General features: G+C 38.4%; 5 protein-coding genes across 6 annotated transcripts; 3 read left to right on the top strand and 2 right to left on the bottom strand.

Annotated features, from left to right (window-relative positions):
• Positions 1-17,656: 17,656 nt before the first annotated feature.
• LGI1 (leucine rich glioma inactivated 1) lies at positions 17,657-29,281 on the top strand (the record flags this gene model as incomplete). 2 transcript variants are annotated; one of them, XM_079536092.1, is made up of 8 exons in its annotated part: positions 17,657-17,856; positions 18,230-18,301; positions 22,205-22,276; positions 22,380-22,451; positions 26,309-26,380; positions 27,634-27,803; positions 28,210-28,374; positions 28,464-29,281. In XM_079536092.1, exons 1-8 carry the CDS (start codon positions 17,666-17,668, stop codon positions 29,279-29,281), a joined length of 1,632 nt encoding a protein of 543 aa, XP_079392218.1. In that variant the 5' UTR covers positions 17,657-17,665. The 2 variants fall into 2 exon arrangements, with proteins under 2 accessions (XP_079392218.1, XP_079392219.1); XM_079536093.1 differs by lacking the exons at positions 22,205-22,276; positions 22,380-22,451.
• Positions 29,282-45,039: 15,758 nt separating this feature from the next.
• SLC35G1 (solute carrier family 35 member G1) lies at positions 45,040-50,324 on the top strand (the record flags this gene model as incomplete). The annotated part of the gene is given in 4 exon segments (XM_079536606.1): positions 45,040-45,069; positions 45,071-45,329; positions 48,872-49,049; positions 49,565-50,324. Coding segments are annotated over 4 exon segments (1,227 nt in total).
• A 39,048-nt stretch (positions 50,325-89,372) lies between these two features.
• Positions 89,373-210,166, top strand: PLCE1 (phospholipase C epsilon 1; the record flags this gene model as incomplete). Its single annotated transcript, XM_079535377.1, has 31 exons — positions 89,373-90,557; positions 131,231-131,516; positions 159,251-159,567; positions 173,108-173,253; positions 175,006-175,264; positions 175,940-176,148; positions 179,982-180,657; positions 181,161-181,343; positions 182,213-182,330; positions 182,718-182,877; positions 186,814-186,936; positions 187,021-187,157; positions 188,152-188,390; positions 189,454-189,515; positions 189,620-189,785; positions 191,562-191,669; positions 192,090-192,206; positions 192,288-192,446; positions 192,600-192,723; positions 196,205-196,329; positions 197,005-197,122; positions 201,500-201,631; positions 202,796-203,086; positions 203,766-203,929; positions 204,819-205,080; positions 205,914-206,032; positions 206,375-206,503; positions 207,241-207,450; positions 208,465-208,626; positions 208,787-209,005; positions 209,987-210,166. The coding sequence occupies 31 exons, from the start codon at positions 89,373-89,375 to the stop codon at positions 210,164-210,166; spliced, it is 6,885 nt and encodes a 2,294-aa protein (XP_079391503.1).
• Positions 210,167-216,326: 6,160 nt separating this feature from the next.
• On the bottom strand, positions 216,327-232,659 carry NOC3L (NOC3 like DNA replication regulator; the record flags this gene model as incomplete). The annotated part of the gene is made up of 21 exons (XM_079535917.1): positions 216,327-216,458; positions 218,405-218,489; positions 220,173-220,270; positions 220,894-221,022; positions 221,255-221,436; positions 221,827-221,898; positions 221,999-222,062; positions 222,134-222,206; positions 222,648-222,748; positions 223,576-223,656; positions 223,896-224,027; positions 225,318-225,446; positions 225,648-225,823; positions 226,031-226,124; positions 226,969-227,130; positions 227,772-227,902; positions 228,545-228,601; positions 228,709-228,866; positions 230,327-230,453; positions 230,859-231,066; positions 232,513-232,659. The coding sequence occupies 21 exons, from the start codon at positions 232,657-232,659 to the stop codon at positions 216,327-216,329; spliced, it is 2,538 nt and encodes an 845-aa protein (XP_079392043.1).
• Positions 232,660-234,811: 2,152 nt separating this feature from the next.
• Positions 234,812-267,959, bottom strand: TBC1D12 (TBC1 domain family member 12; the record flags this gene model as incomplete). Its single annotated transcript, XM_079536464.1, has 14 exons — positions 267,271-267,959; positions 256,707-256,830; positions 250,793-250,849; positions 245,830-245,945; positions 243,812-243,894; positions 242,288-242,405; positions 241,838-241,944; positions 241,284-241,364; positions 240,674-240,768; positions 239,874-239,945; positions 237,984-238,112; positions 237,571-237,680; positions 235,786-236,044; positions 234,812-234,880 (listed from the first exon to the last, which is right to left on the bottom strand). The coding sequence occupies exons 1-14, from the start codon at positions 267,930-267,932 to the stop codon at positions 234,812-234,814; spliced, it is 2,082 nt and encodes a 693-aa protein (XP_079392590.1). The 5' UTR covers positions 267,933-267,959.
• Positions 267,960-275,605: the final 7,646 nt, after the last annotated feature.

Here is a 275,605-nt window from a genome sequence, read left to right as displayed (position 1 = left end):
TGTAGTTCTCCTTTTTCTCCTGACCTAAATCTAGATTGGGCTAAGTATGAGACTTAGTGTATCCAGAAAATCTAAGTCAGACATGTTATTAAAACATCCAAGAGGAAAATGTTTTGTCTCTTATGTTTTCATATCATTGACACATTCTTATACAACTTCAATTACTCAGTTTTCTGACAACGTAGTGCAACAATTCCATGGGAAATTTCTGGGATGAAGAAATGGAAATTACTACGAAGCAGGAATGTTCTTATAATAATAGAATGTAATGTCCATGATTCTTAAATACTCCCGAGCCTTAGCTTCTCTGCTTTCACTCGTTTCCAGTAATCTGTGCAATCACATCACACTACACAGACCATGGCGATAGTCTCAGTATGACCAAAAAAAAAAAAAAAAAAAAAAAAAAAGAGAAACACAAGACAAAAAGGACAGGCTGGCTTTATTTGATTGAATTTGCTACTTCTCAGTCATTCAAATTTATTAAATGGGCACTAGAACTTGCTGGAATCAAAAGATTTATGACTAGGTATTGACTCACATCATTTGAGCTGCAGGGAGGAAGGTTTATTTCAGCATCAGGAATGTGCCTCTGTGGGTTCAGGGCAGACCTCAGACCTTCTTCCTTGTCAGTTTGGGAGTAGCATAATGTTTACTTAAGCAACCTGTTCATTTACATAATTCCCCCATACTTTCATGAGGGATAGTCTGAACAACATGTGCATACCAAAGGAAGGTACTCAGTCACAGAGATAGATAATTCAAAAGGCCATGCCTTTTGAAGCTTCCTGAGCTCTTCCTAAAAATTTCCAGTAGAGGAATTTTCACAGCATAAATAGCTTAATCTATTAATCTTTTAGGTGTATACATATTTTTTCTCCTAATATCTAGGACAAATCTCCCTTGTTGCTCCTTGAGATAATTTTTAATGTCCTAAACCATTTGATACAGAAGGCAAAAATTCGTCTGCGTTTTTGTCATACATTTTTGAATACTGGAAGACATACATGCTGGTAGGCTTTTCTTTTTGAAGAACTTATTCAGTAATCCCATGATTATTGTCTCCTAAGGTCTTCTGATAAGTTTGCTTATATTCAGTAGTGTCTGATCTGTTTGGCCAAAGTTAGTTTGGGTAGCTGATTATAACTGAGACCAATTTGTAACACAGCAAATCAAGATCAGGCAGCTTTATCAGAAGAGGCAGCAAGGGCAAGACAGGACTACCAGCTACAGCCATGGTAAGAGCTGTTTGCAGAGTGCATGTTTGGGTTTGATGTGAGAAAATAATTCAGAAATCTGAAGTATTAGGTTTATCACCAGAATTATCATTAGATTTATCATGTCTATTCTTTCCTCTTTCTCCATTAAGCCAGTTATGTTAAAAAATGAGGAAATTAGACTTTCTAGCATTACTGGCTCCTTCCTAAGTTCTATGGAAATTGCCTAATCATTTCTTTTCATATCTTCGTAATATGAACAGTCTCATGGCATCTGTCATGTATCTGATTTTCATCTATTTGAAGTCTCCTAGTAGTTTGTAGAAAATGAAGTAGGATGAAAAATATAGGTTCACATGTGACAGTAGCATTACATTCTGTGAGCGCAGTTTGTCTTCTTTTACACATATCTCTGTGCAACTAAGGGATGAGCAGTGCCTTCCAGTGAGCTCCAAGAAAGGTCTGTGCTAAAGGCACAGCTGGCTCCCAGGTGCAGGAATTCCTAACAAACAGGAAGAATCAGAGGGGCTGCGCTGAGGCGTGATGGCTCATGCTTACCAGTTCCCATGATGAGGACTGGTCATTACAAGTTAGTCATTGAAGCCTTCAGTCATTCTGTAATGATGTAACGATTATGTAAAGATGTGACATTGTGGACATGCGCATTTATTATGTCAAATTCTGTAAATGTTTTGTTCCACAACTTTTTTGTCTATGGAGGATGTGGAGTTTAACTAGCCACTAGATGTCAATGTTGCTGTACTGTAAAACAAGTGTGATTTTATTTGTTTGGCTGATAAAGTAATTTATTCAATAAAAGCACTTTTGGTTTTGAATTTTGTTCTGGTATAGAAACTGTTACTGTGCTTTGCCTGTTGTTTTGAGAGCAGCCGTGCTGTTTTATGGTATTTCAGAATTACAACTACCATTTCAGTGCGTAACTGTTAGAATAGTACCTTTAACAAAAAAACATTTGATTGTTCCTCCAGTGTTCCAATATCCCATATCTTTTTACAAGTGACCACAATCATTTGTATGCCATTTTTTTTGTTAATAGGATAAAATAGAGATAATGGTGTCATAATTATTAGAATATCAAATTTACTAAATTTCACTTATTGATGGAAATTTTCCTCTTAAGTATTCCTGTTCAGTACTACTATAGATCAGTGTCAAATTTGCTGTTCAGGGACAGAATTCCTATAACACTAAGTCTTCCAGTGTGATGAACAATTTGGAAAATTAGATTATTTTGAATCTAATTCCCTGATTCTGTATAATGAAAAGATATGAGGAAAATCTGACCCTCAGACTTACATTATTCCAAGCTTATACACTTGGAGCATGAGGCAATCACTGCAAATTTTCAAATCCCCTGTTGCCTGCTGTATTGTCAGACCTGTATCTGGATCACTGGTTCTGTTGGCCATTTCCAAAGACCAAATTTTGGGAATAAGTTTTGCAGGCACTAATGCAAACCTCAAAAAAAAAGGCAGGTATACATCGAAAATTCCAGATTGTTTGCTTTGCAAATAGAGTTTAAAAAAAAAAAAAAAAAAAAAAAAAAAAAAAGGCTTAAATTTACAAATTTAAACTGACCTGAAAATCTTCAAGAAACAAATTAAGAGAAATTTTCACCTTTATACTTAGCAGTTCAATTTGGTAAATAGAATCCCAATTTAGGCCGCATTGTTACAAAATACAGCCTAACCTGATTTATCCCATCAGCTCCACTTTGATGTACATAAAGCCTTACCATTTCAAGCACAATTCACAAAATTTATTTGTTGTTACTATTGGCTGAGTAGCAACCTTATCATCATTATCATCACCAAATGTTCTAGTTGAAGTCATGCTTAACACCTTTTTATGATAGTGGCATCACTTAGACTCTTAACATGCTAGTAGATCACAGATATAAGAAGTACTGTGCTTTCTAATGTCTGTTTGAGTTTTCTCAGCTATGAATACGGAGTACGGAGCTATGAATACTTATGTAAGAATTAAGCGATCTCTTGAAAGCCAGGTTGTTTCAGCCATTCATTCTGATGCATTTATGTGAATGCTCCTAGCAATAATCTGAATCCTACAATTTCTGTGAATTTTCCAAAACCAAAAAACATAGTTAAACTAGACCACAAGACCTTGTTAATGTGTATATTGTAAATAATGCAATTCCAGCATGACCCTGAAAAGGCCAACTAATGCAGTCATGGAAGTAGTAAAGAAGACTTTCATCAAATCATAATTATTGGAAGCAACTTACCATTTTATCTCTACAGATATCTTTTTTTTTTCTTCCCCTGAAGTATGTAATTTTACCTAATAATTACCTCAGAGATATATATGTAGTGTAGTTTATAATGTAAACTCCTGTCTTTTGTCCTTTAATTGGCACTGCCATTGCACTGATTGCAGCGAGGCTGGTGATTTTGGTTTCCAGGTCTTGAAGTCTGGCAGCCATACTGAGAATAAAGTTCACTTAAAGATTACAGGTGCATGTAGGCACGCATAAACAACTTTAGCCACCTCAGTCTGTTAAGAATTTAATTAAAAAGTAGTTATAAATATGTACAAAATATTTTCTTAGTTTATCAACCTGCTTTGAAATAAGTAGAATGCAGAAACCAGCTCCTCCTGAGCGTTCCAGGTTTTACTTGAGCTTTTAGAAATGCATTATGCTCAAAATCCCTAAAGTATGAGCATTTTCCTAAGAGAGTAAAGAATGTTTAATCCTTTTTTTATGTCTGGATGTGTTGTGGTGGAAAGTGACTGGTGGTGTTCATGAGTCCAAGAGAAAGGGAAATCTGTTCTTCCAGCTTGCTTTCAGATTTATTACATGAGGGGGAAAGGAAAGAAAGTAAGAAGCAAGAGATAAGGATATGGAGTGAAGTGGGAAAAAAAAGAAAAAGGCAACAAATAATGTGTTTGCTCACTTTAAATTCAGTTCTTTACCACTAGATTTGTTCTGTGAAAATAAAAAGAATGTGAGAACTGCAGCTCACTGCACTTTCATAGTGAAAAATAAATCTATTCCCATGTTTCTTGATACGTGTGCAATTTTGTGCATAGTGTCTACCACGGATATGTATTCACTGATAATTTACTTATTGGGGCTGGTACAAATAATTTACAGTTGAATGTATGGAACCTAAAGACTACATAAAGAGGTGGTGACAAGTCACTGTCTTCTCAATCATATAAGCAGTTAAGTATTGCTGGTTTATCTAGTGTGATGGAATACCTAGAGAATAAAGGTGCCTCAGGGTCTGCAGTGTAAGATGTAATTGAGAAATAAGGTCTTATTCATATGTATGTGTTCCAGAGTACACCTTTTTTAGAGATGTGTTGCACCTTAGTCTAACTAAAAGTTCAGATCTTAATCCAGGAACCACAGTCAGTACCGCAAACTTATACCAGTGGTCAGTCACATTCATCACAGTGTTTTCCACACTGTGTTAAAGCTAAGTATTAAATTACTTAACAGCAGAGATCATTTGCAGTGTACAGTGATAGAGTTAAACGTTTACAATCACATAGATGATAGATCTTTTTAACATAAGGTGTAAGAGCATAATAAAGCATAATGAGAACAGAATCAATCTTCATTCCACCTTACAATTTCTGTGGGATTATTTCCGTAGTAAAGCCATACAGTAACTTTATGTGGGGGCTGACAGTATCTGGGTTGAGATAATCAATAATTGACCATTCAGTAGAAACTGAAGCATACAGGCATATAAAGAGGCTGCTCTGCACAGTGAACTACAATGTAGCAGTCAAAATTCTTTTTTAATTTTTTTCTTTTTTTTTATGGGTGTGCTTGTACAGAACTACTGAGACCTCTTTTAATAATACCATTAGCCATTGTACTAGAACTGTCCTTTCTCTAGAAGAAAGGTACTACTGCTTGCCAGATTTTGGAAATAATACAGATCATATTTCAAATTAAATACAATTTTGTGTTATTTAATCACAAAGATTGTTCAGATATGAAGTACTGAAATACTATCTACTATCGAAAGCATTTCCAGGATACTATTCATTTCACGGCACATAAGTGGAAAGGGAAGGATAGCTATTCTAAAAGGGAACAATTAGTCTAACTTAGTTACATATATTGAATTTTGTTATTTAGAGCCAGCAGCATTGACCTGTGCAATACCTATGACTCTAAAAGTAAAAATTACAGACTGGAAAAAGTGCTGAGGAAAGTGCAGTGAGTAAAAAGAAATATTTAAGCTTGTATCTTAGGGGAGATCCTAATATTTGCTAAAACCACATTCAATTTTCCAGAAATATATTAAAACATTAACAGTTAGGTATCTAGATGACTGCCTTTATTGAATGGAAATAAAATACAACCACACGTGAGATAAGAGTCAAGATTTGATGTGAGACTTGAGTGAAATGCTGTTTCCTTTAGCATATAGTGGGATTTTCTTACAAGTCTACATTACACCATCCTCAAATATACTGTTGTTAATAGATGGAGTGTATTAAAGTTGTATTAGGATCCATTTAAATACATTTTAAAATCTTGCTTTAGTTAGCCCTGCCACTCTTTCCATGTACAGCCAGCTTTTAGTTGAACCTCAGGCTGTATTTGGCAGGTTTTTGTGATCTGAGTCGATTAACAAAATAGAAATATTTTTAATACCTCATTTTACTTTGATATGGACATAATCCATCCAAAAGTTTTAAGAACTAGGAAAGTTGTGTTTAGAGATTAAATATTAAATTCAGTTCCTAATACTGAAGCACAGGGACTCCTGAAGCATGGTCTTTCTCTCTCAAATAGTTTTCTGTCAAGCTTCAACTTTTCATTTGATAAAGTAATATCCTTCCCATATTTCCAAAACTTTTTGTCAGATGAATTTTGAAAACTTAAGTTTCATAACCTTAACAATCCAATGGAACTTACCTATAGCACATTTTGCTGTTTTATGCAATATATGAGCTGAAAAGTTATGCATAAGCAATCTTTCATTTGCAAAGATTTTTGCAGCATTAAATTGTAGACCAAGAGATGGCTTCCAGAATTAACATTAGCATTGTCAGCATTGCCAGAGGACAAACTGCCAGCATTTCAAGACAGCGGTATGTAGTGTAGTGTTTTGATGTGGTTTCATTGCTGTCTTGAAGGTAATCAAATAGCTGATGAATTGTCATCCTTTCAGCTCTGTAGTAAGAACAACCAGCAAAGCATTTTGATATTTTCTGACTTGGACACATCAATGGTTGCAGAAAAAAATATGCCCTTACAACAAAATATGCAGTTGTTTTCCAGTTTAAAAAGAAGCAAATGTGCTGTTAATATATGAAGGTACTGTGGTATTGTGATCATAGAATCATTAAGGTTGGAAAAAATCACTAAGATCATGTAGTCCAACCCCCCAACTCACCCCCACCATGCCCACTGATGTCCCTCACTGCCACTTCTCAATGGTTCTTGAACACTTCCGGGGACAGTGACTCCACCATCTCCCTAGGCAGCCTGTGTCACTGCATCACCACTCTTTCTGAGGAGAAATATTTCCCAGTATCCAACCTGAGAATCCCCTGGCACAACTTGAGGCCATTACCTTTCATTATATTGCTGTTATCTGGGAGGTCTACCCCCACCTCAGCCGCTCCCCATAAGACCTGTGCTCCAGACCCTTCACATCTTCACTGTCATTTCCTGGACACCCTCCAGGGCCTCACTGTCTTTCTTGCAGTGAGTGATCTAATCAGTTTGAAAAACAAAACATTTCACTCATGCCACATCCATGATTTGCATTTCCAATGTGCAGTTCAGCGCAGCCTTAGAACAGCATAAATATTGGAGCTGGGTGTCACTGTAGGGTGGCAAGCCCAGGTGGCAGACACAGCACGGCCCTGAGATCTGTGGCCACATGGGCCCTCCCTGTCCTCAGCAGAGCAATGGAGCTGCTTCCCAGCATCGCCCACTCAGAATCTATAGCAACCCTCTGCTAATACGTGAGGCTATTTTTAGCACCAGGGCAGCCTTGAAAACAGCAGGTAAAGCATGAAAAGAATGAATAAGTGGTTGTGGTGCTCGCCTGTGAATAGAAGCTATTTATAGAAGAGCTTGCTCGCTTTCTGGAGAGAGATCTTAATATATATAACACTTATATGAAGGCAGCTCTGCCTTCCCCCAAGGGGAGGCAAAAGTGTCAGAAATGTGCAGCAGAGCATTATTAGTACTTCTGACCTCAGCACTTACCTAAAATGTCAGTCTTTCAGATTTTTCTTTTTAGGAAGAAAATTGTTAATGGCAGCAGGTATCCTTGATTCAGTCGTTATTTGCAGAGAATGCATAGCGTTTATTGCCCTGAGCAAAGAGCAAATTAAGCAGCGGGAGGCTGCGTGCAGCTTCAAGCTCTGTTCAGCCAATACTTGCTCCAAGGAGCTCTCCAAAGGCTTTTCCCAGGACCCCCTTCCCAACGCCTGAGGACCAAGATCTCTCCTGTGATATTTCTACTGTTGTCTATGAATTCCCAGTCCTGTTTTCTTGTCCCTTTCTTTTTCCCACATTCATCCATTTACTTTAAAAAATGCTTAGGAAAAAGCCCCATGTGCCTTTGTTTAATCAGTTGTGCGTGCCATTTCTTTGACTGGGGAGCTATATTGCTTCATAAAGGAGCTTATTACTTCTTCCTGATGTATTATATTGAGACTGGGAATTAAAACCTCCAGTTTTAATGACTCTTTGCCGAAATCAAAAGGGCAGCAACAGTGGAAGCTTGCAGATGCCTGACAGTGATTGGTGTCTAAAAGAAAGTCAGCTGCATGGCATTTGGACTGTTGTCTTGGAAGGGTGGTAAGAAGCATTGTAAGTTCAAAATCTGAACATCTTTAGTATTATACACAAGGTACGGAAAATCTTTTTCTTCTGAGCAGTTAAAACTAAAACGTATTCCTCTGTTGCTGGAGAACTAAAAATTGCATTGAAAATTGTAGCCAGTTCAGAGATAACGATGTTCAGTTGGTGTTGCAGTCCCACTGCAGAGTGAGAGCCAGGCAGCTGAAAGAGAAAATTCTTCCTTAAAGTGCACTGAGAAAAAGCACGCAGCCATATTACCAGGGCTCCCACAGCCCTCCCATGTCCCCTCTGCAGGGGAATGAAGTTCACAAGGAGAAGGGACAGGGTGCTTAGCTGGGTGGTATGCCCTTTTTGCTGGAGGACTGGTGCTAGGCTGTATGCAATGACAATGTGCCCACCATATGGTGGGGTAAGGGAGGCTGTCAGACAGGTCTAAGGCATGAGGTAAAAGGGATTAGCTCCTAGGGGAATTTGTTGTTTTTTCAAAAATTTTGAAGTGTTAAAAACAATAAAAGCTTATATAAAAAACACTTGTGAAACTATCATCAAAAAACACTTAAGTTGTTTCAGTGCTGGTTCGAATCCTTGCTTTCTCAAGCATTTTGATTAGCAACTATGAAGCAGTAATACGTGTTTGATGAGGCACATCCTTCTCATGGTGCAATTCATTGTTAGTGACATTCCAGTGAGGCTTTGACTTGAACTATATGATTGACTTCAGTATGGCTAAGATTTCTTCCACTGTGAATTACTCAGGACTTAGAAACCTCCTGTTTTTAATGGCTGAAGAATGTCTCCTTAAGAGCCAGTTATCTGCAATGTAACAAATAATTTTCCAATGTACACTTAAATAAACAACATTTCAGTTATTTTTTTTTTCTGTCTACAAAATGACGAGAAAAATTACATAGAAGTTTATAAAGATTAGAATAATTCTGCAAGGACTCAGTGTCATGAAAAAAGTACAGAAGGGCAGTGCTAGATAGCACAGGTCAGGGAAAGGATTTTATAATATGCAGTCTGTTTTTAATTAGCATTTTGGCAGACTGGTGGAGCTCAAACATTTTTCCATGAAGAAATGTATTATAGGCTTTTCTAGCTGCCAATTAAATGGCATTTAGCTGCAGTGACAGTGGTATGTTGTTTTGGGTCTGCAGAAAGCACTTGCTCATGCTAGAAAATCTGGGACATTGTGTTTCGGATACAGGGTTCTTACTGGGCTGGATTTTCTATCGCTCTGCATTCTCAGTGTAGGCATGAAAGATACCTCCTAGGGAGAAATGCTAAGTTCATGAATAGTGCAAAGGGGCTGGCAGAGTGCAGTTTTTTCCCAGTGTCTATTTGGGTACACCTCTCGAGGGTTTCTCTTCCAGTTGGATGATGTCTTTTAAACAATACTGTCTGAATACTAGGGCATTTTGTGAGGTTCCTATTTTATCCCATTTGGTCTGGAGTGAGATAGTTTGTCACCAGTTCTGTCCCATGGTTCATTTAAATGTTTTTAGCTATTTTCCCTGCATTTCACTGCAAGTTTCAACGTGCAAAATCAGGGTATGGTTCCACGGATGCCTCACAGCAGGCAGTAACCCGTGTAGGAGATACTATGGACTGTTGCTTGTGATGTGAGAAGCTGTAAATTAAAAATCATCTTTAGAAAAAATTCTATGGAACAGTAACCTGAATAAATTCGTAGAGCCTCTTGTTTGCTTGGAAAACTATTGTATTGTCCAGAGGGGGTCTGTGCAGTTCCACAGAGGTTACCAGCCCAGAGTGGAGAGGTGAGCTGCAGTGGTGCTACAAGGAGAGCCCAGGAGCCCACAGCCTAGGATGGGGAGAACCTGGTAAAGTGCATTCATCATATCAGGAGAGCTAGGGCAGCTCCCAGTGGCACCGAGTGGCTGCTCAGGGGGAGTTCAGTGACATGGAAGGTGGAGTTGCATGTTTGGTGGTAACTTGTATTTGGAGCTGATGAGATGCAGTATGAAACTGCCTAAATCTGTGGCTCCCTGTTCCTCTTCTCTAGCAGCAAAGCCACTATTTCTTCCTTGCTCCTGTCCTCAGCTGCTTGTTCTGGTTCTGTCATTTCCTGTTTTGTTTTGGAAGAATTTCAGTGTATTCAGGGTTTTATTTGCTTTTTGCTCTTTTACCAGATCATTTAACTGATGCATTTGGAGAACACACAAGAGATAAATACTGTAGCAAGCTGTGGAGGGCAGCAGTACTGAGAATCCATGGAAGAGGTGGGAAGAGAGAAACCATCCTCTTACAGAACTCACTGCACAGAACTACATTTTTAATATCACCAGGTCATTTCCTTGAAAAAGTCATAAGACCATAAAAAATTAACAGTAGTTTCTATCAGTAGTATCATGCTCAACTGTATCAGGCTCAGCCTGTTCCCTCCCACTGGGTAGGCATTTTGTCTAGCTGGAAAGTGCCTCCCTTTCCAAGCTTGCCCGTGTGAAGCGTTGAACTTCCTGAGATATAAATTAGCTAATGGCAGATCTTCTTGAAAGTTCTTTCTAAAGATTAAGTGCACAAAATTCAGATTTCTGCAGAATGCAAAAACCCAGTGTACTTTTTTTATTGCTTTATTTCTTAGTCCTTCTCTCTGTTGCATTTGGTCTCAGGTCCTACTGTGTGAACCGTGAAGGAAACACAAGATACACACATTCAAAATGTGCTCTCTCCAGATCTTGAGCTTATATGTTTGCTGTTCATATTTCCCCTCCCCCATTTCTACATATTCAGCATTTTCAAGACAAAACATGGACAATAGAGATGAAGTAGGAATTATTTTTTTAGATGTGGAGGAGAGTGGCTAGTATTCAACGGGAAGTTGGCTCTGTGCTGTGGGATCCTGTGCTGCGAAGTATACTACTTTGTTACAGAGCTCCTGATCCTTTACAAATCCTGAGATAGCAACCGGTCCCACTGTACTGAGAGATAAAAGGCTGGAGAAGAGCTGAGGAATGCTAGGGGTTTGTACAGTCCCACGCGGAGGACCAGGATTGGACAGCCACTGAGAGAACTGGAAGTGAAGGATGAAAAACTTAAAAGGGTCAGTAAGGTTTGTAAGGTCTTTCTGACAGAGAAAGACCAACCCATGGATAATGGGGTTGTGTCCCTGTCTGACCTGAAGGATTGTTACTGGATTTTTCTATTTGTTTATTTTGTTTTTTTCCTTACTTACATAAAATAAAAGTACTGAGCTGTGCTAGTTATTTGCCTACCCAGGAAGATAGTCAGACCATGTGAGCAGTCATCCAGAATAACATTTAAACACACTTAACATTAGCAGTATCATCAATATCAGCTGTTCAAAGACTATGGACTGTGTACTACAATTCTGTGATACTGGTTTAAAAGTCATGTGGTATCTAGCTTAGACTTTAATACGCTTGGTTACCTAGGAGGCCGGACAAAGTGGCCTCCTGAGATCTCTCCCTGAGTGAGCCTTTCAAAAACTGGAAAGGATAGAAATCCTCTAACTTTAATTGCCTTCTGAGGTAGTTTCTAATATTCTCTATTTAAAAACTTGCAACTGAAAATAAAGCATCAAGTGGCATAAAGATGTTCAAAGTCTGTGGTCATAACAAACAGATGAATTTTGCCAAGCTTCTGTTGGATGAAATACATTTCACATCTGTTGTCTTCTTAAAGTACAGTGGGTCAGGTAGCAATACAGCTCTTGAGACAAACTTCTTGCCATTGGTCAAACTGTGGTCCACCTAAGCAAGTGAGCAGTCACAGAGCCACTGCACACTGATGAGGATGCACCCAGTAGAGCAGGCATCCTGCAACATCATATGCTTTTGGTTTTTGGCTGGAGAGCTGAGGCCTGGCTCTCCTCGGAGATGCTCATTTTTAACTCCGCAGTGAACTGAGAACTGGCCACCTCCTGTAAGGGAAAGGAAATTGCTCTCTGCATTTTTCTTTCCCCTCAAGTTGGCAGGACTTACAGTAGCTGTTTTCTCAGCCTTTTGACACGGGGTTTGACCTGACTGTTCCACTTTTACTGAAATTCCTGTTGCTTAATAAAGAAGGATATCCTCAGTACAGACCTGTATAGACAGGAAAGGGAAGAGCAAGTTAGAATAACTTTCCAAATAAAATGTTTTAGGCAACACTGAGCTAAGTCACCAGCTATTCTGTGCTATGCTGTGTTGAGTTTTGTTGCACCTAACTTGCAGAAGGTCTCTTCCTGGCAATGTCTCTTGGAGTCAAACCCACCAGGAAGTGTGGTGTTTTCAGAATTGCTTGGAATTCAGAAGACTTTGTTTTGTTTATTGAAAGGGATGGCACTGGGATAGCAAGGACTCCAATCATGAGATATCTGTAGGAGTCTGATCTCAAAATCTTTCTGCTCCAGCTACAGTGGTATCACAGTGAGCACAATGATCTGCTCATGAGAGACTCTTGAACACTGGGGTGCAATTCTGACCTCAGTGCACTTCTGCAGTAAAACATTACATGCTTCACAGTGAGCGCAGTGGAGGTCACTAACTCTTGCCATTACCAACAGTGGATTTTGGATTAGGTCCCCATATGTGGAGGCAGTGCATAAAAGGCATGGAAAAGGCATCAAAATTTTCTAAAAATAGGGTGAAATAAAGGATAACTGTAACAATATATGTATCTGCAAAGGCAAAAGTAGTCAGCTTGAAACCACAGGAAGCTTATTAAAATTTTGCCATATGTTGGTAATGAAAACATATTGGGCCAATGTGAATATGGGAATATAGTCAGTGGAGCAGAGTTAATCCTTCATAAAGAAATCAAATGTGTTAAAAATAATTTTTGGCGCTATATTCTGCCCTTCTGTGTTTGCTTTCCTCAAAAATTTTAGCAAACAGGTTTACTCAATTGTTTGCATCAAGTCAAGAATAGTTGCTGGAAAGTCAATAATAACAATAAATGAGTATGTTTGCACTGGCAATCAAGCTCCAGAAGTTGTGCTAAGTTTGATCAAGGAATACCGGGTAGTGAACAGCTCCAGTGATGACTAGCAAAAGTATCCTTAATTCTGAACATTGTTTATCTTCACCAAAATTGTTCTTAGCTGGTTGATTGCTGTCCAGTGCTGATATTATCAAAATACTAAACAATTAGGAAACTGTAGGAGATAAACAATAGGGTATATAGGAAATAAGCTATTTGATTCCTACCATATAGAATGAATATGTGGAAAATAATGATTCCCTAGGAATGACTTAGCTCCAGCCAAAATTGAACAGGAGAAATAACATAGCACATTAATAAAGTACAGGAAATACTAAAATCAACTCAGCACACTGCAAAGATGAATGGTTAAAAAGAAAAAAAAAAAAAAGAGGACAAAAATTAAAGTGATCCTGCACACAAGGCGAAAGCAGGTCCGTGTCTCCAAGGAGCAGCCTGGCCTCATTCCATGGCTTTTTGTTTTTGAGGCTTCCTCTCAGACCTGCTTGAGCAAAAATAAAGCAGCGGAGAGAAAGGGGGAGCAGGCGAGGGAGCGGGGGGCTCCAGGGCCGAGCCTGCAGGCGCGTGTTGCCAGGCTACAGAGCCACCCGGCAGCGGCACAGCGAGTACAGAGTGAGCATGGCCTGGTTTGGGCTTGGCAAAGCACCGCTGGGAGAGCTGGCTGTTGGCATGGCTTCTCTTGAAAACACAGGCTCCTAGCGTTGGTGTAGTATTAGTGCAGTACCGAAGGCGAGTCAGAGAGAATAACAACAGCCAGCAGTACCATGCAGGCTTATTTCTCGCCATACAGAAATGTGTCTGCCAGCAAGCAGCTCTATTGCGCTGCAAGGTGAAGATTTTTCTGTTATAACTTTGCCAAACCATGAAGAGCACACCTAGCAACAAGCGAGGCTTTCCTTGTTCCTCCTACTGGACCCTGACCAAAATGCATAGATTTTGACTTGCATGGCACTGAATCATTACTTGAAGGAGACATGAAGACCCTGCAGCAGGCATAGGGACACATCAACTGTCACACAAGCCGTAGTGGCAGGGCTAAGGGGTGAGCCTGATGCTGAAGTGGTGGGAAGCAGGTGTGGCCCTGGACGGCCACCAACCAACTGGGTTTTGAACTGGATATTAGGAAAAAGTTCTTCTCCAAAAGAGTGGTCAGGCACTGGAAAAGACTGCCCAGGGAGGTGGTGAAGTCACTGTCCCTGGATATGTTCAAGAAATGTGGAGATGTGGTACTTATAGACATGGGATAGTGGGCAATATTGGTGGTAGGTGAATGGTTGGACTAGGCAATCTTACTGGTCTTTTCCAACCTTAATGAGTCTATGATTTTCTAATTCTACAACAGGCAAGAAATGAGGTACGTAGCCCAACTAAACAGGACTCTGGAAAATGTGATTTATGCCACTCTTTTGACAGAGCTGTTAGAAATATTCATTATATTTGCAATTTGGGAGAGGAAAAAGCAGTTGTTTTGGCATGTAGTTTGGAATAGAATGTGAACTTCCAGGCAGTTCTCTGCACAGATGAAATTGGAGTCAGGTTACGGCTCTGCCGCAGAATGTCCTTTTGTTACGGAAAAACTGCTCCGCTGTGAAGTTTTCATGAGGGTCACAATGTGGCTGGAGTATAAGCTAAAAAGAAATGCCTAAGTAATTGATGGTGGACTTCAGTGAATGAGCTTAAGAAAATGCAGCACAGGGTTTTGCCATCAATGACAAACTATTGCCATGGCAATGGGTAGCTTTGCCAGAAGTGAAGAAACAAGCAAACAACAGCAGCCCTCTTTCAGCAAAAAAGTTAGAGAGTTTGCCATTCTCACCTCACTGAAGTTTGTGCTTTTGCACCACGGACCGTCTCAGAGGAGAGGATGGGATGCCTGGCTCAGGCAAGTACCACAAACCTAGCATCCTTCCCAGTAGTACTGTTGTATCATTTCCAGAGCAGGAAGACCTTTGTACCCATGGGAAGGTATCAGCATTTGCTTTATAATGATTTCAGTGCTTTGGTTACTGTAATTCGGTACCATTTTCTTCTGGAAGGTGGAAGGGCTCAGCTTTAAAGTAGCTTTGTGTCACTCCTCATTGAAGTCAGTCCTGTTTTCAGGTGAGACTTAGTGCCATGGGAGATTTTCTTGTGGGCAAGAACTTGGGCACACAATTAATTAATACAGAGCTTTAAAAAGAAAACGAACAAACAAACAAAAAGACTCCACATAGCTGAGGAAGCAGGAGTATACTGCCCTTCCTTCTGCAGGCATAAGAGTGTGAACTTTTTGATTCCTCACTACAAGAAGGACACTGAGGCATTGCCTGAGGAAGGGCAATGACGCTGTGAAGGGTCTGGAACACAGGGCTTAGGGGAGCAGCTGAGGGAACTGGGATAGTTCAGTCTGGAGAAGAGGCTCAGGGAAGACCTTATCACTCTCTCCAAATCTCTGAAAAGAGGTTGTGGTAAGGCTGGGGTTGGCCTCTTCTCCCATGTAACAGTGATATAAGTAATGGCCTTAAGTTGTGCCAGGAGACGTTGAGAATGGATATTAGGAAAAATTTCTTCTTGGAAAGAGTGGTGATGCTGTGGCACAGGCTGCCCAGGGAGGTGGTGGAATCACTGTCCCTGGAGGTGTTCAAGAAATGAGTAGGTTTGCAACTGAGAGCCATGGTCAATGGCCATAGCGTGGGTGGGTTGAAAATTGGACTACATGATCTTAGTGATCTTTTCCAACCTTAGTGATTCTATGATTCTGTGAGGAGAGTGCTGAAACACAGGAGCCATATCCCAGCAGGGGCCTTTGGAGGAGGCCCTCTGAAAGCTTTCTGCATGTTTCTGAGGATCCCGGTTCCCTCAGAGGATGCTGCCCCATCACCTGCTGTGAATTCTGTGGACCCAGAGCATCCTCTCAACTGTGGGGAGACAGATTTCAGCCACCACCAGCAAGGAGGCATTAGCGTTGAGTCCCACCTAGTGTCCATCCTCGTTTCTTGCTGTTCTGTAGGCCCTTTGCTATTTTCCACCCATAGCATCTGAAATTTCTGCTGGGCATCCATGTCTGGCTAAAGACTCGCTGGAATAATTTCTGAGGAAGACAGACACACAAGCCTGTTGGTCTTGTGATTTCATGGCCTGCAGGAGCAGGAGCAAAGGGACAGAGCTGGGTGGCCATGTGGAATCATAGAAGTAACGAGTAGTAAAGAGAGATCTGGCTTACAGGTATCTATCTGTCTGCTGGTGAAGAGACAGCAATGAAAGAGCCAGTAGTGAGCATGGCTGTGTCAAACTTTCTGCAGCGTGAGGCTGACCCTCATAGGCTTTTTGTTCTGTGTAATACAGTCAGTCCTATTGGTCTGACAGGAGATGTGTCAAGACCTATTGGAGTTGCTAAACTCCTCTAATAGCAATCCTATATCAGAAAAAAATAAAAACAACCCCATTTGGATTTCCAGCTATTTGGCATTCATTAGTTTTGTCCTACCATTCTTTATATAATAACACTTAGGTGCTGCTTAAGTTCCCTATAAAATATTTATTATAGTTTACCGTAAAGTCTCTGGGATGAGGGCTGTATCTTGCAGAGGATTCCTGCTGCACCTAGCACTATTTTCAACTGCAGCATCCAGGCAGTACTGCAAGCATTCATTGTACTTATCTTGACACTTTTCAAACAAAGTCCTTCCTTAACTTTGGTTATAACATAGCCAGTGTTTAAATAACACTTTTTTTTTCATCTAAAATGATCAAACAGTCACAAGCAAATAAACTTTTAAGCTGGACTTTTAACTAATGCTCGCTGTTTTGAACAATGCCTGATTCCCTATCTTTAGCCAGCTCAGAAACATGTAGCAAATAAAAACTTTTTTTTTTTCCTTAGAAATGCAGTTCAGATCTATTTTGCATGAGAAAATATTTTGTTTAGGAATAACAGTTGTAGGCATTGTCTCATACATTGTAATATTTTCCATGTGTGGCAGCTTGCTTTTCAGTGGTACAAATATGTGCAATAAGGCTAAGGATAAAAATTAATCTATCAGCTTTTGCAGCAATGCTTTTGATAGTTTCACTTGATTCCATTTTCCAGGGAATATTGCCTTCGGTTCTGTTGCTTGCAATATGTGAAGCATAATTCTTCAAGGTTCCCGAGGTTGTAGGGATCCAGTAAGAGATGACTGATGCCCCCCCGCTCACACACATACTCCACCCCACACCCACTCACCCACCCACCAGCAAAACATAATGCTGTACTATTTTTGGCAACAGGGAGCGGGCCTCCCTGTGAAAACAGAAAGCAGTGTATTTCTCAGTTACATCACTTTGCAATCTAATGCTGTGTTGTGCTCAGTGTTTTTGTGGTGATGCAAGTCTTTCTTTTTTTTTTTTTTTCTTTTTTTTTTTTTTTTCTTCCTTCAGCCGGTTGGATTTTCCCCATCTTACAGCACCTCGCAGGTCTCTTCTCTCAGCAGTACGTTGCCTGAGTGAGTGGAAACACACAGATCAGCTGCAGGTTTCTGTCTACAGAAACAGAGTGAAAGAGAAAGAAAAGGGTTGGGAAAGCAAAGACAAATATTGACCTGGACTTATAGAAAGACATCCAATGGCTGAATAAAGAACCCCTGTTCATGTTTTGGGATATTCTTTCAACTGGCTGGAACAAGAGCGGATCAAAAGAATGGGAAATGCCAGCAGACCCTTTAGAAGAATTGCTTATTTCTTATGCCTTTTATCTGTGCTTTTGCTGACTGAAGGGAAGAAACCAGTGAAGCCAAAATGTCCTGCCTGGTGTACTTGTACCAAAGATAATGCTTTATGTGAAAATGCCAGATCTATTCCTCGCAGCGTTCCGCCTGATGTTATCTCACTGTAAGGGCTGTAAGCATTTGGTTATTTAATTTATGATTTAAAATGAACTGGGATGTGTGCATACGGAAGGATGCTTGCTGCAGGGAGTACCTCCAGCATTCAGAATCATCAGCTAATGTGTTAAAATTGTGCTGCATTCTTGAATTCTGCTTTTTACATCTCTTTCATCTGTTTGTCTGTCTGTGTCTATGCACGAATATCATTTCATACCTGCTTCTATGCTGAAGGAAACCTGTAACATTTTTATTTAAAAAATATATATATATATTTTCAGTACTTGCAGAAATACATTTCTCTGTGATGACCAGATCGGTGTTATAACCATGCATATGTGAGACTTCATTAATATAAGGTTGTTTTTTCTTCTTTCCAGATCCTTTGTGAGATCTGCTTTTACTAAAATCCCAGAAGGGAGTTTTTTGCTCACACCATCTCTGCAGCTTCTGTGAGAAATATTTATATGATACAATTTTTGTTATGAAATGTATATGTACCCATAAATAATGAAATAAGGTTCTCAATATTATTTTGATGGGAAATAGGAAGAGAATGTTCGTTAGATGACAAAAAACAAGACTTTTAGTAATGTGAAAGATAGTGCATGTTTAATTTTTTCGAAGTCCATGTACTTGGTGTTTTGCAGGGATATCTGTTGTCAGTGTTACTTTGAATGATTGCATTCTGGAGCTTTTGGTGACAGAATGTGTGCTATCTTTACAGGATTTTAATTAATATTACAGTAGGGATTTGAGCATTGCAACAACTGTTCTTCCTGTTTCTCTCCTGCAGCCCCAGGGCCTGATCACAATATAGAGCTTCCCATTTGCAACTTTCATTGCCCGTGAGCTCAGAGCCCCACAGATCAGGCCCTTCTGTTCTGTGGGACAGGTCCTGGACTCCTTTTCCATGCAAAATTGCTACTGACTTCTGTGGAAGTTTAGTCACTTCAGTGGGAGTTTTGCCTTGCTAGTGTCTCATTTTGACCATTATTTATGATTTCATGTTTTTTGAAAATGCACAGAAGTAATGAAAATTTTCTTTTAATTAAAAAAAAAAAAAAAAAAAAAAAAAGCCCAACAGTTATTTTAAAATCAAAGACTGTGATACATAGAAAGAGATTGCCTTTGGACATTTAAAAATTGGTTGCATTTCTATATAGGTTTTTTACAGGTTCACAGGCTTTCCTAGAAATGTGGGCATATGATTACATAATTGCCAGCTATACAAAGGTAGAGGGGGTGTAACCTGAACTGTTTATAGTGGATGTGCCACCAGCCTGAAACATATCCAGGCTGGTCTCAGAAATCTGGTGAGAAAGGCAACTTGATGTGATCAAAATCCAAATTAGACATCTGTCCTGGGCTGACTCGGCATGCAGGCTAGATGTGGTCAGAAGTGTCGTGTTGATGGATTGGAGCCCTAATGCTGTCTCGTTAAAGTGTTGGTGCACTGATAGCTGAAGCCCTGACCCTAGCTGTACTCTGCTACCTCAAGTGGAGCTGATAAGGAGGTGCAGACATACTGTACAATTTTGGATACAGGGTAAATAGGTAAATGCAGTTACTATGGAAACCTAAATGCTTTTCCGTTGTGCTTTATTCCTGAGAATATTTTCCCAGGTGGTCACTGATCACAAAAGGGACAAATTTCACGCATCCCCTGCAATGGACCTTTCAAAGAAAAGAAAAAAAGATGCACTGGTGGAGCTTGTGTCTGAAGAGGGAGTAGGACACCATCATCGTCTCTCCTGGCTACGATGTGCCACCTACACTTAGCAATCTGCTGCCAGGCAGGCGGGGATGGGCTGGGTGGAGCAGGACAGACACATTCTGGTGGTTTTGAGTCATTATAGTGCCCGAGGGTTGTAGTCTCTGACAATGGCTTTTGGCATTTTGGTAGTGGAAATAATTTGCAAGGTCTGCCTTAGGCTTCACTGGAATGCATGTTCTCAGCCGCTGTTAATAATGCTGCAACAAAAGCTGCACTCCCAGAAAAGCATTTTTTGTTTCCTTATGGGCTTTGACAAGTGATCTGTTAGAATGGTGCAAGCTATCCACAGACTACTTCTGCTACCTAGCAATTCTAAAAATACTGACTGCTTGTCCAGGTGTATCTCTAATGTGGGAGCCAAGCTGCTTGCAATCTTTGGGAAGGCAGAAGCAGGGCTCTATCTATGGGGCCAATACTCCAGTTTCTACGTAGGAAGGAAAAACTTCCATATTTGGCAGAAGATAGAGTAACGCAAATAAGAATATGGAAAACTATGGTTAAGTAAAGGAAGTTTTAGCCTGATGTAATTATAGCTGTATTGGTAGGTTTAATTTAGCCAATGGCAAGATTTAGCAGCCTGCACATACTTTTATATAATAGTCTCTCCAGCATGCCAATCACACATTTCTGAGTGTGGAATATTCTGCTTCTATTATTCTTTACTACTGTTGTTACTGTAGTAATGGCAGTGGTCTCTGGAAAAATCATGGTCTTAATGTACTAAACGCTGCACAGCAGTCCTACATCAGGAGAGCTTTCTTCCTGAATGGTGCAGATGGTATGATCTGTGCTCTTTGTGTGGCAACAAAAATGTGCAGCACCTACAGAGATGAGTGAAGTGCCAGCAAAAGCGTTCCCGAAAAATAGGGGGCATCTCCCTGCTCACATCTCCAGCACTTGTAGCTGTGTCTGTCAGGCAATGTGCACAGGGTGCCCTTATAAATGGATGACACTGAAGCACATGGAGAGAAGGGAGTTAAATCATAGTGTTAGGATTCACACCTGACAGCAGCACAGCTCCTGCCCTGCAGTATGGTTCTTAGCTATCATGCAGCTGCCTTTCTCCCCACCTCAGAAGTAATTTGGTGGTGATCAAGCAGAGCTGGTTCTTGAGGTCAGAAAGTGGGAGAAAAGCGACTTTGTGCATCAGATAGATGTGATACAGACACTGGGGGGAGGTACAAGATGGGAGGCAAATGAGCTCACCAACTACTAGACCTATGCCATAATCCTGGCAATCTCTACAACAGCCAAACTATTTAAAGAGATACTACCCTATTCTCATAGCATACAAGCAGGGCAGAATGCAGAAAAATAAATATTATCCAGAGAAACCGTGTCAGAAAACAGTTTCATATAGTGAATTTACTAAATTGGTTTTCAGGTTCATGGACTTTATAAAAATACTTATTTTCTCTAAGAGAAGAGTCCATTGTTACTAACAAAAAGGAAGAATTTCCTGATTGTATTTTTGTAAAAATGTAGGAACATATTTAAAGTGAAAAAAGTGCAGTCTGCAGTCGCCTAGCGAGAAAAACAAACCAACTGGAATTTATTCCTAATGCAGACTACAAAGGAAGAGATTAACTCATTCAGTGAATTAATTCATACTTGAAAATCTTGAATTCCTGAATGCCTAAGGATATCACAGTGTAAGTCTATTCATCCATCAGGTCCAACTTAATAAAATATAGATGTGCAACTAGTATTCCACTGAGGAAAAGTTCATCTTCTTTGACAGTGCCTTACCATTTTAAGGGTGTGGCAGTTTTGAGCTGCATTAAAATGGGCAGATGCAAACATGCCTGATAATCATAAATAAAGCTGGAAAAAATCAATGCTAGTCCACTCTTAAGGGCTACAAGATTACATAAAATTAAATGTGTTGCCAGTATTTTTACTGCTAGATGGATGAAAAATACATGCACCTACTGAGAGTTATCTCCATCAAGTATTGCGTGGCCTTAGAAAAGTAGTTCTGAACACTGACTGAATTAGAATAACCCTAAGAAATTTCACATTTTTTCTCAGGAAACTCTCAGTACCCTCAGGTCAAACCCGCTCACAAGTTTAACTCCTAACTAAGGATTTTTCCTACCTGTCATCTGTGTAAATTCAACTTGATGTCTGGCTTGTAGACTAGATTTTTCTTCACATTGTCATCCAAAGTAAGTATTCAATGCAATTTGGACATCTGTGGTACTTGAACATTTCAGTGTTGTCTGAGTCTGTCCTCAGTAGGTCTTGCACAATGCCATTGTTTTATTGGCATGTTAAACCCACATTTACATCCTACAGAATTCAGTGGAATTTTATCAGATAGTGCCAGTATGCAAGATGGTGAGCTGCTGGGTCCTTCCATTGCACCAGACAATACTGCAGTGTTATAGCAGTGTGTTTTAGCCTTGTGATCCTGTAGTGCTTACATAGGCAAACCATCAGTGGAAGTCTGGCCTGCTATGGATCAGTTGAACTAAACGATCTTAGTAATCTTTCCCAATCTTCATGATTCTATGGATTGCTGAACTATTTTCGAAAGCTGCTAATAACCTAATTTGTTTTACATTTCTTCACACAGGTTGTTTACGTCCAATACTTTTGATGTTATTAGTGATGACGCTTTCATGGGCCTTCCTCATCTAGAATATTTGTGAGTGGATAACATAATTTTTCCTGGCATTATTGAATAGAGTGGGTGGGCTTCCACGTTCCAGGCACTGCTTTGACCAGAATGACTTTACGACCCATTACAGGTTCATAGAGAACAACAGCATTAAGTCAATTTCAAGAAATACTTTCAGAGGACTGAAATCTTTAATTCACCTGTAAGTAAAGTGGTTGAATATATTCTTTGGTATATTTAATATAGTAACTGAACCACTGTGTTGTTTAGTGTAGTATTTTGATATGTAGCTAGTCACATTTGTTTAAGCAATACTACTGTTCATTGGATTAGACTGCTAATCTTTGTGTTTCCACCAAAGACTTCTAATCATGGTTGTGTAGATGGCTGGGACCCCAACAGCGTCCAAGCAGTGTTTGTGGTGGCAGCTTCCTTTCCTGCTTTGCACAGGGCACTGAGGCTTTCCAGCTGAGCAAGGAGGCACAGGAGAGCAGGGTGAGTCAGTCAGCTGGTTTCTGCTAAGGTGAGATAGGATAGGAAAGCCCAGTTTGGGACATGAAGGCAGTGATTGGCACCAAGGTGTCGTGGTGGTGAGAGCCAGAGGAGCAGTGGCAGGCCTCTTCCCATGCAACAATCTGGCCTGGGTCCAAGGCAATATTATGGCCATCCATCCACTGAGCTGTACGGTGGATCTGCCCTTAGGCTTCAGCAGAACCAGCAAACCTACACACCTGTGCTGCACCCTGTCCCCTGCTGAACCCCGAGCAGCCTGTGATGGGAGTCTGTCATGCTCCTGGGCACCAACACCAGGGCCTGCCATTGGGCTGCCCCACCATTGTGGGCAGACCCTGCTCCCTGGGAGCTGGCACCCACAGAGGTTTGGCTCACGCTGTGCTCAGGAGGTGAAAGGCACACTGGCAACAAATACTTTTAACTGCAGACACAAAGGTAGAAGCCTCATGCTCTCATCTATCAAGATGGTCTTTGCTCAGGCATTTGATTTCTATCTGGCATCAAGTTTATGCATTAGCAATACTTCTGTTTTTGCAAATACAGTCCTGATTGTAAGAAAACATTACAAACATGCTTAAAGAGAAGGGGGCTAAAACATGTAGGGTGCGCCTGACATGGATTTATACACAACTCTGAGCATTTGCATTCTGCAGCATTTATCTTGGGGTGCTTGTCACAGGCAGGGGCGTGGATTCTGACCTCTCAGCCCTAGCACAATTACCTCAAGAGGGCTTTGAAAGAGGATCATTTAACTTTTTCTTTTGTATATTTAGACATAGGAGAAAGCAGAGGTTCAATCTTAAATAGTTAATGCATAAACATAATGGTTTAATTGCAATTCATCAAACCCTTTACCACATAGTGAATGTACCATAAAACATTTCCTTTTTGGTCAGCGTAGACAAGACTAACAGCTGCCTCAAACTGTGGCTGCTCATGTGCATGAAGTTACTTACAGAATAGCTCTAGGTCTGAGGAAGGGAGACAAGAGAGGCATATAAGCAGACTGTGCACATCCTATGGGAATCCATATTAGAGGTACAGGCATAATTGTAGTATCATTAAAAAGGCAGATAATAGGATGTGGCTGGTAACTGGGACTCTATCTTCGAAATATTTATGCACATGAATAACTTTATATTCACAAATGGTTCCAGTACATTATTTATTATATTCATTTACTTATTTAGTAGCTGCTACCGCCTGTGAAAAAATTGCTTTTCCACCATAGAGTAAAGCAGTGTCTTCTCCACAGAGCGTGCAGTCCAAAAGTAACATCTTGTCTTGACTATGATGTTGATTTCAGGGGACACTCCAACAGTTTCATAAGAGAATAACATATGCAAAAGATAGAACCACACTTGAGGAGCCATTGTGGTTTGCATGTGGTTGCACACACAATTTTGGAACACTGATTTGTGCAGTGTGCTGCTATTGCACATGGAGAGCTACTCATCAAGACAATGAGAATTTTGCAAAAAATAATCGCAAGGGCAGCTCCATTAACAATGGAATGTGAATAGTTTAATGTGTTTGTGGACCTACTCCCCACCCTTTGGGGGAAATTGTACTTACATATTAAGAATAATCATTGGTATCCTGAGGCATTTCTCATTTAAGAAACAGGAGAGTGTTTGTGATACATAAAGTATAATGAAAAGAAACACAGTAAACAAGCACAGAAATTAGTTCCATGGAGTTAGAGAAGAATACCAACTTTGTTCTGTTTATTCTGTTCATTTCCTTTTCACAATATAAGTTTTGCAATACAGTAAGCTATCCAAACATTTGTATTTTTATTATGCAATTATCTTTGATAATTACAGCGTGTCCTTTTTGTAAAATAGAGCCATCTACTATTTGTTATGCAACACACTTCATTTTCTGTTTAGGGTGGGCTGAGGAAAAGAAAACACAGTTGTGTCTTTCGACTAATTTTAACTCAACATTAAAACCTTACCATTAGGATAGGGAAATAATTTCTATATTTCTATATTCCACATATCATTTCAATTGCCTTTCTTTCAGAATTGCAAGTGTCTGTCCGTAAGCATAACTGCATGTTTGACTCAACCCTTACTTTCTTATTATAAAGCAAATACCAAAAAAGCAGCATCTAGACAAGTTAGCGTTTCGTAACACACAAGCATGCTTTTTAACACTGGAATATAAAATGCAAAGTTTTCATCCAAAAATTGGCAAATGCATAAACCTTGTATAAATTTTTCTGTTAGTCAGATTCCTGTGGTAGCGATGAACCACTGTTATTTCCAAGGGCATTGCCCCTTTTGGTTTGATATAACCCAAGTCATAAAGAAAATATAGGGCATTTTCTTGCAAGTCAACTTAGCTTTATTCACATGAGTTATCTGACTTTGAAAGAATTTTTTCTGAGTATAACCTTAAGCATAAGGGAAGCACATGATCCATACACCAAAGTGTTGCAATCATATCTACTTTGAGAGCTGGGAAACTAGGGGGGTCTAATGGCATCCCGTATTACTATCCTAATTGGGAAAAGTACACTGTTTTTAATGAGGCAGATAACCCATTAGGTCTAGGCCTGTTCTTCAGTTCAAACATGTGCCTAAATATCTTTGCCTGGCAAAAGAAATTGTAGTTAATAAGTAATTTTTGTATGTCTAACTAAAAATAGAAAAGGTTCTAAGAGTTACTAGCTACACATTCTAACTGGCATATTAAATTAGAATGATTTCTTTCCATTTTTATTTCTTTTCATAAGAGAAATAATTTTGTTAATCAAAAGAGACGTGAGCTGTACACTATTGAATTATTCTTTTCCTGGTGTGCCCTCGGTGACATTCAGAGAACACAGACCTTTGGTGGACTTACAGAGATTTTTCCATCTGAAATATAATACATTCCTTGTTTAAACACTGCTCACATTTCCTCCTCACCTTACTAGCTAGAATACTCACTGCATTTAAGGGAGCTTTCCCAACATTAAAAATTGAGAATTAACACTTTTTTTGCTGGTCTCACACACACATACTTACGTACAGCTATTCTGGGAAAGAAATTCTTGTTGATCAGCAATTTCTTGTCTATCACTGCATCTTTCCTAAAATTATGAGCTAAGCCTAAATCCAGTACAATGAAATCTGACATTAAGATTTAACTTCCAGAAGAGAGAAAAGAAAGTGGGAGGTTACAGTAATATGAACACTGTGTATTGGTATCTTCTAAGGAAAACATTAGTAGATCCAATCATGACTAATTGTTTTAAAATAATGGTGTTGGCAAAACACCAGAGGTGACTGTACTTGTTACTCTGCTGCATGAAGTACTGTGAATGCTATAAGGCTGCTGAAGAGTCAGAAAGCAGGAGGAGTCAGGGGGTTTTAGTGGAAGAGAGTCACAAAGTAAAAGAGCTAAATGCTGAAGAATAGTAGGGTTCTTTACCTAAAGGGGAAAAAAAAAAAACCAACACACAAAAACAAATAATCAACCAGAACAGTATTAATCCTTGCAAAAAATGTCTAATTTCATGAGCTAGCACTGATACTGAAGTATCTTCTTTTACAGGAGTCTCGCAAATAATAATCTTCAATCGCTTCCAAAAGACATATTCAAAGGCTTGGATTCTTTAACAAATGTGTAAGAAAGCAATTAATTAATCTATTAATTTTACTAAAAATATAAAGAGATGTTTTTAGAGGACATTCTGACTAACCATTCAAACCAATAGCTGGTAATGGGATATTATTACTGGGTAGAGAATACACAGGATGGTAGGCTTGATTTTTGGCTGGTGTTATTGATCAGTTATTTTAATTTGGAATATTTGACTAGTTATGAAGATAAGTGATGCTGTTTGTAGTTGTGTAAGAGATCTGCATGTTCATTAAAATGGTGAATAAGAAGGAAATGTCCTAAGGGATGCATGAGAGAACATGACGTGAGGAGAGGGTGGAAGAGATTTAATGGAAGTATTAAGTAGTATTAGTAGTATATCTATGTCCAAATAAGTTCTGGGAAAGCTGTCTTTTATCACAAAAGCATAAGTGTTTTAGTAAGTGCCACATTTCATACCAAATTTAACTGAAAACAAAAGCAAAACACGAACTTGTTCAAACATACAGCTTAGATACCAATAAAAGTACAAAATATAGATAAACAAATAAACCCTATTGGTTGCTTTGCTGAAGTGTGTTCTGTTCACAACATACCAAATTATGGTTCACCCGATTTGGGATAAGGAGAGCAGAACATGCATTCTGCTCCTGGCACAAACAAGGCAAGCTGGATTCATAGCGGCAGTAGCAGGTTGTAGAGATGGTCAGTGTGTCCTACATGACTGCTTGGCATGACTGACTGTAGCCAGCTGGTGACACAGTCAAGTCCTGGCACTTGCCCATTCTTGTCCATACTTTCTGAAATCTGACCAAAGACAGCTGTAAAGGACTGAACTCCTTTGCTTGTGTTTCCTAAACCTGTAAATCCAAAGGAGTACATCCAAAAGAGATAGCAAATGCTGACTGTCTGACCGTCAGGGTACATAAATTTCTGTTTTATCTAGAATGTTCGTATTGAGAAAGGGTAATCCCAAGGAACAGCTTCCTCAAACATGGGGCAATCAGTTTGGTAGGCCTTCGTGAAACTCCAGACTTGAGGAAATCAACAAGAACTTCCTACTGATTATCAAGTTAAGCTCTCCTTAATAGAATTAAATCTGCGTGTGTTCTGATATGTGGATTTAAGTGTAGGTCAGGAAAAATTAATCCAGGAAGCCATCAACTGAGAATAAGCAAGAAAGCACGTATTTAACAGGAGCCCAGCTTGTTGTTGTCATGCAAGGAGAAAAACAGCAGCTGACTATTTATTTCCAATGCATGATTTATTTGTTCTAGAGATCTTAGAGGCAATGCATTTAATTGTGACTGCAAACTGAAATGGCTAGTGGAGTGGCTGGGCAGCACCAATGCAACTGTTGAAGATATTTACTGTGAAAGTCCACCAGAATACAAGAAGCGCAAAATCAATAGCCTCTCCTCAAAAGAATTTGATTGCATTATTACAGGTAATGTCCTTCAAATTATATACATTTGGTAAAGTCAAAGCTGTATCATTTTTATTCGAGGGTCCATTTTGCAGGAAGTCTACATGCTGGCTGGAAGTTTCACTAAAATCGCTGCCAATTGTCTGCAGGTGCAAGTCTGACACAGGAAGCACTGAGGATTTGGTGCACTGCAGCTTCTACTCAGACTTTAATATGAAGGCTATGAAGAACCAGGGCACAAAATTGCACTTCTTTTAGTTGAGAAAGATTGAAAAACAGATTACAGTGCTCCTTTATCATCAGGAAAACTGGACTAGTGATTAAATACTGTAATTTGTAATAAAATGTTATCATCTAAGTAAATGTTCTTTCAGTATAGTATGGAACGTATCTCTGTAATTTTCATATGTTTTGTGCGCTTTTGCAGAATTTGAAGTTTTTCAGTCCCTGCCATATCAATCTCTATCAGTAGATACTTTCTCATACATGAATGATGAACATGTGGTTATTGCACAGCCTTTCACTGGAAAATGCATCTTTCTTGAATGGGACCATGTAGAAGTGATGTTCAGGAATTATGACAACATTACAGGTATGAGCATTCCTCACCAAATAACATGTAACAGCTGATTAAAAAAAAAAAAAGCAATGCTAACCCTGTCTTTTACTTTTCTTTTATAGGTACTTCAACTGTTGTGTGTAAACCTATAGTTATTGAGAGTCAGCTGTATGTCATTGTTGCACAGCTGTTTGGAGGCTCCCACATATATAAAAGAGATATTTTTGCTAATAAGTTCATAAAGATTCAAGATATTGAAATCCTTAAAATCAGAAAGCCCAATGACATTGAAACTTTCAGGATTGCTGAAGACTGGTATTTTGTTGTTGCAGACAGTTCAAAAGCTGGTTTCACCACTGTTTACAAATGGAATGGGAATGGATTTTATTCCCATCAGTCTCTGCACGCCTGGTACAGAGATACTGATGTGGAGTTTCTTGAAATAGCCGGCAAACCGCATTTAATTCTGTCAAGTAGTTCCCAAAGACCTGTAATATATCAATGGAACAAAGGAACAAATGAATTTGTTAAGCGTTTTGATATCCAGGATATGGAAGATGCATATGCGGTGAAACATTTCAAAGTGAAAGAGGATGTATACATTTGTTTAACAAGATTTATTGGGGACTCTAAAGTAATGAAATGGGGTGGTTCAGCATTTCTGGATTTACAAAGAATGCCATCCCGAGGGTCAATGGTATTCCAACCGCTCCAGATACGTAATTATCAATATGCCATTCTCGGAAGTGATTATTCTTTCACTCAAGTCTATTATTGGGATGCTGAGAAAGCAAAATTTGTGAAGTTTCAAGAATTAAATATACAGGCACCAAGATCTTTCATACATGTCTCCATCGATAAACGAGATTTTCTCTTTGCTTCCAGTTTTAAGGGAACTACATTGATTTATAAACATGTCAGAGTTGACTTAAGCGCATGACACTCATAAATCTGAGGTTACATCAGACTTTCTGCCGTAAGTGGACAAAATGAACTAAATGCATGATGACTCTCTTATCTTACTTCCAAATGAATGCCTTTAAAAGTTGAGATTGCTAGAACAAAGTATTACTAGTATCTTCATCTTTAATTGTCAAGTCTAGTGATGTTGGAAGTTGCATTTTTTAACAAAAAGAAATTAACTGTTCTTTGCATCCACAGTATGTAAATATGTGTGCAACTGCATCTGTTGCTATAAAGAATATTAAGATGTACTTTTCCATTTATTTATTCACCTGTTTGAAACAACTGCCAAATAAAATGTTTACATTTTGTGTCTTTCACATTCCAAATATTATTTTCAGGTGATACTTTTTATTTGTGTATATATTATACACATACAAGATAAACTGGAGAAGGTGTATTGCCCAATTCTGAGTTGTACTGCATGGAAGATGCACAGAATATCAGGTAGGTTTTGTGTATAATTGTGTGTAAGGTTTTGATGCAAATGCAGCGTAGAACTTCAATCCTACTAGCAGTCACCTGGACACATCATTGTATTTATGTGAAGCTTCACTGGTTCAAATTGGCTTCCACCTAGAAAAGTAGGATTCCATTCTATAGATCTGGCTGTAGGATGGGGCTTTGTACTGTTTACAGTTGGAAGTAACAGATTGTTGAAAAAAATTACAGAGAAATCAACAGAATAAATCTGATGTAAAGGTCTTTCTTTCTCCACCTCACACTGAAGCAGCACAGAATGAATCTCTGGAATGACATTTGGGCTGTCACTGTGCTGAAAGCTAAAAGCACAGCTTATTTTGCAGCTAGCATCATTTCTATATCTGAGCTGTGACACGTCACTTGCACGAATTCTGTGTATCCTTGTCAAGTCTTTCAATTTTAATCACAATTATTTAGTTTTCACTGAATTTCTTCTTTATTGTGAACGAGGGTAGGGAAAGTGAAGTCATCTGGTAAGAGGTATGCCTGAGATTTCAGGAATTTTGAATGTGGCAAAACAAACTCCATTAGTGTAACATCTGAAGCTCTAGGGAATCTGCCTATGTGTGTTAAGATACACCGAATCTAAGTTTGTCATGAAAATCCATCAAACTCAAAGTTTAAATAGTCTTTTGTTTACATACACCCAGTGCATCACCTGTGAGAAATCAGCACTTGCTGCAGCTCAGGAAGAGAACTCAAATTCATTTTAGCTACTTTTTCACTTCACTTGAAGTTATTGAGCCTTATGCTTCAGTGCCATCTTTAAAATATACATTAAAATACCATGTATGTTTGTTTGTATTTCTAACATTTCTAGCACTCACAGACACTGATTGGCCAATAAGATTTTTACTATGCTCATCAGCTAGTGATGTAAGCTGATCTGGTGAGCCAGCAGGCTCCCCGTATTTATGAAGACTCTAAAATGACTATTTCAGCCTCAGTAGCTTTTCCTTTGCTGATGGTGCTGCTATGAGCAGTTGCTAGTGCTGCAGGCAAGAAAGACACATAATATGTAAGAAGCCAGTTCTAAACAGCAAGCTTCTATGATAAAGAATAGTTTTTTACATTCAGTGTTATTAGAAAAGAAAAAATCATATGTGAACAATGCTACTCTAATAAGCTAATTTTTTGTGCCTTTTTATCCATAGCTGCTTATGCTCTCGTCAGTATTTGACTTAAAACTACTCACTGTGTATAAATCTGTGACTAGAAAGATTTAATATTGCACAGTTATAAGCACCAGCAAGTTTTTATTAGCACATAACATTTCCAAAATCCATTCTGATAATGCATCACTGGATAGTTTTCAAGTTCTTAGCTTTTATATGAGTGTGATTTTCAGCCCCAGATCAATCCAGATAATCTCTCTTATTACTTGTGAATGTCAGCTGCACAATGTTGATTGCCAGCTCAGCTTGTCTGTCTCTTCTTCTATCTACCTTCCATGGCAGAAGGATGATCTACAATACACCAGAAAGCTATGAAGTGTTCATTTTGTCTTTTGTTTCGGTCTTTTCCTCAATAACCTATTGAACTATGTGCACTGACTTTGTTCTGATTTCCCCCATTATACTTGCCTACATGCATTCTCTATCCTCTCTATACTCTCTATCAGTTGTATAAGTAATGGCAAAATGGCTATATATATCTTTCCCATTATGGACCTACTGTGGATGTCTGGTTGAGTTTTAGTGGATTCAGATAGCCCTGCTAATCTTCTACCAACATCCACTTACAAACATAGTTTGAAATCTATGCCTTATATGTTGCCTCACAGTCCTGCTTGAGAAGGTTGGTTCCTGGAGTTGTATTTCAGACACAACCTGATACAAGCCCTATGCGATAGTATTGCTGTAGTTGTTTTCCCAAATTAACCTTTTCTGAAACTCTATTATGGATTTATGGGAATTCGCTGTTATTCCTGGGCTTAAAGGAAGAGCTGAAAATCTTGCAGGAGTATGAGCCCCTAGAATTTTACATTCAAGATACAAGGGAAACCAGCCATGGAGTTGTACAGGATGATATGGGATTTAAATATGGGATCCCATATTTATTTAGTATGTAACTATGTTATCAGTTTGGATGGTCCTTCACAAAAATTTTACCTGTGGTCAAGTGCTAATAATTCAGGAAGTCCTTAATGTCAATGTCGTTTTTGGAAGGTCAATTAATCACTGTAAAATGCTGAATCTAAATCTATTCTCTTCTGAAAATCACTCTCTACAGGCTGTTTACGTGTACCGGAGTCTCACAGGGACTGCAGATGATTCAGTACTGTGCAAGTATTGCATTTCATTGCACCACAAAAGGAATTGGGGTATTTTTAGAACATGGATCACGGTAGTTAATCCTTAATGTGGAAGAGTGTAAAGACTCATTAGGTGGTTCCCTGTGCTGTCTCTTCCCAGCTTCTGAGCTTGGATAGTTTAATATCTCTGAGCATAAGGCCATACCCCACCCTCGCTCTGTGCTCAGAATTCCTTCTGGTATCAGTGGGAGTCTCAAACAAAAAACTGAAATAAGACTTCTTATCATATCCTTATACTTTTTCAAAACGCTGTTTCAAAACAAGTCCCTTCCTTAGAGCACAGGCGTTACCTACAGCTGCCTGATTTTCTTCTGTGGTTGTGATGGATTTTCTAATGTTCCTCATTGTTCTGTTTATGACTAAGAGTATGTCAAGTATAAAAGTACTACAGAAGACAGTATTGAAGGTTGTTAATGGATGCTGCTGATCCTCAATACTGCTAAGTCGTGTTTATATCCAAGGAGCAATTGTTGATGAAATTATATTGTATTCCTACAACCACTCAACTATAACTTTAAAGGAGCGCAAGTATAAAAAAATGTATGCTTCTCTGCTCTGAGAGTGATGTTAAAATACATTCAGAATATCTGATTCTACACTGTGCATAGCTTTTTTTCTCTGTTGTAATGTCTAGGACTTAGAGGTCTCCATTTCTACTTATTTCCCATTAAAAAGCACATTATAACATGCACTCTCCCCCCCTACATTCACTAAGGTGAACAAAGAGAAGTAGTGACAAACTGTAGTATTTAGTAATCTCTGCAGCAACATTTTAGTTATAACTGCTCCTAGTTCTTCCATTTCAAGGGAATATTTTCCTTACCATTGAAGACACAATGCATTCCCTCTCAGTGGGGAGGGAACCCCCCTGAGGCAATCACCCCATTCTTGTGACATGCAGTAAAAGACTTATTGCCCCACATTCACGACCTTTGCTTGTGGAACAGCTTTTTGCTTTTGGCACCTCTCTGTTGCACACAGTGAATCCCAGCCGTGGAGCCACGACTGGAGAACATGCTACCACCCACCAAAATGCCAGGGTAGAAATTAATCCAGGTTCAGCAGAAGGAAAAACCCAAACTCTCCCCTGCGGCACAGCATGCTTTCTCTGTGTTTTGTTAATACACACTTCAAACATGCGCAGCTACCTTTCACGTGGCCGCAAGCCCTCTCCTCCCACACTTGCTCTGCAGAGTTGAGCATGGCTGTGTAGCTGTGATTCAGACTCCTGATCAAGACGGCCAAATGGGCTGTTGTGGTCAGGAACTGACCTATAGAAGTGTAGATCTTGGGGAGTTCCATCTCCGAAGACTGAGCTGCAGTGCCAGACCTGCTGCTAATGGGCAGGTTTTCTCCATTAGGTTTTGCTCTGAATTCTGACAGTGGGTGTTGGAGGCATGGGCTGTTTATAGTTTGCTTAAACAAAGTGCTCAGAGGCAAACCTATGCCACAGGAATTTGCCCAGTACAAAGACCACCAGCGCGCCATATAGAAGCAGCGTTATATTTGTGCTCTGAGACTCTGAATTTCTCCAATTAGTCACGCTGGTGTAATACTTCTGCCTTCAAATTTGTTACAGCAGGGACTAATTTGCCCAAATATGCATATTCCTATTAACTCAATAGTTTATTTATTCTCCAAATAAGTTGAAGTGGATAATGGTTATCAGTATGTTACTGCCCCAATCTCCCATTCAAGAAATCAAGTTCTGGATTCTCCAAAATTGCTTTTAACTCAGCCTTGTTTTATGTCTCCTACCAAATTATTTCAATTGGAAGAGGACTTTCTGACCTATTCACACTTCCTGCTTGAAGGCCTGGATAGCGACAGCAGTCTGTTAGCAAGTTGTCAACCTGCCCAGATGGTGAGCATCCAAGAATGCTGAAAGAGCTGAAGAATAAACAGGCCAGCCTGCTAAGAATACAGTCTCTCATTAAAAGCCATTTATGTGCAAAAGAACTGGAAGTAACAAATATCATGTCTATTTTTATTAAAAGTTCATGGGATAATCAGTGGAGTTTCAGACCAGAAAGATCCATGTTTGTATCTGGTCAAATATCAGGAATGGTAATTGGAAAATTGGCATGTAAAATGTCAGGAGAAAGTAGATAACACATGGGACAGGCTGGCTAGTAAAGTTCGGGGTCCATAAATGCAAAATGCTTTTCATAGGAAAGAAAGGTTCACAAACTCTAAAATTAGCAGTTAAGAAAAACAACTTGACATCATTGTGAGCAACTCAGCAAGAAACTGATCCCACCGCACAGCTATAGGAAAAAGCAAATCATGTTACATGTACAGAACAGTAAGGAGAATGCAACATTGCATGCTACGGCAAATCAGTGCTGTTGCCTTATCTGAGATACTGCATGCAGTACTAATTCACTCCTCTCAGAAATGCACTGCAGAGCTGCCAGGGACTCAGAGAAGTGTGGTGGGACTCACTGAAGCTATGGAACAGGATAACATCTGATTCTGGCAAACCCCAAGCCACAAAAGGAAACAATTTCCCTCAAAAAATAAAAATGTGACATTCATTGCAGTAGGCGGCTGTTGAGAACAAAAGCGTGAAATTTAGAAAACAAAGTCCATCGGCTACACAGACTGAGCGTATAAAAATTGTTACTCTCCTTTTTTTAGTAGTTAAAATAATTTCTAATTACTAGGGAAAAGGAGGTCCCTTGCACTCTGCCAGAAGCATCTGGCTGTAGCCATTTTAGACGACAGCATAGCCAAGCATCTGGATTATGAGTCTGCTTCAGTATGGCATTTACTATTTTCAGTCCTTGAGGCACACGTTGCTCAGAAATTGGCTCAACTTTGCTGAGATTTGCAAAATAAAATATGTAAAACGTACATATGCCTGCCAGCAGCATTTATGTTCTCTATATGGAGAACAGGAACACTGGGAAAATCTGGGAGATACCAGAAAGGTATGCTTGGAGGATGGCAACAATGAGAATATTTTGGCAAACTATTTGCAAGTGCTTAAAAATGTAATTGCACAACTTTGGCTGGCTTCAGCCATGCAAGTCCTGACAGACAAAGGCTCCCTTGGGAAAAACAGAACTCAGTCTGCTTATAAGCTTATAGGAGCGGAAAATAGAACTGCAGAAAAGTATATTTTGGAAGAGCAGGTAAAAGCATTGTTCTGTAAGGGAGCAATTTGTGGAATACAAGAACAGACCACCAATTATAGAAAACAAACAAAAAAACCCAAACAAAACAACAAGGAAATAAATAACACCAGGAACATTTCAAACAACTGTGACATTTGAAAATCCCATCCTGCTCCCTTTTCTCCTTTATATACAGTAATGCAATGATTCCTCAATTCTGGACACATTGTAAATGTGTTGCTCGGGAGAAAGAAAGGAATAAATGGACTAAGTTGGAACAGAATCAACAGTTTGTGGTCAGGAAATCTGCTTGTTTTTGGAAACCTTAATTGCACCTGTGAGTGTCTGAATTTTCTGGTGTGTAGAACACTACTGAACAAAGAACATATTTTCAATGTTTATACATCTGAAGGCTTCCTGGATTACAAACTGCAAACACCACTGAAAAATCCACTGCTTTTAAATAATCCATATGCACTGGCATTGGCCCAATCTTGAACCCTACCTTCAATTTTTCCTTACCATTATTTAAGATAACAGGAACTCCTTCAAATGAAGCTCCTTTGAGGCTGGAACTAAGACAAAGATCTGGCACTGCAGCAGCTAGGGGAGCTCTGCCTTTCTGTGTGGGGATCTGGAATACATCAAACCATAGCAGTAGTATGATAATCATGTTGCGCTAGCTCAAACCAAATAGGAAATGAATGTTTGTTCCAGAATTACAACTTATTTGAGAATTTCAGTAAAGTTATTTTTAGAGCAGTGACATTATCAAAGGATCATGGAATAAGAAAAATGGAAGCTGATTTCAATTACTTCTCAGAAAATCCTACTGTTGGGTGGTTGTGGTTGTGGCTGTTGTCTGAAAGTATGCATAAATGCAACTAAGTAAAATTGAAGAATAATCAGTTAATTCAATGACTAGAACTGCAGTTTGGCAAGACTGTTACTGTGCTACACTGGTATCAGTGCATACAACCAGAGCTCTCCTGAGCCAGTGAGCTCACAAATTTTATTGCTCTGAGAACACCTTCATATTCTTCCTGTGCAAGCAGCATGCAGCCCGCAGGCTGCCCTGGAAGAAGGGTGCAAGCTGTGTGTGTGCTCTGTAGCAGTGGTTTCCTTGCAATGCAGTCACACACCAGAGGCACTGCTGCCAATGGAAGGACAACTCAGCAGGATCTGAGGTCATGGCTCTTTTATTTCAGAGCATTCACAGTTTCACTGAGTTTTTAGAAGCAGTAATCAGCTTGTATGCATCATCAAACCCAAGTTTGCATTGTGTCCACTTGCTGGGCAGCCAAGGACAGCTTGCAGAGTTATTAGACTGCAAAAGCTTGCTCAGCTCATTCCTGAGGGGCTGCCACACTGGCACTGTTAGCAGGATCTGGGCTAGCTGAGGTTACAAGGACATAAAAATAGCCATTCTGAGATAGAGCAGGGTTCAGTGCCCTGCCCACTTGGCCAGAGGAGATGCTCACAACTGAGCATAGGAAACCCGGCACAGTGATATCCCTAGATACCCTCTCAGCCTCCAGCAGGGAAGGGAAAGAAACCAGGCTGCTTGCCTTGCTGAAGCAAGTGTTCTTGTGGACAGCAAAACCCCTCCAATTAGGTACATTACGTGTGCATGGGAATGGGAATGACAGGGGTTATTTTTCAGTAATGGGGAATGCTGTTATGCATTGCAGCTCCTGGAGGTAATGAAGGAGCACTGGTTTTACTTTTCAAAAACAGAAAGAAAACAAAAAAGATCCATCTGACTTTGATGAATGGAAAGGGTTTTAAAACCCTTTGGTGTTGCCAGGCTTTCTGTCTATAATGGCATTTGATGGAGTTGCATTTCAGATTGTTTCCCTTCGAAAATGCTGGTACAAGCAAATGGAAAGGAGCAGGCATTGTTCCACCAGGTTAGAACAAGAGGTGAACAGGCTGAATCATATTAGTGTTTTATATGTAAAATATAAATATGTCTTATATGTGCAACATATATTATTCCTATACATATATATACACATGCTAGAGTCCCAACACAGCAATATTGATCCCATCACCTGTGACAACGGTATGTGCAGTGCGTGTAATTTTGTTCTGGGGGAAAGCAGAATCCAAGGAAGAATAATTTCCTTCCAGTAAGGAATATAAGCAAATGCTCAGTAATTCATAAGAGATGGAAGTGAAGAAGTTTCCCCCTTCCTGTCCTGCAGAGCAGCCCCAGGCAAATAGCTTACAGAACAGGAGATGTACGAAGTGTAAGTGACAAGAAATGAGACTGATTTAATAGTTCTCTGCCTTGCCACAAAGATAAACTGCATGTTCAGTCATTCCTAGTGGTGAAAAAAATCAGTTCAGGTGACAATGAAAAAATATAATTGAACTAATTATCTTCTCCTAACAGCCACAAATGCCATTATAGAAAAAAACAGTGGCAATTTTAAGCAATTTCCATTTTCCTCCACTTCTCTTTGTGAGTACCAACACCCAATCGCTCAGATCAGCTTCTGCTGTTTGATTTCTGCACTGCACTGCCTGCCAGAAAAGAATTCTCTGGAAAATCACCACAAATTTCAAGTCACATAATCCAGTTCTGGGTACCCTTTCTTTTCTCTCCATGAAGAAGGAAGAAAACATTTCATTTTTTTTTCTCCTACAAATTCTCTATCTCAGTAATTTAGGAAGACCATGTATTTAATATTCTGTTGAACTTCTATTCAAGCATGTTGCAGAACAATAACCGATATCTACCGCCTACTCCTGCTTTCTCTATCTATAGTTCAAAGAATATCTGCCCTTCCTTCTTTCAAGACCTTTGGCTTTGATAGCTTATATAACTCCTGCTGCATGTGAGTGGCAACGTGCACTAAACAACAGGACAAATTCCGAGGCAATTCCCAATAAACTCCCCCAAGAGAGATGGAAAAAAAACAAGTCATCAAAATTGCCAAACATGATTTTTTTCAAAGGATCCAGAAATTGGGATGGAGCTGGGAAATAATTTTAAATGAGAAAGATGTTGGGCGCTGACAGAGTCAACATGTTAAATTTAGTTATTTCCAAACTAAAGCATTCATTTCAGAAATGTCAAACTGTCTGTTGGTGCTGTTTTCTGTAGAAAAGCTTTTAATTCTCTACCCAGAACAAAAACTACGAAATAAAAAAATAAACAAAGGAGAAAAGAAAAATTGTGTATAGAAACATTTTAGTAGCTCCTAAATTAAAGGAAGCATTTGGTGTTGGGCCTAGCAAAAAGTTTTAAATTGATTATAAAGAAGCTGCTTGTTTCTCTCCATTAGATATATGATTTTTGAAGTGAAAGTGTAAGTAGCCTCCAGACCATTTCTTTGAAACTAAAAGCTTCACTGTTTACCCAGCGCTAACTTTAAATACCATGTTTTGTCTACATTTAGGTTTATCAAAAACTCTGCTCCTGCTATACTAAACACAGTGTTGCACCCACTCCTCTCTCCCCATAATCACTCACTATTTTTAGACTACTTTCTTAGTTCAGACACAGTACTTTTCAAACACTGGAGAAGCACCTACCCAGGGGAATGCACACACAAACACTTGTACAGTCTCTTGTTCTCTTTCATACATCAAATTCCATCACTATCTTTTTTTTTTTTTTCAGGATTCCTCATTTTTTTGCTTATTTTCTTTTAGTTCACCAGGCATTTCTGTATGAACTCAATGATTTTACTTTCTGTGAGTAAAGAGTCATCTGAAAAGAATAAAGTTTTATTTCATTTTATAGCTAACCTCATATTCCTAGCAATATCACTTCACATCCAAAAGTTCAGTGAGGGAAAGGGAAGGTGCCAAAGTTGCAAGCTCTTTACTGCTGAAACACCCCAATAAACAACTGAAAAATGAATGAGAGTTACTGTGTTACACTGAATCTACCTTCTAGTACAAAAAAGCCATATACGCTTTTCTGGAAAATGGTTATATGGGGTGGATTAGATAACTTCAACCAAACAAATTAAGCAGCATGCCAGAATAACACCATACACATTTCTTTTGCCAGAAAGGAGATTTTTTAAAATTCAGACTTTCACATCGTTGCTTTTCCAAATTTATATTCAAAATATATAGGCTTTAACAAGGAAGTAGAACTGTAGCCTTGACAGTGCACATTGCAACAAACACTGCTAGTTCTGAACAAATAGAAATTGTGCCCAGTACCTTCCCTGTGTCACAGTATAATCTAAGTATGATTTGGTGTTTACTTGTCTTCCAGCGTGCTGATTAAATCCCTGACAAATTAAATTTCAACCACATCGATTTGTCAGTGGATAGTATAGCGTGTCTATCACAGTAATATTATTTTTGCTTTAAAGAGGGATTATCAAGACTCCAGAGGCCACACATAACCCTGGAGAAAGCGGATTCTGTCTCTCTCTGAAATATTATAAACAAGATTTATTAACAAAAACCACATGCACATTGCCAGAGTCCTGCAAAGTCAGGCAACACCAAATTCAACTTCCTGATGGTTTTGCTTTGAAAGGATTTGGGGGATATATTTAACCTCCTCTGTACAGAATCATAGAATGGCTGAGGTTGGAAGGGAACTCTGGAGGTCATCCAGTCTGACCCTATGCAGGGCCCTCCAGAGTCAATGGCCCAGGACTTTGTCCAGACAGCTTTTAAACAGCTCCAAAGGTGGAGTCTCCACCACCTCCCCAAGCAACCTATACTGGCATTCCATCACCCTTATTGTCAAAAGTGTTTTCTGACGTAAAGACAAACCCTCCTGTGTTTCAGTTTGTGTCCAATTGCTCCCCAGGCTTCTGTTCAGACCCAGATTCTCCCAAGGATTTTATATAATTCATAAATCAATCTGAGTTCAATTTTAGCTTTTCTCTCTCTGTACAAGTCTTGGCCTCCACTAAGGTCTCTAAGGTTTGGTGAGGCAGAGCCATTTCCTGTCCAACAATAAACAGAGTTTATTAATGATCATCCTAGTACTTAGCTATAAGCATTCACATTGTTAATCCAACGTGAATAAAATCATTTACTTGTCCTGACAATTTCCAGTCCAGCTTTTCTTGAATAAATATTTATCTATAATAAGGTATTATAGGTTTATGTACACATATACATCAACGTTTTACATAAACATATAAACAATAGTAATATGTATTGCTGATTAATAGCTCTTGCTCAAGATGAGCCTAAAGAAGTGAGGTAGATTGAAAACGATCAGATCTGCCGTGCTCAGGGGGTGATAGAGCAGAGGCCAATAGCTCAGGGTATACCCCAGGAGCAGATACTAGGACTGGAACTGTGTAGCATCTTCATTGACAATCTCAATGATGGGACAGAGTGCAACCTCAGGAAGTTTGAAGATAATAAAAAATTGGGTGGAATGGTTGATACAGCAAATTATTTTGCTACCTTGGTATCTTGACAGGCTGGACAAATGGTCTGACCAGCTGGAAAGCAGAGGACCTGATTATCCTGACGGCCAAACTGGACATGAATCAGCAATGCACCCTTGATGCATTAGGAAGAGTATTAACTCTTTATTTGGCGCTAATGATACACATCTGGAGTCCTGTGTCCAGTTCTTGGCTCCCCAGTAAGGAAAGTCATAGACTTACTGGTACAAGGCTAGCAAATGGCCTTGAAGATGATTAACTGAAGTACCTGTCAGACAAAAAGAGGCTGAGAGAGCTAAGTCTGTTCAGCCTGAAGAAGAATGAGTTTTGGGAGGATCTTATCAATATGTGCAAATATCTGACGGTGGGGGGAGGCACTAACAAGATGAAGTCAGGCTCTTCTCAGTGGTGTGCACTGACAGGATGACAGGCCATGGGCAAAAATTAAAATATTTTAAAAAGGAGATAAATTTAAACATAGATTTATTTATTTATTTATTTTTATTTTTATTTTAATGTGAGAATTGAACACTGGAGCATGTTGCTGATAGAAGGGGTGCAGTCTCCATACTTGAAGATGCTCAAAGCCCCAGGGGACACAGTTTTGAACAACCCACTCTAGCTGCCCGGCTTTGATCAGGGTATTCAACTAGATGACCTTTCAAGGCACCAGATATGCCTACCAACCTCAGCCATTCGATGATTTCCGAACAACTCTCGGTTGACCATGAATTTGAATGACTGACCTGAGCAGTGAACCTCTGGTGCTGCAATCATTTTTTGTTTTATGGTATTCACGTGCAGAGGTAAACTGCTATTACAATGCACTTAGGAGTTGGACACATTTCAGGAGCTGATAAAGTAATTCTTATCTACTTTCTTGCTAAACATTTTCAGAAGGAAAGGAGCAAATGCAAGTTTTATTTACCGTGTTACTTCTGCATTAGCCTGTATTGGTTTCAATGAATTTATTGCTAGACAATTTAAATATCAAATTAAGGTCTTAAAATTGGTTTTAAAGAAGTAGGATTTTTATAGAATAAAAGACAACAGCACAATTTGCTGTTTTAAATCTTACAATATTTTTACAGTTTATATAGTACATAATAGTGCTGACACAGCTGTGTTAAGATCACACTGGGCTAACCATCACTACGGGTGTTCCATATGCAGTACCCTGAATCCCAGTCTGCTGTATTCTCCACCTGTGCTATGCAGAGCCAGTGCTGTCCTCATGTGAGATGAGGAAGGGCTAGTTTGGCTCCAGGACCAATTGTGTTCATAATTTTTAGTTTCCACTAAACCTCTAAGAAGCAACAGTGCTTCAAAAGTGAATCTCAGTATAGGATAAAATAAATGATGTGGATAAAGTTCTTATAGTCTTGTAGATAACTCCCACGGTTCTCCACAAAACTCACGTAATTGCTTTGTCATTTGTGCCTGCTCTGTTAGAATTTCTGAAAAGACACTTTGAGGAGTCAGAGACTGAGCTCGCAGGCAGCGAGATGGAGGCTAAACAGCAAAAGATTGCTCACCAGGCATAGACCAAGACCAGATGACTCATTACAGCACTTTATCTGTCAGGTCTATATCTCAATCTGTAATGTAGCACTGACTTGTTTCTAGGATTTATAAGGACAAAAAGTGTCTGCGCAAATTCTGGGTAAGAACTGACAAAGAGTTCTTCAAAAAAGTAACTTCAAAAAAGTAACTCTTGAAAACTCTGCGTGGAAAGTAGTGACTATAGGAAAGGTGGTCACCTCTCTGTGCTTACAGTAAAATGAAAGGTGACTTACAGAAATACCATTCTAGCTGATACTGCAGTTGAATATTAAACGTATGTAATGTATGCATATATGTATCAATATACTTGCTACACGTGAATCAACACAAATTGCCCAAGCTCTCTACAGATTTTGCTCAGGAAAGGTACTATAGGAGGTGCTTGCTGCTCGACTGTTAGTTGTAAGCTGGCAAAGCACTGGGGAAAGGAACAGCTAGTTCTCAGAACAGTATTGCACAGATGAGGCTTAATCTATACTTGAAAGGGCTGCATAAAACATTGACTTGTCACATTTATGCAGCTACTTAATTTTCCAATCTAGGGCAGCCTGACTGCAAATTACATTTGTCTACTGGTTAGTTTGGGCAGCTGCAACCACTCTGTCATTTTGGAAGCGCTCTTCTTATTCAGAAAAGAGGGCTGTACTTCACAAACAGAACTTGGAAGCTTTCAAGCTGAGACAAGCCTGGCAGTTTTATTGGCAGTTTGACCAGGAGCAAACAGAACACTTTATGTATCTTGGCATAAACAAGCATTGCCCTTAGATGTTCTGTTCAAAGCCAGACACACAGGGGAGAAAAGTGGGGAAGACAGAGGAGGGTGTTGCAGTCTCCTTGAAACTGTCTATGTTGCAGTATTAATTTGTGTTTAGAAGTGGCAAATTTGTAAAATACATAGATAATCTGCATATTTTAACAAAGTATTAGGCTGCAACAAATAGCCCCAATTCATAAGAACTCATTAAATTTTTGCTCTATGCCTGTAGTATGTTCTGGCTCTGCTTTTCCTTACTTAACAGTCAAGTAAACCAGCTGTTTCTGATGTTGCTGGCTCCAGACCTAGTTTATTCAATTCCTCATTAGGTAAGAGGCTCTTTTGTGGGTGACACTGCCTGGACAGGGGAGTGCCAGGTCTTCCCTCTGGAGGCCTGCAGGATTGCCACCATAAGAATGCCTGAACAGAAGCACTGTTTCCACCACTGCCTTTCAGCAACACCTCTCTGGGGAGGGACAGCTTCTGTCCATGAACCAGTGACCTGTGAACGCTGCTCCAGGGTACAGCAAAGCATAAGTCTCTGGGGGAAGTGTGGGTTTCCATGTGCATTTGCACCTCCCTCTGAATTAAACTGGGCTGGCTGATCAATGGATGCCTTAGACAAAAACAATTTTATAATTAAGGACGTTTGCTTGGGAAATTTTGCTGGCCTGAGTCTCCCCTTTGTGTGATCACCTCCTCAGTGGAAAGATTTAGCATAGCCTTCAGTGTAGTAGTGGACCATACCCATAGGAGCCTTAATAACAGCAGGTTCTATCCAATGCAGCAGGTATTTACTTATTTTCTTCACTTAAAGAAAGAGGAAGTCATATAATGTACATCTTTAAAAAGAGTTAATCTTGATTTTAGCGTAGGCTTATTAATTGACTTATTTTCTCTTTTTAATAATTCATATAACAATGCATGTAACATTTAGTTAAGAATAATTTGAAATAATTCTGGTCATATTAATCAAATGCTTGCTCCTAATGAACTACTACTTACAGCCACTGGTGGATTAGAACAGGCTATAAAAAGTGCTAAATCAGAGGAGGAAAGCTGGAAATAATTTTAATGATGAAGCTGGAGGAAAAGCTTGAAATACTCCATGTGAAATAGCCTATATTTACCACGTAGTACTCACTTTGCTAAAACTATACATTTCATTTCCCCTTGTTAACAATAAATAAGCACCAATTAATTTATGCAGCTAAAAGATCAGTGGGAGCATAAATCTTTTATTAGAGATTCCAAAATAGAAATTCCTCCCCATTTCCATTATTGACAACAGCTGCACTTGCTCAAAAGGGAAGAATCAACATTCAAAGCATATTCTTTGTTTTTCTCTGTATCCTTCAATGAGTAATAAAAGGGAGCAGATCCACTTCCTACACCTTTCCACGTGCACACTGAGTCCCATCTCCGTTTTGACTTCCGTCGACACAGCTGGCAGAGGCTCCCATTGAGGTGTCAATGCAGCTGCTGCGCACTGACACGACTGTTAATGAGCCCACGGAAAGAAACCGAGCTGTTCTCCTCGGGCTGAGACTGAACTAGCAGAGTTTCAAACTGCGACATACAGAATACGGAGCCGCTATCATTATTAGCTTCATTATATCTCTTAAACAGCGGTGCAACTCCTGCCTGAGGACGGAGCAGTCAATATCGTGAGGCAGCAGCCCTATGTGAACGCGATATGCATTCACGTTGGGCACTCAGGTGACTCAACACCACCCCGCAACAACTCCGCGTCGTCGTGTGCAGTTCCATCTCCCCTCGGCACCCCTCTCGAACTCAGCGGCTCGGCCCGGAGTTCTCCAGCGAGATGAGAGCTCCCTCTCCTGAGGGGCCGCAGCCTCGCTCCGCCTCTCGGCCTCTCTTCGTGAGGCTCTCGGCCGCCCGGGAACGGTCCCTCATACGGGACCGCTGCAGCCAGCGCAGACGTCGCCAAGGACAGGCAGCACTAGAGCCCGTCCCGACGAGGGGTGACGGCTCCCGGCTGCGGCCAGGTGCCTGCTTCCCAGCGGGGCGTCACTCCGCTCACCGTAATCCGCGCTCCTCGGGCGCTCGGCGCCGGGGGAGGGAGCGGAGGGGGGCTGGGCGGGGCGGCGGCACCGCATGCGCAGGAAGCCAGGTGCCTGCCGGCTTTGCGAAGAGCCGGCAGCATCGCACGCGGCCCGGCGTCCTCATGGTGCTGTGTCAGGGCGCCGAGGCTACGGCTGTTGCCCCCACGGCGGGGAAGGAGCTGGAGGGGCCGCGGGGCCGGGAGGACGGTGCGGACGCGGGGCGGCCCTGCCTGCAGCCGGCGCCCGGCGTAGAGGCGGCGGCGGGCGCCGAAGAGCGCCGCGTTTGCGGCTGCTGCCCGGGTTTGCCCTGGCCGCGCTCCTGCAAAGCACCCGGTGAGGAGGGTGAGGCTGGCTGGCGGACGGAGCAGGGGGCAGCGCCCTGCCGGCGGGGTGTCATTACCGGCGGGGCGGAGGAAGAGGAAGCGTCCCCGAGGGCGCCGGGGCTGAGTGGCACGCGTGGCGGGGCGCGGGGTGAGCTCGGGCAGCCGCTGAGGGCGCCGCGCACCTGCACCTGGGGGCGCCGCTCCGCGAGAGCGCGTCTGGCCCCGGCCTACTCCTCCTCTGCACCCTCACCCCCCGTTTCTCTCCTCGAGGAGAGGTCTGGGGCAGCCAAAGGCTGGCCTGTGAGAAAGGGTCGCTATCGCTTCCTGGTGCCGCTGTTGTTTGTTTTTTAAGTTCAGGCTGCACAGCGCTGGGTAGCAGGCTGAATGGCACTGCTCGTGTATTGAGAAGGGACGTGGCTGCCCTTCGAAAAGTAAGGGGGAGGAACTCAGTGCTTGTAGCCGTGGCTTCCTTAGCAGTTCTTATCTTTCTTGCGTGGGAGTCTATTCTTTATTTTGTCTTTTGCTTTACTCGGTTACTTTGAATCACTGAAGCCATCAACTCGCTGTAAAATTTGCAACAAAGAGTTTTTGTGAGCTTAATTTGGCTTCCTTTTAAGACATTGGTGCTTTCTTAAAACGATTTCTAATTCATCTGAATTCTTAAATGACTGCATTGAGACCTGTTTCATATTAAATATGACTTATAATTGACTTTCCAGTAGAAAATGCATAGAGTTCTGTCTTTGTTAAGTAGGGAATTGCGGAGAGGCCAGAAGAGATAGCGGTCTGGTGCAATTTACATTAGTGTCACTTCTAAGGCAAAGCTTGGAAAAAACAGCATTCAAAGTCCTGAGAAACTTGTGCTGACTTGCCAAGGATGACTCTTTTTGTAGTCTCTGGCAGAAAGTTAAGTCAATAGCTGAGCTTTATGACTCATGCCTGGATCTTGTCTACATGGCCATGGTTAGTTCATAAACAGGCCCTTGTGCTCTTGTTGCCTTTCTGTGGTCTGAGGGAACTATTCTGGTGCTGTCTGTGTGCAGAACAGATCGCCCGCTCCCAAAGTTCTGTGAGAATGGTTTTCTCACTGACTTTCTTACCCTTAGTCAGCATTTTCCTACCTCCACTCTTAAGATATGTAAGAAACTGTTATTTTCTTTACCCTTTGCGTCTTTCAAACGCAAAAGCTAGTTGTTAGGAAGCCTGGAATTAAAATGCAAACAAAGAAAATGGTGTGCAGTGGGAGGCGTTTGACTGGGATTTGAAACAAGAGTTAAAGGATCATGTGGAAACCCCACACATGGAGATGGCCAGGGAGTGAGACTGGAAAGCCAGGTCTGTCACTGCTCAGAAGAGAGTACTTCGGTACTTGCAGAAACTTTTTTTTTCTTTTTTTCAGACTTAAGCACTTTTAGCCAAAAGCTCAAGTGTCTTAAATGGCATTGGGTTAGTGTTGGGAGGCCCAACGTTCCATGCAGTGGAAATGAGAAGATGGTTGGACTAGATGGTCTTATAGGTCGTTTCCAACCTTGTGATTCTATGATTCTATGGGCTAGGATTGTTATCTTAACCAAACTTTTCCTCAGAACATATTTTGAAATAAATATTCTTCAGAAGGGCAGTTCTTGTTTTTGGTAGAAGAACTCACACCATGTTATTTTTAAAAGGAAGTGAGACACCTTCTTATTGCACTAAGCACATGCTTTGGCGATGTGAAACAACAGTTTAAATTCTAGTGTTACCAGATACTTTTTCTGATAGGTTAGATTTATTGGGCAGCTTACAGAAATGAATTCCTTTTAGTTTTCTTTTTAATCCATGGCTTAATTCTGGATATAAGATCCTTTTAGCTTACTTTGCTGTAATTTCACTTCCATTATTTTGATTGGCTTCATTCTGTGGTAGTCAGGCAAGCTATCACGCCTGAAGTAAGTCAATGCCCTATGTGCTGTGTTCTCCCATAAGCCTGCCTTTGGATTTCCCTTTTCAGTTATTGGCCAGTCTGATTCTGCTTGTTTTAATACTGGGGATGGAGTTGATTTTGTATTTCTGTTGCATGACAGTGTGGATTAGGGTGTTATGTAATTCACGGACATTTAAAAAAATCTGTTCTGTTAGATACTCAGTGGATGTCCTGGGCCTGTGCTGGTTAGTGGTATTGTAATAGTTGCTTTTATGAAAATGTCTATTGCTAAATAGAAGTATTTCGGCAGTAGTGTGGCTGTATTTTTTGGAATGTAGGCTTTCTGCCTTTTCTAAGTCCTGGTTGAGGTAGTAAAGCCTGGGGCTTCAGGATGGTTAAAGTGGGAACTGGTGCCGTACCGATTGTGTTGGCATGCAGTCCCAGCTCTCTAGTAGAAAGAACATTCTCTTGGCCTTGAGTGCTGATCTCAAGGAGGATCAAAATGGTTTGTGACAAGTTTTGTTAATTTAAAAACAAACCCAACCTCTCAAAACCATATGTAGTTGCTTAGCAACTCACAGCAGTGCCCGCTGCTGTTACTGCAAAGATCCCTGGGGTTCGGTGGGTGGGGTGAAGCATCCTTTTATCAAAGCATCACGTTGTGGATGGGGAGTTCTCTCAGTTATCTTTAGAGAGTGGTTTAGAAGAAAGGGCAACCCGAAGTATTTTATGTAGATGCAAAGATAAGTGATAGCGAGGAAACTTCTTGTTCTAATTCACCTCTAGGTTCAGTGGCAAGACTTCTCCTCCTCTGCAGCCAGTTAATATTTATCATTTTAAATATTTAAATAATATTAATTTATTAATATTTGTTAATTATTAATATGAAAAGGGCTGGTTTCTTGGGAAACAGCATTGAGGTCAGCAGTAGTTCACCCTCCCTGTTTGCTTTCATTTTTAATTTATATTTTATTTATAGCAAAGGGTGGAGAAAGTGGGTGGAATAAGGAAGAGTGTGTAATTGAAGTGGGCCTGAGGCAGTATGGATGCCTGAATAGAATCCATTAGGCCCGGGAGACTTCTTCAGGAGAAGAAAGTCCGATAGATAAGGGTAAACAATCGTGAAATTAAGTTCATGGGACTTTTATAAGTGAGGGTCATTATATAATTTCTGCATATGTGTGCCTGCGAGAGAGGAAACTGTGTTGTTGCTTAGGAACCTTAATGAACTTACTCGATAATCCAATAACTCCCTGGTAATAAGTTTCAGTGTTTCACGATCTGACTGTGGACCATCTGCAGTCAATTTTATTTACTGATTTGAAGGCAGTTGTCAGAAGCAGCTCAGAATCTCCTGAAGTGTAGACACGCACCTCCAACTGACATAGGACTGGGAGAATTCTAGGAATGGTTTGAGTCCAGAGTTTGAGAGTTCATCTTCTATTGCCTGTTTTAAGGAAAAAAAAGAGGGCTGTGGTGGCTAGTGAAACATGTTTTCAAGGTAGGCCTGGTAAATCAATGTAGTATTTGCATTTCTTTTGCTTACCCTTTTATCTGCCACAAGGATGGCTACAAATGTACACAGTAGTACATGGAGCCACCTGTGGAATCTGTTGATGGAGAGCTAGATCATTACTAACTATGTTTATCTGTTGCAGGTACGAAGAAAACTGCCTGTCCAGGACTTGGTCTCTTTTACACCTTACTGTCCGCCTTCCTTTTCTCAGTGGCCTCTTTATTCCTTAAAAAAATAGAAGATGTACACTCAGTGGAAGTGAGTGCATTTCGATGCATTTTCCAAATGGCATTTGTTCTACCTGGTTTAATATACTACAAGTAAGTGTAACAAAAGTTTCAATTTAAAGTTATTTCTTAAAAGTATGTATTGGAAATATAATCACTCATTAATTTGAATCTTAAATATGCTTAAATACTTGAACTTCATATGCTTAGCTGCATTGTTTTGAATCAGTTTATAGTTTACTAATTCGACTTATTTCCTTGTCAAAATTTGACTTCCTGAATTGTAGAAATTTCTACAGGGTTTATATTGGATGTATTGACCTCCCATGGAAGTAGTGTTCTTGAAAATAGGAGATAGTTCGTAGAATCTTTTGGGTTATTTTGCAAGCAGCAATTTAATACTAAAGGAGTAGGTTCCTGACTGAATGTGATTGGCAAGTAGTGAAGGGACTAAATTGCTCTGGGATCAATCAGTTAAAAATATTTTGATGTTTGAGATAAGTCTGTCACTTGGAAGGGTTTGTACATTTAAATGTCATTGGATGTTGGTCATGAAATTAGCAAGCCAGTAACATTAATGTGACATTTCTGTTTTTCTTAATTTTCAGAACAGGGTTTTTGGGACCAAAAGGTAAAAGAATTTTTCTTTTCTTCCGAGGATTCCTTGGCTCTAGTGCAATGATTCTTCTCTACTATGCTTTCCAAGTAATGCCTCTAGCTGATGCCACTGTTATAACTTTCAGCTGTCCTGTTTTTACATCATTACTGGCATGGATCTTTCTCAAAGAAAAATACAGCGTTTGGGATCTTCTCTTTACCCTCTTCACAATCATTGGAGTTATTCTAATTGCCAGACCACCGTTTCTGTTTGGGTCAAATGTTACAGGGATTGAAGGAAGTTACTCAGATCACCTTAAAGGAACTATTGCAGCAATTGCAAGCACGGTATCTGCAGCATCAACTATTGTTATACTTAGAAAGGTGGGAAAATCTGTGCATTATTTTCTGTCAATTTGGTATTATGCAGTCATCGGTTTAATTGGATGTGTTATAGCATTGTTTGTTATGAATGAATGGCGTTTACCATACTGTGGTAAAGACAGAGTTTTTCTCATATTAATAGGCATATTAGGGCTAGGGGGACAGATATTTCTCACAAAAGCACTACAGATAGAGAAAGCTGGGCCTGTAGCCATAATGAGAACGATGGATGTGGTGTTTGCTTTCATTTTACAGATTCTTTTTCTCAATCATCTACCAACTTGGTGGACTGTGGGTGGTGCCCTTTGTGTAGTAGCTAGTAGTTCTGGGACTGCCATTCGTAAGTGGAGACAAAGCTCAAAGAAAGCTGAACAAAATGAAATCTAACAACACAGACACTACTTCATTACAGAAATTAATAATCTTGAAATATATATTAAAAATATTTATTTTTATTTATTTAAAGTATCTCATTTATGAAATTATAGTACCAAACCGTAGCCAATAAAAGAAATTGGTTTTAATAAAAACAAAACAACATCGAAAGCAAATTGAAGATGTTTTGACAACTAATTAAGTATATATGCTTTTTTCCCCTCATATTTGGTCATGCAAATATAAGAAGCAGGAAGATTCTTAAAAGTTGCTTGCTTTACATCTGAAGTGGATGATTGTTAGCTGGGATTTTGTTTTCCTAAAATACCTGTACCAGATTCTCCATTTTTTGGACCCTTTCTCTATTCTTCTGAGCAGTGGAATTTTCCCAGGCTTATTTGTACTAATCTGTGATTGATTATGAGAGGGATTTCAGTTCAAATAATTAGAAGGGAATAAAGAATTATAATCTTACCTCTAACTTCTGTGGAACAGATAAAGCTTGCACATCTTGCACATCTACCAACTTTCTGCTTTTGTTTTTTCCTTACTCCCCCCCTCAGAAAAGAAACAAACAAAAAACCAAAGGCATTGGGATGTTCTTATTGGAATTCTGAAAGAACAAAGGGTATTCCATCTTTTCAGGTCATGTCAAGACAAGATTAACCTTTGGAAATTCTTTCATCTTTGCTTTCTTAAAAAACAACAACAACAAAATTGTTCCTGCTTTACAGGCATAATAAACAATCCTTATTTTAATATGTTCTCAATAAATACATCTTTAATTACTGCAGTCTTGGTGAGGAGAGGTAATAGGTAACTACATACCACTTGTAAGCTCTTTCCTGTGGTATAGAATATTATGCTGTAGCTGCACTTTTCTTTACTCTATGCAAAAGATTGTATTTTTTAGATACTTAATATAGGTTATTTTAAATGCTACTTAGGAGTGATTTCTTTATATTCTCTATGAAAGTTCTTTATGAAACCGTTTAAGTTCTCTTGGCCTTCATAAGCTTAGGCAAATGCCTTAATGTAAATCCTTTTTCCTAAGACTTTACAAGAGAGTGCACACTATTTGTGGTTCACAGAAAATACACATTTGCCAACTTCATAGCACAGATTCTATAGAACAGGTTTGTGCAGCACTTGGTGGGAGGGTGGAGCTCACACTCAGTGCAACAGGCAGTGCTAGTGGGCAGCTTCACCCCTGTTTCTATGCACGTTTTAAATCTGCACTTAGTCACTTCTCTAACACAGCTTCTCATGTTGATATGCTTCATCTTTAGATAATGATGAATACTGAGGAAAAAGGCTTATGTTACTGATCTCGGCCTCCTTCACATTTGAAGGAGGGATATATATTAAATGTGAGGTAGGGGGGATTTTCTTTAATGAATTGTTGTGTGCTTTTGGGTCTTGTCTTGGTAGTTCTCAAAGAAAAACTTCACTTGGGTCTTTGCCCGTTCCTTTGTACCACAAGGTGTTTCTCAGTTATTTACACACCCCCATGTCCTTCTAAAGGAGTGTGTTGTAGCCAATAGCCATTGCACTCTGGGAGAGCAGCCCTTGGAGAGTTGAGCCCTGAAGAAGTGGAATCTTCATACTTCAAAGTGTATCTAGATGAAGGGAGCTATTTTTGTGCAAGATTTCATTCTTTAATATTGTGGACATGAGCAGATTCCATCCTGGTGATAAAATCACTTTCTGCATATAGCTGTCTGTTCACTGCTTTTCCCGAAGGCTGAAGTTAACCACTCCTGACATGGTCAGCAATAGTATGAAACAGGTTTTCACATCTGTTTTTAAAAAAAAAAAAAAAAAAAAAAAAAAAAAAAAAGGCCTAATAATAGAATTCCAGTTTAATTTTGCTTACTACTTGAAATTGTAAACTGGGATTTTTTTCTGCTGCTTGGCCATCATCACCATTAACACATTTCAAGGGAGGGATGGAAAATAGACTGCGTTTCTTAATGCTTCATTTCATGTTTAGTATGCATGTGTTTGTAAGTTAACACTCACGAGGTACAGTTCCAAAGCAGTTCAGATTGATGTGGGTTGTCAGCTAGTCCTGGTTCCTTCCACTGGCTCAGTGTGACTGCTTATGGGGTTATGTGGTGAGCTGCCCCTGGAGCTGGTGCAGCTGAGTAACTTGTTTTGTAGAGTTGGAGAGGGCCAAACTGCAGTGGCCTGAACTTAATCACTAAGTCAAAAAATGTCAAATGAAGGGGAGTTGGATAGTTGTTTAAATTGCAGTATGCATACACTACCTTGTCAGTACACAGTTTCAAAAAAAAAAAAAAAAAAAGTGGGAGCTTATATAAAAAAATATCTTTAGCTGATATGATTTCAGTGGTTATGAATCTTGTTTACAAATAGTAGAGAAGTACACACTACTGAAGAAAGGTCTTTTTTTCTTGCACTAAACATGTATGAATTGACCTGAAATCAGCAACTTGGTATAGTGCCTTTTTTTATTTAACCTTGAGTTGGAAACCCTAATCGAGAGTATTTCTTTAGAAAGCCTGGTAACATGGTCAAATTTTTCTCTTCTCCCCAGTTTACTGTTTGAGATTATGAAATAAAACTGGCTGAGCCTTGATTCTTTCTGATCAGTTTTCTTTTGTAGTTTTAATACAGCAAATTCCTCAGGGTCAAATGTTATTTTCTTTCTAATCTTTATGTCAAATGTATTGCTAATGTTCATCACCTTTCATGTCATCTTACAATCTTTACAGTAATTAAGTTCAACACATGTATTTACAACAGGAAGCCTTTCCTTTGTAATGTGATGGAGTATTGTTGCATTGTAACTGCTGTTCTATAAAGTTATTGTTGAATTTCAACATATTAATTCAATGTTCAGATTTCAGTGGAGCCTGAATAGAGAAAGTAATAGGTAATTATTGGTTGTTTTGCACATAAGCATAGAGTGAAAAAGTTTTGTTGTTACAGATTCATCACAAGCATGTTTCTTATGTTCTTTGCTATGCAATTCACTGTAATCATCTGCTGTCTTCACTGGGACTTTGTAGCCTTCAAGCCATATCTACATGACTCTTACAAAGAGCTAGGAGCTAAAAAAGCTGTGTATTGTCACTGTGCAGCAGCCAGTTACTTTCAGGATATACTGGTTGTCAAAATATGCTCTAAAAGCCCTCTAGGTATGCCCAAACAATGAATTTGTCATATTCTTAGCGTGGGAAAGTGCAGTCTGTATAATTAAAATGAATTTCTTGCATTTGTCTAACACCAGACATAGAAGTAATCTCAGCTTAAGAGCATTGATGAAGTCACTAGTTTGTTGTTTCTTCTGAAACAAGGCTCTTTCTCAAATTCAAATGCTGTTCTGAGGTGAATCTTTCCATAGTTGATGATGACAAGAAAGAATTAATACCCTTAATTATGATATAGTATAATGACCCCTGCCCTCTATTTTCTTTTCCTTGATGAGCTTTATTCAGGATACGTCTCTTGGAGGAAAACTTATTTCTAAAGGGGCAGCCTCTTCCATAGTCACTTAGTTGCTGACTGGCAGTGGATAGCCAGGAATAATTGGTTCTCCACTGACCATGATTTCTGTCCATTCAAACGAGAGTTCACAGTGCTGACAGCAGATGCGCAACTGACTTCAGCAGGGCTTTGCAGTTACCAACAGAATGTTTCCATGGTTGTAACTGCCTGTCCATCCAAAGAAAAGTTGTGGCTTTATGTTCCTGCAGATGCAGATAACCTCGGTGCAAAACTTATGCAGTTCCATAAATTGTTGGTGATAACACTTCTGTATATGAGAATGAGTGATTTCATATTTTATGGGAACTGTTGTTTGACAAGAATAGGGTAAAAATGCCCTCTGTGTTAAGATTTTTACTATGTCCTATATATTGTTAAATGATATGTTTTGTAGAAGTTACTGGCTTTGTTATGTAGTAGTATATTTTTATAGACACCTCTTATATATTGAAATGTGAAGAATATTTTCGTAAGAGATTTATATTCATCATTGCTAATAAAATGAACGTGAAGGATTAATCTCTGGCTTTGTATTGATTAGTAGAACATACTTGAATGTAGTGATATTGGAAGCTTCATGAAAGAGCTATTAATGAAGGGGCCCCTGTTAAGTATGAATATGTTTCCAACTGTACAACTTGTGAGCATGCTGTGTCACTGTTTATGCCTTTCATTGAGCTTGAGACAAACAGAAGCTCTATGAACTTTCTCAGTACGGGAGTATCTTAACTGGAAAAACTGGTACAGGTAGGTCAGTAAAGTTGTATTTTCCTGTGCTCAGGTGGCAATTTGTCTTTCTCTTCCCCTACTTTTTATACATCAAGATTTGAATTCTGGTCTTGTTTCTTCTGTTAATTGTTAATATTCATCCCTGTACATCTCATTATCTAGTGCTTCAGTAATTACTTTTTCACTAAAGAGCAAAGAGCAGGGGAAAAAAAGTTATCTTGTTAGCAAAATTACCATCATTGTTAAATACTACAAAAACTTTGTAGTAAATTTATTGTATTTGCATTATAAGGGAGGTTCCTCCTACAATAGTGTCTGGTTTCATAAGAGCAGAAGATAACAGAACTGTTGAAGGTTATTAGCCTGCTTGAGATATGTGCACATTCCTGGGTGTGTGGCTTGGTGCTGTAGAGGGGGAAATACAGGAGGGCAGCTGCTTCTCAATGGGGGATTTCTAGCAGTGTTAGCCTATTTGTCCAGCACACTCTGCTTCACTTTTATGCACAAAACTAACTCCCTGCATGATGACTTGACACCACTAGTTTCTCAGGCAGTAAATGAAAAGTAATGGGGCTTCCATGTGAGCACACTATAACAGACCGACTGTGAAAGAATTTTGTCGAGATGCACTGCAAGTTCCTCTTGAAACTTCTTTTTTTGGCTTACTTATGTGTATTATGTAGAAACTTAAGTTTTGAGGGAAAAGAGAAATTAGCTTTTGAAAGACAGCATTGAAATCCTCCTTATTTGTACCATAATAGTGATTTACCTAGGTAAGTGATGAGCGCTATGAATAAGTACTGAGACTCAAAACGTAATTCTACAATTGTATACCTGCTGCAAAATATAAAGCGGGGGGAAAAGGGATCAAGTGATACTGAAGGAAGATGTTTCCATAGTATTGCTTGAAAAACAAACCACATTTATAAAATATTTAGAGGATAACTCACCCTGCTCTTTGTTGACTAAATAAAATGTTCTTAGAGGGATGCATGTGGGAAGTGATACTTGAGATGCGATATGCAGATGAACCATTGAAATAGATTTCAGTTGGTTCTTTTGAGTCCTCTAGTAACTTTAGATTCGGTTTTATTTTCTGACACCATGAAGTTATGTTATTCTGTCAAGTAGTAAACTGGGAAGGGTGAGAAAGCGCTTTGTTATTTGAGCTTAAATATTGAGCAAAGAGAAAAACAAGAAACGTCAATAGCTGCTCAGCTGGCATAAAGTGCTTCTGCAGGCTGCTTAAAAAAGGCGGGTGGAGAGAAAATAAGTTTTGTGATCAGCGAGCATGAAGTCAGTTGTACTTTGCGCTGTGGCCGTTCTGTCGGTAGGTGGCGCTCTGTTCCTAAATTTATTTCTCAACGTATGCGTTTAAACCGTGTTAAAAATCCAACCCCCACAATTTTAGATGATAAAAGTTTCTATGCAGTGTGACGTACACAGTGATAGGTAGACCTCACTACTATCCTGCATTTTGCAGGTAACTGTAGGTTGTATATCTGATGTATGTCCTAAACGTTCTTGAAAGCAACCAACCACAATACGAGGGGAGTGTGCAAGTACGTTTCTTGCATTAAAATTCTTTGGGGGCCACATTTGTTGGATTAGGCTGAATTTAGCATAATAGTCACTTTTAATTCTGCTGAGAAACAGAGCATGTATGCTGTCTGAGCAGTTGATAAGCATGTTGTAATCATTGCTGTGTTTACTCCCTCTTGGGGAGACTCAGAAATCTTGCATTTTGTCTGTGATTGTTGCTGGAGGGTGGGGAGTGACACCAGTGTTGTTCCTGAACAGGTTCTTGGGTGCGGGTGCTCAAGCAGGGCATGGTACCTTAGTGCTCATGATCCCCAGGCCCTGCTGCCCAGTGTTTCCAAGGGCATGGCTTTGAGCCAGTCACTGCAGCACAGGGCCTCATGTGCTGGACGAGCCCCTTCATCCGCCCTGCTGATTGAGTAGAAAATCTGGAGAAGCTTGCAGGCATGGCAGCACCATGCTTGAAGCCGAGTTGAGTTGGGGAGCAATTGTTCCAATTTCAACTTGATTAAAGGCAGGGAAATACAAGGAGAAGAGGAGGTGATAAATTTAACTACTGTGAGCTAGGAAAAGTACTGCTCAATCTGCTTTCCACTGAAAAGTTAGCTGGAGAATTTTTTGCTGGGGTTAGCTGGCACCAGTAGGTGTTGTTCTATTTAATAGGAAGTATTGTAACATTTTTGGGAAGCTAAAGAACATTAAAACAGAGAAAAATCTTTGTTGTATAACTTGGAAAGGCTCCGTGGCAAATCCCTTTTCTTTCACATAAAGTGCACTGTGAATCAGATGCTAATATTTATTTTATACTTTCCTATTTGAAATTTAAAACAAATATTTCCTTATATTACTGTAAAAGCTCTTCACCTACCATCAAGTTTTGATCAGGAAGTGAAAGAAAAAGTTGCACACTTTTCAAAAGTAACCTTGATGGAGTAATTATTTCATTCTACCAGAAATTTCATGCCAACCTTGTAATAGGTGTGTCCAATTTCTTCATTTAAACAGCATCTTTATATTGTATGACTAAGACTCTACTTTCTGCTATTTGCAGTAATGTATGCAGGAAGCCCATATGAAAACACTTAGCTAACGTTCTTTACTCTTGCCATACGGTGAAATATTTTCCTCAGTACTAAAAATGGAGAGTGATAAAGCCATGAAATACTATGATCCAAAGTCTCCTAGAGGAGGACCACAAATAGCAAGGTAGGTTTTCCTGACCCAGAAGCACAGCTGGCTCATGCCGTTCATCTCACTGTTCTGCTTCACTTGTGGGAATCACACAATTGTATTTCCCCTGCAATTCATTAGTTCTTAGTCTATAATAAATGGTGAGTAGCTAATTCCAATTTGTGATGTTATTAATACAGTTAGGCTACGTTGAATTTTTAAGGAAGGTATGAAATGCATATATATATATATATTTAAAGATATAGAAACTGTAGAAATTAAAGATTAATTATATTTCTGCGATCAATAGAACTGGCAAATTTCAATGTAAATTTTCATCATTTTGGCCCATTCACCTTCAGAGGACAGCTTGCTGCATCTCATGTTCACTAGGAAGGGTTGCAGGGAGAGAAAGGAGACAGGAAAAGCAGGGGGAACATCTTTGTTCTTTTGCTGGCAGCAAAGCTCTCGTGATGAGCCCTGTCTGTCTCACTGGGCATAGATTTAGGGAAGAGAAGGAACAGTTTGTTCTCTTCTGATTATATAAGAATACCCTTGACAGTGTGTTGCTTGTTTCAGATTACAACTCTTATCATCTAGGATTAGAATGGAAGAAAATAGGAAAGCTGGTGTTAAACACTTTCTTTTTTTCTTTGATGTGCCTGTCTTGAAACTTAGAAACCTTAGTTTCTAAGCATGGATGTTGTTTCCTATTGCCCTGTAACACTCCAGACCTCGGAGTTTTGCTCAACAAACTCATCATACACTTTTTCTCTAGGGGAATGTATTTGGCCATCTGATGCAGCTCCTTCACATCTTTTTGAGGACACTGTTGTCTTCTCAAGTTCTGTGGTTCCCTCAGACATTTTGTAATTTTTTTTTCTAGTATGCCATAAATCTCCTTTTATTGCAAATTGAGACATTCATTTCGGGATTGAAAAAACTTATCTACTGTCTTTTTTGATCAAATTTTGAATTTGAGAAAGCAGTTGCCGTCTTCCATGTGCACATTTAGAGATATTTTCCAGATAGGTAATTAATGAAAAGGCATTATTTGCATTTAATTTCTCCCACGTAAATCTTGGTGCCTTAGGAACTTCTACACAAACACATCCAGGATTAAGATGCAGTGTTTTAACACGCAGCCTAGTTCTCTTTCTCTTGATATATTTAGACCCCTGATTTCTATATAGATCACAGCATGTATGAACCATCGTCCTGTAAAATGCACTGAATCATAGAATAGAATCACAGAACCATTATGATTGGAAAAGACCTCTCAGGTCATCAAATCCAACCATCATCCTGTCAGCTGGCCACGTTCAGCCCCTGAGCTGTGCTTAGACAGTTATCTGTCAAGTGTGGGAGTGAGGGCAGCTTCTTTTGCCCTCGAGGAAAGGGAGAACTGTATGTGTAGCAACAGCACATGTGTGATACAGCACTACAGGTTGTTCAGAACACTGCAAGACGTTTCTAATCCTGCACGCAGGGCAAACATCTCATACTCACTGTGCCCTCAGCTGCTCCCATTTATGCACTGCTTGCTGGAAAGCCAGTGACAATCACAACGCACCAGCAGCTTACAATCTCTTACTTAAGAAGGAGATATCAACAGTGTATAATCTTCAGAAAGTCTAAAAATATGTATTTTGGACAAAAGGTTTCTTTACTTCTTCCTGTACCAGTCCCTTTCCCAAACAATTTTATTCTAGGTCATGAGTTTAGAATCTGATGATGCTTCTATTAGTTTTATTCTTTGCTTAATTCTATTTTGCAGCTTTTGTGGTAATTTTGTGTCTACATATGTTGAGTATTATCAAATTTTAACAGATCTTCAGTATTAGATCCTTGATAACAACACCTATTCATTGTCTTAGCTTTAGCATATGATTCAAGACATAATTAGTACTCAGCATAAGTGTGTAACAAAGTGTCCCTAAAACAGCATATGGATATTCTGATGAAAGGAAATTTGGAAATATTGCTTTTATAAACCCAAAAGCTGCAGAGCAGATGTGGAAGGAATTACTGCAAGGAATCTCAACTGGCATATAAAACAGAAGCTGAAGTTTATTTTCTTTTTGTTATGAAAGAAAGAACATCTTAGTAAAGTTCTGCTTTGTTTAAGATTACACAGATCTGAATTATTCAGAACTAGCTGTGAAATTATATGTACAGGCACGACACTGAATGGAACAAGGCAACTTTTTTTGCTTTAAATATTTAGTATCAGAAGTTCCCAGGCTGATGGTAAAATACATATTTTTAAAATTTACAGTAAATTTAATAATGTTCCCTTTTGGAGGAGTGGGATATAATAGATATTGCAAAGTTCATATCCTCTTTTAATTTCATAAGCAAAAAGCAAAGAAGTAATTGCACCTTTTACAGTCTGACTGTCTGGCTGCATTGATGGAAAGTTCTGGTCATACATACTCATTTCTGGAGAACCATTACAATTAACCACAACTACTCCCACATTCTCACATTTTCAACACCCAATCAGCCAACTTGAATGTGTAGAAAATTGTAGGTTATTATTACTTTTCTTTTATTAACCTTAGTAAAGCACTGAAGTGCCTACCACGGTAAAATTTGGGTGCTGTGATAGATTTTTTTCACTTTATTTTCTTTTTTAATTAATTCTTAAGTGTAACACTACATTAGAATTGTAGAAAGGAGTGGAAAAAATTATCATGACCTTTTAGAATAATTTGAGCAGTTATTGGACTGCTGTCAGATCAACGTGTTTGCTATTTTTATTCTGTTGTTAGGATGAAAACATGCTGTGCTGAAATCACACCAGCAAACAGGTTTCCACGTGCATCTTCTGTGTCCCTGATTATCAAAGACATTTTTGATGACTTCATGTATCAATAAATCTCATTAAGCCTGCAAAAGACCTCTGGGATCATCAAGTCCAACCACGGCGGCCCATCGCTGTGAGCGACGGTAGCGCTAATGTATTGCTGTGACACCCACATAAGGACAGTGGCAGCAAAAGCCAGTGCAAAAACAGAACTACCAAGGAACTTCATCCACAAAGTGGACTGGTTTTAAATGTGATGTCACAGAAAGTAGTATTAAGTCATTGGTGGAAAAGTTAGATCCTTCGATGCATCACTGTGAAGGGCTCTGTCACTTTCAGCTCCTCTTTAATCATAATCACTCTCTAGTCACCTTGACAATTTTCTTTTTGTCCTCTTTAACGCTTTTGTCAACAATCACTCAGATCCCTGTTTGTCTTGCCTCTTTTTTCTAGAATATTGTTTTCCCCAGACAGCTACTAAAGCTGGGTGCTGACTGTTAAGTGCTCACGCTCCTGAACATGTCAGTTTTCCCCAAGCAGTGTGGTAGCAGTTTCCCCAAGCTACTCTTAGTAGCAGATCAACGTGCCTTATGTGTCAGGGCATTCCTAAGAATGGGAGATGCTTTTTTGCAAGTGCTTGTGTAAGGTAGGAGAATATGATAAACATGGAGCAAACACACAATGAAGATGTGATCCAGGGTAGTTTCAGAAGAGGCTTTATGCTAGATTGAACACCAAAAACTGCCAGTTGTTTTTATTTAAACTCTATTCAAGTTCATAAGAATTATATAAATTATAAAAAATAATAAAAATAAAAGTAAAATTATGTATTTTCAGATTTTATTACATAAAACTTAATGTCCCAGTCTCTAATATTATCAGTGACTATGAGAAGCACTGCCTCAATGCTCACTTGCAGGATGAGGCAAACTTTCATTTGATTTTGTATGTCAAAATTATATGCAACTTCAGTCCATTCTGCAACATTCATGGATATTTTCCGTCTTTTCTTTTTAGAAAAAAGTTAATGGAAAATTATGATGTAATGCTTTTATCCAATGAGTGGTATTAATACTTTGACTTCCACTGTTTGTATGATACTCTGAACTGTAATGTGGAGTAAAGATGAATTATTCCTCCAGTATCTTGAATCGGTATACTAACATAGTTTCTAGCTTTTAGAAAACATCTTGAAATAATGGTGCAGCAAAAATCAATTCTACAAGTGTTCTTTTATATGGTGGGAATACAGTTGAGGCATGATAGATGCCATTAATTTGATTTGTATCAGGAGTTACTCCACTGAAATACAACATCTGTTGAATGGAATGTAACATAGCTCTCCCAGAAGCCATAATGCAATAATTTCATATTTGTAAATAGTTAGACTTATCAGAAATGTTCTATCTTAGTGATATTTGAAAAGTTTTGGTTTTCTTTCAAATTTACTCCAAAGACTTTGTAGTTCTTCCAAAGATTAACTGGAGGATGCCTTTACCAGTGGCTTGAAAGTCAAGCAGCTAATGTCAATTTCAAAGAATTTTATTAGAAGTGTTTCCATTTATTGGTTGTTTTTAGCAGTTATTTATTTTATCAGTTTTTTTTTCTCCTCATTGAAAAGTAAAAAATTTTCAAGCATTCATTCTGCTTTCAGAATGACCTCTGTGGCAGCTGATGTTCATAACAGCCTAACCAAACCTCGTGTCATGTAAAGTGACATCAAGCCTTTAACATAGTCACACCAGGAAACTCCAGCACGAAGTTTATCACTTAAAAGCAGCTGCTGAAACTCACGTGTTTTGTCTTGTGTACATTCATTACTATGTAATTTCTTTACATAAAGAAATGACACAGATTCTAATTATTTGTCTTGCAATCATAATAAAATAGTTCCAAAATCAGGCTTTTACTAAGTAATAATTGTTTTAATGGAAAGTATTATTCCATAAAGGCTCTTCTTCCGGGCAGCCACCTCCTGCCTGAGACCGGGCTGTGCCTTACGCAGGGGAACCAGCCTGGAGAGAGGGAGGAACACTGTGCAGATAAGGACTGTGTGTTCCTCCACCAGCAAATCACCAGCAGTTTGGCTGTACTGAAAACAGAGTGCAGTTAAGAAGACAGTCCCCATTTTCATGTGTTTCTAATTTGCTTAAAGAATTTGTTTGCGTGCACACGTGTGCGTGCTTTTCTGCAGTCCTGGCTGAAGGGTGAATTTTGGAGCAAAGCCTGAGGAAAAACCTTTGGGTCTTTTTTTTTTTTTTTTTTAAATTAAAAACATATTTTTTATGTTTTATGTAATTTGTTAAATCATTTGTTCGCAAATATTATTATAGAATACCACAATTAAAGACAAAATACCCCTTGATACATGACACTGCAGGTTTTAGGCAAGGGAATGCTGTACAGAACGCACACAGAAAACAAAGCCGAATGTTCCAAGCACAGGTCCCAACGCCGTACCGCTTTGTCTCCATGATGTTAGCAGGATAGCCCAAGTCAGCTCACACAGCTTTAGATCCTTCATTGCATAAGTGAATAAGACTTAGCATTTCACAGGGATGTGTGGAATTTAACAGTTATGCATCATTTTGAAGTTTAACTAACTTTTTAACCCAAACTCGGGCTGTGTGCTGCTTGGCACTGCTGGGATCCACCCACATGGTGACCTGCAGCAGTGTGCTGTCCTGCATCTGCTAGAGCAGGGCACAGCATGACCAAGGACAGCCTCTTCTCACGGAGAGCTGGTGGGCTCTGACATAAAACAGAAAAAGGCGAACTGATGCATTCTTTACAGCACTTTTTGATTGGCTGAGAAAGTTAAGAAGGAACTATGCTCCACAATCCCAGTCCAGTGCAGGAAAAAGCTGTTAGTTCAATACAGCATTGAGGTCAGGCAGGTGAAAATTCCCTCCTGCAAAGCTGGATCTGTCTGCAGCACCTTGAGGGCTGCATATTCAGATGGTACATAAAGAAGATGGTGTGCCTCAGCCCTGGGCTGCACACTCAGCTTCCTTGGGATCTGTGTGCAACTTTGAACTTGTCCTCAAACAAAGAAATCACATTAAAAGTTAAATAGTAACATATATTTTTTAGAAATATATAGGCACATCATTTCTTCGTACTTCAGTTCTTCTCAGTCCATGGTGCATTATGAGGTGCAGCTTCAGAACTGTTGTTCACACGGGCACATGTGGAAAGGGACAGCCCCAGAGCCATGGTGGTATCTCCTTCTCTGCAGCACTCAGAGAAGCATCAGGGTGTTTGGTACAGAGCATTTGTACTGCTCTATCTGCCTTATGATTCTCACAGTTAGGTGGGTATTGGTTACCATTAACAAATCATGTTTGGGTGCACAAGGAACAGGTTGGGAGCTGGAGCTCAGAAAGAGATCTCGAAGGCAAAATTGCTGGAGTGTGGTGTGGACCCCACTGCTATTTGCTCAGGTCAAAGGCACGCCTTAATTCTTTGCTGAGTCATGGATGTGGTGACTTCTCCAAATTTTCCTCTCTGCAAAATGTATCACTTTCTCTCAGTGCAGTACACCTTTTACTGGTGGAGTTTTGCAAGCTGAGAAAAAAATGTGAACACATTGTGAAGGAAAAATTATATAGATGTCTTTTTCCACTGGAATAATGTGATGATAACTTTCCTGCACTTTTAAAAACAACTGGAAAAGCAGAGAGAAACTGGAAAAAGCTCCCATGGAAAGGTTCCTGCTGCCTGTGTGTTCAGGGGATAACTCATTGCCACTGCTGTAGTGCTGAAAATACATTGCATGATCAGTTCTAAAGGGCAACTGTGCCTCCAACACTGAGAATACATAAAGTATCAGTAACTGACCTTACTTTGGGTCAATATTCATATACTAAAAGAATATATGAAAAATATACAGATCATACAGAACACAAAGTGGAAAGCATCATCCATCCAAGCCTTTTGCAGCTTCCTGTTACAGCATCTCTTTTGGTAGTACTGTGCGCAGCCAATGCAATCCAAGCTGCACTGGTGGTGAGGGGAAGGCTGTGGATTTTGTCAATAGCCAGGTTTCAGCCAACATGTGCTGTGCTTCAGTAGAGGCTGATTAACATTAAGTTAATCATAGAATGGCTTGGTATGAAAGGGACCTGCAAGCACATCCAGATCCAACCCTCTCCCATGGGCTCGTGCCCCCCACCCGATGAGGGTCCAGGGATCCAACCCAGCCCTAAGTGCCTCCAGGGATGGGACACCCACAGCTCTGGGCAGCAGTGCCAGGGCCTCAGCTCCTTCTGAGTACAGAATTTCCTCCTAACACCTAACCTAAATCTCCCCTCTTTTAGTTTAATGCCATCCCCTCCTGTCCAATCACTATCAGGCCATTAATTAACAGCTCAGATTAGCTGTCTCTCACCTCCCGTGCAATGCCTGATTTGGATACTGTGCTGCTAAAAGCACCACAGTGCTTTGTCTCAGTCTTTTATCTCCTTTTTATAATCACCAGTGCCCACAGGATGATGAGGGAATGAAACTGAATAGCACACCTACAGCCAGGCAGCAAATACAAGCTGTCAGACCTGTGCAAATACAAGCGATGCTGTGCCTGGCATACCTGGTTAGGAAAAACAATGCAACGTTTTGAAAACATGTAACTTCTGCAGGCTTCCAGTGCATCATTTGATCGACTTTTAGACACATTTATTTAAGTATTGTATTATCCTCTCAGGGCAATGACACTTCTAAGGTAACGTGCAGCACACAGCACACAGCGGCACTTTGGCTTTGGCCTTCGGGTTTGCTCTTCCCTTAGGGAGCAGCGTGGGGCTGCTGGCAGGGTGCGAGGTGTGTGAGCTGCGGGCTGCACGGCGCCGTGCCGGGACACGGCATGCACACAGCTTGGCTACGGGGATCGGTGCCCGCGGTGTAAAAGCGGCCAAAGTAAAACTTCGTTATCTGTGAACAACTTTTGCCTCTTAAAAAAAAAAAAAGTGAGAGCGCTTCCTCCAGAACCAAACTTGATGCGACTTTTCACAACGCACGCTTCACGAACAAACCACGCTTGCAGACCGGAGCTCACCGCACCGAGTTGCTCCTCGGTGCGAATGGCGGCCGTGCAGCCCCCGCCTCTCACCCGCACGGCACGGAACGGGGGCTGCGGCCCCGAATGCAGCCCTTGTTCGCTCCGTTCGCGCCGCTCACCGGGCAGCGGCATTGTGCTGGAGAGGGGGAAAAGCAAAAAGCAACAGAGCGCCGCGAGCGCTACTGCCGCCGCCGGGCGGGGGCTGCGGGGGGCGAGGGGCGCGCGCCGCATTCCGATGCGGTGAGGCACGCGGCCCCCGCCCCAGGGCCGAGAGGCGATGGCGCTGCGCCGCTCCCGCCCCGCGCGGGCGCACGGCCGGAGCCGTTACTCAGCGGCCCGCGAGCGGCGGGCGCCGAGACGAGAGGTAGGACCGTGACCGGCGGGGCGCGGGGGCGACGTCCCGGCCGCAAGGATGCGCTCTGCGCGGTGCCCCTGCTGCGCGGTGTCCGCAGGAGGCGCGAGGCTGTCCCACGCGGGAGGAGCCGATGCGCGGACGCCGCTCGCGCTCCGACGCGGCGAGAAGCGAGGGGCATCGCCAGGCTCAGCGCGCTGCGAGGAGGTCCCCGCCGAACACCCCCCCCCCCCCGCCGGGGATCTCTCAGGCGGCCGAGTCAGCCGCCTGCGCTGCCCCGAGCGCCTTCCTCTTCGCTCCGTCCCTCCTCCGCCGACCCGGTGGGGCGGTCCGCGCCCGCAGCCCCCGCCCCCGTCCCGCCGCGGTAGGCGCTTGGCTCGCTCCGCCGCCCTGGGCAGCGGCGGGGGCGGCCCCGTCCGGCAGAGAGCCGCGCCGCAGAGCCCCGCTGGAGTCCCCGGCGGTCCCGGGAGGAAGAGGATGCCGGGGCTGTGCTGAGAGGTGCGTGCCCCTGCCCGCCCCGCGCTGCTCTCGCGGCTGCCGCTCCGCTTTCGGCCATGTTCTCGGCCCCGCTATCGCGCCGCTTTGGGATCCCCTCCTCCGCCGGGTGGGCTTGAGGGAACCCCAGATAGCAGCAGCCAGGCTGCCCTCATCCCGCAGCTTGTAATCGTTATGGTCACCCCCTCGCTTTCCGTTTTAATTCTTAGGGGGGAGTTTGCCCATTGTGACTGCTAGCCCGGACCGGGCTGTGCGCGGCGGGGTTCCTCCCGCGGCGGGGCTGCCCGGGGCGCTGCGGGAGAGCGCGGTGTCTGCACCGGGTTCGAGGAGCCGCGTGCGCTACGTATCTGATTGGCGGCGCGCTGCTGAGATGCCATCAGCACAGCACACAGGTGGTGTGGAGCTGAGCTCACGGAGGCGGTACAAGAGCTGGCAAGAACGGTACAGAAATGAGTAAAAACTTCTCTGTGTTTCTAGGAACAGTCGAATGTTTGCTGTTTACTTGGTGAGGCACTCGTGTGAAGAGCAGAACTAAGCCTGCTGTTGTGTTTGTTGTGACAAAAGTTTGCTAAATATTTGAATCCCGTCTATTTTATGTAGTCCTGTGTTTGAAAGGGGCTTAGAGAAGCCACCAGCTGTGTGTGGAAGAGCCGTGTAGCCATAACTGCAGAGCAGACCCAACATGTGGCTTAAGTCCTGCTTCCACACACAGATAACCATCACAATCCCTACTACCTCATCCTGTGAAAGTCAGAGGCAAACAAGTGGTGTGTGATTGGGACAACATCTGAGCAGATCTGGGAGCAATCAACCAAGGTGAAACGAGAAACAGGTGTGATGTTCCATGTGTTAGGAAATGCTTGTGTTTTGAATGGCCAGTAAAATGATGCAGAGAGAAATTTCCAAGTCATAAAGGGCCACATCCAGTCTGTGTACAAAGTAGTGAAGGACTACTGAAGTCGTTCTTAGCCGTGTAGAAAGTTTATTCATGTTCTCCCATTCGGAGGCATTGATCTGGTGTGTTGTAATGAGCTCCTTTGTGTTTTCACACATGCTACAAAGTTGGTTCTTAAGACTCCTTGTGGCCTCAGACTGGAGGGTGCAGTTCCTGTCCATTCCATTGACGTTGATTCAATGTGATGTATAGTAACTGATATAATAACAAGTGTGTTATTCACACCAGGGTTCTGACCATCTACTAAAGAAAAAAGAAAGTGAAGTCAAACTTTTAAGTTCAAGAAACATGAACAGAATACACTACAGAGTAAGAAGTTTCTGAAAACTACTTATTGGAAGTCATAGAACAAGGTCATAAAAGAGTGGATAATTCTCTATATTAAGATAATGCAAAGTAATGCTATGAAATTGTTTGACTACAGCTTGTAAGTCTCTATAGAAGAAAGTATTTCTTGTGTTAAACGACTGCTGTCTTTAAGAGGAATAACAATGTTGGGATCCAGTGACTAAAACCATCACCAAAATCTAGAATTGAAGCAATGTGTTCATGAGGGACAGTGGTAGTGATACAATGGCTGGGAATGTATAGCCTGAAATAGCAGCTCTTTTGGAGAAGAGCAGCTGTAATTTAGCAGTGGTTCTTGGATTTGAAAAAAAAAATTAGTTAAAGAAATAGCTGAGTTATGAAGGAGGCAAAGAGTAATGAATCTATGTTCACGATTTGCATAGGGATTTTTCACTGAAGATTGTTAATGGTGATTTGTTTTATTCAGCTGGATTTACCTGCAAGTTTACAGAAGTTGTTCTTTGTTGGTTGAAAAGAAGATAGTCTTACGGACAATAGGTTGGAACAAGGACTGTTGTTCAGTTCTCTGTTGTATGGCACGGCACCAACTGCAATGTGGATACTGGTTTATGATTGTAAGCCCTAAACTTTATAAATGACAACAATAATAATATTAACAGTAATTCACTTTTTGTTTTGTATACTATTTGAAAATTTGAGTGACTCACATTGGAGGGAATCCCATGGCTCTAGCACAGACATGCTGCCACACCTGCTGGCTGTGGAGCTACTCATGGTCTTATTCCAGCACAACCTATCGAATGGTGCCCGTACCTTTAGTATGCAGTCTGATTAATTTTTAAATAACACTTTTCATTGTGGCTTTGGTAAAGAAGGTTATTAGCGTGCCAGCATGAAATCCATGCTTTCCCTTAGGTTAATTTGGTCCCTTCTCGAGCTGCTTTTAATCGCCTTTAGCAGAGAGCTGCCACACGTGTGCTGGGGGACCTGCAAGGCTGAGTGCATGCTGCAGGAGAGCAGTGCCGCTTACTCTGCATTCTGCTCTGTTTGTCTTGGCAGACCTATGCATGTGTCTGCTCGTGGGTGGGGTTTCCACAGTGGAGGTTCTGCCAGAGATTGGTCATATTTCACTCTCTCATTTTTGAGCAAAATTTCCATCTAGTGAACTGAGATTTAAGAGTTGAGGGTGAAGTGGTGACAGTGGCGTTGGGAGCTCTACAACATACATCCCCCCTCCCCCCAGCCCCCCAGCTTTTTTCTTGAGTTAAGGAATTTTTATGGTACTCGAAACATGGGAATTAATTTGTAGATACATCACTTGGGATGAACACCTTTCCCTCAGTGGTCTTGTATGCTCTGTTGTGCTGACGTCTTTGTACAAAACATAATGAATGTCACTGTTTTTAAACTAGGCCATCCACAATGCTCTCTTCTTAACTGCTTGGTCATTCATGAATAATCCACACGTTCCAGTGCTGTATCTGCTTGCCATTGATTGTTGAAAATGGGTACACTGGAAGCACTGAGCTCAATGCTGTGCTCTGTTCTCCAGGAGTACCCTTCATTTAGGTTCCCCCACAGCTCTCAGATTTACAGGCTGTTGGAGACAGAGCCCCAGGTAGCGCTGGCCTCTGTGACAGCTTGAATTCTCATGGAGCCCAGTAGAACTTTGGAGCAGGGCGGCACGGCAGGCTTGTGTCTTGTGCAGGGAGGTGTGCTCTGCAAGGCAGTATGCAGACTGTTGTATTCCACCTACAGTAGTCTGAGGCATAACTCCATAGGTTAAATATGTTATCAACTCTGGGATACTTTCTATTTTACGCTGCTATCAGTAATTAATACTTAATAATGTGATACAACATTTTAAATGGAACAGTGCATCTCAAAAAAACTGAATGTATCATTAGATTTTTTTAAATTGCTGTACCGCTTTTTGAATAACTAAAGAAACTGAAAATACCAGAATGTTTCATTTTCAATTGTTCATATTCAATTTCTAATTTTTTTTTTAAATGGGTCAGGGAAGTGGAAAATTAGTGAGTGTAAAGGCAAAGCTACCATTTCAAAACATTTATTTTTGGGGTAATGCTTTTATTCTATTAGTATGCACAAGTGCTGCATAACTGGAATCTAATAATAGTATGTTTTATTAAACAGATGACTCTCCAGTTGCATTGACCTTGCCTTGTGTAGTGGGACCTTGCTGTCTGTAGTTTCAGACAATGCTCTGATGTGAGACCTCTCCTCCCCCAGTATTTTTCTGCATCTGTGCCACAGCATACGGCAAGAATGCTGCCACAGTGATCTCTGGCATTTGGAGTTTTTGTTACACTGCATCTTCTTTCTAGCATTTTTATAATGCATTCCTTTATTCCAAATACAAAGCTCTGTTGCTTGGAGTAGGTGACTTTTTTTTTTTTTTTTTTTTTTTTTTTGTAGCAGTGTGGGTATCTTTCAGCAGTGTTAATTGAGCTGGGTTTCCCTTTGGAATGCAGCAAGATTAACAGGAGTCATGCAGCTGAGGAACTGCTGCTTTGTCCAATACCACCAAATCATGTTAAAGAACAGCCTGTAGGTTTCCTCTTGCAGAACTTCCTTGTTGTGAATGCCTCCTTTTAAGTTCCCTCAGGGTTGCTGTGGTTGTTTTGGATTACTGCTACTTACCAAATTGGAGGGGAAAAAGAAAACCCCGTGTTTTAATATCCTGGCTGAATTGCCTTGTGGAGATGATGTTCTGTTTTTGTTTTCATTTCATGTAGCATTCACTCTTGTAAAAAATGTATTTCTAACCAGTTAGATCTTCAATTCGTCCATAAATGTATATTATAGTTGTTATTTATAATGTATTTATAATGTATTTTGTCAGTGGGCAGAGATTTCTGAGAACTGGATGGTGTCTTTACAAACTTTTAGTAACTAAATTTCACACTTCTGATGATTTTCAAGTTTGTTCGATCTTCTGTGAAAATCTATGTTCTTCCTTCTGAAAGCTGTGGGAAACTATACTGCAGTGTTCCTCATGTGTAGTGCAGGTCCCTTCTCACCCTGAGTGCGTCCGCATTATTGCAGCAGGCTGGTGGGCCAAAAATGTCTCCCTGTTCCCTTCTGTAACTCGTGGCCACTCATGAGCTGTGCTGTGGGCTGCTTTTCTGTAAACATCTGGAGTGGCAGAGATGTTAAGAGTGCCAGGCAGATAATGCTTCTTGAACTCTTTCCTGTTGTGGTACTTTGCATTTTTTGGATGGAAAATACTTCTTAGTGAGGCTCCTTCAGAGCCCTTGAAATTTTTCACTGCAGCTGATACTTTTGTGAATGGTCTGTTGTTTGCATGTTTTCCCCAGAGAACAAAGTGGGCATACAAGAGGCAGAGAACCTTACATAATTACCTTTGCTTTGTTCCAATTGCACCCTTTCTTTTTTACTTCTTAGAAATGAATTTTGGAAGAGGAAGCTGTAAAATCAAATGTACAACTGCTTGTAGTGGAAATATTTTAACCTGAACAGCCACTCAAGATGTTGCTGCTATAACTGATTTGAATATACATCTGTTCTTATTCTGTGCTTTAACTCAGCAAAAAATAAACAAGAAGGCTCTCTTTGGTGGTGGTGTTCTCTCAGTAGACACAGAAGTACAGAGGAACATATTAAAAAAAATGACATCAACACATGTCATTAACTAAAAACTCCAGGCTGTCCTACTTAGAGACATTCCCAGCATTTGTAGCCTGAGTAATTTAAATATATAAGACAAATTGTAGGGCTTTTTCTTTATTTACTTCATTTTCATAGGGTGAATTTGGCGAGTAGCTATTGCTGTGTTGTCGTTGGTTGTTGTGTAACAATTCTGCAGTTATTGTCCAAATTAAACATACTAATCTTTTGAATGGTCCTGATGTCTACCGGTGTGTGATGTGTAGATTTAGTGGTTGAGTTCCAAAACTGTGTATTTGATTTTGTTTTCCTTTTGTTTGTTTTCAAAATGATCTGTTCTTCTTGTGAGATATGGAGGGCCCTTCTAAAAAGTGCTGCTGGGTGCTCCCTGCTCACCAGTAATCCCTCCGGTTTCGGATTTCACTTCTGTTCTGCATGCTTTCCAATTTCACCTTTGTCTCCATGGTGCCAAATCATGTGTCCTTTTATGCAGAGTTAGATGCTACCAGGTGTGGCTGATACTAGTGTAGAGTGACACCCACTGATTCTTTTATTCTTGGTACTTCTGATTTGACATAACAGCAGCGTGGTATTAGTACATTGCCAGTTGTACCTTAGGCTTTGATGAGTCACAGATTGCTTTCCACAAGAGAAAATTCAGTGGTTACACGCTGTCAGTTCCTGCAGTGTTAGTTCAAGTGCATGAAGTGATGAATACCTCTGTTTTCAGGGTGTGTTTCTGTGACCCATGCCTCAGTGGGCATACCCTTGTGTTGCTGCAGGAGCTGTGTACCAATAACATCTGATCTGATCTGACACGGCTGACCACACATCCAACAAGCGTGTCACTTAGCAGCCCTGCTCCCGTTCTCCCCACAGGTCTGTCAGCGAGCCGGCATCCAGCCCAGCAGCTCTGCCTTGCCTTCCCCCCATTGTACAGAGGCTGCAGCATTTTTGGAAAAGCAGGATTATCGTAACTTATTCAGACAGGAAAATCGGACAGCTTTTTCTTATCTAGGCATTAATACTGCTCTGTCTGTACACTTGACTCATACCTAACAGTGCTTTCCCTCCCATAGTTTTGAAAGTATGGGCTTTTCTATACCATATCCTAGAAACCTGCAAACCTTCCTATGTTTCAGGTGAATGGTTTATAGGGTATGCCTCTGTTACAGATAAAGTTATAGAAAAGTTAGCATAAAGATGTTACAATTCAATTAATTAAACAGTTTTAAAAGTGCCAGCTGAATGCATAGTATTACCTTATGTTTGAAATGTCATAGAATCATAGGTTCAAGGAATCATAGAGTCAAAGAATGATTTGAGTCAAAAAGTTTTCTAATTTTATACTAAGTCAACATTATGATTTTTGCAATTCTTCTAAGCACGAGTAAACCTTGAGTCTGTGCTATGTCTGTCAAGGTATTTCTGGTTAGATTCTTCCTGCCTCTGTTGGAAAATGTATTAGTTTAGCACAAATCCATGCCAGCATCCAACATTAGATGTTGCTGTTTTTACTGCATTACTTATTCCATGTTGGCAGAAATACAATGAGTATAAAAGCAGTTTTTGCTATCTGGTTGCCTTTTCGTCTCCCTGTTAAAACATATTTCAGAGATAGTGTTTCAAGATTCCACTGCAGGATTTGAACTAACTCGCAGCTTGAAACAAAAATGTTCATTGATTTTTATTTCATTTTATTTATTTATTTTAAGACACAGGAAGTTGAAGAAGAAGGGTCCATTTTAATTAAGACAAACTTCCTTCTTGATACTTACCCAGAAAACATTTATAGATGATGATGTAGAGTTGAAGCTTGTTTGTTCAACACAGTTGAACACTGTAGTGTACTGCTCGATTGGTTCTGTTCTTATCTAGGTTTCCTGAAACCAAATGTAAGTTGAGTATGTCCACATAACCCTGTACCAGAATGTTGCATTCATTAAAACTCGAGATTTAGTGGCTAATTTTGCTATGCAGCAACAGTATCGAGTTGATATTGTTTCTTTCTGTTAGTGTTGAGCAAATATTGTCAGCTACCAATCTAGTTGCACAGTTAAAACTTGATACTGCCTGTATATACAGTAATGGAAACATCTAGGATTTGTGATGGAGACGGAACATTCTTCTTATAATAGGTTAGGGCCAGGGGTAAGAAGTTCTTATGGGTCTTCTAAGTTATTAAATGTATTATTTGTCCAGTGGTCAGCTGAAATTTTTATTCCAACAAATTCTGAGCTATAGCAAATGTTTTACTTATACCTCAACTTGTGTGTATCTCAGATCTCACCTTTTGAGGTAAAAGTGTTCTGCTTGTCATAATTATGCTTGTGCAGCAAATTCTGCAACTCCCTTGTATCTTAAAATTGTATGATATTCTATGTAATAGGAGGTGTATAATTAAATGAGGAAACTGAGGAAGTTATGAGATCTTTTTATTTTAAGATTAATTTCTATTAGGCAATAGGAATATCTTGAAAATCAGCAACAATTTAGGACATATGTGGACCATTCCACTTTTCTAGGATCAGAAAATGGTGAAGTTATAGATTTCTTTGCTAGAATTATAAAAATAGTAGATAATCTGTGAAGCTAGTCAGTGAATAAAGGCTACAATTGAATTTTCATTGTCATTTTTTTTAGTCACTCCAATCAAGTCCATTCCATTGTGCCAACAACTGATGTGCCAGCAAACTGGTTTCATTATGAAAACTGTGTTGGCAGCACCAACTCTTAAATGCACTGACTTCCAAATCCTCGTTTTCCTCCTTGCCCCTCTGCAGTTAGTTTGGATTAAAAATAATAAATGTGAAACCTTACTATTATTCCAATTTTCCTGTTGTTTTCATGGCTAAATGTTTTATTTTTAAAGATTTTAAAGGTTATGAGTAGTTATATAGCGGTACAAGGGACTTCTAGAAAAAGCAGTGTGTTTTCCAAGGCTGAGTACGTGACTGTAGGAATTAACAATACTGTGAAGTCTGGTTAGAGATTAATTCTCCATACAATTTGAGCTGTGATTCTGGATTTGCAAGCCAGGTTCAGTAGTGGTTTGCAGAAATAAACAATTCCCTGGACAGCAGGCCATCAAACAGGTCAGCGTTAAAATATGCAGTAACATCTTTCAAATGGTTGTATGGGCTACTCTGCCTGCCTGCATTCTTTTGTAGGATCCAGTTTGTTACATATATTTTGAGTTTTGTTATCTGAGAGGCATAGGAAAGGCAGTAGTGGCTTTTCTGGGAGCCTTCATGGCCACCCACCAGAAGGGCAGTGTTTGTGTGTTCTCTTAGAATTTGGAAATGTCATTCTAATTTGGCAAAAGCTGCCTCCATGTTTGTGTCCCCCATGCTACTTTTGTTCCTCATACTGTTTATTTTGTGCAAGTTGATAATGTTTATCCTTAGTGGGCAGCTGCCTCAAGTTGGATAGGTATGTAAAATTTGTTCTTAAGGCTAAAAATTCTGAGGCCAAAAGATAATGTACAGTGGTTACCAAGGTGCAGCACAGTACTGTCCTGTGTAACAGCTACTGTGTAGCCCTGACCTGCATCTCAGTTGAATGCTTTGTAGAAAGCTGCCTGGTTTTGGTTTACGAGTTAGTGGGAGAGCTGTAAAAATGCCTTGAGGAAGGTAAGCAAGCAAATACTATTTGGTATAGCAGCATTTGAATTATGATGATCAATAAAGTTTCTAATTTGTATGTGACTCATTCTTTACTTTAAACTCATGTGCCTTCCCCTGACTTGATGTGGTGCTCTGATTACTTTTCCTTTGTTTCATAATGCTTGGTCTTCTGTCAGCTTTTCAGTTTTCTCAAGCTTTAAGGACACTACTGAGAAGAGCAGGAAGCCATTAAGAAAAAAGAATAAAAACAATTTTAATTTACATTTACCAAAATTCTTTTAAACATTTCAGGGGCATTTAAATTATCGATTTAATTGGGTCAAAAGCCTGATAGCCTCTATCTGATAGTCCCATGTTTTTCCCATGTTACTCATCATGCTTACAGTAAAGCTCTATTCCATTAGCAATCATGTGCATCCCAGTAAAGGTTTTCAAGTTTGAATTGAGACAGAAACCGTCTCAGCTCTTGGCCAGCAAATGCAAATAAAGTTGGCTGTGTTCCCTCTACTTGCCAGAAAAGCTAAAAAGCTGGGGCCCTTCCTCCATCAATGAAAAAGGGAAGCTCTGATCTTTCTTCATATGGGTTTTGCACACATTGAGTCTCTGACCTAATCTTGGTAGAATTTGTCAGTCTCTTGCTTGCTAGATGTGGCCCAAAGCCCCCAGGAAAACAGCTGTCATTTGCAGTGAACTTATATAGCTCAATCTGTTCTTTCTCCCATGATATTGGTGTGACAGTCTTTCTTTCTTTCTAGTTAGTCTCAGCATATCAATATAAAATGCTGTCTCTGCACTAACATTATGGTGGGTTTGGTGGCTATTTTTTGTTGGTTTGTTTTTTTGTTGTTGTTTTTCACATGTTATTGACTCTGTTACCCTTTCTGCTAAATCTTGCTTTGTTTTTAAAAGTATTTGATGTGCAAATAAATGTATAATTGAAAGATGCTGTCATTTTGTAGTACTGTTGTGTGCTGGAGTCTGGGCAGTTCCAATATCTGTTTTCTCACATGCAGAGCTTTAAAGCTTTTCATATCAAGATAATCTGATGGTGCATTAAGTGGTGTCTGACAATATAAGATACTATAAGATGAAGTACAGATATAAAGAGAAAAGAAGTTATCAATAAGTTTAGACTTATTTAATATATACTGGTACATTTAAAAATTCATGATTATCCAACTTTTATCCAAGACATTCAAAATCAGAATCTTGAATTGTACAGTGATAATTTCTGAAATTGTATTGCTAAATATGTTCTGTACATATATGTTAATTAGATGACAGGATGTAAATAAAGCAGTGATGTGGAGATTCATATCTGACACAAAATAATGCTGCACTTAGAGTATCAGGATTATAAAGGCTCTGTGCTGCTTTTTTTTCTGTTGTTAGATTGCCACTCTGGGAGAGTTCAGGATACAGTTTAAAAGGACACAGCTGCTAAATTTACTCTTCATTCTCATTTTCAATTCTATAAATTTGGTCTGAGCTCTCACATTCTGAATCGTGATAATCATGGAATCACAGGACTGTAGGGATTGGAGGGGATTGAAGATCACCTAGTCCAAACCTTCCCCACTAAAGCAGGTTCCTTGGTGTAGAGCTGCACCCTTTTACTGCTTCCCAAAGAGTAGTAGAGGTGTCTCTTTTTCAGTGCATTGCAGGCCTTGGGTAGATGCGTTTACTCTACAAAAGCCAGGTGAGTTCATTGTTAACAAGGATTCTGGAACTTTGCATATTTAGGAATAAATGTGTCATAGTTAATTGATCTCAGACTTCTAAAAGTTGGTTTGTGGCTGCAGAAGCACAAAGAAAAATGAAAACTTACTTATTCTGTTGAAAAGGTAACTGCTGTTTGAACTGCGCATGAGAGCAAACAGGCGCTTTTTATGTATTCTTAACATGACTGCACTTCAGTATATATATTGAAGTGCAAAAAGAAGTGCAGTTTCTCTTCTTCCCCACCCTTCTTAGAACTTACAGGATGCACTGATCTGGAAAAGATCACAACAGAAAAGGTCTGAGGGAGCAGGTGACTGTTTTGATGTGTGGCAGTAGCATGCCATAAAGGACAAATTAAGAATTGAACTCTCAGGGGACAGGTTAGTCTGCTTTCATTTACCTGTGCTGCTTTTATGTGATTTTTTTTTTTTTTTTTTTTTTTTTTTTTTTTTTTTTCTTAAGTCATTTACAGTTATGCATGAACCCTGTTCTAGATTTCTGGGCAGTACTACTTTCCTCGTGTATGATCTGCTTCTTCCTTGTTGACTTCTCAAGGTCCAAGGTCCAGTGGGTAGTTGGAAGGACTGGTAAAATTAGTGCTGCAGAATGTAGCGTCATTGAGTTATCATCCTAAAACAGTTTCCCTACTTATCTTCAATGAATTTGATAGGTTGTGGCATGGAGCTGATACATGTTGCATTAAAAAGTGTTCTGAGATGATTGTTTTTGCACTGTTTTGAAACATTATATGTTTGTGTTGTAGGCAAAACACTGTTATTAGCATGGACAGTTTTTTCTTGCTCATTTTTTTGAAAACAGTGTAGATTGCAAGATTACACAGACCATTAGTTTTGCTTGCTGCCTTGCCTCTCCTCAGGGATCTCTTTTCATTCCAATATTGCTTCATAACCCCTTCAGCTGCTTGCCAAGGTTACTGATCATTCCAACCATCAGTTCTGCAGGTTGACTTAGGTATCCAGTGCACGGAATTCTTTCTTTACATGAAGCCACTGTGGCCATCTTGCACCAGAGAAGCCAGATTACAAGGCTTGTGGCTACTCTTTATCTTCCAGTTTGTCATCCAAATATCAGCCTGATAGTGTTTGGTTGCGCATTTCAAAACAACCTCCTCGTCACCATTTGTGACCTTCTCACTGTAGGTGACGTACAGATGTTATGTTCAGTGAACTATGACACTACATCACAGATTTCCTGAAATGCTTCTTATCATTTGCCGTGAGAACATGATTCTAGCTTGCAGTGAGGTCCAAGACCTCCTGCCCAGAGCTGCAGGGGAGAGCCACGGGAAGACATATGGGTCAATCAACAGATCTGGAGGGCAGCGCAAGCTGGTAGTTGGTCTGATGTCAGTCTGATGAGCTTGGTCAGGATGTCAGAAGTAGTGCAGAACAGAGCCACGTTGGCTTGGGACGCTCAGCTCGAGTTGGGGGACGAGCCTGAGCTGAAATGGCTGGTGGGAATGCTGTGGGGGTTGTGGGTGCAGCTGCTTGCAGCACCTAAGGGCTTGGTGCACTCAGGGCACTGACGCTTTCTTAAAGATACCTGTGATGAGCCTGCCCAGGTTAGCATCGTCTATTTTTGTGTTAGTTTCAGCATTGTTTTGTCATTATAATATTGAAATAATATACCAAAAAAGTAGTTTTTATCTCTATTAACTGTTACAGCAGAAATAACCTTGAGCATTTCAGCATGCGTGCACTAGTTTGTTATCTTTTATAGTACTTTTTGTGATTTGCTTCACTGGCTTATTTAACTGTGGCATTCTCTTTTTTTTTTTTTTTTTTCTGAATCTTGAGATACACATCAGGCATATGAATAGGCATTCTAAGATCCTTTTGGGCTAACTATATTAAGTAATATGTTAGCAGCAAGGGTGTGCAATCAAATAGATATAAGCTAATCTTAGCTAAATTGTAGCCTGTATATGTAATAGTCATTTAACGTAATATCTTATGTCCATATGCCCAGGTAATTAAAACATACCTACTACATCTAGTTGAGGGAAAAGAACAGCATTCCCTAGTAGCATTTCCAGATTTTAATAAGCAGTGTTGTTTGCATATGGGCAGAGTCTCTGGCACAAACCGCTGCTTATGTCAAATTAAAAAAGGGTGTTCCAGAGAAGGAAGTGTCCTTTTCCAAGTTATGACTGCATTTTTAGCCTGGTTTCTTATGGAAACGACTTTACAAAGTCACACAGTGTGTCATTATGTCTTTCCTGCCAACTTTTGAACTTAGCCTGTAGCAATCATATTCATTACAAAAGTGCAGTTCTCAAGGATGCTAGATAACAGATTTCATATTGATGTTCAGGTACAGAAGTTCTGTAAATCATGCTGGCTGTGAAGAAATTGCTCTGATGCGAGTAGGCCATTGTAACATAGCAGAGGATCTGGGTAGGAGAAAGTCCTTAGTAATACCCCAATTGTAAGAAATACTTTAGTTATAGCAGGCATCTCTTTAGGTAGCTTAATTATTCAACTTAAAGAAATCTGCAGAAAGCCAGGATTTGCTCCTTTTAGAAGTATCTGAAGTAAGTGATACTGTGTTCTGTTGTTTCTAGCTACTGCATGTTCTACAGGAACATCAAGCATCCCCTGAAATACGTTCATTACTGGGAACTTCACTACTTAAAGTTTTCCTTCCATTTATTCAGCTGAAAGTACATGAACTTTTAAGAAATGTAACAAACTTAGAACAAGTGATTGTTTGTGTGAGATAAGTATAGAATTAGCTTGTGGAATCCATTCTTACCCCAGCTAACTATATTATGAAGACTGAAGTAGACTAAGGGTCTGGGATAAAGTCCCATCTTATCAAGGGAGAGGATTTTCATGTTTAGAATTCCAAATTCTTACTATTCATGAAGCAAGAAGCTTGACTGTACTGCCCAGGAGTGAGTCATTTTATGATGGCTGCACTTAAGTTGAACATTTGCTTAAGGTTATCTTTTTCTCCCAAAAGAAAGAATGAGGCCCAGGTGTGCAGTAATAAGTCACTGGAAATAAGTAGGAGTCTCACAAGCAGATGGAAATACTTAACAACCTACTTCCATAGAGACTTGGAAAGCTAACGAAGAAAAGCAATATACCTGCATTTGTTTAGAAGGGATGCAATCATTCACTGCAGTTATTTTGAAGATCTTCAATAAATGCATAATAGTGATATATGGTAACATTCTACCCTGGTCTTCAAAACTCTTTCCTTTACATAGGTTAAGCTGTTAAAGAAATGCAAGCAGAACTTAAGGAAAGAGTGTGGAAGTTGCTGTGAATGTAGAATTTTCTTCATGTATTGTTCCATTTATCTTGGAAGGGATAACAGTGTATTTATAAAGAAACTTCCTAATTGCCATACAGAAGTATAAATGTGTAGGTAGACAACTGAATACTTTTTTCACTTACTGATTATTTTTAATTTTATTTGAAACGTACTGGGTTTTAATGGACTTTTATTATAGTTAGGAAAGCTCAGCATTAATATATTATTACTCAAGTAAAAGTTTTAATAGTACTGTAGCTTAACACAATGTGAATAAAAGTGTTAGTGGGGTTTACAGAAGATAAACTGTAGTGATTTAATGCATCTCTAGCATGCTATCAGACTTTTAGTAGAAATATTTTTATTGCAGATTTGTTCTGTTCTCATCACGTGGCTAGAATTATGACTAGTGGTGTATATGCAGGACAGTGATAGAGAGGACAGTGAGAAGGCCTGGGTTTTGGCATGAGAAAATGCAATGAGAAATAAGAATCGAAGCTAGGAACCTGAGGTATTTTTGTTTCTTGTTATATGACCTTGTTTGGAATAATTTTAAAACTTTAGTAAGATGATAGTTTTCATGGTAACACACTGTTATATTTTACTAAAATATAAGTCACTGCCTCTTCATGTCCCTTAAAAGCATGGCTTCCCATTGGGCAGAAGCTACCTGCTGGGAAAGCTACATACCAGTGGCATTTTATTGTTCTGGGACAAGGTTATGGAATCACAGAATGCCCTGAGTTGGAACAGACCCATTGAGGATCATTGAATCTAACTGATTCTAATCCTGAAAGAGGATTGCCAGAACTGGAGTTTCCTGCTGGAAGGGCAGGGTTTTCTGCCTTGTGATACTAACCTCTCTGATACCCCTTCAGGACAGGGGAGGATGAAAAATAATAGCGCTGATATATTTTCTACCATTCTTACCTTGAGCGTGAGGTATTGCTTGGTTGCAAGCTGCTCAGAAGATCCTCAGGATTAATGCTTGTTCTTGCAGTATCTGGGTAAAGAAATGTGCTGCTGTAGAAACCGATGTGCACATTTATTTCCCTTGGGTGCCTGTGCAAGGAGAAGCTTTGGTTGGACTAATAGATGTTGCTCCATACAGAGCTTTGAATTTGGCTGGCATGCTGTAAAGTCCCAGCCCTGCCCATGAGTCTGAAACACTCAGCCTGAGGTACTGCTGGGCTGGTGGCACTAACTTCTAAAGGCTTGAAAAAACTGTCTTTGACAAACGCTGTCCTTTGGTTAAGGTGATATCCATGAAAACATCACAAATGGAGGGAGTATACTGTGTTTACAAGTGGTACTTATTGCTGTAAATAGTTACCGTTTCAAAGTTGCAGATTTTGAATCTGATAACCAGATTTCAGAACAATTATGCTTGCATGCAAGTGTTCTGTTTTGTATTCACACTTTGAGGCCACAGAAATGACAGGCAACTGAGAGAAAATACATGCAATCAATCTTCCCATACTTACTGTTTGTGTTTTGATGAAAATCATTGTTGTCATTTGTATTTTAAGGGAAACACCATTTGCAGTATTTTTAAGGCGATTTGTATTTGAGGTTGTGCGCAAAACTCCTCTACATCCTCTTCCTTCTTTCTGCTTGCTGGACTTCTTCTTAATCCAATCAGTAGAAGATTCTTCTGTTTTTTTTCTAAAATATTTTATATTAGTGAACGAACTGACTGTGCTTCATTTACTGAGTAGAAACTGCATAAATTGACTGCGAAACAACATGAATGAAGAGGTGTACATGGAGAACTTGGGAACTTGTTAAAGCATAGAACAAAGACTATGAATGGTGGCATTGAATCCAGAAACACAAAATCCTCAAAGGTAGACAAAGCCTTGAAATGGGATGATAGCTGCATTATTTCCTTACTTGAAGCTGTATGCGTTTCAAAGGATTTGAAAGAATGATTGTTGGTTCTGAAGTTCGCACACATCAGTGCAGTGGGAATGCTGTTTGCTGTTCAGTGAAGAGATCTTCAGTGCAAGACCCTGGGTGGGCCTGAGTGAATGAGGCAGTTTTGATCTTTTGTCATTAAGGATGCATTATTACTAGATTCCATTAATCCCCTTTTTAAAGACAGAGCTAATTCTGCGGAGACCTGCTTGAGGCAGAAAGAGACAAAGGTGTTACTTGTCCTTTTCTTTTTGTGTTGTGGCTGGGGCACATCTTCCTTCATAATAGTTTAGTTCAGGGCTAAAGCAAAGTTAAATAGAAACTAGGAAAAGGTAGTTTATTCAGACAGTGAGAGGGAGTGTTGGGGTTTCTAGTGTTTTCACACTAAAAAGACACCTCTATAGAGAATCTTGAGAGTCAGGTAAGAAAGAAGTAGGGACAGTCAACGATATGTTCTTTGTCAATTTTTTGAAAATATTAAAGGCAGAAGAAGTTCTGAATCTTGCTGGTTTTGGATGAAAAGGCCTCTGAAATATCTCATCATTTTGAACTAGTTGTGTGTTGTGATGCATATTTTCCAAAGAACCTGTATGCTTAAAAAATAAAATAATAATAATAATAAAAAAATTAGCAGATGTACACTGATTGAATTATGAAGTGGTTAAATAGAACTTCCCTACTAAACTTATCATATTAGATCATGTAAACCTTGAAGAGCTGAGGCTTGAAGGGATGTCAGGAAATCTCCCTGTGCTGAGGCATAATTAGGTGTCAGACTCTTAACATCTCCCAGTTCTGTACCATCAAAGCTTATTGAATTTACCATAATCTGACTTGAAAGTTCGTGATAGAAGTGCTGACTGGAATCAGATCCAGCAGATGCCACCTGAAATGTGTTGTGAGCTTTTGGCCTTTGTTTAAAACTGTGTAAGGATCAATTAAATGTGATCTAAAATACACTTATTATTTGAAGGAAAGAATACAGGCATAAAAGATTTGTCTTCTTTGTCTCATAAATCTCTTTTCCTGCCTTTTAAGTAATGGATCTTTCCTTATGGTCTCTTCTTTGTTGTATTTTATCCTATTTGTTAGTAGTAACTTATGTTGATTTTTACCACTCAGATTTTTATGCTTACGTGCCTGTGTTCTGGTAGATTTATTTTTAGGATGTATTTTGATGACCAGTTAAAACTGTCTCAGTGTGAGATGCTGCATATACATTCCTGCATTGGTCCTGGATTCTCCATGTTCTCCTTTGTTTGTGCTTGGACTGTTTCTGTCAACTCATATGATGATGTGAGTGGGACCAGATGGTTGTGGTTATGGAGGAAGATTCTTTTTTCATTGGCTCACTCCTCTAGATCTGTTTATTCCCTTCTCTGAAGGAGTTCACATTCAGGAGATAGGGAAAATGCTTTGTTTAAGGTGGTGGGGAATGAGGAACCAACTAATCTGGTTGGAGTCTGCCAGTTGATTATCTTACACCTCAGATCTCGTTTTTAATCTTGTCCTTTTCTGCATACTTGGCATGATTGCTTTTGATTTCCTACATCTTGAAATTCTGATGCACTGGTCCTTTTTTCTTTTACCTGATTTTTAAAATTTCTTATTGTTATTACTATTTCCTGTTTTTCTTTCTGCATAAGCATTATTTGTTATCTTCTATATGCATTCAATTGTCAGTTGTTCTGTGCTCTTTGAAGATTTTTGTTTTAGATTCTACCCCTCTCCCTTTTCCTGATGGGACTTAGTGCTCTGAAATCCTTTTCATCTGCTCAAGACCATTTTCAGAGTTATGGAAAGTGTGTTCCAGAAATACTTGGTTAAAGATGGAGAGGGATAATCTCACTTTTAATGGTTGGAGTCATGCATTTCAGATGCGAGGACTCATCAGAGAGTTGATGATGAAATTACTGCTTTCAAGAATTAGGTCATTTAGCATGAATTTCAAGTAACCACTGAACAAAGTTTACTTAAATGCATAATTTCAGATCTACAAAGAACTGACACTGACAGCAAGATGAACTCAATCGCAGGTTCTCTCAGTGCTTCTCCTTGTACAGAAACTGAGGTTCTGTAAAGAAATGCAGCTTGGATCTGGTATCTGGCAGGAGCTTCAGATTCTGCCTAACGCAGTGATGAATGATGAGGCAGTTGAGGGTTCACCATCTGGCAACCATTTGTGTAGCTTGAGACATCTAATACTAGATCATGTTTAGATAAGTATTCTAGAAATTAGGAAAAAAGCCTCTCTAACTTGACATGGGTGTATAAATACTGTTGTTCTTCGAGATTTTTTTTGCTGTTGTTGAAGCACAGACACTGGTGGTAAATCTGAGATTCTGCACGATGGTTTGTGCCAAGTAAAATGTTGTTATAACTTGCCTCCAACTGTTTGAAATGGATTTGTGCACATCTTGAATGATTTTTAAGGGCCTGACTATTCATTACTGGTTCCCTGTGGTTCCTTGGGCAGAGGAGAGATTTAGAAAACTGATGGTGACACATTGTTGTCCTGTTCTTACGCTAGTCTGTTCTGCTTTTTTCTGAGATAAGACACTAAGCTAAAAACTAGTAATGTATGTGATACAGGATAAAAGGGTAAATTAAAGAGGAGTCAATAAATGTGGTTTTCTTACTCCTTTCAAGAACTTTGTCTGGGAAAAAACCTGTAGTTTATTTATTTCTTAAAAAAGACCTGAATAAACTCATTTTTATTGCTAATGTGCAGTCATAGTATACAAACAACCTTTCTCAGGAATGAGTTGTTTCCTTAAGGGCTTAAACTGAGATTACATTGTTTAAACACAGTTTTCTGCATGGCATGAGATAATGATTTACAATTTTGTATCCACTTAACCCGTGCCAAAATATTCCACTAGTTTACTGTTTCCCATGAATCTCGTACTTGCTGGTTACTTACACCATGTGCATTGCGGCCATATTTATTAATTTGCTGAAACTCAATTTAGGATGAATGGTCACCATATACACAAAACACATAGGATGAAAGTTGCTGGAATAGCATCTCAGCACAGCCTTTGAAGAAGCAGAGATTTTCAGGCAGCTTGCATTTGCCCTTCAGCTGTCTTGAATTACCTTTCATCCCACTCTAGTAGCACTTTGCCCATGGAAACCATTGGCATGCGCCTTGTTCTCTCTCACATATGTCTGTCAGTCCCCCTTTTTCTCTAAACTCTTGGCTCCTACCAAGCATTTACCCAATTCTCCCTAAATCTCCCACAGCATCACTAATACTGAATTGAGTTTGGCATCTCTGGCAGCATGCAACTTCTCTGAATAATCCTCATCTTTACTATGAGGCCCATAGCCCTGCTTTGCCACTGACAGAGTTTCTGCTTCTTCCCACAGTGCAGCATCTTCAACTGTTGAGCTAATCATCTTTTCCCTGACAGCCTAGCATCTAAAAGCTCTTTGGTGTACCACACTGTGTGACTGTTCTGATCCTCTAGATACCTTTACTTAGGCTAAATAGCACAGTAAATCTTGGCATACTCTATTATTTTATCTAAATAAGAATTTCTATTGATTTCAATAGGAAATTAGTTTGAATAAGGAATTAAAGGTTAAACTGATACCAGTTTTATAGTCTCTGATTATTCTGGCAGTATGTTTTACCTAGTCTGTTGTGATCTTTAATCCCAAATAGCTGGGGAATGAGGAACTATTAAATATTATTTTAAATTATTTTTAATACTAATTACAACTGGCTTGAACTTTCAGTCTTAAACTGTATGCAGCAATGGAGAAAAAAAAAAAGTAGGCAAATTGGTTTTGTGTCCTGTGTTTTCAGGCTTAATGTATTTTGTGAATGTGTGCTGAAAGGTCGCCACATTGTTTATTTTCATTATTCCTATGTCTTTGTTGGCTGACCTATGAATCCAAGATGATTCACTAATGCTGGAACTAGTTTCTTATATTTTTACTTTCCTTTTCTGAGTAGAAGGAGCGCATTACGTTTCTGACATAACTTGAGCCTTGTAAAATAAACCAGTGTGATTATTAATGGATTTCGTCAGCTAATCTACTGGCTTTAGGAAATATTAGCATGTGTTGGATAGAATGCAGGTTTAATCATCTAGTTCATGTGCTTTTATATGCAGATTTAGCTATGAATTCAGTGTGCTTTGAGCTGAATGTGCAACAGGAAAATGTGGTTTTGAATAATTTTATATGCAAATGCAGTTATATACTTAAGGTTTCTATACAAGGATCTAGGCTTTGGCAACCCATATGCAGGTAGAGGAAGGCATAGGGAGTGAAAATTCTGCAATTTTGCAGTAAGTTGCAAGGTACTGTTTTATTGGTTGAGCTTGTGAGTTCTGCACTTGGTAACATTTATAGCACTATTAGCATGCTTTGTAACCTGTCTAATGAATTCCAACATTTTAAGGAATTTGCTGGGCATGCTAAAGTGAATTCTGTTGATTACAGTGGAAAGCAGAAACTGAGAGGAGAGTAATGGAGGATATATGAAACCCTTGTCATCTGTTAAACAGAGCTCAGTTTGAGATAGTTTTGCAGTTGTCTACAGATCAGAGGCATTATGCTTTTTACTTGCTGCTTTATGAGATTTTAACATACCCATGCATTAGATAGCTTTTCTCTTACTCTGTGGTTTTATGCTCAGGGTGGTTTTAGACATCATAGCAAGCATGATCTGAACTCAATCAGCTGTTGAGATGTGCGGTCCCTGCTAAGCAGTTCTGATATTTTTTCCTGTATGTTTGAGTGATCGTTTGACCACAAGGCAAATCAAATTTGGGTGAAAAGGGAAGTTTCCTGACAAATCTTGTGGCTGAATCAACTTAACTGAGTGGAGCTGTGGTGTCAAGATGTATGAGGGGAGGTAATGGGGACTTGAAGGCCTGGAGTGCAGACAGGAGGGAATTTGACAGTTTTGGTGATGGCCAGATGCTGGATGGACATAGCTGAAACATCAAACTACATTTGCAGATTGCAGAAATGTGTAAACCAATTGAAGTGGCCTTTTCCTCTCTTCCCAGTGCTGTCTGTTTGCTGTTGTAGCACAGGTGTTCCCACAACCATACAGAGACTGGATTGGGAAAGTGATCTAGCTGTAAAGATACTTGAGCAAAGAATTCTTGAGGTGGATCAGTTCCCTATCACGTTGCAGTGGCCATGAGAGGATGAGAACAGCTGGATGTAGACATAGATACTCTTAAGCAGACATTAGTCCTGAGGAAGTAGATTTCAGACAGACACGTATAGAAGAGTGATGCTGGGGGACAGGCAGGCATGTGGACTCTGGAGCTGAGGAGAAGGGTGAGCAAAAAAGTCTGCGATGGGGAAGATTTGGGATGAAATTTTCTAGAGGAAAAAGAGATCTGATAGAAGCAGTTTGGAGGCTGTGTATGTGGAAATCGATGTCAAGAGAGATGGGAAAAGGAAGTTGAAGGAAGCTTTTGGGAAAACCCTGGAAGAACAGTCTGGGCCACTGAATGAGCTTTGTGGGCAGTCTCTGAGATATAAATGGACCTCTGATTTCTGGAGTTTTGTGTTTGCAGAAGCAAATCAGCAATGTGATTTTTTTTTTTATTACTAATATTATGATTTTAAAGTGTCTCCATTAAAGAATGATGAAAGAATTTCAATATACGTGGTTGTTTTTGTGATCTTGAATTCACTTACACAAGCTGTCAAAGTTGTGTAATTAAGTGGTTTTTTTGTCCTCTTAGAGTGACATTGTTTAGTAAGGATTTAATTGATCAACTAGCGCAATGAATGGTATATTCTTTGCAGTAATAACCTATTTCATTAGTATTTATTTCTGGCTTAGCAGTATTACAGAGAGTATTTTTGTGAATATATTTCAGTTACTTGTATATTCATAGGATTGCATGGAATTTTTCTGCTGCAGACAGGAAGGATGAATCAATAGACTGAGATGTTTAGATAGATGAAAGAAATCTTTCAAAGGATACTGAAGACTAAAATATGCATGTTTTGTATCTGTTATGAAGTATTGTTATTTTGTATAGCAACAAAAAATCATGAGTAAAACAAAGATCAAGAAGAAGCAGCTGCCTATTAGCTTCCCCCCCTATCCCCCCCCCTTTGATAAGCATTGCTGTATGTAGATTTAGGCTTGAAGAAATAAAATCAGAGTATTTCTAGATTAGTTGCTCTCAGTTTTCTTCAAGTGTGTGGTCCTAAAAAGTGATGGACGTTGTTATCTAGGGATTTGACCAAAGACAGGGAAAAAGGATAGGAAATGTTAGGATAAAATTATTGCTAAGATTCTTAGTTGTTTTTGTGTGTGTCTGTGTGTGTTTTTCTTAAAAATAATTCAAACAAAAATTTATGCTCAAGCCCAACAAACAAACAAACAAAAAAACCACACTATCAAATATTTAAAGTGAACAAAAATGAAATTCAGGATACGACTTTATTTTACAGAGTCCATCGTGGGATACAGGCTTCAGGAATTGCTTAGGTGTTGCTTTCTTAATGCATCTTCTCTACATTTGTACTGTCACAGAATTTTATTTTATGGGATGTTTTGTGAACTGTATGATCCTAGTTTAATTCTGTCCTCACCACTCTATCTAACTACTGCTATTTCCTTCTCTACAACTCTTCGGTGAACTCCAGCTTTTATTTTATTTCTGATGATAAAACTTCCTCTTGTCCAGGACTGGGGTCTCCATCCTTGTGCTGCTCTGGCATGCACACGAGTGTTGTAATGTGTGGAGAATGTGAAACTTGTGGCTCTTTGTTCTGTCAGTGTCACTTTCCTTTGCAGCTCTCCCTCATATCTCTTCCATTGTTACATCAATAAAATTGAAACCTTGTTTTAAGGATTAAATTGCATTGTGGTTGGTTGTTTTTTGTTGTTGGTTTTTTTTTTTTTTTTTTTTTTTTTTGTATGCATTAACTAAAATTACTTTCTGAATGAAAGAATGCTAGCAGACCTTACATCATCCTATTTGTAGCTGAATGTAACTTTTCATTAAATTTGTTTTTGCTTTCTCATGAGATCAATTGCAGGAAAACTCTTGCATTTAGTTGTACTTTAGCATTTCATTTCATGAGAAAATGGCACATCAGATATCCTGTTAACTAAAGAGTGCATTTTATCTTTTGATTTGTGGCGAACTAATTTTGGATGAAGAGCAGCAACCAGTAAGGATGAAAGCTGATATTCTAAGATTAAAATAAAATGTTAATCATAGTAAATTGAGGAGAGTAACATAGGAATAGTAATAGTTTTTACATGTCAAATCGCTTTGATTTTTAAGCCTTCCTGATTTTTTTTTTATAAATGGTTTAGTATTTTAACTTACTTTGCCTTCCTGCTTGACTTTATCAGTGATAAACTTAGGGCAAAAAACTGTGTTTTGTTCATGGTTGCGCAGTAATACTGTAAAGGTTACTGTGAGCAAAAGCTGCATTACACCAAAACAATTTCATTTTGTCATAACTGTGATGATGGACTTTATGCCATAGATTCTATTTAAAATATGTATGTTTATTCTTTTCTTTACAGAAAACCTCAACTTTTTGGATGTACTATTGAGTGGGTGTATCTTTGGCATGGATTGCGTGTTTGGTCTTCTACAACTTAAGGCAACAATGTATGTGCTACATATAGAAGAATTAATTGTAGGAAGAGACAAGTTGAAAAGCTGTACTACATTAAGAAGCTGGTTTGAAAATGTTTGCATTTCTTGCCAATAACATACAACCAAGAGAGCCCTGTAGTCCAACAGTAAAATAACAACAACAAAGTTATTTCTTTTTTTCCCTGGTTCAAAAGGAGCAAGTAGTCAGCATGTGTTTTATCATGTGTTTCTTGGTTATTTAGCACTCTTTTATTATGCAGAAATAATGGAGTGAGGATTTGTAGACACTCCCTTCCCACTACACATTCAGCAGCTAAAGACTGTCAAGATGACCTCTGAAGAGATGACAGCTTCTGTTCTGGTCTCTGTCGTGCAGGGTAAAGTGATACCTGCTCAGTCAGCTGGAGATGAAAATACTGAAAATGCTTTGGACACCAGTGTTATAAAAAGACATACTGCCAGTCCAGGAAGGCAAACCACACGCGCTGTCTCATATTTACACAGGCTGGAAGAAGAAAGTCTTCAGGGCTCAGTGCCCAAAATATTCACTTTGACAAATAAACAAATGACCGATGACAATATTAACGAAAGCTTCTGGAAGAGGAATAACGCCATCTCTGATTCAGTGCAATTTCTTAACATTAACTGTAACATTGTGCAGAAGAACTACAAGAGCAATATCCCGTACGGTCAGTTGTATAAATCTTGTGGCCCTTTAGCAGGGGGAGAGGCGTGCCTAGAAACTGGAATTCCTGTTTCACTGGAAAGAGCTATGCTTGCTGAAATTCAGTTGAAAATGAATGGACCTTCACTAAGAAGCCAGACAGCAGTAAATAAGAGTGATGGCAATGATACTGATGAAGTAGCCTTTTTTCACTTTCATTGTGCTAGTGAAAGGAATATATCAAAGGCTTTGTGCAAATTGCACAATGGCTTCATATTGAATGACTGCTTACAGCCAGTAAGTGTTGGCAATAGTAGCACTACTGCTTCCCCGGCATGCACTTGCACATTAGTGGAGTTGACAAATAATTGTGAGAATGAAAATGGGCAACACTTGTATGACGACGCTTTGAGGGATAAGTACTTCTGTCTGGAGAGAGCAACACGAAAGGTTAAAGTGTGCTCGGGTCACAGCTTCTTTGGAAACAACTTTACTGGAAGGATGCCCTCAAAGCCCTTTCTGAGCCATTTTGAAGACTGCAATGATAACTGTGAAGAAGAGATGGAGGAGGATTTTTTTAGAAACAAAAAGGAACGTTCCACATTATTAATAAGACGTTTTTGTAAAAATGATAAGGAGGTTAAAAAATCAGTTTATACTGGAACGAGAGCGATTGTTAGAACTTTACCTTCAGGGCACATTGGAACTGTTGCTTGGAATTATGTTGAGCAGAAGAAAAACAACAGTGGCTTGAAGCGTTCTAGGATTACAACAGAACAGCTAACTATAATTCAGAGCTTAATAAAGTGGGAATTTAATTCCTTTCTTGAGACTTCTTTATGGTATGAGGTAAGCTTTTCATAATTCCTTTGTTTTCACTTACAAGAGTCTTGCTAACACGATGACATTTCATTCAACAAAATGCCTTCAATTAGTAAACATAGTAACAATAGGATATTTCACTTGGCCATGCTGAACCTTATGTTGAACACTATTTTTCAGAAGATGTCTTAACCTTAGAAACTCATTTGGGTTTAAGATTGGTTTGAGGGAAAATGCATAATTTTAGATTTATATTAAAGATATACTTGTGCATATCTATATGTGTAGTTATAAATGTATACATATGCACATTTTATATAGATAAACACAAATATAAATTCTGAATTTCTGTATAATACATATTACTTATATATAAGCATATACCATAACCTGCATATTACATACCTTCTATATACAATCTAAATGTCATATAATTTTATATTTATACATGTCTGTATGTACAAACACATACACATTAATACATACATACATTCTGTACACATACATACATTCTGTATAAGTTATATACAGAAATTGAATATATATGGCATATATATGTTTATTAAAAATTTGATAGGTTTGTTTCTCATTATTGATATTAACACTATAACCATTCCCTGGAATAAATTGTATCTAACGGTAAGTGCATAGTGTTAGATCATAATGAAAAATAGTTACTCTGAAAAATAAAGTATTTTCTCAAAATTACAGATATTTACAATCCTTCTGTCACAGTGATTCAATAATATGTAATAATGCACTGTTGTAGGTCTAATTTTTATTTCCTTAAGAAACAATACAAAATTTTCTAAGTTTAGAATTGAAATCATAAATGCCTCAAATGTTATTGTGGAAATAATATAGCACATCCAGGATATGTTATTTTGAATTAAAGAGTGAAAGATTTTCTGTTGTGGTAGAAATAAAGTAATCGTCAATGGATTTTATAAAGGGGATTTTGGCTGTTGGTACTCAAGGATTAATCTGAAATGTGACTACTGAGAAGAAAAAGTGAGCAGGATGATCACACCAAGAGAAACTGCTTCAGGAGGAGTAAGATGAGAAGATCCTTAGCTTAGCAAAATAGAGGATGTGAATCTTTGTTGAGATGTATGAATAACATCTGGGGAGAGGAAGATAACCATGGTAAAGGTGAGATAATCAGCTATGCTTATGAATTGGTCCTCAAAGCACTTAGGTTGAGAACTGGAAGAAGCTTCTAGCAGTTAGTGATGAGACTCTGGAACAGCCTTCAGTAGGACAGAAACAGTGGAAAAATGAATTATGGTGGAATGGTGGAATGATGGTGGAATTTGTTAAATTGGTTAAATGGATTACATGACATTTTGTCAGTGCTACAGTTGAATGGACTTGATGGCTCTGGAGCTCCATGATAGTTTTGCCCTCCTGGTATCTTTCAAAAAATATTTTTCCATTTAAATAGGCAATTGAAAAGCTGCACGAACAGATCTGTATGATTTGTTTTGCACCAGGTGGTGGAGGTTTATGGTGCTGCTTATTATTGTGGCATTTAATGTCCTAATCTGTGAAAGCACAAACTTGCTGTCACAGCATGTTCACTGCGTGGTGCGTGGTCACACTCCCATGAAGGAATTAATATGAGCCACATATTTATCTTACAAGATATTCACACAGTGCGTTTGTATTTCATTTGTAAGCTTTTTTTGGAGGGAAAAGGGAGAAGTTTTGTGGATGAGGTATGGGGTTACTTCTGTTCATCTAAGTATGGAAAGGTGAGGATGTGTTTAGGGTTCCTCATGAGGTATTTCTGATGTGACTTGGGCTTTTAATGTGCATCAGTGTTTCACCACTTCACACCACTGCCACATCATACTGAATTGTTTTAGGGTGTGAGGCCATTAATTAGGCAATTTCTGTAGGAGTTCCTTTGCCAGCCTGGAAATAAACATGATGTTCTTGCTGAATAATTACTTAAGTGGGAAGCATTCTGCTATAATAGAGGACTAACAGGCACAGCAAAACAATCTGTATAACTACAATGTGGAGAGTGCTTTCTTGTAAAAAAAAAAAAAAAAAAAAAAAAAAAAAAAAAAAATTAAATGCACATTTCTAGTTCTTTTTTTTTTCTTTTTTTTTTTTTTCTCCCAGATGGTGACTATAAATATTTTTTTTTCTTATTAACCCCTGCATCTGATCTCTTAATGTATAATATGAATCAAGTATTTGGTCTGTTTCCTGTGATTTTACTGTTGTGTTATTTCTGCAATAATATTTCTGTGTTTATGGCTTATATTAGCCTTACAGATATTTTTACACAAACAGGGAAATTAACTCAGTGGATGTGACAAATACACAGACCTGTTGTACATACGTGGTGGGTTAAAATAATTCAGTGAATTATGATCATTTGTAGGAAGCTTTCATACCAATAAGTAGTAAATGAATATAGTAATCTGTTCTTCCTTTCCTCTTATCTCACCCTTCGAGCATGCATTCTGTTTGGAACAGCTAAGTGAACAGTGCTTCTGTTCTCGAGGGGAAAAAGTCAGAGAAATTAAGTTTTCATAGCAGTGCTGGCATAGCATGGAACAATAGAGACCTTTATGTTTTAAGTAGGAAAATGTGGCTCTCATTTGTGCATATCCCTTACATAAAAATTCTAGTGCTAATCAAGGAAAGACATTGAGCTGTTTTATTGCTATTTATTTTTACTTTCTTACATAGGGAGGTGGGTCTGAGGCTTTGGATTATATAAAAAACACGTATATTTTTAATATAGCACATAATTATTGTATATAAATATTTAAAATGCAAATTTGTACTCCTATGAACTTAGTTTATGCACTGTATGTAGAGAGATTTGTTGTCAAATTATTTTTAAAATTTTGCATGTAGTTTTTGCAACTATATATGGTTGCAATATATATATATATTTATGTATTTATATAATCAAGGCTTACTATGATCAAATAGACAAGAAAAGTTGTTGTATCTGAAGGACATTTACTTTTCAGTGATGGAGCAGTGAAGATGTGCAGGCTCCTTACGGTAGTCTATTGTAGAAGTGTCCCACATATGAAGAATTTGCTATGGAAGAAGACAGAGTATAAGTATTTGCATTAGCTTTGGTTGGCCTCCTGCAATGCAGCTGCTTCTTTAGCTCAGCTGTGTCATACTAGCAGTGTATAAGCTTAAAAGCCAGAGTTTCTAGAAACATTGAATCACCTGTGTCTGTGAGATGTTTGGTTCATAGTGCTGAAGTCCCCTCCTTTTTTCCTGATGCACTGCTGGAGTGGTAAAGTCCTATGACTGAAGTGGCCGGCCTGCCACTGACCAACCTGTTAAGCTTTGGAGTCCCCTTGGGTGACTCCCTCTAACCAGGTAGGCAACCTCAGGATCTCCAAGCGGCAGCTGTAACAATGTAGTTGCAATTTGTAATAGCTGAATTCTGTAGCCAGGCTAATTTTGCAGGGCCAGGACCATCTTTGCTGTGTGGTTACATTCCTGACGCCAACAATTCTGGCTTCATGAAGCAAGAGTTCTGCTGGCCAGCTGAACTTTGGTCAGATAAAAGTTATCACAGTAATACATTGCCCGCTCTTTATAATGGCTAGGCTCTATTGTCCTGCTGAATACCAGCATAGCAACATTTAAAACTTAAATTGCCTGACATTTGCTTTCACATAGAAACATGAATTTATCTAGATTTATCTAGGATTTCATACTTAATTTAATCATCTGCTATAATAACTCAGAATCTGGTTTTTGTTTTTTGTTTGTTCGGTTGGTTGGTTTTGTGTGTGTGTGTGTGCATGGGGTTTTTGATTCAGATCAATGTACTGTAAGGATTTTTGATTACATATGACTATTTAAGGATTCTTATAATAAGAATTCTACTTTTCCATAAAGTTGATCTAGAGTTGGTGACATCTCTTAGCAAAACAGTTAAGGGGGGAGAAAAGGTTCTGTAAATACAAAGTTTTTATTGTCCTGTGAATTAATGTGATATTTAAAATACTAATCTTGGATAATATTTTGAAATACACAGAGTCAGACACAAATATTTTTCTGTTCAACGTATGGCATTTCTCTGAAGTTTTAAACCTAAAGTTAATTGCAAATTCTAAATAAGAAAGTTAATATAATGTAATGGGATTCTCATCCCATTAAGGTTTGTTTGTTTGTTTTTTGTTTGTTGTTTTTCTTTTCCCCTTCCAGAGAGCTATCAGCCCACTCCAGTGGGTGTATCTTTGTTGAATACCTTTGTGGCATTTCTGAAAATACAAGTTACGTACATCAATTTGATTTCGATTTTAGAATTTTCAGCCTTCTTTTACAGGCATTTATGAAATGAATTTCCAGATAGATGGTGCCAGATGGATATATTGCTGTCAGTCGTGGAAGTAACATCTGTTTTGACTGTTTTGACAACCAACTGCACTAACTAAATACCAGATCACTTTACATGAAATGCTAACATGAACTTATGTCTTTGTGATCAAAGGAAGGGTTTGTAATCCTGTATGTTCATAAGAATAAATATATATATGGCTGCTTTTATCCAGTATAGGATTTACTAGTAACCTTTAATTGTCAGTATAGTTCAACTCTCTTTTTAACCTATTAGTATCTTGAAAGATACATGTATGTTTCCATTGTATTCAAAACATAATTTATGTAATTAGAAGATCTATGCTAAGGGGAGGTCCTGCCACGTCACATCCCTATGGGGTGCCTCGCAGTCGCCTACTGCAACCTTGTAAGTGAAACAATAACTTGGAACCATCTGCCTTACCCTCTGTGTTAATGGTAATACAAAGAAGTATAAATGTCTTCAGAAATGTGCAGTGGTTCACTGAGATGGCTGGTATGATGTCCTAGAACAGACGCTAGCTGGTGTATGGCCACAAGAAATCAGCTGGTGATAGGAGTTGTGTGGGTGAAATTATTCTACCAGATGCTGTGAGCTTTCCAAACCACAAAGCAGCCAAAAAACATTCAATTCTTGTGATTTTTCATTTCTTTTAGTTGTTCCTGTAGAAATTTCAGATCTTGGTTTACTGTGATATCATTATTTTGATAGAATTATGTTGTTTCCTCGTCGTTCTTTCCTCCTTGCTCCACATGGAAAAGATGGAATTCTTTAAATTGACTGCTTTTCCCTCCCTTCTCTGAGTTTGAATGCATACCAAAAATGTAACACTTTTTATGTTATAGTTTTAGGAAACTGATACTCCACAATTACTGTGGATTTGACAGATTTGAGTTTCGAATTTTTTTCCCCATTGCAAACAAAATACATAGTCTAACATTTACAAGAAATAAATGACATAAAGCAAATAACTGCAAATGGCAGAGATTCGCTTCCACTTTGACAGTGATTTTTTTCTGTCAGTGTCTAAGGATTTTGCCTGTTATTAATGTTGTCATGCTTTTAGTTTAATGATTTATATGAATATGCTAAACTAGTTAGCACATATGGATGAGCTGTTTCCTGCCTAAGTTTTTATTTCTTTGTTTCTGAATAGAAGTTAGTATTTTGTGTAAAGAAAAAAGTTTGTTAGCAAAATTGACTGTTTGGGGGGGGGAAAAAAAAAAAAGAAAAAAGAAAAAAGAAAAAAGAAAAAGAAGCAAAAGAGAAGCCAAATAGGAATGAAATTATGTTTTCCCTTCAGTAAGTGCTGTAAAAATAAATTGAACTTTGTTAAATTAAGTTCTATGCTTATGTTTGCTTTGGGTTGCATTACTTCAGTTCAGGGTAGCTTTAAAAATAGAAAATTTAGCCTCTGTCTGTTGAGGTTTTTTTTACCTGTACTTTATTACTATAATGTGTGATAGAGTTAGAGATAAATCTCATAATACGTTGTGTTATTTTGTAGCTGACTTATGGCTTTAACAGTCTGGGGCCAAATGATGAACAATAAGTTTTAGCTGTGAGCATACTTAGGTAGTCAGAGCCAATAGTGTGGGAGTCTTGGCAAGAGCAATATACTATGCCTTCAGTTTTTCCACATTTTCTGACTTTCCTTCTAGTGACTGTTCATTAACTGTAAAGAAGCATGAAGATCTGTTTTAGAAAATCTCTGTGCTGCATATTAAAGTGTTCATTTTGAAGTGTTACAGTGTTAAAGTTGGATGTGCTTCTGAATTCTTTCTCAGGTGAAACTAACTTGTCTTCATTACTTACATGAACTGTTGAAAAGTTTGGGTTGCTTACTACTCTGGTATGCTTGAATAAAAACTATGCCATATGAAGGTCTCTCTGTTGGCATGTGAATAACTAAAATCTGGACCTAGGAGATTTCATGTATTTTTCAGCTTATTTTGCTTTTTCACAGTCTTTTTGGGACATTTTGAAAAGTTTTATAAAATAGGATAAGCTTTCTTTGACAATAATTGGAAGATGTGTACCTTATTCATGTGAAATGTCAATAAAAATATGTAAAATGATACTTGCCGCAATACTTAAGGCGTCCTTCATGAGATATAAGGCTATTCAACTACTTAGTGATTTGATATCATACAGTTGTGAGCCCCTGATTGCAAAGAATTTTAGCTGAAAGTATGGGCTGGTGACAACTTAAAAAGAATTGAACATAATCCAGCTGTCAGTTACTATCCAACTGAATATGAACTGGACTGTTAAGGGACAAGAAGGCTCTGAGGGTGCTCCCACACCAACCAGAGCCAATTACATCAGTGCAGCAGTTGGGCTGGGGTGACTCAGGGCAGTGAGACAGCACACAGCTTTCATTCGGAATGTCGGAAGTGGGGCATTGCTGGAAACAAACAACTCTCACATTTGAAACCACATTTTAGGTTTTCTTCTAGTAATTTGACTAGAAAATTATACAATTAAAAGCTGTTCCTTCCCTGCAAAACATATGTATCAGACAGAGCTGCAAATTATTTGGCAGTATCCATTTTTAAACTTTGAAACTATCTGGATACAGTCATTTTTTAAGTGAGATTGAAGCCTCGTTTTTTTAGATGCACTCATCAATCCCCTGGTTGAGTATGAGAGAGGAAAGTATGTTGGCTTGGCTTGCACTCATTCTTCCTTACAGATCATATTCTTGCCTTCTTATTTGTTTGAAATTCAGAAGAGTCTTTTCATCTCTGGATTTATAACTCTTGCTATTTTGAAGTTAGGATTTCCTTAGCGTTATAAATAAGGATATACCTACACAAAAGTTTGCCATTGCAGTATGGAGTATTGTGCAATAGTAGCAAAAAAAAAAAAAAAAAAAAAAAAAAAAAACAACTAAACCAACAACAAAAAACAACCTTGGTTTTATGTTAAAATCACTTGTTGCAGGACTCTGAATAATTTCACTTCTGTGACAATAAAAGTCTTTTCTTTTCTTTTCTTTTTTCTAAAGTTAGCTTTTCCAGTAACTGTAAGGTCAGTTGACTACTGCAAAAATTTAGATTTCAATTCTATAATAAAAGCATAATAGCATATGCTTTTATCATATTTTAAGTTAATTCTTGTAGACCCCATGATTATTTTGATTTTATTCTCTTGACAGTGAAAATTGTTTTCAAGCAATCAGCAGACACTGGCCTTCATTAGTAAAACCTGAGCAAAACAAAGGCTGTATTATTAACTGCACTAGTTTCATGTTACAACATCATATTGAAATCTGTTTAAAATATATTATTGAAGTAGTGTGACTGGAGGGAGAAAAAGAAGCATGTGCAAGATGGAGCTGAGCTGCTGGCTTCGAGAGATCCATAATTTTACATCAAACATTTTAAAAACAAGCTGTTCACCAAGTTAATATTAAGTAGTTGTTTTATACCTACAAATGAAAACAAAAATATTTGTATAAATGTGCATATGAAACCCCTATGGTAAGCATCCGTTGCATGCATTTTTACTGAGCAGACTACTTGGAAGCCCTCGTTCTGGGCTCGAGTTTGATGTCCTGGCTGCCTTTCAAACAAACAATGATCTCATCTGTTCTGTAGACTTAGAGGCAGGTAGTTACTGCACTCAGGAGTTGGAGAAGACAAATTGCTCCCAAACACTTCCTTACTGTGGCTAAATTTTCTTTTACCTTAATAACCTTAGTTAGCTCTGTGCTGCACTGTAGTCTGCAGAAGAGATGAACCCTAAGTTTCCAATAGTTAAAAACCAACCTAAGAACTGCTTTTCCCACTATTTCCAACTGTTAATCTTTGTTAATTTGAAAGCAAATAAGGCCAATGTCACTGCCTTTTTTTTTTCTTTTTTTTTTCTTTTTTTTTTTTCCAGTATGTGGCCAATCAACACTTAGATTCTTCTCTATGCCTGAGTGATAATTCTGAATAGTTTATCTTTCAGCAGAAACATAAGAAAGTATTCAAACTGTGGAGAATTGTTCTAGGCGTTACTATGAGCTGGATCAAGAAAAGGATCCCTGAGAGAAAACCGTTAGGAATTTATCTTGAGTAAATTTGCAGACTTAGAACATGATGCTACAAAGTTGGTGCAGTTGTAGTTCTGACCCTGTGTGTATGTAAGATATTTTATTTTATATAAGCACCTTGCACTTGCCATGGGAACCATAACATTAGATTTCTGTTCTATTGTTTACAGCCTTAAGATTGCACTGGGTGACTTGTGTTTTTTAAATGTGTGTGTTCTTAAAGGGGAAAAAGAGTGCTTCATAAACATTCATATATTTGGAAATTTACTTGTATTCTGGCTAACTTACATATCCTTTTGGAACTTAAAATCCAGTGACTTCTTGTGTTTCGCCATGATTGTGAAAGGAGGCTTTGTACTCTTTGGCACCAAAGTTGAAATACTTGGAAGATGTGTAGAGGTTACCAACAGGTGGGAAGTATAGGATGGTTCATATTTAAAGCGGCAGTGTATTGATTTTCTTGCTCTCTAGCAGTATAGATGGAAATAGGCATTTTTTCTTAGTTATCAAGTTTTTTTTCTTTTTTCTCCTCTCTTTTTTTCTTTTTAATAGTGAGTGGGAAATGGACTTGACTTTTGTAACAACTCAAATGCGTTTTTTGAGCAGAAAAAATTCTTCAGGCTTTCATCATTAACAGGCATTTGTGAATCATTTCATATTTTGTTTAGCTTGCTCATTGTTTCTTTGCCATGGATTTGCAATGTTTCCAAATCAAGCCTTTGTAAATTGTGATCATTTTTGACACATTTTTTAGTTTTGAACCCGTTTCTCATTGCACTTTAGCCTTGACCAGCTGTTTCCTGTTTTTCCTCTCAGTGGTTCAGCTGCTGAGAAGATAAATGCATCAGTGGTTTGTTTCAGAATTAAAATTCCCTATTAAAATGACAGGAGATTGAAACAAATATGTTGGACACAATTACAAGTAAAGTTAAGGTGAATTTCAGAAGATGGAGTTTTGTTTGCTTTTCCTAGAAGTTCTTTCACAGATTACAAACTTTTTGATGCACAAGGAACTCCTGATACAGGAAAATCAATCCATCATCAGAAACAGCAGGGTGAAACTTTACGTGGGGAATTTGGGTGTGTGAGACAGAGTTTTTTCAAGCAGTTCCAAGTTTTTTGTCCATATGGGAATATTTTGATTTATCTGATCTATGATCTACACGATGATGTTACCACTGAATCATAGTTGTTCTCCCTCACCTCCCCCTAGTTTTCAGGCTGATTGGGGTAGAGAGCATGTTCATTTTTTGTAATTTTAATTGAATTCTAGAACTGACTTCATACACATGTTTTTGCAGAGCAAAGCAGGGCAGCTTTACCAGGGGAGATCGAGCAAAAGTTGAGATATTACCTTTCTGTTACCAATGGCTTGTGCACTATTATTTTTGTTCCTGGTGAAGTTACTACATGTTCAGATAGCATATCTCTTGTCCTGTATTAAGACATCTTTCTAAAAATATTAAAATGAGTCATAAACACCTTTCTGTTTACTACATGTAGATAGTAATGAAAAGATTGCCCTCTTCTTGCTGTGTTTTAATCCTTCCTGTAACCTAAGCGACCAGATGATATTTAGTCTGCGCCCTCAGATGTCACAGAAATGCACACTGTCAGAGGCAGTTAATAGTATGTCAATTTCCATGGCCAGTGATACTCACTCCCTTGATGAGGACTTTAATTTTTTTTTACCTGTTAGATCACTGACCTTCTTATCAATTAATAGTAGAGAAAGAGCCTTGTCTGAGGTGAAGGTCCAAGCTCCAGAACCACTCACTCCCCTGAAGAAGGCGCTGTAACCCATGACTATTTTTTGTCTGTCCCCTATCTGCTCCCCTATTTCTGTCTTTCCCCGTAGTCTTTTCAGGCCCCTCCTTTCCTTTTGGTGGATGACTCTAAGACTTGCTCTTTCATTTTAGTCTTTCTTACCAGGAAGGTTTCCAAAGAGATTCTCACTAGATCTTGAAAGGAAAATGGGGAGTGGTTCTTTTCTTTCTATGATCTTTTGGGGATTTTTTCATTGAAACTTTCAGTGAACTAAACGACATTTAGACTTCACATTAGACAACTGATATGCACATGGTTGTAGTATTACACTTCTAGGCTGGAACTGACTTTCCAAAAGAGCTGGTATTTTTGGCTGAAGTTAAATGTCTATTTCATCATAATACTGTAGAGAATAGTACATTTGTAACTTCTTTTTTTCTGTTGTACTCATCAGGGGAAAAATAGGTATTTACTCATTAATTTTTACGTTAAGTGTTAATGATCAGATTCCTCTCATTCTTCCTAATTTTAATTTCTCCAGTTTGCCAAGAAACACAATAGCCAAGATGAAAGCAGAATCACAGAAAATACCCATGTGGCTGTGACTCAGTGGATCCAAGAGAACAAAAAAAGAGAAAAACCTTTTTCATTAAGTAAAAGAAGTGGAAGCTGATTTAACAGTAGTGGGCAGAATTTACTAATGAGATATAAAAGGTAGTTAACTGAAAGAATGTAATGAAAAGGAGCCAGTGTTCTATGAAAAAGTTGGAAGAAAAATAAAAGAGAGAGTTGACAAAAGGTCCTTTGAGTTTCGGAAATTTAGAAAAAATGGTAGGAAAAAGCCAACAACAAAATCCTATTTCCAGTCCTAATAAAAATTGAATGTTTTGCTGTTTTTCTTTGGAAATAAGAAATATGTTGACCAGTGCTACTACTATCACAATTGTTACGTACAAAGATTGTGCTTCCAAGTGGAAGTGTTAGCAAAATTGAAGGAATTTGGAGAGACATTATCAGTCATCATTTGCTTTCTAAACCATTATGGTCAGAAGTACTCTATCAGGGGTTGGTGTGACAAGGGCAAGCATGTGTGGCAGTTGGGCTATTTTCCTGGCTTCTTGGATTTTTCATTAGATTATGTTTTATGGTGATGTTCTGTTTTCCCCCTCCCCCCCTGGAATATGATTTACTATGGAAGGTATCGGATAAAAATAACATATTTCTTAAAACTAGTTGTTGGCTTAAAAAATTCAAATCTGAAAGCTGAGCAAATGAATTTCAAATCATAAAGTCTGTGGAAAAAAATAGTTTAAAATTCTGGGAAACAAATGAAGTATCTTTGCAAATTAGAATTTTGGAAAGCTTAGATTATCAAATTTTCTTGAAAGACCTTAAGAGGAGGATTATAAAAAAAATTCAACATGGGTATCTCAAGTTTCCATAATTTTTAGACTTAAAGGCTTTCATCTCTCTCACATGAGGAGCAAAGCTCCTAAGCTGATTTTGCTCATATATTGCATGTGTCATGGCAAGAAGAACATTTAACATGCTTATGCAGGAAAAGTTGTTTGGGTACCTAGGTAACAATTAAAGTATACACATCACAGTTTAGAAACCCATGACTGGATCTACAGTTGAGCTGATTCAGATTTTGTAGCTTTTGAATGAGATGGGATTAATTTCTTCATGTTCTATTGATAAATATTATGTTGACTCAAACCTAAGGCAACATTGTGAGTTGATATCTTCTTTGAAAAATAGAAGGAAAGTTGCTGTTAAGTCTAAATTTTAGAATAAACCTCTACTAAGCATTGTATCATCTTGCAGTCTAGGTCATGCCTCTGTGCCCATGCCTTCCTGTTTCCTTGCCCCTTCCTTCTCTGCCATGCAACCTGAAGTCTAGACAGTTTTCACCTTCTGCCTTTCACCTTTCCTGCCTTTGTCCCTATGGCCTTCTTGTTGGGCATGCTGGTGTCTTTTGACACTGAGTAGCCTGCAAGTCCTTGTGCCCACGGTCCATCTCCAGTAAAACTGGTCACCGTGCAGCCACAGCTGCTGAGTGAAAAGGAGCTGGATGGCACAGTATGCCTGTGGGATAGGAAAACAAATTCAGATTTCTAGATGTTTATCAGGCCAGGATGTTAAGACATGAGTCTTAGAGACTTGTGAAGACTAGATTAATTAGTGAGTAACATTGAAAGCTGTTTTTTTTTTTTTTTTTTTGTCAATCTTCTTGATAGTTGCTTCATTCTGCCTCATTCCAGTTCCCCTCCCCTCCAAGAAGGAAGGCCTGTAAAATTAAAAATGCAGTAAGCACTGACAAGTTATCAAAAGGAAATTTGAAACTGCATTGTTTCAATAATGTGGCTGAGTGTTGTTGCCACTGAGCATTCAGCAGTCTTACTGCTTTATACTTTTCTAATGTTAAGCAAGCCAATAAGTCACTGAAATCAATTTGTCTCTACTACAAATAACCTGTTTATAGAAAAATATTGTCTGTTTTACTGTTTTTCTCCTATCTCTTGTAAAAAGAGGTTATTCTCATTAATAAGCTTCTTACCATCTCATCTAGCTGTTAATCTTCCATAACACCTGGGTATAACTAAAGGGCATAAAAGCAATTGTTGCCTCCTGCTGAAGGCAAATTTGATGGTAGGACTTGGCTTGTATCAGATGGCTCTGAGGCCACGAGATTTTGCAGGTCATTGGTTCGGAGGTTCAGCAGTGCAGGTTGCTACTGTCCTGCCAGCTGTTGACATGATGTCTAACATCAGGTCTTTGTCTTAGCCTCATTCGATGTAGAGTTGTTTATGATCTGAGCAACATCTGTCAATGAAAGCAACGAGATCAGAACTACTCTTTATCAGAAGTGATCCTCCCAAACAGGAGACAGATGATGGAAAAGCTTTATTTATGTAGTAATTTTCAGTACAGTACTTTAACATACTATTCAAAAAAGTCACAACCAAAATTTTTAAGTACAGGCGTTTAGACACAAAAGATTCATGATTAGTATACTGGATAAAACTACCCTTATTTTAGAGATGCTGGTTGCCTGGTACTTCTCATAATCAGACCTGCAACATTTAGAAGTCTTAAGGATTGAGAAGTTCACTTATAAGAGACCAGTTTGAGCAAGTCTGTCTGAATTCCAATGAAACGCTGTCCAAAAATGTTGAGAATATTTGTATCTATTAGATTCCAATATCATTGTCATCACTGTTCTCCAAATAGATCTGGTTTACATGCAAATTTTTGTGCATCCGCACTTAGAAGCAAATATCCAGATTGTAAATAACAATGATCAATTCTTTGTATTATGGTGGTTCTTTTGCAATATGTCTAATTTCATTTGAGAACTTGGGTAAGCAATAGTAGTAAAAAGATTCTTCTACCATCTTTACCTTGAACTACATCTCTGAAGGGCTTTGCAGGTAAAACTTTTGTGGTAGAACTCTATTAGCATCTACTTGCTTAGCAGGAAGAGACTGCAGTTTCAAGGTAGCTCATGACTGTGTGTCATTTGTGTGAGAACTCATTAATTAATAATTACTAGGCTACAGTACGTCTTTTTATTTTTTGAAAGACTTTATAATTTCTGTTACTTAAGTTTGGACATAAGAAAAAATTGGAAAATTCTGTTCTTTGCACATCACTGATATAACTTTATTAGAAGAAAAGTGTGAGGCATATGCCATCTGGTGGATAAAATTATTTGTACAGTTTTATTTGAAATCTTGGTAGATTTAAAAAGCAGCTTCTATTAGCGGTGTTAATAAATTTCTCTATTATGCTGTGTTATTACTTTGTAGGTGGCATTGTTGGGTATTCCTGTAATCAGAAGTAAAGGTAAAAATGTGAAAATGAAATTCCTGTGTTTTTTTCAAACACAAATGAAATTCACAGTGGTGTGTGATTAGTGTATCATGTCTTACTCCAACCAAAGTAGAAAATAACAATTTTTACTCAATTTAAACATTAATTCTAATGGTTTAAAAATGTGTACCAGCCAAAGATCTTCTCTTTACTGAAGTTCTTACCTTGCTACAAATGATGATCTTTCTGATCTGGTCTTTGAAAAAGGCTGTATGTTGTTCTGTGTCTGCACCAGCATGGCAGGCAAGAGTGGGCAGGTCATATCCTACAGTGGCCTTCAGATTCCATTCCCTGCAGGTGATTTTTTTTTTTTCCGCAGCAGTTAGTGCATTTTTTCTTGAAGCATAGTTTTATACAGAAAGCTGTGTTTTTAAAAAAGTTAGATTTGCTAGTGGGTGTGTTTGAAAACTCTGGATTAGGCAGATGCAGGGAAGACTGTAGCCAGCGTTCAAATACTGTTTTTTTCACACAAACTGACACGTAACTTTAGGATTTATGTATTAGGGTTGTTTACAGAGTAGATGCAGTGTGAGGTAACAAGCAGCGGAGCAGTCAATGTATATTTATTCTGTTAGAGAATGTATATTGGGGGAAAATTTTATTTTTCTCTATTTTAGCAGAAATAGAGGAATCTAGTGCGCTGGTAAGCACAGGAAGACAGATATACTGCCTCTTTTTTTTCTTCTCTTTAGAGTGATCAAACCTAGTGTATTCATTTTTTTTTTTTTCCTAAGCTTATCCTTAGCACATCAGAAAAAAATAGAAAAAATAATTCATACTCTTTCATACTGTGATTTACTAAAGATTGGATCAAATAAAAGCAAGTTTATGCTTATAATCTGAAAATAATCTAAACTCAAGTACGTTGTAATCAGTACATGTGTGACATGGAATTGTCTTCACCATACTGTGTACTGTGATGCTTCCATTAGCTAATGTTATGGCAGGGAGAGAGCTGAATTGTGGCATGACAGAAAAACCAGGTAGTGCTGGTGGATCTGTGCGCTTCTGATTTCACAGAGCCAGTTCAGGTGTCTGTGCTGTGCTGCACCACGTTCCTGGCCATGGGGGTTTATTAATTCTGTCATGGTGCACCAACAAGACGGAGATTTAATAGCACATGGAAATGTCTGTGGCTTGTTTTAAGATGGGAAGTAACTTCTTCAGAAGTATTTAAAGAGATACTTCTTGACAATAAATTTACATCCAGTAGACTCAACAGATTTCTTACATGTGACTCCAAACTTCATGGCTGTGTTACTCTTCTTGTAACTAGTTTATTTTTTAACATTCAAAGTTAAATAATGTTTGAAAGTCCAGAAGAACAAATGTTCATGTTATTTGGAGAAATTGCAGTTACTGTTTGTTTGCACCTTACTGCTACAGCTTATTTCTGAAACTGCCAAAGCAGTCTTTGGCACAGTCTGTGTCAAGTACTTTGTGGAGAAACAGCATACACAAACTTCACCCTGCTTCTAACTGTTTTGCTTGTTGGGAAGCACATGTTAAGAGGAGAACTGCTGATGTGGCTCCAGATTCATACTTATTCATGTGGCCATGAATGAGACATTTTTTCAGACATGCGTGTATGCTACATTGGAATCAGATTATTTCATTTTGTGCCACAAATCTTACTGGGCCAAACAAATTTTATGCAATTATTTATCGCTGTTTTCCAGTTGAAGAGGTACAGTTAGGGAGGTAGGTCTTTGCCCTATATCTTTTTATAGGCTGTATTGTAAAGTGTAGGTCAGTGAGTCCAAGTCCAATTATTTAGAAGAATAATGACAATAAAATGCATTGAGAGTCTGCACAAAGTGGTTTAAAATGAGGAATTTGGTATTTTGTTGCATTTCTTCTGCAAACCAGACAAAATAATCTTTCCCTGAGGTAAATTTGGCCATTGTGAAGTGAACATCTAAGGCTTTTTATGCTTATATGGCTTGGACACACATCATTTCTCTTTTGGATAGAGTCTTATGTCATGGCAGTTATGTTTATGTGAATATAAACAAAAAGATTTATTCTAATCAAATTATATGAATATAAAAGATTTATTCAGTTTGCTTTGTTTTGTTGCTTAATATATACTGTTAGCATGTCTTTGAAAAACCTTTAAAAAACTGTATTTATGAAATTGTTGCTTTTGTAAAACTCGTTTCACGTAAAGAGCAGTGCACACAAAGTAAAATAAGTTGTGTAAGAGCAAATTTTAAAATGGATTCTTTTTCTCAATCTTTAATGTTTAGTATTTCAAAAATTCAATTTTCATTTAGAAACTTTAAAAAAACCTCTGTCAAGCCTTGATGCAGCCTGTGAGAATGTAGGTTTGTATTTTAAAAGATGAGAGGGAATACTGTTACATAGTTTGCTGATTTCTTTTCATTGTTTTTATTAAGAATTGAATAATTTCTTCAAGGTGCCAGTGCACAGAAGCTTAACGTTAAGTTATACATTGATATACTAGCACCTGGAAATTCTCAGGTGATTATTTTCTTCATATTAAAAAAAAAAAAAAAAGAAGCAGTTTTCTTCTAAAATGGGGAAGTATGGTGAAGATAAATAAAAATTGAAAACTTCTGAAACTGAAAGGAAAAAATGTTCTACATCTTGGCCTAAGTAAAGTACTGCATTGTATTTAAAAAAACAAAACAAAATGAAAAAAAAATATATTGACATATTATAAATGTCTTAACTAGCATTTTTTTAAGTAAAATATGAAATTCCATGTTGGAAATACCTGTTCTCTCATTTTACTTTCTACTAATTATGTAAGATTGTGCACAAAGGGCTTCTTGCTTATTTGTACCATCGTCATGGTTGTAGAAAGCTGTATTCCTACCAGTAGGTGGAATCAGATGAAAATCTTAATCTCACTGTGAGCAGTCATTTGAATAATTCTGGTTTAGCTGTTCTCAAATAGCAGCAGCTTTCTAAAAACCGGTTAGGTCAGAAGAATACAAATTAGATTGATGTAAAATTAGCATTTATGTTTAAGAGAAGCAAAGCTACCTTTGAGTCTAGCTACTTATGTGTACGAGAGTCCTCTTGGATGGTTTAAAAATGTTGTAGCCTTGTATGGTTGACGGCTCATTTTATAATCTTAATCTAATATTTTTGCATTGCCTGAGTGAAACATCAACACTGTCCTGTCTGGCAGTTTATTCCAGTCAAGTTTTTTGTCACGTTTTCTTTTCTTTTCTTTTCTTTTCTTTTCTTTTCTTTTCTTTTCTTTTCTTTTCTTTTCTTTTCTTTTCTTTTCTTTTCTTTTCTTTTCTTTTCTTTTCTTTTCTTTTCTTTTCTTTTCTTTTCTTTTCTTTTCTTTTCTTTTCTTTTCTTTTCTTTTCTTTTCTTTTCTTTTCTTTTCTCTTTTTTTTTTTTTTTTTTTTTTTTTTTTTGTAGAAAGTTAAAACTGAAATCTTCAAACTACCAACTCTGCCCAAACTGGTTGAAAAAAAAGTCAAGAAACTTAGGAATGTGAACTTCGTAGATGATATTTTAGAAAATCATTCTGATCATTTTTTATTTTTTAGAATTAAGTTTGCTTTTGGTCTTTTTGTGAAGAAAGTTGTCTTTATAATTTCTTCATAAATCTCAGCGGTGCTCAGAAGAGCAAAAAATCAGACAGGAAAAAGGAGTAAAAGTTTCCCAAATACTTTGAGTGTGAAAATTTTTGGTAGTTGTGATACTTCATGTTTTTTATTTAGAATTACTGATAACAGGATTACCGTGTATTTGTGTCTGCCTTGAGAAATGAGTGCATACACAAAAATTTTTTGAAGAATGACTGGTGTACTCACCAGTTTATCTTTACCCAGTTCATTGAAAGAGGAAGGTCAGGGAAGGTCATGCAGCGGAGGCTGTTTCATCTAGCCTTGTACTTGTGGCAGTTGAGAGTTGCTCAGTGTGGAGAGAGATACAGAAGCTCAGAGTTAAAGCTTTTCCTCAGAATTCCTCTAAGTAGTTCTTATTTTGAAGATGTTATTTGCATTCTTATTTTCTCCACCTGTTCTGTTTGTAACTTTGTAATTGTATTAGGTACAGAATTTAGGTTATAGTTGATCCTCTGTGAATTTTTGGAAGGTAAGAGAAAAATTTACTCACTTAATACATGTGAAACTTTAGAAACTGGGCAATATACAAAAAGGAAAATGTTAAGGCCTGTACTAACAGCATTTTCAGTGGTCTTTGTCAGGTATAAAAAGTGCAGGCTAGACTTGAGCCTATCTTTATGAATCCTTCTAAAATGATCTCCTGAATTTTAGTCTTCCTTCCTTTTCACCAGTAATTTTATGAGCTGGAGAGTTCCCATTTGTGTTCACAGAGGAAATAATTTTTCATGGGAATATTTTATCCTTTCATCAAGGAGCAGCTTTCCAGGGATGGTTTGTATCAAATCATACAGAATGGTTGTGATGAAAACAGCACAGTTCTTTCTCAGTGAAAGAACTGAAGTGCTTAGCACATTGCAAATGCATATCTTGGTAGAGAAACATGTTCCAAAATATCTAAAGAGCTAAAACCATTTGGAACAATCCTACATAAGGCATCTGCGTTTTTCTGCTTTGGCTTGGCTAATAGATAAAAAAAGATGGATTTGTTGGATGTTACCTTTATTGTTTTTTTCTTTTCTTCACAGTCTTCTGTGTGCTGTAATACCATTCCTTGCAGATTTGTGCTCTCCAGCTTCATTCATAAAGAGAAGTAGAAAGCTAATGATATACTTATTTAAAGATACTTTATCTTTTATCAAAAATTCTCTATTCCTTACAGTATTAAAGAAGTTCACTGTGAAATTAAAGCTGTATAAGAATTGACAGGCTCTTAATTAAGAGGTAGTATAATTTGTCTTCTGCGGAGTTGTTTTTTGTCTTTCGAAGGAGAAGCTGAGTAATAATGTACCTTCAACTTTTTGTCATGAGTTCTGCAGCTGGAGAGAATGTCATCTGATAAAACAGGTTGCATCATTTCTGCCTTATGCTAGCAAAATAAACTCTCAACTGTCGTTCCTCAGACATTTTGCAGTGTTTTGTTTACCTAAAATTCTTTGACATTATTGAGAAAACATAACTTTTCTTCCTGGGACTGGAAGAACAACAAATAACAAAAAGCTGTTGATGTGGGTTGGAGGGGGAGTCATCTATTCATCTGCTGAATTCCATAGACAAGTGCAATCTATTGTAAGTCTTCTCATGCCATTAGGTCCATATGTTGTGGGACTGAAGAAAAAAAAAAAAAAACAACACAAGAAAAATGAATTTGTCTGGAAAATCAATTGGTTTTCTTGCTAACCCTACAGTAAGACAACGAGAACAAGACTGTTTTCCCAGTGCCTAACTCCAGATGGGCTTAGGCATGTTGTCATTTATCTCCTGCCCTACATGTGACACTTGGAGGTTCTGATGGATCAGGCCTGAAAACTTAATGAGAGTACTCATTTACTGTGTCCCAGCCTTTCCTTTTTTTTTTTTTTTTTTTTTTTTTTTTTGCGTGTGTGTGTGTGTGTGTGTGTGTGTAAGATGCTGTGTTTATGTAGGGTAGAATAAGTTCAGGACTGCAGGGACACAATGATCTTCAGTTCAGCTGATAACATTACCAAACTATACATGGAATTCAGATACTCTTTTGTTTTTCTGCACAAGCCCTAAGACTCCAAAGAGAAAAGAATTTCATTATTTATCTGCCAGAAGTGCACTTAAATTGTATTTGAACAAATCTGTTAGATTTTTGTTTTGTTGGGACTGCCAAAAACAGATTGGCCTTCTTGAAGTATTTCATTGCATAGTGGATGAAGCTGCACATTAAAGAAACTTCAAAGTGCAAATAGTTTCTGTACTAGATGGTATCAGGACTGACGCTATTGGGTAATGAAGTGGTCATAGGCACTTAGAGTAAAGATTTTATTATGGATTCCAAAAGTTCAGAATTTTCAGTTCAAATTACATCTTTTGTTCTGGTGCTGTGCTCTAAATTTTGAAATAAATCTTTTGCTGCTATTGAAAAGTAATAGTTATGAAAGAAGGGGGGGGAGCATTAGCAGTACAGAAAAAGAGGTAAAGCTAAAGATTCTAGAGCTGCTTAGCTAAATACGTAGCTTTTAAATAAACTTTAATAGCATTTCTTATCACTTTTTTTTTTTTTTAAAAAGCATTTTACTAAAAAATTTCTGTGTCCTTGAAAACATCCTTACACTTGAAAATGTTAACACTCAAAGTAAGTGTCAATACATTTTGCCAACAAACTTCATGTGTATCTTTGATTAAATTCTGTTGCAGTTACAGTAAATTGTTAGAAAAACAATTTAAACTACTTATATGAATTTTATTACATTTACCTGTTTGATTAATTGAAGGAAATTACTGTACCCCTACTTTACAGGGGAAGTAGAAGCTTTTGCTGAAATTAGGATGATCACAGTAAAGACAGGCATCTTTTAATTGATATATTTTGTGTAAAAGTAGGGCCACCTGTTGAGAAGAAAGGGTTTTTCCATGAAATGAAGGAACGTGCTTGTTATGTAAGATTTTCAGCTTCTAGATTTTATCAGGTAGAAAGTTATCTGTGGCTGTTTCTCTTTGTTTCCAAGAAGACTTTTGGCAGACCAGCTAATGGGGAATTGCTAGTTTTTTGTTATTCATAGTTATGAAGCATGTATCATCATAAGACATTTCTGTGAGGAGCTTATCTACACTGCAAACCTGTCTGGTTATGAGTGTAGCCAAAATGTTTTCAGTGGGAGAAATATCTTTAAATATTGGTAAGATATGCCTCTGTTGAAGTTTCTAGATTTTGACTTGCATTTCAGCAGAGTATTATCAGTGGCTGGAAATCAGAAGTAAAGCCCGTGTGCTTACACTGTTATTCTACCTAGAAGGAGTTATTGCTGGGCATGAAGTGGGCAAAGAAGGAACAGACTAAAGCCATCTCAACAATTACCCACCTTGGCTCTCCCTAGACCTTACTTCTTCTGTTGCCCTTCAGTTCGAATGTGATTGATCTATTAATATTTCCAAATAAAATAATTACTACTGGTGTATGTGGAAAAAAACGTTCACCCTGTTTTTTTGTGCTTGGGAATTTATAGAAGGACTTTAGCAAGTGTTGATACTATAGAAATGGATTGTCTTCTAGACAGAAATCCTGACAAGAAGAGTCAGATTTTAGTATATCTCGTAGTTGTGCATTGGCATATTAAAGTGTATTTCTCCTTTAGTGAAAGCAAGGAGTCTGCAAAAATATGGATAATAGGTCTTGTTCAACAGAAACGTGCATGTGAAATTAGCATTGCTTCTGTTTTAGAACAATGAGAAAGCTGTATTGTAGTATCAGTTCCAGTGCCAGAACCAACAGTATTTGAAATGGCTGCAATGTCTTAGGAATAGTTTTGTGAAGGTTTTGTATTTTAAACTGTTTTTACAGAACTCTGATATCCTCACTGTCTTTACGCTTCTTGCATGATGATTAGGTGTATTAAATAACAATACATCTGTTAAGTAATTTTAATAATATTAAAATATTTATTATAGTTAAATATTTTCAGAAATAATTGCATCTGTTTTCAGTGGGTAGAAAAAGCCATGAACAATGGTCTTTACACTTCCTTGTTTGCATCTGTCTGTTAATTATTGTAAGAGTAAAGAGGCTATCTCCTTTTACTGATAGCTGGATATTTTTCATGTTATTTAATCTCCAGACACTCTAGCATGCAACTGTAGCATTACCTTTTCATTGTTTTTCTTCTGCATTATTTTTTTCATAACATGGCAAGGGTCAGAGTTGTGGCATTGCTTCAAAAACGTTTCAAAGATCCACAACTATCACATTTCTTGCTATTTCTCCTGCTTCATAGCTTTCCTACTTCTACCTTCATCACTTTTATCACACTTTTTTGTGATGTTATTTTCACCTATCATTACTTTTCAATCAGTGTTTGTTTGCAAATGAAGTTATTCAAGACAAGTATTTGAGCTAAACAGTAACAAGGTCCAGTTCTGAGGCAAAGTTGCTCAGGTCACCAGATTCAGATTTGTTCAAAAAGCGTATTTGAAGAGTCTTTGTGAGGAGTAAATGGCTACATAGCCACAAAATACACAGTGTGCTATAGTGCTTCCATGTTGGCTCCTTCATCTGTACTTCAGTCTAAATGAAAATTATTTAATTTTCTTTGCTGGGAAAAATTCTCTTTTGTCAAGTTTGTGTCCTTCTCTGACCATTAAATACTCTTTCAGTAGCATGCAGTAATCCATAAAATTTATAAGTTTCCAGGAATTATGAAGGCTACTCCAAAAGTCATACCTTCTCTTTTATTATGTTGTTCCATAACGGGCAGATGTCAGTGGTATGGCAATAGAGATCAAACCTTCCCACCAATAATCTGTTCCATGTTGTTGCTGTGTGACAGATGGCAGCAGAAGGGCAGTCTGACACAATGGCATCTGACATGGAAATGCATATGAAGCAAAGATGTGTCTTTGAATTCCTCCAGGTGAAAAAGTGGCACCCACTGAGATTCACTGATGCTTGCTGAACATTATGAAGTTCAAACAGTGAAGTGAGCACAGTGAGGTGCTGGATGGTGCATTTCAGCAGTGGCAACAGCAACAGTGGGTAACGTCCACTGGTGCAGATATTTAAGGAGCATGACATGCAGCTCTGCTTAATCACTGGTGAAAATGCATAACAAATGGTAGTGACTATACTGAAAAAAAGTGTATTTTGAAGCTGTGAATTTGCTGGATCAAGTAGTGTTATTGTGTTTTTCATAGCTGTTGTAGTCTCCGTGGAAATAAATAGGAGGCATTACTTTCGGAGTGACCCATATACGAGTGAATCAGATCTTTGAATTCTAAGTTGTGCCCCCTTGTGAAAAAATAGGGTGAGTGAATGGAGAGGACATCTGCAACTTCCCAGCTGATCACTGTGCAGCAACCTCAGCAGTTTGTTTTGGAACTGTTTCAAGAGGACAGTAATTAGAAATCATCTCTTTGTGCTTATGTAATTTGGCTCAAAGTTTATACCTATTAATCTGTATATTTTTCTGCAATAATATAATCATATTGGTAGTTTAGAGATGAGGAATCTAATATGGTAATAATTATTTTAATTTTATTTGCAATGAGTTTACATCATGCCGGTGACATTATTTTAGGTATTTATAAACAATTTTTATAAATTGCATTGTAGAATATTCTTTGTATAAGTTCATATGATATTAAGAATCTAAAGCAGCATTTTCTTATAAATTTAGTATTGCATCATTTCACTTGAAACAACATAAACACAAAGTCCAGCATGTCAACACAATTAAATATTAAGTATTTAGATTTTATCATCTGTGTCTGTGGCTAAACTAAAATGCTTATGGAGTTTTTACAATGAACACATTTCCACTGCCTGTTGAAAAAGCAGACTTGGAGGAGCTGCAGAGGTGAGGCAGCACCATGTGAAAAGCAGCAAAAGGATTAAGATTTGGCAATCACGTCTTTTCTCTCCAGGCTCTTAGTCTCTGTGGACGAGAACAGACTGTCATCTTGTATTACTGAAGGCTAACTTGCAGTTTCTGCCCGTGTCTGCATGTTTTAATTTTTATACAGTTTTGTCATTTTTACTACCAGTTGATACGATATGGACGTGGTGAAACACAAGGGAAAAAGGTATGGCTCATGTTATATAAAATAGTAGAAGTTTTTCTTACTGCAGGAATAACAGGAAGGCTGTCCTCCTTCAGAAAGGAGAAAGTAGAGCTGGAGAAGATATATTCTTGGTGTATTAAGCAGGGTTGTTTTTTTTTTTTTTTTGTTGGAACATGCTACTTTTTCAGTCAGTACTTACTCTGCAAATGTAAACAATTACTAATTTATAAAAAGTCTGTGTTATTTCACTTCTGTTTAAATTAGAGACACTGCATGTGAATGTGTACTAACTTGTTGTGGTTAAATGATTGTAAATGCACTGAAGACGTTTTAGTATTTAAAGTTATGAAACTTGCACAAACTTTTAGCTACTTGTTTGCTTAGTATTGGGATCTAACTCTAGAAATAACATTGTATTCTTGCAGACTTTTTTTAACTTTTTTTTCTGGTAAACAACATGCTCATAGTCTAGACACTGAATGTTGACAGCATTAAAGCCCCTAAAGAGTGCCTTATTGTTACTGCAAATTGATAAATATTTCAAATACAGTAAGGATATACAGAAGATGCTTACCATTCGTTAGTAATGTATGTTGAAATCATAAACTGAATATATTCCATTTTTTTAACTGTTCAGTAGAAATATAAATGTAAGTAAATTCTGTACGTAGCACTTCTCTCAGTGTGATCAACAGAGAAGTTTTCTGTAGAAATACATTCAGGATGGCATCTGGTTACTATGCATGCTGTTATGAATACTATTTTACTCTCCCATCATATACATGTGAAACCAGAGTTACAGGCAGTTCACTACACAGTGGTGATGATGATGAGAAAATCATTCCCTTTCCCAGACATGTTGTACTTTAAATAGTTGAAAAAGCTTGGAAATTGTGTAGTGCTTAAGTGTACCAGCCTAGTCTTCTAGTAAAGTACTGTATTTCAGGAATTTAAGCTATGAACAGTGCTTCTGACTTGACCCAAGCCATTTGCTGTGTGGGTTACACAGTGAGGAACACAAGTATCTACTTCTGAAATAATACAATGCTGTTCTTTTTTGTATGTGTGATGATTAGTGGGAGTAAGTTGTGATGGTTATTCTTACTGCTCAGTGAATGCAAACTGTATCTTTGTGACACCTTGCTTTCACTCATAAAGCAGGGGGAGTTTTGCCTCTCTAATACTTTCGTAATTCAATATTGTACCTTTGCTATGTTTAAATAAAGTAGATGAGAATATTATTGCAAAGCTTGGAGTTCTTCAATAAATTGTCCAAACTATTTATGTTTTTCTTCTGTGAAGTGATGTAAAGTAGGTAACTGAAAGCTGAATATTACGATTATTATAAAAAGTCATGTATGCTGTGTTAATATCTGTCTGCATTTGGCTGTGGGACTTGTTTGACAAGGAGCTGTGTGAATGCATAGGAAGACTAACAAAAAATAATGAAGTGTGTATGTAAGTGAGCTGTGGGATAAAAAGATACAGAGTGCTGATGGTGACCATAATGCTAAGTAGCACTTGTGTGAGTATGGACTTTTCTGATGTATTAGCAGATGCACAGGAGTAATGCTCCTCAAAGAAAGTAAATGCAGAGGTTGGCAGGAGATGAACTGCAACAACAAACACATTAAAAAGTTAAATTGCACTCGGATAAGTTTGGCAAGTACAAACTGAGGGTATAGAGTTATGAAAACTAACTTAACTTCATTAATGGAATAGGATTTGCTTCCATCTTTACTGCTTCTTGCTTCTGTATTAGTTTTGAGAGAGATTGTGAATCTTAAAAGTTGCCAGTTTGGTATCTGCTATTTCAGTACTACTAAACCAGTGTCTTGTCTTAAACACTGAAAAGGAACTGAATTTCCATCACTGCTTCACTTTCTGTTTTTAGATGGTCTTTGACAGTTACCTTTCACTGACAGGTTTTTTTGGAGAAGAATGTGTTAGTACAGTTCGTAAAGTAACACTTGGAATATAAAGATACAATTTTATAATGCATTTTAGAAATATTCCTCTGACATTACTTCTATATTCAGTGGGGAAAAAAAAGTACAGCACATTAGGCACAGTATTGCTTTTTTCCTGTTCTAGTGTTACAATAGGTTTAGATAGTTTACATAGATAAAATATTTTGGGGTTGATGAGATCTCTGTTATTAAAAGCATGTAGAACTTTACCTTCCATGAGAATAGATTGTGATTTGTGACCCCTACTGAGAAAATAGGGGTCTAGAAATGATTTTGTTTATTCTGTACTGCAGTAATGATCAATTGGGTTCACATCCTCTCTATAAATCAGTTTGGGTTTTTTTTTCAGTTTTGATGCCAACTCAAGTTCTTACTGTTTGAACAAGAAAGGGTTCCTGCTTATTCTCAGAATAGTGCTCCTGTGACAGAAATGCCATCTAAAGACCTTAACAGCGTATCTGTGAAGTTTAGAGTATTTGAGACTTCAGAAAAATGGCATGCCTACCACTGGAGTTTCATGGAAACATTCAGTGCTCTCAAGGCTTTTCTGTCCTTCAATGATAATTTTTTAAAACTGCAGAGCAAACAAGAATTTTTGGTTGATGTTCACTGAAACAGCACTACAAATTCCTCTCTCTCAAGTACACTCGTACTTCATTATGTATGTGAAACCTTGGTGCTGTTAATTAAAAACAAATCTGTACTCAGCTCTCCGGCAGCTATTCAAGAAGCACTAGTTCTTACTAAGATGAACATTTTAAAAGGTTTTAAAAATCATAAATTGGGCATGTGTAATTAAAGGTAAATGTCAAAGTAATTTCAAAACTGCTGTGGTGGTATGGGAGAAATTGTTACAATAGGAATCTAAGTTTTATTCTTCATTTTGAAAGGATGAGCTTATGCAATGTAATTGAGTGTAATACAACTGCAATTTATAAAAATAATTGCACAGAGCAGGATGACTATGAATTCTGGTAAGGAAGCTGTTGTATATACAAAGTTTGGTTGAAGCTAAAGCAAAATAAATCTCATAGATGACTAAACCATAGTCCCTGGGTCTGTAACAATCCCCAGAGAATAAGGAAAGTTAATTTAAAATATTTTTGTTCTTCTGGTTGTAAGCCAGATGCCTTAAATTCTGAAAATCAAGCCTCAAGTGACATTCCATTCCAGTGGGAAAAGAAAGGAGAATATATGCTCTAGTCTTGCACTCGCATTTACTTATTAATAACTGGGAACTATAATTTAAATGCTGAACTAATGCTCTGTCGTTCCCATTCTCACACCGTTGTTCCCACTCTCATTTGGTTGCTCACTCGCTCTCATCGTCTCTCTGATGAAGCAAGCATGTTTACTTTAGAAACATCTTTAACTCTGATGAAGGAATTAGAACTTTTGAAAATGGCAGAACATCAGATTATCTATTTTGTAGATGTTGTGGAAATAGAATTGAATCAGAAATACAATTAATGAGTGATCACTCGTTGTTTAGATCTCGAAATTGGCTTTCAAAACTCTATTTGGAGACAGAGAAAGAAACTCATGAGTTTTAACCTAATTCAAATGTTAGCATCATTTCATCTTTTTAGCTGATTTGGATGAAACTCAAATCTCTTCTGGCAACAATTATTTGGTATAGTTTTATTCTGGTATATATGTCTTAATGTAATGAGTATGGTAATTAGTGCATATTAGGTATTCATGATAAAATTTGGGTCATATGTAAAGTTGGAAATATGACATGAAAATTGAACATACTGTGTTCTGCAAGGTGCTTACATAGTTTATTCATAGAATCCTAGAATGGCTTGGGTTAGAAGAGACTTCACAGATCATCTGGATGCAATCGGCCTGCTGACCACGAGGACAAGAGGAAATTATGTTGGTCACAGTGTTACATATTATCTGTTTACAACTGTCCTCTTTCACAACTTAAGCTCTCTAATAGTTGGGATGTTTTATATCTGTACCTCACAGTTTTCCTAAGCAGCTAATGATTAGGGAAAGGTGGATAGTATAGAAGGTGCAGTCTTCAACATATCAAAATCAGTACAATTGCTTCATTATACTGCACAGGATTGCTGCAATTGCTTATTTTCAGTTAAAAGCATTTCACAGAATTGTAGGGGTTGGAAGGGACCTCTAGAGATCATTGAGACCAACCCCCCTGCCAAAAAAAGAAAAAAAAGAAAAAAAAGAAAAAAAAGAAAAACAGAAGAGAAAAACAAACAAAAAAACCCAAACCATCTCCACCCTTTCTTTTAGGATTTTTATTAAATACTCACTGTGAGCAGTAATGAATGAACACTCACTTTTAATGAGCAAATTAAGATAAATTGTTATTCAAAAATTAAGTTGTAATTATCAATACTCTGTTCTAACTTCAGGCAAGGAATGATGCCTTTTCTATTTCTAGGTATTTTTTTATTTTTATTTTTTTAAAAAACAAACTTAAAGTGGAAAATGCCTCTTTATAGAACAAAGTTATTTTGTTTCATGAAATCATGTTCCGTAACCTGACCTAAAAGTCTATTAAACAATTCAGTCATGAAAACTCTGAGAATTTCCTGGCCCCTAAGTACTATCCAAAATAATCTTATAATTATTCATGTGACCCTATGAACCCAACAGCTGAAGTACAAGCAAACAAATAGGCATGGATTCAGTGTCTACAAAATTAGAAAATGAGAACTGGATTTCCTGTGCTAAGGAAAATGCTTTAAGTTGCTCTTCTATGAGCTGTATGCCATGGTTACAGATATGTACATTTTACAGCTGTAGCAATATGCCTGTGGACCTTTTACATCAGTATCAATTGTAACTGGGTTTAAATGGAAATATTTAAAGATACAGTAAAGTTCTGTTGTTCTTCTCATTTATGTAGGGCTTACATTTCTGGTGGATTATGGATCTAAGTTGTATACTGTTGCTGCTAGATTTGGAAAGATCAGCCTTCCAATATAAATGCACATTGTACATTACAATAAAATCCCAGCATCAGTGTTTCTTTGATACAAATAGCAGTTGTGATCATATGAACTTGAAAATGGTTTCAACACGTGTAATTTACCTTCACATTTTAGTCATTTAATTATTATTTATTAATCTGTAAGGGAAAGAAATTGATATATGTGTCTATATCTTTCTAGTAACTTCATAATTTTTGATGTAACAGTTTGTAAACGCTGTGTCTCAGTACACTGAGGAACTGAGGAAGTCCTCAAGGATCTTGAGTGCGGTTGCTTTCTACTGACTCGCATACGCATCTAATAAAATTGATATTAGACATTGCTCACATTTACTTTGAGTTTGAGACCTTTTTAAGAAATTTTAAGCAATTCTTTTTTGTCTTTTGGATGCAGCATTATACACTATACAAAAATGGAATAAACTGATGCTGTGAACTTTAACCCCCACCATTGAATATGATTTTACTTTTCGTATGAGACACAAAAATGTCATACACTGCTTTCTGAGTCAATTACATAAGTATACATATTATTTAAAAATCACAGTTAAAGCTGAATTTTTTGCAGAAATAGATCTAGCTATCTTTGGCAAACAGGTAAGCCTTCAGAGAGGAAAGCTGTCTTCCATAGCCATCATTTTTAGGTTTTCTATTTCTTTCTTTGCTTTACGATGGTATTTCTGATAGATCTGTAATTTTTCTCTTTACTGTGGCTTAGCCCTCACACATAGTGCTGCCTTGTGGTTTGCAAACATGCAACCAAGCTCATCTTCTGGAGTAGTTTAAACAGTTCACGTGTGTGTGAGTGCAGTTATTTTTAAGTGCATGAGTTCTGTGGAAGTCCGTACTGAAATGGGAAGATTACTTTTAGTAAGGTGCAAACACTTATTTGTGTGGATTTCTTCCTGTGTCTGATGTGTGATTTTGTTGTTTATTTCACTTTATTTGAAAGGGAATTTAGACTCACTATCACACATACAGAAAGTTACTGAAAAACAGAAGTGGGAAATGCGTGCTCAGCTCCCTTTGTGAGCCAAAGGGTGGGTTCCTTTGTGCCGAATGTTCAGCATTCATCTGTCTTCAATGTGCCTACCACACCGTCAGTGTGTGGGGAATGAAGAGGATGCAAATGATGCTTTTCTGGTTTAAATAATTTAATTAGTTCAGTAATTTACGCCTGCTTTTAAAAAAGTAAGCTGTTGAGGGTTTATTAAATGCATCTTCAGTGGTTTCTGTTAGTGTTTCTTCTTGTTTTTCTTCTGCATTTGAGAAACTCAGAGATGCCATTTTTACAGGCACATCCCATTATAGATTGGTGTTCCAAAGATGTACAATGAGAGGTGGAATTAACAATAAAAGTGTCTTTCTTGAGCTGAAATTATTAAATCACGGCACATTGAGTATTCAAGCATTTAAGTGATTTTACTATGAGTGATGCCAGCTGTCTTTCTGACAAGTTTTAATCCTAGTTACTATTTTAGATAATGTACTTAGCTACTGTAAAATTATCTACTGAAAAGTTAACCTTTGCGTCTTTTTCTTCTTTTAAATGCTCTTGATAGAAAATCCAAGTAATTCTACTTGGGCAGAATATATTTGGTTTTAATAAGTAATGATATCAAAAGCCATTATTACGATATAAGAAGGGTAGTATTGTTTTGGAGCCGAAAGTGTGTCCAGCATTCGTGCTTTTGTGTTAAAATCTCAGTAGACAGTTTGGAAAGAAATTCTAGTTCACATGGTCAGGTGCTCAAATACATGAGCCACATCAGACTGGTAAAACTTTCCAGTAAAAAAAAAAAAAAAGGGGTGCATTACCTTCGTAGTTACTTTTAAAATAAAGTTGAAATACCAATGGTGTTTAAGCACAGTATATTTAGTTTATTTAGGTACTAAGGCAGCAGGTTGTTTGTACACTCTGTACTTTGTTGATATAAACATGGAGGAAGTAAATAAGCACTCATTTAAAGAAGAAAAAGAGAACACTGGCTGCAAGAAGAATTAAAGGATGGAAAAGCTAATAAGTTTAACTCAGAAAACTAATTTGAGAAGTAGAAGAATAGAAAAATTACAATTCAGGCTGAAGAAGCTAATGATAGAATTTAGCAATTAAATAATAGCTGTCAAGAAAGATATATTTTTGTATATACTTGTGTCAACAGAAATATAAATAGAGATGGATGATGGAAACTGATACTTCTAGCCTTTTCTGGTTAAGGTTGGAGAAATCTCTCTTACTGATAAAGATGTTGTTTCATGTTGCTGAACTGTGAGGCTGTGGTTTGTTTGGTGTCATCCTTTCAGTTTCTCCTTGATCACATTGCGCTTTGAAGTGCTTATGAGCAATCTTTTGAATGTCAGTTAATTGATGTGTGTTTTGTCAGCCTCTGCTTTACATCTGAAGCTGACTGTTCTGATGAGTAGTACTTGCCATGCGAAGTAACAAACACTGTTTTCCTGCTCCTTCTGCATAGATCTGAGGATTCAGGAGTGGGACTTTCTGGGAGTGGAGATGTGGGGGTAGATTTGTGCCTCTACTGCATCACACCTTCCGTTTTCATCCAGATCTGAGAGGTTAATTTTTAGGATCTTTGTCTGTACTTGTTCCATACTAATATACTGCAGGGAAAAATACTGAAAACTACTGAAGTCATTATCGTTTCTTGAAGATCATCAGAGTTTAATCACTCTGCGAGATAACAGCTGCCCATGAGAAGATAAATTTATCTTTAATGTCTATGCCTTTACTCTTGAGATCATCCTGAGACCATCCTTCCTTTGGTAATGACTTTTTAAACAATTAATAGTGTTGTCTTAATGAATTTCAGTATTGTTAACAGCAGTCAAGGTTTATCTAAAGCAAAAATGACAACTTATTAGAAATTTGGTCCTGGACGTATTGATTTGAGTAAAAACAATTCTCAAATATACTTGGGTTAAAACAGCACCATTTTCTTGTGATCAAGAATGAAAATATTTCACTGCTATGGCAATGATGACATACCAGAACTGAAAGGGGATGGCTGATATAGTTTCTAATAAATGCCGTGTTCAAGGTTTGCCCCTACAAGACACTTTTGTTAAAGTCATTTCTGCTCCTTGAAATGATCTCATTCTTGACAGGATGCAATTCATAAGAAATATTGGCTGGTGAGGCAATGCATATTCAGTAATGGCAATTGAAGCTGCAGAAAGTTCACAGAACATCAGTTAATGAATATTTAATATTTGAGCACATCTGTGCTTGTTCATTGTTGGAAACCTTCCAGCTGCCATCAGCACTGCTCCCTGTGTTACCAGGATGAACTCATCTCTTTCCATGTGTGTCATCTGCTCTTCTGTGCTGCACTGCCTGGTTGCAGCTCACTGTGTAAAATTTAATACACAGCAAAATTGCTGCTGAGTAAGTGAGCGTTATTGCCCAGTGGCATAGTACTGTGTCCTGTGCTCTCACTTGAAAGTCCATAACTTCCATTTCTCTCTTCAGTGACTAAGTTTGAAAAGCCTTAGAGGACAGACATTGCAACAAGGGTGTGCACATGACAGTTGCTGGACTGGTGAATGAAGGGAATGGGCCACTGCAGTGTTTCATCTAAATTGTGAGAACTGGAAGCTCGTACAGAAAAGAATAAGAGAGGCATCTCTTCCTCTATAACACTTGTCACTGTTAGAAAAACAGGATTCTGTCCTTTCCCATGAATGAATTAGAACCTGCTGTGAGTATGCTGGAGTGAGCATTGATTTCTGTGATGGAGATCTGTCTGAAGGCCATTATTCCTCTCCTGTGATATTTCTGTTCTTCCCTTCAGTGCAATGAAGAGACACTGCTACAGACACTGCGCTGCCCTCACCTGCTCTGTGAGCCATACATGCTCTGCCTGGGGAGGGCATTTCCCTTTTGGCTCAGTAGATCTATCCCACTCTTTCTACTGTTCTCAGAGCTGCTCCTGGTTTCCTTCTTTTTAGTCTCCCAGACAAATTTGAAAAACACATATGAGCTACACCACGCTGAATGTGCCTGAGCCACCCTATGTAGAGCAATGCATTTATCAAACGCTGGGCAATATAGTTGTCTTACTGACTGCTGTGTGTATAAGACATTTTCAGTGAGGTTGTCTTTTTTGTCTTTTTTTTCCCCCTTCTGGATGAGACAACAGTATTCCCAGTATGTTATGAGGTACTTTTCAGATTGTATCATTGCACTGTATTCTAGGCATTTTTTCAAATACAAAATACAGCATTTCAGCAGTCCAGAGATATTTTAAGGAATTTTTCCATTACGAAAATTAGCATCTCAGCAGTCAGGATACTCTGTTTAGGCACCATGTGAAAAAGCATGGAGATAGCAAGATATGAGAAAATTAAAATGTAGAGAATACTGTTAACTCCTGGTGTTCTGAACAGTCAATGCACAAGCATGTGTATTGCCTTGAAGGGCAAAATTCAAATGCTTTTCCAAAACCGTTGAGTATGAAGAAGTGTCATGATATGTAAAGCTCTTAAAAGTCATTTAAAAAACAAATCTGAGATGGTTGTTAATAGTTTAAGAATGCTGCCTGCTAGCCAGAAAAGGATGGACTGTGAAATTCTGGGATAACCTTTGTGGGAATTGTTGAGCTTGATCCCAATTCGCACAACTGTAATTGCTTCCACAGGGCTTTTCTGCATTTGCCACAGTACACCGAGGAAGAAATCCTGCAGCAGTGTGTCATAACAAACAGGAAATCAAAGCAGCTTGGGATAGTTAGTGAATCTCATCCAACAGTGATAGGCTGTATAATTTACTGAAGCTTCTGGATGATTTTTTTTGTCATCATCCAAATCATCTTGAAAGTGAGTTGAAAGTGGAATTTAGTTTATCTTTTGCCTTGTCTGTCTTGTACAGTGCCAGAGCTATGTGAGATGTGTACCCAAAAATTTGATCAGCTCTTCTGATGAGTACTTATTTGGTCACAAGCCATAGTAGCTGAGTGCCAGCAAGAAGGTACTGCGTAAGCAGTCTAAATGTTTAATTTTCACTCTGAAAAATACTTAATTAAAAAACCAGCTCAAATTAGTTCAATTTCTCCAAAGTGTTTCTGAAAGCATCCTATGGTGGCTGATATGAATGGGATCAATGAGTAGTACTGTCTTCTTTTCATTGTTCACAACAATTAAACATCAGCATCTTTGTCAAACACAGTAACACTAGCTCTGAAGTGGCTGTGTATCTGGGATACGGGGCCCTTACATGTCTTTTTGAGAATGTAAGTACATGATAGAAATACAGATTCATATATTACTTCGGATAAAATGGATTGTAATAGAAAATACACCGAGTATTAAATATATCTTTTCATCTTTAATAATTTAATCAAAAGTTGTTGCAGCAGCTTCATGTTTTAGACGATCTACTACTAACAGATTTCCTTCTTCCTGTAAGTCAGAAAAGCACACTTACTAAAGCTGTAGCACCCTCGTTGTTTTTCTCCCGTGAAAGTCAGGTGAGGATGCTCAAACTTTTGATATTTGCCAATGCAGAATATTGGCAGTGATACACATTTAACTCGGTGTCTCCTGCTGTTACATTCTTTACATTTAAATAACTTTGTAGCTGGAATCCTTTGACCATCTCTCTATTATATGTAGTAGCCCAAACTGTGCCTGAACAGGCACATGGTATAAATTGTCCAAAATATAAACTCACCATTTTGTTCACTGAAAAAAATATTTGCCTCTCTATGCAGTCTTGCCAAAGATTGGACCTTTTGCAGAGGAAATTTATAATGAAGTATATTATAGATGTTCATAGATGTTCATTAAATTGCATTTGCATGTGGAATGTTTGCTTTTAGATGTCTTTGATCGACATTTTTTTATAAATTAAATAAAACACATTTTGCAATTTTATTTGCTGACTTTAACAGTAAGAATGGAAAATATAAAACATTTTGTCCTGTAACTTTTAAATTTTATTTATTTATTTATTTATTTGTTTATTTATTTATTTATTTATTGCCCTTATCATTGCAAGTATCTGTCCACATCTAATCTGATCTTTTGCTGTCTTCTTAACCAAATCTTACGGTAAAAATTTATCTGCAGAAATGTCTGAGCATTAGGAGAGCACAGAGAGGAAATTGATGAAGGAAGCATAGTAACTAGATTCTATCTTACTGGAAGCAATAAGCATTAGCAAATAGGTAGGCCTGCCCAGAAACAACAGGATCCCTTGTGAACACAGTGCTGAGAAAGGAGTAATTAGTCTTGAGTTAGCTTAGATCAGAGAGCTGCAGCGCTTTTCCAGAGCTGGCCTACAGAGTGCCAGTCTTGTGTCTTTGTACCTGGATTTTACACAAACAAGATAATTGTAAATGAAATGTAGAGAACTGATTGCATAAAATGGTGTGATTCATTTCTAGTTATGCATAGCAGAGAACATTTTTGAAAGCATGACTTTGAGGAAAACCAATGTCAGCAATGATTCTGTATTGGCTTAGAAGTCTGTATGAGTTGGCATGACCTGACTTTAAATCCCAAATCAGTGGCAGACCTTTCTTTCATCAGTGTTTCTTCAGCTCTGACAGCTGTCAGTTCGATCACCTGTGAAAATCAAGTCATTAATGACTTAGCACTGTACTGTATGGAGAGTAACCAAGTGAGCAATGATCTGAAAGTAAGGTAGATCGTGGGATGCATATTAAAATAATTTTGTTCAAAATGGCTTTTGTAGCTGAAAGAAATGTTCCTTAGGCTACGGCCTCACTCTTTTTTAGACAGAATAATGTTGAATGGTATATTGAGGTTAATGGGGTGAGTGCTTTCACAGGTAAGAATGTCAGAAAAAGTAATTTATTAATGGAAATTTCATTAGGAAATTTCCCAATTAAAATAAAAGCATATTTCAAAAGGTGATGACAGTGAGAAAGAGCAGTGATCTTGAGACACTGTGGGCTAATCAGTGCGGATATAATCATAATCTGAATGAGGTAAGTGTTGGAAAACCTAAGATTCTTCAGAGAATGATCAGACCATCAGCATCGCCCTTTCTGAACTTCAATAAATAAATGCAGCAGAATGTAATTTTGGCATGCAATTTTAGAAGCTATAAAACTGAAGTATCGACCAAGTGCATTAATGCCTCTTTCTTTTTGATATCCTGAAGAAATTCTCATTCTAGTAATCATATTTATTTCTTTCAGCCACTCTTCCCTCCATCCAGTTTCACTTTGTGTTCTTTTCTTTCTGACCCAATGGTTTTTTTTCACAGCAGATTGCTATCTGTATAGAGTCCTGCTGTTGTAGAATAAATACGTATAAAAGCTTATAGGATTGTCCTTGGATGTGGAATAATTTTCTTCTGAAAACCCTGCAATTACAAAATCAAAAATCCCTGTCAGAATTCATTCATTTTGATGATTTTTTTTTTTTTTTTTTTCCCTAGGAACGGAAAGAATTTTAAAAGAGCAGCTGTTCTTATGTTACTAGTTCTGTTTAGGCTCTTCTGCTCTGTAAGACTTCCATATTTTTGGAGGAGACATTTAAATAATCTTTCAGCTGTGGTGTCCTGAGAATGGTAGTGTACCATTCTGGTTTGCAGGTGTTTAAAATGTCCTTACAAGTATACAGTAAAAGAAGGAATTGTGTTGCAGCAATGCTGCACAGGGGCTGTAGGCAGCCCTTCCATCCATTCTGTAGGTAAAGTACTTTAAGTGTAAGTCTTCAGCATGCGGCCAAGAAGTCGGGTCTTGGGAGCCTAGTTCTATCCAAGCATGTACGTACCTCTTCCATTTCAGTGCTTCATTTTGGACATTCCAGATTTATTGGTGAATGTTTTTTTAGAAACACTTTGCACAGGTACATATCAGAAACAATGCAATGAGCTGTTAAGCCCCTCCTTAGAGGACTAATTTTCTATTATTTTTTTGTAGCATCATAGCAATAAGCATAATTTTCCATGGCTGTTCTTTATGCTGAGCTTTTTGGACAAACATATTATTTATTGCTATGATAAAGTTAGATAAACTGAGCCTGTTTTCTAATACATGGAAATGTTAATTCCAGTTTCTGGAGTTCATATGAGCAGCTGCTAGATGTTTATCAAACTGATTACATGCACCTTAGGTTCTAGGCTAAGAATCTGAGGCAGAAACAAATGCAAAAAGAAAAACAGCAAAAACATTAAAATAAACAGGAAAAGATACATATAACTTTAAAAAATAAATCACAGCAATTATTTTTGTGAGCTTGTACATTCAATATTTCCAGTACAGCAGTATGCATGGGGGAGTATCTGTATTAAACTAAGGCTAAGAATGTTTGTGGTATCTAGGTTTCTGCTACTTTTATGTAGTAAACCTACAGCAACATGAGGAGAAAAGGAGGTAACAATTAGCAATTGCAGTGATGATTATTCAAAAGAAAAGAATATAAGAGAAAAAAAATGTCAAGGCCAACATTAAGTTCCTTGTTCTTATAGTTATTTTTGAAAAATATCTTAACAAAATATGTCTGCTCTCACTGTAAAGAAATCTTATTGCCTTAAGGTTATCAATAAGTTAACTTGTAGATACCATTTTAAATTACTACAAGCAAAACTGAGTTTTCTTAAAGTAAAGTTCTGATGATTTATTAGCTACATTATTAACATCTGAAAGTTCAGATCTTATGTTTCCATTTATTTTCCAAATATGGCCTTGTTTGTAAGCCACAGAGATGGAGCTCTGCCTGAATTTAATTCTTATTTTAAAGCTAGTTTTCCTTTTTGAGTTGGAGGGCTTTTTTTTTCTTCTGTATTCTTGTGGAAATTTTCATGTGGCAAGTAATTTTTGTGTGCTTTTTACTTATCACTGAAATCTCTTTTTAAGCTTTACAGATAGAAGAAAGTAAATATTTATCAAAGCCACAATATACTTTCATTGGAATACTTCTACAGTAATATTATCTGTTGTAGCACGTCCATTTAAAAGTACTGTGTAGTATCAAGGGAAAAGAAAAAGTGTTAGCATGTATTACTTTCATTTCATGAAGTATATCTTGAGATGCCTAGGTTACATACTAATGCTGTTATTTACGTATGTGGTCATTAAAGAGGTTCAGAGAAGAAAGTTCATCCTTAAACTCTTTCCTGTAATTAAGTCAGTTCTCCACACTAAAATTATGTTTTTTAAATACAAGAAACTTGAAGTATGTTTAATAATACAGTTTAATGCTAGACTCTATCTTCAGTTGCTTGTGAATTACAGCTTGACATAAAGTACATGAGGTATGGCGGCCTCAGACTGCAGATGGCTCTGAAATCTTTAATTCAATACAGAAGGCACAAGTGAACCAGGAGCGATGCCCCAATTACAGGAGGTTGTTTTTGAGGAGTGACTGTCGGTCTAACGCTGCACTTTCCTCATTTTGATTCGTGTTCATTGTTAATTAAGGTAATCATTCTTCAGTAGAGAAAATAAGTGATACAAGTCAATATAACTGTATCTGGCAGGGTGAGCCCTAAGCCCTGGTTTAAAATCAACTTTGTCTGCTGGGCAAAATTACACTTCCCCATTGCCTGGTGCAATCTCACTGAAAGATGATTTTCTCTATCAGTTATCTGAGGATAAATACATATAGTATGAGTAGAGTAGTTCTGTCGGAAGGGACCTGCAGGGATCATCCAGTCCAACTGCCTGACCGCTTCTGGGCTAACCAAAAGTTGCAGCATATTTGTGAGGGCTTTTTCCAAATGCCACCGAATATGTTCCTATTCTGATGATTTTTGTTCATTTGATGGCAGGTAAGTTTTGTAACCTTGTCTGTTTGTAGAAGTTTTGCATGCAGAGCTTTGACCCGTCAAAACAGACACTATTTGAAAATGTTACATGAAGCGCAGAGTCTTTGGAGACAGCTAGTGCCCTGAAGTCTACTTTTATACAATAGAGATTAACACCATTATTCTATGTGTAATCTCTCCAGCAAAACACTGTCGCCTATTTCTGTCAACAAATGGTTTCTTTGCTTTGGCAGCTGAAAGAAATTTCAGTTGTGTAGGCAACAAAACATGCCTTTATAAGTTGCAGGACCCAATTTTAAAAATATTTTGGAAGGTAACTGTGGTTTTGAAAAGTTAAATTATTTTCATTAACTAAATATTTTTTTTAAACAAGCTAAAAAGACTGATTTCGTCTACTATGTGTGACATACTCCTGATCTGTGTATAAGGCAAGTCCAGCAGCACACCTTGTGGAAAGCTGTGTCAGGTGGTGTCAATGGCTATAATAGATGGCCATGCCACAGCTCCCTGCAGACACTCACCATTTACCAGGGCAATAAGAGTGGGTTTTCTTTCTGAATAAAAGTGGAAGTGTGTGATGTCCTTTCTGAGAGTCAAAAAATTCCCAAAACATGCTATATTTCCAGTGGAATTGAGTTATATAAGTCATAGGTACCATGCAAAAAATATATATATTTAATTTTTGTTAATAAATATCTGTTCTCTTTTTGAAATCATTGATTTACATCAGTAGTTAATAAATTACTACATTTTGAACAAAAGTTACCATTGTCCCTAAGAAGTTGCTAATAAAAAAAATTAAAGCCAAGATGAGACGAGTACTCTATGACTTTTATTTGTTTTTTTGTTTATGACATAAAAAAACCAAAAACTTCCCAACTTTTGAATTTAATAGTGTTTTGTAGAGGGTCCTTGTGGAAGGTGGGCAGTTGACCCCCCCACCTAATGGCTGGGACACGCAAGTGTATGAAGAAAATGCAGTTGTACAGATCTGTGTGCTGGGGACTGCTCACCTCCCCTTTTTCTGGGCTTGGGTCTGTCTCCCTGGGATCATGGGTGCTGCTGACATACAGAATGGCCAGGTTGTGCAAACAGTGTCTCAGCATTTAACCAAGTATGTGTATGCTTGCAGTGTAGAACTGGATGTGCTTCCTGCCTTGCTAGTGGTTATCTGGATTTTTTTTATATGGGGGGAAGAGTAGCAAAAAGAGGCCATGAATCACAAGAAGTCATTGTACCATCAACTTACTTCCTTTGCACATCTAAGGAGTAAAAACAAGAAAAGCATATATTTTGATTTCCTACGGTAATAACAAATTGGCTATGAAAGCAACTATCTTAGACAAAAACAACTTATTTAATAACACTGACATAATGTAGGATGGCAGTTATATGCATATACACTGAGTGTCTTGGGAAAAAAACCCTGAAAATTGTCTTGGCATCTGTCAAAGTAAGAGATATAATGACTCTTTCCTATGCTAATTTTTTAGTTTAGTAGTAGTTTTCACTATGCAATTATAAATCACAGAAGTTGAAACAAATTTATTAATGTTTAAATTAAATTTATTAATTATTTATTAATAAGTCAACATACAAGAATGCAAAGAATCAAGTCTCTCCTTGTATACTAAGTGAGAAGATTTCTTCCAGATTCTTGCTTTGATTATTAGACTCTTAAATAAGCAAACATTACTTAGTTGCTAAGCCACAGACTGAAGTTCATTAGTGTGTTAGCACAAATATTGGAAAAAGAGTACTAAACCAATATTAGATAGAGGACCTGCGCGTAGGCTGGAAGTAATGCAATGAACATGACACCAGAACATTCTGAATGATTGCTCACAGTGATTAAAACCATTTCTGTTTACAAAAACCCGCCCTACTCGGCAAGAAAAAGTGCAACCCCTGAGTGGATCTGTTTTTCTGCTACTGATATCTGTAAGGCTTTACTGAAAATACAGGATATTTAATAGCCTTATAAATACTTTTGTGTATACTCTTTATTTTAAATATTGACCAGATGTACTGCTCTTTTTGTCTATTCATGATCCTTAAAAACAGCTTTCAGTAGAATGCTGTTAACTGTAGATTTAAAGCCACAGTACCATCTTATTTAAATAGTCTGTGTAGAAAACCAATTCAAAATCTCTGTAAGTCAGTTCGAGTTTCTTAGGTACTTTAGGTTTAATGCATAAATGTAGCATTTAACATAGCACCCTCTTGTAGAGGCTGTTGATCTTTATATCAACTCAAGCTAGTTTGGATTTTTTTTTAAATATTTTTATTATCCTAAGCAAATGGACTAACTTCAACCTTTTTTATTTCTCACAGATCCTCAATACTGTGAGGGAAGAAGGAGCAGAAGACATCTTTGAATACTTTCCTCATCTTTTGAGAAAACTCCCAGCCTTACATACAACCTGTAAATGCAAAGGTGATGGTTTATGTGTAAAACCATGTGCAACAGGTGCTTGCCCTCAGTATCGTGCCACTTTACAGAGGACTGCGCTCTCTAACTACATAACTGGTGCTTTACTAGAAGCGACTACATCATTAGGAGCAAGAAGTGGTCTTCTAAATATCTTCGGAGGATCAGCTGGAAGAACAATGCTTAAAGGTAGTAAAGATTTAACATTTGAACCTTGACCGTTTTAAGTGCAGGAAGTATTGCAAAGTATTGTATAATATTCCATGCTTTATATATCATAAAAAAACTTCCATGTTCTCAAAGGTCTATATTTGCAATTCATTCTGTCATAATAACTAGCATTATTGGTTTAATAAAGTAAAAATGCCTCCAAAACAGAAAAGAGTATTACAGAACAGACATGTTTTCAACATTTTTCTTTTTGTAACATTCTTGTAATATCCAAATATCCAAAGATAATGCTGAAGCCACTATTGTTAGGGTTCTTCTTTCTATGATATTTCTTAGTTAAGAGGAGCTCCTGTTCATGATATGGTTTGGTTTAGGACTTCAGAAATACTACGCTCAGTTTATTTTGTTGTCATTATGCAGCCAGTTGCCAGCACAGAACTGTCTGGTAAGTATATACATTTGATTACAAATTTACTGTTGATCTTCTCCTGGATTCCTCATCTTTTTAGGATCTGATCATTCTGAATAATGGGGGTATTTTCTATGTGGATAATACCTATTGATGATGGCTGCTGCATATTAACGTTGCATGCTGATGGTCTTAGTATCAAGTAAGATTATCATTCTGTCATTTAGTGCAGTCAGTTTATGAAGTTAAACTAGAAAAAATGCATGCTTGGTGTGAATTCATTGCATTGCAACAGGATTTTTGTACAGAACAATAACTGCTTTTAAATTAATTTGTAATTACAGCCTAGTATATTTCCAAGACTACTGTATGTATTTGGAGATTTATCATCATGCTACCTTGTAACAAAAGGAGTAATATCTCAGTTGTATAACTGCAGAATTGAAGCATGTGGATGTATGCCCCAGAGTTTTACAAGAAAATGACAAAATCACTAGAGGATTCTAAGTATAGTTCCTTAATACAGACACTGTCATCATTTTCATAGGCAGATAGTGATATAATATGTATTCAGATCAGGTTATAAAACTTGCATCCCAGCATGTGACCCTTTCTAGTTTTAAATAGTCTCTCTTCAGATATATCAAATGAGAGGGAATGCCTATGGTGGTAGGACAGGTACAGATGACACCTGAGTGAATTTCAGCAGTATGTGGAGCCACATGACTAGGCTTTAAATATATTCTGAGAAACAGAGGTATGTATAGTGCAATGTCCTATTTTGATAGGGTTTTTCATTTTCCTTGTGCCTGGTAAACCCAACTAATGACTGTTACCCTAGGCCTGAGACAATAGTTTTTAGAGTTTGAGGTAGTACCTGCACATGTGCATTGTGAACCAAGAGACTTTGTACTGGTTTGGGGATCTCTGCAGTGTATTATTGGTGTACGCTTGTGTTGATGTTCATGCAGATTCTTAAAAGCATTATTTTAATCTATCCAACACCCTCTCTTACTACTGGATTTAACCTCAGGTTTAGATGAGATTAGCTTCTGGGTAAAAAGTTTCAGTTGATAACAGATCTGTTGCCAAATGCATTATGGGATTTACTGTAAGATGCAGCATGTCATCTGACCAATTCACGTTGTGCTTAAAAAGCAAATAATTGTATTGGCTCTCATGTTGTTTAGTAGTGAAGAAATGTCCTTCAACTGGTGGTTCACTGCTCTCCAGAAATGGTTCAAACTTGCACATTTGTCACCTTGCTTTCTTAGACGAGCTGGCAGTACATCTAAGTTATTTGTCTCATGTTGCAGAGAGGCCAGGGAGGTGAAAATAAGTATCTGCTTTGGCAGTCAGAAGTTGTGAGTGTTTCAGTGTAGTGCGCTGCCCTGAATTACTAACAGCAGCAGAAAATAAGCTTTGTATCCTTCTAGCTTGTACTTCTTCTTGTCAGCTAGCCTGTTGAAGAAAGGAGGGAAGACTGCCCTCATCTTTTTTTTATTGTTTTGATCAGAAATAGCAGATGTTTCTCGTAACTGTGTTTCACAAGCTATGACAAGAAAGGACAGATTTTCAAGTGTTGTGAGAGCGTAAGTCTTACAGTTCTTCCTTTAAACTTGTACTTGAGAAAGAATTTAAAATTTAGGAAGATGCCTTGGTACAATTGAAGCTCCAAGTATGAGGTCCCAGATAGAAGTGCAGCAGATCACTGATTTGTTTCTTTCAGAAAGACAAATTACAGACATGTCTAGTTTGTACAGCAAAGAGCAGCATAGAGACACTTGACCTCTTGCTGACTCACTGTGACCCAAACCAAAGTGCTCTCATGATGCAGGAAAATACCCTACAGTAATTTATCTGAGAACACTATAAGCAGCTGCAGCTAATAGTCTTCCAAAACATTAACTTTTCTGGTATTGGCAGTAGATGAGATAGAGGTAGCTTGAGTATCATGGCACTATGCCTCTCTGTCGAGAGGTAAGGAACCATATTAATGATTTGAACTAAGTAAAAGAGACAATTAGCAAGTGAAAATTTAAACACCAATTGCACTGTCCTAAGTGGAAATATAATGTGTTACAAAATCAAAGGATTCTATGCATCATTTTATTATCTCCAAAAGTAATTTGCGATGTTACATTGGCATAAATACAACTTGTTGGACTATCTAGCACTTTTCTGCCACTCAGAAATTTGAACTCGAACTTAGAATCATAGAATACTAGAATTATTTGAGCTGGAACAGACCCTTGAGGGTCATCTTGTCTAACTCCCCTGCAATGAACAGGGACACCCACAGCTCAATCACATTGCTCAGAGCCGTGTCCAGCCTGACCTTGAGTGTCTCTTCTTGAGCCCTCCAGTGAACAGTCCAAGCTCTCTCAGGCTGTCCTTGTAGGGGAGGTGTTTCATCTCTTGAATCATTTTTGAAGCCTTCCTCTGGATGTGTTCTAACAGGTCCATGTTTCTCTTGCTTTGTTCTATAAACACTGCAATATTTAAAGTTGTTGCAATTAAATGCTGAATGAAGTGATTAATTATTATGAAGTAATTAAGATGTTTTTGTGGTGATAGCCAGTTTGATAGCTATTTTACCTTGGGAAAAACTAGGTACGTAAAAGTGCTACTGAAGACTTGACAAATACTCTTGCATATTGAAGTAAAAGCCTACATATCAGACACTCTGAACTGATAGAAAGTGGCAGTTCTAGGGTCAGACTTCATCACCCCTCTTTTCTTCTGGGCTCTTATTCCTGGAAACTGTTTTCATTTCAAAAAAATCCTGGAAGAAAAGGACAGAGGCAAACACGTCTTGCACTATTATTGTCAAGTACTTCATCTTGTCAAATTATTTCCTGGATTTAAAATCTCTGAATTGCCCTAGGTATTTGTATGTGTATAATGTACTTAAGTTCAATGGATTTATAGGACTTCGGCAAAATGTCTACTTGTAACATAAGCAAAATTCTTTTGTGTTAAAAATATGCCGTGATTAATATTTTAGCTTTTAATGCCTGTATATATTCTCTTGCGTTTCATTTAAACATATTATTCCTAGGTAATTCTAATCTTACTTTTTAAGGTACTTAGGACTAGAAGAGTTGCGTATGTCTTACCCAAAAATTACTAGTGACAAATGATTTTGAAGAAAAATGTGTTTTAGTAATGTATTTGAAACAAGATTTGTTTTAAGTTATTCATTTTTCAAGTAAAAAAAAAAATGCAGGCTTCAGATTATTGGCTTTCTAAATTTTTTTTGCTTTTAAAATTAAATGTAATAAAGATGAGTGGGAACTCTCATTGAAGGTCCTTTAAAATCTTTCCTTTCACTGTACAGTAAGAATAATTCTGCCTTGTTCACCAATACAGGGGAGAAGGAAGTCTTTCTGGTACAAAAGACATAAACCATTTAGAGATTACCTCACAGATCTGTAACATTAGTTCAGTCTGAAAGCAGTAGAATGCTAATGCCCAAGGGTTGAAGAGTGGGTGGACTCTTGAGTTCCACACGCAGACCTCCAAACCAGAACTCCCAGTCACGTGAATCTGGGAATGAGAGTCTTTAAGAAGGGGTGTAGGGCCTGCTTTGTAGCAGAGCAGCAGGGCTGGAAGTGCTGCTCTCAGCTGGCTCCCTGCTGAGGGGCTGCAGCTCAGGTCCTGCTGGCCCAGGGGCATTCTGAGTGTGGGCTGTCGGGAACCACCAAGACCTGCAGTTCCCACAGCTGGTCAGTGAAGTTCACATCCTTGTCAGTGTCCTTGTTACAATAGAGAGCATAATTTTCACTTGCAACTACTGAAGACGTTCCAGCTGCACTGTTTTAGTGTCTGTATGTAATTCAAAATTTCTGGTTAATAAGAAATTTTGGGAATGTCTTTCAATACAATTTGGATTGGAACCAGATTTCTTTCCCTAGAAAGGAAATCCTGCTTCTCAGCCTGTTCAGTTTCATGCAAATTAATTGTTATAAAAGTTTATTTGTAGTTGTTTGAGCCAGAATTTTCACTGGAATGGGTTTAAAGGATATAGTTACTGTTGCAGTTCACGTGTTGTTGACTGTTTTTTTAAAAGATGAAGTGGAAAAGGCATTGTGGGTTTTTTTTTCCTTTTTTAATCATAAAGAAGGAACTAGCATCTGTGAAAATGTTCTTGCTTTATATCCGATACCTGTATGCAGTCACCGTAGAAATGAAACGTGTTCCCTTCTTTCCCCTTTCCCTCCATTAGAGAATAACTTTGTATATATCCCTTACTGCTCTTTTTGAGATTCCAGAGCAAGGTCACCAAGGACTTGAATAGACAACAATTTTTGACCAAGAGCAGTAGAAAACTGATTTGTTTATATACAGGGAGGCTATACTGATCTTAAGAAAGGAGACTCTTTTGGGTTTACATGGCAAGGTTTTGGTAGTGAAGGGGACACTAGGCACAAAGAATTAAACTCTGCCTGCACTGCTCTTCTCACACTTATGTCTGTCTTTCTGGGCATTGTAATATATATTGCTGCAAGATGGAAAGATATGTAATTGAGCTAGGCAATATGTACATTGAAGAAGTTAACTAATGTAATTAGCCTGAGTAAAAAAAAAAAAAAAAAAAAACCAAAATTATTTTTGCATGTACAATGGTTCCTTTGGACAGAACAGGTAATGTACACGTTGTGCTGGAAGTGCAAGTTTGTATAAGTCTAGATATCCTAACTAATGCATAGAGTTAAACAGTTTGCAAACAACTGAATTTAGGATATTTTTTGTATAGCTTTTTGTTCCATTCATATTATTTGGCAGTTTGATGCACAGTCTTTTAAATTATGCGGGTGAATCTCTGCTTCCAGCAGTACTTCTGTTTGATAGGCTATAGCTGCTGTTCCCAGCAGAAGAGAATTTAAATGTATAGCATGGGTCTGCCTCTGTTGTGAGAGCTGTGCTGTGAGGAAGGAGATGCAGTACGTACTAATGTATCTGTGATGATGGACAAGTGATGAGAGAAGATTGAAAGGTAGGGTAGTGATTATAATTTTAAAATCACATTTTTTAAATGAAGAGTAATTATTATTCAGAAAAAAGGAATAATTCAATGGGATTCTAAGTGCAGATAGTTAATCCCTAAACTACTTATTATTGTTTATTATTTTAAAAGTCTGAACATTTGTTTGAATGGGCCTTGTAAAAGTAATTTCCATGGGAACTTTTGAAGTGTAGACTGGAACTTTTTGGTTTGTTTATGTTAGCATGTCAATCAGAAGCAAAGAAAACCCCAAGGACCTCAAACCTCAAGATGACTTAAGAGTCATCTGTAAAGATTCCATTGAAGTTTTGTTTCTAGGAAACAAATCAGAAGAGAATCAACAATTGTAGGATAATGTTTTTTTATTTATAACCAGATTTATTTCTTTATTTTAATAATTTCGAGATACATTGTGTAGTTTTCTTCTTAGAACCAAAATTATTCTGATTCTTTTCTTTAGATTTTCGGATAGTCACTGTTATAGTTAGTGGGAAAATCTGTATTATTGACCCTATTGCAATGAGAAATATTTAATTAGATGGTTAATTTTATAGGGAAATGACATTAATAAAATTGATATTTACAAATGAAATCAATTTTTAATTCCTGTACTGTATGCCCATAATAGTCCTTACACTATCTTATTTAATATGAATTCTTCAGAAATCTAAGTGCAACGGTTTTCAACCAGAAGTTGGAAATAATCCTAAATTGCTGTTCTTCTAATTAAGAAAGAACATGCTGGTGTTGTCAGTGAGAAAACAGTGGTACACTGGCTGTGTTCCCTGATAGTTCCTCCTGTAAAGGTTTTTCAGACAAGACGTATATTAATTGTATAAACAAAGTGACTCTAAGTGTAATACTTGCATTCCAGGTCTGCACAGATCACTCCCTCCAACTTCCTGGGGAAATGGAGAGAAGTTTCTAGTGGCAGTGTATTGTTTTTCAACCTCGTGTACTCTAGCAAATTTCATAACTAATTTTTCACTGATGTAGTCCTGCTGCTTGTGAAAGTGATGTAAACTGTGTGTAGACAAGGCTAAGGTCAGAATGAAGAAAAGCCATAAAAATGTGGGAGTGAGACATGGATGGCTGCTTGGATCAGGGCATAGTATGGGTGCCCATGTAGCTTGCCAGCATAAGGACAGCCTCCAAGTCTGTTGTCTAAGTCCCACAATCTGTAATTTCTTTACAGTTAATTGCTGTTCTGGAAGCCTCAGGAAGGTTTTCTTCTTCTTTGCCTCTCAAAGAAACTTCTCTGGATCCTTGCCTAAGTCATAGCCCTTTGTCTGGCTGCAGCCAACGCTGCTGGTTTTATTGGAGGCTGCAGCTCGGAGCACAGCAGAGCTGTGAAGGCAGGGCATTCGCTAATAAAGAAATCCGTGCCGCTGTTCTTGTAATGCTTCGGCTGAAGTTTCCTAAAACAAAACTAACTCAGTTTATTACTTTTGGCCTGTTTAAACAACACTGATATAAATATAACTTGTGCAAAAGTTTGGGTGTAGGCTCTTACTTCTTAATATATTTAAGGACAAAAATCCAGCAGAATTAAAATGGCTTTTGTTTATAACTCCACTGTCAAAATCAAATGCTTTTAGTCTTAGCAGGATGCATGCTACTCCTTAATTTGTAAACTTCCTTCCATTCGAGTCCCAGTATTACAGCTTTTATCTGGGGAGGTGGGTAACCTGACCTTTCAGTGAGCGAGCCAAATGCATGTCTTCTTCATGGCTTACACAAGGCACGTCAGTTATGCATTTTGCCACAGTTTGTAGCTTTAAACTGAGCAGCTGTTGCCTGACTGTTAGTTTGGACAAGTGCAGCGCACAGGCTTTGGACAGTGTTGGAAGTACCTGCTCTGCTGGCATTTTAGGAGGAATCTGAGATTCAATGGAGGACGCTTTTGCTGGTAAGATTTACATTTCTCTGGCCTGTAATACAAGGCTCTGATTATATTTAGGTAGTTAAAAAAAAAAAGTTAGTTTTATTTCTAGAGTCAGAAGTGAACTAGGTGGACATTTTCTAATCTCATGTTGGATCTATAATGTCTATGTTTAATAACAGTGCTGTAAGGACACTTAGAACTATTGCTACATGGAAAATGAAGTAGGGATTTAAAATAAACAATATGAAATAAAAATGCCTCTCAGTTTTAATGTGTATTTTATATTTCAGCTTGTTTGAGAATGTAATATCAGTGTTTGTATGTAGTTTAAGTTTACTTCACATTTATTTGGTTCACATTGCAACTATTTCAATATCAAGTTATGTCATGTGACATTCCTTTGTTTTGTGTTCTATAAAAGTGAGTGACTCTTGCAAAAAGTGCTGGAGTAAATATGAATGTCAGATATAATCAGATTTTTAAGAGCACTAGAAACAGGAAATTTTTTTTTATGTTTCACGAATGACTCAAGTTTTACAGGTTAGTAACATATTTTTGGATGTAAATCCACTCTTGATTTTTCTTTTCCTTTTGCAACTCTTGCTCTTTTTTCTTCATTTTGTACATATACTGAGTGTATACATACCAGAAACCAGTCTGTGTTTAGTGGATTCTTGAGGCAGATTGTCTCCTTTCTGAATGACATGAAGGCATAGCAGCATATAAAAAGCCTTTTGCTACTGATTGGCCATAAAGAAACACCTATATTCACATATATGAAGCTGTCATGTATAACTTGATTGAATGACAATAGCATTTTACTCTGTATAAGGAATGTCTTATGTGCTAACCCTCATGTTTCCCTAAACTGACTGTGAGATAACGGCTATGACAAACATTCACCATCCACAGAGGTGGTATCTCGTTGCAATAGAAAGATTGTATTGGTTGTCAACACCTTCATTTTAATTTCAGTGATTTAGAAAGTGCAAAGGAAAAAAAAAAACTCTCGGAGCCTTTTTTGGCTGATTTGTAATGTTTTGGTTTTGATTCGGAGTAGAAAAATGCATGCATTTTCTAGAAAATAAGCCAAGATAAGAGTTTTTTGCAAGTGCATAGATTGTTTGGGTTTTGTTTAAGGGACTTCATATTGATAACATTTTCTAACATGTAAGTATGTTCTTTAGAAATAGTTGTTGTGTATAAAAATGTATTAATGGATATTTTAATAATTCTGAAAGAAGTATAAATTACCAGTGATATTTATCAATAATGAATTGAAAATATTTTGCTTACAAAATAGCAAAACAGTAATAAAAGAATTGGAAATACAATATGAAGCTATAACAATCTTTAAATATTTATTATGAATTCTTTTAAGGGCTTTACACAATTGTACAGCAATTAAATATCTTTATTTTAAATTGCCATGGAGTGAGTACAACAGGTTTTATGCACTCTTGCAGGCTTCTTTATGAAATTGAGTGTTCAGATCTTCTAGAAGAGGAATAAATCTGATGCTGTTACATTAGGTTCCCCTGCCGTCCTCAATCACCCTTTCAATCTCCCTTTTCTCTGCTGTATTGGAATAAAGCAGAGGTACATGCCTCTTGACTTCATGGAGAAGGGGTCTTTCCTGAAACTGTTGTTCACTGGGGAAAAAAAGAAGTCTTAGTCTGAAAAAAAAATTGAAGTTTTGAGTGCCTTTTACTGTGTTACTGTTCGATTTAGGAAAGATTTCATCTGAAGTTGTGCGCTTGTATTTACTTCTTCAAAGATTAAGTTGCAGAGCTCTGCAAAGAAATTGATCAAAAATTTCTTTAACGTGAAGATTTATTTGCAACAGTGGAGTAGTTATTGAACTGTTATAAATATGTATGGTCTTCTCTGTAAATTCTTGTGAGATTTTTAAGAATAAGCACTCTTTTACTGGGTTTTCAAAAGTTGAGGAATTCAAACAGGTGACATTGTCTTTGGACTCTGATCCTGAAAATAACTGTGTCTAAAGACATCATCTACGTGGGCTTTATGCAACTACACTTTGGTTCTGTATTTGTAGGTATTAATATGATTTCATTCTATCTCTAGCTATGGAACTGTAGCCACAGGAACTGCATTGAAAATTTTACTAATCTCAGGAGGGCATCACAGGGCAAACACACAACTTTATTTTCACATGCTTCATTATCCAGTGGCGTATAGGCCATTATAGCATGAACGGTTCCAAGTAAGAAACCAGCACAGTAACTAATGTGAAGTCTAAGTGATCAAGAAATGTTTAGAATGGTCAGAAAATAATGATTTTGCTTCAGTTTCTGGTTATTTAACTTATTATTATTATTTCATAATAATTACCTGTGGTTTTGTGTCAGAGTAGGCACATACTTAATTGAGGACAATGCAATTAATATTTTATGAATTTACTTGTGGTGTCATACATTAAAGCACTGTGAAATAATTTTGTTACTATTTAAATTTAATAATATTTTAAGAGAGAAACTGAACACTAAAAATAACATTTTCATCTAGGTTTCAAATTGTTGTAATATCCTGTACTGATAGTTCCATGATGTAGAAAAGATCATTTTAAAACACATAGTACTCTTTTACTTCATAGGTAAATGAGTTGTAAATGTAAGACTTACTAAAAACCGTCACAAATTCATTAATACAAAATTATGCCTTTAAATTCAATTTCTAAAAAAACCTAAATCAATATTTGCATAGCTTGGAAATTCACATTTATTTTAATGAGAACAAAATTGCTCTTGTTATATTACTTCTGAATGAAGAAATGGAAATTGCAGCCACTTAATTGATAGTAAAATATGATCGATATTATATTGTTTCTCACTGACAAAAATAAGTATTAGAGTCATGAATGTAAGAAGCTTCTGCTTCTACTATTCAAAAAATAACCTCAGTCTTTGTCAGAGTGGAAGGACTAGTGAAATTGGCAAAAAAACCCACTTGTTGATTACAGTGCCTCACACACTTTCTGTTGTTTACTTATGGTGTATTTTGGTAACGTGTTTGCTTTTTTTGCTGGGGGGCACAAAATAAGAAGTAGAAGAAAAACCTGCAGAGGTGTTCTCACAGTTGATGACCGGCTTTGAGCACTTTTTTCAAAGAACATGGCCCTAAGAAGGTGTGGATGCCCCATCCCTGGAGTCACTCAAGATTAGGCAAGATGGGGCTCTGGGCAGCCTGAGCTAGTGAGAGGTGTCCCTATCCATGGCAGAGATTGAAACTGTCTTTAAAATCCCTTCAAAACCAAACCTTTCTATGGTTCCACGATTCCCTAGGAAAAGAAACAACTGAAAGGAATTCAACTCAGAGCTGAAAAAAGAGCAAAGTTACAGAAAATGTTGTCAGTGGAGAAAGACTGAAAACAAAATGTATTTGCTCTATAGAGGAAGTACTGGAGCTGCATGATAATCTCCTGCTACTGTAAGGAGAAAGTAAACAGACTGTCCTTTTTGTCTACTGGGAATGAGGCAAAAAAAGAAGAAAAAAAGAAGAATCTCACATGCAAATAACAAGTATCATGATAGAAAGGAGATTTGGTGGAGAAGGGAGTTCCATCAAATTTAAGAACTTCTCCACATAGATGGCACTTAAAGAAAATGGGTTTAGGTAGTGTTGGCTGGCAAAACCACCAAGACAGATGTGGCAAAAGTTGTGAAAACAGAGGTGCATGGACCGAATACAGAGGGGCTCATTTCAGAAAGATCTTACATGAAAGAAAAAGCTTGTGGAGAGAAAATAAATAAATAAATTGGTCGTTGAATAATGATGGCAGAGCAGACTGTAAAATAGAAGGGCTATAAGAATACGATAGGGAAAAAAAGGCAATTCATAAATTGTAAAGGCTATAGAGATACCTCTAGCTATGGTCAAACAACCTCTATAAAATGTCATATGTTTTCACCCAGTAACCTTTGTTTTAATCTCAGCAGTTGGTAGACAGTAGTGTTCATGCAAAGCCTTTGGAGGAACACTTAGAACAAACCATCCACATGCATAGCTTTTTCCAATGGTCATTGATGCTCATAGTCATAGGGATGTGACTTGTTTCTCATTTGAGCTTGTCTGTCATCAAGTACAAACTGTTTATTCTTGTTATGCTTTTTGCTGTTGAATTAAAGTCTTTAAAAACTGGTATGTTTTCCCTGCTGGAAATGCTTATATTTATAGAATAGTCAAAGAACCTCTCAGTTCTCATTTAGTGCACTAAAGCTTTGCACTTCTGATCCAAATCTTTCCCTTCTACTCATAAACAGCTCAGCCCTAGAAAAATTTTATAGTTCTTTTGTGCATGCTCTGTGGCTTGTTCACATCTTTAGAAAACAGAAGAGATGATACTGTGTTATTGGTGTCATCAGTGGTTTGCAGAGAAGGAGCTCTCTTTGCCATCTCCTTTTTTGCCATCTGAAAAAAGAAAGAAAATGAGGGATTTTGGTTTTTGTGTCTTAGTGTTGTAGTTAGTCTAACCCTCTGCTCAAAGCAAGACTGAGGCATTTTGTGAACAATGTAGTTGACAAAGTTTTCATGTTAGGCAAGGCTGGCAAACACCTTTTCCAGTAGAATATGCTAAAAGCTAGTGACAAGGACACAATTCATGAAGTAAAGCTGAAGTAAATCTTATGACTGTTTAGCAGAGATTTGGTGTAGTAGGTGGAAAATTCCATGGGGAAAAAACAAAAAAGAATAAATAATTTCATTTTTACTGGTGGCAACAGTATAATCTATGTAATTATGCTCCATTTGCTTGAAGTTAATTTTGTATAACCATATCCCTTCTAATTCAGCTTTTACTAATTCCCAAGCAACATGAGCCAAACAAACAAAAGTACAAAATCATTGCTTGTAGCCTGGCTGAATTAGAGATCATTACTAAATCCATAAAAAAGATTTCTTGGATAAGTAGTATTTGAATCTTTCATATGTAAGGTAGGAAGAAATAGGTGATACTGAGGAAAGCCATATATGTTGAAATCTGCGTTATGAAGTCAAGGTTTGCTTAACACTTTGTGTAGTCTATTGTTTTCACTCTCAGCTTCCAAAAGGGTGCTGGCTCTGTTCTCTGCAGTTTGCTGTATGTCACTAATCTTTCCATGTCTTAAACTTCTGAGTCATCAAGCACGTTTGGCCAAATCAGGCAAGCTCATTCACTGTAGTTGAGGAAAGAAACATAATCTCAGCTCTGACATTTCAGCAGTTCTTGTGATTGTACTGAGTACTTTTTGTTGAGTTACACTGTATTTTTGCTGTCTCAGGACTATAGATTCTTTCCTGGACTTCACAGTTTGTTAAGCACACTGGCATTTCCATTGGGATAGATGCATACTTTAGAAGTAATAGTCAGCTTTTGAGGAAATCTGTCACATTTACTCAGATCTGGGCCCACGCCAGATATTCTATGACTCTAGGAGTCAATGATTCAGATGTGTTGTTACTGATTCTCCTAATAAATTTGCAGATCAAATTTATGTACTGTTATGTAGCTCTATAAGTAATTCAGTTGAACAATTTAATTAAATTTACTGGATCTGAATGTAGAGAGGCAATATCCAAAAGACTTAACTCATGGTTTATGTGCCAGTCTCTGTTATGAGTGCATTAATATGAATGAATGCATCTACTGAAGTATTTTTGGAGCAGCTGAGAATCTTGTGCATATTTTGTTGATTGCTCTAATCCACATGAATTTGAATATTTCATTCAATGAAATGTTCTAAGTTCATTAACAGTTTAGGTATGTTTACCGTGTTGCTAATGTATTTACTTTCCAGTGCCTTTATAGATAATATTTAAATGCTGTAGTTTGTTAATACTGCCATACTTTTCAGTTACTGAGATTTATCTTTTCATATAGGAGTTGCAAAAGATTCAGTATTTTCTGACAAGTTTAATTTTAGGTCACACCACTGTATTCCATGGAAGTTCAAAGTTGCTCTTGTATTTGATGACATATGTGTACTAGGTGAATTTTGCTTTTGACAGTAGAAGTTTATGTGTGTATTTATGTAGGCTACCTGCACATGATCAGTGCTTTTTTTTTTTTTTTTTTTTTTTTTTTGACCTTTTTCTTTTTTTCTGAGAATATTGACAAGGAAGACATTTTACTAGCTTATCAAGAAGTACAGAAAGATTTTTTAAAGAGCTTAAGATACGTACATGTTCAAACCAAATGCTATTCTGAAATAAAATAACTAGAATATCTGGGAATTTATTTATTTTTTATTTGGGAAGATATTTTTTATTTACTTGTTTGGAATACTAATTAATTCTCCTGAAGAAGTATTTTAAATATATGCTGAGGGCTCTAATTTTATACAGAATGCAAGCAATTTCACAAATAGAGAAATCATCTTGACTAGTTATATATTCACAAATAATGATACATTTTCTTAATGTATGTTATGTTCTCATATCTACACTTATTGGCTGTACAGTCAAGAATAGTTTTTGGTGTTATGAATAGTCTTTTTGTCATAGGTGTGTATGTTGAACATAAGAATCTATTGCTAGCACACATGTAAGTGATTAGAATTAGAGTATTAGCAGTAGGGGTTTACAGCATGAGGAAGACACTGATAAGGTGCTATCTTGGCCCTGTCAGTTGGTAGCAAAATTGCCAGTGAGATCAGCGGAGTCAGGATTTCATGCAGTACATTTTTATGTTTGAGTTAATAAAATTTTAAGAATTATTCCTCCCTCTGTGTCATATCAGATTGATTTCATTGCATCTAACCATCCTTGACAAAAGTCAGTCTAGGCTAGATTAAATTACTTTAAATCATGATTTGATTGTTACAACTTCTCCTTGTCATTTGTTTTATGGCAAATATCTGTCAGACTTATGGTTGGTGATGTCTGTGTAGTGTCTACTTTCCGAGCTCATGTCAGAAGTTACTGTCAACCCAGCTATGCTGCTTCTTATATATAATTTTACAGTTAACACTAAATTCTCTGTTGCCTGTAGTAAAATTTGTGAGTCCATGTCTGGACTGCACTGCTGTTGTGGTTCATATCGGAGTGATGAGGTCATGGATATGGCCACAAAAACAAAGTGTCCTTGCATTTCATGGGCTCTCTGTTCAGTGGGAGGGTCCTGAACACAGGTTTTGCAAATTTTAATTTCTCTCTTTCATTTTAAAATGTCTCCCAGCATCCTTTAAAGTGGGCTCCCAGGACAAGTCTCGGTGATTCTAGAAAGCTTGCTAAGAATAGCTTGTTGGCTGCAGTACTTTCTTAGAAGACAGACAGACATGATATAACAGCACATACATGACTTACTGTGATGGGAAGTTGTGAAATGATGCTAATCCTTCATAAGTTAATGCACTTATTATCGTTAGCTTCCCAGCATCTTGCTTATACAGCAAACCAAACTTGCTAAGAATGCCTGCTGTTAAAACTCATTTGAAAGTTTTCTGGTAATTGAGTTAATTAAATGTTTGCATTGAAATGTGCTTCCTACGGTTACCTTTCAAAATTTGAAAACTGCATTCTGAAAGGAAGAAAATATCTAATAGATTCTTTCATTTGTGTAAACACATAAACACATTATACAATTTTTTTCTATTTTTAAAAATTCATTTTAAAGCATTTCTAAAGTAACCCAATTTTGATCAGAAAAGTACTTGTAGAACTTAGCCCATTATATCATATATCTCAGAGAAAGAGTAAAACCTGTTTCTGGTTGTTTGTCTTCTTTTTATATCCTCTTCTATTATTTCCATTATACCTCTAAACATCGAAGACATTTATTAGTTGTTAAAATAATTTTTAAGCCAAAATGCCTTTTATTCTGTCTCTAAGTATATTTCTTTAAAGTATGCATGCTTAACTCAATGAGACTGTGCCTGTATAATCCAAAATTGCTTTTGCATTAGTTAATGGATGTGCCTGTTTTAATACTAGCTTTGAAGATAGATCACACTTAACTCCCAGTAGAAGAAAGAAATGCAGCTATGTATTGATTGGGTCACCACGGAAGTGGAAAGTTTCTCAGGGTTTTCCTGTTTGCTAATTGTGTATTTCTTTTCACTTCTGAAACACCTTCCTCTCTTTTTGACCAATCCCAGTGAATACTCTTAGAATTTCTTGAAATACCATATGCCATTTCTTTAATAATGAAGTGTTATGTGCTAAATGGCCATTCATTCTGTTGTGAAACCAATTCATTTATTTCTAGTTCATCATTTTTCTCTATGTTTTGGTATTTTGTTTAAATGTGTACTTGGTTCATGCATTTAGTCATGTATGAGATTCCTTTCAGATTTTCCTTTATACAATGAGTTGAACCCAGGGGTGGAATTACTGCACTGTAATAAATATTTCTTTATAGCAGTACAGAATTCACTATTCTTATCAATCCTTTTTTTAAGAATCTTTCTAAGTTCTGTTATAAAAAATGCTTCGTTATAACAACACTTTGAAAGACCATAGTGTTTCAGTGGGTTTTTCCTGCTATCCACTGCTGGCTTAAGTAATAGAAAATTATTACCACAGTAATGTTCTATTTCATTTTATTGACTGATACCTTGATACATCCTGCTACCTTCTGTATTAGGCATGTCTAATGTCTTAGGGATTATTATATGTAAGTAATTATTACTGTTATTTTAAACTCAGATTTCCTGAATTTTACTTTCATTCAAAATGTGAAGGTGTTGGTTGGGTGTAATGATTCTCCCATTTGCAAAATATTCACATCATGGTGTGTTCAGAGCCTACAGAAAAATGAGATACAGAGTTCTTCCCAAAGTTAATTGGCAAAGATGTGTGATGGAACATTTCTTCTACACATACAGGGATCATAAGTGGAATTTGTGTCAGATAAAATGCAATATATAAAGGATGTGTGCATTTTCTTAGCAAATCACACAAAGATACTTTGAGGACAACTGAGTATCAGCAGTGTTTTCTGTTAGGAGTTCTATTCTCTCTCCTTTCTCTGTGAAATAATTACATAGAGGACAGATCTCAAACTAATGTTATTATCAGAATCTGTTTGAGTAAATGCTGAGAGCAGGCCAGAGTGATGAAACTTTTGAATTGATCAAACATTTTTCAAGTGTATTACGTTCCTTTAAAATTCTTTCACTGCTAAACTCCAGGGCTTAAATTGGGAACATTTAATCAAGTCTTGTTTTTACTGGACATGACTTGAATTCATTTTATTCCAATAATCACTAAGAATAACAGCAGAAATACCTTATGCAGCTGATTTGCCTCTTTTGGTTTGTGTGGAAACTGTGGTAGGATCTGTCACACATCAGATAGTATTTATACGAAGATTCAAAAGGAAAAATATATTAATCATTAAGACCGCCCATTTATCAAATCACACTTAATTCTCACCAAATTCCTTGACAACATTGTCATTAAAATCAATTTCTCAGTTTGGCATCTGGTCTTCATCTTTTACTGCTGATGTCATAGGCAGCTTTGCTATTTGCTTCACTGTGTGTGACGCTGAAGCTGTAGAGACCTTTTGTATCATTTTTACCTTAAAGGACTATATTTAATGATTGTTTTCCAGAGTGAAACAATTTTCATTGAAATAGTTCCTTGAACTTAAGTTTTCCTATTCTCTGTGCTATTTAAGTAGCTGGACAAGATAGGAAAATATACTTGTCTTTCCCCAGTGTCTTTGAAGAGACTGTAGATGCATGTAGCCTGGCCTTCAAGGTAAGACCAAAGTAGGAAGGATGATGTTTGTTGTGAAATGTATTTCTGAGGATCTTAGAGGCAAGAATGCATTTTGGGGTTGTGTTTTTGATGGCTGTTAGAAGTTCTGCAGCTGAGGAGCAAGTTGCAGCAGACTATTAACTAAATGCAGAGGTTGCCAGCGTGGAAATCCAGCACCTCCAGGCTAGAAAGGAAGGTTTCTAAGCTGAGATTTTGAAATATTTAAGATGTCTGTTGTTGTGGTTTTAGAGTTATTTGCACTGTAAGTGCTGTGACTTACTACAGCTATTCTTCATTTGGCTTCATAGTTTGAAAGAGGTAAATATGAAAGTTAAGATCATAAGTTTCAGCTGAAATGGGTACCTAAGAATTTTTTATTCCCCACTGTATCCATATGAAAAATAAATAAATAAATAAATAAATAAAATTCATCCATCTTATCCAAAATATTCAAATATTGGAAGCTGATCTGAAGTTCTTGTGCTCTGTGTAGCCATTAGATATTTCTCTTTTGGAAAGTTAACGCAGAGATATATGTGTTTTATTTTGTTCTGTCAGTGCACAGAAACTGTGCTATGATTTTGGAAGTTATTTTGTATCAGTTTTTGTGGATGTTGTTATAGCTTGGGTTCTGCTTTAACTCAGGCAGAAACTTGCTCTTTTTGCAATGGGAATCATGCACTTCTTTTTCTAAAACACTTATTTTCCTCCAAAGTCAACTCATAAGTCTTCCCTTTCAACTATTCTTTTTAGGTGCTGTAATTTATCTAGTAATTTATATATATGTTTATTTAGCTTTTGAACTTAACATTCCATGCAGTACACTTTTTCTATCCAGTATTTTAAAAGCTTTTGAATACAGATGCTGCATACAGAGTTGTTCTTCTAGTTAATATGTTGCCATATTGCAAGAAGCTTAAGGTTCTGATAGGCTACTAATGTGCCAGCCTTTAGAAGAAAGATTAATGAAGTGTATGTGAAAGCAGTATATTGCTGAAAACATCTCCAGGAGACTGGCAGAGGAGAGGATTCATTCGATGAGATTTCATTGCAGGAAAATAAGGAAAAATCTGAAACAGTTCAACACCAAGCCTGGCAGCATACTGGCAGGAATTTCCTTCCGCTCACAGCAGTCATGATCTGCTCATGGAGCATCTGTGTTTGCTGAAGAAATTCTTCAAAGTAGCTGCTATCACTGTACTGTAAGTAGCTGCTATAATTTAAGGCAGCAATATTGAACTGTGTGACACATAATCATTGACAGTGAATTCTTGTCACAGGTTACCAGAAGATTAGCATTTCTGTATCTCTCCATAGGAAGAGTTCAACTGAATCACCATTGCTTCTGGTCACCACTGCTTCAATCCAACCACCATTTTGTATAGTAACAATCTAAGCCACAGTGAGATTTTAAAATGGAAGACAGAGGAATTGAGGTTAGGACTGGAAGAATACTTAGAAGGAGAGATAGTTCTCCCGAGTAGGTCAGATAGAAAGTGACAACCAAAACATTGCCTCAGCATCATTTGGGAGGTATGGTATGCTGTCTGGATGTAATCTTTGCTTAAACAGATGTAATTTCAGAACTAGCTTGAAAAATTTTATTGACCTGAAATTTAGTGAAAATTCTACCCTTAATCTGGTGAGGGAACTGAATTGTCTTATCCATTGCCTGGTCCTTAAACCATCTCTGAAAACACTGATTTAGTAATAGTGGAATCTGTCATCTTTGCACTGTAGTGATGTCACTTGCTAAGGTGGCTAGAAGTTACTTTTAAATCTGCTGTTGCAGTGTGAGGTGCAGCAAGGCAAATGCCATATTGGTGTCAAATAGCTTTGGGGACCTAATTTTCAACCAGTTGATTGCACACTTACTATTGATCCACCAAATTTGTAATTAACGTTCTTTTGGCAGGTGCTCTGAAATCAGATGTATGAGGTTTCATGAGCTACAGTAGGAGGTGAACATCCACAAAAATAGCAGGGCTCCGGTGGCCCATTGCCAAGCATGTATACTGGAAGCAATAAGGCTGCTTTCTGTATAAATGTAAGTGGTGGATCTCTTCAGACTTTTGGCAATACACATGCTGTTGGTTCATCCCTCCCTAAGGTCTGTGAACAAGCATTTGTGCCAGCCAAACCTTGCATAAGACGAAGTGCTCTTTGTAACTAAAGCAGCCATTTGCTTTGGTGGTTATCTGTTCAGTCACTATCTTCAGAGCTTGTTATTTCAGACACACTAGAAATGTTTGCTGTCTGGTCTAACCCATAGTATCACACCGATTCTTCTGCAGATATTCTGGAGGCACTACTAGTTGTCCCTGTGTATCTGCAGGAGGACACAGTCCCCAGCACTTTGCTAGCTGTCATGAACTGCAAAGCAATTAGGAAATCAGCACAAAGCATGAGTTTTTCTGAGATCTGCTGCTGTTTTGACATAGTGAAAATTACTGTTAAAAAGCCACTATCTGCATCTTTTTTTTTCTTCCAGTGAGAATACAGTCAGAAGCAAAACCAACTCATGCATTTCTTACGGACGGGTCTGTGATTGTTTCTATCAGCTGTAACCAGTACCAGCCAAACAGCGTGTGGAGCTGGAAATGCTTGGTTAATCGTATTGACTGACAGTATTTGTAACTCAGAGATAAACAGCCAAGTTCATCTTTACTGCATGATATTTCTGTGAATGAATCAAGCTAGCAGAGTGGTAAATCTCTGGGCTGCACTGCCATTATATAAGCAGCAGTGTAAATGTAATTGCACAAGGCACTTCGTAGCTGTACACCATGGATGCTGGAGACAGGCATAGCAGTCTCAGCTGAAGTCATGGTGATAATTCACTTTAAATTCCTTCTGTATAGTATGTCAGTGTGTGTATATTTAGATTACACACAGGGTCATCTAAATTGATTAAGCACAAGCAGTGCTTAAATGGCTTTTCAGTTCATACTTGTCAGAAGGAACATGTACCTGTTAATTCAATTTTAATATATAAATTAAATCTTCATATTAGTTTTCTTGAAACAATTTCAGAATTTGAATTAATGTTTCTCTGTGTGTGAATTTTGCCCTGTGGCAGTGTATGCATATCCTTTGTGGTAAAAACAAAACAAAAACAGTTATTATTTCCCAGGTCTAAACATATCTCAACAGTCCTGTTGCATATGCCATTTGTTTAGTGAAATTCATTTTCAGTCAGAAAGGATGAAGGAAGATTGTATCTCCAACTATTCACAACTTCTCTTTTTTTCTGGGGTTTTATTTGACTGATGCTGTAAGAAAACACAGATGAGCCTGCTTTTCAAAACAGAATCCTTCGCTGTTTCCTAAAGCAAGAAGTGATTTTAGGAATAAGCAGTCATTTGTAATTTGCTGCCAGGGTTACAAGCACTGCATATATTTGTCTCTGGCAAAAGCCTCTGTGGTGCACAGCTCATGAGATCAGGATTTAGTGGTATGCAATTGTAGTTTAATTCACTTATACGTCATTGTGATGCTGCCTTTTGTCAAGTTCTCTTCAGGGGTTTCATGACTCTGTTCAATGATAAAATCTCAGCCTGAATAGAAATACAAAGGCTGCTATGAAAATAATGCCTCCTAGTTTATTATGTTGGCCCTTAATAACAGATGTGGATGGTGGTGGTATGGCAGTAGAGGTTGAATCATCCCACCAGTATTCCATTACATATTGTTGGTGTGTGACAGATGGCAGCAGAGGGGCAGTCTGACATAATGGTGTCTGTCATGGAAGTGTATATGAAGCAAAGACGTGTCATTGAATTCCTCCATGTGGAAAAATGGGACCCACTGACATTCATGAATGCTTGTTGCATGTTTATGGAGGTCAAACAGTAGATGTGAGCACACAGTGAGAGTCAGTAGTGCATTTCAGCTGTGGCAACAGTGGGTCACCTCTGCAGGTGTGCAGGCTGTGGTTCATTGCTGGTGAAGATGCATAGGTAGTGGTGGTGACTGTGTTGAAAAATAGCTGAGAATTTGCTCTACAGTGTTTTTGTGCTCTTTGTATCTGTTGTAGTTTCCATAGAAATAAATAGGAGGCATTACTTTTGGAGTGACCTACATATTTATTTAGGCATTACAGTTTCTTAGAGATCTATTTCCAGCAAAATTCTGACTTCTCCAGGTGATGTCCACCTTTTCCCCACTGTTCTGTAGAAACCAGTGTTCTTTTAATCTGGCCTGCTGTGATAACTCATGGCTGCAGCACTGGAGAGCCCCTTCTGCAATTGTCTTGTTATTACCACAGTCAAATTAAACTCAGAGCATCTATTCACGAACGAGCTGTGAAGTTTGCTGTTTCTGTTTCAAACCTGAAAAAGTGCATCCAGAGTGTGTCTGTGATGTTACTTTTTTGAAAACAGATTATTTTCCTTACAGACCCTGGGTAAATTAATCTCATCTTCTTCAAATCACTGTCTGGGAATCTCCCTTTTCTCAGAATATTATCTTCTGCTCACTGATGCTCAGGTCATACTAAGCTCCAGTTTTATTTAGCATGAATGCCTTATGGTTCCACTGTTTCCCTGCTATTAATTTACAGTGCACACAGTTTTAAGAGGTAACTCACATTGCTTGGTTTAGGGATACTGAGAGAGAAAGTGTAGGTCTTCGATTTTTTGATTACCTGGCTAGTAAATTACCTGATAAGTAAATTTGCAGAATAAATAGGATCCACTGATTGCAGTTATTTCTGCAGTGAAATTGAATTTGCCCTTGATAATGTTCTATGGCAACCTTCCTACTGAATTTAATATCAGGCCTTCAATACTGGAGTGAGTTATTTGCATTCCAAATTGATGGCAGTGAATTCATGTTCATTAAAAGATAGAGAAATGTTTTTAATTATACAGCAGACAAACAGGAAATGAATAAACTCGCTGTTTCGGTTGTTGCAGTACTGGGATAGGATGAAGCCTATAGGACGCAGTTATAATGATCTGTATCTAAAGCTTGTGTTCAATTAAACTGCCATGCACTCCATATCTAATTGTTTTCTGTTCTAGAAAAGTTTTTATTGTATTTTTGCTCTTTTTGAACAGAATTCTTCTGTATTATCTATATTGACAGTTGTTCACCTTTGTCTCTTCTTCATGTTTTCATTGTAAATGTAATGCACATTGCAAAGGAACAGTTGGGGTGATGTCTGTAGCACTGTTTTCTAAAAACACTTCTATTAATCCAGTTATTGCATGATAGTGATACAATGGGAATATTTTTTTTTACTGATGTAGATACTTACAGTATGCATTACCTTTTAATATGGCTGAAAAAAATAATCCCCTAAGACTTTTGTATAATTTCAGTCACAGCAGTATAATTTCATGGACTCAATGTTTATTATCAGTCTGTTGTCAACTGAATAATAAGATGTCATAATATCCTTGATAATTACTTTTATTGTTGTGGTTATCGAAACCTGTTTTCTGCTTTAGAACACTTGGTTTTCACAGGAACTTCTCCCAGAAGCCTTCTAGATAGAGAACATTTGTTTAATGTTTCTAATTTTCGCGTTTATCATTTTCAAACCACTGATTTTGAGTAATAGAGAATACCTAATAGAGAATACTTTTTGTTTTTCTTCTCAAGATAAGTACGGAAGGAAAAGCAGCCTAGAAATAAAACTAATAATCCTATTACCTCATTTGTCAAATCACCAGACTTCTCTGAGAGTCAGCTTTCATTTCATTGGCAAGTTTACTCTTGCTAAATTGTACTTATCTCAAGAAGAAAGTGGCTTTTTCTGGGTGAATTCTCTCTGTAACGATGCATAGCAGATTCCTACACATATCAGTTTAAGAGTTAATATGTTTGAGTTTGGATGAAAGTAATTCTGTGCCACTGTCCTTACTTGGTCAGAATTCACATGGAAAGTGACGTGATTTTATCAAAGTACAAATTGAATGGTTGGCAACTGTAATTTTGGGCAGGATTAGCACTTCTGACATTTGTGTGGTTACATTCAGGGCGGTATTTGTTTTCCTTCTGTCTTTCTATGAATTCCGTTTATTCGCTGAAAGCCAGTACTGAATTTCTGCTTAGAGAAAACTGATGGCAGCAGCTCAACATTTATAACACGTTGTGTATCAGCGAATAATTTGTGTGAATGATGGAATAAAATCTAAGAAATAAGCACCTTTTAATTTTAGCTTTACGAGTAATATGGTAAATAAGCAGATTGTTTTGCTTTTGTTGCTAGGAAGTTATGCATGTTGCACAAGGACTGTTTAGTAGAACATAGAAACGTGGAAAAAATATGAAAGATTACAGTAATAAACACTGGCCCTTCAGCAGAATATTTAATGTTTTTATTGATGAAAGTATCTTTTCATTTTTCTTTAAAGTGAGCTCCTTGTTTTTCATTTTCAAAAAATCACAAATCAGTCTCATGCTCATATATCAAACACAAGCATAATACAGTTTAATAAAAAAAAGAAGATCAGCAAAAATCCAGGTTTTCAAGACTATCTTGGAACTTTCATGTACACACAAACACACATGCACAGGGGATTTACTTACTTAAATACTTGGGCTTTGTTTATTCAGCATAGACAAATTAAAGACTGAAAATTGAAAAGAATTGTGAAAATTCTAAGTTTTATACTAATAGAAGTTGAGTGCTTATTTGTTGATGCAAGAGCTCCTTAGTAAAACCTTGTAAAAGTTCTTTTTTGAAAAAAAGCAAAAGAACAATTTCTTCAGATAGCATTTTTTCAAGAGTTGATGTGCTGGGGCTGAATAATTCTCCAGAGCAGTCATTCTGTATTTTTCTCCCATTCTTTTATTAGAGAAGATGAGGCATTTTGTTCCCATGCATATCAGAAATGAAGTCAACCTGTGAGTCCTCTTTAAATGCTTGGCAGAGGTTATCTTGTTTTGATTAATAGAAGCAATGCTTCCTCTTTAAAAGATTATCTGCTTAGATTGTTTATCAAAAGGATAAACGAATCTGTCAACTCCAGTGTTAGACAACTTGCAAATGAATAGTGAAGGTCTTTCCCATTTTCTTCTGCAGTTTTAGCTATAAGTTGACATGGCACCACACAAAGAATATTGCAACTTGCTGCAGAGGCAGCTGATTCTCTAATTTTATTGAGAATTATCCCCTGCCTTAACTCTAAGCAGGAAGTCTGTGATTTTTGCCCGAAAGCAGTTTCATTCTGCAAATTAATCCCAAGACTATGAAGCGCAGAAAGATAGCATCTGTTTCCTGAAAGAGACAACAGAAAGCTGGAGGACTTGTAGATGGGAGTGATAGGAAGTTTCACAGCAGAAACCAGCAAACAGAGCAATGCAGATCAGTTTCTGACATGAAAAATTATGAAAGTTATAGACAGGAAAAAGAAACAAAAAAAGAGTCCAGAAAAAAAAGGGCTAGATTAGTACGGAAAGAGAGCATAGGAGGAGACTTTTGTGCGGGGTGTAAATCATGGGTGGGAGCGTGGTGCAGCTGAGTGGGGATCCTGGATTTTCTGTGACAGAACGCAGGAGGCTAGAAGAGGGAAAGATGAAAGATCAGATTCTGGAGGGGTGACGTATATCAACAGTCATTGTGTGCAAGGATGCGAATTATGGATATATTTATAGGTGTAAAAATATTCCAGGAATAAGTTATATTTCCACTTGTTCAGTATTTATATCCACACTTGAGCCATGAGGTATGAGCCTTTACAGTTCTGCTTGACTGTGCTCCTCTCCTTGGATATCAGCAGCGCTCTGCTGCAGTGGCTTATTTCTTGGGCTTTTAAGACAGAATGCTTTTCTAGTTCTTTCATTTTAACAAAGACTTAAAAATACTAGTCTGTAATTCAGTTTTTGAAACAGGAAGAGTTTATTTAGTTTGTATTTCCCTCCAAGTGCAGCAGTAATGGTGGTTGATCTTATTTAGCCTGTGACCAGTCATCTTAGCTTCCATGATAAGATTTTCCTTCTGAGAGCTTCTTTTTCCTGTTAAAATGAAGCTGTTTAAAATTAAGATGTTGCAACAGAGCATGGTGCTGTCCCTCAGTTTCATTGAAAATGCATTGAAAATGCATTAGCTTTCTGCTGGTCTTGATCAATGGGCAGTGAGTAAAATGAAATTTGGGTGATACATTTCCAGCAGTTTCAGGGAGTCTAGAAGTGCACTGTGGATAAGTCCTCTTGCACCCGGTCCTTTCACTGTTTAGGGCCTTGTTCTTAGATGTGTGAAACAGTAAGAAGCAGCACTGAGGAGGGCTATACCTAGGCATGGCAGTTCTGGGACAATATGCAGTGTAGCCCTGTTGAAAGTGTGAATCTGGAAAGTTTTTGTTGTTGGTATTGTAATGGAGAAGGTAAATTTTTGAGGATTCCTTACAAGCATCCAAAATCTCATCAGCAAGCAGTGCACTGGGGAATAGCTCATCTTCAACCGTATGTTCTTCCTCCTCCCTGAGTAGCTACTTGACTGGTAGTCCGTACGGTGCTATGCTTTCCTTTGCTATAATATTGATAGATAATAATTAAGTGTCTGTAGCTGTAGTTGCCAAATAATGTTGAATCAGCAAAGCATCTATTTCTGTGACGTTAGATTAGCCGTACAAATCTTGTCTCGTGTGCTTTCTGATCTCCTGCAGCCAAGCCAAGTTCTACCCAAACTGAGCTCAGTCCTGTCCAGAACCTGGTGCCACTGATGGTGAGGACTTGTTGGTGATGGGGATACTTTAACTGCCCCCTGGGGGCAGATTGTTCACCCATCAGGCTGTTGTTTCATCTGACAAGGATCCAGCTTCTGTGCTCTTAAGACTGCAAGATGCAGCACTATAAGTGGGGCTATTTGCAAGATTCCCTTCAAAAGTATGTAGCTAATATGAAGTAGAATGTTAGCACAGGCTCAGCCTGTACATCCTGACTGTAGCATGAGGCACAGGAGAGGTGGACACAACAGCACTTCTCTGCTTCTCTGCCTGGATGCTCATCCTGCCTGGGAGGTGTGTGAGTTGGGAAGGAGTCTTCTGGGGGCAAATGGATGGGAAGAGATTTTCTGTTGAGTTCCTTATCCTCTTCTTTCTTTTTTTCTGCTTATGACGGTGATAGTTCAGTTCATATATGCAAATGTGCAACTTCTATGATATCAAATGAGCATTGTTTTTATTTTTACACATGCTTAAATTCTGTTATAAAGTTAAAAACAGCCCAAATGAGCTTTCAAGAACTTTTTTCTTACTAAAGAAGGCAGAACTGATCTGCATACAATGAAATGGAAAACAAAACTGGAGCAGAACTGGAGCCCCATGTAGAACCAAAGCCAACACTGAAAGAAAACCTAGAAACTCACAGCGATTCAACCGCTGCCCAAAACAGGATCAACATGTCAACATGGTGTTCTTAACTGTCTTTTTCTCTGATCTTTCTTGCAGGAGTTTCAGTGACAGATTTCTTCATATCTGTATTGTCCTTGGAGTTGCATCTGTTCTGTACTGTCTAACTGGAATATTTCTTACAGCGAATTAAGTCCATTACTTTTTTCCTTGCCAGTCTATGCTCAGAAATGATTACTCCTTGGCTCTTTCCGAAGTGTTTAAGTGCTTGAAAATTTCCCAACAGGTTCTGTTAGCCCACCAACTTTATTTAGGTCTGGTGTAATTTATCTTCCAACCTTTCGTGAACTACATGAAGAAAAGGCATTTTTCTGTCTTTTTTGATCACATTTTCTGTAAAAAGAATATAGCCAGGGAAAAACCATGTAGCATATTTTGTTTGCTACAAGGGAATGAATTGTAATCAGTCAGTACGAACATTTTGCTTTAGAGAACAGAAGGAAGATGTGCACCATGTGTGAAATGAGAATGCGTTGATATGAAAAAAGTCAAGTTACAAAGTAGATCTGGAGTGTATAATCCATTATGTGAGCAAAAAACCTCTAAAGGTATAAGCAACACTGAAAAATAAACTCTTTCTTCCTGGGAAGAAATATGCTAATATGAGTGTTTATATATTTAAGTAATTTTTGAAAAATTATTGTTCAGAGTGCCTATTCTAAACTTATCATGTCAGAAGACTCATACTCACTATTTTGGAATCATTGTGTTGATATTTCAGGCTTCCTACATGGTTTTACAAAGTCTGGCTTCTTCCATCTTAGGAAAAGTTTTATTTTTCTGGGGATGTTGCTGTTAGGACATTATAAAACTACCATGAATCTTTTGTAATAATGGATAAAACATGCATACTCCCAAATATATGCATTTTTCCAGAAGAATGAAAAATATTTTGTAACTTTGGACTTTTTTTTTAACAGTGCAGTGAGTTCAGATGAGTTGTATCTTACAGCAAGAGGAATATGAAGAAATGCACTAACTGCAAAGGTTTTGCTATATCATTGTACGCTATTTCTTGAGCCAAGAGACTCCCACTGCCTCAGTCTGTACTACAGACTCTGACATGGAGGTGAAGTAGAGTCAAAATGATCCTTTTGGCATGACTTGCAGGTAGTTGCAGCAGGTGTTTGGATAAGTCAAGAAGCGAGCACATTTTGGCAGGTAGCTTGACAGTCTTTGAATATCGCATTACCCACTGCAGTTTTAGACATGTATAAGGAAGGAATGTATTAGGTCGTTTAAATATAAAGTAATTTCAAAGTACTATAATGCTGAGTAAATGAATGAATGGTTTAAAAGAGCAACGGGAACAAGTTGTCTCACTTTCACACAGCCCGATCCAAGAGTTAAAGGAGAAACCCAATAAATTTTTTATTTGTTTTGTTTCAGAACGTCAAGCGTGTACATCTATGGCTGGCTCCAGTGTCCTTCCCTCCAACGTGGCTGGTATCAGCAAGGAGCTCATTGATCTGCAGCACCTCATTCAGTTCCCAGAGGAGGTTGCCAGCATTCTCACTGAACAGGAGCAGGAGCTCTACCGGAAGGTCTTACCCATTGACTACCTCTGCTTCTTAACCAGGGATTTGGGTAACGCTGAGTGTCAAAGCAAGCTTCCTTGTATTAAAGCTTCCATATCTGCTACTATTCTTTCTTGCCCAAATGGTGAACATAATGCTGTAGAAGATCTTGTGACAAGATTTAATGAGGTAAGACAAAACCTTTAAATTACTTTTTTATAAGTTTTGTTACCTGGTATGTGAGTTAGTCATTGCTTTTGTGCGTTGGTTTGTTTTGTTTTGTTTTTTGTCCCTCAGAGAAGAGTTCAGCTGTAAGGACAGTTTTTTAACATGTGAATTAACAGTGAGTTTAGCCAACTAATTTCCACTGAGGAGTTATGTGACCAATTTGCTCAGTGAGTCTGGAAAACTGCAACCTAAACTTGTGTTGCATGTGGCAAAGGAAATAGGAAGAAAACAATTGCAGGCATATATTTCTTTATTCTGACAAAGTGGGGTTATTTTTCAGTCAGTTTATTATTTTGCTCAGGAGCAGTTTTATTTATTTGTTTTGGGTTTTTGTAGACTAAGCACGATCTTAGGAGCCAGGACAGAAGTATTATAAACTACGAATTTCTGTGTTCTGTATAATGTAACTACATCAACCTGCAGTGTTTTCTTATTTATGGTATTGCTATGTGTGTTTTGAAGAACAGTATATAAGTGTTGTTCTTTGGCATGACACAGTTGCATGAATCAAATCCTGAACTGTTTTCTAGAACTTTTCTTTCTTTTTCCTTATTTTTAGTGAGGTGATCTCTTGAAAAACTCAGTAGAAATTTGAAATAAGAAAATAAAAACAACCCAAGCACCCTAAGAAAACAAAAACAAACTCATAAACCACAGAAAAAAGAAAAAAAAACACAGAAAACAACCCAAACCTGACCTAACCCAGAGAAAAATCTGAATAAAACCTCAGTTCTCAGAGTTTTCAGTTGCAGAAAAATGAAGTAATTTCCTTCTTTTTGTTGTGTGAACCACATGCAATATTAACTTTTTAAATTCATAGAAGTGGAGTAAAATGAAGATGGCTTTGACTTCTACTTTTTTAGTTTCTTATCCAGGGCATTCTTCTTCTTAAATAAGAGATAAAAATTGTGCAGTATCAAGAAGAGAGCACAAAATTAAGTAGATAGAGCAGAGGAGGTAAGAACTTCATGTTTGGTGAACATCAAAGGATCACAAACTGAATATTTAGCATTTTGAAGTGTTCCTGCTTCTTGCAATTTCCCTAGATACAGGAACTAAAATATTGTAAGTATGTTGTCTTGTGTCACCTAATTCCATTATAGGAACATAAATAAAAATTGCAACTGTAATATTTGGTCTTCAGACAAAGCCTAAAAGTTATTTACATTAGCTATGATTGCTGTATTTAGAAAATACCATATCTGGTGCATAGCTGGAGAAGAAATCCAGCTTCTGCTCGGCCCTCCTCGCTGTGATATTTCTCTTACCATGATCATCATAGTAAGGGCAGCAGAAGAACAGTGAAGTTGTCAATTTCCCATGTGCTTGGTGAGACACGCTGCCAGAAGAGTTGGTTGGGGCATTTTGCAGCTTGCTGCACATGGGAGATTAACCTTTGTGTGTTCCGACGCTGAAACAGTCAACAAGATTGGAGATCAAATACATTTAAGTTAAGAAGTTTTGTCAGAAATGACTGAGATTATTCCATATCAAAATGAAGTTTAACTTCAAAGTTGTCTCTTAGTAAGATGTTCAGTATTTTTTAATGTAAGAGGGTTGTGAGTTTGCAATTTTTGTGGCTTAGCATTACTCATCTGTTGATTTTGCAGGATGGTTTTTCACAGCATTTGATTGAATTCCTGAGTATATGATGCATAAAACACGTAATATTTAGCGCATTAAATTATTTTAAGAATAGACTGGAATAACCTCTTTAAACATAGATGTTATATGTTTAAATAGAGTTATTGTAAAATATTTACTGTTTCTAATAAATCAGAATTTTCTATCTGTTTTGTCTTATGGTGGAGTGTATCAGTTGCCACAGCCAATCACAGGCATGGACTTCCAAAATGCCTTTGTTTATAAATGGCAAGAAAATTCTTGTGCAAAGAGTCATGCTTTTGTTGGCAAAAGTCACTGAGTGCCTGCTGATTATTTTGGCATTGCCTATAGAAATACTGAAGTGTATTTATAATGTGGGAGCCAGAATGAATTTTGAGATGACAGGCTTCTGACACACAATGGGAAAAAATCATCTAATGCCACTGTTCTTTTCAATGAGCAATTATATCTTACAGAGAATTTTTCAGGTAGCAATATGCTTTTTAGTCACATTCCTGATATACATTATGGGAATGTGCTTGTAACACTTTTAGAATGACACTGAGTTGCTGTTTTGTGATATGGATGAATTTTGTTATTGTTTAATAGAACAAAACTGACATTTCTGTGGAAGCTTTCACTGAGCGCTAGAGCACTATTATATAACAAATCAATAATTAAAAGTAATGAATATTCAAAATAATTGAAATACCATTTAAAAAAATGAGTTTTGGTTGGTATCTTACTAAGGTCAATTTTACCAGCATTGTTTATTGCTTAAATTCCAGTAGCCAGTGACAGAATATGAGGATGTGGCACAAAGCTGTGCCAGGGGAGGCTCAGATGCAACACTAGGAAAATTCTCTTTACCATGTACCAGTCAAACACTGGTACAAGCTTTCTAGAGAGCTGCTTGGTGTCCCCTGGCTGCCAGTGTTCAGAGGCATTTGGATAATGCCCTCATTAACATCCTTTAACTTTTAGTTAGCAATGAGAGGTCAGGCTGTCACCTACTGTATGCTTTAATTCTTCCTGGTTCTTATCTGGATGGTATTTCAATAAATTTCTTGGAGTTTTTGGACATAAATGACAGTATTTAGACCTCAATAGTACCTAAAAGGAATGGGAAAAAAACGCAGGAGAAGGTGTTTATGGTGGGTGGTCAGCCTTAAATGTTTGGTATGGAAATGGTCTATGAGAATTGCAGAACAAAATCAGAAGTCAGTTGCCCTCTGCAAGTAGGTAAAATTGGCACTTGAAGACAAATGCATACTAAAGAACTGCTGTTATTTTTCCATTCCACTCTCATTTGTGGCATAGTGTAGTAGTGTAAGAGTGGATACACTGTCTAACATTAGAGGAAGACTGTTAAAAACCTTTTCTTTTGCTTTATTTGCTGGATAAGGTGTTTTGACTTAAAGTATTGGAAGTGATTCACCTATCATATTAGTACTGATGATCAATCAGAAACAATTTCCAAAGGTATGGTCTTTTTTTCTCTAGAAAGGGTAGACAGTTGTTGGACCTCTTGTCCACTAGTGTTTCACTATCAAGACTGATAGGAAAAAAGCTTGTAGTAAGTAAGTAGCGTAGAGACACTGAAGATGGATAGCACAGATTAAAGCTGCTGTCAAACACTCCATGAATAGTAGCACAAACACTGTGGCTGGCAAATACTGTACTGTTGAGGCTGGAAAACAGAAACTGCCCTTAAGAGAGCATGGTGGCTTAGTCTTGACATAGTTACTGGAGGACATTCAGACATTATGTATTTCCTCTTGTTTTATCTTGTCCTGGGTTTCCAAGTAACAGTTATTTTCATATGTGTTAATTGAGGTGGCTGCCATGACAAGTAGCTTGAACTCTCAGTGACTTGTTTCAAAAATATGTTGGGAGAAAGGTCACTTGTGGGTGCTCTGTGAAATCAACACAAAATACAATCACTTTCAATGACAGATATATTTTCTGATTACATTTTATCTATATTCTTAAAATTTGAGCTAATTCCAGCTCTCAAGTTTGTTATTTCACAGGATAATAAAATATTCACAAGAAAAAAAAAAATCTTATAATCAGCTAAAGTTGCAGTTTGTTTTCAGGACTTACTGTCTCTGATGAAGCTTCAGAAGTGTTGAAGTTAATATGACATCTATTTCTGATGCTAAAAATTTCCATTGTTTATATACATGTATGTACAGACTTCCCTAGAAGCGGTAGATGATAAGTCATCTTAGGGATTCTCACTGAAGTATAAATGACTTCTGTGATGCTGCTATAGAAGGACTGATCGCTACTGTTTAAGATATAGTTGGAAAAGATAAATTAAAAATGATGAAAGAATTAGAGGACTTTTCAACATGTGGTGAACTACGCAATATTTGGAAAGGGAAAAGTTAAAAACAAAGGATAACCACAGAAGGAAAAGAGATGCAGATGAAAAGTATTACAGAATCACTATCATTACATGCTGCGCTGCAAAATGAATCTAGATGACTATGTAATAATATGCTCTGTTTAATGAGGATGAGAGAGGATCCAAAGGAAATGAGGCCATGTTCATAATACGTTTGCCATGCACATATTTCAGTTAATGAAGAGCAAATAGGTTCCTCTACTTAGGAAAAAAAAAGCACCCATGTGTTCTGCAATTAACAAGGTGCTAATTCACATGTGCAGAACAGATCCAATCAGTTGCTTTGGTGGGGTAATGCAATAATGTGGCATCAAACACTGAAAACCAGGCAAGGAATTTTGTTCAATTTAGGAAAAAAAAAGAAAAGAAAAGAAAGAAAATTATGTTGTGTTGACCTACATATACAGCTATTCTAAGGCAGCACACATTCATGGATATCTAAATGTGGACAAAACAAAATATTTGCTTATTGGAAATATTTTATTGTAACACTAGGATTAAAAAGATGACTTTCTTCAGTCATTCCTTAATTCTGAAGTTCAGATTAGACTTAACAAATACACAAAGCCCAAAGACAAGTTAAAACCTATTAGGAAAACGTTTAACTGATACTCTTCTGCACTTGAGATAGGTTCTTCAGCTTTTGTTGTGCTTCCAGTGGTCATTCTGGTTTTCTAGGGTGAGAGATTTTAATCGTTGTAATCTCAGCTATTGTTGTCTTTCTGTACAGCGTAGCAAACATAACAAAAAATCCATAATTTCAAAATGCACTTAAAAGAGAAACTGGAAATATGGAAAGTGACTTTGTTTTTTACTTAATGTTTGGTAGGAAAATTGAGCACTAAAATTAGCAGTAATGGGTAGCTTTACAAAGCTGCTGTATGTTGAGGCTGTTAGACTCTCCAATACTGTACACATAACAATAATAGTAATATACTTTTTTACTCCAGTAGAGAACCATGCTCTCTGTTACCCATCTGTTGTGTTACAAAGTGTGCCATTTCAGTAGACCGAGGCATATTTTTAAAAGAATTAGAGACAACTGAAGGGGATATGCCAGACTGCAAGGAGAGGAGGGGGGGGGGAGGGTGCCCTAAAGAGCATGGAGATGGCTGAAAAGCTCTGTGGGAGAGAAGAATGTGGATCTGAGTGCATCAGTTGCTCATCTTCAGATACGTAAGAGAGCTTTCGAGGATTAAAGGTTTTTAAAGATGTTATAACATGAGCTCAAAGGAGACACCTCTTCAGTTAAGTACTGCTTATCAATTTTCAGATTTTTTTAAATGACTACCAGAAGTTTAATTTCCATGGATATATAAAAGCTGTGGGATGAAACTATTAAGGACATTCTGCAGTTAGCAGAGTGCTGGTAGCTTGAGAGAGATGAGGAGAATGGCAGCTGAGTGGGTTTTAAGACCCAGATAATTGTAACAAGATACTTTATTTTCTGTCTTGTTGCCTGTCTTTTCCTTCTGCATTTAGTTCTTCGGATTCCTGTGCACTGCTGTGTATTTTTCATCCCATGTGCCTAGTGGTCCTTAGATCCTTACTCGGGATTTACCTTGAACATATCCCACACTCCTCCTGGGCACCCGTTGGTTGTTTTATTTTATATCCTTGCCCTCCTGGTCTGGTGCACATTCATGGTTTTTACTCCCAGCCACTCTTCAGCCTCCTTCCAGCAAAGCAACCAGAGAAACACAACTTCAATTTACATGCTGTAAGCATGTATGCTTGCATGTAATTTGAACTTTTTTGGCCTCAGCTTCATGTGATAGAAAGCATTAGAAAATTAGAACGAAGCATTTAATATTCTGTGCTGAGATGCAGCTCACTCAATACATGAAGTATTTTTTGGGAAGATTATGTTGCCAAAAAGCATAACTAAAAAGGTAAAAAAACATATCAATGACTCCAGTGCAACACTGCTACTGAGGTGGTCTCAGACTTACTAAGACACTCCTGTGTTGAGTCAAGGTAATAAAACATCTGGCTATTAGACAAAATGAGTGATAATGATAGTCCCATTTTTAGGGGGTTAAATTTCTAAGTTTTCTTCATTGTCATATAGAAGACGATTTTAAACCCTTACTAGGAAACCAGAGACATATCATTTTACTGAAATTATGGAATGCAAATAAATATTATGCTGTGTCTCTTAGTTCAGCATTGCTTTGCAATTCCTAAATGGGTTTGCATAATGCTTTTAAAAAGATTATGTTTGTACAAATATCAAACTGTTTCCAGTCCTTGTTTGGAGTACTGTTCAATCAGATTTAAAATGGTAAATGTTCTTTGTAAAGTTACATAATTTCACTCCAGCATCTAAAGTGAACCATGTGTTTATAGGATACGCGATGTTAAGTACTCAGATTTTATAAGTGCATCAGAGAATTATGTTGCATATTATACCGGAGCCCAAAAATTTAATAAAGAACCTTTACCAAAACCTGTTTAAAATAAAACAGTGCTGTGTTCTATGCTGTGATCCTTATGTTCATCAGTATACACTCATGGATGTGTGAGTAGACTCTGAGACAAAGGAACTGATGGAACTCGTGGCTGCCAGTTGATCAGTGCTAACTGCATAGCAATTGTGATTTTAAAAGCCTCACAAGCATGAAGCTTCTCCATAGATTTTTAAAAATTTCTTTGGGAAAACTCTTTCCCCAGAAAGAGTTTTACTTCATGGAATAACCTTGTGGCGTTGTGAAAGGTGGAGGATTTTTTCTTTTAAACAGAGAGAAATCACTTTACGATCATATAGTAAGAGTTATGCTTTTAAACAAGATAAGGTATGCTTTTCCCTCTTGCCATAACTCTTCATCAGATGTTTAGCAGGATTTTATGCATTTGTTTATTATATGGGGGTTTTTTCATGTTCTTCAGATTTTACTTAAGTTTCCAAATTTCTCGAAATCACTGAAAATGGAATATTTTGGTTAAATGAAATAACTGATCACAATGCTTTTCCTGTGGATAGCTGTAAAATCAACTTCTTGCTTTGTACTCAAGGACTTCAAAGAAACAAATTTCTCATGAATATCCTCATTCTGTTAATATTAAAATTACTACCTTTCTTGCTCCAGAGTAGTTGAATAAGTTACAAAGGAGGTCATGGTTAATTTTCATATCTTTGGTGTTAGAGAAGGTCTGCACTGTAATCTTTTTGTCTTGGTAGTGGTGGCATGGATTAAACCTCAGGTAGGAAGCTCTACTTGCTAGTTGTGCCTCTGAAAGCTCCATTTTTGGAGTATTAAGAAGTTGCTAAAATGTAAAAGACATTGTTTCTTCCATGCAGTGTTCCCATGTACCATGGGAATTGCTGCAGAAGCCATGGTAAAAGTATGAGTTGGGAAATGAGTGTAAAGCATGAGAAATGAGAGTGCTGGTCTTCGTAGGTGGAGATTGTTAAGAGTTCACTCTTCCCTCCCTCATTTATATTTATATAAAAGTTAATCAAAAGAAAGATAAGAAATAAATTAGTTCCCATTCCAAAATTTATGTAATAGATTCTCTAGCAGGTGTATGAATAGCAGTACAGACTTTTGTATATTTATATGTGGGTGTGTATATACATATATATATATACACTCATGTACATATGAGTTATGTTGATATTCAGTATTAAAAGACTAAAAGAAGAAAAGAAGTGAAGTAAATCCACTTCAGATTTTGGGATACAGATATTAATTCAAAATGCAGTAAGGACTATTCCATCCTCTGTGCTGCATGAAGCAGGGTTCTCCTAGAGCAAATGGTGGTTCACAGGGCATTAAGATCACTTGCCAACAAATACTGAGTCCATCATATATGTCTCTTCTGTGTCTGATCACCAAGTCCTTCTTATTGTGTTTGTGAAAGCAACTGAACATCAGTGATAAGCCATATCCTGCCACTGTCAAAATGGAAGATTTTGGCCTGTGTATAGACATGATTTTAAGTCAGTGATAGATCAGTGATTGGATTATCAAATATACTGGGTTATGCTATTTTTTGAACGTGTGTAATATATTTCCCCTGTTTAAAGGCTTTGGGAGGATGTGTTTTATTTTTAAATATTAAAATACTGTAGGATTAAAAAATAAATTCTGCGTATTAATTCTCACAATTGAGCTTCAGGAACTTCCCTGACAATTTTGTTGCCTTCTTAAAAAAAATACAAGGGAAAAGAGAATTCTGAAAATCAGAACAGAAATTTCTGGACCCTTCTTTGAATGTGGTGTCCTGAATGACAGAGGTTTCTCTGTCCTCAATGAAGTTCTGTTATTGTTACCATTGTGAAAATTTCCAAGTAGCCCAAAGCACTGAACGAATCAGATATGGGCTTTAAAATAGTCATGGTATATTTGAAGATTAACATTAATTATTAGTATGCTTTTCCAAAATGCATTATTAATTTTTTACTCAAAATTATTTGAAAATTTGATCATAGTAGGACAAGTCCAAAAACCCAAAAAGAGTCTATTCAGTAGACTTTATTGTATTTAAAATAGCAAGAGCTGATTAAAAAAAAGTAATTAAAAAAAAAAAAAAAACCCACAACAAAACTAGAACTGTATTTGTCATTACATATTATTGTACCTGAGATGATTGATCACCTTCAGTTTGCACGTTTGCACTGTCTGGATGATGTAGATCCTGTTTGTGCTCAGACTCAGATTTGTGCCTCCGAAAATTTCCAACTGGGGTTTTATTACAAACTGAAACATAGCGTGATGTTTGAGTGCTTGTCTGTAACAGATGACTAGAAAATATTTAAATTTGCACTAGGTATCTATTGGATACGATTTCTTTTCTTACACCTAAATATTGGTGTGCAGTAACCCTGAAAAGCACTGATTCATATCTACCTGGATGAGAAAATGGCTGTTATTATCAACCTGAGTGGATTTTGTTTCAATTTGTGATGTATTACACATTATATAAATTGGATTATATAAATGAATCCAGGATACATTTTCTCGTACTTTTTAGACTCGTCTAAATATAGGTTTGTTGTGATGATTTGTGTTCTGAAAGGAGTTACAGTGAGTTACAGAAACAGAAGTATGTAAGTAGAATGTGAAAAAAATAAATTCAGGAAATCATCTTTAAGAAGTATGTTGTGATCTAACGTTAATTGGATATTGAATACAAAAACTCGGTCCAGAAGCTGTTACTGCTAATTCTGAGGAGTACTTGCAGTGTGCTTTGATCTTTGATCCTTCTTGCGAAGCTGCTACTGAACAGACAGTGCATACTGCCTCAGGTCCCAGGGCTGCTTTGTTTGGGCATTGCTGAGCTGTAGAGCCCTCGTGCAGCAGGCACAGCCTGCTAACAAGGCCACGGGCTGCTGGTGCTTTCCTCCTTGGGTAGCTACACACACGTTTAGTGGAAAAGGAAGATTTTCATGGCAGCTTCCACGTGGTTTCCATATGCTCTCCTGTTCTGTGAGGTGCCTCTGGCTCACGTATCTGGACAGTATCTGAGGAATCATGCTTTTGAACTCTCATTTGAATGAAGATTTTTAAGATCTCATTAGTTCTTGAATACCATCTGTGCAGAGGAAGCATTATGCATCCCAAGCAGCAGAAATGTATTATATGCATTGTTGGGAGCTGTGGGCAGCTGTATGGTTGTTACCAGTGGTTCCTGTGGAGGTGTACTTGTGAGCATGGACTCTGGACTGCTCATGTAATTATCAGCAAATCAATACATTCCAAAGTATGTTTACTGAGTAGTGTTAAATCTCTGTGTATTTTAGTGTTCTTCAATGTATGTATACTTAAATATACTTAGGTTTCCTGTAATTTGTTGTACATGGTATTTCCTAAACGTTGCAGTCCTTTCAGTTTTCCTCCATTTCATTGTTGGTTGTGCATGGTTCATTTTAGCTATGCCCACTACGAATAGCAGTTGAAAATTAATGCTACACCCAAATTATTTCAGTATGCACTTATTTAAAATTGATAATGATGTTCAGGATAACGTTTTTCGAACCATCAGTTCAATCTGCCTGGGCAGAACAAAATCTTCAGGGAGTTCACAGCTGGGAAGGGACCTCAGGCAGCTGTAGGTCAGCTTCAGTTCTGTACTCCTTCAAAGCTAATGATTCATCCACATCTTGCAACCGCAACATTTTTATGACAAAAGTCTTTTCTGACTGTTTGAAAGGATGAATGACTGTTCTGCAAATTAATTAAAAGTTTGCTTCCTAACTGGGCTCCTGGACCAGATTTAATTTGGGGAAGATGCCCCCTAAAGCCCCTCAATGATTTCCCTCTGTTTTCCAGCAATTCTCACTGAAAAAAAAAAAAAAGGGGGTGCACGGTGCTCAGCAAAAACCTCAGTGAATGAAATGAGACGGCCTTTGTTCACAGCTCCTTCCCTCTGCTGCCTCCTCTGTGACAGTGCTATTGCCTTTTAGCAGTCTCTGTTCTAATCTCAAAGTGATGAAACCTTTCAAGAATTTAATTTTGGAATACTATTCCCAAAATCCCCGTTTCTAGGAGCTATATGGTATATTCTGATTAATCAAGTAACAGTCTGAGTTGTTCGTAGGAAAACTTTATGAAGAGTTGCAGCTATTCAGAATCAGCAGAAAAATCACTGCATGCACCTGACTGTTTACTAAATATGATATAAGAGCCATATGGAAAAGAGAAGCAGCCTGTAGCATATGGAGAGGGACAGCTCTGTTATACTCCTAAGGTCGTCAATAAGTAAAAGAGCATGAATGAAAGTTTCTGTTATCTGTGTCTGACTGACGCCTCACAGTCTGCTCGTCACTCTTTTTCTAATCTCCAGCAAATATGCACATAGTGAAGTTTCTGAAGCAGGCATGTTCTCTGTTTGGCAGCAGTGGATTCTATCTTTAGGTGCTTTGTTCTGCAACTTGTTTCTGCCCAGGTCTTTATATCTTCCTTTGCCCATCCTGTTTTGTTGTGTAGACATTCAGACACTTTATTTTTCCATCTTCTTTAGTGAAATACTTTCTGTTTTCTGCTCTTCCTGTGAATCTATTCTTGTCCTGCAGAAGCAGCGAACATAAACTTCAAGGGAGACTACTTACTGCCTTTTGCACCCTTATTTTGCCACAAAGGCTTGTTTGTGCTAACCTTCATCATTTGTGTTTGCTTTTACAGTGTTTGTAAAAGTTCATCATAACTGTTTATAGCAGTCCTAAACTCTGTATTAAATACATTTTCAGCAAGTAACTGTCCTAGTTTCAAGATTTCTTGTTAGGGAGTCTACGTTCAAATGCATTTTTAGACATTCTTTATCACCCTTGATACTGTTCTCTCCTGACTATTGCATGTGTTGACTACCTTAGATAAAAACAGATCTGCTTAAAATTATATTATTCTTTAAAATATTTAAACACATATTAATCAATCTGTCATTACCACATTTGGTATTTCATACCAAACAAATGTTATTAATCTTTTTGTGTGTTTTTGCATGTTTAGCATTTGTATTCTCTAACAGAGCCATTTCTGGAAAATGAGAATAATATCCAAAACCAATATGTAATTTTATTCCAGCATACACACACAAGTCTATGCCAACCTTGAATCACATGTTTAACTGTTTTGTTTCATAATTTCTGATTTATGTATTTTTTTGCATTTACTTAATTGCATTTCATTCTGTGCATGCCCTCATCCGAGCCCCATTTCATAAAGTTCATAAAGTTCATTTTCTGTATTTCTTCTATACCTTTATGCTCTTCAGGAATACATTTCTTAGCTGATTTAGTTTTACAGTTTAGGAATCACCAGCTGAGCGCTTCAGATATAATATCAGTGAAATCTGAGTGCGCAGCTGTGTTGTTTCTTTGTGTTGCGGCCTCTGCAGTGGCAGCCTGTATAAAGGCTGCAGTTGGGAAAGGTCTGTCAGCATATCTGCATTTACAACATGGATCTCTCCTGCTTGTTCTGCCTGTTCTGAAAGCTATCTACTGGATATCTGTTCCTAAGCCTTTGCTATTGCATGCGAGTTCTAAAAACATATGGAAACTGAAGCTAACCATTTTTCTTTTGATTATTGCTAAGCAAGGAGCAAGTTTCTTCTAGCTCTTACCTTCCATAACCACGTTGTTTGGTGAGGGTTAGGTCACATAGAAAACTTGCAGGACTACTCTGTTCCCTGATCCTTTCATCCCATCACAACCCTGTGCTGCACACTCCTGAGAATGTCCTCAAGGGAGAGACAGAATGACTTTATAACCTCATTTCTTCAGGAATTCAGTCTTAAAATTTTGATTCCTTTTTCTGCCTCTGTGCTTTTCATGTCTTGGAGCTGTGGCTTGTTTTCTTATTTGCACTGTTCTCATTTGTTGTTCTCCGTTGGTTAGGGTGTCAGGAAGATGAACAAGCAACTTTCTCATTTCTCATATTCTTTGGCTGTTCTCCCTCAGGAGTTAGAGGCTGAGACCATTGTATAACTGGAGGAGCTTTATATTTTTAGGGTTTTTTTAATTTGTACTGAAGAGTTTTCTTTTTATTTCTTTTGCTTGATTTTTAAAATAAAATGGTCTATGCCTCATGAAGACTAAAATTTTCTGGTTGTTATAAGCTGCTCCTCATACCAGTGTTGCCTGTAAACACTCTGAATCCTTTGAGACTAAAGAATGAAACTCAGTGTTGGTGAACAAATCATGTTTATTGCTTTCTAAGTGTTTACATAATGACAAAAATGAAGCCCTGGGGAATTATACTGTGAAAAGGGGCAGTTCATTTGAATTCGATTTCCACCTGAAACATAGCTACCTTTTATAGCTATTATGGGAACATAAGCTAGAAGGAAAATGCTCACTGGTAAAAGGAAGGCTTGACGTTTTTTTAATACAAATAGAATTTTGTACCAAATTAATTGCTGATTCTGGCATGAAATAATCACTGAGCAGAGACTGGTATTGTGGTCACACTTGGAAAGGGTGTATTTTTATAATTTTACTGCATTTATAATCTTGCCAATGCATGAAAACAATAATGACAATTTATCAAAATTCACTGTCCATGCTGTAAGAACAAGGGGATACCTTGCCTATCTCCTATACCTATGCTATACCTATACCTATCCTATACCTATATATCTCCTATACCTATCTCAGCGTGAGACTGAGATTTGTAAGCTGTGCTAATGAGGATTTGCACTGCAGATCTCTCTGACAACATTAGAAATTGTCACTAACTTAAGCTGCCCGTTCTCTTCTGTGGCTTGGATGCATATCCGTAATACCTTACACTGCCATGCAACAGTTTTTTATTTAAGTATTATGTAGAATTTATTAAGTATTATGGTAGTTAAGATTTAACTGCTGGAATGTGAGCATATGTGTGTGTGTGTTTGCAATGCATGTAATGCATGGGATTGGGCCACAGGTGCGTGCATAGCATTTTCACTGATACCCTCCTTGCAGAAGGAAAACAAGAAAATGCACAGATGCTCCAAGTGACATTGCTTTGACTGACTGTACTGTGTGTCTTATTTCACAAGGTGAGCTCATGGGTTACCTGGCTGATCCTGACTGCAGGTTCAATGGAGGAGAAACGAGAAGTCTTCTCATATTTAGTACATGTGGCAAAATGCTGCTGGAATATGGGCAACTACAATGCTGTAATGGAATTTTTGGCAGGACTAAGGTATGGGCAACTCTTTGTAAATGACTTCTCAGTGATAGATGACACTGCAGTTTCCGTCAAGCAGATGTCTTTGGACAAAGGCATAAACAGAAATCTGTGGCTAAATCACATCATCTTGCCCTCTTACTTGCTAAGAATCCTTTTTTGAAAAAATTGAACATGCTAAAAACCATTTTCTTCATTGTCATTTTCATTTTTCTTCATTTTCATTTTCTACATTAGAAAGCATACATTTTTAAGCAGTTTTTAAAATGTAAAGAAAGATGGCAAATTAGCTATGCTTTGTCTAAAATCTAAAATGTAACTTGGGGTTTGGAGTATCCAGAAGACAAGTGAAATATAATCATGGTAGCTTTCTAATAGAGTGAGACGGAAACTGTAAAAGAAAACCAACAAAATACACACACAAACAACGAACAGCTAAAACTGTCTTGTTAAACCCTTCAAGTTTATTTATACTGGCTAATGCTGGAATCTTGTGCTGTAATTATCCTATGTAGCCAGTCCTGCAGTGTATCCAGAAGGAAAACAGAGTGTGGGGTTGCAGTCTTTTCTGCAGAATAACAGGTGCGGTGGTGAGGTGCTACCTTGACGCAGATTTGCACTTCAGAGAGCAGCAAATCAGACTGGACAAGGAAGAGTTAAGATCAGATTTCCCATCAGTTAGCCCTGACCCTACTTGTATTTTGTGTTGGTGTAGCAAAGCTTTCATGTGTTGTATTGTGGCTCTTTGTGGTTTAGTGAGGATTCTTACTGAGCTAATTATTTACATTTTTGACATATAAAATACATATTAAATGCTTGTGGACAAAGGGAGTGTTTTTCAGCAGAATGCATCCATATAAGTCCCCTAGCGATGAAAGTTGTGAGGGAAAATGCAAACAAATTAAGGCCTTAATTTTTTCTGTAATGCATCTGCACAGCAGAAGGGAAGGCAACAAGTAAAGGCAAGGCTTGTGCCCAATTAGCAGTGCACTCAAGACAGGGACGGAAAGTGGAGATGAGGATGTTGAGCTGCTAGCAGTTCTACAACCCTTTTGGTGTGTCTGAAGGCAGGGGGCATAGAAAGGCCATGCCTTTGCTCAGATGTGCAGCTCAGAAGGGTGAGTGGGCTCAGCAATGCCAGCTGTCCTTCTCACCAGGAGTCATTTCTGTTTGAATTCAAAGCTTGGTCTGCAGAGTGGCACTGGTGCTTGAGAGCTGGAAGACAGCCTTGATATATTTCCATGACAGAGTTAGAGTGTAATGGGAATAAATCAATGTAAAATATTTCAAATTGTTTGTTTCATTGTTGTTTCTTTTCATTTGCTAACTATATGGGTTATCTACTGATGAATGAATTTGTAGTAAACCATCTGGTTTATCTTCATACCGTTTTTCTTATTTTTTCTTATACCTTTTTGACTTTAAGATACTGACAAAATGAAAATGTGGGGAATGCTGCTTGCATTTCATGGGTACCCGAGCTTTTATTAAGTTCCTAAAAATTACTGCAGCCTTGTGTAAATCATACTGCTTGTTTGTCCTTGTTACTTTTCTTATTTGGTAATTCAAAGAGGTGAAACAGTCCGCGAGCCAGAGTTTTTGTAAGAATAATGACCTGAATGTGATTCATTAATTTCTGAGAAATAATAATAATAGCAATTTTCATATTTCCATAATTTCTATTACGTACATGCTGGAGGTGTTGGAATTCTCTGCAAATTGGTTTATTTATTTATTTTTAATAATTGTTGTCTTTTTTTTCACTAGGTCAAGAAAAGTTTTAAAAATGTGGCAATTTATGGACCAGTCTGACATTGAAACCATGCGGAGTCTGAAAGATGCTATGGCACAACATGAGTCCTCATCCGAGTACAGGAAAGTGGTCAACCGGGCACTCAATATTCCAGGCTGTAAAGTAGTTCCTTTCTGTGGTGTATTTTTAAAAGAGCTTTGTGAAATTTTGGATGGAGCATCAAGCCTCATCAGACTCTGCCCACAGTATAATTCCCAGGATGAGACGTTAGAGGTAAATAGGATTGCTGTTCTAAGAGGCTGTGTTCTTAGCCATCCAGTGCATTATTTTATCATCTGTTGTTTTGTATGAAAGTTTCATCTAATTAGAGTTCTATAAACCAGACTGTTATCCATAGTTCAGTTACATGAACCTCAATTTAATTCCTACAGTAACTGTAGTAACATAGATTTTGCTGTTAATAAATAGTTCAGCATAGGAGTACTGAGCAGTTATTGTCTATACCAAAGCAAAAAAAATGTTTACTTCAGTAAAGGAAGTATGTAAATACTTAAACATGCAGCTGTCTTCTCCTAAATTTTCTGATCTTCTGCATAGCTTGTTGGGAACTGAAAGATTTTCAGTTCCTTAAAGGAAGAACTCAGAAGATCAATGGACCAACCTTTTTCTTTATGAAATAAAACAATTCCTTTTTTTTCACTTTGTTTTGAAAATATGTCCCTGTTCCATGAAAACTGGGACTTTTTAAAAGTCTATAGGACTATTGAAATTTGTGCTACTTGGTTTATGCAGTGATTTAGTCTGTTTAGGTACAAAATTCCATTAGAAGCTAATAGGAAACATATGTACTAAATATTCTTAATTCTTCTAAGAATTTCTCCAACAAGATGTAAATGACACAGTGTTCCATTACTCCTGTTACAATATTAATCTATTAGATGTCTTTAGTTTGTTTCAGATTACAGTGGACAAGATAATTTCTTGCAACGGGTAGGCCAAGATGGTTTAAATAATCCAGAAAAAGAATCCACAGCAAACAGTATATTTCAAACTATTCGGAGCTGTAATCGCAGTTTGGAATCTGAGGAGGGGGAAGATAATCTCAGTGAAGAAAGCAATTCGAGAAAAAACTCCTTGAAGGACAGAAACCGTTACCAGTAGGTCTCATGTTTTGTTTTCTATCTTCATCTGTATATTTCACAGTTTTAGTTTTAGTTTTTTGTTTCCTTTTACCAAACCTCAATTACAGGATCAGAGGCAACTTTTAACCTCTTCTCTTTCATTTACTGTCTTCCAATTCAAAACTTATTCCTCCTGGAATTATGCTAAGTATTTGATATTCAAATGCATGAGATCTCTCTGTATAGTTATATTTTCACTCATGATGTAATTACTTCCTCTCATGATAAGGGTAAATCCTTTTCATCTTACACACAGAGCTTTAAAAATCCACGGTTATGATTACAATTTTGATCTGTGGTGCCCGGAATAGCACCAGGACATATCTGTTATCAGAGCTCAGAACATTATATTCTGCACACCAGGGCAGCGTTGTGCCCTTTTCAAAATAGAGGTTATTTATTATTGTTCATAAGACCACTTCTTTTAAGGACATGTTCACTTGAGGCTTTTAAATTATGTCCAGAAGACATTTGTAATCATTTTGCGTTGTGAATTTTCAGTTTGATTTAGTCCTGCTATTTTGCCTAGATGTTTTCTTGATTGTGCCCCAAGAGCACAGTGTTCAAAAACTTCCCAATTTTGACTGAACAGCCAGTATAGTCTTTACTTTTCAGCAGCAAAAAATATACTAAATGGGAAGTTTAAGACATGACTTGATCTTGAGCGTTGCTTTAGTGAAATTGTAGCCCACATAGATGCTGATGTGTCAGCTTCAAATGAGGTAACTGTTAGAGAAGCAACAAACAGAACTGTGCTGTTCAGAGTCCAACTCACCTGCAATGAACAGGGACATCTACAGTTCCATCAGGTGCTCAGAGCGCCATCCAACTTGACCTTGGATGTCTCCACTGCCTCTCTGTGCAGTCTGTGCCAGTGCCTGACCATGCTTACTGTAGAAAACTTCTTCCTTATATCCAATATAAATCTTCTCTCTTTTTGTTGAAACCGTTATCCCTTATCCCATCATATAAATGACACAACCCGGATTACATTAAAAACATACTTATGTCCCTACTTGAGTTATTAGATTGATAATGTCTATCAGAGATATCAGTATGTTCTGAAGTATCCAACTTATTTCAGCTATTACACACAGAATCTAATAAGTGACTGCCTGAGAAGGAGCTACCCTCTTCCTGTTTAAATGCATTTATTTCATTAACATGCAATTGTAAATCTCATTTCAAATAAATAATAATTATTTCCTGCAAGAATGGTTTCTAATGGAATTATTCACATCTGGCTTTACTTCCTTCTGGGCAGTGGCACAGTAGATTATGCCAGGAAAGGCAGTCCCACTTCTCTGTACATTTGTTATCTCTTATTTCACTTTAAACATTTTCCTCCAGGAATTATTTTTCTTAATTAATACAGTTTGAATTCAACTTGCAGGTCTCCATTCGAAGAAAGAATGAGCTAATGAAATCAACCTTTCACTTGAATACACAAAGCAGAATTTAAATGTAGAAGAACAATATGGGGAAAAATGAGTTCTTTTTGTTACGTCTTTATGAAATCAGTTTTTTTTAATTAGTTATTTATGCTTTATGTTTAAATGGAACTGCTAAGTTCTATTCCAATTAAAGTAGAAATTAAATGCAAAGAAGTTGAGTCCAACACTGAAATAAACAAAACAGCAAAGAAGTAAATAAAATTGTTTCCTGATTCAGGTGTCTGATCATTGCTGTCTGTACTTCTGGTGCTGTAAAATGCTAATTTTAACATTCTAATGACTTGTAGAAAAGTACACGTGGAAGTGTTAATTTACCTCAGTTCCTCATTATCCAGCTATGTTTTGCTGGCCATTGAGAGCTGGCTGGGACACAGGAAAGAACTGCTGCAGAAAGGCAGAAGGGCTCTGTGCTGTTGTCCCTGTTGTATGGAGGCTGTAATATTTGATTCATTTTTAATGCTGTAAACAGCTAAAAGCCTTTCTTTTGAGACCTAAGCCATATCTGTTATGCAGTATTATGTAATTAAAATTTTGTAATTAGTTTGCATTTTGTTGATTTGAATTAATATTGTGAAACACAAGCCCGATATATCCCAGAGCTGGATATGTTGGTTTGATTTGCAGAAAATGAAGGGCATCTTATAAAATCAGTGGGCACTGAGTGAAGCTGTTATTTTCCCAAACAGACTGAGTGTCGCTCTAGTCAGCAATGTGTCCAATTGCCGTAAGGTGCTGACCGTGCCAAGTAAATGCCACAATTAAAATTCTGTCCGTCATCTTTGACAGTTCTCAAAGAAATAACAGCTGGTAGGAAAAATATAAATGTGGAAATCCAATCTTTATAGAAACGTTAATCAAACGACCTATTCTCTAAACTTTGTCTTAACGTTGTTGAACTGATCTCCTCTACCCTTCAAGCTTTCTTAATTACAGTAAATACCTTCAGAATGAATAAAAGTGAAAAACCTAACTTTTTTTTTTTTCCCTTTCCCTTACAATTTCCTCCTTTAAAACTGCAATCTGTTTTAACATTTCCTGTATCCTTTCTTGTCATTTTCTTGCATCTTAGTGCAGTACGTGTAAAGAAAGCTTCTGGTTCAAACCAAGTTCTGTAAGTTTGTTCCCAATAGTTAATGGCTATATTGCTTTTGCCAGCTAATGCCAGAGGCTGTTTCTGGATATGCCTTGTGCATGTGCTTGGCTTACCTGGTTGCTGTTTGTACGTTTTAATCTACAGCATGGCTGTGCTGTCACACATGAAATAAGGCATGAACAAAGCTCTGCTATTTCTGTCTCCTCTATACTAGACTCCTCCAGCCTTGCATATCTAGTCTCAGAATATATTTTCTGGGGTCTTTCTAGAGACTTGTTTGGTTATTTTGAAGGCACGAGGAAGATAAATATTTTAGTGGTTGTTTTAATTTAAAAAGCTGAACCATGAGTAATCCAGATAAATAATGTATGCAGTGTGGCAAGACTCGGCAATTTTAGCATCAGTTTATAGCAGCTCAGATATATGGCATGACCTTTATTTTACGGCAGATTTCTTAAGAAACTTCAGTTGCAATTAAGGCTGATGAAATTATTCTGCCATCATTTGTCTATCTCTTCACCATCACCATTAGAATTGATGTCTGGAATAAGGGAAAAATTAAATGAATTACTACTCCAGGAAGAGGAAATTTTGAGGAAGACCTGAAGGTTCCATGTGGGGTTTAACTCAGTGAGATGGGTGCCTGACTTGCAAGAAGTCTTACTGTGAATTGTGTTCTGCTGAGCTGGCAGGAAGTAGTTGATAACATTCTTGCTGCATTTTTATGAGAAATTGATGTATTTTAAGCCCTATTTTACAAGTGTTAACCAGAAACAAGTCTGTACACAAAAAGAATAGCAGAAGAGGGTTTGAAAGTCCTGTCTTCAGTCCCCTAGATATTGTTACCAGCTTCCTCATACAATAATTGGTATTTCCATTGTGCTATGGGCTTAGAAACTGGAATCACTTAACTTCAAGATACAAAGTGAAGTTGTTTATAAGGTCCCTTCCAGCCCAAGCCATTCTACAATTGATTCTATGATAATGAATATAATCCTTGGAAAATTCAAAGAGAACATAATTATATTGCTATCAGAGTTTTAATTAATTGTAGTAACATCTATAAATTCCAAATTGCCATAACTTATATTGTAATACTGCAAAAACTACTGTAAGTTCCTGTATTGTTAATTTAAACTGCAGCAGAAAAAAAAAAAAAAAGTAGTATCATAAGGCAGCACATAAATAATGTGTTTCACTGGGTAGAAAATGGGTGTATTAAACGTAACTAAACTAAATTCCTCATCTTTGTTCGCATACAGATTTATAATTGGAGATCTTTCAGATTCTGAAAGTGATATATTTGAGCAGTTGAAGGACTGGGACACAAGTTCAGCAGAAGAGCAACAAAAGGCTTTCTGCCATGGCATAGAACTCATTCCCTGGTACGTATTGTCCATCAGAGCTGATGTCCACCAGTTCATGCTGCAAGGTGCAACTGTCATCCATTATGACCAGGAGACACATCTTTCAGCACGTTGCTTTCTTCAGCTTCAGCCTGACAATAGTACTTTGACTTGGACAAAACCCACAACAGTTTGCCCAGCAAATGCAAAAGCAAAACTGAGTGTCCTGGGTAATGCTGCTGAGCTGGGCAAATACCAGTTCCTTGGCAATACCGGACTAAATGGACTGGTGGAAGGTTTTCTGGATTTGTTTTCAGCTAAGGCTGTGTATATGGGACATTCTGGCATTGATATGCACACTGTGTGTGTTCAAAATAAACTTTGTAATATGTCCCTTGAAGAAAATGGTATAACACTACTTTACGGACTTCAGACTACTGATAATAAGTTGCTGCACTTTGTTGCTCCAAAATATACTGCCAGAATGCTCTACGATGGACTGCTGGAATTGACTAAAGCTGTAAGAAAAATGAGGAGATTTCCTGATCAGAGATTACAGTGGCTACGGAAACAGTATGTCAGCCTCTACCAGGTAAAAGATGCTGTGATTTTCTGTGATGGAAGTTCAATGTCATCAATGTATTGTTGAGTGATTAGTTTCTATTATAAGTAAACTGAAGTTAAATGTGAACACCAGACCTCCAACTTAGTAACATGGTTTGAGTGAAAATGATCTGGTTCTCCACATAATGTCTCATCAAGTGGTGCATATTTTAGATACGTTTTAAGTTTAACCTTTTTTATTGTTAAGTTCTTCATATATTTGGAGTTTGGGAATAAATGTTTTCTTAAAGAGAAAGCAATGACTGTACATGAAAATGGTTCCCCAAAAATGAGTGCTGAGATTTAGGGCCAAAAATATGAGATGGTTAAGAAAATAGCTCTATTGCATTCATGCTGTAATTAAAAATCATGTGCTCTTGATATTTTGCTTTTCATTGGTTCCCTAGAGATATCTTTATTATAACTTAAGAAAATGTGTCTGTTCTTTGGCAGTTATTCTCCTGATTTTGTTAATGCTGAGAATTTTTGTAGGAGGATGGAAGGTTTGAAGGCCCAACCTTAGCTCAGGCTGTCGAACTGTTTGGAGGCAGACGATGGAGCACAAGAAACACGAGCACAGGAACTCTGACCAAAAGCACTGAGAAACCTAGTGTGCAGAGAAACAACACTCTGGGAATAAATGCAGCTAAGAAGAAGAAGAAAGTACTCATGAGGGTATTCACGTATTTTGTTACTTATCTAGCTGACTTGTTTCCTTCCTACATTTTCTGTGTAGCTAGCTGTACTCTGAACCAGGAGAAAGTTAGTTGAGAACTTTAAAACAGCTTATTGCAGGTTTGGTATGTTTTGGCTTGTTGATTTCCATTAATTTGGTGGGTTTTTTTCCTGATGTTTAAATTTCATTTCTAAGGACACGTGAGCGCTAGCAGACAAGGACATAATGTCATTAAGAACTTTAGGTGTTACTTCAATTTAGGGGTAAAATATTCTTAAGAACAAAAGTAACCATCAGGGTGATGTCTGGAGGCTGTAGTCAGTTTCTTTGCTCCTTTTTGTTTTCATGTTGCTAAAAATATCACCACAAATCTTCTACTTCACATTAACATGGGGTAAGATACTCTTACATGGCTGACAGAAACAATGCCCTTTCTTCGCGCAAGGATTTCAGCAATAGCTAAGAAAGGGAGAATTCAGGGACTAGCAGCTCAATGCTGACTGCATGGTTACTGGGCAGGTGGGGGAGATCCAGATGACAAGATCCATCCTCTTTAAATTTCCTGTGTCACAGTGGAATAGTGTAAAACCAGCTTCACCAATATAGAGAGGTGCAATCTTTGTCATCCTCTGTGTGATGTCAAACTGAAGTAATTTCTGATGTTCCCCCAGTCATTATGTATCCATCATGTTAAAGCTGTCCCTTTTCTACTTGGAAAGTTTCACGGACAGCACAGTTGCTGGCCATACAAAAGTTATTTCATAAGGAATAGCTGATTTATCTCATGATTTTGTTACAGATTGCACTGATAAAGAATGAAAAAGCAGTGGTTTTGGAATATTTATTACAATGCTCACTTCATTTCTAGGGTGAAAGTGGAGAGGCTACTGATGATGAAATGGCAACTCGGAAGGCAAAAAGCTGCAAGGAATATCGAAACAGAAGTGGTTCAGATCCTCAAGATATTGATGAACAAGAAGAATCAGGTAGATACATTGCTTCAGTATTTAAGAGTCTCAGGATTTTGCAAAAAAGTCATGATACAGATGTGCTTTACAGTGTTGAATATGTATATGTTCATGGTAGGAAAATTATTTTTATAGATGAAACTCCAAATGCTGTCAAGTTTTAAAACTAGTTTCTTTTTCGATTCCTGCTTCTTCTTTCCTTATGTTCAATAGCACTGCCTTTCTAGTCAGACTAAAGCATGTATGAACCTTGCTCAGAATGTATCTTTTTGACTGTCTTGGAACAAATCTACAATCTAGTGTTTTACTGAGCGTTAATGAATTATGGTATTGGGCTCTTGGATGAAAGCATTTTTATTGGGACAGAGGCTGTAATAGTACTGCAAACTTTTGTTTCCTTTGTAGATCAAAATATTATTATTAATGCTTCTCCATCTAACACCCTGTCATCAAGAAGAGCTCACTCTTTGACAGCATCTGGGCCTCCTCATTTAGGAGCTTCCACGTCCTCACCAGCCAGACCAGTGTCCTCTCCTGTAATGTCTTCAAGCAAGAGTCAGTCGAGGTAAGGATGAAATCAGTGCTTTGATTTAAAAAGAAAAAAATTACTATTGTTTAGTTATGATCATTTTTCTTGCCAAGCTGATGAAGTTTGACAAAATCAGTGCCAGAAAGGCAATTAGTCTTTTGATAGACATCTCAATGATAGACAACATTGTATCACAACATAAGGCATTTAAGCTGAAATACCATGAATCTTTGGGCAGCAGTGTAGACGGTCTGCGAGCCAGGATGCTTCAGTTAGTAAGTCAGTTACAGAAGAAAATTGGAATGCATTCCAAAACTCAGCAAGTTTAATTCTTTCTCCAGATTGTCTCCAAAACATGGTTACAGATATCTTCTGTATAAAGAAACCCAGCAAGTCATTTCTACCTGAGGGAGTATTAACTTTGCTGATGTTCTGGGTGAGGACTGCAGTAGTTTCTCAGACCATTGGAGGAACAGTTTTGAAATCTTCATTCCTTACAGCCCTCTGTCTTCTCCTTTAACATTCATCATTTTTCTATTGCTTACACAGCACAAAAGGTCATTCTGTGGTGTGCAATGACATAGTTCAGTCACATATTTATTCTATAAATAATAATAATGATAATAGTAATAGTAGTAATAATATAACAAGGATAATGTACTAGAGTTGTGGATGGTACTTGGTGATATACAAGAATACAATGACAACAGAGACCTTACAGTATCTTTTAACATAATGATGTATTATGGATGCAGGTATGAATTTTGGGATTTCCAGGAAAGCAGTGGTAAACACTGGAAGAGATTACTGCTGCTGGCAGAACATTATTTTGTGGAGATATGCCTTGTGTAACGGTTTGTTTTGTTTATTTCATAGGATTCTTTTACATTTGAATGGTTAGGTTATGGGATGGAAGTGAGTAGTAGAGCCTCCTGTGGGCGTCTGTCTGGTTGTTGCTCCATGTAATATTACTTTCTGAAACTTCCCTGTGTTCTTCACTTCTTGTTCTTCACTGTCAAGCACAACTATGAGATGAACATTCCAGGCTTGGATTTATTTCTGTGGGACATTTATAGGGCTTTTGGTTGTTGTTGTTCTATTTGTTTGTTTTTTAAGGATTGGAGCAATTCTCTTTTATATTAAACTGAAGAAATACTGCATTACTACCTCTGATGAATGCTCCTCTGTTTTGCAAATCTGCTTTACGCTCTTCATGCCGAAAGAGTTGTTGTTCTGTAAATGCGATTAAAAGGCTCAGCTGAAAGCTCACATTCCCAGGGGAAGAACAGCTAATGTTGCTTTAAATCCTCTCAGTTCTTGGTTTCTGCATAACTTAGCACTGTAGGCCTCCCTGAGCTATGACGAGTTTTCCCTGGCAGTTGTCTGGAGACTCCATAGTATCTCCTGGTAGAGCTCTCCCCAATGTGATAGGACCTTCCACACTAGAACTTGTAGGAAGTGATTCTGAAGAGGGTTCTGCCAGGCTCCACAGAAGCCTTTGTAGTACAGAAGTCTTAGCTGATAACATATGATTAAATGTAGAGTACAGAGCTACAAAGGGAAGAGCATGGAAGATTTCCTATTCTTGCTCCCTTTTTTTGTCTGTATGGTATGTACATTAAAAATAGCCTTCCCTAACCATCACTTAGGTCCATGCCTCTGCTACATGTGAAGCTCTGAATAAAATCAAATAGAAAAAAAAGACTATTGATTGCAATTTAATATGAGAAAGAGCTGGCTATTTTTGTACATTTTAAATAATTGTACCTGCAGGTAGAGAATTAAGAACTGTATTTTTACAGGTGTAGTTCACAATTTTGATATTTCTTATCTCCTTACTAACAGCTTACATTGAAAATAAATCCTCACAGGTTCCAGATGTGCAGATAATTTGCACACACAGGGAGCTTGCAGCTGTCTTCTGTCATTCATTTGAAGTGGATTTACATGCAGCAAATTCTAAAGCTCTTTGAAAGTGTAGTGCTGCCCCTAAGGTGGAAACAAGGGAAAGGGAGCAAAAACCACTGGGAATCTTATAGCAGAATATGAAAAATAAGAAATGAAGACTTATTTGTGAAGGGAAGGTAAAGTTTGCTCTCCTTAGCTGTATACAGGTATAAACTAGACTACTCCTAATTACACCGTTTTGATAATTGGTGGTAGTGGGCTTGTCTTGTTTGGTTGGCTTTTTTTTTCTTTTTTTTCTTTTTTTCCCTTAAATCATCTTATGTGGAATTACTGTGGAAGATAATCTCTAGAGATACATTCTGGAGAAATGGTGAACTTTCTTATATGCTGCTGATTTTCCCTTCAGTATTCTGCCTTTCCAGTCTGCAGGAGTCAAGAGTCTTTCCTCATCATGGTTTATTTTTCTTGTCTGATAAAAATGTTAGGAATTATTTTAGCCCCAAAGTTATATGCAGTATGTCAGTACTTGCCATAGTGATGTCAAACAAATTGAACATTATCAACCAAAGTAGATGGTATTTTTTTAATACTTAAAATCACATGGTGTTTTCAATTGCATGCATCCATCCCAGGCCAGGAGTGAACTGAGGAATCTAATGTAGTGTATTTATGTGAAGTCTGCTTGTAGCACTAATTTCCAGGGACTGCAAAATGTCTTTAGGGACACTGGACAACAAGCTGGTCCTGTTTTTCCATCACAGCTGTTGGAACTGTTTGTACCAAATCTGATGTCAGGATTCCTAGATTAATGGATTTGTAGATTTGTACATTATGGAGCAATAAAAGCTGACATGTGGTCACCTAGTCTCGTATTTTTAAACAAATACTGCAATTTCTGGAGCTCTGCTGCAAACTAGACAGTTCTGACTGTGTCAGTGCCTCTTTTTGCAGGATGCTGGTAAATCCCACTTGTGCAGGTGTGGTCACTGAGGTTTAGACACAGCAGACAGTTCCGAAACTCAGCCATTTGGCTGATACCCTTACAAATTAGTACTTGAAATTCACTAAGGATTTGACTATACTGCTGAAGGAGTAGTTCAAACTGAGGAAAAGCTGCAGTTACTAGTGTGAGTCTTGTAATAGCCCAAAGACTTAAGGATACAGCTTTTGGAAATTTGTTGTTCTGGTTCAAAAACTTATTGTTCACTTGCACAACTTAGTTTAACAACTGCAAGTATAAGGAAATTGGCTTGGTATCACTGAAGTCAACTAAAATAATGAACAGCAAACAGACAGTTTGTTTCTGTGATTATTTTCCCCCTTTGCGCTCAAGAAATATCAGTTTGCTTTCCTTCCTTCAGTCCAAGAAGCTGAAAGGATGAAATCATTAAAAGGAAATGGCCTCCAGGGGCTACTGCTCAAGCCTAAAAGAAGAGGGCTGTAGCTTGACCTGTCTTTGAAGTATCTGAGGATCATCTCAACTGTTTTTGGAAAGTATGAGAGAAGCCCACGAGGCTGGGAAAGGAGGAGGCTTGTGTACCAGGGGAAGGGCTATACTTCTTTAGATCTCGACCTTTAATTTTAATTCTAGACAGGAGGAAACCCCAGGTGTGTGAGGAAAATATTGTTTTTATTGTGTATCCACTTGTAATATTAGTGTTTTATTTTGATTGCTATAAGGAATTCTATGTCCTTCTAATCTTTTCCTTAGCAAATCTTCAGTGCACCTAATAAGCAGCAGAACATGTTTTTTAAAGCTTGTGGTACGAGAATGCTGACACTGTTTTCTTCAAACAAAAAAATGAGAATGCATTCATTTTTGCCATTTCCAGCAGACCCTTTTTCACTTGGAAGTGTTTTAAATATACTTTAATCATTCTGGTGAAGTTTGCAGTTGTTTTGTGAGAAACAAATAGCCATTATAAAACAAAAAAGTATAATTGTCATTATTAATCTTATAACATTCAGCTTTATTTGCTGTTAATGCAGTAATTTGTTTCATATGTGTAATATGTTTCAGTATGTGTAATATAACCAAATTACAGCAGTCTCTTTATGATTTAGCACATGGAGCAGCAGTAGCTGGCACGGCCGTGTTAAAGGAGGAATGAAGGGATTCCAGAACTTCATGGTTTCTGACAGTAACATGACTTTTGTGGAATTTGTGGAGCTCTTCAAATCTTTCAGGTAAAACATATTGGTATTCTGTATTGATCTCTTTCATCCAAGTTTATGAAATAGCTAAAATTAGACTTCTCATGTTTTTTACAGTGTCCGTAGCCGCAAAGACCTTAAAGACCTTTTCGATGTCTATGCTGTGCCTTGCAATCGATCCGGTCTAGAACCTACTCCACTTTATACTAATTTGAAGATTGATGAAAACAGCATTGGATTCCAACCCGATTTAGGTTTGTTAAAGAAAACACAACTGGTAGACTACTGAACAGCTTCAGTTAATGGCCTCAAGATAACATCTCTCAGTCAGTCTCATAAAGAGTGATCGATTATAAGTTAAGCACAGGATAGCTGCCGTACCTCCAATAACACCTGTTTAGCCAGAAGTAAGGCAGGTTCTTTGTTCAGAAAGTAAGAAAAGTACTCCTGTTTTAAGTTAACCAGATAGATTTGTAACTAACTGGCATAGCAGAGGCAAAAAGTTTTTTGCTAACAGGCTGGGCCCGACGCAGGAAGTATCTGGTTGCAGGAGCTCTGGAATCTGCCATAGGGGTAATACAGTGAGCAAACATAGGAATCAGAAAGAAAAAGGCTGTGCCCTGTGTTTCATCTGTTTTTGTTGCTGTTGTTTTGGTTTTTTGTTTGTTTTTATCTATCTGATTTCCTAGTAGATCTGTTTCATTTGGGACAAGGGGAAAAGAAACCTTTGTCCCTCTTTACATTCCCAATTGCCATAATCTAAGTTTGGAGTTTTGTTCACATTTAAAGAAAGCAGTATTTCTGCCAAGCAGCCTGTGGGAAGGGTACAGCACCACTGGCATGCAAAGATATAAAGTCTGTGGGCAAGCTGTGGGATTGCACGCAGCAAAAGAAAGGCTTCAAGGCTGTACATGGTCATGAGAGGGTGCAGGAGGGGCCTGGGTGACAGTGGGAGAGACTGTTGGATCCATGTTAGACATTCCAGGATTTTGTGTATAATAATTAATTGCTTACAATAGTTCTCTCCCACTGCTTTACATACACAGTTAACACTTAATCTCCTATGAGTGGATAGAAACAAGATGGTTCTGTTTATGTTTACAGTGTTATGGGTAAAATGTTCTATGAGATATTCAAGTATCTTTGCAATGAAATATGTTAAATTCTATTCTATACGATGTATCCAATACACATAATGATGTATTTGATATTTATTTTGTTTATTGTTTGTTTGTTTATTTTTAATAGATTTGTTGACTAGGAATGTTTCAGACCTTGGTTTGTTCATTAAGAGTAGGCAGCAGTTGTCAGATAACCAGAGGCAAATATCTGATGCTATTGCTGCTGCCAGCATTGTAACTAATGGTACTGGAGTGGAAAGCACATCACTGGGGGTATTTGGTGTGGGCATCCAGCAGCTGAACGACTTCCTTGTGAACTGCCAAGGAGAGCACTGCACCTATGATGAAATCCTCAGCATTATCCAGGTCTGTAACACAGACATGTTGCAATCCCTTTTACTAGGAATCTTGTTACTTCTGTTTTCCCTGTAAATGTTCCTAACAGTATTGTTTAAAGACATGGGGTATTTTACTTTGTTGTTCTTGTTTCCATTTGACAGCTCTAAAGTTTAATATTATCTTTATTGAAGGCTATAAAGTTATGCCGGTATCCATATATGCATGCCCATAAAAAGAAAAGAAATGATGCAAATAAACAGGAGTGGGGTTTTTTTTTGCTGTGTACGCTTTACCTGGGAAGGGGCATAACAGTTGAGAAAAGTGTTCTTGGTCGTGCATGCTTTTCTTCTTGTCTGAGTCCACCTTTGATAAACGCTAACTTGGAACTTAAAAAAAAAACAACACATTGTTTCCACATGTTTTTGTTTTACTGTTAAAAAGAAGGCAAAACAGAACAGGAATCCACCCTCTCAGAGCAGAAGCAAATATAGACATCTCACTCCCTTCTATACAGTGGCTAAAGTGATCATTATGTAGAGAACAGGAAAATTACATTAAAATATTTGGATTTCCTCCATATGTGTGATTAATACAATCCAAAACCAGGCACCCACTTAGGAGTTCACTAAGGTTAGAAGTTGAGTATTTGAACAATTAGTATATAACAGACTTGCAAAGCCCAAAAGACAGAAGATCTAAGGAAACATTCAGGTAGAACAGCAGAAGCGTCCAATTCGACATGGTGTTGTGTTTGAACACAGTAGGAAGAGGATACATGATTATAGATGCTTTCTAATTTCAGCTAAAGTACTGACTGCTTTGAATGGGAGATTGGATCAGGTGACCTTCCAATATCCTTCCAACACGAATGATTCTATTATTCTGCAATTAAAAGCTTAATTTGCTTGTTTACTGATTTTTTAAAGCAAGCATGAGTATTCCAGACATGTAACTCCTTTAGAAACAAAAATGCTGGGTTTAGATATAGTAACTAGTTAATTAAGTGTGCAAACTACACTGTGAAAATACAAAAAAGCAGTATTTCTAAAAATCACTGTTATATGTGTCTTAAATTTCTTCCTTCCTGTAGAAGTTTGAACCCAGTGTCAATATGTGCCAGCAGGGGCTACTATCTTTCGAAGGATTTGCAAGGTAATTGTTAATTTATATATATGACACCAGTGTATTAATCTGTGCATGACGTTCACAAAATACTCAGCACAGCTTGTAACTTCCTGACATCTTCTCACTTTGAGGTTTTTGATGGATAAAGACAACTTTGCCTCCAAAAATGATGAGTCACAAGAGAATGCTGAGGACTTGCAGTTTCCACTGTCATATTACTATATTGAATCTTCCCACAATACCTACCTTACTGGCCATCAGCTTAAAGGGGAATCCTCAGTGGAGCTCTATAGCCAGGTAAATGGGGTTAGATCATTGCGTAGTTTTCAGTATTAACGTGTTTGTTTAACTGTCAAGTGCAGGAACATGACCTTTTTGCTTTGTAACTCCAAATGTTCTAAGACCCTGCTTGTAAAATGTTGGAAAACATGATGTGTGGGAAAGCTGCCCATAAGCACAGTTGTGTTCAAATGCCTTTTCTAGGGCAAAAAAAAAAAAAAAAAGGGCTTAGTTTGAGATTCATAGCATCTAGACACCAGTCGGTCTGACCCAACCTACTAAAATTAGACTTTCCCACAGGAAAGACTGATCTAATATTTTAGTTCATTCAGATGTCAGAAACACTATTCAAATATTGTACATTGCACTACAAAGACTAATTTCAAATGGAACTATAACATCTGAAGACATTGCTTCTAGGAATATTCTAGAGCTACTTACACTTTCTGCCTGATGAGCAGGAAAAAAGTAATTTCTTCCTAGGACATTTAATTCTGTGTGTGTTTATGTGCATACCAATTTAATGGTGTGTCTGTGTATTTATCAAATACTAGAGAAGGCACTGCATTTCCTGCAAGTAGTGCTTTTGTTACTCTAGATATTAGTGACTTACTATTGAAAGGGCTCTTCTGGTGTCCCATGTGCCACTTTACTTGTGGATTTAGATAGAGGGCTGTAGCTGTATTAGGAAAACCTGAATAATGATGTCGAAAAATACGATTGCAAAGGAGGTTCCCATAATTTCACTGCACAGAGTGGTGTGAGTATTTTGTTGGGAATATATTGGCAGTGAGATAGAGCTCAGCTGGCTCTAAATTAAGCATGATACAGGAAAGCCTCTGCCTGTCCCCAGACAGTTATCCCAGAGGACGGGGCAGCCTGTCCTGGCTCAGCATGCCTGGCTCTCACATGAGTGGTGATACCAGCCACACACACAGCTGCCCAAAACATTCTTAATAGCAGAAGTAATTTTTCTGAATTGGAGAAGTTATTCTTCTTCTTTGTTCATGAGTGTATTTGCTGGAAATGATTTTGATTTAGAGATCTTCATTTTCAGTAAAATATTTAATAGTAATAGAGATAATTTTTCAGTGATAGGCAGTTCTAAATAAACAACAGTAATAAAAATCATGGGACCAACAGTGCATAATTCAGCTTATCTTTCCCACCGTCCTGCTTCTTTGCTTTCTTTGGTAGTTTTCTAGAAAGCACAGCTTCTTCAAACAAAGAAGTAAACTAGTTATTATCACTAACCATGATGGCCAGGCATATTTGCATTCTGATTATCCTTCTGTAAGTTCTTCACTAGATATTATTTTCAGACCATCTTCTATTTAAAAACCTATCAAAAAAAAAAAAAAAAAACCAAAATATCCCAAAGCAAAAGCAGCAATGCTGTGCCCATAAGCTGTCACGTTAACAATCTAGAATATATTGCCATGTTACTTTCCAACTGCTTTTGCAGGTGGAAATGCAGGAATGTTTTTCTCCCTCAGGACACTGAGGTATACATTAAGAACCATTTTTCTGCAAGCAGATTCCATGTGTTCTGTAAAGTACCATGAATTTCCAAGCTTTATAGTACTTCTCCTGAAAACATACATGCTTTCTTAATTTTCCCACTAGGGAATGCAGTTAGCTGGGGACTGCAGCTTCTGTGGCCTGTATTTACAGAGGCTGCTCATTCCAGCTCCTTTTCTGAACCACTGTGCTTTCATTTACCTCTGCAGTGTCTTCTGCTTTGATAATATCAGGCTGTGGCTTCTATGTGCTCACTGTTCAATTGCATTGCAGGTTCTCTTACAAGGCTGTAGAAGTGTCGAATTAGACTGCTGGGATGGCGATGATGGGATGCCTATCATTTACCATGGACACACTCTCACTACTAAGATCTCTTTTAAGGTATGCTAGTAATTATATCTAGAAACAAACAAATCTGTACTATTTCTCTGACAAGGCAAAAAAAAAGGAAAAAAAATAGCCTACTAGGAAAATGCAAGTCTGAATAGACTAAATCTTAATAGAATACGATGTACTACTTCAGATATGAACTCCCTAATTGTAAACATTATGCTTTTTGAGTTTGTGTTTGTAGCAGATGTATGGTAATTTTTGTGTGGCTTTTTTGATGTGTCAGTGTAAATCTAAGTAACTGTTATCAGTTCTTTTATAAAGAGATGCTAGGCTGATCTGTAGGGGCTTGTTATGGAAACAAAGTATGGATTCTTTCTTCTTAGGGAAAACAGATGCCTTTCAACTAAAATAAGCTAACTGAATGCTGCAAAATAATCATGTTCTTTCAATGACCCTTCTTTCTCATAGGAGGTAGTTGAAGCCATTGATCGCAATGCATTTATCACCTCTGACATGCCAATTATCATATCCATAGAAAACCACTGTTCCTTACCTCAGCAGCGCAAGATGGCTGAAATTTTCAAGGTGGGCCATAAATTGCAGTAAATTAATCTAAGGACTTGTCTTGAGATTCTTCCATAATATACCTCATTCTCAATATTTCAGAATGTATTTGGAGATAAGCTGGTGACCAAGTTTTTATTTGAGAGTGACTTTTCTGACGACCCCATGCTTCCTTCACCTGACCAACTGAAAAGAAAAATCCTGCTTAAAAATAAGAAGCTCAAAGCCCATCAAACACCAGTGGATATATTGAAACAGAAGGTATAGTCCTTCCTGAATAGCAAGCAGTGGGACTTAACTACAGCTAGAAGTAATTCATTTACGTTGTGTACTTTTATGTAAGATGCAATCAGTGAAGAAAACTATTACTAGAAGTACCTTCCAGTAATTTAATAAGTGGTTCTATTGTGATAGGCTCACCAGCTGGCGCATATGCAAGCACAGGCTAGCAATGGTGCTAGCAACCCCACACCTGCCAATGAAGAGGAAGAAGATGAAGAGGATGAGTATGACTATGACTATGAATCTCTCTCTGATGGTAAGAATATCTATTTCTTTCTTACAGTGCTGCTGTTAGGGAACTGTAGCAATAAGACGTGTAAATATTATTCTGGTTCAGGAATGATAAAGATAAGTTGATCTCACCTTGTTGGAGGAAGATATACTAAATGTCCTCATCGGCACTTTAGTGTGGTGTAGTAGGCACAAGTGTTAAATCCAACCATTTGATGTTTTAACTGTGCAACATATTCTAAATTTTAGTTGTTATGGATTATTTTTATCATTAATTATGAAAAAAATGATTACCTTCACAGTTTACTCTATCTACATTCAACAGTATTGTCTTTTCTAAGGAGCTGAGACACCTGAAAGCTCAAGGTTCATAACAGGCTAAATCCTTGCATCTGCCTGTCTTAATCTAAAATGGCATCTTAAGGAATCTTCATCTAAGATGCAGATTCTCCAAAACCCCATATTGTTTCTTTCTAATTCCAGATACCCCTGAAATATCTATTTTAGTTCAATTTTTTTAATTTCATATTCATTATTTTTTGTTATTTTGATAATTTGCCAAGAATATATTGATGTAGATCATAGTGCATTTGAAAGATGAGATAATAGCAATAGCTGGAAGTCATATCAAGCTCTAGTTAAGTGTTCCAGCTTTGTTAGATATCTCCAGAAATGGGTCACAAAGCTGATTAAGGTACAAAAATTTACACATGTACTTCAGTGTAGATAAATGCAAGGTAATAAATACACGGGAAAAAAGTAAAACTTGCTTATGTGACTCAAAGCTCTACACTCTCTGCAACCATTTGGGAGATGTTAAAAGTTGTTATAGGTTTTCTGAAATTCTCAGGTAGGTGTATGGTGACAGCCAAAAAAGCCTATAAAATAGTATAGATTCAAAAAGATGATTATCAGGAACTGAAAACAAAGCATCTTTTTGCTGTTTTATAAAAACTCTTTGTTCCACAGCTTGAGTTCTTATTCCTCAAGGAATAAGTTAGAGATTAGGGGAACCAACAAACTAAGTGGAATGGGCAGTGGCTCTGTGGGAATGTGAAAAAGCTGAAATTTTTCAGTTGGTGGAGAAGAGGGCTTAGGGCTGATATGAAGAATATTTACTAAATGATTAATTGAAGGATAAAAGGAAGCACAGGACTGTTGCAAGGTTTAAGAGGCTCTCAATAGAACAAGTAAATCAGTCTAAAACAGGTAAAAGAAAGTATTCTTATGCAGCTGGTAGTAAACAGTGGGAATTTGCTGCCACAGGAAATTGTGGAGACAAACAATATCAGCAGATCCGAAAAAGGATTGAACAAACCATGGACAGGGTTTTAATCAAAAGTTGTAGCTAGAAACATGTGGCCCAACATTTAGCAGTTGTGGATGTTAGGATGGTTCAAGGGAAATGGACCATGCCTAGTGCTCTCTTTATACATAATACAGTATATTCTGCTGCCACTGCCAGAAACAGAATACTGTGCTAGATGGACTATTGGTCTGAAACAGCTGAGCACATTCTCCTGGCTGAATTGTAAAATCACTTAAGGGTTTCACTTACTGAATCCTTAAGCCTAATGTGTACCTGCTTAAGTTCTAGGTGTCATGTTCAGGGAAGGTATGAGGCTTAAGCACACACACTCTGCAACACAGGACCTTCTTCTGGTTGGTCTCTTATTTGCATTACTTCCTTCTGTGCTGAATTTTTTTAAAAGGTAAAATAAATAAATAAATAAATAAATGCTGGATCTGAGTGTTACTGCTTGCAGGGCAGCAGTATTGTTCATGCTAATAGAACATTTATGAATTATAGAATCATAGAATTGTTTGAGTTGGAAGGGACCCTTTAAAGGCCATCTGGTCCAACTCCTGTAGAATGAACAGGGACATCCACAGCTTGATCAGGTGCTCAGAGCCCTGTCCAGGCTGATCTTGAGTGTCCCCAAGGATGGGACATCTACCACCTCTCGGGCAATCTGTTCCTGTGCCTCACCATCCTTATTGCAGAGAACTTCTTCCTTATGTCCAATCTAAATCTCCCCTCCTTTATTTTGAAAGCACTTCCCCTTGTCCTATCACAACAGATCCTGATAAAGAGTCTGTCCTTTCTTACAGTCCCCCTTTAGACACTGAAAGACCACTATCAGGTCTCTGAGGAGCCTTATCTTCTCCAGAGGCTATGAGGCTAGTTCTGGTGCTGCCTTCAGTTGTGTTTGGCTAGAAAGTTGGTCTAGCTGGCTATCATCAGTATTGTCCTTGTATGGAGCAGGGTGGGGAAAGCATAGATAAAATTGCTGTGAAAAACTGAGATTGCTGTTAGCAAGTTTGTCAGGAAAATATTGTTAGCTGACTGCAGTAAGTGATGGGTTAGCAGTGTTAGTTAAGAGAAGATTTGAGAAATCTGAAGGTAACGAGAGTTAGTCACAGCTCACAATATATGAATACTGAGACATGTTTATTGCCTTATTACGACTATTATTCTTTGGGATTTTTACGTATGCGGTTATTTTGGCAAAACTAATCTAGGTAACAGTCCATAAACCTTCTAGAAATTTTTGTTTTGATTTTCCCTCACTGATACATTAGGTTTGTGTCAGGCTAATAGTTTTACAACTGACACTTAATTTTCATTTCTCTGGCTGTAAATCTTAATTTCCTTTACTCTTATTCCCCTTCTGACTCCGTTTCCCTGTAGCAGATGTCCTTAATGCTTCTCCTGCTCCTAACAGCCAGGAAGGTAAAGGCCGTTTGGTTGAGCATTTTAACTGCATGAAATCAGCACTGCATCACCAGCCTGTTAAAAACAACCATGTAAATATATGGTTTTTACCTCGTAGTAAAACTACAATCAGATTCTTTTATATGGCATTGTTAACTGGTCAGGAAATGTTAGAGGACTGCATGTGCGACACTGGTTATGCAAAGAAAGAGTATGGTCAAAGCATCAGGGGTATCAGGAATAAATAAAACCATTCCTTTTGTGACAGTTTCAATATTTTGATCCAGAAAGACCAATTAGAAAGTGTAATATTCTCTGAGAAACACACAGCTTTGAAGAGGAATTTTATCGCTGTAAAAAATATTTGTGTACAGTGAATGCAAGGAGAGAAAAGGCAAAACTCTCTGTACAAAGATACATGTTTGGTGTGGCTAATTGTGTTTGGACATGAGCAATTCTTTCTTATTCAGGGGTATTCCTTGTTGTCACATGGCAAGCTTGAAGAATTAATATAAATCCATGAAATGATTTTGTTTTGAGCATTTTCTGAGCACAAAAGGATGGGCTTTAAAGAAGTGCAATATATTAACCAAAGCTCAGCATTAAAATTTTCAAGTAGAAAGCTACTACTAAAATAAAAGAGAATGCTTTGACCGGTAAATGCATCATTCTGGCATCTGGTTATTCAGATAAAATTCACGGCATTATCCACAACCACTGCTAGTTCACATTAAATTTCCAGTTGAAATTTTTTTGGCTCTATGTTTATTAAAATCCCATTGATTTTTAGATAACATTCTTGACGACCGACCTGAGAATAAATTATCAAGTGATAAGCTGCAGTTTGAATATAATGAAGAGACTGCCAAAAGAATAAAGAAGGCTGATTGTGCTACTTACAGTAATAAAGGAAAGGTAGTTCTGCTTTTTCCCCTTTCTTCTCAGCCACACTTTGACACATAACCAGCTTCAAAAGGATTTGCACTGCTTAGGTAACTGAGACATCAGATGGTAAATGTATTTAATGAAAACAAATAGAAAGCGTGGAAACACACCAGAGAAGATGTATGAATTAAATAGAATATTCTGTATGCTGGTCAAGTAAAGTCTTTAGAGGTTATTGGATGCGCAGGTTGGCTGAAAGTTATAACTGTTGGTGCTGTCTGTGAAAGGTGTAATCACAGCTAAATCTGGAGGGTTACTGGAGTGCCCAATACCAATAGGCAATTTCATCTCAGTCTTCAACATCTTTGTTTATCGAAATAACTTAATTTATTGTTTTGTGATGTCAAATAACTACATTTGTTTTCATTAAGTCATCAGACACCAAAAGCACTGCACTGCTGTGTAGTTTCTCCTGAACACAAGTGTTTTTGTAAAAATTTGTAGAACCGACTCTAACGGATGTCTTTGCACACTCTCCCTCTTTCAGTGACAGATATTGGCGCATAAGCCAGAGATCTGTTAGGCAAAGACAGCAACCCACATTGAAAGAATGAGATTAATTATTTTAAGGACATAAGTAAGATATGCTAGAGTACTTTCATATTCAGTAATTTTGTTATTTATGTTATTGGAATTGTCACTTAGGTTTACGACATGGAACTGGGAGAAGAATTCTATCTTCCACAAAACAAGAAGGAAAGCCGACAGATAGCCCCAGAGCTATCAGATCTTGTCATTTACTGTCAAGCTGTGAAGTTCCCAGGTACGTAGACTTCTGTTTTATTACCTTAAACTTTCTGTTTCTTTGAGATACTGTGTTGATGTTTTGAATTGGTCAGTACAAGCATCTTCACATTTAAGAAGCTGAGGACCTTTTTCTTGATGATTTGTTAGTCTATTTAATCAAAGTTTTATACATAAATCCATCATGGAAAAGCATATTGCTTACAAAATTGAAATCTCCCGGTCTTCACAACTTAGGCAACTGCTTCTTTATTTCAGGAGGGGTGAAACAAAGCTTTGTCATAACAACTCTGAATTTCCATGTTAAAAAAACACAAAACTCGGAAGGAAAATATTTCTGAAACTTTCCAGGAAGACCTTGTCACATTTCTTAAAGTGATCCCATTTTACTGTGTTTCATTTTTACCTACAGCCTCCATTTTCATTTCTTTCCTAAGTGCAGAGGAGGGGAGCCATTTGTGGGGGTAATGCTGAAAGCTCAAAGCTTCTGAAATCACTTACTTTTTCCAGCATCTGGGCTGGTAATTCAGGAAGAAGAAAAACAAAATGGCCCTTTCATGGGGTGGGTGAGGATAGCTGAATGTGCATTCACTCACACATTCCTTACTGGAAAGGGTTAAGAAAATAAGGTTTTATTTGTATAGCAAGAGAAAAGACAGGAACTGGAGAGTAGATCACTGATAGTTACTGGTTTGTTGAATCATAGATTCTATAAAACATGAAGTTTGGTATATTTTGGCTCATACTTTTTTGTACATAAATTCTTTTAAATCAAGATTTTATTGTTTACTGATATGTTTAATGTTTTGAATGAAATATCTACTTTTTAGTGGAATGGTTCTGTGTGGAAAAGTTAGCAATTCTGCCAAATCATGACCTTATACAAATAGAACTATAATCAGATTAGAGAAGCTAGCCAAACATAAAATAGTGTCAAATAGGCAAGATAAACATGCTGAAAAATGGAGAGGCATTCCATTATTATCTTTTATAAGTGCAAGAATTGTAGGTGTTACTTGTAACAATAATAACTCCTAAAAATTCAAATTTGATACTCATTACAGAAATCTCCAACCTTTCAAATAAAATATTTTCTTTTAAAGAATGATATTTAAGATTAAGCAGAGGTAATTTAAGATGTTCCAAACATTCTGACACTCAAAGAAGTTATGGTGATCTGTGATATCTTTATAATGTTTTAGGTTTTTTCAGTTAGAAAAGAAATGCTTTCCCTATGAGATTTCCTCTTCTTGTTTTAAAGGCACGTGAATGGAATAATCAGGAAAAATAAGTTCCATTCACAGATGAACATATGAAGCTATATAAGTTAGTTTTCCAACAAACTCATGTATTTTTTCCTCCTTTGAGACAAATACTGCCTTCTCTGCAACACACGTAGACATCGTGACCACTGTACTGCTGATTGCTCATCTGGAGGTCACAGATGTGGTACATGTCACTGTTCTGCTGTTCTATCTCCATATTGTCCGTTAGTGACAGCAAGACTGGTAGATCCATGATTATGTAGTTCTGTTGACTAATTTTCTTCCCCAACTCAGAAAATGTGAGACTTTTGGAGATAGTAAGGGAATAGTCAGTGGCTGATAATAATGTGAATACTTCATTTCTCCTGCCACCATGTACTTCTATTCTGTGTTCACAATTGTGTCTCCGAAGGTCGCTCATTGATTGTGACTATAAAACAAGACAACAAGACAAGGACCATTCTCTTCATTTAGCCTTGCCTACTGAGTAACACAGACTTTCAGCCAGCTTCTTGATTGAAACAGAATTCATCTTGTAGAGAGAAAATACATTAAATTCCTTAAACCTCTGGTAAGGAGGTACCCACCACTGTTCTTGTTGTGCCAGTGGTATTTGACCCTTATGGTCCTTATTTAACTTCAGTTTCAGTCTGTTGGATATCACTGTATCATCATCTACGAGAATGAAGGTTTGTTCTTTTAGGTCACCAAAGATAAAGGCAGTGAAGCATACTGAGCAGAATGCTACTATAAGTCACTTGCACTTGGCCTGTTGGCTTGGTGCTGAGGATCCTCATACAATGAGTAAGGAAAGTTAAGTGCATAAAAACAGGATCAGCACAACCAAGTGCATTGAGCAGGAAGGCACTTAAGCAAAACATCGTAAAATTCAGTTACCAGCTCCACTGTACCAGGCTATCTACCAGTATGGTATAAGTAAGTTTAATAGAAATTAAGGTTAATGTAAAAAAAAAAAAAAAAAAAAAAAAAAATTAGTACCCAAAAGAAGTACTGTTAATTATTTTCAGGGCCTGCAAACCTGCCGCTGATCAGAAAGAAGTACATGGTGAGGCAGTTAACAGTTGCAGTTTGACCTATTATTCCAGCATGTTTAGAATAAGAAAGATGGGAGTTTGCTGCCTTCAGGATTCAAACTCTCAAAGTGGTAAAGCAATAAGCTAATGTCTGATGAGAGCCTGGCACTAAATTATCTAACCTAAAGGATATGGTGCAGTGGTTGAGAGGAGATATGAAAGATTTGTGCTGTCCTTCTGGTAGAATGGTGGGCTGTAAGCTGGTCCTGCTTAGACCACAGAGTTGGACCAGATGACTTTCTGGTCCTTTCCAACCTCCATTATTCTGTGAATTTATGATTCTATGTATAGGTGATGCTGTATTTTGGAGCTCAGTTTAAATTGGAATGAAATATGGAGCTCGCCTCTGGGAGAAGGTCTATCACTTGCAAAGCATGCCCATGGGAAAGACTAAAAAGAAAACTCCCGGCTGCAGTCTACCCTGTGGCCATCACATATGGTTCAGCTAACCTTGATGTTTTGCATTGCAGTCTCTGGTGATTTATGAGGTTAGTCTGTTTCCTCAGTGACTGTCTCCACAACAGGATTTTGAAACCTGGATCTTGCTTGCCAAATCCATTTGATCCATTGAAAACTCGGATTAAATCATTCTGGAAGCACATAGTGCATAACTCCTTGTTCTTTTTAGTCACTTCATATTCCTTGATCTCAGCTTCTACCATCTTCTATTGTTTATGTGTATGCTTTGGCCCAAAGAGACAGTAAGTCTCCAGCACTGAAAACATTTATGCACGTACTAAATTTTACTAACCCAAGGCAGTTACATTGAAACTATCAGCATAATTTTACAAACTACATGTAGACATGCTGTAAAGATTGAGACCTGAAAATTTACAGCTCTGGACTTGACTTCAGCAGAACCAAGACCAATGCATTCTCTTTGTGATTTATATTTATAGATGAAACATTGGTATATAGCCAGTCTTTAGGCAGGTGTGAATTGATGGGAGAACATGAGGGTTGTTTTCTGAGTCACCATTAGGCAAATAATAGTGTACTTGTTTTGTTATATTTTATATCACAAGTACAGCATGGATCTCTAAGCATCCCTCAGCTCCTTGTTGTGTGTTTGTGTGTGTGTGTGTCAGAATGACCATCATACATTTAGATTTAGATTTTAATTATGGTCTGCCATGAGCTCTCTCAAAGTCAGCAGAAAGAAACTGATCTCAAGGGGAGTGCAGTCTGTTTACTTCACTGGGATTTCAATTATGATTTTAATGATTATTTTGCTTGAATGCATATACTTGAATAGTAGCTATAATAGAGCTTTCCAGCTCCACTTCTAGTACGTATTGGCCATAAAATGCCTAATGGATTTCACACACCTACCACATTTCTCATCACAGAAATACAAATTCTAAACAGAAGATAACTCCAAAAACACCTTGAAGTTAAACTGTTCAAACAACAGCACTTAGGGCTTTTCCATTACATTGTATCTTTAAATAATATTGTGTATTTATTTAATTGTATAGGTACCGTATCCTAGACAAATCCTATAATGTTCGATACTGTATGGCTTTTTTCCTTCCGTAGAAAGGATATATTTTTTTTAATTTCAATTTATATTATTTTAAATTTATATTATTTATATTATTCAATTTATATTATTTTAAAATTTAATTTCAATATATTCATTTTAGGATGAATATATTGAAATCATTATTGCAGAATTTTTTAGTATTAATTAGGATCACTTTGTAATTTGGGACAGAGTCAGTACTTTCCTCAAGTCAAAAAGTAAAATGAGGAAAAGTTGTATCCCTGAGATATGTCTGTACGTCTGTATTGCTTCATATATGTTCTATAAACATTATGTATATAAACATATATGCTATATGCTTATATAGTATGTAAAGGTACATATATATCTAAGGATGTTAAAATTAAATGATGGAGAAAAACACACAGCTTGCCCTGTGTACTATATTACAGGAGTATTCGTGGCTCAAAAATTATGTGAAATATGATGGAAAATGTCATGCCCTCTTGGTCATGTTTTTTGGCTCATTTATGTTACATTTATGGGAACAGGCTTGTCAACTCTAAACCCATCTGGCTCTAGCAGAGGAAAAGAAAGAAAAAGCAGGAAGTCCATTTTTGGCAACAATCCTGGTAGACTGAGCCCTGGGGAGTCAGCTACTCTTGCCAAAGCATCTGGAAAAGGTAAAGTTAGCATCTTTCAGCAGTCACGTGAAATGGCTGTACCAGACCAAGTTGTTAAAGATCAAATACTTAACAATGTGTGAGATACTGAACTTTGGAGTGGTTTTTTGTTATTGCAGCAGCTATGACAGTAACACTGTTACAAAAAGTGTTGAGTGCATAGTAGTGGAATGTGAGAACAGAAAAATAAAGACCCTAATTTATAAGCAATTCAAAATCAACACACTTTTTAAGTGAAATGTCTTAAAGTTTATATTCTAGAAGATACAAATTAATATATTTTTAAGTTCAAATAGAAGGCAGAACTATTATGCTGGATCCTGAAAAGGAGTTTTAGTGTCTGTAGTAAGACTTCATTGTCAAAATACAGCCAAATCCTAATATGTGATGGCGCAAACTCCTGAGTTACACCTTGAAAATACTTTGACTCCACAGGAGCTTCAATTTGTGAAGTTGGGAATTGTACTCTTGCATGTGAGCAGATGTAAAGGAATACAGAGGAAAGTACAGAAAAGGCCCTGGAGCAGGGATGATTCTAGATCCCTGCCTTTCAGTACAGTGCTGTTGACAGAAAGTTGTACCCTTTCTTGCACTCATTTTCTGACTCTTGCTATTCTTCCAGCGCAAATGCCTGGCTGAGCAAACACAGTTAGTTCCCTCCCAGAGGCTAGTGATCTAAAAATGAAGAACTCCAGTGTCCAATTCTTAAGTATTTTGCTGCATTTGTCCCCTAACTCTTATGGCAGTCTGTATGTAGACTGCTTGTTCAGAGACTAAGCAGATAGCTTTCAATCTTGCCTCTCTTCCTAATGTAAAATGTATGAAGGAGAAGAATGGCACAGTGTATCCCAGAAGGCCCTACAGCTGGGTGAGTATGTGAGAGTTTGTGATGCAAATCTATAGATACCAACACTACAGCCATGACTTTGGACTTTAGTACCCTAAGTACTAAATCACAGTATCATTCCAGCACTTAAATGTTATGTTTCTTCTCATGAAGCGTTCTTACTCTATAAGGAATTTGATGTTTATACTGAATGGTATAATTTTCCAGGATCATCATTTTTCTAACCGTGGTACAGACACATGATTCACTAGAAAACACTGGATTCTTGGAGTCTCTGGATCTGCAGCCATGACTTGAGGGTACTGTTTGCTTTCCAGGTCCTTTTGATGTGATGCGGCAGACGTGGGAAGACCCTTCCTCTCCTTACAACTCTCCAGCTTCTCTCAGTGCTATTATAAGGACGCCCAAGTGCTACCACATCTCCTCCCTGAACGAGAACGCTGCCAAGCGGCTGTGCCGGCGGTACTCCCAGAAGCTGATCCAGCACACCACCTGCCAGCTCCTGCGGACGTACCCCGCTGCCACGCGCATCGACTCCTCCAATCCCCATCCACTCATCTTCTGGCTCCATGGCGTGCAACTCGTGGCTCTTAACTACCAGACAGACGGTATGAGTCAGGAATAGGCAATTCTATGATTCTGTGATTCTAATTTTTATGCATTTTACACATGAATTAAGTCCTTAAACTATGAAATAGCATTTGACCTGATTGACAGTGGCAATCTAATTTTTAAGAGCAGCAATCCTTGGGTTTAGGAGCTTCTATGCCGATGCAGGCAGATCTGTCTTCCAATGCCACAGAAGCGCCTGCCCAGCAACAACTTCAGGCGTCTGTTATCTTCTGTAATTTCAAGTATAAAAATGTACTGAACTGTTTCTAGTAGAAGTGCTGGTTGCTAGTTAATTGTTGCTCAAACTTTTTTTTTCTCTACTGTATTGTATTCCCTCACCTTTTCAAAGGAGGGATCATCAGCTAAACAGCTGATGCTTTTTCATTCTACAGTTCATGGCAGTTATCTAGACACTTCTCACAGAATACATATGCAGGTCCTACAGTTGGATGAAGACATTAGAAAAAGAAAGAAGAGAATGAACTAATGGTTTTGTATAATTGAGTATTGGATAAATCGGGTACATGAACTACGGCTTTCTCTGAAAACCAATCCTGAATTGATTGTACAGAACTAAAATTCAAAACCAGATACTTAAAGCATGTCATTGTCTTGCAGTTCTTTTTTCCACTGTACCACAGCTTTGTCTCAGTGCTGGCTGCCTTACTTTCACAGATCTTCCCCTGCAACTCAATGCAGCAATGTTTGAGGCGAATGGTGGCTGTGGATATGTTCTGAAACCTCCTGTTCTATGGGATAAGAATTGCTCAATGTACCAGCAGTTTTGTCCATTAGAAAGAGATCTTGATAATAAGGAACCAGCTATATATTCTTTAACAGTAAGTACATTAAAAGAGAATTTTATGCAGCTGGATAGACTGAAATAGGCAATGTTTGACTGCACTCTTAAGCCAGCATTAGTCAGGCTTTTGTGTGAACATTTAATTATTGCATCTATTTCTGAAGGATAATTAACTAAAAGAAATCGGAAAGAGAAGAATCAAACGGTCATCTTCATTTCATTGACTGCTTTGTAATCTTAGTTGCTTTCTGTGTTTTCTTCACAACCTTTGTCAAAATCCAGTCTTGAAAACATCTTTTCTGCCACTGCACAACTGTGTGTACTTACATATAGGGCCAGGATGTTTCAGGTCTGTGAACATGTGAGAGGCTACACAAAAAGTCATTATGAAAAACCGTACTGAATATTTAAAGTTATTTTCAAATAAGTCATATAATCAGATGTATTATTCTTGGATTGGTGGCAAAAAATGGTATTCCCTTCAGGAAATGTTGCATAAAGCTCAGGTTCATAAGAACCAAAGGACTCTCAGTCAGGGTGAATGCAAACCTAATGCTTCTGTTGTGCGCATCAAAACGAGGCAGAGGTCAGTGCCATCACCGCAGAGTAACTGAGAAGAAAATCTGATCCCTTTTGACTGTGTTACTGGGACATTCCTTCTGGATTAACTTTCAAATGCCTCGAGTGGTTGCACTCATGATATGCAGTATATTTTTTTCAGAGGAAAGATATTGTAGCAATGGCATGTGGGGTTTAGGCAGTGCTGAAGTTAGAGCCCTGGAAATGAAAAAAGTAGGGGGGCACTGAAATTAAATCCACCGGTTAGGAAATCACACTTGGGGCTGTGATGGAAAACAATGTTTAGCTCAAAATTGTGGCAGAAAAGAATGACTGCTAATTCACACATCTGTACTCCTCGGCTTTAGATCGTGTCTGGGCAGAACGTGTGCCCCAGCAACAGTACAGGAAGTCCCTGCATCGAAATCGATGTGCTCGGGATGCCCCTGGACAGCTGCCATTTCCGGACCAAACCCATTCATCGCAACACGCTCAACCCAATGTGGAACGAGCAGTTTCTTTTCCGGGTTCATTTTGAAGATTTGGTCTTTCTTCGGTTTGCAGTTGTTGAAAATAACAGTTCAGCTATAACGGCTCAGAGAATCATTCCACTGAAAGCTCTGAAAAGAGGTAAAATGGTCTGTAGTAACATCCTATGCCAAAATCGTTCATTGGATTCCTGGACTGAATCCTGCTGGAGGGATATTTTTAATCAGCTGGTTGCGTTCTTCGGGAGGAGACAGGGAACAAATACCAGGCAGCATGCTTTACCCCAGCAGTGGGATGCTGGTCTGATGCTCCCGTGGAGCTGGCAGCTGCCCCAGGGGCTTGACTCAGCTCAGGACTTGCTGCTCCCTTAGGAAGACTAGAATGGTTTCTCTCCATTGTTTGCCTCTGCCAAAGAAACTGCTCTAACTAATGATCACTGGGGCAGAGGTGAATCCTCAGCTCTGTCCATAGGAGATATGAAATAAAGGTGAACAAAGGCGAGTGAAAATCTAAGCAGCACTAGTAATTCTGTGACACCTGGGCAGGGAGTTTCCATGATGCCAACAGCTCTTCAGCAGGATGGTAGACATAGTTCTGAGTTTACTTCATGACTCTGTAATACAACAGGACAGTCTTAGCATAGGAGGACATGTGGCCACAAATATATACACATTTCCCTGTGAGACTGTCTTTGCTTCATTCATATGCTAATATTTATTAGCTTTTTCATGTATGAATAGATTGAACATTACAGCAGTGTAAGGGTAGACAGTTATATTTGTCATTTAAACTTCACAGCATTTGGATTACACTGTTTTGCAGACAAGAGTATCAATGCAGTATTTTTCCAGTGCTTTAAATTCTGTAGATAAAGCAAATATTAGATAAAAATGCAGCAAATCTGAGTTTTCAGTTTGTGAGACTTTTGTCCTACAGTGTGGTAAAGTACTTAGGAAAAGCTGTTTTCTCTTTAGGCTATAGACATGTCCAGCTCCATAACCTGCACAATGAGGCACTGGAAATCTCTAGTTTGTTCATAAACAGTCGGAGGATGGAAGAAAGTCCCTCTGGAAATACTGTGCCTGCATCTATAGTAAGTTAATTATTTTTTGTGAATGCTATGTATTTTTATCTTAATGTCTGCTATGGTCTTGAGACTTCTACGAACAGATGCTCAAAGATATTTGACCTAAACCTGCACATTTTTTTAGAAGTACCCCAATGGATAATTCTTCTGGGTGACAGTGGAAGTAAGTAGGGTTATCCCACTGGAACTGTGGGAGGATAAAGCTTTTTTTATTTATTTATTTTAAATTCTTTGTTCTGTAATGTAAAAGCCATGCCTTAGCTGGATAGCTTTGCTTGGTTGAGTTCTTTACAACTTGTCTACGTTTTAATGCAACCTAAAGCATTCAGTAACCTATTTTCTTAACAGTTGTTTAGTTCAGGTGAAAGGAAAGCCTCTGTGCCTTACAAAGTGACAATCCATGGAATTCCAGGCCCGGAGCCCTTCACTGTTTTTAACATCAGTGGAGGGACCACGGCTGCACAGCTTCTCCATCAGGTGAGTGCCCGCTGCTCTGTAGACTCTGCTGCATCAACCCACACTGACTTCATTCCAGGCGTTTGTCTCCATTAATTTTTTGCATGCAGAAGCAATACAGCAAGGAGTTGCTTTACAAATATATTGTTGTGGAATTAATTGCATTGGAAAGACAGAAATACCTGTGATTATTATTATTTTTTTTTCTCCAAATCTTGGCTTCTTCTCTTCTTGGAAAGGGTTTTTAAACTTAGAACATACTCCCTATTAGTACTGTAATATTTGGGCATCTGAGAAGAACAGTCTGTGTGACTGACAGCCAGAGGGCTGTCTTTAGAACAAGACAAACTTCGCTGCACAACTCCTTGGATCTGAGCAGCACAGGAATAGAGAGTAAAAAGGCTATGTTTGTGAGGAGAAAAAGCAGTAAGCAGGGCTGTTATCCCAGCAGTGGGAAAGGACCCTGCTGTCCTGGGATGCTGCATTTGTTGTCTGGCCTGCCCAACAGGACAGAGATAAGCCAAAACAGGATGGCCTTGCCTGGAATAGCTGAGCTACCTGGCAGGCCTAAGAGAACAGTGCATTACCCTGGCATGAAATAACTGCATAAGGAAGAATAAATTGGAAATCATGCCCACACTATCAGAATAGTTACTGATTCTTAAAGTTTCTTCATTCATACTCATTTATAGCTACTAATTATGCAGTGTTTATATTTAGCACTCTAACTGCTGTGTGTTTATTGTGGTGTGTCTCAGATCTTGGAGACCACAAAAGGCACCGAGTCCTGTGCTTCAGACTATTTTCTGATGGAAGAGAAAAGTTTTTTATCTAAAGAAAAGAGTGAATGCAGAAAACCACCATTCCAGAGAGTAATCGGTCCTGAAGAAGGGCTTGTGCAGCTCTTGAACAGTTGGTTCCCAGAAGAAGGATATGTTGGAAGAATCATCTTTAAAACCCGAGAGGAAGTAAGTCTGTTTTAGATAAACTGTTATTTACAAAGGTAACCAAAAATAGCCTAGGAGCAGGAAACAAAAGGATGCAGTATTTGTTTCACTACTTGGCAAGCAGTGTCACTGAAAATGAAGCAGAGCTCTGCACAAGCACAATGAGACTTCATGCACCTGTCAGTATGTGCACCTATGCAGCGCTAATAGCAGCTCTGTGACTCAGAACTCCTCTACTGTTTTCACTGATTATGGTTCTAATTTAATGTACGTTGAGATTTTGACATGATAGGAAATGAATATAAAGAAAGACAGTTAATACCAAAGGATGGTAGGTAACAGAACTCCAGGCTACAATTACCAATCAATTTATGTATCAGCAGCTTTTTCTGTTGTTGTTCTGAAAACTAGAAAGGATTTTACTTCTAAAGAACTTCAAAAACCTTGAAGGATGATGAAATTTTCAATGGTAGCCTAAAATAATGAGATACTTCATGTCTTTGAATTTAAAGTAGGAAGGTGCAGTGATTTCCTTAGTTTAAACAATGGGCATGGATGGCAGTGTTTTATATTACACAAGTTAGTATTTTGTTTTTCTTTGTTTCTAATATTTGGAGCCAAGACAATAAGTAGAAGTTTGTGCAATTAGCAGCCTACTTCATTCAGCTGACTGCAGCACTTTGTGAGCACGTGCAACTACAAACATGTCACTGCTGAGCTGCATTCCTTCGGAAAACATAGTTGAAAATCTGACTTAGTATGGATGGAAGCAATGCTGTGGGTTTGGGTTTGCCATGCAATGTTCTGTGGAGCACAGCATGAGCTGTAAATGGAAAGGTATTAAAGATGCACTGATTTTAGAAACACGGGTGTATACGTTCTAAGCAATATTGGCTTGTCAAAACTATATGTAGCAGTTGCGTTTAATGAAATAGGACCACAAGAGTGCCTGATTTTCAAGTGATGAAAACTTTCTCTGTCCACCGCTTTGAGTTACGCTCTGCAGTAGCTGAATTTGGCCCTCTTTTTTTTCAGAATTTAAATGAGAGAAACGTCTTTCAAGAAGCAAAGGAAGATGCAGCCATCAGCTCGGAGGATGACAGTTTCTTCGTTCAGGTACACGATGTCTCCCCCGAGCAGCCACGCACTGTCATCAAGGCACCGCGCTTCAGCACCGCGCAGGATGTCATACAGCAGGTGAGCCGTGCATGCTTCCACATGTGGGTCTGTAAGGTGTGGGGTGGAGGCTGCTTTTACACAGGGTAGGTGAGCTGTGTGCTCAGCTGAGGGATCTGCCTGGTAACCTGAATCTGAAGTAATGCCTTCTTTTTGGCCTTCTTTTTTTGCTCTTAAACAGACTCTTTGCAAAGCCAAGTATTCCTACAGCATTCTGAGCAATCCAAATCCAAGCGACTATGTCCTCCTCGAAGAGGTGACAAAAGAGCCAACAAACAAGAAGTCCTCAACATCTAAACCATCTCAGAGGATTCTCTCCGATCAAGAGTGTGTGTTTCAGGCCCAAAGCAAGTGGAAGGGAGCAGGAAAATTTATTCTTAAACTCAAAGAACAGGTTCAGGTAAAGGAGGGAACACTTTGCTGTCAGTTTTGTAGATGGTGCATGATGAGCTGACTGGAAACATACTGAATGGTCGAGTGAGACTTTGAATGATTTTGTTTCTTGACACCTTGTTTCCAGACCCTGTCAGCTCTGTAGTCTGTAGGTTTGAAGGGGGTTTTGTGTTGCTTGTTTTTTCAAACTAACTGCACTGCTACAACACATCTGGCTGCAAAAAAGCCAAGGTAAGAGAAGCTGCATTTAAAAATGCAAACTTCTTTTTTTTAGCCTGAATATAGTATGTTTTTTTAATAAAGCAGAGCTACGCTTTCAGGGCCAAGCTGCCAGCTCCTGTAGGTCCAGGTGAAGAGACTACAGCAAAAAGTGACTCCTGTTCTCAACTCCCCCATCCTTTGCAAAATGACATCAGTTACATTCTGCACACGTGATTCTCACAGCTTGCAAGTCCCCTGACAGCCTTTACCTTTTGCTACAGCTTTCTCATTTCTGAAATCTGGCTGCACATGCCCTGCTCCCCATAGCACTAAGACAGACGGGGCTGTTCCAAGGAACAGCACTTGAACACTACTGGAATAAAAAGTCTCCTTTATTCCTGTCCAGTTAAATATTTCTGTTGCTTTGCCGCAGGCTTGGGAAAATGGAAGGACTGAAGTACTGTTCTGCTGGGAGAAGGAACAGCATTCTCCTTTCCAGCAGATGCCAACAATCCATGGCTGTTGCCGCCTTAAAGTAACTGTGTCAAAAACATCAATTTTATAAAAGTTTATCCCAAATATGCTATACATAATCTTTGAAAATATGTACTTTTCAGCCAGTCTAGTCTGAACAACCATAAGAATGCAGTTATTTTGAAAGCATAGCTTCACTAAGTTTTAAAGGGGACACATGTTTAGAAAAATGTTGGATGTTTTCATATTAAATTCTGTATTCTACAGCTAAACAATCTGTTAAACCATTTCTGTGATCTGTTCTGTTTTACAGGCAGCACGAGATGACAAAAGAAAAGGCATTTCCTTTACCAGTGAGCTCAAAAAGCTGACCAAGTCAAGTAAGCAGTACCGGGGCTTCATTTCACCACCCCTGCAAGTCCTGCCTGACAGCCCACAAAATAAGGATGACAGGCCCATGTGCAGCTTGACTTTTAGTGACGTTATGGAATAGTCACCACCAGTGCTTCCAGTACAGTCTGTGCAGGTATGAGGTACCATGGCTCAGCATTAGAATCAATTTAGTACATAAGTTACACAGTATCTTTTCACCGCTAGTGTTGGTAAACCATAGTAAGGGACTGACAGATCCATAAAAGCCTTAAACATAGTTGTGCATAGCTGCAGAAAGATCAGTGAGATCTCCAGTTATTTATTAGGGCATTACTGCAATGAATCAGAATGGTGTAGAGTTTCACTCACCTTCTTTTACCCATTTATGAAACAAAAGCAGAATGCTGCATACTGGTAGATTTTATAGTGTGCATGCTAATTGAGTAATTGCTCCACTGTCACTGTCCTGTTATAGCCTTCTGCTGGGGGCCTGAGTAAACAAGGCACCCAGTAGAGCTTTCGTTACTAGACGTTACAATGCATGCACGTAATAAAATCATTGGGATTGATGATCTCCTTTTTAGCAAAAACAACTTTATAGAGGCACTGTCACTCTCTGCAAAATTTTTGCCAGAAATGTTTAAACATTTTTACTGTCTTTTCTGTAGCTCTTCAATTTCTCCTTGCTTGATTTAAAGTAACAACTGAAATGCACCAGCGTACTGTTTATATAAAGGACAGTCCATCTAACTGCCCACTCATTTACACTACGCAGACATTTGCATAGTGCTACTATAGCACTGAGCTGTCATATGAGAAAGCTCACTGTAAACGAAGAATAAATCTTTTCAGCGTTGGTAATCCCATTTCACATACAGTGAATTTAAGGAGATTGCAATTCCTTTTCGCTTACTACACTATTAAAGCATTATTTGACACATAATATCACATCATTGCTAAAGCACTGTACTAACAAGCAGAATTCAAACAATATCATCATTTGCAAAATATTTGAGATCTGAACAAACACATGGGATGTCTTCTTTCTAGGCGACAAAGGCAACACTAAATCACCAACAGAATTCAAGCGCAACAAAGTAGATTGTGGAAAAATCCCAGTCACATTCCCTCCTCTCCAGCATTTGTTCTTTCATTTATTCTGCAAACTGGAATTTACAACACTGAACCCTTCTCCAGTGCCCTTGAAGGAATCTGCTGAGGTCTGAACTGGTCGGCAGTTGTTTGGTCTGTGCTTTTAATGCTTAACCAGGCAGTGCTGCTGGATTAACATTCAGAATCTGGGAACGCTACATGGGATGGCAGATTGGAGAGCTGCCTGTCAGCTCCCCACTATCTTCACTTGCGGAAAGTCTTGACAGGCAGATGAAGAATTTTTCTTGGACTGTATGTTGTAAACAAACATGTTACCACCCTGTCTCCTTTTTAAACAAAAGATTTTAGCTAATTGCCTTAAGGGAAACCAAAGGCAGAGAACCAGAGTGTTCTTTTATGTGTATTATATTAAAATAATGCACTTTTACATAAAGATTCCTGTTGAACACTGTGTTTAGTGACTGTAAAGAGATTTAAATATACTGTAACTTCCTTGGCTTATCAGTTTAACTTTGGTGAATATACACAAATTGCTCAAGTTATTTATGGCTTATCTGCTTTAACAAAATATTGTACAGTAGTTAAATACACCTAACTGGTAGTGATACTTTGACAAAGAACAACATTATCATCTTATAAAGTCTAGTTTTCCAGGCTTGCGTTTAAAGAGAGAATATTTATTATCATGTCCCAAAGTATGTGTCATTGTGTAATATATTTATCATATATTACTTTTTAGAAACTACAGAATTTTCACCTCCCTCTGGATTTAGAGGAAAAAAATGTTTGAACTTTCCTGCTTGATTCTTTTCAGCACAAGAAGTCTGATACCCCAAACTGACCAAACTCAGAGTACTGAAAAACATAATTAACACTTCAGCATTGTATGAAAATGCCTACAGTTGTTTTTTTTTACTTACTGTTTAAACCCAGAGAGCATAAACACTCTTACACTACCACGCTTGACACTTTGTTTACACAGAAACACTGTCAAAGTCTGATGTTTGCTGAATTCATCTTTTGATATTTAAGATATTATGGTTGCCTCTTTTTTTACTCCATGGAGGTTATTAATTTTTTTAGTTAGTTAATTAATCTATATATACCAACCTATGAGGGAACAAATGAAACAATTGCTGAAACCACCCATCCCTTCCATTTCCCATACAAAGTATACCTTTGGTGATTAAGTAATTGGCCCTGCACACATTTGGGCTCCCTGGAGCACTCCCTGAACCACACATTGTTAGCTGTCTGACTCCAGTGAGAATCCATGCTATAGGGATTGATTCTTGCAGTCACAGCCTGCATGCTGACTTTAGCACTTAAAGACAAACTGCTGCTGCTCCTAAGAGAGTCTGCATCAGGCAAAGAATAGAATAGCACTGCAGCTACAACAAGGATGTGCACTTTTGGTAGCGAAAAGATGAAAGGAAAGGAAGGTTCCCTATCTGCAGATGGTAGACCTCCTTCCTCTCCCAGTAATTACAGAATAAACCAAAAGAAAGCCAACTCATGCTCTGATATATAAATAAGCAGGTAGAAGCTACATTTTCCCACCAGTTTCTTTTACAATGCACTACTGAGAATTCCTGTCTGACAGATGCTAACAAGGCAAAACGTGCCCCCTTGAGGTCATTTCCAACTATCAGGAAAAATAACCATGGACCTGGTCACATATCCCTCGCTCCCAGTGCTTATCTTTAGTACTAAGACAGAAAAACTGTTTTCTAAGCATAATTAATTTGATATGGAATACTTCAGAATTATTGGGAAATGCATCAACCCACCGCACAATTCGACTAATGCAGCAGGTTCTTAAATGCTAGCCTTTTTCTGTTATTTTAGCACAGTGGCAGTTTCATATCACTAATTTTTTTCTTTAAGTGCTTTGGGTATTTTTAGAAATAAGAATTATTATCCTATAGAGTTTATCCTTAACTATTTGACTTCTTTAAAAAAATATCCAGCAGTACTGAAAATAGAATTCTTAATATCACTCTTAGCACCACGCTTGTTCCAACATACAAAACCCTTACATGCATTTCATCAGCCAGTAATAGTTTTCTTTCACATAGATTTAAACTAAAAAAAGAAATCTTGTGAAATTCAGGGGCAACAGCAGCAGTGTCACAAGGTGTAATGCAGGCTCCACCACTGGCACAAAGTCTAGTGGAACTTAGGAATAGCAGTTAAGTACTTTTTCTGCTAATACAATAACTCTCCAGTTGTTGGAAAAGTTGATTAATTTAAGTATCTTCCTCATTGGTCAAGGTCTAAAACTGCTTTCTCTGCTGTTTGTCACAGTAAAACAGAACAGGGAAATATTTATCTAGAATTTTGTCAGGCTAATTATAATGTTCCAGTACTTTCATTAATGCACAAATATCACAACCTCAAGTTACAGAAAGGTTCTGGCTGGTGCCAAGTGTCAGAGTGAGGGGTTTTTTTTGCAAGTGAAATGCAGTTCCCTTTTGGTGCAGATGGAAAGCAAGAGATTTCCCTTCCACTTGTGTTCATTCCAAATATCCCACTAATGAAAATCTGCCACCCCTTAAAGCATTAAAGAGGTTTGGGGTTTTGTTAAGTTTTAAGAAATCTCAGATAAATGCATTTCATGTGAAAAAAAAAGTTTCAATTCTACCAGGAAAATTTATTTTACTTATCCATTTTCTTATTTTCATTATTTTCTTTCTGCAGGAATACTTGCCCACACATTCTTCTGATAAAACACCTTTGTCCCTTTCTGTGCTTTTGGCTGGGTACGGACTTCAATTAGGAAAATACATTCATTTTCACATTACAAACTATTTACAGGAAACAGCTTCCAGGATAAAGTCTGAAAGAAAGGAATGTAAATAAGCAACACCTTCCAGAAAAAAGCACTGAGTGGTAGCAGGCCCCGTCCTGATGAGTTTACAGGTAAAACCCTTGTGCTCAGATGCTTCTTGGCCATATGGGAGTATTTTATTCAATTTTTTTTTTTTAAACCACTGTACTTTTATACCAATATCTTTTTGTGAATCTTTCTTTATGATTTTCCTCACAAAGCATTTGCTGTTTGCAGTGCTGTGAGTATATGGGACAACACTTGGGCTGCCAAGGATTCCGGGCTTGTTCCACTACTGCTCAGTTTTCAGGAGCTGGGGCACACTGGGGGGGAATTCCTATGGGCTGAAGGGTTTCCTGTTTATATCTTACTCATCCAACTTAAACGAAGCAGCAAAATACTGTACAATTTTTATATAGTATAGTTACAATTTTTAAATCCTAATCACCTATTTTTATTGATACTAAAGAGTTTTACTAGATGAAGGAACTCAATAGCCATCTTTTCAAAGTGGTCTGCTTCCAGAAATCATATGCTTCTAGGAATTAATTAAAGACTTCAACTAGTAATCTATAGGAATGTGTTCCTGAAATATTCAGGAAATATTTGTCTCTAAAAAAATAACTTGCTGGTAGCTTTCCAGTTCAGTGAAAGGCTGAGTCTGCAGCTTCTGAAACAGAACTCTCTGCCTTCTGCTCTTGCTCTCTGAATGCTGCTAAGCTTCACTAATGTTTGTTTTTTAATCGCTGGCTCTTAGTAGACCGCTACAAAACTCAGTTTACTTTTGGGGTATCCCACTAAGTGTAACAATGGTGGAGTTTTTTCACTATGTAATAAATATTTTGTAACTGCAATAGTGATAGGCATTTGACAGGGTTAGCAAATTAAACACAAAAACAAATAACAATGAATAGAGTTTGCTCCAATACCTGCATAGAGTATTTCAGAAAGACTTACTTGTTAGCTGCACACTCACCCTCCTCTGCCTCCTAACGCATGTCATGGCATTCTGACAGTGCGGAGTCACCACGTGCCAGTCATTAGATTGTTTGGAAACTGTGTAAAATGAACAATTCTAAAAGCAACTTTCCACCTAGGCTATTTCCTCCCTGCTGACTTGAAGAATAAACTTGTATTTGTATATGTTGTAAAAAATAAATGGTTTAAGATGTTGACCCTTTCCTTTTGCCTTCCTGAACTGACAAAGGCTGATGGCACCCTTAGAATTCTTTGGAATTTAAGTCACGTGCACATTTGCAATCACTTAACAAGTCCTGAAAAGCTGTAGGAATGGCAACCTGAGCAGCCAGAAACACACATATTGCCAGCAGTATTATGTAGACAGTTTTGTATTCCCAACACAGTAATATATATTTTCTAATCCATTAGTAGATAGATACCCATTGCAAAACTGTGAATTTACATTTAACCACATAGAATTTGGTCCAACAGTCTAATCAACGTTAAAGCACATATTAAAATAATTAAATATTAAAATAATTAAAATAACCACCACGCTGCCCTATGGAACAGAGTTCTGAATAAGGCAATTATCATCCTTCAGTTCTCCAATATATTTTACCTATTGTTTGTAAAGCCAATATGCAGCTGAAAATGAATTCTGAAACAACCAGGCAGTAGCTGATATTTGGGGAATGGGGAGAAAAATTAAGGTTTAAAATTCTTACCTGGAATTTGTCCTGTATTCTTCACAGTGATGGTTTATTGAAGACATTGTAGAGCTGTCAACTATGAGGATAGTTCAGAAATTGAACTCAGTAATCTTAATTTGCTAATAAATACCCTGGTCTTATTCTAAGAGAACAAATGCACAGCAAAAGCAAAAATCTCAAAATATGATAAAGAGTTTGGAGACATCAGAAGAAGAATTTAAAAACATGAAAAGTAATACATATTCCAAAGCTGGAGGTATCCTGAACATCAAAGACCTCAACACTCCATTAGTATTTCCAAAATATTTATTCATATATGAACATAACCCAGTGTTTCCTCAGAAACGCATATGTGTATATTCTATTACAAAAATTAGAAGTTATATAAACAGAAATACTATAATGCACTGTTTCAGGCCATTTTAAAATGACCTTGGTTTGTATCTTTTTACATTACTGATGTGACTCTACATTGCAAACCCCAAGCCCTGGGAACACTGGCTAGATGGCCTTGTACCTGTGTGAAAAGCTTCTGTTCTGTTTACTGAGTGCTTCTATGTTCAAACAAAAGCCTACTCGCATTCCTTTAATGATGAGCGAAAACTTCTTCCAATCAATCTTTGTCCATAATTAAGAAGACATCTGAATACGACTGATAAATTCAATTAGGACAAGGATGACTCTTTTAAGTGTTTAGCAAAATCCAAGGTTTGGTGACTAACAGTCTTGCTCGTGTGTTGTTGAAGCTGTTCAGTTAGCTCCTGATTTAGAAGTGAATCCACGTGTGAGAATGTGTCCTGAAAATAACAGAATATTAGTTATATTAATAAACAAGTCCAGTATCTTTAATTAGCAGTCCTGTTTCTCTCCCATGCCCCTGGCCATTTCCTCAACCTGACCTACAGAACTGTCAGCTCACTGAGATCCAACTGCCAGTTTCACTTGGAAGTCACATGTCCAGCATGCCTTAGATGATCATTCTTTTGGCGATGATTTTTTTTGTTTTTAACTATTCTTTAGACGAATACCAACTCTACATAGCCACAGCTTCCAGTTCTGAAGGAAAATGCATACTGATTCCTGTTCAACACACCTTAAAAAAATAAACTAACCATCTCAGATCCAAGGGCTAGTGAAGCCAATAATGCAAGCAGTTGAGATTGTGAATCTGAGGAAGGAACGCCCTGACCCTGTCTTGAGAAATTCCTTCTGGTTAGAGCCACGTGTGAGGATCTCCACTCCTCCCTAGTGATGAAGGAAAGTCATCCGCATGATCTGCAGCTGTGTTAAAGTTTTAATACTCACATAGCCAAGTACTTCGTGCACTCAAAGACAAATGAGATCCTCTCTTTAGTGGAGCACACAAAAAGAAGATTCCAATTCAGAGCTTCTGTCAGCAGGGAGAGGTGCTGACAGACCATGGCAGCATAACACACACACTTGCAGGACGCAAACTTAGGTGTTGCCAAAGATTGTTAAATGAGTCAAACAGCCATAGAGTAAGCAACACTGAAGCTAATTTCCCAAGTATTGCCATTATAACCACCAAAGACAGCTCGTTCTCCTATTTCCTTCCTCCTTTGTTTCTGCCTCCTTTACACATTCCCTTATTCAAGGGACCTCTAGGATCAGAGGGAATGGTTTCAAGCTACGGCAGGGGAGATTCAAGCTGGACATTAGATAGTATTACTTTAGATAGTATTACTTTTCGCAAAGGGTGGTCAGGCACTGGAATGGACTGCCCAGGGAGGTTGTGGAGTCACCGACCCTGGGGGTGTTCAAGGAAAGGCTGGATGTTGTGCTGAGGGACATGGTTTAGTGGGAGCTATTGGTAATAGGTGAATGGTTGGACTGGATGATCTTTTAGGTCTTTTCCAACCTTGGTGATTCTATGATTCTATGATTCTAAACACTATCCAATCTCTCTCTTATCTGCTGTTCCCAGCCTCGATCTGTCTGCTAATGTCCCAGAAGGACAGAAACATCAGGCAGTTATTATCTGAGGACAGACTAGCTAAGTAGAAGCTTACTAGCTAAGTACTAGCTAAGCTTTTCAGAAGTTGCTTCTCAAAAATGGAAGAAAAAAATGCTTAGTGCTTTAACAGACATTACTGAGTTAAAAAGTGAAGGTGCTGCCAAGGTTAGTATAGTTTTCATTAGGAAGAAAGAGAATTATTTACCACTATTTAAAGGATGCAGCGCTCACTGAACAATTAATGGAGGTTGGCATCTGGAACATACCTAGTGCTCAAGAGCTAGTAAGTGTTCACCTCTTTCTCCTCTTCATACAAAAAGCTCTTTGTTCAAATTTACACTTCAAAGCCATAAACTATCACTTATGGGGATCAGTGTCCTACATACTGAACCAAAGGCTCTCAGAATTGGCCTGTCCTGCCAGCTACCAACACTGGGAAAGACAGATGGCTTTTTATTACTGCTTTTTAAACAAATGTTAGTTTATAATTACAGAAACGGATAAGAAATCTGCACTGAACAACTGCAAAGAGCAAAAGTTAAGTAAAACAAATACCACATCCATCTTGCTATGTTAACTGACGCTATGGGAGAGGAAATATTCATACAGCATTTCTTCCTTCTGTTGAAAGTCAGTGCTACCTTACGCCAGTTAAAAAATATTTAACTGAGAAAGTACACAAAGCAGAAAGCCAAACTGAGTGTGCTAATATCTGCACATAGCAAATAAAGCTTAAATTGGTACAGCCCATGGTCAAAAAAGGATTACCTTTCGTCTGGGTGTTACTGATGGAACAGGAGGGTTGAAGGTCATTCCTTTCATATTGTACGCCTCAAAAAGTTCTGTAGCAGGCCTATAGCAAAACCACAGTTTTTGCAGTGAAAGGAAAAAGTCATTAGATACCCTTCAACACAATATACTGCCAAAGCAAGAGCAGCTTGTCCCCTAACACCATTCATACCCACCAACGTCTTAAGTGAACGCTTCAGAGTAATGAACATCAACTAGAAAAGACTGTACCTGTGAAATAGGGCTAGTAAAAGCCAGTGATACATGTCTAAATACTCAGCTGGAGAAGAAATGAGAGACAAAAATCCTGCTCTTTGACCTGCTCTGTTGTTCCAAGCAGTCACTGCCTGACCTGCATTATAACTCCGGCGTTAAAAAAAAAGGTCTAAAGTAAGTAGATGAAGTTATCTAGCCAATGCAATCTAGCTAAATTCCAGCAGGATTCCAAAGTTCCTTACTGCATGGTGTTACTGAAAAAAAAAACCTAAGAAGCCACTGGAGAATGGGTAAGACCATCACATGAAAAAGAATGGTTAAAACACAGCAAACAGTAGACAGGTGTGTGTGATCAGTTTTTGCAATGTCTGAAAGAAAGTACGAGCTTCCAAAAGGTCTGCGCCAGGCTCCATGGATTTCAACCCACTCAATGTGGAGAAGATGGTGAATACCAAGTCATCTGTGCTACAAGTGAACTGTTGCTGAGAACTGCAGGCAGACTGTAGGACACAGCCAGTAAAATAGCAAATGAAATTCAGCATGGAAAAAAAGAACTAGAGAAAAATAATCTAAGCTTCACACAAAAAACAAACATGTTCTGAGCACTATCCCGAAATAACAAGATCTCCTTACTAGGGGTACTGTCACGGGACTGTGACCTCAATGCTCTGTAGAACTGAAAAGAGATAGAAAAATAATAGAAAGCACCGTTACATCAGTGTGTAATTCACTGATCATCCACATCTCAAATACTGCATCTTCTCCACTTCCTCATCTCAAAATACTTTAAATAAGTTCAAGAGCAGGAAACAAAACATGACGAAACACATGCAATGGCTCCTGTATGGGCCAGGTCCCATCAGCCAAGAGAAGAGATAGCAGGCAGAGGGACAAAATTAAGGACATCTACAAAGTCACACAGAAACACAGAAAGTGCCTGTTGGAACAGACTGTTCACTTCATCTCCCAGAGCAAGAACCAAGGACCATTAAATGATGCATGCTGGTAGCAGGTTCAAAACAAAAGGTAGCTTCTAACTAATAAGCTGTAGACTTGCAGAAACTGTATCAAGCCATACTGCGTTTTCAAAATTTATACTTTGTTTCAAGAGACTTGGAACACTTCAGAAAAGTCAGAATAAAAGAACAAGTCCGAGGGTAGGTAGTAGCTCAGGCCTTATAAGCTTGCCCCTTTTTGTGCTCTTCCTGGTGCACTTGTTTCCAGCCACTGCTGAAGACAGGTTAGTGAATTAGACACATCCTTAGTGTAAATCAGGATGGCTGTTCTTGTATTTTGATATATTCTGCACCTTGGTTTCCAGCTTCAGTGGAGAGCTACAGTTCAATGATCATAATCCACAGTCAGAAAAAAAGCAGCAAAATTTCTGTATCAGCAAAAGAACGGAGAAATTGAGTTCTGAATAAATGAACCTTTTAATGTTATGGATAATTATTTTTCCTTTAATACAGTACAAACAGCTGCTGTTTTGCTAGCATGCTACTGTTAAAAATAAATCCCTTGTATAGCTCACCTTCTGCTCAAATCAAGTGAAAGAGCTCCTGATCCTTCAGCTGGAGCTCCAACAGCAAGGTGAGCTGCAAATTTCTGCACTGTTGGATGATAATGTCTCTGAAAGAAAGAAAGAAAAACAGCAAATGAGTGGGGGATAATGGTAATGTATTTACCCATGGATTCTACCATTTATTTTGGCTCCAATAAGATGTAAGGATCTGCTTCTGATTTAGACAGAAAAAGTGAGCACTGCCAAAATCAGTTTCTAAGGTTAAGTGAATGAGAGCACCTAGTCATACATTTATTCACTTGGAGCTGTTATGCTGAGAGCAAAATTCTTTGCAGTTAACCTAACTCCTTCTCCCAGAAGACAAGAAAAAGGGCAGAGGAAACCCTCTGCAAGCCCCAAACCATTAACACTGCCTGGAATGACAGACTGAGGTATAAGTTGCTCCCTGCAGAAGGGCTAGACCATCTGGGATCTTAACAGATTAAAAGAGCTTCAAAAGGAGTTTCATTAGGCAGCCTGCGGTAAGACTCAGCGTGGAACTATTTTAAGTGGTGTATCACCCTCTTCAAAGCTTGTTCCTTCCTACACCACTGTGCTGTTGTTCCTCTGCATAGGGAAAAGGCTCAGTTCACGTGGGTCACATTTGACTGATAAGCCTGAAGAAGTCCACTCTGCATTTGGTAGTAGTTACTTACTGCTCATTTTCCTAAATTGTTCAGCTACTACTAACCTGCAGCAAGTGCAGCTCCCATAGAGCTGTGTTCTGAGCATTGCAGTGCTCTGGTTCATCTAGTTCTGGGAGATAAACTCCACTGCCTTGAGATTCGTTGTCCAGTAAGAGATCCATCTTTGGGAATGTCTACAACACAAAGAAGGCTGAGCTGCTTATACTATACATCCAATTATAGCACAGTTAACTTAAGTCCAGGAATCCATTCATGATATTCTACGTCAGATGCATTTAAGGATATTTACTCTGTGTTAATCATTTTTGCTTAAAATGCTTCAAAATATTTTGCATAAAATCAATCTGTCAAAAAACTCAACAACCTTTAACCTGTAAGCTAAAAAATCCGACAAGTAAAACTTACTTGCATTAATATTCTGTTTGTTGCCAAAATCCCAATGCTGGAGTGTGGAAGGACATGAAGAGCAAGTGTGGAAAGCCTCTTCATGAAAGCAAGAGCTCGCTGCTGGGAAACTTGCTTTCTCCTCTTGGCAAGCATGACATCCAGGCACTGGAGCACAATTCCTATGTCATCGTTGGTACCGCCTTAAAAGCAAAGTTGCATGCAAAGAGTAAGTAATCATGACCAGGAACATAAAACTAGATATTCTGCTACTGACTGTGCACTGGAACCTGAGAAATAACACGAAAGCCCAAAAGGTTCAAACACAGCACTAACGTGCCCCAGGTGTAACCACTCAGCCCTTTTTGTTAAAGACAGTCCAACTCTGAACAGAAAAAACATATTACAGCTTCTGTTTCTTCTATAAGAAAACATTCCATCAAAAATTCTAAAAATTACAAGTATGTGTTTTAACTCTACTTTAAACATTGTTAAAAATAACTAGGTTGCTAACACTGTATTAAGGCTGTGATACCAAACAAGCAGAGTAAACATTATCTAATGAGACACTGAAAATAAGAACCTAGACTTACCTGCATGTAGGCTGAACAGCGTCTTGTAAAGATGTGTGTAAAATTTCATTGGATCAATATTAAGAACATCACCTATACAGGAGTAAATATACTTATTTGAGGTTATGTTAATAAAATTATACTACACTTCAGGTGATTGTCATTGGGTTTTTTTTTTAAAAAGATTTCTCACCTTGTCCAGAGAGTATTTGAAAAGCACTGAGAATGCAGTGAAGACTCTCCCGATAGCTTAAGTCCTATAAATACAAAACTGATTGAGTACCCAGAAATCAATCTTAAGAAAATTCTACAACTAAGCACTACTTACATCAGAAGCGATGAGAGAATGGAGAACAATCAACAGGTCATCAAAGAATTCCACGTTTATGAGGTGGGCAAACCTTGAATCAAAGAGAGAAGCTTTAAACATCCCCTGCAAATTTAGCTCAAAGCATTCTGACTTAGTGAAACACAGACCTTAAAGCTGCGCTAAATCAAATGCTCAGCATCTCTTATCTTCCCACATGTGGAGAATTCAGCCCCCTGCTGATAGTTCTCAGCTTCCCTATAGCACTAGAGACAGTGCTCAGGCCCTCCAGGAAGCAATCAGACAAAATAACACAATCACATCACACCTGATGGGTATGCATCATACTGATGCTGCTGTGGCAATTTCACATTACATTAAAACATTTGTAGAAGTAGCCAAGTACCTCAGCATAGGAATAAAAGAATTTGAACATATTTGTCAGTCTTCTCTCCTTGCCTACAGGAGTCACACAGCCTTTCAGCAATTTATGCCTGTTCTGATACACACAAAAGAAGGTAAATCATGTTCTTACTTTGCAAGACCTTCCAGCACAGCTGGCAGAAGTGGAGACTTCTGAGCTCTCTTCAAGATTCTGAAGTATGTTAAGAATACAATATTCAAGGTCTCTGTGTGCTGATGAGAAGAAAACAAAGTAAAATATGTAAGCATGGAAAGCAGACATTTCTTGTTCACTTAGAACTCCATTAAAAATGTGCCTAGTACTAGTACAGTAATATTACTATGTTGTACCATAGCATTAAATTATATTAATGCATTTTTAAAGTGACAACATCAGTGACACCACACTGGAACTGGGCAGCAAAATCTACTTACTGGTGAGGTAAAAGACATGGCAGGATCTTCAGGAAAGAGTGGAGCACATTTTCCTTGCCTCCCTCCAAAGAGATTAAGGCAGAAGAAAAAGCCTCACTATTAGCCCAGCACTCACACCTCTCTGTCCAAGCTTATTGTCCAAATCAGTCCTGGCACTGCCATTTCTGCTCTTCTTATGCTGAAAAAGCTCAAGTCCTGCTCTCCTGCCCCCTTATTCGGTTCCTTTACACTGTTCCTTGCTGAACAGCCTCTCTTTCCCTCAGTTCAAGCTAGCCACACTAACTCCCTTGCTTAAAAGCCACTCTGAAATTGGGAAAAGCCATTACCCAGTGCTGCCTGCAAAAGAAACAGGGCACCAGGAGGACATTCATCAATGCGTTCAAATACCTTTCTGCACACACAACAGAAGGAAATAACAATAGCTAAGCTGGCTTTCTTGGGTACGCTGAGAAGGCTCTTCATTATAAAACTAAGACCTCTGGCACAGGCAAGATGTCTGTCTGCTGCTGACAGTATCTAGCAGTATGAAATGTTGACAGTTTGAGTTAGCAGGGAGACTCTTGGTTACAAAATGATTAAGAGTTGCTACTTTGCAAAAATGGGAAAATCATTTCTAAATTACTTACCAGCTTCAGTTTTTTTTCTTTACTTTCTGAAGCTTCTGCTTCCAGGAGTTCTCTTTCTAGCTTCTCTTCTGCTTTCTTCCACTGAAAACATACAATTGATTTTGAGTAAAATAACCTTCCAGCAGAGTAAACGTTTCCAACCAGCCTGGACACCCAGATCCCAAAGATACCCAGTGAATAAACCTTCCAAAGGAACAATTCATGATTGGTGAGTTGCTTAAGCCATCCTGTGATGCTACAGGGCAACCAGGATAGGTGTATTCCTTCTTAATAGAAACAATTGAATATGTTATCAACACCCAAAAGGCACAAATCATTACCTTTCTTTGCATTCTTGAAAGATGTTTTCTTTTCTCTTTGAAAGTCATGAACTTCTTCTTCGGTGCAATGTCTTCAGAATCTTTTTTTAATTCCACCTCCTTAATTCTTAAGTGAAGAAAAACTTTTAATACCTATGGGAAAATAAATAAATAAAATGAGAGGTGGTCAACAGAAGAGGAAAGGAAGGGTTAAGAAATCCTGAATTCCATACTAGTTGGTGAGCTTTGCTGCTCACAGATTCTTATGTTTACTCTCCCTATGTTCCTTCTCATCTGTATCATTCATCTCTGCTCACAGTTTCTTCCTCAGCAATGGATAAAACCAAATTTTTATCCATCTCTCCATTTGCCTCTCTCACTTCAAGTCTTCCTGCCTGACATAACCCACGTCTCTACTGAGATCTGCTCTTCTGCTCCCAGTTTCTTTCCCCTGCCTTTATTTCTAACTTTCTGGCCCAGCCCACCTCTGATCTTCCCATGTGATCCGACAGTGATGAAATTCTGCTTGTCTACAGCCAGTAGCTGCACTAACAGAATGGGATGAGGTTTAACAAGGCCAAGTGTCGAGTTCTGCACTTTGGGCACAACAAACTCATGCAGCATTATAGGCTTAGGGGTGAGTGGCTTGATGAATGTGAAGAAGGGAAGGACCTGGGGGTGTTGGTTGATGCTCGGCTGAACATGAGCCAACAGTGTGCTCAGGTGGCCAAGAGGGCCAACAGCATCCTGGCCTGCATTAGAAACAGTGTGGCCAGCAGGAGCAGGGAGGTGATCATCCCCCTCTACTCAGCACTGGTGAGGCCGCACCTTGAGTACTGTGTTCAGTTCTGGGCTCCTCACTACAGGAAAGATGTTGAGGTCCCGGAGCATGTCCAGAGAAGGGCAACAAAACTGGTGAGGGGTCTGGAGCACAAGTCTTATGAGGAGCGGCTGAGGGAGCTGGGATTGTTCAGTCTGGAGAAGAGGAGGCTCAGGGGAGACCTCATTGCACTCTACAACTTCCTGAAGGGTTGAAAGGTTGTTGTGTTGTTGTGAAGAGGGATTTGGCCTCTTCTCCCAGGCAGCGAGCAGGACAAGGGGTAATGGCCGCAAGTTGTATCAGAGGAGGTTTAGGTTGGACATAAGGAAAAACTTCTTCTCTCAGAGAGCGGTCAGGCACTGGAATGGCTGCCCAGGGAGGTGGTGGAGTCGCCATCCCTGGCAGTGTTTAGAGGCGTCTGGATGACGTGCTGCGTGATATGGTTTAGTGCTTGTGGTGGCAATGGTGATGAGGGGACAGTTGGACTGGATGATCTTATAGGCAGTTTCCAACGTTGTGATTCTATGATTCTATGATTCTAACTTCAACCTTTAGATTTTTTTTAAACTTTCAAAAAATGAAAATTGTGAAGTATAACAGAAGTATAACAGAAAGACTCTTACCTCAGGTCGGACATTGTAATTTCTACCCTTTACAAGGCCAGAAACAACCTTAACTACACCAAGTGAAGCAAAGCCCAACTTGTCTTGCTTAAAGAGCTTCTTAACTGCTTCACAGCATAGTTCAGAGATCTGAAAGGTGAATTCAAACAAGTTTTTCCATGAGAACAGCTAATTGACATCACTGACAGTATTTACTAATCAGAAAGCAGTTTTACAGCTTGTAAAATAGGGAAAAGATAAGGTCACAATATGTGGATACTGGAATAAAGCTCAGAAATAAATTATTTTTCATGCAAAACAAGAACTCTTCTGAATAAGAAAATCACTTACCTTTTTTGATGTATCATTCATGAGAGGAACAATGAGAACAATGATGTTATTGTGGAAGTTGAAGTGGGGTAGGGCCACAAGCAGCTCACACAGACACTTCACTGCAATCTCTGCTAGGCCTTTGTACGCCTTTAATGAGACGACATTGCTTTTCTTCAACTTCCTCTGTTTCCAATCTGCACAAAATAACATTGTTAGTAATTACTTCCAAAATGCACAGGAGCTTCTACACAGTTACAATTTTAGTTGTTGCATACGTTCTTCCGCAATTATATGAAATACTAATTATATAAAAGACGGCTATGGTTAGCACTCAATCAGCAGAGGTAAACTGTGATCCTGAAAACAATTCCGCATTTACTATAAAAAAGTGTTCATGGTACCTTTAATTGTTTGTTCCAGATTTTCCAAGTAAAATTTATACTGGCTCACAAGGCCTTCTTCAAATTCTCTCAGTTTCTGAGTTTCTTTTTTAACCTGTGTACATTACACAAGTAAAATATTATTTGGAGACCAAAATTAGGCAGTAGTACAAAAAATACCCCAAAATTAAAACATGTATGAGATACCTAACAAGGTTTTTCCTTTTAGACAGGCATTACTAGAAATGTATTAACAATACAATATTTCTGCTTATTACTAGACATGCTCTTGTGGTCTAAGCACTCCTCCTAACTAGGCCTATTTCATTTCTGGGGACTAAAGTGTAATTTTGGATCCAGCTGTTATTTTAGAGCCATGGCTCTATTAAAAGCACCTACAAAACTGCTTACAAACAACATCCAGAATCACGGAACAGTCTGGGTTGGAAGGGATCACCTAGTTCCAACCCCCCTGACATGGGCTGGTTGCCAACCACTAAGTCAGGCATCAGATCAGGTTGCCCCTGAACACCTCAGGGATACAGTAAAACAAAAAGAAACTGTTCTGAAAATTCAGCACTTCACAGTAATTTGTGCCAGTGAGGTGACAGTGGTATTTAATTTGCTTTCTTTCCATTTCCCTCAGTGTGACAAAAACCACTGTCTTATTCCAGGGTTTATGATGAAAGTCATCCACTCAGGTTTGGTATACTATTTAGTATACTATTATTTTCCACCATAACCATCAGTCACCTGCTTACTGAAAGAATTATGCAAGAATTAAGGTTCAAATCAAACACTTCTGCTCCCGAATTGTCACAGTTTCACAACATCCTTAAGTGCTTGTGTATTTGCTGTTCTTTGTTCTAAACCAGAAATTCATGTTAAAGCAACAGTATTTGGCATGATCTAATAAATCTGTCTGACTCAGAAAACTATAGAAAAATGTGATATTTCACCTTGGTTGCCTTTTCTGCTTCAGTCAGAGGCCGAATTTTGTAAGAAGGAGCAATATCTTTGAATACTTCCATCAGAGAAACCATGACCAACTTCCGAACAATCACAGCAACATTAGGGTCCTGTTCCATCAGCATGGCACGCAACTCCTTCAACTTTTTAATCTGATTAAGAAAAGAGACTGATGAGGTCAGCTGAACATCACCCTCAAACCAATTTCCAAGCACAACATACAATTCTGCAAGTCTGTCACAAGACATCCTCCCCATTTCTAAACACTGAGGGGGGAAAAAAAAGCAATTAACTTGCTTTACTCAGCATTGTATAAAGAACCAAAAAATGCTGGATAACCCATCAAAATTTTATCTTGGGAATGTTAAAACTACGATGCCATTCTAAAATTACCTAGAATTATAACAAACTACCAGCATATGAGCACTGAGAACTTCCATACACAACCCTGAAAGCAGAGCTGAAATAGAGGTTATGATTAAGGAACAAGGTAGTTTGGGTAAGAAACACCAGATACAATATTATTCCTGAAGTTATTCAGAGGACCAAGTTACTCCTGAACAGAGCCAACACAGTCACCTGGACCCTTACATGATTCAAATCCTTTGCAACAATCTATAGCAGCAGTTTCACTGCTTGCAATCCTCAGAGAGTGATGCAATACTGTTCTTGCCCTTGTTTTACTGATGTATTCTTTTGCTTTTGCTATCACTTGGTCACTTCAGATCTTTATTTACTGACTTGCTGCACAACACAGGCACACACACATGCATGTTAAATAAATGCTACCTACGTTGTTTTCTGGGTCAGAGAGAATGGCAGATGCTAAGGCAGCAATGTGCATCTTCCTTTCTTGCAGCTTTATTTTCCTTTGAGCAGCCATTTCCTCAGGAGTGAGAAGAGGTGGCGGTTCTTCATTGAAGTCTAGCACAGAGCATAGGAGTTAAAGAGAAGAGTCACTGGAGAAGCCACTAACAAATACCATACTGTAAACCACAGTTCTAGATACTGCATTCAAATGACTGGTAATCCCACTCAACAATACAACATACAGTTCCATAGTAAAAGCAGCTTTATGAACGAACCTGCTAGAGCTCGTATTAACTCAGAGTTTGATTCCTGCTCCACTTTAGAATCTTATGTTTGCAAAAGTAAGTGAACTAAAATCTTTTTGAATCTTCAAATACTTTTCCCCAAGCACAGTGATAACATATAAAGTCAACATATGACCCCAGCTGTGCCAAGAAATTGAGGAGCCCTACAATTTGCAGCAAGTTTTTCACCAATCACTTTTTCTTTCAAAAATACAGTTGATATATTTGCATTTTCTATGCCTTAAAGAAGGAACGATTTTGAAGCCAGCTGTGGAAATCTGTTCCCAAAGGTCCTAGAATCCTAATACATAAGAAAGTAAACTCTAACTCACTGTTATGCTTTTTGGGTAAAATGGTAACACACACCCTAAAAAAAAATAAATGACAAACATCCTTACAGAACAGCAATGGATTCCTCAAATCCATCAGCGATTTGGAAAAAGAGAAATAAATAAACATGATGCTTTATTACCTTCTGCTACCTCCATTTCTTCCGTATCTTCTTCTTCATCCTCAGCAACATCAGGAACTGCAAAAACAGCCCAGAGTCAAGCCTGTAATAAACACTGAGAAATTCTGAAAAAACAAGTTATATACATGTTGGATGCTATTCTGATTGAAAAGTCTGTGCCTTACCTGGCTTTTCCATGGTTTGGGGAATAATGCCACCTTTGTCTTTGATAGGGAGTAGATGGATGAGCTCCTTCTCTGGTTCAGTGTTCACACGTCTTGGTATCTTCTCATATTTTGCAATCACGCTCTCACGTTTCCGTTTCTTGATGTGAACAGGTTCACTGATAAAACACAAGGCAAACAAAATCAATTAACCATCTAATTAGACATGAACCATGTATGACAGTATACTAGCTGGATTAGGTGCTCACACTTAGAAAAACAAATGACAGCTGATCATATGCAGTGGAATGCTGAAGTGTATTCACTGTGATAGCACCAGTCACCACTCACTGAGACAATGTTAATGCAGATCTATATGGGATTTTTGAATTCATGACAACGTAGCACTTCCCATCTCTTTTTTAGAGGAAATGAAAATGTGATATGAGCAAAGACAAGATAAGACTTACTTAGCCTGGCAGGTCAGCCACTTTGTTTGGTGAATACTGAAATATTTATATGAGTCTAAACATATGCATGCAACATTTACCAAAAAACAGTTAAAAGTTGTACTCTCCTGTAGTACAGGCATAACTACAAGGTATGTTATCTCTTCATCTTATTCATAAACTAAAAGCCAGGGATGATGAATCACCTTTTCAAGGGAGCAGCACAGCCTTTTTTTACTAGAAACACTGCTTTTGGTTTTGTAAGTGACAGAACTTCAACTACAGATCTGTAATGGACTCCGAAAGCCATGTGTTCAGAGACTGGTAGGCTTCAGCAAAGAAGACCACTGGTAGTGTCATATTACATATCACACAGCCACCTTAGAAACACTGCAAGATCAGCACCAGACTGCCTCAATGTCCCTGTGTAGATCAAACCTTTCCTATGTGCTCAAATCCTACTCAACATGCACCGGACCTCAACAGCTGTAACTGGCTGCTGAGCATGAAGAAAATACAGCTGTTATTCACAAGTCTGAGTCAATAGGGCCATCTGGAAACCACAGTGCTAGCTGCTGCCATTCATGAAGCAGTAACATCCTCAGGGGCCCTTCAAAGTAAGACAACAATGAACAAATCACATGAAGTTTGTAAGGTAAACATCCTTTGGAAGCATAATTTCTGTCCTCAAATCTTAACAAATTTGAAAAAGATACATAAAATATAGAGAGATGAAAAACAGAAACTACTGGGATCTCAGCACAGCCTCTCTCTCACCTAGACCAGACTGCTCTCTCCTTTTACCACTACATGTGCAGCTGCCCTGGCATACTGAAAACTTCACCCTGAGCAGATCTGCCATCAGGGACTATACCAGCATGCAAGCCCAATGGGACCCTCGTGTACAGGTTGTCATTTTTATTTAGTTTGAGGAATGCTACTCATCTCACAGTCATGGACCTCACAGGAGTGAACAATGCAGAAACAGTATCATGAAGGGCAGCAGAGCCCATGAATGATCTGACATACATTGCTACATTAATACTGAATGTACCAACAGACTAAGGAAACACGAAACTGGAACTGCAAAGAAACACCAGACTGAAAGGGACCTTGTGACAAATGTATTACATTGCACGTAAGCCAAACAAAACTAAAATACTACAAAAAATAGACATCACAAAACTCACTTAGAAGAAATATCCCTGGTTAAAAATGATGCTTTCCGAGCCAAATCTTCCATTAACTTCAAGTCATCTTCATCCATCATGTCCAGTGGAAGCGCTTCATCTTCCTCTTCTTCCTCCCGTTTTTCAGCTATTTCAGAGATAACATGCACAAATTAAGATGCTGTACATACACTCACACTTATAAACCTAATGCTGCCTACACCTGAGACACCTTACTTCAACTTTGTTCTCATCAACCTTCAAGCACATGTTTACATTAACCCAGAAAATGACCCCTTTATTATGACAGTCTATAACAATTAGAGCAAGCACATCTCTACCACCTCCATCTGTCAGACCCTGTAGCCAGAATGGTTGCATTTTCCATTTTTCATAACTTCCCTTTCTTTCTTTTACAACAAAAAAAGTGCTTATCTGTGCACAGTAAATGAAATGTTGTTTTCTTGAAACAAAATTTTATAATGTAGAACAGCAGAACATTAGTAACAGTTGTATCTTTTCTATGAAAAAACAGCATTGAGCAAGCACTTACCAACATGTTTCTTCTTGTAATCCTCCAGTGGAAAAGGTTTTTTACAGACAGCATCTCTGACAGCCTGCCTTAGCTTCTTTTGTTCTTTCCGATACTTCTTAGCAGCACTCTGCTGTTTGTACTGTTTATTCTTTAATTTGTTGTCAAGTTTTATTTTACTAGTTCTCAGTAACTTGCGAAAGCTTGGGACGCGCTTTGTGTTTTTTCTCTGGGGAACAAATTGAAAATTCCACGTAACTGACACGTTCAAACCCTTCATTAAACTTATTTTTGTTGGCTGCCATCTCATTCAGTCTGTACTTCTATCAGCTCTGAACAACTTAGAATCGCAGAATCATAGAATTGCTCAGGTTGGAAAAGACCTTAAAGATCATCAAGTCCAACCACAATCTAACCATACTACCCTAACTCTAACAACCCTCCGCTAAATCATGTCCCTGAGCACTGCATCCAAATGGTTTTTAAACACATCCAGGGATGGTGACTCAACTACCTCCCTGGAGAGCCTATTCCAGTGCTTAACAACCCTTCCTGTAAAGAAGCATTTCCTGATATCCAACCTAAGCTTAACCTAGTGCAACTTGACATCATTTTCCCTCGTCCTGACACCTGTCACCAGTGAGAAGAGACCAACCCTGCCCTTGCTGCAATGACCTTCCAGGTATTTGAAGGTCTCCCCTCAGCCTCTTTTTCTCCAGATTGAATAGCCCCAGTTCCTTCTGTCTCCCCTCATAGGGCATATTCTTCAAGCCCTTCACAAGCCTTGCTGCCCTTATTTAGATCTGCTCCAGCACCTCCACATCTTTTCCGTACTGAGACGCCCAAAACTGAACACAGTACTTGAGATGAGGCCTTACCAGTACTGAGCTCAGAGGCAGAATTACTATCCTAGTTCTGCTCACCACACCATTCTTGATACAAGCCAGGATGCAATTGGCCGTCCTGGCCACCTGGGCACACTGCTGGCTCATATGCACCTGGCTGTCCATCAGTATATCAAGGTCCCTTTCCGTCAGACAGCTTTCTAGCCACTCCTCCCTAAGCCTGTAGGGTTGCCTGGGGTTGTTGTGACTAAAGTGCAGGACCCAACACTTGGGTTAATCTTGTTTATCTGAACGTATCAGAAGAACCATAAAGCGGCTTGGGATGAAAGAGACCTCAATAGTGCTCCAACCCTCTCCCAGGAGCTGGTGCCCCCCACCACATGAGGGTCCAGAGCCCCATCCAACCCAGCCCTGAGAGCCTCCAGGGATGGGGCACCCACAGCTCTGGGCAGCAGTGCCAGAGCCTCAGCTCCCTCTGAGTACAGAATTTTCCCCCAACACCTAACCTAAATCTCCTCTCTTTTAGTCCAAGGCCACCCCCCAGGGGACTACAGGCCACATACAAAGTCGCACCCCCTCCTGTTTATACTTTCCCTTCAAGTACAGGAAGGACACATCGAGGTCTCCCCAGAGCCCTTCTTCTCCAAGCCAACCAAAGCATCAGTGGGCTCCAATCTCACTCCAAAGCATTAAATCGATAAGAGACGTGAAGAACGCTTTACAGAAACCGACAATTACCAAACCCTACACCGACCAGTTTTCAGCCGCAGAAAACACCCTCATAGCCCGGCACGGCGCGCAGCCCGCCCGAGCACACTCCCTCGGCCCGCCTCCATTTGCACGCTCTGCCCCAGCACAGCTGCACACGGAGGTTCTGCTCCGAGGCTACGGGCAGGGCGCGCGTGCCTGAGCAGCACGAAGCTGGGCACGGCAGCTGTGCAGGCCGACAGGTGCCACAGGAAATCACGCGCACCCATCGGCGCGGGCCCAATACCAAAAAGGCCACAGCGCCGGGGGGTCGGGATGGGAAGGAAGGCAGAAAGTCACCTCAGAGCCGCGCGTGGCTCTCACAGGGCAGCCGGAGCTGAACGAGCTGCCGCGCCGCCTGCTCCAGTCGCGCTGCCGTACCGCAGCCCTACAACGCTCCGCCGCTTCCTACAGCACGCTACGAACCCCCACGGCTCGACGGCGAGCCGAGCCCGCGCGAGAAGACAGCCCCAACCCCCCCGCCTCCGCCCCGCAGCGCCCTACCGGCTTCATGGCGGCGGCCCACACGCGCTGCTCCGGCGGCGGAAGCGCTATGCCGGAACGGGGCCGGCTCCTACCGCTCGCACCCACAGCGCCCCCTAGCGGCGCGGTCCCGCTGGGACAATCTGAAGAAAGGCCCAATGAGCAGACGCGTGGCGATTAGGGCTGCCGTGCTGCAGCCTTACCGCGCAGTAAGGGAGGGGGGCGGTTTGCTTTGCAACAAAAATACACTCCAGACAGACTAGGCTGCATTTCTGCTGTAAGTTTTATTTACACAGGAATTGTTACTAGTGGTCTTAAAGGAAGGCTTCGTCCCTTCTATTTACAGTTATATACAGATTTATACTTGAAAAGTAAGAAAACTGTACAAGATAACGCAAAAATATAAGACAAATTGGATCCGATTAAAGTAGTGAATACATAAGTTAAGAAAAAATCTGACATTTAGATTTCAAATTGTAATGTTATGAATAGTATATACGTAGTTTTAAACCAGATAGCAATGTAATTACACCACACTAAATCTTCACCCCAATTATGCAGACTCCGCTTTAAACACCAGACAACCGAGAGCCTCCCGCACTTAAAAATACATAATAATGGTAATTTGGACTTGATTTCCACAGAGGGACCAGTTACAAAAACCCACATGTAAGGAATTTATTTACAGTAAATATTAGCAAAAAATGGACCAAAGAGTGCAAGTGCTCCTCACCTGCAGTGCTATCCATTTTATATTTCTAACCCCCACAAACATGAAGTTGTTGTACAGTATCTTCAAGAGTAGAAAGCATTGAAAACAGCCACTGTGACACGTACAGCATGACCTCATTTCTCACAGCTAAGCGATGTTAAAAGAATCTCTAAACCATATGCCTTTCAGCTTTCAGTATTGCACGCTAATAAGAGAGTTTCAAGAAATACTCTGCATTATTCTGAAGTGTCTCCACGACTCTCAAGTGTTAAAAACCAACACAAATTCTGCAGATAGTTCATCAGCTTGTAGTGTTTACCATTACATACTAGTGTATCTTAGCTAACAATGGCTCAACAAAATAAAACTGCTGGTGGCAAAACCCTTTCACAGAATACCCACCCCATTTTTAAGAAGCTGCACAACCAGTACACCAAAACAAATGCTTAACACCACTCATTTTGAAAGCCGTACATCTGAAAATAATAGCCCTGGTCTTACCACTGTTTAAAGTTTGCGTGATTTTTGCTCTAACAGGTTTGGGCGCAATACTTCTACGGTTCCTGAGTTAATTACATTTGCCCAGACTGAAGAATGAAGCTGCAACTTAAAAAAAAAAAAAAAAAAAAAAAAGTAAGTAAGTAAGACAATACCCCTTCTCAAAATCGTAACCATCTTGCACATAAACATACCAAACAACCTTATTTGGTCCTTAATACTTTTAAACGGTTCGTTTTGGAGGTAATATTTGTACCAAAGCATTTGGTTTGGATAGCAGTTTTGGAGCCTTTCAGATTCAGCATTTCCCTCATCCCTCCAAAAAAGTGCCTTTGTGGTATTTGTAAAAAAAAGTTATGCCTCAAAATTTTTTTTTTAAAGTACCAACAGAAGTTACTAGAAATGTTTATTGCATTGAGCTGATTCTTTTAAAGTATTAAATATGAACTCCCCTACTTCTCAGTTTCATAGGTTTTAGTATTCTGTGTGAAAACAAATCTTCCCATCAAAAAAGCTAATACTGACAAAAGGGCGAAGATTTCATCAGTTCATTACTCCACTGAGAGCTGTATCATTTTCCTCTCACTTTTCACACTTTCTACAGTGATTTTCCACATAGAAGTGATGTGAGAAGTCCTTCGTCATCAAGTGGTTTTCCACATTTTCAATTGACCTCAACGTTACAATGATTAGCTTTTCAGTGCTGGGCTGTGGTTCTTGTCCCCTTCTTTGTTGTCCTTCATAAGCGAGGCAAACACCTGGAAACACATTTAATAAATATAGAAAAGTTAGTCCTACAAAAAAATTAACCACAACAATATTAGCATGGAAATAACTTTCTAATATGAGACACTACAAAGGAAAGAGTTAATTACCCTAAATACTAAGTACTTACAAAGTCTAAATACTTACAAAGTCTAAAGAGTTTTTTCCAATATCTTAGGAAAATCAGGAAAAAACCGATCTCATGGATATGGGAAGATACAACGAGGTAAACAATTCCCAAGTCCTCTTTTACTTTCCAGCTATTCCTTGCATCTCAGTTGACATTAGGAGTTGAGCCAAGAACACAAGCCAGCTTTTCTGCCAAACCTGACTACTTCACCCTTGTACTTAGCTGTAGGTTTCAGCAGCAGCAATTCCAATTATTTGTCGTACAGGAACTAGGAGGAATCCCCATACAGGTAACGGAAGGTGGAGAGTTACTTTTAAGGCCCCACTACAAAGCTGTTCGTAGAGATTTTTTCTTTCTTTTTTGTTCAATTGGGTCTTATTACAATTCACTTTAGACTAACAGACTATATTGAGTCAATTTCAAATAGAATTTGGTTTACATGTTCATCTTCCTATGGCATAGCATTTTGTACTAAAAGCTATGGATTCTTTAACTACTATTTTATTGCTCCCCAAATTAATATTCAGTGCTGAATTCGTTTTCCAAGAAGAGGGAAAAAAGTAGCCATCTCAATGACAAAAATTGAGATTCTCTCTGAATACACAACCAAGATGCATCTCCCATCAGAGACAAGTCTAAAAACAAAATGTCACATGAGTAGCGTTACCTATCGCTTAGAAGTCAGGCAAGTAGCACAGCCTCTAAAAGAAGTGCCTCATGTATGTTCATATAAAAACGCACTCATGCCCACACGTACATCAAACTCACCTGTGCCCATTTTTTGTTACTATTCTGCATCTGAATAGCTGCAATACAACTAAAAAGTTTTTCTGATGTAATATCTTCTGGAAGTTTTGTTAGAAACTGTGCTATATGAATAAAGTCCATCTGTAGGAGAATATCTTCATATAACCGAAGGATTCCTAACCCCGTCCTAAACAAAAATTCTTCCCCATCTCTACAGAAAACATCCCAGACACGACAGGCCAGATCAAGTGGCAATGACTTGCTGTAGAGCGTAAAAATCCTGCAAGTGAGAAAAAAGGCACAGTTATAACTTAAGCTACTTGGAAACATGAAAGTACAACCTCCTTTAAATCTCAGCTAAATTAGCAAAGAGAGCACTTACTTCAAGCATTCCTGCTTGTCTGTATTTCACAAACACAAAAGTTACCATGTTCTCAATTCAGAATTGCTATCCCGAAACTGATCTCTTTCCATGCTACAAGAAATCCTCTATTTGAAAACAACCTCCTTTAGGAAGGAGAAGTTACAAACATCTTTACACTCAAAAGGGTGCTGTATACAAATATGAACTTAAGCCACAACGCTCAAAAGCGTAGAACTTAACCCTTCCCATTATTTAAACAATGCAGTCTAGCAGCTCTGTTTATCATTTGATTTTGAACTAAATCTAAAGCTGTAAATACCTCAAGCAGAATGCTACATCCCACTGCTACAAATATATTGCACTGAAAATCCAGTAACTATATTTAGAATTTATAATTATGTTAAAGATCAGAAAAATCTAGTTGGTGTTTTGCTATTAAAAGACAAAGTCCAATTGTGGTTGATATTAAGAAATCTGTTTCAAGAAAGCATTCATAATATACAGGCAGAGAATTCAGTCTGCTGTAAAACATCACTCAAGTTTGTCTTGGTCCCTTTGATATAAAGCACAGTATTCCATTTTGCCATTATTTATAGTGGAAAGTGCTTCAGGAACCATGGAACACTCCCTACCAATAGCTATGACTTCTACTTTCCCTTCACGAGAGGGGCTCTTAATATTTCAAGGCCATCTTTGAAACACATGCAGGAATAAGTCTTCATTTCTCACAAATAATCTGAAGCAGAGTATTCTAGGACTTAATACAGCAGCACTACTTGCATAATACATCTGTATAAACTCTGGGCTGCACACTCCTGTCTCAGTGCTGCTTTTGTATAATCTGAGCTCCTCCTAAGACTTCCCACTTACTGCAAAGCCACATCCTACAACAGATGACAGCAGAAGTTCTTCATTCCCAAGTATTTGGATTATGTGTCATTTCTGTATTGTTTAATTCCATCTAATTCAATTAACACTATTAGGAAATTATAACCCATATAATAAAGATATATGAATAGACACTTTACAGGCTCTTTGGAAGAGACATTCAATATTTGGCAGCACTACACACATTTGAAAGATGCCTGCACTACTGGCTTCCATTTCAGACAAAATAGTTTGGTACTTTCAAATATTCATTACTTCAAAATGCTCGCTATATTTCCAAGTTTACCCTTTCCTGTACTACATGCTGTATTTCATCCACCCTTTACTTTCAAGAATATACTCCTCTTACTTTCTTCAGCAGCTGATTTTGTTCATTTTATCATTTTTTGTCATTTACAGTCAGTCATAAACAAATACAATGTAGTAGCCTCCTCTCCCCTACTCATGTTATGCATAACTGACTCAGATCTGACAGGTGAGTAAAAGCCCAAACTAGCAAAATATAAAGTGTTCCAGCACTTTAACATTAGGTTTGCTCTGTTCTCTGAACTCACCAGTCTATCAAATATATGTCTGGAGTGAGACTGTATGATTTGAAATGAAGAAACAATTTGGGAAGATTTTCTTCAAAGAATACTTCAAAGGCTGCAAAGTACTTCAGCATCTGCAAAAACAGCAAAGCACTTCATAAACAGTCATTAAAAGAAAGGGTCATAAAATAAATCCCACCAAGGCTTGAGGATCTCAATATAGCACAATGTGACTTCCTGGGATAGGGAAAACAAGTGTTTCTAGAGGAAAAGTCAAAACAGGAGAACATGTTCTATGGATTAGTATCTGGTATTCTCAATAACCATAGGTTAGAGTTCTCCTTTATTCAAGAGGACAACAAGAAGTCATCAACAAGTCAAATATGCTTCAAGTCAAAAGTATGCTAAGGTTCAAAACCAGAAAACTATGTGCATACCATGCTGTGATCCACACGGAAAAAGGCCAGCTGGCATGGCTTGTTTAGAAGGTTAGCAAAGGCAATGAAAGCATCTGCCTCTTCCAGATTGAGAATGAGCACAGCAGCAATGAAGGACATCCCTTGTACCTTCAAGTGGGAAAAGCATCGAGCAAACATAGGTGAGTAAGCTCAGTACATCTTACGCAAATATTTTACAGCCTGCAGTACATCAAACACCATTAAACATAATTTCCAGATGAGCAAAAGCAACAAGGATAAATAATTTCTATACATGCAGCTAATTAGATTTCAACATGAATGTTTCTTCAGATGCATGATAGAAGTTCCCTGACTTGTAATCATGAAACCTCCCAGAACCTGGAATGCAAGAAAATGAAAACCACACAGGCTGGAAACAAGACACAACTTGGCTTTAAGTTCATTGTTAAGCTGTGAGAAAAGCAGACATGAGGAAAAATCTCACATATGGGACAGTTTAGACCCAGGCAGATAACTTGGATTTGAGACAAAATTCTGTTTTAGAACAGTCAATATGTATCTTCCCAGTTGCCAAACAGTATTTGTTCACATACATAAAATTACTTTCAAGTGGTCAGCTATAAGTTTTTACATTTTTGTGATTATTTAAAAACAAAAAACAACAACAACAAAAAAAACCACTTCAGCCTGCAGTAAGTGGAGACTATCACTCATGTAGTTGTTAAGTGATAATCTGAATATTTATTATACTAAAAATAATTTTACCAATTTCAGCTGCAATTATGATAATTCTGCTGTTTCTAGGCATTTATGCTGCCTGCTCCTCATTCTAAAAATGCACTTAATATTTTAACCATCTAGGGAAGTACTGCTATGCATCAGAAACAATCCAGCAACTTTCCATTTTTTGTGATATGGATGGGCACAGAAATAAGACTAAACTTACTGCCACATTAGCATTAAAAAGGTGTGATCATAAACATTCACACTAGCTGCAGTTGTATTATCTTTTCCTGGGGAGAAAGCGAAGACCCATCCATGAAAAATTATTTCTTTGCCCTTTAAAACTCCACCCTGGAACAAGCGGTCTCAGAATGTGCAGTCTGTAATCTCAATTAAAGATTATGGTCTCCAAAAATGATTTCACAGATGACAGAATTAAAAACATTTAAACATGAAAAGCCAGCTAGACACTGATGCAGAGTAGTAAGCATATCTGACAGAGAGGAAAACACACCCTGGGCTAAATAACATGCTGTTGCATAGATCAGTCTCAAGTTCTTTAGCTCAAAAGCAATTACAACTTGTGAAAAGCATTCCTAGGATCCCTCCAAGGCTAAAAACAAGAATAGCATTTGTTATTTAGCTGCCTTCGTAGGCTGATATGATTTATTATTTTATTATCATTATTTTTTGAATATTTAAGTTCTTCCTGCAAACAATCTTATCCTCACTAAACTCAGATGGAGCAATTAGCCTTTGGCAGAAAAACCAATATGGAGTTGCTGGATTTTAAAGATGTGACCTACTAAATCATAGGGCATTACTATGAAAATCATAGGGCATTACTATGAAAATGGCAGCAGTGGGAACAACACAGGCTGAGCTCTTCCTGGAAGGCTGCTTGCAGGTTTTGTAGATACTCTGTCAAAGTTAGAATGCCTTATGAAAATATCAGTTTAAAAACCATTCCTTGCATGAACCAAACAGTATTCTCATCTGTAATATCAATACATTTTTAGCTATTTCATTAACCCTTAGAATTACCATAACTACAATCAAATGAGTAAGTGCCAAGGTTTAAATTGTTTTGAAGTTCTAGTAGCATAAAGTTTAGAGGATCTACTTATCTAACAGGCAAATATTTTAAGCACATCTGCTGAGCTATAAACATTTCAGAATACTTACATATCCCACATCTGGTCTGTAACATGTATATGCTCCTAAAACACTATGCAGGAGATCATGATAGGGACCACCCTAATTCAAGAAGAGAGAAGGGAAAAAGAGATTTTCAAAGCCAGTTTATAAATATATGTAGGTATATACAGTATAGAAAGGTACAAGCAAGTCTGATTTATTGCTTTGTTCACATGTAGAACACCATCAGTTTTTACCCTACACATTTCCTTGTATGGTTTTGAGATGCTAAGGGAAAAGTAGCAAACTGATAATTCAATATGTACGTAACAGAAAATGAGGACATCTGGTGCACAAGCAGGGTTGGCTTTTCCTTTTGAGATACTGGACATGTTAATTCTTGGTAACACAAGTTACCATAATACAAAAATGCAAAAATTATTTCATACATTCTTGCATGCACATCTCTGTATAAAAATTATAAAACCTGAAAATGCACACTTAAATGCATCTGGATTTCTGTAGAAGCCATGAGAATATTCATAGATTGGCATACAAGTAATTTCACTCAACAGTAACTGCATGCAATTTTTCCAGGAGAAAAAGCCTTATTAGTCTTCACTTACAAGCACTTACAAACCACTTCAACACAGTAAGCATCCTAATTTAATCTAATCAGAGAAGGCATGATTCTTTGCTGTTGTATGTAGAAAAGGACCAAGTAATTTTAGTTTTGTAGTTTTACACCAAGAGCTTCTGAAAACTTTTCCATACTTGCTAGCTAGGTTACTCTTCTTGTTTAGTTACTCAGATGTTTAAAGGTATAGCTGAAGTTACAGAACTCTCACCTTCTGGAAAATATACAGGGATGGAAATGTGCGTGATATATCCAACTTAATTAGCTCCAGGCTGGCCTCACGATCAGCAACAGATGCACTAACATCTGCAAGGAAAACCAGAAGTCATTGAAAGTGATAAAATATTTCTACAGGCTTCAGACTAAAACTGCCATATGCATATAAAGTCTTTCAGGATCTAAGGAAAAACTCTGTTTTATATATAAAGCTAAGGGTAACAAAATGCATGGAGATTTCACTAAAGTTTTCAAAAATTGACTGGTTAGGAGCTGCAGAAGTTACATTCCTTCTGAGCCCTCATTATACTTTCATACGACTCAAATTTTCTGTATCCCAGGGCTGGCATTCTTTACATCACAGCAAAGGTGGCAGCATTTACTCCTGAACTTCCAAAATAGTTTTGACTGGGCCTTGAGTTCTCTTCTTTTTGTATTTCATCTAAATTTTTTACGAATGCAATGTGACACAAAAAAAAGTAGGAAATGACTCAGATTTGATTCATATTTTAGCAAGTGTTCCTAATGCTGCAATTGCATACAAACTAGTGAAACTGTGTGTTTGTAAAAATAAAAAAATCTGTTTAGCATTCTGCAGGTGTTACCTTCTACATCATTCTCAGAATTTGTTTCACTGAAGCTTTTCCATCGTTCTTTAGCTCTAGATAAGAAGATTTCATAGAGTTCTGCAAGTAAAAACAAATCAATAAGAAAAGTCTCCATGCTATGTATACTTGGCTTTGTTTTTCTTGCTTGTTTCTTACCATTGAGGGGTGGGGAGAGTGAGAGGTAGATTCCTACTGAATGGGTACAGCTAGCCATTGGAATACCACCACACAAAGTTTATGCCTCTTTCTGTGGTGAATATTCAAATTACAGGAAGAAAATCACGTTTCAAACCGTCCAGATTTTTACTCTGTGAATGGCTTGGAACGCTTCCAGTTCATCAAAAACATTAGTTATGTACTAAACAATTCTCCCTCAATTCTTTTAAGTGACAAAAACATTTTAAAAAGTTTTTAATTCCATTTCCATAACTTACCAGGTTATGATTGTCTAATTGTAAAATATACACCTAGCTCTATGCAAAGAAATCCTAAATTTCAATTGAAAATTACCAACTGTATTTTGCACTAAAATATAATACGTTAAGGCATACCAGGAGTGATATTTAACTCATTTCCCACTGCTAGACTCCACACCTTCCCACGAACACTTGGTGGTAATCCCTGCCACCACAGCTCTCGAACTCTCCGGGTAGCACGCCTAAAACAGGGAGGCAGGGAAGAAAAGCAGGCATTTTACACATCTTGTTTTCTGAAATTACTGAGCAACTTCGAAGAAAAACAGCATGCTACTTCCCAAATAAAAATTCAGTGATCACTGCTTATGTTAAAGTGCGACTAAAAAACAAAAACCAAAACCTCACAACACTGAGCTCCCAAAAGCACATTTCACGTTGCTCTGTAATGACCCAGTACTATAACAACAGCAACAAAAACTGACTTCACAAAACAAATGGAAAGAAAAACAAGGTATGTGGGTCCATCTGTTTCCAGAGGAGAGAGAAGCTACACTTGCTGGATTTATAAAGCAAAATTGCACTTACATGCCTTCCCAGTTAGGTAGTATTTCATTGACCCAAATCACCATAGCACTAGCAATATTGTCTTCTTGCTTGAAACGCTCTCTCATTATTTTCTTCCTTTTATGTGCTTCTTTAATTTCTGTTAAAGAAAACATATTAAAAATTCTGTTATAAGTGATTAGGTAAGTAATTCAGCTGTTGTCTAATTACGTGGACTGTGGATGACAGATCAAGGGTAAATTGCAGTTGCACATGAGCTAACCAATACTCTTGCTGATGATTGTAGGCAAGTATCAAAGTAATTCTATAAAAAACAGACATTATGAAAACAATGCAAGATGCAAACAAAATAGTTAATACATGTTCTACTCTGCAAAATAACAATAAAAAAGCAATGCAAAGTTTCATATCTGCTGGAGCTATTTCTATGCCAGATTTGCCCAGTTTACATTTTTCTTCAACTGTCCAAGTGCTGAGTTAAACCATTCTTCAAAACCATTAAACAGGAGTCTTTCGTTAGATCATTTGAAGATTTCTTCACATTAAAAAGGCTAGAAAGAACTGACCTTTGCCATCACTAAAAAAAAAAAAATCATTGTGAAATGACATTTTCTATTTCTGCATACATTAGACAAATCAAAAAGGAAAGTTTGCCATTCCTGGTAAACTTATGAGGCTGAACAGCTTCATTAAGCTTTTAATGAAGCTTTGTGTATAACAGCTGTTAATTTAATGAATACTAGGGCACACATACTAAAACATTACACATCACTGGGCTTTCAAAGCTCATACTTTACCAGATTTCACTCTTCTCTTGCAGTGTATTTACATTGTCATATGCCTTGGACTTCTCATTACATCTTTCAGAGCAAGTTGCTACAGATCCATAGAGGCTCAATGAATTCAGGAGCTTATATCTGACTGACAACAGCCCAAGTAAAATATGCAGCATGAATTCTTAAAATAGCTTATTCCCTGAACACAGGCATGAGAATACAGAAGTCCTTTCAACAAACTATTCATGCATTGCCACAGTCCCAAATGAAACAAATGTGTTTAATTTAAAAAGCAGATCTAATGAAAGTAGGAAGATTCACAGATACAGCTGATTTGAAAAACAAGGTTGTCATCTGTCTTCACATTCAAGTTGATATCAAATACCTGTGAAAAAAATAATCTTTAAGCGGTCAGCTTTATTCTAATTTAGTTCTCAGCAAGAACTGCAGCAACACTGCTTGAAAAAGGAATCCAAGCATACAGAAAGTTTTTCAACAATCACATTATGCAAGTATTAAAAAAAAAAATTATCAAATTTCCACTTAAAAACGAAAAAGTTAAACTGATTTTTGAACCTACTTACATTCACTGTGCTGGAATAGGAAAAAAAATTGAGAATTGTGCTGGGCTTTTAAGTTATACGCACTAGTGTATCAGAAAATAATCCTGAATATTAAACAAGGTTGTTCTTTACTGTATCTACTAGCCAGAAGATATTTTTGCTCTACAGTTAAATAGAACTATAGTGATGATTAGCAGTTAACATACCTCGCTTTTTTGCCTCTGCCACCATTTCATCATATTCTTGCCGGTGACGTAAAGCCTCTTCCACTGATTTGGCAGGAAGATTTCTGAAAACAAGTTATTCCTGAATTCAGTATGCACAAAGAACATACTGAACCATTTCAAAACACCTATTTAATTTGGTTTCTCTCTAAAGTGAGCTTTGGAGTTGTCACACCGTCAGTGCTTCAGTAACCACAGCATAAGATTTCTATTTCTTCAGAACCACCAGTCTTTTACTACTTCTGTTGATTTGCTGTCCTACAGCTTCCTCCAGGGCACGGCCAGGACACAAGAGCACACTTAAGCCACACTGCAGTACAGCCAAGATCTCCGTATTTCTAGCTCTTTTTCCTTTCAACTGATAATAGAAAAATAATCTACCGCTAGAAGAGTTTGTTCTTACTTGTCTGTCACCAGTCTCTGAAGTTACTGCATTTGTTGAACATTTGAAGCAATGTCCAAATGAAGTTTCCATGAAGCTATATAGAAATACTGATGTTCTTCATGCAATTATTTATTCTGATCAATTTTTGCATGTGTGAATTTTAATAATGAATAAGTAATAATTTATATAATATAATAATATGATAATAATTTAATAATTAATAATTAAACATAATCAAAATCCATAATTTTAATAATTAAACATAACCAGATTTTGTTTAATAATAGGTAAAGGAAAGTTGGAATTACAAAAGAAAGGACAGAGCCCAATCACATCAGAGCTAAAATTAAGGATGCATGCTACACAACTATCAATTAGACTGCTTCAATTTTTTTTTCCCCAGTTGCACAGTGATCTTGATTGCCAGAAAAAAAGATTCTCTCTCTCTCTCTCTCTCTCTATTTTTTTTTTACAAGTAGAACTGTAAATTTCTTAAAATTTCAGAATTAACTGAGAGCATAATTTATTTTCAAGAATGACATGACAACATGCTATACACTTGGAATAGCACTCCTATTTTTCTTATAGACACATACCGTTACTGTCTTTGTCTCTACCACAGAGACAAAGGAAATAATGCATTTACAAAATTTTATACAAATCTGCACCCCTGTTCAAGATATTTGTCAAGATATTTCTGTCTTAGCATTGAAGGAGCTTATGCACCACTTGAAAGAATCTCCACGAAACCATTTCCAATTGCGATTCCTTAACTGAAATTAACTGAAGCAAACAAATGCCATCACAAGTTTTCTCAAGGTGTAATCTGAAAGCTTTGATTTATTTGCTTCCCTCACAGCATGTGTTCCTAGTCACCTTGTCTTCCTCTTTCTTTCAGACTGCTGAAGGCAATATAGCTGAACAGATTGAACAATGTATTACTCTTTTTTTCATTACTGTTCTCATTTGTATTTAATGCAGTTTTTGTTGTATCAACAGTTCCTATTTTGTTGCATTCAACTGTAGTTTTAAGTAGCCCAGAGAACATAACTACAGCAAGAAACAGTTTTAAGAAACTCCTTATCTTGGTACCAACAAAGCAGTTAACTATACTGGCCAAGTACCTTCATGTTAGAAATGCTTAATACTCATTTTTTATTTTTTGTGTTTCAAAAGCAATTCTTTCTACCCCTGTTATTACTTACCCAATACTTCTTTTTCTGGTAAGCCACCTCCAAATTTGCTGAAGTGCTAACTGCCACTATTAAGTCTTCCCTACTGATCTTGGACAGTAATTGTCCAGAAAGAGCGAAGGAGAAGGGAGTGCACACTAAGATGGCAGGGAAGAAATCTGTAAGTCTTCAGTAATTTTCCTGATAAAGGGTGCCTACAACACTGTCCCAGTACACAGCAGATAACTTATCAGTGACCTCCATTTTGTTAAGAAAATTTCTCATATACTCTCATATACTTGCAGGTTCTTCTGGAGATATTTGTTAGTTTGTTATGTTGGATGGAATAATACACATGCTTTTGTGTAAGAATTATGCTCATAGATAAGCTTCACATCTAACAAATTCAGTCAACATCAGATCCACAGCAGAGTTATACATACGCTGGTCGATCCTCCAGAATCAAAGCTGTAGTTGAAAGTGGCTCAAACTCAATGTTTTTACGTCTTGCTGATGGAGGTGGAGGCTTATACATTCTTCCTGTCCGTGCTTCATATTCCTAAACAATATTATTGATAAAAATGTAATTTCAACTTTTCAGACTCCCTTCTAACCTAGTGAGAATAACACTTACTAGTAATATTTATATATATAACATCAAGTCACTTAAGACAGCAAGGAGCTAACATTACAAATTGAAATTATGTATAGCAAGACAATGCAGCTTTCCAGAACTGCTAAACAAAAGTGACTGAGAAGCCAGTTTCTTCTATCAACTTAATCTTTAATCTATCTTAGGTCAATGTTACTACAGAACACCTAGGGGTGAGTTATAGTTAGAAAACCTGCATAATCTTCCTGTAATAGTTAGTGAGCAAGTACATTTAAACAATCTGCAAAGCTGAGTAAAAAAAACACTAACCAACAATGTATGTTACCATTTATTTCCTCTTGTTTCTAGCTCTCCTTATGATGTGGTACCCTTCTTGTTTATGAAGTCTTTACCAAGACCACTGAATCCGTTACCTAGAACCATCTATTCTGTACTCAGTGACAGTACAACAATATTTAGAATTATAGTCTGTTTCATGTCATTTCTTTCCTCAGAAGTAAAAACATGCAGTCTACTTGAAAAAAATTTAAGAGTCTTTAATACACAGAAGATTAAGGAAGAAAAAAAAAAAAAACCTATTTCTTTTTCCACAGAGAATCTCAGGGAAATACAAATGAGGTAGTCCTTAGGAAAAAGGCTTAGCAGAGCCAAATGAAAACCTCAAAAATTATGTATTCCCCCTTTAATAGCCCTTGTAAATAAACAAAAATACTGCCAATTCTTATAGTTACCATTCTTATAGTTAAGTGAATATAAAAGTTTGTCTGTGAGAAGACTTTTAGCTTCTTCCCAAGCAAAGGTAGCCTGTGGATTCATATTCTTAGGCATGAAGGTTAGACAGATGGGTTCACTACACATCTTCTGTGCACTGGAATTCAAACAGAATATTATAATATCTTTTAAAGAAAACAAATTCAAGGTATTTTGGTAAAGTACTTTCAAGTTAAGTCACCAAAAATACAAACAGATTACTAGTTCGGTCATATACCTTCCCAACCAAACATTCTTCTATAAAAACTGTTCCTCTCACCTACTGCATAGTTTTTCATACATATTTATTCTTCCAGGAACAAGCAGAGGACTTTACATGTCCACTGTTCATTGACAGCATTAAACAAACATAGCTGACAATTTTAAATATCTTAAAGCTCTTTACACAGTTGAAGTCCATGAAGATAAATGGGAAAATACCTCTTATAAAAATGATAACACAGCTTCAGATTTCCTGGGAAGACAAAGTTAATTCTTTTTAAGGTGGCTTGAAGTTTTCTGTCCATCAGCCTTCTTACCCGACCTATTTTAACGATCTCAGATAAAATTTCTGTTCTTCCACATTGGGCCTAAGCTCCCCACAAGAGAAAGTCACCACAGAATCAGTGAGGATGGAAAGGACCCAGCCCAGCTCCCCACTCAAAGCAAGGCTGTGCAAGGCGTTTGTTAGCCATGTTCTGAGCAGCCCCAAGAATGGAAGCCCCACACATGCTCAGGAGAGGGGCAGCACCCAGTATTCCCAAGGAGTTTCCCAGCCCAGTATTTGATAGGTCCACCCAGAAGGCTTCAGACAGCAGAGGAAGCCCAGATTGCTCTCAGTGGTACAGCCATGTGTAATAGGTGGTACAGATTTCCTACAACAAAATCCTCTCCTGAAGGGTAATTCCTAAGACAACTTTGATTGAAAACAATATGCATCCGATATCAGTTGGCACATTCAAACAAATATCTTCAGCAATTGGATTTAAATAACCGGTATTAATTCTCTTGTAACTCAAGCATGAGAAAAATTAACAAGTTCAAAATTCACTGTTGAATGAACATGCATATTTTAAGAGCCTAAAATTATTTAATTCCACCTCAAACCATATGACATTACAGGAATTCCTTCCACCTTGTATACCTCAGGCTATTCTAGCATATTCTTAATTGGGAATGATAGCAGCCCACGGTCAGCACCCAGCCTGCAGTGCTGAAGAACTAGTCCCAAACCGCTGAAGGGCAGTAGCTTTCCCATCTCTCAAATTCTTGACTGAATTTTACACTTTCCAGTACTTTGTCACAGGAGCAACAAAATTAAGTTCACTGAGCAGTCAGAGACGAAGAAGCTGAGCTGGAACCAACTTTTTCTTTTTTGTATGAGAATTAGGTATGAAGGAATGTAAGTTAAATTAAAAGCACCAGAAGGCCATAAGAAACGAAGTCATTCTCACCATCTAATTACAAGCTAGACATCTGAATGATACTAGTGTATCTGGCTGTCACATATGCTAGGTACTGACACACTTATCAAAAGTAACAGGTAAGAAACAGGCGAGAAAAGGCATAAAAATCTTCAGTGATTTCCACAAAAGGCAGAAGTCATTATCCAACTGTGCTACTGGAACTAAAGATGCTTTACAAACATTCGGTTTTTTTGTAGCATGGAAATTCTAAGCATTACTAGAAAACAGCCACCAAAATAACTTCAAGCTCAAACTGTCAAGGTTGTACATTTCCCTAGACAAAACATTCTCCAAATATCAGAAGCTCCACATGGAAAGATGCTTCTTGCTCAATAAACATATCTACTATGAAAGATTAGATCCAAGAATCTTCAGACATGCATGAAATTCATTAACTTGAGCAACTAAAATACTCTTTCCTTTTTTTGGAATGGGTTTCTCCTTGTATTACTAGACTTAAGGGATACCAATAAGCATTTGATAAAGGATCTGAAATTCTCAGCACTGAATATAAAGCTAGAGCTGACACAGAATTTTACTTCAAAGGAAAAAATACAATTTAGAACACCTGACAAGGCAAGAACATAAGATGCAGGACATAGCGCCCACAGGATAGAACAACTGACAGCTAAGATTCAAGAGTTGCAAGACATGCTCACAGGATAAAAAAATAACCATTTTGGAAGGATTACATGTATCACAACAAGTAATTTTGTTCCTAAAAATTCTTTATTGCAGCCTATCTCAAAATAGATAAAAAATAAATATCAGCTTTAATAGCAAGCAAAAATAGTTCACAGAATCACAGGATGGTTGGGTTGGAAGGGACCTCAAAGCCCATGCAGTCCTACCCCACTGCCATGGGCTGGGTGCCCTCCACCAGGTAAGGGTCCCAGGCCCCATCCAGCACGGCCTTGAGCACCTCCAGAAATGGGGTATCCACAGCTCTCCGGGCCACAGAGAGTGTCCAACTATCCTCTGAGTAAAAAATTCCCTCCTAATATCTAATCTAGATATCACCCATTCTTAATTGTCTCCTTATTAATACCAGAACTGCATCTTCTCATCTACTGTCGTTCATAAAGCTGCAAACAAATTAAAAGCATGTTTTTCCTGAAAAGCATTACGACAACTTAGTAAGAGCACTCTGATATGCAGACAGACTAGAATTTCCAGTATTTATTCCTACTAAAATACAGATAAGCCTATTAACCTAAAGACAGGTAATAGGTAAATGGGGCAGGAAGTTTTTTGCTAATAGATCTGCCTCTGTGCTTATGATAAAGATATTCCAATTTGCAGCTTTTTAAAATTCCCTTTCAAAATTGAGTCTCTTAGAAAGGCACCCTACGTCATTTTGGTAAAACTGGTAACTAAGTTATTTAAGCAGAAATTCTGCTTAATGCATAAGAACCACCTCTTGCACACCAATCTCCAAGTTGTATGTTAGAATTACTGAACCTGAATTGGCTGTAAGACGCTTAAAAACAAGATGGTGTTTATAGCAAGAACAGATACCACTGAAAGATTTTCAAGTCATGCTCTAGGTATTTTTTTCAGAACTAAGAAAGCAGATGCTTTCAGACAAACAGAACATTTGTTTCTTACTTTCAGATTACAGACAGGGAAGAATACCATGTCTCACATAATAGGAGAGAACAACCAAACTGATGCTGAAAAGTTTCTAGATCAACTTTCCAAATAACATCATCATTTCTCATCTTTAACTTACTTTATTTTTCCTCAAATGGATTTTTCATAAGTTGCATCAAGTTTCATCTCTATTTGCTTACAAAAACACACGAAGGTATGGGCTTCTGTGCCCAATAAAGAAGAGATGAGAGAACCTGAACCATGTAACATGAGCCACAGGCATTATATATCAGTGAGCAGTCACATTACTGCTCTATTTCACATACAGTAACAGATCCACAGAATGAAAAGCAGCAAAGTTGTGCTATTCCTGTTTAACATCAACCGTGGGATTACTGAAGATTTTTCAAAGAGGCAGATGCATTGGACCAATTTCAGAAGCAAAACCAGTCACAGCAAATGGAAGATATAACACCACATAACAAAAGTTTCAACAGCTGCACCTTTCTACAGTTCCAGTTTTATACTGGAAAGTATGATTAAAAGCATCTGGAATTCTGAAGTGCTACTGCTCATGTGACTTGAGATGGGAAAAACTCTAGAGGATATCAATTTGTCAAATTTATACAGTGTTCAAAAATAAAGATTTAAGTCATTTTAACAACTGTTACCATTAAGTAGGACGCACAACAAGCAAAGGTAATGCTAGAACTTGACAGTAATTTACTCTACCTTCTGCTATTCAAGAACATGCAGTATGTTAATAAACAATACTCTATCACTTGAAGTTGTTAGTGAGATTTATGTGTGAAAGTTTGTTTGTTTGTTTTTTTACTAATGGTATCTAATGAGTTGATGGTTAGTGCCATAAAATATTCATGCTACTGTGAAAATGCGATGTTTGTTCTATTTTTAATGAGTGCTACATAGTCCCATGCATGGCATTGAATACAACTAGAAAAAAAAACATATTAAATTCCATACCCCTGTGTTTAACAGACTGAGAGCAGATATTGACGCAAGACTGCCAGAACTGTCATCCTAATGAGAAAAACAGAAGCAAAGCCTTAGTGAATAAATGAAGGAAAAGACCGTTATAATACAGCAACATGCAAGCTGAAGTTTAAATTCAAGTGCTTATCATCAAGTGCTTATCTTTAAAAAAAATAGATGCAGCCGCTCCTCCTCCTCCAGCCCTCAAAACACAAAAAAAATACAAAGACTACACACTTGAGCAAGATGTATATAGATGTATAAGCTCCCATTAGGTTATTTTTTATTTCAAGTGATGTCATGTAGTTTATTCCAACAGCACCTTTTCTCAAAAGATCTTTTTCCATAGCACTTTTCTCAAGTGAATAACAAAAGGTGTTGATGCAACATCCCTCCCCTAGACCACAGCACCTGTAATCATTACACTTAGTTCAGCACTACCCTCAGCAGGTACACTGTGAGAAAGGAAAGAACAAATCATGGTCTAGAATCCGACATTCCAGAAACTGTTAGCTCTGAAGCTGCATCTTCATGATTCATTTTTCCTCCCATTCATCTTACACTGCATTTTGCACCCAACTGAATGCCTTTAATCCTCACCTTCCAACACCACGGTCTGACAGTATTTCTACATTGAGAGCTCAGAAGTGCACCACGCTTCAACTTCACCAACAAGATGCTGAGAACCTGGACATGGTTGTGAGGCTCTAAACAGTCACTTGGGATATAAGGGAAAGATTTAAGATTATAAATAGCAATGTGTAACCCTTCGTACTGTATTTGAACAAGGTCATCAGGCAAAAGCATGTCCAGATACAGCAGACCCTATACCTACACAACCAAAGCTCCGCAGGCTTCCATTCTAGATTGAACCCAGCGATCTAATGGAAAAGTTCAAGCTTAAAAAGGAGTGCCTAAACAGATAAAGCCATTGTTCAGAAGAATTTTATTACAGTACTAGAAAGAGTGAGAGGAATTAAGCTCTTCATCACAAGTTCAGTGTTGTTACTGACCTCTTTCTGCACCATGCATACCATAGGAGAAAAGAAATCCAAAGGCTTCCATCTATGCTGCCACACTTTCTCCTTTTCAGTATGGAAATACTATGCCAGCCTCAGAAAGCTAAAACTTATACAATTTTTTTTTTTTTTAATGTGTACATCTTTACCATGTCAAAAGCATCTTTTTGCTAATTTCTGTGCTCTTGGAATTTGATATAGTCAACCTGAACAATGACTTTGCTACCATAGCGTATCAAGCTTAACAAGCTGTCTGCTTACCCTGCAAAACCTTAATTCTTAAAAGAAAACACAATTCTCTTGTCACCCTTTTGCTAAAGAAATTCAAAGACCCAGTAGAAAAGGAATCATCCTGTCAAAAAGCAGATTCAGAAGTTCTCCTCAACAAATTTTCCTTGTCAAAGCAGATGGGTAAGTCTTTGCAACTGGACTGTATTTTATATACTTTCTGCAAACAGAGGAGCATTTGAGATCCTACAAGCTTCATTACCACTTTGTTGACAAGATAATCATTACTGAAGCCTAAATTACGGGGGAAGGTCTTTGAAACACTTCTAAACACAAATGTTTTACCTGTAGTACAGCATTTCTCACTGCACATACACTCTGGAAAGATGATAGACGTTTCTTGAGAACCTAACTGCCACATCTGCAAATAAGAACGTCACACTCTTTTCACCCCTACTAGCAAACTAAATGCTACTTAGGTGCTATGTGATCCTTGCAAGACTAAACAACATTGTCCATCCCTGTCTCAGGGAAATTTGTTACCAGTGTATTTCTGACTGTATTTGAACAGGCAGAACTCTTGCCTTTCTCCTTCTGCCTTTCCAGCAGCATGTGCAAGATGAGCCAGCGTGACCTCTATCTAGATAAAAATCACTCACGGAAAACCTTTCAGCCTTGTATCTATGTACTTCTTTCAGATACCCCACCCTTAGATTTGCTGACAAACATGTCATGCACTTTTTAATGCACAGCTTAAATTGAAACCACAGTGACTGGCTTGAAGCATTACTACTGCAAGTCAGAAGGCCCGAGCTGTTTGAAGGCTGATTGAAAACACATCTGTTCCTCTGAAGAGCAGCCTCAGACAATCCTTGGCCCTGGGAGACCATGGGAGTTGTGCTGATTCAGTGAATGATTTCACTGTTAGATTTCAGATGGGATATAACAACACTGGAAAAATATGCACAAGTTTATCGGTCCTCAAATACAGGTGGTGTTTCAGTTTGTGAGCTTTTGTTTGTTTGTTTTTGAGATTTCAGAGCAAGCCAAACCCACTATTTTCAAAGGTTAGCTGTAGGACAGATACTACACTAGACAACATCTAAATCACAGTTAGCATTTAATTGATGGCCTACAGTTAATAACTTGCCATTTTGTGTACAAGGTGACAGCTTTTGGAAAAGATTATTTTACTTTACTTTCAAAGAAGCAATCAATAAATTACTGCAAGTTTTCATGTGTCAACATGAACAGAAGCCCCCCTTCATATAAGGCTGTTACTGGCTATACTCCATTAAAAGTCTTGATGAAGTGAAGCATATACCAAATCCATTTCTGTGCCTTGCAGTGCATATTCACACATTTTGAGTTTTCCTTACTTTGGGCATATTGGGCATTAAAGTTTCACAACTGTAAACAAATTAATAAAAAAATATTCAAGAGTGCTTTAACAAAAGAGCTAAATGAAATGGTTTGATATTGAGAATCATTTTGATCACTAATACAGACTTTTCTTTAACCATAAGGACAGAAAATTAAATTCAGTTTGCTTTTTTAAACAGAACTTGCCCTTCAGTCAGTACACATCATCCTGCAAATCAGTTCTGGCTTCAAATGCTTCTGTGTTAAAATACTTCGGAGGTCTAATTGAAAGCAGATTTCTTTACAGACTGAAAAGAATGTACCCAACTGATCATTAATGACCACATACATCTCGTAACAGCCAGTTTTATTAGCTGCAGTTCATGAAAAAGGCACACTTCCTAAAACTATCAAATGCACGTGACATTTGCAATCCTAAAGAATTGCTATTTTCCCTTTTTATAAAAAACAGCAAAGGAAGGAAGCCCAGAGGAGGGAGATGTCCAGTAAAAGAGTTGGCCTTAATCACATCCTGCCTGGGCAGCTCCAAGTCCAAGGGGAGCAGTGCATGCCAGCAGCTGAGCGCCGGCAGGGGCAGCTGCCAAGACCTTTCAGCCTCTGGCCCACTTGGAGTTTGAGCACTGCACCCTGAGCATGCTGATGGCAGCGCAGCTGCGAGGGGCTCTGCCACCTCCACAAACATGCAGGCTCAGCAGCGTGCTTTGGGTAGAGCAATTATCTTCCACATATGGTATGAAACTACAGAGAAATTTACAGTTGCGCTCATCAGACAGTCTCTGAAGGCAGAGCTGGCAACATTGTCGTCTGAAAAATGCCTGAAAGAGTATCCCAAATTAAGTTTCTAGACTTTTGGATGAAGTTATTCAAGACACTGTAATCACCACTGGACTTTTCTGCAAGGGCATATATAGCAACTCCTATTGACAGACTTATTAGTTTAGATGCAATCATGAATTTACTGTCATTCTCACCAAAACAAGTAGCAAGGGAAGCTTTCATCAGCCAGGACAGAAACATGGAAATTTAAGACCAAGGCTCATCTCCAATCAGGTAGCAGAATAGTGGTTAACAGGACAAATGAAGCTTGTATCAGCTTTTACAGGCCTTGTAACTGCATTCTTGCCTGCTTCCCTTTTGGATGCATCCTCAATAGTGAAGAACTGAGTTTGGGGACCTCAGTCAGCCACTTGCAGAGCAGATGCTGTTTTCCACTCACTGTCATTAACAATGTGTGCCTATATTCATTCTAGGCTATGGCCAGATTAACAAATTTGAATCCTTTTGATAAAAATTTTTGCCATTTCTTCAAAGACATAGCACAAGGAACTATACTGTAACACTTACACATGTATATTAGACACTTTATGTTAAATATGGATACATTAGGGTTCTCTCCCACTTTAACAATCAAGTTCTCAGATACTGTAGATCTAACTCTGTAGTTAATATGCCACTAGTTACGATCCTTACTTTCGTTAAGTGTGAATTCCAGATCACGACGCTTTATCTAAAGACCATACACGCTTTATCTGATTTAGAACCTAATATTACCCATTATTGACACAACACTCCAGATTATACAAATCCAATACTGATCTTAATTTGGCAACCACTCTAACATAAGCCGCATGAATAGTCTTCAAGACAAACTCAATCATGCCTAAAGGCAATGCACTGTTTAAATATTTCTGCTTTTCTGACACTTTGGAGAAGTTAAAAAACTCATTTTAAAATAACAGTTTAAAAGAAAAACAGTCACTAAGAGACAACAGGATAAGAAAAATATTTGTGCAGACTTTAACTCATTTGTCAAACAAACATCTTCATTGCTAGAAAATAGGAAGCAGATGATTGGTAAGCATTGTGCATATGTTCATTTCACAAGATGGACGAAACATCTGGATTTTCAGCATGGCATTTTCATAGCACAAGGCCAAGAGCATTCATCTGCATACAGACTAAACACACCTGCCCTCTCCTGCCAAAAAATAAAACATTTCTATGAGAAAAGCATATTTGAAAGCGGTGAAAAAGCATCTAGTTTAATTTAGAGTATATGGTACTTGCAGCAATCTCATCATTTCCTTATTTTCCTACATTTCATTGTGTGACAACTCTCATTACACTGAAGTCCTTCAAAAACAACCTCTTATTTTTCACTTTAGCTGCTCCCAAAAGGCCCTCTTTCACCATGAAGCTCTTTCTAAAAGATGGCTGAACACTGCTTCATTCACAGCTATTTGCACCTGCCAAACACATCAGCTCATATGGAATTTAAGAGAGGAGACAAAGGAAAAAGCAGCTCAAGAGATTCAGTTACTGTTTTCATTAACACAAGAGACATTCATATTTCTTAAGTGAAAAAACCTCTCAGCTTTGGCACTGTATGTTAACTTTACTGATACATTACCAATTCCTCATCTTTAAAGACTGAGCTGTTTTTATTATTATTTCAGCCACTGGAGTGAAAATGCAGAATCGACACAGTAACAAAACTTGGCATCAAGGGACAGAAATTCGAATTACTTTTCTCTAGTACCCTTGTAAATCCCAAACAAGTTCAACTTGCACTGCTGCAATTATTTTTAATTTAAAAAAAAAAAAAAAAAAAGCTCAAGTGAGATTTTAAAAAAACTAAGTGAAAGATGACACGAATTCTACGCCATTTTTCACCAGTTACTGACATAACAAGTTTACAGGCAAGAAGCAAGGACTACAGAAAGATGAGCTAGATCCAAAAAGATTGGTTTTGTAACACTATTCAAGAACGCTTTTATAGGATAAATTCTGCTAAATTATTATCTAGCTTGAAACAGTGAATTAGCTAGCTTGAAAACAATATAGAAGCCTAATTAGGATCCTATTGAACAAAACAGGCAAATTAACTCAGGTTTGAACCTTAAAGGAAGACTACAGTATTTTGCAATCATTTAACCATTACAAAATTGTACCATGTTAAATGAGGCAACATTTTATGGATAATTAGTAAGAGTGTTGACGTTTTGATTTAAACAGCCATAAAACAGTGTTAGTGTTTACAGAGTTTACACTTTCCAACATGTATCAATGCTTTATAAGCACTGAGGTGTGCTGAGGAACATAACAGTCATAAAATTCCAACTCCTCCTTCTCAGTAGCTAGCATCCTTTAGACAGATCCCACAGAGCACCCTACGGCCATGTAGCAGGAATATGGAGACAATGGCAACAGAGCTGCAATACCTATGTATTAATTCTTCCAAGCTTTCTGCCTAGAGTCATGCAATGCCCACTCACCTGCTGAATTATTTTGGAGTCTTTTGGAAGGTTTTCCCTGGGGGGCACTTTTCCAAACAACTTCCAGCCAGGAGCACTTTGGACAGCAGGTTTGAGTTCCTTTGTCCTTTTAGTGAAAAAGTTTCTGGGGGGGGAAAAAAAAAAAAAAAAAAAAAAAAAAAAGGAAGGCTTTATTTTTGTTTACTGTGCACACAAATATTTTTATTCACTTTGAGTTTGAACTGAATTCACCACTACAGAGATTTACTGCTCAGCAAACACAATGTGCTACCTTCGTTTTCTCTTTAAAGTAATTAACTTGAAGTGAAGTATCTTTCATTGCAGTCACTTGGATACTAACACAGAATTACTTAACATTCAATTTAACCTTGGAATCCTAAGCTACTCTATGCAACACCAAAGCTGTTTCAGCAATACCAAACACTTCCTCAACTGTAAGTTCGGAGCATGCAGCAGCTTCTACACTTTTGCATGGGGTTTAACAGGCTATTTGAAAACTGAAGAGCAAAACTCTGGAAGTCCCTGTGCAACACAAATTTAAAAAAAGAAATGAGGAACTACTATATTCACTAACATTTTCCACAAACTTTGTTAAATTTCTTGAACTTTCGTAACATGGACCAGAAAACCAGGGAAAACACACACAGCTCCAGTTTAGCAGACATCCTTTGCCAATGGTTAATGCAGTTACACTCAAGCAGACAGATGACCCTGCTGCTGAATTACTTTGTAGAAAGCCACCCATCACGTGGTCACAGTAGGAACCATTTTTTTCCTGTCCTCTGTTCTAAGTCCAAGACCCTTCCTGATACGCTTTCTCTAAGTTACACCGCTTGCCTCTTTCCCTTTTGCTGTCTCCTTGCACTCACTGCAACCATGCAGGTGCTGCACACACTACGGGATGCTGCCTGCACCACCTCACTGCTGCCCACCCAGGGGCAAGTGGAAGATTTAACCCTGATGGCAATCTGCCACCATATCAGAGCTGGTTTATGATTAACCAGGAAACTGGTAGATTTAAAAGTACGGCGTGTAAACATACAGAAGGCTTTAATATCTCCACATTTTAAAAAAAGCATGTTTGTGGCTCTTAAGAAACTTCACTAAAAAAGAAAAGCGCAACCCAACACTACAACAAGCTTTCCGGAATACAGTTCCACGTGTTCTGTGGTGTACTGAACTAACGAAAGAACTGTTTTTGCTTTTCCATGAAGGTACAAAAGAAAAAAATATACCATTTGATTTAGAATTCCATAAAAATCTGAGCCTTCTGAAGGTAAAAAAGCTGATCAAGCTTTGCATCATTCATCAGAATCAACCTCACACAGGAATTCTAATCCAAGAGTAATTAATGGGCGGTTTACAAATAAGCTTTGCTTAACCCAGGATGGAAGCACACTCTTAATACATTATTTTGGCAGCTAACAGCATCACATCTCCTCATGTGCTGGTGACAACAGGGAAGCCTCACAAAAACGCTGTTTAATGAACAGCATCTGTGAATGCTTACAGATTGCATTCACTGAGCTGCAGGAAGTGCACTGCATTTGCTGCTTAGAATATTCATGAGATCTGCAGATCCTAGGAAAAGTCCCAGAAAATAGCATTTTGATAAGGACTCTCAAAATCCACCTGAGAATTTCAAAACTTCTTGACAAACCAACACTGCGAAACTGAGCAATGATGCTTGTTGAAGAGAAACAGAGACATCACACTGACTCGCTGAATGAAGTTCCATTTAACAGAAGCCCAGGGACAGTCGCGCAATGTTTTCTCCCTTCTAGTTGTATACTGTATACACTCTAGTGCATAGAAGTGCTCTCAAACCATACACCTGCTGAAGTACCAGAAGAACAAAACCACCTCTAGCCACAGAGTAAAATATCATCGATACCACACAGCAAAACACCTATGCTTAACAGGGTTTGGGTTACACTACCGTTTCCCACAATCACACAGCTACAGCAGCTGCAGTGACACACACAGGTGCATTGCTCTCTCCTTACCCAAGGAGGCTCACGCCCTCCTGGTACCTGCAGCACACAAATTGCTTGCTTCCATCCTGCCTTTCCCTTCCAAATTACTTTTGCTGCTAAGATAAATTGGTGAAGTCTAAACGCTGCTTGAATAGCACCTTGCTACTGTTATAGTGGAATCAGACATGTTTGTCTTCCCTTCCCACAGCTCTGTGCCATGCAGGTAACAACAGGCTATGAGTGTTTCACAGCTTTGGGCACCCAACAAAACCTGCAGTTGCTTTTCAGTCCGCTCTAAGCGCACACCCTTGGGTTTTCAGCCTCAGCTTTGAGACTCAGAGGAGCCTGCCTGAAGACTCATCATGAAAACAGCTCTGCTGGTGTAGAGATACAGCGCTGTATTACTGATAGCAATCAACTTTATTCACCTCCCATTTGAGTCCAGCAATCTTAACAGTAGCACTAAGAAACAGTACTCACAGCCTTTAACTGCCTCCAGCCCTCTAGCTTTAAACCAAGATGAGGTTTCTAATTCAGCCTTCCACTCCCACCATAAAACCACAACCTGCAGCCCATGTGCTACGTGCGGTTAGTCTGAGGGCCACAAGAATAGAGAGGCTGCTGGACAGTGTGGGTATAGAGAAGCAGGAAGTGGCAACTGTGCTGGAGCCACAACAAAAAAGAAAACAGTGAAACGCAGCTAAGTTGCAAGGTAGGAAGTTAAAATACAGTCCTAGCAAGCGGGACTTACTCCACACTGTTCTTCTAATGTCACTACCCAGAAAACCAGCCCAGCTGTTTAGCCAGCAAGTCTAGCAACACAGCTACAACTAGATGTTCTCGAGGCAGAGCAATCTGACAGCACTCAGTCAGCTAAGGCACATGGGGATCCCAGCAGGGCTTTGCCTCCTCCATCAGAGTAGAGCCAAGGAACCATTCTACTTCTTTTTGCATATCAGAGAATCAAATCATCACAACTCCACCTAGGGAAACACTGAGAAAACAAGATTTGAAAGCGACAAGAACCAACAAAGGAAGTGAGAGCTGGTTCTATTTTCCTTTTTAATGAACATCCTACTACCTGATATTAGACACAGTATAAGACAACTTTCTCACATTAAATCCAATGAAGCGAGATACCAACGGGAAAGAAACAGCACCACATCCATCATCGTGAGCTTCCTGTCTCCCTCCCACATAACATTTTGTTACAGAATCATGAAGGCTCAGGAGGGGAATCCAACATGGAAATAATGCTGCAAACAAGCACCCTGCAGGAGTACAAACAGCTCAGAGGGTGGTGTTGTGTTCTGGATTTTCACTTTGGCTTTGGTTTCATTTTTTGTTTGCTTGGTTTTGAATCTTCTTTTGGGTTTTGTTTGTTTGCTTTTTATTTTAACTAAAATGACAAAAAAAAAAAGAGTTAAAAAAAAACTGGAAAGCCAAACTAGCCTGCAATAACATGAGTACGTTAAAATCTACCAACTCCAATAAAATTCCCAGATGAATAAAAGCAATCTGAAGTAAAAAGTCAAACTCACTGAAATACTGAGTACATAGGATGATGAAACTGATTTTGCATCTCCACAAAAACACAGTTCTGCTTGTGCACACAGTCTGTTCTTACTTCATTTATAGTTCATTTTTAAATAAGCTTTGTAGGTGTACAAAATAGGTCTGTGACATCTAAACTGGCAGAAAAAAAGTTGTTCAGGAAGTGACTTAGGTGCACTTGGTAGTGCTTATCCAGATGGCTGTGTGACTGAAGAGTTAGAAGAGGTATATCCCAGGCTTTTTATAGACATTAAGGCATTAAGTTCTTGTAGGACCGAGCTCACAGTGTTGTGGTTTCTAGTTTCTTAATGAAACACGAATCAGCAACACCAACAGAAATGGTATCTAAAGCCTCAGCCTCAATTAGATATACCTGAAATCTCATAAACTGCCAGCTGTGAACAATTGAGTAGGGAAGGAAGAGATTTTTGTCCACTTGCTGAGGACACCCAGACAAACAAATCACCATGGAGCTGCACTGAAGAACCTAAATTTGATCAGCTGTACCATTCAGGTTCCTCCTGGCTGATACCAGTACCAAAGTGGATTTACAGACTCTGGTAGCGAAAGGTTTTATTACAGACACAAGAACATTTTGGAAGTTTTATGAGTAGGCAGCGTTTAGCAATACCGCAGAACACCCTGTCCAGAACATTCACTGGCAAACAGTGTTTTAGAAGTCTGAATGATGCTTCTAACAAAGAGGTGTTGCACAGGTTAGCTTTATAAACTGGCTCAAGTAGTCAGAAACACAGGTAGCAGAAGGTGAATTTCAGGATGCCCAAATACCAAAAGAGCAAAGAACGACAATGAGTGCAGGCTCACAATAATTTGAGTGAGCTAGCAAAACAGAGCTGTGTGCCAAGCTCCTCTATCACCTTCATATTTAATTGGGCAGCTCAGCAGCTCTTCAGGCATTATACCTAACAAATGCTATAGTTAATCTTTTGTAACAGTGACTGCCACTTGCCCATGCAGTCTAACTCAAAATCCTACATCACAGAGGTGTGCCACACGGAGAACTTTTACTACCCAGTCGAGCACCTGTAGCTACTTCTTGAACAACCAAGAAAACGTACTCCTGCCAAGCCACAGCTGGTTAGCCAGCAACATGCCCTGAACAAAACAGTATCAGAAGAGCCCTTTCCCCACCCACCCAACAGCTGCTTCAGCTCCACTAAGGGGAAGCCCCTTTTCTTCCTTGCATCAATAACGTCCCATATGCCTTTGCTGTGTCCATTCCCACACTCTATACCTTACAAGTCAAGCCACCCCATACCACTCATCCTATAAAGCCAAACATATATGTCAGTCCCTAGCTTGACAAGCTGCAGCAGCTCACATAAGATGTGAAGATAGATACCAGCAGTAGATATGAGGCATTCCCTTTTTTATCTGACAACAGAAGTTCTTACATCTATTCACCAAGACATCTCCAATTATCCCCAACCTAATAAGGCAAAACTACCTAAAACCATTCTCATTGTGACTCATTTTCATTAAGATGAAGTCAGCAGCTTTATCATCAACACAGGCACTATACTGAAAGTCTAAACACTCCATTCCAAGATACATTTTCATGACAAAGGTGAGATGTCTTCACCTCTGACACAGCCTACAGATCTTTGATCCAAGCTCAGCACAGGGCAGTATCATTCAGGGACTGCCCCTGAGCTCATGGTGCTTACTGCTCCAGGCAGCCTGATTGAGCCTGAGCGAGAAAGATACTCTGCAGGCCACCCCTCAGCTACCTACAGAACAGGAGGAGCAGCAAGCTCTGCAATCTGCTCCACTTCCCTTTCACAGCTACAAACCGCCCAAATACCTCTGGTAGCTGATGGCTTGTTTACCTGCTAATGAATTCTGGCATCCAGCATACAAACATCCTCATTAATGCCCAGCAGCAGCACAGACAAGATCATACACTGATGGCTGCACTAGGAACTGAAGTAGGAGAGAAAACTGAGCATTGCTGGGGATGACCCAGCCACAGCTGATTCTCCCATGCTGCAAAAAGCAGAAAAGTAGAATCAGCAGCTCAGTATGCTGGTCACTCTTCTCCTACCACGTCTTACTCAGTACAAACCAGACCCTGGTGACAGAGGAGGCAGCAGCAGCAAGCCTGTCTGAAAAAACTGCCAAGAGCTTCCTCCCACAGGCTACAGGTATTATTCTCAGTATGAAAAAATACTCATACCTGAAAAATTCAGGTATGAGTTTTCCCCTCGCTGAAGTCAGAAATCCACCCACAGAGCACGCACCCACCATTCACACTGCCATCCCAGTGTGGGGTCAGAAGCACTGCGCTCTGCACAGCTGCCGCCAACACAGTGCCAACCAGCAGCAGGCTTTCTCCTTCCACCCACCCTTCACTCAAAAACCCGTAGTATCTTCATATAAGAGCCCACTGTGTCTCAGAGAATTGTGACAAACCTGGCTATCAGGATGCAGCATGAAACAGCATGAAGCAGTCTCACTTCCTTAGGAAGCAATAATAAAGAGACTGAGAAGCACAGAGCCATCAAGACCCGAAGAAAGCTTAAAGCACTGCCTATCACCCAAAAAAGAAAAAACTCTTTCTTCCCAGCTGAAGAGCAAATAGCAAGAGACAAAACACCCTTTAAAAACTATACAACACAAGGGCTAGGAGTGAAACTTTGTCTAACAGCTATTTTCAGCTACCAGACCTTGAGAGCTTGCTAGTTTTCTTAAGCTGCTCAGAATGAGTTCACTCATAAGAACAAAGCTGCTGCCACTTCAATAACTTTGCTACAGCAGAACACTTGTGGAGAGCCTTTTATACATGCAGTAAGAAAATCATACAATTCTGGTAAAGTTTTCTATGTATGCAGTTATTAGCAGAGTTTGAAGCTGAAGCATTTACTACTGTTTGTCTTACTTTGGAGACTGCACTTCCTTAAGTTGCCAATATCTGTCATTCATATGACTGAAAGCCAGAAACTGGCCACCATGTCAACGCAACTTCACAAACAAATTGTTCTTAGTGAACCGTGTGGGAAGAACCTATGGAAAAGTTTACATTTTGATCATATGAATGCTTTTTCTTATTTCTAAGAAACTGAATGTGTCTCTAACTCAGGGAAAAAGAACAGTGGCTGAAGCGATTCTTTGAAGTTTTGGGTTCAGGTGCTCTTTTCCACTTACTCCAGGCAGCTGTAATTCTCAACAGTTGTAAGCATCTGCTGATCACTTCAGTAACAAAACAGTAACAACTACAACAAACAAAAAACTTGGTCTGACAGAAACAGAAAGGTGAGAAGTGCCCGCACAATTTCTGAGGGCAAGATTTGTTTCAGTCCCTGAACCCTTCTTTGTCATTCCTCTTTCCGAAACCAATGTCACCATATTTCCTTGACCTATTAGAAGCTCTGCAATCCCCATTCCCTTTCTCTCTCACCTCTATCCCCTAGGTCTGGACAAAAAAAGAACACACAAGTCTTTCAGGACGTCAACAAGAAGGTAAAGGAAATACATGAATATAGATTAAATCCCACAAAATCCCATCGATCAGCTTTCTGACCTTGGCACATACAGAAGGGTCGGAAGATCTGTGGCAGCAAGGACAGTTCACACTCAATTCTTTTTGGACCCAAACCCCCAAAACAGATGGGCAGTTCCTTCCCTGGAAATTCTTAGCCATTTATGAACCAGAAAAGCTCTGCATACACATAGAACTATCAATTCTATATTCACAAGATGCAACTGTACATGAGGTGTGTAAGACAGCTCAAAGAGCTTCAAGTGCTACTCCATAACAAATGGAAAGTAACCTACAGTCTGCAGTACACGAGCAGCACTGCTCAGAGAACTGTTTTGCAGACTCTACAGTCTCTGTCAAGGTCATTTTCCCAAGCAAGAAGATTAGCAGCTTGTGAAGAACTACCTACTGAATGAATCACAGAACTGCATTTACAAAATGTGGGCTTGAGCAGTTTCTCAGTTCTTTGTTCCTACAAACATCAACTCCATTCAGCTTTTTACCACCTTCAAGAGTGAAGATTTCTCAAGACTGCTGGGCAGTAAGTGCAGCAGTTCTGAGTGAGGAAGGATGAGGCTAAGGCAGTTTCTATAAGCACATGTATGCCAACACCATACATGCTTTTGCAACCCTACTGCACTGTTGCTCACAGCAAATTCTGAAGACCTACCAGCAGTGGTAATTACAATTTGAGTTCTTTGTGATCTTATCAGAAAAAGAAAAGCTTGTTAGATTAATTCTGGAAAACAAGCATTTGGGAAAATGGTGCTTTACAACAACAAAGGACGTACCACTGCTGTTGTCAACATTAAGCTTTGAACCCAGGGCTCAGAAAGCAATCAGGAACTGTCAGCTACCAGGTACCTACACTTATCAGTGCAGTTCAGGAAGGAACAATAGCTGCAAGAGTTGAGAAAATGCCTGACAAGATACGTGTGAAAAATGAAGTAAAATCACCTTTAAAAGAGGTGCAGGATCTGCAGCCATGGTAATCACCCCTGCCTTAATTCTACTGTCCATTTAATGCCCTTGCTCACTGAATTATTCTGTGGTCAACAGTAAGCCACTGGGACCATCTACAAATCAGCTGAATAACCTAAGAAGAGAACACTGCACTTGTAAGCTGCTATGCAAGACCACAGAGCTCTGAACAGTGCCTACACACAGCTGTGCTACGAACCCTATGCAGGAGTACAACAGAGCAAGAGCTGACTCTCCAGAAGGCACCCAACCGTGGCAGCAGCACAGCGGAGATGAGGGGCTTTGCTCTCTGCTCCATACACCCCACATGAGATGGAATCCCACTTCATACACTGAGGGAAACAGAGAAGTAGAATAAAAAGGCAGCAAAAACTGTTATTTTCCATTAAAAAGCTGTTAGCATTGAGTTGATAGGATTAGCAATTTGGCATGCATACAAGATAAGAACCCAGGGTGAAATACTACACTCCACGCTCACTGAAAAATATCTGCAAGCCCTGTCAGTAACAATTTTTCTGAGATAATGGGAAAGTTTCCCTCCACCTGGAGGGCACAGGCACTCTCCCTGCAGCAGAACCACACAAGGAGCATTTTGCACAGCTGCTCTCTTCCCCCTGCCTCCCTTCAGCAGCTTCTCCTCCAGTTCAGTGACACAAAGACAGAACGTGGATCATTTCAGCAAGCTACAGAGCAGGCCAGGCTGATAGCTAAGGAGACTGAAATAAGCAGCTGGAGAGAGCGGCCTCCTAACCCAGATCTGCCATGGTGAGGGAATTCATCTGGTCAGGCAGTTACAACACAGAGATTTCATACAGACTTGCTCCTCACTTTCACACAGTTCTTAACCAAATAGCACCACCTTTTAAAAGAAAGGGCCATATAATTACAGTTATTGGGAAAACATAAGAGCTATTGAATTTCAGACAGCTTGTAAACTAGACAAAGAGCATTACAAGCATGAAGCATCCTATACAAGACACACCTGCATTTAGCACAGCCCACACATTTCCTCCAATGCTGAGAAAAATGTTTGTGCCCTGACAAAGCATTAGTGAGCTGCCCTCTTAACAAAGACTCTTCATAGGATGCTTCCACACAGCACAATCTAAAGTTCAGGAGAACAACACCATTTACCACTCCCTGATGATTTAAACATTCAGCAATCACCTGTGGGGGAAGGTCTACAAGAGCTGGGCATTCAATCATAGAGTGATTTCCAATAAATGCAGTCCCTATTGCTGAGAGTCAAGGCAAAGTTCTCTTTGTGAAGAACCGGAGAAAAACCCACTCACAATGGCAACCATTGGTTTTGAACAAACCCAAGCACTTTAAGAAAGTGAGAAGTCCAGGCTTTTAAAACATCAGAAGTAGGTCAGAAGAATTGACTGCCTCCTTTATTACTACTTTTCTAAGCAATCAAGAACACAAACTCGTGTTATTTTGCACACAAGAGCATCAAGTATGAGAAGCTTGGGCTTTAAAAAAAAAACAACTAGTAAAAAAAAAAAAACTAGAACCGGACTTCATTAATGAATCTCATTGTGGCTGCCTAGTGCTGTACAACACTTTCACCAACACATACACAGAGCTTGGCAGTCCCTGAGGCCAGCACTGCTCACCTGGCACAGCCAGCGGGGCCAGCAAGAGACTATGAAACAGTATCCTGCAAACTCATCCTTCACCACAGTGTCACTACTCTGGCTTCTGCCACAACAGATGCAATTAAGTTTTTCCAGATATTATACTGAAAACTGAAAGTGTCCCTGTCTGCTGACAACGACTTCCATGGCACGCCAAGTCCTGGCTTTTCTAGGAGCCAAAGTTCTCCAAAAGCTCTGGAGCAAAAAGCAACAAGGAAGCAAAGGGAAGGCAATGTACTGCAGCGCACAGAAAGTAGGGAAAAAAGGGGACGAGGGGAAAAACACCCACAGGAAACAGTGGGAACAGGGGACCAACTCACAGTCCGTGCTTGGCACAAAGCAGAGGCATAACAGCTGTGCTCACACCACTATGCTCAGTCCTGAGCCCACCTCCTCCCTTTTGCAATGGCATGCAAAAGAGGCCCATTTCTGTTTGGGATCATGCCTTCCTAATCACTGCCTTTCCACATCAACCCTTTTCAGTTAGTAAGTTTAATCTTATTCTGCCTTCTAACAACCCTCTGTGCTACCAGAGCAACTATAACACAACAAATGAAGTCGCGGGGTTTGGAGAGCAAAAGAACAGAAACCAGCAAATGTTAACTCCCATCTTTAAGGACAAGTCCAACAGAGCGTGCTGTAAATTATTACAGCCAGGACGCACCTCCTGCACGGCACGACCAAGAGCTTCTACAGGGAGAATCTCGCCTTATTTACCATCAGTTTAATCACCAGCACCCCTGGGTTCCTCCAGACAGCACAGCGCTCCGGTGCACGCAGCGGGCTCACACGTAAGCGCACCGGCTCCGTAGCGGTGACAGCACTTTTACCTCCGAGCCCCGCACACGGCCCCCGCGGGGCAGAGCCGCGGCCCAAGGACCGGAGGCGGACCAGGGCGGCCCTCCCGTCCGTACCTGGTGAAGAACTCGGCCAAGCTGCTCCCGGCACCGGCGATGCCCGCCCGCCGTGCCCTCTCGGCCGGTTCCTGCGGCGGCTCCGGGGCGGGAGGCAGGTGCTCCGGGGCACTGCGGCGGCGGCTTACTTCGTACGTGTTGCGAGAGTTCAGGCTCACGTCCGTGAAGGCGGGGGCGGCGGGGCCGCTGGGGGGGCTGCCTCCCGCCTCGCCCCGCAGGCAGCAGCTCCGCAGCGGCTCCTCCAACGCCGCGCCCGCGGCGGTGCCGCCCCCCGGGCCAGGCGGGCAGAGGAGGAAGCCCCCGTTGTGCAGCTTCGCTTCCTCTTCCTCGCCCTCCTCCCGAGGCGGCGGCCCGCCCGGCAGCAGGAAGCCGGCGTCCCCGTTGGTCATCCTCCCGCGGGGCCCCACGGCGCAGGCGGCCCCGTTGGCGGCCTTCTCGGGGCAGCGCCGCCCGCCCGCCGCCGGGCCCAGCGCCGCCAGGTACCGCTGCAGCAGCCGCTCCCGCCCCGCCGCCGGCACGCCGCTCCCGCGGCTCAGGCCCCGGCTCCCATCCCGCTCCCCGTCCTCCTCCTCCGCCTCCTCCTCCGCCGCCGCCGCCTCCTGCCGGCCCGCGGGAAGCACGGCCGCGCCGCCCGGAGCTCCGCCATCGTCCGGCCCCACCATTTGCCGCCGCGGAGCCCCGCAGGTGCCGGCGGCGCAGCCCCCCCGCGGCGCGGCGGAGGCCGAGGGGGGCGGGGCGAGGCGCGCTCCTCAGCACCGGCGGCGCCGCGATCGCTGACAGCCGCCTCTCTGCGCCCGGGACCGCGGCCTCGGCGGGGGGGCAGCGAGCCCGCCTCGCGCAGGCGCGGGGCCCGCCCCTCGGAGAGACACCATAGAGAGGGAGAGCGCCCTCTCCCGGCGCGGCCGCATCCGGGACCGTAGAGCTGCCGACGAGACGGGACCCGCCCCGCCCTCACGTTACCGTATTGCCGCGAAAGGCTCCTTCTCGCTGGCAGTGACCACCGTATTTCCCTGCCGTGCCGCGCAGCTCTGCCACGGAGGCAGCCGGCGGCCCCTCCCCTCCCGGCCCTTCCCGCTCTGCGCCTGGAGCCGTGCGCGGATACCGAGAGGTCTGACAGGGCGGCGAGGGCACCGGCGGCAGCTCTCGGTTGAGGGCAGCACCGGCCAGCAGCGCTTACCTCAGGCAGCGGGGTGCACCGGGACTGCCCCGTCTTTGCAGTGGGGTTTTTGTTTTGTTTTGTTTTTTTCCTCCCTGAAGAGATGGTTGGAATGACCTTGAGCTTTTGGAGAGGAGGAAGTGGGGAGAGAAAAGGATGGGCACCGTGAGGCCGCAGGGTGAATCCTCTCCAGAGCCGCGATTGGATTTCCTAGCTCTCCGGGTTGGGAGGAGGATGGAGGACGCATGAAGGCAGCAGCACGCCTGTGCTTCCCACTGTTTCTCTCAGAGGAAAGATGAATTATTACAGTATCCCCTTTCTCATGGAAGAGGAGGGCCAAAAGCACATAAAAAGAAAAGTATGTGGGCTTTAAGCCCCCACAGCCGCAGCAATAACAAGAGCTGCTACTCTCCCTGTGCAAGCACAAGGTAACACCTAAGCCTCAAAAATTGCTTTTGAATTCCCGCAGTAAATACTCACAGTTGGTAATAAGGAAGGTAGATGTCTGCAGGAAATCCATAGCCAAAGGTGTCCTCCATTCTGTACCACCTTCATGTGCCCTGCAGTGAGGCAGGGGTCCTGGCTTTTAAAGGCAGCAGGGGGACATGCCCAGAGAGAGGCCTCACCATGACATGGAGATGGAGCAGAAGCAGTCAGCCCCTCTAAATGCTTTTCCCTTACCTGTGGGCATTTTAGGAAGAAGAATTTTAACTGAGAATCTTCAGCACGATAAAAACTTGATGCGATTCACAGCGTTTTGACTTGCAGTGTTGCAATATAAAGTCTTTTGGTCTTGGCTTTAGCAAAGAAAGAAAAATCAGTTGTTTTTTTTCCCCTTTCTTGTTGCCCTGCAACTGTACTTCTGAGGTCAGGCATGCATCATGGGTGTTTTACACAGCACAAGTAAGCCTTCTAACTTGAGTAGGTAGCAGGTATTTGCAATCTCAGAGGCTGGAGAAGAAATGAACCCAGTTCATTTTTTGGATTTTTTTTGTTTTGCCTTGCCTATCTTGATAGAGGGCATGCAGCTTCATCCAGCTACAGCTGTGCCAGATGAACGACCATTGGCCTCAGCTGCTTGGAAGTAAGGGTTGCTAGGATTACCCACCTTTTGGATATACCAGCTGAATTGCTTGTAGGAATACTTTGTAGACTGCTTCAGTCAAAACAAATTAGCAAAGATTAACTAATAAAGCTTTTTAGTTAACTGAAACTTTTTGCCATACCTAAGATGTTCTGTTCCACCCTGCAACACACTGAACCAACAGTATTTAAAGCTGATCCAGCAAGCACAATATCCCAAGGAGTGCTTTAGTCACCAGCCACGAACAGGATAGTTACTGTGTCTTCAGAAGTTAATAAATAAATAAATAAAAGGGTCTGAGTAGTGTTCTACCCATCTTAAACTGGAGACTACATACACAGTAACAAGGGACCAACTTATTGTAATTTCATTTACATCTGTATGTTCATCGTGACTCTGGGCAATGTGATATAAAGTGAATTGTACTGAAGACACAGCAGCACTGTATGCCATACAAGTAAGAAAAATTTGGATGTAATGTGAATCCATAAACTATGAATTATCCAAGAGCTTGTTCTGTACCAGGACAAATAAGCTGCCTTGATTAGAGTAAATCTAGGGTTTAAATGAGCACTTGGAGATCCAGAATGTGTTGTGCATATTTTTAATGGTGTTCACTGTTTAACTGGGATGCTACATAGCAGTGTCACTCCTGAACAGATTGCTATTATCCTATATTAGCCTATGAAAACCAAGGTTTTAATGCAGAACTGGCAAGACAGTGCAAGATGCTAAGCAAAATGAAGACTGGCACTGAGATTGTCACACAGGATTGGCTTAGAATGAACTTATTTCAGTCAGTGCAACAGGGATTATTGGTAATTACGTTAGAGATTCCAAAGGACAGCAGGTTGTTTCACACACTCAGTTCACTGATTTGCACTGAGTCCCACCTAAGGACTTGCTAGACAGACAGATTTTTGTGTACTTTTCAACAGCCTAGCAGTCAGAAGACAAAAGCCATATTCTTAGCTTCCACTGATTTTATGTGAATACACACAACTCACTTCATCTTTAGTGCCTCAGTTTTGTGCTTGCAAAATATGTATTATGATTCCCATTATCTTTTTTACAGATGGAAAATGTTATATAAAGTATAAAATACAGTTACTATTAAATTGTGGAGGTGTGTTGCCTCTCTATTTTTCACAACTAAGGAATTAAAGAAGGTATAAGCAAGGATATGTACTGTATGGTTTCCACACAACTATTAATGAAACAACTTTCAGTCAAATATCTGAAAGTCAAGGCAGTAATTCACAGAAGCTCACATGCATCTGTGGGCAACCAGCTCATTGTGACCTGGCAGAGCAGGGTGAGCAGGCAATCCAGAGTATGTAGAGGGTCCATCAGCAACACACAAGAACTGGATACTAAACAGGAGACAGGTGGTTACAAAGCCTGAAATTTTAAAAGCGGGATTGCAGAAAATGCTACAATTAAAGACTAGAAGTGAAGGAACATATTTTGAGCCTTGTGAGAATGCAGTCCTATGTTACAATTATTACAGATCTGTGAAAACATCTGGCTCAGAAAATAAAAAACCTAGATAATTTCGTAGATTCATTTGAGGGCAAGACCCCCAAAGAAGTGAATCTTCACAACTGAAAGAGATTGTTCTATGGCTGTAGGTTGAAGATGATGGGTCAATGTGAACCTCCTGTATTTACTGATGTTGAAGAAATCGTGACATGAGATACTACTGTAACCACACCATAATGTAATTGTGCTGTTGCCTGATACCATCAAAAATTACATTGTTTATTCTATAGTTATAACCCTCAGTATCCACAAGAAATAGCATAATTTGTTAGTGAAAAGGAAATAGCTGCTTAGCTGAATATTGTTCTCAAACTGATTAGGGCAATTTGCTTGTAATAAGATTGTCTGTGCTTCTGGCTCTCTAAGGTGACCAGTATGAAGGAGGAAACTTTACCAAATAAAAGTCTGTAAAGAAATAATGCCACATGATTGTGAATCTGAATTGCTTTTCCTGTGCTAAGAACTCTTCTGCGGGAGCTCAATTTATAAAATATCTCAACCATGGAAAAGTTACTCCAGGTGTTTTGGATCACAAAAAGAAAAGAGCATTTCTTCTATCTTAGCTCTCAGTGCCAATACCATTTGTGGTGACGTATCAGGAGAATGCATATGAGATAAGAGCTAAGCAACAAATGAACTTGGCTCATTTGTTTTCATTTTTAGTCACTGAAAGAGAAAAGAAGCAATCATCACTGATTTAATTATTTTATATCGCAAAGCACGCATAGAAGATCCATATAAGCAAGTCTCCACTGAGTGAGACTGTACAAATAAATAATGCAGGTAGACTTTGATCCAAAAAGTTTGCAATTGAAGTATCACATAAGAAACAAGCCAGACTTCTCAATACTCCTTACTCAGAGGATTGCACAAACTAAAACCCTGCCCCTTGTTCCAAAGATTTATGGTGTGCTGCAGTGACCCAGTCCTTATGCCTTCAGGAATGGTAAATACATAGGCAGCACACAACTAGACATGTCTGCATCCTCGTCTGTTTTTGACAGCTGACCTTTTACTACAGTCCCACATTAGGAACAGCCCCTGTGTATCACTCTACCCTTTCAAAGGTCTGAACACTTAGGAAATGTCACATATCTCTGGAGTAATTAACACAATTCTAGGTCAGTAGTTTTTATTCTGGTTTCCATTTTGATCGGTTCATTCCAATTGCTTCATTCTATTATGAATAATAGTTATACAGACAATTTTTTACTCCCAAGTTTAAACTGCAACAATATAAGCCAAGCAACTGTTTTCAAGAGGCTGAGAACATAGGCAAATGATCCAATCCTGCAAAAGTGTTTAACAAGGTATACTATGAGTGGTGCTAAAAATTCGTTTATGAATTCTGTATGCTTTGGTGTATGGTCCTTGCAGAAAAAGACACAATGCTACTGGCGACACTGAGAAAATACTGGGATATTTATTGAGGAACAAACTGTACAAAACTAAGCCAATGTCCATCACTGCATTATTATATTCAAAAGAACAATATAGCTAGGCATCAGATTTTGGTTAACCAATGAAGTTACACACATAACCGATACACATCTATTGGTTTCCCTGTGCTGTTTCATTACCTCTGTAAGTAAGAGATGGAATGGCTTCCTCAGATCAATATATAAGAACCATACCCCTGGGCTCCCCAAACTTCAGATGGTTTTCTGTTTGCAGTACAGTTGTGCTGTTTGGCAGTTCACTCCAGAGGCTCTATTCCTTTGGAAATGTTGCCTTGGCAGGAACAGTCTTACTCTTCACTCTAATAACAGTTTGCACTTTTAATACAATGCCTCCTGGACAAGATCTCATCACAGACTCTAGCTAGCAATTAATTAAGACATTCAGAGATATGCTATTTGGCAGGCTCCCACACACTGCAGCCTTCTCCTTAGAGAAGGCTTCTCCTTCAGTTGTGCTGCAGTCCCAGAATTAAATTATACTCAAAAGCATTATATACTTGGACAATTCAGCCTGTGGTGCCTTGCTTATGCTTTTCTGTGATTTAAAGAGTGTCAAGACCTCTCTGAGCACTGGAATGGGTTAAACTGTATTTTCCATTGCTCTGTTACAGGCTTGAAGACTTTCCAGCCACTGTCAGGCACTGGAAAACTCTCCATGCATGTAAACTCCATGTTGTCCCCTGCAAAACTGCCCTGTGTAAATGACATCCCTACATAGAAACTTAATCTGTTACCCACTGAGTACCATCATCAAGAGACTGCTGACATCCCAATATCCATGTTTCAAATGTTATCTTGGTCCTCAGGCTACAACAGAAAATAATTTTATGACAGCTTGTTCAGATGCAAGGACTCTGCTTTGTACTTTTCCTGCCAGCTCTTAATGTCAGAGGCAGTGAGGGTTGTATACGTTTTTTATTTACTTTTCTAAAGCTAGCATGTAGTTGATAAAAAGCTGTTAGTCCGCCCACATGGTAATTACAGAATTATCACAAATTCCTGTCACAGCCTTATACTCTTTTTACTTGCTGAATCACTAATACTAATAAAATTACTTAAATGGATGATAAAATACAAGCAGAAAAAAAAAAAAAAAAAAACAGATTTTGTTTTTTGCCAAGTCGACTTGGGTTTTTTTCTTGTTTGTTTGGGTTTCCTCGAAATTCGTATTGTAATACACTTTGGGGGCTATGAGGATTCTGTCTTTGCATTCTTCAAATGCAGGCCTTTTCTCACAAGCAATGCTTACATTAACTCTTCAGGAATAATCGAGCTGATCTGATTTGATGCTGCTCTGAACCTACAGTTGTTCAATTGTTACATATACATACAAAGAATAGCTGTAAATGTTTGGTGAGACCGAGCATCAGGCCCTGAGCATCCCAAAATTCTATCCATTAAATTTAGTGGCAACAGAAGTCCACTAAGAAGGTATGGAGCTTGAAACAATGAACTCAGTGAGAACTGAACTGAGCTTAGAACTACATGCAGATTACATTGTTTAATTTAATGTTATTATCTTTTCTTGGGATTCAACCAGTATGGAAGCCTTCAAACATTTCACAGAAAGTAGAAAACATTGTCACAGGGTGTATAAGGGTGGACAGCAGAAAGTGTGAACAACTGTTCAGTGGCAGTGTTGGTGTGTACACCAATTTCATTTGCCCCAACTCCTGATCATGCATTCACCTTCTTAATCCTGCCTGCTGTTACACCATCTCAGCTGTTTTTGTAGCAATGCAATGAATCAGACTGAAGAACTGATATGGCTAGAAAATACCTTAATTTTCTTGCCATGCTGCTTTACAGCCATAGCAGTTCTGTTGGTGTTGCAGCGCATGAAGCCAGATGATGCAGACACGAATAAACAGCTAGAAACAAATCTACAAAGTGCTGTTTGTGAATGCTTAACCAGGTTCTGAATAGTATCAAACAGAAGTTTATCCTTAAAAGAACAGCCTTCCCTTACCTTGGGCAAACAGAGTAACAGGGAGTGGCTGAAAGGGGCAAGGTTCAGTTTTCTGCTCTGTGTTTAAGCTGTGCAAAGATGGCAGACAGGCCCTTAGGAAATGCAGCCAGACACAGCTGGTACAATTGGGGTTAATCACAGGCAAAGCAAAAGAACAGAAACTCTTAACGTGTATTATTTCTTAATGATAATCGTTGAGTATATTCACTAAGAAATGTTTGTCTATCTATAATAACCAACACTTAACATTTGGAGCCATGGATTGATAGTAATGAGAAATGAGGGGGAAAAAAAGGAGAGACGTATATTTACTATGCAGAAATGTCACCTACTAGTTATCCAGTGTTGCATCCTATGCATATCTGAAGCTATTTTCCAGATCACACTGAAAGCTTGTGTTGCTGAGTTAATCAACGTAGGTTTTTATGCTATGTTTCTCACTACAGTATCACAATCCAGCAGTGCATTAAGTAACAGCTCTAAGTACAGCCTGTAGGTAACAGCTATATCCAAACTGTAGAACTGAGAACTTCTTACTTCTCATTTCCAAGGGTATAACTCATTTTATCCTAACTTGATGTCAAGAGCTAATCATACATCATTCTCCCCACCTTCTCCATACAAGAGTGTGCACAGAAGGAAAGTCAAAGGAGGGCTGAAAGGGACATGGTCCCCAGTAGAACTAGAACTCATGTTACACCATCAAGATGTAGTCAGTGCAACAGATGTTTGTCATGTTCTGCCAAAAGGAAAGAACACATACTACAGATAAGGATTTTTGGTTGTTTTGTATCTGAACACAAAAGTGTGCCACTTTTGCTAGAGAAGAGCAGCAGAGCAGTGGCTAGAACTGCTGGGGCTGGCAGTGCTTCAAGTGACCTCTGCAGGATGAACTTCATCTGAGTGTAGAGAGTTCCCAAATAGTTATTAAACATCACCTTTACTGTGAACTCTTCATCTGATCTTTACAAGCTTGAAGTCTAGAGAAGTCCTGAAGATAAAGGACAGAAATTTGAATACGAATCAATTTCTGAGACAGCCAGAGCAGGTTGTGAGGCCCAATTTGTTGCGCCCACATCTGTAAGCGTTCACATGTAAGTGCCCTCAAGCACAATGCCCAGTCA

The sequence above is a fragment of the Tetrao urogallus genome, assembly GCF_951394365.1.
Source record: "Tetrao urogallus genome assembly, chromosome: 5".
Classification (NCBI taxonomy): domain Eukaryota; kingdom Metazoa; phylum Chordata; class Aves; order Galliformes; family Phasianidae; genus Tetrao; species Tetrao urogallus.
Note: the sequence above shows the minus strand (reverse complement) of the source record. Positions and strands in the feature narration are given on the sequence as shown.